General features: G+C 35.1%; 1 protein-coding gene across 2 annotated transcripts; it reads right to left on the bottom strand.

Annotated features, from left to right (window-relative positions):
• Positions 1-86,635: 86,635 nt before the first annotated feature.
• On the bottom strand, positions 86,636-233,698 carry IBR1 (indole-3-butyric acid response 1). 2 transcript variants are annotated; one of them, XM_089800112.1, is made up of 6 exons: positions 233,419-233,698; positions 155,385-155,519; positions 155,181-155,306; positions 116,909-117,049; positions 91,643-91,744; positions 86,636-86,975 (listed from the first exon to the last, which is right to left on the bottom strand). In XM_089800112.1, exons 1-6 carry the CDS (start codon positions 233,656-233,658, stop codon positions 86,826-86,828), a joined length of 894 nt encoding a protein of 297 aa, XP_089656238.1. In that variant the 5' UTR covers positions 233,659-233,698; the 3' UTR covers positions 86,636-86,825. The 2 variants fall into 2 exon arrangements, with proteins under 2 accessions (XP_089656238.1, XP_089656239.1); XM_089800113.1 differs by lacking the exon at positions 116,909-117,049.
• Between the last annotated feature and the right edge of the window lie 54,660 nt (positions 233,699-288,358).

Genomic DNA, 288,358 nt, shown 5'->3' with positions numbered 1-288,358 from the left:
TTGGGTACATATTCATTGTTGGTTAAGCATAGAAAATCAAGAATTAACATGGCCACATGATGAGTTGAATTATTAAATAGATGTGAACATGTTTTCAAGATATTTAGAAGATTTAAGTTTTGTAAAAATATAAAAAAGGATGCATGTACAAAAAGATATTCCATTTTATTAAAGGAAAGTACATGGTATTAATCCCACACAAGTTGTGGTATCTATATATATATAAAAAAAAAAGTTTTGTTTAAAATTAAAATATTTTTGAAAGAATGTCCAAAATATACAAATGAGCAATGAATTTTGATCATTCAACAAAGAACATAAAACATTGAAAGATATCAATGGTTCTATCATTACCTGGTATGGAGTTAGTTGTGTTGAACATGATGGAGACCCTGAGGTCCCTCATCCTTGTTTCCACACATGATAGAAGAGGAAAAACTAATTTTTGAAAAATGAAATAACTGAGCATGAGAAATAAAGAACATAATAATCAATGTTATCTATTCTCCTTAAACAAAAAAATATCATACATAAACCATATGCAAAAAGAAAAGAAAGGGAGGAAGAAAAATAGGCTTTATACTGATAAGTATGTTTCATATACATATTTAGGTATGAATACTAGAGATTTTGGGGAGACTCTTGAGAGGGCATACATGAGTTATAGCTATGGGACCTTCAAGACAAAGTAGTTGGTTGAAGACATTGAGGAGACCATTGAAGGGATGTGCATAAAATACAAGCATGGAACCTTTTGATCAAATCGGGTAGGGGAAAAGATTGAAGATTAAGAAGACATTGTTAAAGGGATGTACATAAGTTTTAGGTATGAAACCTTTTAGTTGAATCCTGGAGTGGTTAAAGAAACATATAAGATGTAAGCCTTTTGAAGGGACACAACTATCATTGTGAAACCTTTCAGCTATTATAGTTTCACAAGGGAAGTTACAAGTTATTTATGAGACTTTAAATATTGGTAAATTTTAGATAAAGGTACATTCAACATGTATAAAAGGCTAAAATTTCATGATTGTCATTACTATTTCATTTCAATAAGAAAGTATAGTGTATGACTTTAGGTTGTGCAGGAGCACTTAGGTAGGCTAAAGGGCAGACCTAGGGCTTCCTTGTTAATTTTGGCTTGTAGTGATGCTATACACATAACTAGGGTAATAATAGGATCACCTTGGTCCTAACATGAGGTTAAATAGATTTGAAGAGTCCCACAATATAGTATTGCTCAAAAAGTGTTCATTTGGCTCAATAGAACATTTTTTGGGTTTTGAGGGCCAAATAAGGAAAGAAAGTGTTTTAGGGTCCTTATTAGGTTTTTGGGATCCATCTTAGGCCTTTTGGAAATTTTGGTAGCAAGTAGAGCAAGTTTGAGTAAACAATTTGCAAAATTGCAAAAAATGTTTTTTTTCTTGCATAGTTGTTGACAACTTTTGCAACTTTTATGCAAGAAGAGAAACTTATTCATGGGATTTCTTCAGCCACCTTAGTTAGTTGGAACCATAAATTCCAATTATATTTAATACCAAATTGAACTTTTTCCAAGGGTTGGAAGTATTAGAAAGGATAGTGTACGAATTGAAATCAACAATTCCAAATATACAATAGTTTCTTTGTTTTGAGTGTTTCAATGCTTTGTATGGATTATATTTAGCATTTTATGTATTGGAAGTGTTATTGGATATTTTCCTTCATTTATTTTTTATTTTTTTGTGTTTTTAAGAGAGTTTTGTGTGTTCAAATAAATTATTTTGTGAGTTAGTAGTTTGTTGTTCTAAACAAGGTAGCTAGCACAAAATGGGGTCTTAGGGCCATCTCCCACCTAATGAAATATATGTCCCTATTGGACTAGACTCATTTTAAATTATTTATAGAAAATGATAGCCCATGGGAAGTGCAACAAGCATTTTTAGTGTAGTCCCCTAGGCAAGAAAACCATGTGTGGTTAGAGATCACAAATATGAAAAAGAGCATTTGGAGTGGATTGAAAGGTCTAATTCTTTAATCCAAAAATTTGGTGAGTAAGTATATGGGAAGGGATAACTCCAATCTAGAGGAGGAGTTTTGATAAGGAGTTTTAGGAGGTTTAAAACTTGAACAACACCAAAACCGTTGAAACCCTCAATTAAGCCTAAAATTGTGCTTGAGATGTATAGACAAGTTAGGGGCTTAAGAGTTAAAAAAATATTCAAGTAATACAAAAAGAGTATCTAGAAAGGTGATTTTTTTTGTCTGTTGTTAAGATATTTTTCAAAATATCTCAATTTTGGTGCATTTGGAGGGCTAATTCTTGTAGCCTTTTTCCAAGCACCTAAGTATAAATTAACCTGTGGATTGCAACTCTAATAGGGTTTTGCACTTTTTTTTGGTTTAATATGTTGCTGAGTAACCTAAGGCATGCTTAGGTATTCATTTGACCATATGGAAAGCTCCAAGGATCATTGGGGTTATTTGTGTGTTTGTGGAAGTTTGAGCAATCTTCTACTAACCTATTGATGTGCACCAGTTGAAGTGGCATCTCTTTGATAGAATCCTCCGAGGCATAGGGTGTGAAAGAAGCCCTATTTTATTAGGTGGAAGACCTAAGAAGATGTTGGAGAGCTTAGGGTTTGTAAGAAAGATTGGTTTTCACATCATTAGCAGTTTTAGATAATTATAAAGGTATTCTTCTTTGATCAAAGGCTGCTAGTGAAACTATTTGTAGTTTTCATTATAATATAGTTTTGGAAATTACCATAATGTAATAATTGAGGTTGTGAAAATAAAGTGTTACCATGAAAATAGAAGAGACCTTAAATCAGCAATGTGCCATAAAAAGATAAAATTATAGATGAGATGTGTTATGCTTTCAAGTGAGAAATTTGTAAATAGAAATGGATATAGATCAAGTTGTTGATTGTAAGAAAATGGAATTATTCCATGCATATAAATAGTTAAATTTATATAAAGAAACAAATTAGTCATGGAAAAATTTAAATTCATAGCAACAACTCTACAAAGCTTTGTTAGCTTATCTATTATTGCAAATGAAAAGGCTTGAAGTAGTGAAAAATTATAATCACAATTATAGATGTGCTAGAGTATTTTTATGATTAGATACAATAACACATAGTAAAATGAAACAACCACAATGCCATGCCATTAAAAAAATAGAGAAGAGCAACTTTAGAAGGATATAACTCAAAATCAAAGGAATCCAACCCAATATTAGTAAATAATAGAGTTATAAGCTAGATTTGACAGAGATAGCACCTAGACTGTCAAAAAATAGAAACCATTGATGAAAAATTATGTAAATAACTACATACCATTAGTTAAACTAAAGAAGTACAAAAAAAATTGTTACTTCAACAATTTTTGTAAAGAAACCCCCAGGTCTTTGACAAAGCTACAAAGATTATGGTGTAAGTTCTAAAGATAAAATAAAAATAAAGGAGTATGTTCCAAGACGATAAGGAAATACCAAAGGTATAATTAAGGATTTACCAGCAAACTACAAGAGTGATGTTACACAGTTTCAAAATTATCCAAACTCAAAACCCTAGCTACATTTGATAGGTGAAATCCTCTAGAAAAATGAAAAGATCAAATGTTATAAAATTTGGGCATTTTTTCTTATTATATTACGGAGCCCTAAATTCAATCAACTCCAAGTCATAATTTATTGGGTCCAGCCATTATGTAGATATAAAAGTGCTCCAATTTTTTTTGGTGATTATATTATTACTTATATATGTTAAATTATTTCCAAATTAAAAGAAAATAATATATCAATTAATGCATATAAATAATATTAACTTAGATTTTTTTTTAATCAATATGCATTATCGAATAATATTTATTAAATAATGATTTTGATTATTTAATATATTAAGCACATTCATATTGATAAAATAAATATATAATGAAATAATGAAATATTAATATTTGCATGCATTTTTGTAAAATTATCAAAGGGCTAAAATTATAGTCTTGGATATATTAACTCTTTAAAATGAAAATATTAAAGAAGAGTTAACTAATTTCAAATATTAGTTCTATTCTTGGAAACTAGAGACACTTTCTGTTGAGCATATAGTCCTGATTTTAGCAGTGGAGGACCTTTTGAGTCAAGTGTTTGTTACAGGGAGTTTATTATCTATTTGGGGGAATTTTTTTTTCTCTTGCACTTATTGAGCACCTATATTCTATGTTTTGGCAAGATATGAGGCAATGAGCCTATTTACACTTCCATACCACTTTGGATACCTTTTTAAGCATGTTCTACATGGAGATAAGCAATTTGACATATGATTTTTGTGGCTTATTTTTAAAATATGATTGGGATTTTGCATGGATTTTTGGGTTGATGGAGATAGTTTTTAGGTAGCTATCACTTGTATATAGGTTTAAAAATAGATTGGATTGGTTTCTTTATAGTTTGGAAGAGTTTTGAGCCTTATTTTTATGCATTTCTCTCATATGTGAATAAGGGTTTTGACATCTATTCATTTTATTTTCACTTCACTATGAGGTCTCTTCTTTCTTTCATAGATGTTTTTCACATTGCAAATTTTGGATTTGAGTATGATAGCACTTTGTAGCATATATTTTTCATCATTCATTATTTAGATTTAATGGTTCCTTCCCATTCATTCTTGTTTGCAATATTGTGGGTTCTTTTCTTTTATGTTTTGTTTATCCTTCATTTAAGTTGTATTCCTTGTTGCATGTTTGAATCTTGATACTTGTAATTACAGGTCTTTTTTTGTGTCCTTATTCTTTTTGCAAAAAATTGGTAAAACCTAGGTTTTCCTTTCAGAGAAAAGGATTATGGGTTCTTGTGCAAGTGCATACTTGTCTAGGTAATGTGAATCATTCATATTATGGGTCTTTTGGGTTGATTTAAATGAATCTACAAACAAATCATTTTTATATCGCATCATTTAGGTTTATTCTTCATTATTGTTATTCATTTCTCAACCCTTTTCTTGCATTCAAGTTATGTTTTTAGGTGATCACTATTTAGGAAATGGCAGGATCTAGAAATTCATCTCTTGTCTTAGGATAACCCATCGCCTAAGAGAGTTTCCATGTCTTAATAGGATAGCTAGATATCACATCTTTCTATAGGTGCAATCTTGATTGACAATAGTTTTTGGAACGCCCATGTTTATTTATGGAGGTATAAACTAGATACTAAGAGGGGGGTGAATCAAAATCTATAGCACTTTTTACTTTTTCACTGATTCATCCACATCTATCAATAACTTATGCATGCAAAAATATTAATGTAAAATTTTTGCAGCATGTAAATTAGTTCAATCACATGCATGAAAGTAAAAACACATAACATAATATTTGTTACCCAGAAACCCCCCAAGATGAAGGTAAAGTTGGGATGGGGATGACACCCACAAATATTCACTACTATAGTAATGAATTTAACCAGTTAAGGTTATAATGTTTGACCATAAAATATGATCTACCCTGTGAGGATTTTGTCTTGTTAAAGACTTAATAAGCTATTAGGTTTCACCTTGTTAATGGATTTAACACTTACAACTAAGGATTTTGTTAGGAGATTTACAAAGATCTGTTAAGACCACATTGTTAAGAGATTTCCCCTGATTTGAGTCTATTAAAATTGATTCAATACCTGACTCTCATTTTTCTCGGCAAGCTAATTTTGAGTCTTATTCTTACTAACCAATCTTATCCTCTCTAATTTGATAACATTTATCTTTCCCTTTCAGTTCACTTCTTATGAATGGGTCACTTGCTCTAGTGTTAAATGATAACAGACCTCTTGAATATCTTCTGATCTTCTCAATCCTTCATTGTATAATGCTTCATGTTCACACATGTACTTTTCTCTTCTTTGACCATATGATCTAGGTTAATATCATCACTATTTAAAGATTTCCATAAGGATTTTTCTAGATGGTTCCATATGTTGGTTCTTCATCTTGATCATTGAACATACACATTGGGATATGTGATCCACATCATGTAAATATTCTATAAAAACTTCTTCCAGTATTAAATATTTTGTAACAACCTCTTGAAAACTTAAATAAACCTTCCAAGTCAACTTGATAATTATTTTGACTAAAACTTTGTTCCATTCCTGACTTTTATGTAAACTCTGCATTTCTCAGCCTTCACTATTTTTGATGCTCAATATTATTATGTCTCAGTCTTTGTTAACCTTCTGATGCTTGGTATATATTATGCTCGATACATACTATATCACTTAGTACTTGTATACTTGGAATTCACTCAGTTGTTAATGACTTACTCAGTTGCTAATGACTTGATTAGTCACTAACTATCTTGATACATATAGAGAAACACTCTGTGAGCATACACTTACACAACTTCTATAGAACTAATTGGTACATACTAGCTTATGACATGATTTGGCCTATGTAGAGTAGCTTAGTCGCAATGATGATTTTTTGACTTTTCCTTTTAAATGACTAAGTGATTGACTCTAATAGACAACAATGGTTAGAAATACCAACAATTTCCCCCTTTGACATCAATGGAAAAAATTCTTTTTTATATTTACATTACTTTGTCATATTGAATATAATCTAATAAAAATGAGCTCTCCCTCTAAGTCTTATGACTTATGAATAATGAATAACAAATTCATTTCAGCCTTTATACTTTACCTATATACACTTCTTCTTTCCTTCTTCAATACATTCCCCCTTCAATATATATTCCTCCCTTGTATATATTTCCCCCTTGCTTTTGGACACTATAAGTCACTATTTTTGGGGTTGAAAGGGTTGAAGTAATCCATATGTTTAAATGAATTCCTTGTGATCTTAGGTAATCATGATCAATGCATGATTCCATGTGGTTCTTGTTTCCTCCAAAATTTGAGTCTACAGATGTAATCTTGCAATTGAATCAATCAAGCTCTTAGCTACTGACAAGTTATGGTCTTCTCTGATAAGATCCTAGGTTTTTTTCACTTCTCTTTGCATGACCTCCAAATGAGGTATCATTATTGCCTAAATTGAGATCAAGTTGGATCTCATGTTGTTGTCAGTTGTCTGAAGCTCGGCCAATGTGCCTTGAGCATTTAGTAGAATATTATAGTGATCAATACTATATCTTGCTAACTCTAAAATAATATTGTTGGATGCCTTCATTTCAGCCTGAGTCTTATTTATTTGTGCTTGAATATTGTTAGTAATCCTTGGCACATCTAACAAAATTGTATATAATTTTTGTACTCTCTATATAAGTTGCATCATCACCTATTCTTTCTCTTGCAATAGCACTTTCTTCTTAGCTATAGTTATGGAAAAAATTTCCACAACCTTGGTTTCAAATATTCTTGCTAAAAAATCCATTATCTTCTCATTGTATTCAAAAATTTCAGAATTTACTTGATCAATTGTATTTACAAGTTGTTCAATTATTTGTGTCCCTTCATCTAAATTTTGAATGTCAAAAGCATCAACAAAAATATACTTTACATCATGTTATACATGCTTCTTTTTCCTCTCTCTCCTTAGTTCTTCTCGTCTCTTCTTCATTGCCAAAATTTCTTGTAGAATTATTTTTTTCTCCAAGATTAAATTTGCTAGGTCAAGTTGTGGCATATCAATGATTTCATCCAAACTAACTTCAAAATCTAGTGAAATATATTTTATTGATTTCCTCTTCTTACTTAGTGATGGAGTTATGTTGCTCAACACTGCCTTAGGAGTTAGTGATGGGGTATCACCACTCGGTCTTGTTGGTGTATCTATGCTTGAGACAACAATAGTTGTACTTGGTTCAGCTTCATTTCTTCTTTGTCTTCCTCAATATGAGGTGTTGAAACAAACTTATCATTTCCATTTGTTTTTCTTTCTTCACCATCATCTTCTTTATTTGTGAGCCTTGACTACTCAGCTTTTGGAGTATCAAGGGTGTCAACATGTATAAGAGACATGTTGCCTTGAGGATTTGGCATACCTGAACTTCCTCCATACTATATTCATCATCAATGTTTATAGTCTTTTATTTCTTTGTAGTTAGTCCAATAATGATTTTCCAAAGAAGTTCATCTTGCTTTTGTACAGTTTCCTCTTTATTTTAAAATATTAAAAATATTCTTTACTTAGGGACAAATTTGCTCCTATTTTGATCCAAAAATGTGTTCATTTGATCTTGTGATAGATCAGGCATGACTTTGACTAATGTGTCAATTCTTATCTATTTTTCTACTTCCTCTATTTGATGCCACCTTCTCTTTAGTCTTTCAAAAAGAACTTGACATATCCTATCCTATATTTCACTAGGGGCTAGTTTATTATTTGTAATATTTTCCACCATAACCTCCTCTACCTAATTTCTATCATAATCATCTAATGTATCACACTTTACAAATATGAAGCCAAATAATCTTGTTGATCTTTTCAGATCTGAGTATACATCATCAATTATCTTAGCCTTCCTAGTAGGTGGTCCTTTGACCAATCTCCTCCTAGTTTTAGGGGCACTGGTCTTAGTAGACTCTTCTACTCTACTTTGCAAACTTCTCAGCATTAGCAGTTGCCCTAGTCCTTGGCTTATTTGGTGGTGGAGGTGTCACTGCTAGTTTCTTCTTTGTTTCTTGAGCCTTCTTTCTCAGTAGCATGACAATAACTAGGGATTTTCCCTTGTTACCTTCTTCTTCTACATCTTCCTCATCACCATTTTCATGTTATATATCTTCACAAATACCTTGTGTTATTTTCAATGGTTCTTTTCCTTTGCCTAGGGTGCCCAGTTTAGCTTCTAGGTCTTCAATCATTTTTTTCCTTTTCTTCTCCTTGGAATCTATCTTGATGTTCATAGTTATCCTTGCTTTGGCTTCTTCATATCTTCTAAAAGGGTTAGCCTCAACATCTATTTCTTCTTTTAGTAGTGCATCAATGTTTGTTCTTACAACATCACTATCTATCTCATAGTCAAATCTTTTGAACTAGACCTTCCTTGTCTTAACTACTTGAATAAATTTCTTCTCCATGTCCACAAGAAAATATGTCATTGTAATATTTTGTGACCAATTCTTCTGGAATTCTCATTCTCCTTTTCATCGTTTTCTTGAATTCATCAAAATAAGCATTCATTATATTTTCAAAGTTTTCCCCCAATTGAGTAATAAACTCATTTGTTTTCCTTGTCATTGGTTTGTCTTGTTCCCATACAACATTACCTATACTAGGAAATTACTTCTAGATATAAAAGAATGTACAAATAATTAGGAAAGAAAACTTACACATTGAATTCTTTTCCTTTCCTATTGAGGACATATTTTTTACTAGTTGTAACTTTTATAGCTTGACAAGATCATACTCATGATCTTTCATCACAATCTTCCATGCTTGGTCCATAGCCATACATGACACACTATTCATCTTCTTAATTAATAGAATTTGTGAGCAAGGAATCTCACTAAAAAGTCTATGAGTGGATCAAAGATTTTTGTAATGGATAGACCATGTCCATTCCACTCGATTCTTGTATTCACCTCAATTTCTTCTCAGCTCAAACATTGTATGGTTTTTTTTTAAATCTAGGGTTTGATAACCTATAACCCTATGTATCATCTTCTTGGTAATCTCCATTGCTCCATTTTTTAACTAGTACTTCGAAATCATGAACTCTATTCAAAATAACTTTAATCCATTTGATTCTAAAATTCCTTGGAAATTCTAGGGCATGAGTTAACCCTTTCCTCTCAACAATATAAAACTTGTCCTTCAAAAATTCCTTCTTTACAAAACTTCTCATAAGCCTTCCTTATCTTGTAATCTCTGATTTCTCCAATATTTCACATTTAGCAATTTCTAACATCATGATCTTATTGATTTTAGGTGGTATCAAGGATAATGCAACCATTGACTCTCCTTTTACAACAATCTTTGGAATAGCATGAAATTTACGTGGAGGATAGGCATCACTCTTCATTGGTTGAATCTTACTAACCTCTTGGCTGATTCTAGTGGTCTATGAAGCTTCCATGATCATAACTACGGTTTTATGATCTTCCTTCTCTAGATACTTGACACTTCACTCATGCTCTTTTACTCATTAAAACTTCTTGATCAAATTGTTCTGAAATCTCTGATGGTTGCTTGAATTGCTAAATCACTCTAAGCTCTTTGAAAATATGGATGCAAGGTATGAAATAATGTCTTTAGAATTTTTTATATACCTTTTTTTCATCAAGATTATTGATGTGTAATTTTTTGAGTGAAAGCTAGTTGTCTTAGTCAATACTAGAATAACAACTCAGTTTCTTCCATACCCCTTAGTCTCTATCATATCATTTGGTCTCTATTTAAGTGCTCAAACTATGTTGCAATCTTTGATAAATATAGAAATATTTGTTGATACTTTGGTAGTCTTTCACAAGTATGTTCTTATACATCTTGTATATGTACATATGAACTTTTGGCATATTTTATGTAAGGAACTAATGTATGATATATCAATTAAGTGTACAGTTCCATAAATACCTCTCTTTCTTAGTTAGAGATGACATGATCACCTTCTCCATTGGATTGGGTGACCTCAGCTCCATTAGCTCTACTATTTCCATCTTATGTTTTCTTTTTCATTTTGGGTTCATTTAATTCCTCACTTTCTCATTGTCTACTTTTTTTTTTCCTTTATCCTTTGTCTGATTTCTTGCATGTACTTGAGTCTTTCAATTCTTTCTTTTATGTCCAAACTTGTGGCATTTGTAGCATGTAGTGTTAGATGTATAATTCTTCTTCCTCTAGCTTGGCCATTAGGGTTTTATCTCTGATCTGTATTCAAATTCTCTATATCCATATTTGTAGTAATTGTAGTAGTATTCTTCAAATCTAGGTATAGTAGGTCTATTCCTTAGTCTTGACCTACACTCATGTATTTGATGTCCTTGTTTCTTGTAGTAAAAATAGTAACCAATAAATTTAGGTTTAGAATTTTGCATACCAAGTTTTCTTTGATAGATATTTGCAATATGATGAAGTTTTCCACAATGATAGCATGTTGTTTTGATCTTTTGATTTCTCATTTCTCCATTCCTAGATGATTCTCCTTTCTTAGTGCATGAATGTCTTGATCCATTAGAACAACTTGATGACTTCATAAATTCTTTAAAGTACTTCATTACTTCCTTTGGTTTGTTGAATTTTTCCATAGATTGTTTCTCGTTCTTTAGTATCTCATTGTGTGACTTGAGATTTGTAATTTTTACATCCTTATGATTCAGATCTAAATTTGCAAGCATTAATCAAATCATTAGATACATTTGTGTATTTGTGAGCTTCTACATATTTGATATCCTTTCTTTAGGTCTAGTATCCATTACCCTTTTGTCTTCTTCTACCATAGTCTTTTCTTCTTTAACTTTCTTTCTTTGTTCAATCACTTCACATAGTCTCATTGATTGGATTTCATGTTCTCTTTTCAGTGCTCTTATCTCTTCATTCAAGAGCTTGTTCCTATCTAGTAGATCAGTAGATGCTTTGTCATTTGTATTGACAAGTTCAAATAGTCATTTAGTCTCAACTTCTTCATAAGAGTATTGCTTTATCTTGATGGAAATTTCCATTCTCATTTTTAGGAAATCCTTTAGATCTTGTCTTGCCTTCTCAAGTTTTTGCAGTATGAGTTGGATGTCAATCACCTAATTCTCAATAGTCTTGTCCAGTTAAGTCTCCATCTTTAAGATCTAATCTCCAAGCCTTAAAGCTTCTTTCAAAGAACTAGTGATCTAATACCAATTATTGACTTATGGTGGTGTAAACTAGATAGTGGGGGCAGGGAGGGGGGTGGGGGGATGAATCGGAATCTATACCACTTTTTACTTTTTCACATATCCATCCACATCTATCAATAACTTGTGCATGTAAAATTATTTATGTAAAATTGTTGCAACATGTAAATTAGTTCAATCACATGCATGAAAGTAAAAACACATAACACAATATTTGATATCCAAAAACCCTCCAAAGTGAAGGTAAAATAAGTGGGGATGACAGCCACAAATATTTACTACTACAGTAATAAAGTTAACCAATTAAGGTTACAATGCTTGACCATAAATTATCATCTACCCTATGAGGAGTTTGTCCTATTAAAGACTTAAGAAACTATTGGGTTTCACCTTGATAAAGGATTTAAGACTTATAACTAAGTAAGGACTATGTTAGGAGATTTACAAAGAACTCTTAATACCACTTTGTTAAGAGATTTACCCTAATTCAAGTCTATTATAATTGATAGAGTACCTAACTCTCAGTTTTCTCTACAAGCTAATTTTGAGTCTTCTCCTTACTAATTGATCATCTCTTATCTGGTTTGATAACACTTGTCTTTCCCTTTCACTTCACTATAGGTCACTTTCTTTATTAAATGATGATGTGAGGCCTCACCCAAACTATCATAGTATAGATGACATATTTGAATTATGATAATTCTAATTCTATGTTTTGATACACTTTTGAGACTATAGGGCTATGTCATTCTAATATCTGCATTTTGATGATCCCCACTTATGTTTGAATATTAGGACCTAATTGATATATTTAATGATCCATTTCATGTTCTAAACTATTTCAATTTCTTTTATGGAAACTCAATTGTAAAAATACTTGAAATGTGAAATTGTAATGTTCAAGTGAAAATTAGTGCCAAAGGATAGATTTAGATATGCAAACGAACCCAACTCATGCCTTGTAACTTAATAGTCATGAATTTAATATTTCATCACTATGGTAGAAAATAGATTATGAGGTTGTTCAGAATGTTATTTGATCATGTTACATAAGAATCAATGTTGATATGTAGGGATTGATATGTTTTGAATATTTTATAAGAAAATGATTAGAAAAGGGAAAGTTAATTGGAAATGATGAAATATGCAAACCTAATGTTGAATGTGAAAGTAATTTATTTCACTTCTTTATATATTGCTTATATGATGTTCTTGGACTATTGATGCTCGAGTTTAGTGTGTAGGAATTTGGCCATGGGATTTAACGGGGGACCAAGGCTCAAACCCATGTGAAACATAACATGGCCAAGGTTGGATCTGTAGAAGGATTCAAACCTCTTTGTAATGTGTTTTATTTCATAATGTGAATGGTATGTGGGTGATAGTTGAATGCATGTATTATTAAAGAAAATTCATTTTAAATGTAATATGTTGTGTTTGTGTCACTTGACACTTGTTTTGTCCACGTGGAAATGACTTGAAATTTAGGGTTTTGGGAAAGTAACCTAACCTAAACATAACCCTAGCATAGTATCCAAGTTAACCTCACATTTAAAAGTGTTAGGATAAGTCCCTATCCATTGAAGTTCAAATTCTAACCTTCCATTAACTTTTGGGGATCAAAAAGTGGTCCTAGGGGGTTACCATGGTGAAAAATAATTGCCCACATAATAGTATTATGGGTTGGGGGTCTAAATATAACCTTTAGTAGGCTTAGATGACCTTGGGAACCCTCAAAACAAGTCACTTTTAGAGAAATTCGAAATTGGAGTATCACATGACTTCTTCCATTCTATTAGTTGGTCAAGGCTACATTTTTTTTGAAGGAGACAAGGGTGTAAGAAAAGGAATCTCATGTTATGACCATTTTTAGATAGTGGGGGTTTTGGGGATCCTTTTTAGAGGATTGGGGATAAAATTAGTGGGTTGTCTACCCACTCTTAGGGTTTGGAAGCTTAGAGGGCGCTCTTCTACAACCTTTCATCTCCATTTTTGCAAAGGGATCCAAGGTTCGTGTTCTTTCCATGTAGTTAATTTGCTTCCATTTTGAAGTTGAACATTGGTATTACATTCATGAGAATGTAGGTAGTGAGAATTCTATTGTAAGGAAAATCGTATAGGATCATCTTGTATCATGTTGTGTTGTGTTGTGATGAGCATGAAGTTTGGATTTCATTGTTTTCCTTCTCTTGATCTTCCATGATTTTGTACATGAGTGTTGTTATGGGTGTGAGAGCTTCACTCACCCTTTGGGAAGGGAAGAGAAGTCCAAGGTGAAGGGGTTAGTTGGGCTTGAAAATGTGTTGAGAACCTTGGATTATGGGCTCCATTGTATGCCATAATCATTCATATCTTGTTGGGGGTGATAAGGGAAGTATGATGTATAAAGGAAGTTTTGTGGAGTATGGACTCCAAGAGAGCTACAGTTGATGGTAGTGTATTAGGAGGATGTTTGTGAAAGCCCCAAAAGGGCATGAAATTTTTATTTGGTGAAAGTCCTAAGAGGGCATGAAATTTGTTATTGCAGGTATTGTTTGATATGGAAAATCTCCATTTGAAAAGGACCCCTTCACCCTATATTTATGGTTCTACTGGTGAACCATTGTGAAATATACTTGGTATGGAATTGTGCAAGTTTGAAATGTAATGTTTAGGCATTTGCAAGATTATATGTGAATCCCAGTTTGAGCCTTGTTCCCCTAGCATGGGGATGGTCTCTTTGGAGGCCTATGGTTGGGTGGAGAGCACCCATGGTCCTTGTTGTATTTTGTTGTGATGTATTTGCAGATTTTGTGCTCAAGGTAGCAATGGAAAGATCTTGGAAGGATCACCTTGTAGATGTGCTTGAAGGGAAAACTTGTCTTGTGCATTGTACATGTTATGGAGAACCTCTCTCTATCTTATTCATATCATTTTAATGGATGACTGCATAGTAGCAAGTAAGGGATGAGTTAGATCGTAATTCATTTGAAAGAATGAAGTCCTTCTTTATGTTGTGGAATATTACTTTGTAATAATTGTTAGAGTAAATAATTAATTTACTAATTATTTATTCTATTTACTTAAGCTTACTTAGGTTAATGCATTTTATTTATTAGTTGTAATCTAGAAGTTTGTTATAAGTTGTTGAAAATATGGGAGTTTGTTATCTCCTAATTCATACTTATCCTCTCACCTTGTTCGAGGAATTTTCACCTCATGTGGATGTATGCTTAGTTGTCACACTTATCTCCTAGTGTCTTCTAGCTTGTTCTAGGAGATTCTATGAGGCCTTTATAAGTGGTCTCTCCCTCATCAATAACTCATATCATCACTTCTTGCATATTGTAAAAACATATTTTCTTGCGTTTCAATATCTTGCGGTCTCTCATGTCCGTTTAGGGTTTTTCCCTTGCTCCACACTCTTACTTCCTTGGCTTCCCTTTGATAGGTTTTTGCATGTAGTTGGGCATCTTCAGAGTTGGATTTCATCAACTCCAACATGGTATCAGAGCCTCCCTACTACTGCTTGGTTGAAAAAATTTTGAAGCCATAATTTTAAGTCACAAACCCTAGTTTGTTTATGTATTTTTCTTCAAATTGGGGGAACAACAAATTTTTGGAGCACTTTCAGCCCAAACAAATGCTACCATTGGATCCAGAAGGTCGTTTGTAGTCAAGATTCATATGAAACTTGTCAATTTTGGAGACAAAGCTTCGGGAGGCAAATTGTTTTTTGTTATAGGGCCTTCCATATGGACTGTATGAACATTTTCGACAAATTTTTTTTTTTAAAAAGAGCTACCACCGTAGCAGCACTCATGCACCACTGCAGGGCAGCTTGTGCTCCACTAGTGTTGATAGCACCACTCATGTGCCGCCCCTTCAATGCCATGGCCCGACCTCAATCTGTGCTCCACTTGAGCACCACCTCTTTTGGCAGCTCCACCCTATCTATAGCCTCTCATCTAGTGGAAACTTCCTGCACACTACCAATTCACCACTTTGGATAGTAGCGCCAGCTCAAAGGGTGTCCCAGCTAGGTACTGCTCCACTTAGTGATTAACACATGGTCTTTTGCATGTACAGTCAGATTTTGCACAGTCAGCACAGTCAGCAGCCACTTCAGTTGCAGTCACCCAGTCTGCGAGTGACACGTGGTAGGTCTTCCATGTGGCCCCTGCCATGTCAGCTAGTTGCCACATGGCTACCATGTGGACTTGCCACGTGGCTTCTTTTTTTTGTTGCAATGGTCTCCAAGCCGTCAAATTTAGTACAGTGAAATGCTAACATCAGCATGACATCAGTACTACATCATGTGCCCCTTGCACCTCTCCTAGGTCCTTCTCAACCTACTCTCAATGTTTTGGCCATAACTTGAGCATACAGAGGTATTTTTTCAATTCAAAAGAAGTGCCAAAAAGTTGGTTCCAAGACAGAGACATTGGTGCAAGTATTTTTAGGTTTTGATGCATTTTCATTGCCCATTTTTTAGTTGAAGTCCAAAGTTCTATTTTTGAATCTAACTTGTATATCTTTTGTGTCCCATTATATTTTTGGAAAGCTGGTTCTATCACCTTTTTAGAAATGTGGTCCTTTTTCTTAGATTTTGGCCTATGCTCTTTCTTTCATGTTTTTGGCATTTTTGCTATATGGTGGATATCTTGAGTGTTTTAGGTCTGAGGATCATTTTTTTGGGTTGTACTATGTTTTGTATCAGCTTATTTTTGGTTTTGATAATTGTAGCTATCATTTTGAAGCTCTGTTTTATATGCACTGAGATAAAGTGTCACTTTTGTATTCTGAGGGTCATGAATGTTGTTTTGAGACAGATGTACTTGCACTCTTTTCATAAAGCACCATGGGGGGATAGGTTTTGCCATTTTTGTACCCTCTTCCTTTGTCAAGTGAGTACCCCTTCCATGACATTAGCCCCATGCAGAGTCAGTTTGATCGTGTCTTTATAGGGTTTGTACCTCTTCCTCTCTCATTGTTCTTGGTTCGTCTACAGAAGATTTTTGGCCCACCTTCTCAGTTGCCTATCATCTCACCCCGTCTACATTAAGGGAGGGTTATTCTATTATTCTAATGCTTATGTGGTTCAATGGTTGTTAGTGTGAGCTATGTATTTAGTGGTTGATCCTATATACAAGGTGATTGCAGTGGCTGGTGACCTATGCATTTTGGTGAGATGGATCATCTACCATATAGACACGCTCGGTTCATGCCATCTTCTTCCTTGGTGGTTCTTCAGATCAGCAGTTGTAGTTTTCTTTCAGTTGGTGGATTTTGCAACTTCTTCAGGCTTCATTGATGCTCTTCATGATCACTTCTTGTTCTTATTTTAGGGGACATTCCCCTAGCTAGAGACTTCTTTAGTTCTTCACTAGGTTACCTCTTTTTGGGGGAGGGTTTTTCCCATGTAGTTTTCTCTCTTTCCCCATTTATAGAGGTTTCATTTTGTTGCATTGTTCATGGGTACCTAACATGGCCTTGTTGCCGGGACCCATTCTGCATTCATCTTAGTTTTGTGAGCTTAAGGCATTTCCCTAAGTTGCACTTAAGGGGGGGTGTTAGAGTAAATAATTAATTTACTAATTATTTATTTTATTTACTTAAGCTCTACTTAGGTTAATGCATTTTATTTATTAGTTGTAATCTAGGAGTTTGTTATAAGTTGTTGACAATACAGGAGTTTGTTCTCTCCTAAGTCATACTTATCCTCTCACCTTGTTCGAGGAATTTCCACCTCATGTGGATGTATTCTTAGTTGTCACACTTATCTCCTAACATCTTCTAGCTTATTCTAGGAGATTCTATGAGGCCTTTGTAAGTAGTCTCTCCCTCATCAATAACTCATATCATCACTTCTTGCATATTGTAAATACATATTTTCTTGTGTTGCAATATCCTGTAGTCTCTTGAATGTCTGTTTAGGTTTTTTCCCTTGCTCTACACTCTTCCTTCCCTAGCTTCCCTTTAACAGGTTTTTGCATGCAGGTGATTTTGGGCATCTTCGGAGTTGGATTTCATCAACTACAACAATAATGCCCCTTAAATTTTGTCATTTGTGTATTGTATTGTAAAAGTGAGGTTTTCATTTTAGGCACATTTTGGTGAAGAATGAATCCATGAAAGAAATGAAGAAAATAGGATATTGTCACATGTATTTCTATTCTAAAAATTCAATGTCATGTATTTAGTGCAATGAAATGGAAGAGTTGAAAATCATAATAGTCATAAATGGAATATAAAGGATACTTGTTTATAAGATATCTCATTGTTTGATGCTAATGCAATGAATCTCCTTTGTTTTTATCTTCCTCATTTTAAAATCATGGATCAATATACTTCCAAAACATTATTCATATAAAGAAATCTTGTGATGTCTTAGTTCAATAATGAATATCTTTTCAAGATCCATTACTGATAGAATAGAATTACCTATTAGTTTCATATTTGGTCTGGGTTTAAAGAAAATTCATGTGCTAAGTAATTATTCAAGTGATTTCTAATAGATCTACTAAATTTTGTTTCTACATTGAAGTATCAAAATAAAAATCAAATTAATGCCAAGCTTGGACTCACAATAACATAAATAGAGAAAATAATTCAAATAATACTAGGACAAATATAACATAAGGGAAATGTTATGTCAAACTAGATTATAGGCTGGGAGAGAGTATTTCACTCTCTAGAATTTGTATGGAAAGTGGGAAATAATTCCCTTCCCAATTACAGACCATTAAAATATTCAAGAAGAATATTCCTCAGAATCTCTTAATTGGGACACCCATAGAATAACACTGATCATATGATGTAATGAAAAAAAGTATTACCAAGTTTGAAAAGGAAAGAAAAGAGGGATCATTCACAATCATCCCATGATCAAGATGTATGGGTACAAGTCACACTCATATAAAAATAAAATAAAATAATAATATATACTACACATACTTTCCTTGTACACTACCTAACATCCTCTTTTCAAAGACATATATTTAATATTATAACTTTTGATGCTCTCCTAAACTAAGAAGTCAAACCTTGCTATTTTATAAGGGAAAAGACTTCCTAAGTTTTAGCAATAGTATGTAAATAAGGACAAATTGGGCATGGGAGGGAATGGGACCCCATTCCTCAACATCCTAGCCAAACCACCCACCTACATGTGATTTGAAAAACTTAATTGGCACGCTTTTCTAACCTCAAAATTTTCCATCTTGGCTTGGGAATCAATAGAAGGATGCACAGGAATAGAGGGAGGCAAATCTGATAGGATGGTCGAGGGTTTGAATGCACTAAGTGCCCATGTTGAGGAAACATGCATGATGGGAGCCAATTTGTGTAGACCTCCCTCTCCTCATTTCACATGTCCCATCCATCATCAAACACTTCTCCCCAAGATGCACCTTCCCCAATGGATATATTCCTACACATCACCACCTCCCCATTGGTATTGGGGAAGGCCTTGGAGGAAACGTGAAGTGGGGAAAGGAGTAGTTGAATTGTCTTGCGTGGACTAGGTTGGTGTGTGGAGATGGGACACACCTTTTTCCTAAATTAATAAGTTATAAAAAGGTGGAAGTAGTAATAGATTAGAGGCCTCGATATTGGGGTGAAATAAAAGGGTTAGTGTAGTTGCGTAAGGTTAGGGTTAGTGGATAAGTGAATGTAATTTAATTTAGGACATGGTTAGTGAATAGTAATTAGTTAGTAATTAGTATATGTTGGATAATTTGGTAGGATCTTTAGTGTTGATATGATATGAAATAATTCTTCTATAAGTCTATTTGGTAGGTAAGTAAGATGTTATTATAATAGGATTGGTATTAAAATAAATTGGGTTTAAGAGTTGGTGTTAGTAAGCAAGTAGATTGGTTACAAAAAATAAAATAAAGCTGGTTAGTAAGTAGTTTGTTATATATTACGTAGATTTTAGAATTAATCTAATTTTAGTAGGTTAAATTAGTTATTTATCTTATAATAATATTAATAATAAAGTTAGTTAATAAAACTTAGTAGTTAGTAGTATTATAGTTACGAGGTGAAGCATAATAGAGTAATCATTTTAAAGTATATTGTGATCTATTTTAATAATAAAATGACATGTATATATCTTAGATGTGAGTTGTTGCATGGATTTAATAAAGTAATGATATTATAAATGTGGTTCAAATATATACATTATATCCTATGGTTTAGTATTATATGATTGGAATCAAAATGTATAAGACTAATTTTTATTTTTTATTTATTTTGTGGTGGTGGGGGGGGTGGGGGGGTATACATTAAATATCAATGTGTGTAGTATAGTATTTATTTATTTATTTACTTGTTTATCTTTAGTAATTCATCTTGGGTTGATGCACAATTCTATTATCAGAAGAACAATTAATTCTTTTTTAATTGAAATTGAAATCAAACCTCCTAAGAGTATTCATCCCATCTAGGGATGATCCATAGATCTCTAGATCATAATATTACCTAAATCTTAGTAAACACACTGATGGGTGGTAATTTGTAATTGCTTGGCTATCAAAAGATGTTTGTGAATGTCTCACCTTATAGAGATTCTTAGTAAGTGTTTTTAATTTATTACTTATATGATTTTATTAAATTACCTCATAAGTAAGCTTAAATTCAATTTCATGGAGTGAGAAATCTAATGGAATAATCATATGCATAATTGTATGATGCAGGAGCATCCAGAGGTATAAGGGCAATCCTGTGTCACCCAAAAAAATGTACTTAGACTTAGTTTCTGTTTCATGTCTTTACATTTTTGGATACCCATTTAGGTCAAATAAAGGTTCCAACTCTCACAGTTCCACTATCAGTGTGTTTGAAAATCCTGAAAAAATAGGAGCATGCAATTTGGCCATCATTTTGGTGACCTAGAAGGTGTGAATTGGCTAGATGAATGTAATTGTGATTTAGAGCATTCCAGAAAAGAATCAGGTCAAAAGGCCCCACGGTTTGAAAGTTATTGCAGTTTTTTGAGTTTTGGAGACCTCCTAAGAATGCTTCAAAGTCATCTTAGGGGCATTAAATGACCTCAAAAAGGGCCAAAAAATGGGGGGCAAGAAAATCTTGTCCATAGGGCTATAGAGCACTTTGAGAGCTTTCTGAAAATGTAAACGGTTCATCAATCGGAGCTACGGTTCAAAAGTTATGCCTCCCGGAAGTTCGGTTACCGTTTCTGGATTCTTCTAGATTTGCACCAACTTCTAATGCCACTTCTGGAACCTTCTATTTGGTTGGTGGATGCCTACTAGAACTTTCTAGAATGTAATCCTAGTCCTTAACCCTCTGGGGTCTATTTAAGGAGATTTTTGGCATTGTAAAAGGTAGTTCGGAGTGGAGTTTGAGAGGAGGTGCTAAAAGGAGAAATTATCTCCAGATTTATGCTATTGTAAGCCCTTAGGGCATGTTCTGAAGTTTATTTTCTCTGTACTATTTGTACTAGCTTATTTTCTCAGTTAATATAATTTCCCTTTTCTATTGTTTCCATTATGTTCTTGGGTTGTGTCCCCATCAAGTGGTATCAGAGCAGGTTTTCTTGAGTGTGTAGACAAAGTGCCGACTGTGAGGCAGTTTGCACCAAGACTGTGTGGTTGTGGGTTCGAGTTAGAAGATGCCTCCATGAAGAGAGTGTGGCAAAAGGGCCAGAGCTATTAATCCTGAGGAGGTTAGAGCCCTCCAGAGGCAGGTACAAGCATTGCAAGAGGAGCTTCGTAGAGGAGCAAATGTTGCCGCAGGTGACAACAGTGAGGATGACAATGAAGAAGAAGTAATGGGACCAGAAGAGGAAGTTGATGGGGAAGTTCTGAATCCTATAGAGGAAAGGCTTTTTAGGGCCATTACTAAGTTTGGGAAAAGACCTACAATTGAAGTGGGTGTATTTTCAGGAAATCTGAAACCAGATGAGTTGATCGATTGGATCAATGAACTGGAAGAATACTTTGAGTATGAGGATATCAAAGACCCAGATAGGGTTAAGTTTGCAAAGGCCAAATTGAAAGGCCATGCCAAAATCTAGTGGAAAGAGGTTCAATTGGAAATAAATAGAAGAGGAAAGGAGAAGATCACAGGATGGGATCGCATGGTGGACAAATTGAAGAAGCAGCTCATTCTTGTGGACTACAAGCTGGATCTATTTAAGAAGATGCATGCATTAAAGCAAGCAGGAAGATCAGTCCAAGACTATACAGAGGAGTTTTACCGACTCTTGATTAGAGTAGGGCATGTAGAAGCAAATAAGGAGAAGGTTGCTTGTTATATCAGTGGGTTGCGACCAAGCATCTAGGAGGAATTAAGTTTGGTAAGAATGACCAGCGTTGAAGAGGCATACCAGTTTGCCCTATGAGTTGAAGAGAAGTTGAATAAAAGGTTTGAAGGAAGACAAAGAGGGCGTGGTCAAGGAGGAAGGGGAAGTGGTAGATCATCTGAAGGCCGCAATGAAACCCAAAAGAAAAATGAAGATGAGGGTACAAGCAGGAACCAGAGGAATGAGGGTTTCAACCGCTCCCATGACCAAGACTTTGGAAATCAGAGAGGAAGAGGTAGAGGATGTGGACAAGGAAGAGAAGGCTTCCATGGTACCTGTTTCCATTGCAATGAAGAAGGTCATCATGCCTTTGAATGCCCTCAACAACAAGGAAGGATAGATAGGAGAGCTGAGGGCCAAGCTAGGGTTTCTCATGTGGATGAGGATGCAGAATCATCACATTCAGAGGATGCAAAAAGAGGAGAGACCTTGGTAAATGAAAGAGTCCTACTAAGTGGTGAGAATGAACCAGGAAAATGGAGGAGTTTGTTCCGTACCAGATGCAAGTGTGAGGATAAATGTTGTGACGTGATCATTGATGGTGGTAGCACTGATAACCTGGTATCAGAAGAGATGGTCTCTAGCTGAAGCTCAAGAGGGAGAAACATCCCCAGCCCTATCGGATCTCTTGGGTAAAAGATGATCATAAGGTCCTGGTAAGTTAACAATGTTTAGTGAAATTTAAAATTAGGATTTACCATGATGAAGTTCTCTGTGATGTTATTTTGATGGATGTTTGCCATCTATTGTTGGGTAGACCATGGCAATTTGATAGACATGCAGTGCATGATGGACATGCAAACACATACTCTCTAACAAAGGATGGAGTTCACCACAAATTGAAGCCCATGAAAAAGGAAGGTGAAAAGGTTTGTAGCAGTGCTAGGATTTGTCTTGTTGATGGAAGGAAGTTTTTAGATGGCATGAAACATCAGCATATGTGCTATGCTTTCATTCCTAGGAAAGATAAAGAAGGTAGTAGTGAAATACCACTTGAAGTTTCAAATTTACTAAGGGAGTTTGGAGATATTATCTCTAATAATGTTCTAGATGGATTGTCACCAATAAGGAAAATCAGTCATCAGATAGATCTGATTCCAGGAGCTAGTTTGCCTAAGAAGGTTGCTCATAGGATGACTCCTACTAAAACAGAGGAGCTAAATAGACAGGTTCAGGAGCTGTTGAGGAAGGGCTTGATTCAAGAGAGCCTGAGTCCATGTGCAGTACCTGTAGTACTTGCACCAAAGAAGGATGGAGAGTGGAGGATTTGTACAGATTCTCGAGCTATAAATAGGATAACCATCAAGTACCGGTTTCCTTTGCCAAGGATGGATGACCTTATGGACTACTTGAGTGGAGCTCAGTACTTCACAAAGATAGATCTAAAGAGTGGTTATCACCAAATACAGATTTGAGAAGGAGATGAGTGGAAAATAGCCTTCAAGACCAAGGAGGGTCTTTATGAGTGGTTAGTCATGCCCTTTGGATTGACGAACGCCCCAAGCACCTTCATGCGGCTCATGAATGAGGTATTTAAGAAGTTCTTGGGAAAATTTGTTATTGTCTATTTGGATGATATTTTAATTTCTAGCAAGACTTTGGAAGAAAATTTACTGCATATTCATAGTGTCCTTGAAAGGCTAAGGGAAGAGAAATTGTTAATTAATCTAAAGAAGTGTATCTGTGCAAAAAGGGAGTTAGTCTATTTGGGGTTTGTTATATCACTCGAAGGTCTTAAAATGGATCCAGAGAAGGTAAAAGCCATCTTGGAATGGCCTACTCCAAGGTCTACTACTGAGGTAAGATCATTTCATGGTCTGGTTAGTTTTTACAGGAAGTTTATTAAGAATTTCAGTGGCATATGTGCACCCCTAACTGATACAATAAGAGGGGATAGAAAAGAGTTCAAATGGACTACAGCAGCTGCAAGAAGTTTTGAAATTCTGAAGAAGAAGGTGACAGAACAGCCTATGTTGGCACTTCTAGATTTTAGAAAAGTGTTCCAAGTGGATTGTGATGCTAGTGGCAGCACTATTGGGGCTGTATTAAGCCAAGAAGGTAAGCCTATTGCATATTTTAGTGAAAAATTGAATGATGCAAAGAAGAAGTATTCTGTTTATGATCAAGAGTTCTATGCAATAGTTTATGCCTTAAAGAAATGGAGGCATTATTTATTGCCAAAGGAATTTGTTTTGTATACTGATCATCAGGCATTGCAGTACCTAAATAGTCAAGGTAAATTGAATCAGAGGCATATGAAGTGGGTAGAGTTCTTGCAGAGCTATACATTTGTGTTGAAGCATAGAAGTGGAAAATCTAACAGGGTTGCAGATGCACTAAGTAGGAGACAGTTGTTGCTTACAACAATGTAGGTTGAAGTAGTTGGGTTTGATGAACTCAAGAATTTGTACCCTGAGGATCCTAATTTTGCTAAAGCCTGGAAAGCTTGTAAAGAACCTTTTGTTGTAGATAGAACCAAGTGGTTAGACTATTTGATTCAGGATGGTATGTTGTTCAAAGGTAGTCAATTGTGCATTCCAAGGAGTTCCATGAGGGAAAATCTAATTAAGGAGAAACACAGTGGAGGGATGGCAGGACATTTTGGTCGAGATAAGACCATTGCCATTCTTAGAGAACATTATTTTTGGCCTCAAATTTCACAGGATGTGAAGAAGTTTGTACAGAGTTGCCAGGTTTGTCAAGTTGCCAAGGGATTTAGTCACAATACTGGTCTATATCAGCCATTGCCTATTCCATCAAAGCCATGGGAGGACATAAGTATGAATTTTGTTCTTGGATTGCCAAGGACACAAAGGGGTAATGACTTAATATTCGTGGTGGTTGATAGGTTCTCCAAAATGGCACATTTCATTCCATGCCACAACTCATGATGTTGTCCATATTGCAGACTTGTTTTTCAAAGAGGTGGTAAGACTACATGGTCTTCCAAGGAGTATAGTTTCTGACAGAGACACTAAATTTGTGGGGTATTTTTGGAGGACATTGTGGAAAAAGTTGAGAACAGACTTGAAATTCAGTTCCACGCATCACCCACAAACTGACAGTCAAACAGAAGTGGTAAAAAGAAGTCTGGGCAATTTGCTGAGATGTTTAGTTGGGGATAAGCCCAAGGGATGGGATTTAATTCTACCACAAGCAGAGTTTTCTTACAATAACTCTATAAATAGGAGTACTGGAAAATCACCATTCCAAATTGTATATGGGAATAGCCCAAGGACTACACCAGAGCTGAGGAAGATAGAACAAGGGGAGAGGACAAGTGCTGAAGCTGAGGAATCTGCTGAACATATCAAGCGTCTACATGAGGAGGTTCAGGCACACATAACCAAGATGAATCAAGAATATAAAGCTAGGGCTGATCAAAGGAGAAGACATAAGGAATTCCTAGTAGGAGATTTAGTCATGGTGCACTTACGAAAAGAAATATTTTCAGTCGATACTTACAACAAGCTGAAAATGAAGAAATTTGGCCCCTGCAAAATTTTGAAAAAACATGACTCAGGAAATGCATATGAAGTGGAGTTGCCAGATAGTATTCAGATTTCTCCCATTTTCAACATTGCAAATTTAATAGAGTATCATGATGATGGTGCAGATGAGGAGCTGGTGTTAGAGCCATGTCCAATTCCTGCTTCTAAGAAGGAGGAGATAGAAGACATTCTAGATCATCGTGTGGGTAGGAGTACCAGAAACAGGTAGTATGAAGAGTATTTGGTCAAATGGAAAGGACGGTCGATCGAGGACTCAACTTGGATTTCAGGAGCTGAGGTTTCCCATTTGGGATTTCCTCTACCATCCATAAAGTGACAGGGTCACTTTTCAATCTACCCTGGGTGTCTGATGCAGGAGCATCCAGAGGTATAAGGGCAATCCTATGTCAGCCAAAAAAAATGTACTTAGACTTAGTTTATGTTTCATGTCTTTACATTTTTGGATACCCATTTGGGTCGAATAAAGGTTCCAACTCTCACAGTTCCACTATCAGTGTGTTTGAAAATCCTAAAAAAGTAGGAGCATGCAATTTGGCCATCATTTTGGTGACCTAGAAGGTTTGAATTGGCCAGATGAATGTAATTGCGATTTAGAGCATTCTAGAAAAGAATCAGGTCAAAAGGCCCCACGATTTGAAAGTTATTGTAGTTTTTCGAGTTTTGAAGACCTCCTAAGAATGCTTCAAAGTCAGGTTAGGGTCATTAAATGACCTTGAAAAGGGCCAAAAAATGGGGGATGAGTAAGCTTTTCCATAAGGCTATAGAGCGCTTTGAGAGCTTTCCAAAAATGTAAACGGTTCGTCAATCGGAGCTACGGTTCAAAAGTTATGCCTCCCGAAAGTTCGGTTACCATTTCTGGATTCTTCTAGATTTGCACCGACTTCTAACGCCGCTTTTGGAACCTTCTATTTGGTCGGTGGATGCCTACTAGCACTTTCTAGAATGTACTCCTAGTCCTTAACCCTTCGGGGTCTATTTAAGGAGATTTTTGGCATTGTAAAAGGCAGTTTGGAGTGGAGTTTGAGAGGAGGTGCTAAAAGGAGAAATTATCTCCAGATTTATGCTATTGTAAGCCCTTAGGGCATGTTCTGAAGTTTATTTTCTCTGTACTGTTTGTACTAGCTTATTTTCTCAGTTAATATAATTTCCCTTTTCTGTTGTGTCCATTCTGTTCTTGGGTTGTGTCCCTATCATTGTACTTAATTACATAAATAATATAGTTAGGGAAAAATACCTATAGTCACCTTCAAGCTCATCAAACTATTGAGATTCCTTATAGAAAATTATGTGACCTTCAAGAAAACTATTATGCCTCCACCACTCTCATAGAAAATATACTATAATGATATCAAATTTCTTGTGTATTTAATCTAGAAGTAAGGACAAGACTTTTGCCATATTGTTTAGGATCAATTCGTTTAAAGATTTGAGTTTGAGATGCAACCTTGAAACCATAACTGATGGGTATTCCAAACTTTTAGTCCTTTATAAACTAGTATAGAAAAGTTTAGATCCTTATCCTAAACATTGCCATTCAAAAAAAAAATTGTAGTTGTCCTTTGTCCTGAATTATGGGCATGACACATAATAGACCTCTTGAATGTCTTTTGATCTTGTCAATCCTTCATTGAATAATGCTTCATGTACACTTCTCTTCTCTGACAATATAATCTAGTTTAAGATCATCGCTATTTAAAGATTTTTGTAAAGAGTTTTCTAGATGGTTCCATGTTTTGCCTCTTCATCTTGATCATTGAACATACACATAGGGATATGTGATCCATGTCATGTAAATATTTTGTAACAACCTCTTCTAGTATTAAATGTTCTATAATAACTACTTCAAAAATTAAATAAAGCTTCCAAGTCAGTTTGATAATCATTTTGCCTAAAACTTTGTTCCATTCCTAACTTTAATGTAAACTTTGTATTCCTTGATCTTCACTATTCCTAATGCTCAACATTGTTGTTTCTCAATCTTTGTTAACCTTCTAATGCTCAGCTTATATTATGCTGGACACATACTATATCAATCAATACTTGTATACCTGGAATTCATTCTGTCGCTGATGACTTGTGTGGTCATTAATGACTTTCTTGATAGATGATGACTTGTTTAGTCACTGATGACTTTCTCAATCACTAATGAGCTTAGTACATATAGATAGTTACTCTATGATCATACACTTACTTGGCTTCTATAGAATTGACCAGTACATACTAGCACTTGGCCTATGTAGAGTAGCTCGATTGCTGTGATGACCATGTGGCTCTACCTTGTATATGACTAAGTGATTGACACCAATAGACAACAATGGTTAGAGATACCAATATCCCAGTGGGACCTAAACAACTTCATAGTTCTCTAAATTGCCATAGCTTACTAGTTTTTGGTGTGAACAATAGTATTTCAACTTTTTTGAAGGTTTTTATTGAGCACCTATTGACTCTATTTTGTAGGTTTATTGTAGACTTAGATATTATTTTAACTAGAAGGACTCCAACAAGATCAAAAAAAGAAATATTTATCATATCAAGAATTATTCAAATAGAAGAGGAAACCAATCAACAAGAGGAGGAAGAACACCATGGGTTGCAAGAGGAAGGTCTTCCTCATTATTTGGATATGATTTCTCTACATTTGAAAATCCTATATTTGAAGATCTAGCTACTAATTTTGAAGATCCTAAGGTAATTATTGAGATATCAAATTTCTTGAAGATTCTCGTATTCTTGATAATTCTAGATCTAAATTACCCATTTTTGAGGAACCACCAAGGGATCAATTTTCTTGAGTACTTTCTACAAGCGGTACTCTAATTATTGTTCAAGGTCTAAAAATATATTAGTAAAAGGTAAATTAGCCTAAACAACCTTTATTATACCACATTTAGTTCAACAAGTACCACCAATTCATCAAATGGCCCAAAATTTACCATTTGTAGTTTTTAATGGTGTACTCCCTTATGGATTGCCACTCATCATGATATTCTAGCAGCATCATTAAAAATTTTATCATTTTTTATAGATGAAATTCATGTTTTAGCAGTTGAACATATCAAGGATGTAGCCATTCTTTGTGGATTACATCAAGTTATTCATGAGGATGTAGTATTAAAGTTATTGGTAGCTTTCCTCAAAGGTAAAGCATTAATTTGGTTTTGAGGTTTAGTGGTAAATTTCATTTCCACATAGGATGAGTTAGGAATTGCATTTATTAGTAAGTTTGAGGAAAAATCAAATAATCTTTACTTCATTGAGAAGCTGATTACTATAAAAAGGCATCCAAATAAGCATATTTCTAATTATTTATTTTTGTTGTCAGTGAACTTGGGATATTCTTATTTTATTTGAAGGCTTTTAATAGTGATATTTTAGTTATGATACAATCCATGGGAGGACATACTTTGCACAATGCATTTGATATAGTTGTTAGAGATTAAAATAACTTGATACAAGTTGGTAAATTACCTCCTAGGTCTCCAATGCCTTATTTTATGGAAATATAGCCACTTGTACTAGCCATTGTACTACAAAAAGTTATTGTTTTGCCTTTTCCTATTAGAGAGCTAGAAGAGAAAATTTTTGAGTTGAAGAAGAAAAGTGATAGCATGATGCAAACTTTGCAAAGTTATGGTATTGAAATAAAAACTTTAAGGAGAAACCAGGCCAATACAATAGGCCTGCTCAAGTTTTCAATCAGAAAAATAGGTAATCAAATCAAACTTTAGGTTCAAACCAACCAAGGAAAACTCAAGGGAAGAAAAGAAACAATGGTCAAAGAGTTGGTCAATCTTAAAATTATGTAACTCCTAGTACTTCTAAAGAGATTATAGTAGTTACTCAAAATAATTATGCACAAGATAAGGAGTGGCGCAATACTTGTAGTGCTAGTCACTTTTGACTTTATTGTTCCTATGCACATGAAGAAAGAAAGCAAGATGTTCTTAAAGGAAAATAGGTGGCAATTCAAAGAGAAGTTTAACATGATCAAATGTAGCAACAAGGTAACCCTGATGCTACTTTAATGAATTTTAATGATGATGGGACTATTACAAAAGAAAATTTTGATCCAAACCAAGTTTGGAGACCTATAGTAGCAAGTATAAGGTGAAAAATCAAGGCTGAAAATGATTAGCAACATGTTGATAAGAAAAAATGGCCTATTTTTAAGTCACAAAAACAAGATGATAAATGAAAAGAGTAGCAACTTAATCTTACAAATAAGCAACTAAGGCATTAAATGCATAAAAGATGTAATATGTGTGTAAAGGACAAGTTGGACAACAAGTACGATCTCAAAAGGTGACAATACAACCATCACAACTAGCAAAGGAGCTTGTTGTTCCAAAATACTAGCCTAGGGTTAGTGCACAAAATTTCAATATTGTTGAGCATTTGAAAAGGACTCATATTCCTATTTTAATGTGGGAATTTTTTATCACTCCTAGGTCAAAAAGATGTGCTACATGAAGCATTACAATCACTTACCTTATCTAATGATGCTTTGGCACAACAATTCCTAAAGTCCTAATTTTTGTAAATGTCAACACAACCCAACATCCATCTAAGTTAGTTACACCAACAATTTTTTTATGTTACTCTTATAATAAGAAAGTGCCTTATTCATAATTACATGATAGGTTTGGGTCCTACTAGCTCAATTATGCCAAAGAAAACTTTAGACCAGCTAGACCCTAAGTATGAACCACTTAAGAAAGGGGTAGTCCAACTAGATGGGATGTCTATAGAGACTATTGGAGTTCTAAGAAATCTAGATTTGTTCTTGCATTGTTGTCCTATATTTTCATTTCCTATGGATATTTAGACCATTGACTTGCCTCCCTATTTTTCCATTTGTCTATCACGTGATTTTACTACCAAAATAGGAGGTTATTTATCTACCCATTGGTCACATATGATCTTTTACACTAGGTGATGTAGTGCAAGGCAAAAAAATCCCCAAAGGAGATGTCCTAGCCCCTAGAAAATAACTACACAGTGAAAGAATAAATAATAACATAGATATTTAGATAAAAAAATAATGTGAATTCTCATAATACAATCATAATATTTACATCCAACATGCCTGGCCTTAAGGCCTTTTGAGTTACCACCAAATACCTAAGCAATTACAATAGTAATTATGCAAGATCCCTCAAGATCCTATCCAAACTCTAGCTAGTCTAGATCCAAACTCCAGTGGAAACCTCCAAGGAAGATCTCAACTTGTACTCGCAAGCCCACCAAGCAATCTCATTTATTCCCAAGCCTTAGCTACTAGCCCTCAAAATTATCTCCTCTACAACATCATCTTCTCCAAGATGGATTAATATCACAATCCTATTGTAAACTACCTCACATTTGACACTTCTTCCATAGACTCGAGAAAAATTTTCTCTTTAGCTACTCTCTAGACTCACTCCTCTAAATAAATGAATGAATAATGATAAGATGAGGCCCTCTACTTATACCAAACCAAGCCACAAGTCAGCCACTAGCAAGTTACATTAAATAAACCCTCAAGCCACAAGTTGGCCTAGCAAGTTAAATTAAATAAACCCTTCAGTCACAAGTTGCATTTAATAATGCCACCTATTAAATGCAATTTTTCTCTTTTCTCCAATTTTATTTATTTACTTATTATTTTTCTTCTAATTTTTGTCACATTCTCTGTCCTCCAATTTTATTTTTTTTTAAATCTCTTTTTTTTGAAAAAAAAAACAAAATTATTTCCCCCCTTTATTTTTTGATGCAAGATGAGCCTGCATTAGATTCCCCAAGTAGATAGAAAAGTGTGTCCCACACTTTAATGCCAAAAGAAATATCTGCAACCATCTCCATCTTCACCAAAGGCTTCCACTCCAATGAAGGCAAGAAAACCAACATGCAAATATAAATAATCCACATCTACATCACTCTATCAAACACTAGAATCTCAACCATCCAATCAACATGCTCACTCCCAAGAACAAATTGCATCAATTGCTTAATCAAAAAACCCTCATCCACATCAACAACTAGTGAATCCACATCAACAACAACAAAATCCATATAAACAACAATATGTAGATCTCCATCAACATATTCTAAACTCACAACACTAGAGGTCTCATTGTTCACAACAAGATGCTCTGCAACATAAAGTCACCACCAAAAGAAACTAGATCATCCAAGACTGAGTGCTCTATAGTCTCCATGTCAAACTCAACCAAATAATCATGAAAACCAATCTCCATCTCAACATCAACAAGGTTAGGAATATCATCAGTAATGGCCTCCAGTTGCTCTATAGGTTATTTATTAGACTTCTTATATTGAAAAAAAAAACCAACCTCTTCCACAACCTTGTGATGTCATCTTCTCTCTTGAACAAGTCATTTAACTAGCCAGACAACTCTCTTTTGGATCGGTAGACTCCAACTCCAGTAGCATACAATTTTCTTATTTTGTTTCTCAACTCTTTTAAAAAACATAGCATCCACAACAGCATCCACTTGAGCTATTATCTCTTTAATCCTCATCTCCACCATATCATAGAGATTCACAATCATCCTAGGGTCTAATTCTCTTGGAGCCATCTTCTAAGATCTTCACAAATCCTCTGTAAAAAATCACTAACAGATCAATCTTCCCAAACAAGATCAACCTTCCATCTTTGCAACCATAGATCCATTTACATGTCCTCCCAAGGTCCTATTGCAAATTGCCTCAACTTCAGCAATCTATCTACATGCTTAGGAATAACCTTTGCTCTGATACCACTTGATGTAGTGCAAGGTAGGAGAATCCCCAAAGGAGATGTCCTAGCCCCTAGCATAAAACCATACAGTGGAAGAATAAATAATAAGACAAATATTTAGATCCCATATAATGTCAATTCTCATAATACAATCATAAGATTTACATCCAGCATACCCAGTTGTAAGACCTTCTAGGTTACCGCCAAATACATAAGCAATTACAATAGTAATTCTGCAAGATCCCTCAAGATCCTATTCAAACCCTAGCTAGTCCAAATCCATAGTCTAGTACAAACCTCCAAGGAAGATCTCAACTTGTGCTACATGTATTTAATCCTGATCAATATGGTGATCAAATCATTCAATTAATAAAAAACAAGATGCCCAAAATTTTAGTTACCTTAGAATCAATCTTTAGCACTGATGATCAGATAAAGAATGATAAATTCATCTTTTTGAAGTTACAAAAGATAAGATGTTGAAACTTAGAAAGGTATATACTCTTGAAGAGCATCAAACTTTTGTTAATTTATGCAATGAATTTAAGGAATGCAAAATATTTTGAGGTAAAATATTTTCAAGCCAACTTGGAAATAATATTTAATATATGTAGAGGTTGTTACAGAGAGTTTTATTTGTTAATGATGTTGATCACAAATCTTAATGTTGTGTGATTAATAATTTAGATGAAGAGGAAAAATATGGAAGCATCTAGAAGATACTTTATAGAACTCTTTAAATAGAGAAGATCTTAACCTAGATCATATAGTATGGTATGGATATGGAGGTGAAATGAGAAGAGAAGAGTGTGTATGTGAAGAAGGAGTAATACGCGAATAACTGAAGTAAAGAATTGAAATCTAATTAGAAGTTAGTAAAGGATTATGTTATCACTTAACAAATAAAGTGACCTTATCGTTAAGATCAACTTATAGTGCATATCGAGAGTCAAGTACTAAATCAGTTCTAGTCAATTGGAATTAGGGTAAATCTCTTAATAGAGTGGTCTTAACAGATCTTTGTAAATCTCCCAACAAAGTCCTTACTTTATCGTAAGCATTAAATCCTCTAACATGGTGAGACCTAGCAGTCTCTTAATATTTTAACAAGGTAGACCCCTCATAGGGTAGATCATATATTATGATCAAGCATTGTAACCATAATAGGTTAACTTCATTAATTGTAATAGTGAAGATTGGTGGGTATCATTCCCACCCTCATTTTACCTTCTCCTTGGAGGGTTTATGGGTAACAATATTGTGTGATGTGTTTATTTTCATTCATGTGATAGATTAGATTTACATGTTTTAGCAAGTTTACATACACAAGTTTACTGATGAATGTGAATGAATTTGTGAAAATTTTGAAGTATTTAAGATTCTAATTTGCCCCCCTCCCCACCTGTCAGTATCTATTTATCCTACTTGTAACTCCATCAATCAACAACTGGTATTAGAGAATTTGTTCTCTAAGAGAAGCTTTGTCACTAGGAGATTAGGTCTTGGAGATGGAGGCTTTTAAACTAGACAATGTTATTGACAATCAGGTGATTGACATCCAACTCATACTGGAGAAACTTGAGAAGGAAAGAAAAGATCTAAAGGATTCCCTAAAAAGGAGAAAGGAATTGACCATCCAAATAAAACAATTTTCCTATGAAGAAGTTGTGACTGAAGGACTATTTGAATCAGTCAATCCAAATGACAAAGCATCTACATATCTACTTTAAAAGGACAAAATCTTGAATGAAGAAATAAGAGGAATGAAAAGAGAATGTGAAATCCAATTAGTAAGACTATGTTATGTGACTGAACAAAAGAAAAAAAATGAAGAACATAGGACTATGGATGAATAAGACAAAAGGGTAATGGCTACTAGACTTAAAGAATGGATATTAGATGTACAAAAGCTCACAAAAACTCAACTAGACATGACGAATCAACTAATGCTTGCAAATCAAGAATTGAATTACAAGGATGTGGAAATTGCAAATCTCAAATCATAGAAAGACATACTGAAGAATGAATTAAAAAATGAGAAAGAATCTATGGAAAGATTCAACAAACCAAAAGAGGTAATGAATTACTTTGAAGAACTTATGAAGTCATCTAGCAATTCTAATGGGTCAGGACATTCATGCACTAAGCAAGGAGAATTATCTAGGAATGGAGAGCTAAGGAATGAAAAGTCAAAGGATAAACCAACACGCTATCACTATGGAAAACTTGATCATACCACAAATATTTGTTGAAGGAAACAGTGTATGCAAAATACTAAACCTAAGTTTATTGGTTACTATTTTTACTACAAGAAAAAAAGACATCAAATACATAAGTGTAGGTCAAGAATGAGGAATGCATCTAATATACCTAGATTTGAAGGATATTGCTACAATTATCAAAAGTATGGGCATAGATCATATGAATACGGATCACAGACAAAACATTCATGGACAAATAAAAGTAAGAATTATGCAGCTAATAATACATGCTCCAAATGTCATAAGTTTGGACATCTAAGAAAGAATTGAAGAACTCAAGTACATTCAACAAATTAGATGAAAGACAAAGGTAAAGGAAAAGTAAAAATTAAGAAAGTTAGAAAGGAAATGAATCAAAAATGGAAGAAGAAGGAAGAAGATGGAGATAGTGGAGAAAATGGAGCTAAGGTCACCCAATCTAATGGAGAAGGTGATCATGTCATCTCAAACTAAAGCAAGAAAGGTATGTATGGAATTATACACTTAATCAATATATCATACATCAATTCCTTACATGAAATGTGTAAAAGTTCATATTTGAAATGTAAAGATGCATAAAAAAATATTTATGAAAGGTTATCAAGAATCAATAAATTGTCTATGTTAACTGGGCATTGCAACATAGACTGAGCACTTCAGAAGTGAAATGGTAGAGAGTGAGTAAAATGGAAGAGACCAAATCGTAAAGAAAAGACCTAGTTAAAAGGTACCAATATCAAAAAAGATAGTTGGCTTCCACCTACTTGAGTACACAACATTAATGGAGACCCTAAATCAATAAAAATTTGAAGACATTATCTCATACCTTGCATACAGATTCAAGAGCATAGAGCAATTTGGCAATTTTAGTGATGAAGTAAAAGATCTTAAGAGAAATTTGGACAAGAAGCTTAAATAATTGAATATTTGAACCATGCCAAGAAATTTAGAGAAGAAAGGACTTCAAACCCTAAGAGTGAACATGGAAGATTAATCAACTACTAGGATGAGTCAAGAGGTTAGTAGAATTCAACTGGTGAAGAGTGAGACTTGTTCTCCACCAAATTTTTATGCTATTCCATAAGTTGCGATAAAAGGAGATTCAATGAGTGTACTATCCTCAATACAACCTAAATTTTTAGATTAAGGTAAAAGTAGGTTTTCAAGGACCCAAAACCCTTAACAGCATAAAAAGATATTCAACTAAGCATACCAGGAAAACATGCTCCTAAGGACCAAAAAAGAAAACACAAAATCAGGTTTTACAGGCACTTGAAACCACAAAAATGTAACCAGAAAGTACAACCAAGTTTTACAAGGACCTAGAACCTATAGGTTATAGAATTTTCAAAATGAGAATAGAAAAACAAGAAAACTAGAACTATTGTAGTTCCTTAATTATCTTTGCAACATCCTTACCCACATCAATTGTACTAAGAATAGTATCAACAAGGGTAAGGACTTCTCTAGTAGCATCCCTAGTAGCCTTATCCTTTGTAGCATTTTCATCAGTAGCCTTCTTCTATGAGCTTAATCTAGTCCTTTTACTAGGTCCACCCAAAGACACGACCTCATTGGTCTTCTTCCCCAAACTTGCCACAACCACACACAGACTAGAAGTCACTTGCTTCATTTTGTTTCTACTTTCCTTAATCAAGTGTTGGAGGTCTTGTTCATATTCTTTCAATTTTCCAAGTATATTTCCCACCTAGGTTTCTAGTTGCACAAGTCTAGTCCAGTCATTCTCATGGTCTTTCTGCTCTCTACCCAGATTTTTCTTTAACTTCATAATCTCATTGTAAATCCATGAGCCACCACGAAGAGAGGAATCAACTTTCATCTTGGTAGTATCAAGGAAAGTTATTATGATCCATGATGTTATAAATTGTTACATGTGTATAATCAAAGAATTAGGAGAATATGAGATTAGAGAAGCATATGAGAAGTTATGCAATGGAGGAATTTTGAAGGATGAGTTCAAAGTTGTTGAAAGCAAAGGCTTAACTTGTGCCCTAGAATTCCCAAGAAATTTCAAGATCAAATGGATTAAATTTATTTTGAGAAGAATCCATGATATGAAGTACTGGTTATAAAATGGACCCATGGAGGTTCTGAAGAAAATGATTCATAGGGTTATAGGCTATCCAACCCTAGATAAGAAGAAAACCATGTGATTCCTAAGTTGAGAGGAAATTGAGGAAAAACATAGGAGCCAAGTGAAATGGATGTGGTATATCTATCACAAACATTTCTAATCCACTAATTAAATTTGTAGTGAGAGTTATAGCTCACAAATTCTATCAATCACATATTGAATAGTGTGCCATGTATGGTAGTGGATCAAGCATGGAATATTGTAATGCAAGATCATGAAAATGATCTTGTCAAGCTGCAAAGACTACAACTTGCAGAGAATTTGTCATCTATAGGAAAAAAAAAAGAATTTAATGTGTAAGTTTGGATCCCTCATTGTATGTATTTTATTTAATATCCAAAATTATTTTCATGTTGTTGGTGATGTTGTTTGGGAGCAAGATAAACTAGCAACTAGATAGATTTATGAATCCAATACTCAATTGGGAGAAAATTTTAAGAATGTAATGGGTGCTTATTTTGATGAATTCAAGCAATGAATCAAAATGAGAATGATGATACCTAAAGAATTGGTCACAAGGTATTACATTGACATATGTTTTCTTATAGATATAGACAACACATTGGTGCAATAGTAAAGCCAAAGAAGGCTTGGTTACAAAGTTTTGACTATGAAATAGATAGTGATGTAGTGAATGTAAACATTGTTGCACTATTGAATGAAGAGATAGACATTGAGGCTAAACCTTTTGGAAAATATGAGGAAGCTAAAGCTATAATAATTGTAAATTTTAAGATAGCTTCTAAGGAGAGGAAAAAGAAAAGAATGGTTGAAGATCTAGAAGCAAAACTAGGCACCCTAGGCAAGGGAAAGGAACCATTATAGTTAACACGAGGTATTGGAGAAGATGAAGAAAAAAATAGTGGTGATGAGGAAGAGGAAGAAGAAGACAAAGGAAAAGACCTAGTTATTGTCACTCTACCGAGCAAGAAGGCTAAAGGAACTAAGAAGAAGCAAAAAATGACACCCCTCTCTCCTCCACCACCAAATAAGCCAAGAACCAGGGCAGTTGTTAGTGCCGAGCAAACTATAAAGAGAGTAGAAGAGACTATAGAGCCCAATGCCCCTAAAACCAAGAGAAGGAGATTGGCTAGATGACCACTAAAAGGGCTATCTAAATCAATTGAAGAGGTATGTGTTGATATAAGAAGCTCCCCAATATTATCTAGTTTTAGATTTGTAAAATATTATACATTGGATAATGCAGATAAAAACAAAATTGAGGAGACTTTGGGGGATATGATTCCTATTTAAAGCTAGCCCCTAGTGAAATAAAAAAGAAGATACCCAATGATTTAATGATAGATTGAAGAGAAGATGGCAATAGGCAAAGGAAGAAGAGAAAAAGATAAGAACTGACACATTAATCAGAGTCATGCCTGATCTATAACATGAGTAGTAGGGCACATTTATGGTAAAGTATAGGAGAAGATTTGTTCCTAAATATAGAATTATTTTGATCTTATAGAATAAAGAAGAAGTTGTAGAATAGCATGATGAGTTTCTTTGGAAAAGAATTTTTGGATTATCAACCAAGAGAGAAGAGATAGAGAAATAAATTGTAGACATTAAAGATGATCACAATAGTTGAGAAAGTTTAGGTGTGTCGAGTTCACAAGGCATTATTTCACCAGTACATGTTGATACCCCTGACACTCTAGAGTTTAGGTAGTCAAGGCTCATAGGTACAAAGGTAGAAGGAAAAGTAAAAGAAACAAGTGTAGATAGTAAGATTGTTTCAGCACCTCATATTGAGGAAAATAAAGAGTCAAGTAAAGATGAACTGAGTGCAACTATTTCTTTCTTGAGCACCAATGCATAAGCATGACTAAGTGGTGAAACTCCTTCACCAAGTCTCAAAGAAGTGTTGAGTAGTAGCACTCATTCACTGAGAAAGAGGAGAACAATAAAATATGCTTCATCAAATTTTAAAGTTAGTCTGGATGAAATAATTGAGATGCCACAATTAGACCTAGAAAATATCACCCTGGAGAAAACAATTTTTCTACAAGAATTTTTGGCAAAGAAGAAATGATAGGAAGAGTTAAGGAGGAAACTCAAGCAAAAGTAGGTACTCTAAGATGTGAAAATTATTTGTGTTGATGCTTTTGACATTCAAGATTTTGATGAAGAAGCCCCAATCATTACCCATCTTGTAAATATTGTTGAACAAGTCAATGCTAGTAATACGGAATCAAATGAGAAATTAATGGATTAGTCTACAAGAAGATTTGAGAATAAGTTTGTGGAAAAAGTTTCCATAAATGATGTCGAGCAGAAAGTGCAACTGCAAGAATGAATACAAGTTATGATAGAACTCATACAAAAAGTACAACATTTGTACAACATTCTTTCAGATGTGCTAGGATTCACAAATGATATTCAGGCACAAATAAACCATAGTCAAGCTAAGATGAAGAGATCCAATAGTATTATTTTAGAGTTAGCAAGATCAAGTATTGATCATTATAATAATCTACTAAATTCTCAAGGCACATTAGTCAAGCTTTAAATAGCTAACAAAAATATGAGACTAAAATTGATCTCTATTTGAGAAATGATAATACCTCACTTGAAGGTCGTGTAGAGGGAGATGAAATTAGCCTAGGATCTTATCAAAGAAGATCATAATCTTTCAGTGGTTGACAACTTTATTGATTTAGCTAAGAGATTATAGTTGCATATTCAGATTTTAGAAGTGGCAAGAACCATGTGGATTATGCACTATTAATGATCACCCTATTTCATAAGGAATTAATTGACAAATATGGTTTACTTCTACCCATTCAAACCTAGCCGCAATGACATAAGTGTTTAAAAACAAAGGGGAAATCAAATTGAATTAAGGGAATAGATTTGAATAAGGGAAATGAATTTGTTTTTATAAATAAAATTACATTTTTTATTCATTAATCTTGGTATAAGTCATAAAATTTAGGGGGGGAGCTCATTATCAGATTTTTTTTGTAAAGATGTAAATATGACAAAGTATGTTTTCCACTAATGTCAAAGGGGGAGATTGTTGGTATCTATAACTATTGTTATCTATTAATGTCAAGCACATAGTCATTTATAAGGCATAATTAGATGGTCATCACTAAGACTAAGCTACCATATATAGGTCACGTCATGTACATAAGAAAGTATGTACTGAGCTTTATAGGAGCCAATTAAATTTATGGTCACCGACTATTTTCTATACAAGCCGAGCTCAACAATGACCAAGCAAGTTTCAAGCATACTAGTGTCAAGTAATATAGTATGTTCTAAGCACAATATAGACTCAGCAACAATAATGCCAAGCATCACAAAATATTAAAGGTTGAGAAATGTAGAGTTTACATAAAAGTTAGGAATGGAACATATTTTGAGGTAAAATGTTTTTCAGCCAACTTGGGAAGAACATTTAATATATCTAGAAGTTTTTAGAGAGAGTGTTATGTATTAATGATATGGATCACAAATCTCTATGTTCTGTGATTAATAATTTAGAGGAAGAGGCAAAATATGGAAGCACCTAGAAAACTCTTTATAGAACTCTTTGAATAGAGAAGATCTTAACCTAAATAGTATAGTATGGTGTGAATATTGCAATGAAATGAGAAGAGAAGAGTCTACATGTGAACAAGGAGTGATATGTGAATAAGTTAAGTAAAGGATTGAAAACTAATCAGAAGTTAGTAAAGGTTATTGTTATCACTTAATAGAGAAAGTGGTCTAATTAAAGAAGTGAAAGGGGAAGAAAAGTATTATCGGATCAGAGGAGAGGATCAGTTAGCAAGGAGAAGGCTCAAGATCAACTTATAAAGCATACCAAGAGTTAGGTACTGAATTAATTCTAGTCAACTAGAATTAGGGTAAATCTCTTAAAAGAGTGGTCTTAATAGATCTTTGTAAATCTCCTAACAGAGTCCTTACTTTACTATAAGTGTTAAATCCTCTGACAAGGTGAGACCTATCAGTCTCTTAAGCTTTTTTAATAGGAAAGACCCCTCACAAGGTAGATCCTATATTATGATCAAGCATTATAACCATAACAAGTTAACTTTATTACTGCAATAGTGAATATTTTTGGGTGTCATCCCCACCCCAATTTTACCTTCACCTTGGTGGGTTTCTAGGTAACAAATATTGTGTTATGTGTATATTTTCATGCATGTCATAGATTAGGTTTACATTTTTTACCTAGTTTATCATTCCAAGTTTTACATGCATGAGTTTATTGATAGATATGAATGAATTAGTGAAAAAATTTAAGTATTTAAGATTATGATTCAACCACCAACCACCCCCCCCCAACAAACACACACACACCCTCTTAGTATCTTGTTATCTTGCTTATAACTCAATCTTTGACAATTTAGGCACATGCTTTTGAAGAATAAAATAAAGCAAATAGTTTCTCATCCTTTAGTTAAGGATTTCTTGTTAAATATGGATTTAAATACTAAAAGAATAGGTTATATTAATAACAATATGAAATATGATATTGAAATCAAGGTTACTAAGCTAATAAGAGGTAAATATTTATGTGAATAACTTGTTGGAAATGGAAATAATGATTTAAATGATGATGTTGATGTTTTAGTTTTAATTAATGATGAACAACTTGTTGTTCCAAATATTTAGAATGATTAGGAAGATGATATGATCTTGCAAAAAGGATGGTGTCCTAGAGGTTTGGAAATGTCAAAAAAAAGGTTTATAGATTGTGGCCTTTTCCTTATTGTTTATTGAATGGAACTTTATTGAAGGATTTGCAAAGGTGTTTTGTCGAGATGTATTAAACTAGATCAAATTGAATACATTTTACATCAATTTAAAGAAGAGTCATTTGGAGGCCACTTCTCACCAAGAGCTATAGCTCTTAAAGTGATGAAGGCAGGCTTTTATTGACTAAGCATATTTAAGGACATCCATTCTTGGGTAAGAAAGTGTAAATAATATTTAATTTTTTGAAAAAAAATAAATTAGCAGTACTGCCCTTACAACCTATTCAGGTGGACTAGCCATTTATTAGGGTCTAGACTTTATTAGCATCATTAACCACCTTCAAGTGTAGGTCATAAGTAGCTATGAATATTCATTGATCATTTTACAAAGTGGACTAAAGTAGTTGCTCCCAAAGATGCAAATGAGACTGTTGGTTTAAATTTTTATGATGATTTAGTTTGCAAATTTGACATACTAGATTCAATCATTTTAGATAACATACTCGCATTTATAGGAAACAAAATTGTAGAATGGTTATTAGCTAAGGTATGTTTCTGAAACTCTATCAAACTATTACTCGTAGGATAATGGGAAATCTTAATCCACTAATAAGAACCTAATTCGTATTATCAAGAAAACCTTGGAAGGGAATCAATGTTCTTGGAATGAGAAATTGAAATCAATATTGTAGGCTAATATTATAACTCCTAAATGATCAAACGGTATATCTCCTTGCACACTAGTTTATGATAAGGAAGATATATTATCTATTTTAGTTTAGTTTTCAGCAATAGATTGTATACATCAATTGGGTATGATTTATGAGGAGCCTATGATAGTAAGATTGGCTCAACTCAATGAATTAGAGGAAAAAAGGACAGATGTCTTACAAAAAAATGAGCTTTGTTAAGCTAAAATGGAAAGGATGTTTGATAATAAAGAATCTCATAATAATTTCCTACTAGGAGATCAATTGTATATTAATGGGATGTGTAGAGAAGTGGGCCTAGAAAGCATATAAAATTTGATGGCATGTGGGCTGGTCCATATATTATAATAGCCACTACACCACACTAAGCTTTCCATCTATCTATGCTTAAAGGAGAGGACTTAGGAATCCTAATGAATAGAATTCACCTCAAGTGATGCTTTTGACATATTTTCTAGATTTGAATATGGGCCTTGGCACAATTAAAAATAGGAGGTTGATCAATTTCCAATAAGTGTTGTTTCAACACATTCAGGTTTAGCTTTGATGTGTTAGTTGCCAATCATTAGATTTTTAAAAGGTGAAATATATAGTATATCTTTTTAAGTTGTTGTGAAATCCACACATTGTGCATAATGTAAAACATGGAACACTTTATAATGCTTTGAATCATACATAATATCTACACTACACAATAGATTAACTATCACACATTATACCTTATAGCTTTTGTTGAGATAATGGGTGTTGCACACATTGCATAATATTGTTATTTTATTATTTTATTTTTATTATGTAATGTTGTACCTAGATGGACGTGCAACATGTAAAGATTCCCATGGGATATACTTGATGAGTTGTATTGTAACATTGTGAAAATATTTTTATGTAATTATTTAATATTGGGGGAAAAGAATTAAATGCCCAATATTAAATGTGGGGTCAGTGGGTTAGGTAGCACATGGTTTTAGCACATGGTTTATGTAATACCACTTAGTGGTTTTGTGGGACTTGCTACTATATAAGCAGCCACAAGGGTAGTTGTTGTAGGAGAGGGAGAAAGAGTGACAAGGAGAAGACAAAAGGCAAGAGTTGAGCAAGACAAGGCTTGACAGGTTAGCCAAGGGAGCATTTGTGAAAGTTGAAAGCATGGCATGGGATGTGTGGATTCATGCTTGTTCACATAGTTTGCTCGGTTGTGGCTATGGCCATGAAGGCTTCCATGGTTGTATGGCAATTGTATTTTTGCTGAATAATACATGATGATGGATGCTTTTGGAGGCTGGGTTTTTCCCTCGATGAGGGTTTCCCAGGGTATATCTTGTGTCACATTTTATGGGTATGTTGTCTATTCTCTTGCATGTGGATTTTAATTCCGTGTTTATTTTAGATCTATTATGGGTTATGTGGAAACGGTTATATTCTTTATTGCCAAGTTTCCTTACAGCTTTTAGATATTAGAAGTGGAAAAAAAATTAGAACAATGTTATTGGTACAACATACCTTTGGTTAAAATCAATTCATTCACATATAGCATGGAACTTATTCCAATTTCATATATCAAAAAACTAGTTTTAATCAATTATAAAATCATAAACAACATGATTGTTTTTATTTCTCTTCAAGAAGTTTCTTTTATTCTGCAAGATGTGACATAAGATCATGATCAAATCCCTACCTTTTCTATTATTTTATGAAAGCAATATCTTATAAAATGATGAAATATAGTAAGGAGGTAATGGTCTCTCTAAGGCAGAAAACTATAACACCCATATAATAATATAGGAGTTAGATAGCTCATTATCTTCCTATCACAAGTTGCAGATTTTTCTTTTCAATAAGTGTTCTACACATATTCATGTAACCTACCACAAAGGTATGTATATTATTTGCTTCAAAGTTATTCTATTAATGATATGCCTCCTAGTAGAAATATAAGAATAAGGTTTTCTCCACTCCTAGCATACCACTCATACAAAAACATTGAAGAAAAATACACATAGATTCTTATGGAAGATTATAGAAATTAGTTTTGGTTTTTCAATTTTTAGGTGAGTTTTTGTTTTCAATAAGTGTTTACAAACACAAAAAATTTACAAAAATCTAGCACCTAACAATCATCATCATCATCATATAGATTATGTACCTCATGAAGTAGATAAGTAAAATATATGAAGAGAGACTCATTTTGAGTACACCATGCAAATAATCAAGGATAATGCAGGCTTCCACCACTAATTGCAAATTTCATAGTTTGTTTCAGATTTCAATTTTAAGTTTGAGTTTTAATTTCAGCATTTTGGTGTGGTGTGTTTACTTATAACAAGTATGTTTTAGATTTCACAATTTGATTGTTTTCTAAAATTTTAAGAATGTTCAATTTTCTAATGTTGAAGAGGACTCTATTTCCAATGGATATGCATAACATGGGTGGTCTATTTCTTTTAGTGGGAAAATGCCCCTTAGAATTTTCCAAAAATGTCAACTATTTTCACTATATATGCAATTATTTTCTTAAGTTTTCCTAATCTTATTGCCTATGTGAAAATATGTTAAGATTGGGTACATATTCATTATTGGTTAAGCATAAAAGATCAAGAAATGGCATGGTCACATGATAATTTGGATTATTAAATAGATTTGAACATGTTTTCAAGATATTCAGATGATTTAAAGTTTGCAAAAGAATCAAAAAATGATACTTGTATAAAATGCATTTCATTTCATTAAAGGAAAGTACATAGTATTAAGTCCACACAAGATATGGTAGTTATTAAAAACAAACAAGATTTGTTAAATTTAAATATTTTTGAAGGCATTCTCAATAATGTTAAAAATCTACAAATGAACAATGAATATTGATCGTTCAAGAAAGAACATAAAATATTGAAAGAGATCAATGCTTTTGTCATTGCCTAGTATGGAGGAAGTCGTGTTGAGCTTGATAGAGTCCCTAGGTTCCCTCATCCTTTCTTCTACACTTGTAGAGTAGAGAAAAAAATGATGAGAGTCACATGAAATGACTAAGCTCAAGAAAAAAGGAACACAACAATAAATTTTATCTATTCTCCTTAAACAAAAAATAACATGCATCAATCATATGCAGAAAGAAAAGAAAAGGAGAAAGAAAAGCATATTTTATATTGATAAGTTTGTTTCACATACAAATTCAAGTATGAAGATTGGAGACATTGGGGAGACTATTGAGGGAGAATACATGAGTTATAGGTATGGGACCTTCTAGTTGGACGAAAGTAGATAGTCAAAGACACTAAGAAAACTATTGAAGGGACGTGCATAAACTACAAGCATGGGGCTTTTTAGTCAAATCAGGTAGGGGCAAAGACTAAAGATTAAGAGGAGACTATTAAAGGGATGTGCATAAGTTTAAAGTATAAATCCTTTTACTTGAATCTTCAAGTAGTTAAAGACACATATAGGATGTAAGGTTGTTGAAGGGACACAACTATCATTATGAAACATTTTGGCCATTAAAGTTTCACAAGGAAATATACATGTTATTTATGAGACTTGTGGTATTGGTAAATTATAGACAAAGGGACATTCAACATGTATAAAAGGCTACAAGTGCATAATTGTCATTAGTAGTTCATTTCAATAAAATATTAGGGTGCATGACTTTAGGGATTCTAGATAATTATAAAAGTATTCTTCTTTGATCAAAGGCTTCTAGTGAAACTATTTGCAGTTTTCATTATAATTAAATTTTGGAATAATTACCATGATGCAATAATTGAGGTTGTGACAAAAAAGTTTACCATTAAAATAGATAAGATCTTAAATCAGAAATGTACTACAGAAAGATAAAATTATAGATTAGATATTATGTTATGCTTTCAAGTGAGAAATTTGTAAATAGAAATGAATATAGATCAAACAACAAATCGCAAGACAATAGAATTATTACAAGCATAGAAATAGTTCAAGTTATATAAGAAATACAGTACCATGGTGGATATTTTAATTTTGTGTGTGTGTGTGTGTGTGTGTGTGTGTGTGTGTGTCATGGAAAACTTTAAAATCACAACAATAACTTTTCCTTTCTTTCTCAACTTATCCATTATTGTAACTGAAAAGGCTCAAAGTAGAAAAAGACTATAATGTCTTCACAATGATAGATGTGATAGAGTATTTTTAGAATAACACTTAGTAAATGGAACAACCAAAGTGTCATGCCATAAACAAAATAGATAAGAATGCCTTTAGAAGGATATAACTCAGAATCAAAGGAACATGACCTAATTAGTAAATGATAGAGTCGCAAGCTAGCTTTAATAGAGATGGCACCTAGATTTTCAAAAATGGAAACCCATACATGAAAAATGATGCAAATAACTACATACCTTGAGTCAAAATGAACAAGTAACAATAATGTTATTACTTCAACATTTTTTGTAAAGAAAGCCCCAAATCTGAGACAAAGCTTCAAAGATTATAGTGTAAGTTAGATGATATAAAAATAGAGAAGTTTGTTCCAAGAATATAAGAAAAATTTAGAGGTATAATTGAGGATTTACCAAAAAAATACAAGAGTGTTGTTACACAGTTTCAAAGTTATCCAAACTAAAAACCCTAGCTACAATTGACTTTTGAAAGCATCCAAAAAAATGAAAAGATCAACTAATATAAAATTTTGGCATTTTCTCTTCTTATATTATGGAGCCCTAAATTTTATCAATTCCAATTCATAATATGTCAGGTCTGACCATTATGGAGATGTAAAAGTGCTCCATTTTTTTTGGTGATTGTATTATTATTTATATATGTTAAATTATTTCCAAATTAAAAGAAAATCATTTATCATTTAATACATGCAAGTAATGTGATCTTAGATTTCTTGTTTATCAATATGCATTATCAGATAATGTTTAATGTTTAATTTTTATTAAATAGTTATTTTAAATATTTAATATATTAAACACATTCATATTGATGAAAAATTAATATATACATTAATTTTCATAAAATTAAATAATATATCAAAGGGCTAAAATTATAAATTCTTGGATATATTAATTCTTTAAAATGCAAATTTATTAAAGAATAGTTAACTAATTTCAGATATCAGTTCTATTCTTAGAATATTATTCTTGGAAACTGGAGAGACTTTCAATTGAGCATATAGTCTTTTTTCTAGAAGTTGGGGACCTTTTGAGTCAACTACTCATCACAAGGAGTTCATTATTAGTTTAAGGGGAGTTTCATTTTCTCATGCACTTATTAAGCACTTATATGCTATTCTTTACACTTCCATATCTCTTTGGAGGCCTTTTTAGGCATATTCTACATGGACAACAGCACTTTGACATATGATTTTTGTGGCTTTTTTTTATATACAACCTAGGATTTTGCATGAATTTTTGGGTAGATGGAGGCAGGTTTTTATTAGCTATCAGTTACACACGAGTTTGAGAGAAAATTGGATTGGTTTCTTCATAATTCAGAGGGGCTTTAAGCCTTATTTTTCATGTATTTTTCTCATATTGAGTTAGGGTTTTGAGCTCTATTTATTATATTTTCACCTCATTATGAGGTCTCTTCTTTCTTGCTTGGATTTTTTGCACACTGCAAATTTTGAACTTAATTATGGGAGCACTTTGTAGCAGAGATTTTTCATCATTGATTATTTAGAATTGGTAGTTCCTTCTTATTGATTCTTGTTTGGAACATTGTGGGTTCTTTTCTTTTGTGTTGTGTTTACCCTTCATTTAAGGCATATTCTTTATTGCTCGTTTGAATCTTAATACTTGTAAGTTCATGCCTATTTTTGTGTCCTTATTCTTTTTATAGAAAATCAGTAAAGCCTAAGTTTTCCTATCAAAGAAAAATATTATGGGTACTTGCATAGAAACACTTTTGTAATTGCATACTTGTCTAGGTATTGTGAATCATTTGTATTATGAGTAATTTGTATTTATTAATTGAATTTGCATGCAAATAATTGTGTATCACCTCATTTAGGTTTAGTATTCATTATTAGCATTCACATCTCATCCCTTTTCCTACATTCAAGTTAATTTTTTAGGTGATCATTATTTAGGAGCCAACCAAATTTAGAGATTCATCTCTCATTTTAGGATAACCCACAACCTAAGAGAATTTCCATATTTCAATAGGATAGATAGATTCCATGTCTCACTATAAACATAATCCTAATTGATAACACATATAAGTTTTAAGTATTTGTTTAAAGTTCTAGGCCTCTTCCGTTATGCTTTCTCCTATAAAGATGGTGTCATCTACGAATTTTTGAGGTGTTATTTTAGACACTTCATCTGGTACTGTGATTCATGTAATTTTTCCATTTGACTATGCCTTTTTTATAGCTCTACCAAATGGTTCGGCCATTATGATAAAAATGAAAGGCAAAACTGGGTCTCTATGCCTAATACCTCTAGAGATACTAATAAACCTTCATGTGAGTTGTTAATAAGGAGGACTATTTCGGGAGTTGAGATATAACTATTTATTAAATTGATTCACTAATGTGAGAAGCCAAAGGCTTCCACAGTTTTACATTAAAAGACTCCAATCTCTTTTATCATAAGGCTTATGAATGTCTAACTTCATTAACATACACGATCCCTTATTGATTTGAGCCAAATGTATTGGTTCTTTGATAAGAATTATACCATCAAAGATTGACCTACTCAAAATGAAGCCAATTTGTTCTTCTAAAATCAATTTAAGTAAGAGTTTTTTCATCCTATTTTCTAATGCTTTAGAAAGAATTTTATAGATGGTGTTACATAATGTTATGGGCCTAAAGCCCCCTAGTTCCTTATATTCTAATTTATTTGGGATTAAAGATAGAAATGTATTATTAATCTTAGCTAAGAGAGATCTTGAATTTTTGGTTTCCTCAATAGCATGAAAGCCATGAAAACCATCCAAATCCAGATATTTATCTAGAATGAGGTCAAATAGGGCTTCTTTGATTTATCCTAAGGTGAATTCAAAATAAAAAATTTTGAACAAGTTTGTTCATATGTTGGTAAAAAATTTAGGTGAAAATGTGACCTATAATGTACTAGTGATTTCTTGTTTAGATATTTGTGATCTTCTACTGTTAATAATTTAGGAATTGTAATTTTCATCTTATTATGAATTGTTAGATTAGATGATTCAAAATTATTTAAAGTATCAATGTGATAATCAATGAAGACTTCTTCTATTTAGCTTGGATTTTTTGTTTTATTTTGAGCATTGTCCCTGATTTTTTTGCAATTCTATTTGAGTTTCTTCTATTAAGAGTGTTGTTGTGAAAAAATTGTATTTCTATATTAGGTTTGTTTTTTAAATATTAAATAGAAATAAATTTTAAGTTAAATTTAAAATATTGCATATTATCTTTTAAGAAATAATAGTGCAAGTTTTAGAAATTTTATTAATTAATAAAAGAAAATAGTAATTGAGATGTCAAGTATTGATTATGAAACATAAATAAAAATGATGTTAATTTAAATTATTAGGGTATTACCCTAATTATGTTGGAAACTAATAGTGTATGTTTAAAATATGTATAAAATTATATATATATATATATATATATATGTATGTATGTATGTATGTATGTATGTATGTATGTATGTATGTATGTATGTATGTATGTGTACACATACACGCACACATATATATAATATTATTATTAGAGAAGGATAATATAAAAAATTAAAGCAAGCGAGGGTTTAAAATTCTACCCACTCCCCATTAAAGGGTGTTGTCACATGGCAAGGGTTTAAAGAAGGGTATGCCCCTTCCCCTCCTCTTACCCCCACCCCAAAGTTTAAAAGGTTTTTTTTCTTTTTTAATGGTAAACATTATTCTATTTTAATTTCTAAAATAATTTACTATAATTTAAATTAGTTTATTGTTATTAAATTATAATTGTTACTAATGCATATTACCAATTATTAAATAAAAATTTAATTAAATAGTAAAAATAAATTTATTTTATTTAAATGTTTAATTAATTTATTAATTATTAATAATTTAAAATAAATATTAATTAATAATATTTTATTATTAATAATAGTCAAGTAATAATCCTATTTTTGTATATAATTTGTGAAATTAATCTAATATCGACAACTTAAGGTAAGAAGTAAATAACTTGGGCCAATAGTGGCATGTTGTGATGGTTAAGTTGTTGAGTTTTTATCCTTGCCATCAAGGTTCAAATCTAATGAGGATGAGGTCCCCCGTTTGTGGCCTCACTGGTTCATAGCTCTAGGTCAAAGCGTTTACCCCATTAAAAAAACAAAAAAAAGAAGTAAATAACTTGGGTATTATTTTCTGATGGAGATGTAAGTCATAGAGTTACCAAAGGCTTATACAGTATGCCTATGGAGTGTCTTGTGTGTGTGTGTGTGTGTGTGTGTGTGTGTGTGTGTGTGTGTGTGTGTGTGTGTGTGCGCGCGCGTGCACGCGCATGTGTGTGAATTGATCTGCCTCTTTATCATCATTGAAAATGAAGAGAATCATTCTTATTGGTAGGAATCTACCAACATCTGGCATTCTATACATAACATGAGTGGGAGGCGGGTGGGTGGGAGAAAATAAAGTTAGGTGGGCCGATCAACCACCAAGCAAGCATCCGATCGATAGATCACATCCTTTTCAATCAAACAATCACTACCGATCCTCTGCGAAAAAGTAGTATGGTGTGTGTGTGTGTGTGTGTGTGAGAGAGAGAGAGAGAGAGAGAGAGATATCATAATGTGTTGTATTCTCTTTATTATATTTTAGAAACCCTTCATCTAGGGATTAAGTGTAAATGAATATAAGATCTCTAATAGAGAGATGCAAATATCTTCCTTTAATTTTTTTAATTAGTAAGGTCAAGATACTGATATAGAATTATCAATATAATATATGTGCTTACCGAATTTGAGTTACATAACAATCCAAGATAGTGATGATATATTTTATTTGTTTCTTGATATCAAACCAAATTGGATATGTATAGCTTGCATTATATTATGAATAGTGTTTGTATCACTAATGAAGAAGAAAGCATTGTTGTGGATTGATGACCTTCAATCACCCAATGAATGCAATATATGTGTAGGGAGTCATGTTCCCATAGGGACATGAATCTATGTGGCCAAAGTCCATGTAGTGTCATGGCCCTACAAGTCCATGAACTTATATTAGAATGTCGATTGGTTTAATAAACCAATATGAAACCAAATCATTAGCAACCAAATATTCCAAGGTTAAGTATATGATATTTATTAGTAAGCACAAAACAATAATTAATTATATGTATGTGTGTGTATATATATGTATGTATGTATGTATGTGTAGAAATCACATATTCATATACTTAAAATATTGTGTACTTCACTTCTATTGAAGCTAAATATTGTGTACCTCACTTCTACTGAAGCTACACTTTAACACTCCCTCTTAGCAAGGGAGAAGTGAAATATCAAATATTTCTTATGGACTCTAAAATAAATGATATCAACATTAATAATATCCATCCAAAGAAGAAATTATCTGACTTTAACACTCTAAAATATTGACCTATCAAATAACTATAATCTCAACATTATGAACCCTATCTAACATGTATTATGTTCTCTGGCACTCCAGATCAACAATTAGATTGATCATAATATGTTCATTATCAATGACTTTTGACATATCTTGAACAATAACATAATATGTCATGATAAAATTTTATGGGATCAATAGCCCCAACTATATATTCTAGTAGTAGGGTTGATGCAGAGGTGGCCCCCTACTATTCTATGGGGCATCAGTCATCTTAGCTAGTTAGACTAGAGAGAAGAGATCGATCTAGCAGGGAAACTAGGCACATTGGAGGAGAGAAGAGCATCAGGTTCTAGGGTAGGGGTAAACCAGGGGTATAGTAGCAACTATTTGAGCCTAGCTGTCAATCGCATCTTTTCACGTGGTAAGATGAGAAATAGTGCCGGCCTTTGGCATGCACAATCGCATCTTTTCACTACCCTACAATTCTATGGGCCCCTATAGATTGTAAGGGCAGAAGCATCTATATGTAACATGCCAATTGTTGAGTCGAAAGAAAGATAGTTTGTGAAGTGAACCCCACCCCAATTGCCAATAGAGGTAGGGCCGAAAGAACCCTTAGTTTTTGAAGGCTACTTTAGAAAGAAAGATTATGAAAGTGCCCTATGCCCCCCACCCAGGGGCGGGTGGGGGGAGATAGAAGTTGCGTATAGAATAGGTGGAACAACTGGGTGGGACTGTGACTAGGTCGAGAAAGGGGCCCTTGCACATTCTTCCTTATTTATGATGCACCCCAACCCTAATGGGCCCAAACTATTATTAACCCTAGCACAATTCATGAAATGAATGCCAGTTTATCTGCAACCACTACTACTTAAACTATTGAGTCAACTGCTTCTGTTGCTTTAACTCTTGCTGCTCACAATTTGAGTCATAGAATTTTAGGCAACAATTATAGGTAGTTGCTTTGGAATACTAAATAAGCATGAATAGAATGTCTATAATGGTCAAATGCTTCCACTCAGTGAATTGCCTACCATTACTCTGGGTAAACTTTGAAATAAACTGTTGGATTCACTGCTCACCTATAGAATGGTAGGGCAACTGAAGGAGTTGTATCTGGCACTTATTCAGGTGCCCTACTCCCCTACCTTCTTCTAACTCGACTAGATCAATTGATTTTGGGTAAACTGAATCCCTATTATTATAATTCTGGTGGTGCAGGCGAAAAGAGGGGTTATTTGTAAGATCGTCACCTTACAATGATTACCTTCTAAATATATATGTCTATGGAAGATTGTCATCTTTCATGACATATCTGATGCAACTATTCCATTAGAAGCATAAACAAACATTTTCAAATTGAAACTCAAGTTCAATATACAAAAAATTATAATTTTATCATACCAAATTTTCCTCTAAAATATTGCAATTTAACCATGACAAGAGGTTTGGTAAGAACATCTGATGTTTTCTCATTTGTACTTATGTACTCTAGTTTGAAAATATCTTGATCTACCATATCCCTAATATAATGATAAGGTATCTCAATATGTTTAGATCAATTATGGAGAAAAGGATTTTTTGAAAGCTTGATACAACTTTGATTATCAAAATGAATAGTTGGCTTCAAGGGTTTCTAAAACAACCCAACTAGAAACTTCCACAACCATACTGCTTCTTTGGTTCCTATGGATGAGGCTATTTATTATGCTTTAGTGGAGCTCAAGGAAACTAAATATTATTTTCTACTAAACCAATAAATTATTGCAGACCCAAGACTAAAAAAACATCATGTCGTAGTCTTACATTCAGTAGAGTTGCCCACCCAAAATCTAAATATGCATGAAGATTGATCTCAACTCATTTATATTTTAGTCCCATACCAACTGAACCTCTTAGATATCATTAGATTTTCTTATCTTCCATAAGATGTATCTTCTTTGGTTCACATATGAATTGACTTAATGTATTAGTTTCATAACAAATATCAAGATGATTATTCACCAAGCACATTAGTAAATCGATGGTCTGCCTGTAGTAAGTAGAAGCAATAGGTTCATATTCAAATCCATCATTCTTTATTTCATGTAAGTTAGCTTTCCATAAGAGTTGTTACTAGTTTACAATCCATCATTCCAAACTTAGTCAAAATATCAATAGTGTATTTTCCTTGATTTAAGAAAATGTAGTTCTCCTTTTGCGAAACTTCTAAACCTAAGAAGTAATGAAGAAGTTCTAGGTCTTTCATATCAAATTCTATTGTTAGTTCATGTTTTCATTTAGCTATAAGATTCTCTTCACCTATTATTAGAAATTCATCAACATATTATACAAGAATAATCATATTGTCTCCATTTATTTTGAAGTATATGTTAGGATCAACTTCATTCTTTGAATACCCTAATTTTGTGATATAGTTTTCTATTCTTTCATACCATGCCATGGGTGCTTGTATAAGGCCATATAGTGCTTTCTTTAATTTACATACATGACAATTTTTTTCATAAGTGATGAATCCTTCTAGTTTCTCAATATATACTTCTTCAATTTCACCATTTAAGAATGTTGTTTTGACATCCATTTGATGTATCTTCCATCCTTTGGATGTTGCAATTTATATGATAGTCCTAAAAAATGTGTACCAGGTGACTGGAGAAAATGTTTCTTCATAGTCAATTCCTTCCTTCTGTGAGAATTCATGAGCTACAAATTTGGCTTTGTATTTTTCACTGTTGTCATTAGGTGCATGCTTGATTTTGTATAGCCATTTAGAAGAGACAACATCTAATTTATTCTTCAATCTAGGTACAACATCCCACACATAATTTTTTAGTATTGATTGATATTCTTCAATCATTGTATCTTTCCAAGATTTTCTTGATAAAGCTTTTTTGACATATGTAGGCTCTGTTTTGATGAGTTCAGAGAGCACTGATACATAGCATGATTGATTTTTTGTTCTCCTATTTTATCTTACTACTTCATCAGGTTCTATATAATTTTCTTCTATCATTTTTCTAGCCCAAAGTGGTCTCTTTTTATTGTTAGGATTTTTACTATTCTCTAAATTTGGAATAATAAGTGTAATATGTTCAGTATCATTCTCCCTCACATTCTCCGTTGAAGGATTCTCATCTAGTTTATTAGTAGGTTCTAAGTATAATTCATCTATGTTCTTTGAAATATTAAAGCCAATTTGTTCTTCAAATTTTCCATCTCTACTTACTTCAATGGTTCTTTGACTAGGGACATAGATTCTATAACCTTTGGTTGATTCACTATATCTGATGAGTATACCCTTCTTTCTAGATGGTTCAAATATTTTTCTCTTTTCTTTAGGAATATGAATATAAATAGGACACCCAAATATTCTTAGGTGGCTTAAGTCTAGTTTGATGCCTATAAATACTTTTGCAGGAGTTGTATTTTTCAATATTGAGTGAGGACATCTATTTTGAATATAAACTATAGTATTAGAAGCTTCAGCCTAACAAGAGGTATGAAGATTTTGGTCATGCATCATAGCTCTAGTTGATTCAACAATGGATCTATTTTTTCATTCTGTGACTCCATTCTATTGAGAATTATATGGTATAGAAAACTCCCTAGTAATCCCAATAGAAACACAAAAATATTTAAAGATTTCTAAGATGTGTTCATCTCCATTATCTGATCTTAGGGTTTTGATTTTCTATCCAAACTTATTTTCAACTAGGGCTTTGAATTATTTGAATTTAGATAACACTTCAATTGATTATTTTTGTTTAAGGAAGTAGATCTAAGTTCTCCTAGAATAGTCATCTATAAAGATTGCATAATAGAGACATCCATTTAGGGAAGGTACAAACATAGGACCACATAGATTAGTATGAATAAGTTCAAGTATAGAATTTTATTTATGTTCACTTTTTGGAAAATACCTTTATGTCTTTTTACCTAGGTCACATCCTTTGCAAATTCCTAAATGATCAGGTTGAGACTAGGTAATCATGTTACAATTTTTCCTATTGATGATAAGAAATGAAAATGAAGGTGACCTAGTCTTCTATGCCATAGTTCAATAAAATTCCATCTCTAAATCCAATGGATATAGATTTCTTGATATTTGAATTCTTTGTCCAAGATAGTAATTTATCTTCTTGAAAGGTGATTCAATACCCTTGATCACGAAGACTAGAGATAGAGACCAAATTTATTTTAATGCCAGGTACAAATAAACATTCTTAAGTTGAAGACTAATACCTAAATTTAGTTGAATTTAACATGATCTAATACCTTTTACCGAGTGTGTAGAGTTGTCTCAAATGGTTACTTCTTCAAAGGAGTGTCCTTTGAAGCTTTCAAAATTATCTCTAAAGCCTATGCTATAACGTGATGCTCCACTGTCTATAATCCAAGTATTTTTTTTTGGAGTTTAATTAACTTGAGAGTGTTAGATAAAATTTGAAGCTTTCTCCTTTTTCAATTCATCTTTGATTTCTTCTAGACCTACTTGATTTTTCTTCCATTCTGGACAGAAGTTATGAGTGTGACCAAATTTGTCACATTTGAAACATTGTACTTTTGACCAATCTTGTTTCTTGTATGATTTTTTGAATTCCTTTCTATTTCATTTTAATTTACCTTTCTTTTCTTTATTGTTGGTATTAGCTTGAAGGTCTTGAATGTCTCCCTCTTGGTTTAATTTGATTCCCCTGAAAACTAATCTTGACTCTTCTTGAGTGCATTCATTTTTAAGTAGTTTGAATTTAGGAAGATTAGATCAAGAGCTTAGACCACGAATAAAATTTTCCCAAGATAGTGGTAGTCCTTTTGAGACTATAATGTTGAGTTATTTGTCATCTACTTGACTTCCAATAGTCGTAAGTTGATCTCTCAACTCAAAAATTCTTAAGAAATAAGACATAATTGATTCTCCATTGTTCATTTTGATATATAGAAGATCTTGCTTCAATGTTAGAAATCTCCTAATGTTATTAATTTCAAGGGTATTCTTGATTGTGGAAAACATTTCAAAGGTTGTCTTAAGACTTGAAATAGAAGGGAGAATGTGATCTTTCATAGAATCTATAATAATCTTCATGGCTTTGTTTTTGTACCTTTTCCATGTTTTTTTATCTGGATCATTTTATGGTATTGGTTTATTTGACTCTACATATTCTTCTAATTCCAATTCTTGTAAGACAATCATAACTCAAATTTTCTATGATGCAAAATTTGAAGCTCCTTCAAGTCTATCCTCTAACCTTACATGATTCACCATTTTGAATAAATCAAAAATTTTAATAGAAATTTATGTATCAGGATGGCTTTGATACCATGTAAATAAATATAGGATCTTTGATAGAGAGATATAGATATCTTCCTTTAATTCTTATGATTAGTAAGGGAAAGATACTAATATAGAATTATCACTATAATATATGTGCTTAATGAATCTGATTTAGATTATAGACCAATATAATGATGCTATATTTTATTTGTTTCTTGATGCCAATCTAAATTAGATATGTATAGGTTGTATTATATTATGAATAGTGGTTGTATCACTGATGAAGAAGAGAGCATTGTCATGGATTGATGATCTTCAGTTTCCCAATGATTGCAATATATACAAGTGTAGGGGAGTCATATTCCCATAGGAACATGACTCTTGTGGCCAAAGGTCATGAAGGGTCATGGCCCTATAGGTCCATGAACTTATATTAGAATGTCAATTGGTTTAATAAACCAATATGAAACAAAATAGTTAGCAACCAAATATTCCAAGGTTAAGTATATGATAAATGTTAGAAATGGAAAAAGAAATCTGTAAATAAGCAATACCAGGAAAGAATCTAAGTGAGTAAATGCATGAAAAGATATTACCATAAAATAGGAGAGAGAAAGCTTCAAGCTCCAACATCATGAGACAAGATATTTGGAAAGGGGAAAGCAAAGAAAATCCCTTGTGATATTATGAATGAGGCATGAAAAGCCTAAGAAGGAAGAGAAAGAGAGATAGAGAGCAATGCTCATACAATAATTGAGAAGAGGAAGAAACCTCATTTTTTAATGAGAGAAGAGGGTCATCTCTTAAATAGAGATGAGAGAGAGGAGTTAGAATGTAACTCCCATGTCTATGAATGCCACCATTCATAAGTGTGTGAGGCCAAGTGTGAGATTCCTCTTAAGGAGGAATAATCTAAAATTAGAAATTACAATAAATATTTGTCCTCACATATTCCACTAGATGACAAAATAAGATGTAGTGGAAAAAGGACAAAAAAGAAATATATTAGGATACCTTGGCTTATATCCTAATATATTATAACAATAAGGAAAGAAGGGCTAACCTTGGTTTATAAACACACCAAGGAAAGATTACAACTTCTAACACCCCCCTTTAATCTTTACTTGGGGTAATTACATCAAAGGGTATTAAACCCATAATTTACAAAAATCTGCAACTTAATCTTCAAGATGAAGTAATTTGATCATCTTCAAGCCATATGGTACATTTGCAGATCCAAGAGAAGTACATGAGTCCTTTGAATGTGATCAAGTGGAAGCATAGACACCTCTTCATATGTGGAAAACCAAGAAGGTTCCTTGATGGACCACCTGAAAAACAGAACAAAAACAAGACAACTATCCACAAGTAGAATTTCCTCTTATATTCAAATTAGAAATCCTTTTGAATAAGGATAAGAAAATTTTCATAGAGACATAGAGGAAAATAAAACATGTTACCACAAAGCAATGGAGATAACCTGATATCAAGATAAAGTATATGCTCAAAAAATTGTCAACAAGGACAAAATGAGTAAAAATCTTGATCAATGCTCTCATGAAAAGAATATTATACTAATGCACAAATGACCACAGACAAGGGCAACTAATGATACTTGCATCAATCACGTGGATATAGACAGTCCACTTAATGAATCATCCCACTGCAAGCTAATGGGTGATCAATCCATAACATGCATGACTCATGATCTAAGCAATAAAGTATGCAGATCATTATCACATTAATATATGAAAATAAAGTAAAAAGAGAGACATGCAGATCAAATTAGAATAATCATGATTTGTTAGGATAATCAAAAGAATGGATTATGAGGATATAACAACATATTGTCTTCAAATTGGATCAAATTATCTAAATTTGGAGGGGAAAACTCCAATAATAACATCCTCTTCATGGAGGAACAAAAATGGAACAACATGGAGGGAAACTCCATAAAAATATTATCCTGTCAAAATGGAATAGATAGGATCAAATGGAGGGAAACTCCATATAAAATGAGTGCATACCAATATAGGATGGAGGGATACTCCATGGGCCAGATAAGGAAACTATGTATCAGTTATACTGAGGGGACCTACATAGTTATCCTTGAAAAAATTTGCTCCCTATGCAACTCAAAACAAATATCATATAAATCATGTATATCAATGGTATAAAACCATAAAGTGCCAACATGGGCATAGAATGATGCTATAAAAGCATAAAAGTGCAACTATGGGTACATCAAAATATCAAAATGAAGGCAAATGTGTAAGATTACTCATAATCCAATCAGAATTAAGTAAAATGAAGAGATTTAAGGAAGATCAACTAAATATAGATATCAGGTAAAATCTCCATGCAAGGTGAACACAAGTGAGAAGGTATAACAGATGGACCCACCATCAAAGACAAGAATCCTCAAAAAGGAATTATAAATGAGGATATTTAAAAACTTAACTTTTTTATGAAAAAATAAAAATAAAACTTTGATTAGTTTTAATTTTTAATTCTAAAAAAACTTCAAAAAAAAATCCTTAACTCCTCCTTTTTTACTTAAAATCACGTAAAGGAGTAAGAGAGTTTTAAAAAATAAAATATTGCACTTGTCTGACAATGAATGATTACATGCCAAAAATAGGTTGACAAAAGGCAATGATGAAAGCAAAAGATGCCTCTGTTAGAGCTCAAAAAAGAAAAAAGAATCTCGCATGCTAAAAAAAGGTTTTGACAGCTATAACGATATGGATGAATTTGAAAAAAATGATGGCAAAGCGCAATCGTCCTCCTCGTCCACTGCAAAATCTCCAATTTAAAGTATTCGCTTATCTTTATTCCATTGCCACTCACCCAGATCACCTCCGATAACAATAACAATGCCATAGAAAGTAAAGAAACAATTCAAAATCTAAGCAATTTAAGCATTTCAAGATCTGAACCGTTTCAATGGACCAAAATATTTGGTTTTCTTTTTTAGTTCAATTATACAAAAACCATCGGAATAATCCACCCGCCTCCAGACATACGCAACATTGTCGATAAGACATGCATATTACCAGCATCGCGTTTCAGAATTCAGGTTATAGGTTCAAGCTCCGGGGCAATTACAACCCACACCAACCAGAGGAATTCAAAGTTTATGTAGAAAACTACAATACCAATCAAAAGTAATGCCACATTTTGACTACAAGGAGATCATGGGGAAGCGAATGACACAGTTGGCAACAATTACAAATATCAATAATCACAGCGATGGCAAAGAAGAGAAAGGCAGGAGAGGAAAAATCAACTCCCCAGCGCGAACCTCAACCAGAGGAAAATAAAATAAAAATCGAAGAAGAAGAGGAAAAGATTAACAGTGGTGAAGAAAATGAAGAACGAGATCAAATTTCAGAAGAAGATTTAAAACCCTAATGGAACCTTTCAACAAAGAGCAGCTCATTCATATTCTCCGTGACCTTGCATCCAGCGACGTCAATATTTTAGCTGATATACAAAAACTAGCAGACAAAGATCCCGCTCACAGAGAAATCTTCGTCCGTGGTCTCGGCTGGGACACCACCACCGAACACCTAAAATCTGTATTTCCTGAACACGGGGAGCTCGAAGAATGCAATTTTATAATGGATAAGGGCACAGGAAAAGTATGGATGCACTTTTAAAAGCCACATGTGAGTAAAAATATATATAAAAGTGTGTGGCTTTACTGGCTGGTTGAGGAGGCCAATGTGTGGGGCTCCGGCCAGTAGTAACAAATTAAAATATATATGAAAATTTGGTCAACGAGAATGCTTCGACTGCCATTATGAGCAATATATAAAAAAAATTAGATGAACCTCAGCCAAGAAGCAAAGATCCCATTGCCTTCCTAAATCCCATTGCCAAACACATCAGAATCCAATATGCAGTTGGGAAGTGATTAGATCATAGTAAAAAAGATATCTAGATAGGAAAACCTTTTGGTGGCAAGCCTGCCAAAGGGGGTTAGATGAAAAACTAATATAACATAAGAAGAAACCTGCACAAATTAGAGCACACAAAAGTTAATCGGGTTTGGCGGTAAACCAGCCAAATCCAAAAAAAATTCAATTTCTTCCATCTTAAGAAGATTAAAGAAGAAATTAGTGAAATCTCTCTCAAGAGTCTCCTTCAAATCGTACCTTCATGCAAACACTCAAAACAAAGATTAAACTACTCTGATACCATGTTAGAAATGGAAAAAGAAATTTGTAAATAAGCAATACCAGGAAAGAATCTAAGTGAGTAAATGCATGAAAAGATATTACCATAAAATAGGAGAGAGAAAGCTTCAAGCTCCAACATCATGAGACAAGATATTTGGAAAGGGGAAAGCAAAGAAAACCCCTTGTGATATTATGAATGAGGCATGAAAAGCCTAAGAAGGAAGAGAGAGAGAGATAGAGAGCAATGCTCATACAATAATTGAGAAGAGGAAGAAACCTCATTGTTGAATGAGAGAAGAGGGTCATCTCTTAAATAGAGATGAGAGAGAGGAGTTAGAATGTAAATCCCATGTCTATGAATGCCACCATTCATAAGTGTGTGAGGCCAAGTGTGAGATTCCTCTTAAGGAGGAATAATCTAAAATTAGAAATTACAATAAATATTTGTCCTCACATATTCCACTAGATGACAAAATAAGATGTAGTGGAAAAAGGACAAAAAAGAAATATATTAGGATACTTTGGCTTATATCCTAATATATTATAACAATAAGGAAAGAAGGTCTAACCTTGGTTTATAAACACACCAAGGAAAGATTACAACTTCTAACAATAAATTTATTAGTAAAAACATAACAACAATTAATTATATGTATGTATATATGTGTATATGTATGTATGTATGTATGTATGTATGTATGTATGCATTGATGCATGTATGTATATATGTATGTATGTATGTGTAGAAATCATAGATTCATATACTTAAAATATGGTGTACTTCACTTCTACTGAAGCTACACTTTAACATTAGGGTTTATGTTCATCCTAAAGGTAGAGGACCCAATAGTACATTCCTAAACATTCATGTTGGGTGTTTTGATGTTTTTTGTAACCTAACATCTAGATTACATGTTCAATAGGGTTGGTTAGGTGATCTAGGTGAGTGGCTCACCATAGGTGATAGGATCCAAAAGTGGTCACTAGAAGATCCTATCAAGTCAAAGTCTAGGGCCCTAAGTAAGTTGTCTTCTACATGTGAGTTTTGTAAGAAAGAAAAAACACTAATAAAGTGAATTGGGTTTGGTGTCTAGGTTATCACACTAAAAAAGATAACGAGGCAGTTATTATGGCCACATATGTTGAGTTGGAGTACCACGATTATGTGCAATCAATGCAAAGGCATGAGTGCATCTAGTTGGATATGATTGCTAGGTTGGATCCTAACATAGAAGGGTTGTGTGATGAAAATCAGCTAGTTGGAATCCTAGATCTTTCCCCCTTTTTTTTGTCTCTAGTTGTTATGTGTATGTGTTAGTTTCTCCTTTGTCAATATTTTGGAAATGGTTATCCTTAACATTATCTTTCATTAGAACTTATGTGTGTTGATGTTTTCAGGCTTGCTACAAATGTAATGGCATTAACTCTTCAGTATATGTTTTCCAATAGTAGTGATCTCTCTCTTATATTATGGAAAACACATGGAGGAGACATGCCCCTTCATAGGACATGTCTAATCATTATTATTTAATCATTATAATAATATATAGTTTAGTCTCATGGGTTTATCCAACTGAAGTTATCAAACATTAAAATGCCCTCTTACCTAAGGAGGATAAGCACATAGATATGACACTATTGGTAATGTATAGAATGACAAAACTTAATAATATCTTTGAATAGAAGATATCCACCATTTCAATACCATGAGTATTGGCTTCCATAATATCAACATATGATATTCACCAAATACTTTGAGTATTGGCCTACGAAGTATCAACATATGATATTCACCAAGTACTTAATAAGGTAATGGCTTGCAAAATATCAACACTTGATATTCACCAAGTATATATCATATATCTATACAAATAACTCATGGACATTGAAGTAAATTAATCTAGGACTTAGTTGTTGATTTACAAGATATAATTTATCATGATTTATTTTCACATTTACATAAAATTTATATCATGATTTAATTTATTGTATGACCATTGCCTTCTAATAACTTGTACAAATACAAGTGATAATCATTTGAAATTCATAAGTACATAGAGGGTAGGCCCATTAAAATCATAAGTCATACATGTGGACTTGTAAACTCCCTTTGAATATCAATCATCTAAGATACTCTTCCAAAGTTGTCTTTGGAGAAGTGTCAGACTCCCTCTAAATCTGATATCAATCTCCCTTTTTTCTTACAATAACATTATTGAAGGAAAAGATCAAGGCAAATAGTTCTTATAATATGTATTAACATTAATAAGGATCTTATAATTAAATTCATACTTATTACTAACAATAATGTAACATCCATCTAGGGAACCCAAGAGAAAATAATGTATAATATTGATAAGTTTTCTATATAATTTTGTTTTTTAAGATTAAAATAATAGAAAGAAAACTAAGAAGCAATAAATCAAATACACATCACATACATACATAACTAACTAAAACAATAATAGTTACATCTCTCAAGGGTTCCATAATGTTTGATCACATTCAATAATTTTTATTAAGTTTTAAATTAACAAATGAATAAAGTTCATGTCATAGAAGTAACCACATATACAATATCCACATGAATTAATGTACAAGGTACACATTCTATATACTCATCTGTTGCACATGTCATAGGGTATGAAATACTAAAAGAATATACATTATGATAAGATACATCACATAGGATCTCAATAACTAAAGTACAAAATACCAATTATGACCATACAACATAATCATAAGATAAGAATAATGAACATCTCCAACAAGGTACATCCAGCATTGGTGTGATGTTTTCAAATCTCAATGGAAAAAGAATCACTACCACATGACCTCATGGAACCTAAGTTGCTCACTACCACCATGTTGAAGAGATAATCTCAAGTCCCAAACAAAATGGATAGCAATCCCAAAAATCACAACAAGAATGCAGGTTGAGGAATCCTGAAAGTGTTTAATCTTAAAGGGTAACAAGTACACAAGGTAACATATAATCCCAAAGGAAACAAGACTCATGGGAAACTTGATATGAATATGGAAAGTGTCATCACATGAGTCAACTCTAAGATTACCCTAATAGTCTCTCTGGACTCTAGTCCCCTGTTGACTCTATGTGGCATCAATATCCTTTCTTATAGACAAAGAGTACTAAGGATGCAAGGTCGTAACCAAGCATCCTCTCTACTCCCATCCTAGTTTGTAATAGCACTTGAGCCATGGGTGAGGTAACATACTAACTATTGTTAATTAAATTTAACCTCAATAATCAAATTATTATCACTTATTAAGACAACTTACCCTAATAGCCTCTTTAGGTATTTGACCCCCATTGCAAGCTACTTCCCAACATACACATAGATAAGCTACCCTAAGCTCAAAGAAATACAACTCATAAAATCAAAATAATCACAGTATTCCTATATGAGAAACTAGAGATCACTAATAGATCACAAATCAAAACCTCAAAGGTTACAATCATAAAATCACAAAACGCAAGCTTTACATCGAAGAATGGATCTCATCATAAAAACAGATATAAAATCAATCTCGAAAAAAGTCACTGAAAACATACTCACAACACCCTGCCTCTACTAAACATTCCTAATTTGGCTAACTACAAGGTTTCCCAAACCCATCATTAGATAAAAATATAGCACCATAAAAGACATTTTAAAAAGTGCAGTTTCAGCCATGTAGTTATTCAATGTAATGTTCAAGTTTGTTATGAATAAGAATTGGAGTTTTCAATTTGTAAAAGTTTTTTGTTGATATTTTTCATGTTTATTTTTGACCAAAAATCCTATCTTCATAGTTTAAAGAATCCAAAACTTTCATGATAAACATGTATTTATTTGAGCAAACCATAATTACTATTATTTATTGGAAATTACAATAACATTTTGAATGATAAAATACTCTTTAAGGTAAAATGTTTGAATATTTAAATATTACATAATTTATACTTAATACTATTTAAAATTTAAATATAGTAATATTAAATAATAATCAAATTTTAAATGAATTAAATTCAATTTAATAACAAACTAAATTTAATAACATTAGAATTTAATTAAAATTAAAATTAAACTAAATTAAATATTATAAATTTTGAATAATATTCAAATTTAATTCTTCTTAAATTAAAAATAATAAAATACTTTTCTTTTAAACTTAATATACTCCATGAGGGGGTTGGCAGTCAACGACATGCCAAGAGCAATCACCATTGCCAAGGCAACTGCTACATTGCCCAAGGCGTTGACTACATTGCCAAGGCAATTATTGCTATGCTTGCAACAACCCTTGACCTACGTCTCAAAAAATGGGGCTAAGTGGGTGGGGATGTAGTAGCCACTACCCCACTTTATCATATTTTCTTATAAATAAACTATTAAAAAAATCCCAAAAAAACTAGTGAAATTATTTATTTCTGGTAAAATAGAAAAAATAACCATAGTAATATTTTATTAATGTGGTAATTGAAATATACATATTAAAAAAAAAATTATGGTATTATTGTCTAATAGAGAAATTATCTACAAGGAATTGAATTCATTCAATTCTAATCTATTTCTTGTTTCAAACCCTAGCCATAAATTTATTTTTTAGGTTCTAGCTTTTCCACAATGGGTACTGGTTCTATTTACTCACAAATTTTTTAAATACAAAGATCAAACATTTCTCAAATAAGAATTTTTTATTTTCAACCATATCTTGCATAGTAAATATTCATAGCTTTTCGTATAGTAAGTTTTCATTCTTGTAGACACGAAGAATATAGATGTTTTGAAAGATTTTCTACAATGAGTTCTACAGACCCTACCTCACTCTGATGCTAAAACTCTAGTAATCATGTTGTGCCTGCAAGATCCATGTTCTCTGAAGCTTTTAGAAAATTCCCTTCCTCCAATTCCAAATTGCTCCTCCAAACCCGTTTATGGAGAAATGAGCTAAAATATTCCATTAAAGACCTCCAACCCTAGTTAGAATTTCTATTTTCCAAAAAGCCTCTCACTTACACTAATTTTCTAATAATTATATTTAATTAATTCTTTCATGCACACTTAGTGTATGTTTATTAAAGTAATACTTTATTTTACTATCCCCACTTGTTTTAATTTAACAAGATATTTTTAGAGAGCAATATTATTATATTAACTAATAATAATGTTCAAATCTCATTATTAAAAAATGTAACTTCTAAATGTTAAATTAAATAATTATAACTATGCCAAATTTAGTTGTATCAATTTTAATTGCTATAATCCAAGATTAAACTTTTTATTAAGTCTTTTAAATTTAACTCCTTTATTTAAATAAATCTTTAATTAATGAAAAATAATATAATAATATTCTCCCCCCTAAATTTTTTATTTAATTTATTTATTTAATTACTTCTCTTGATTGTCCAATCACACTTGAAGTCACAAATTGCACAACATACTCAGCAAGAAACTCGACTAAAACACCAAGTATAGAAATCAAACTCAAGGCTTAAGTTCTCGAGTTCACGTCAGCTTGACAAATTTAGAAGGCTAGAAAAATTAGATACTTTTCTTTCACCACAAGTGGTTTAGGATTCAAACTTGAAAACTATCTCCCCTCTTTTACCATTGAGATATTACGATAGGGCACACTCATCTTGGCAATTCATGAAAGTTGATGCCCGGTCCTTACAACCTGCATAAAAGTTGAGTGCACACACACACACACATGATTCAAACTTGAAAACTATCTCCTCGCTTTTATCATTGACATGTTATGATAGTACACTCTCATCCTAGAAATTCAAGGAAGTCAATGCCCAATTCTTACAATCTACATAAAAGCCAACCACACACGTGCACGCGTGCGCACACACACACACATAAACAAGAAATGACCAGGAGTGGTACATCATTTATGTCTCGACTCGCGAATGACTACGACTCCCTCCCTCAGCCACATTAAATATGTCAATCAAACGTAAAAATAGATATGTAGACCATACACATGCAAGTATGGGGTAAGTATCCATAATCTATACAAAACATCATCACAAGAATAAGTATTAACCACAATAATATATGAAATATCTCAAGTACAAAGTAGCTCATCAAAGATATGATCAAATCATGAAGGTAGTGTCAATCAATCAGGTAACCAAGTACCAATAAATAAATCATAACATTTTCTTGGCCTAAAAGTGTTCGGCATGACTATAAATAAAAGAAAATTGAGGTAGGCACTACATTTGTTCCCCTAGAATTAGGCACACTCATGGAAGCCTACAAGAAAGATAAAACTCATGAACTCAATGCGTAGTTCTCATTAGACCCTTCCCCACTATAGAAGGATAAGACTCGACTACAAACATCCTCTAAGATCTATCCATATCTCCAACTTTGGGCTTTGAAATTATGATTCTCCATTCCAAGAATTGTGGTTCCTCTTGAGAAGAGTTGGTCAATTTATGTTTATATTGTCTGCATGAGAACAATTCCCATCAAAACATCCCTGCACTCTATATGTGTTAGACTTCTCAAAGATACCCCCACTAGAAAAAGAAAGATTACTTTTGCAAGTTGGTTGTACGGATTGCACTTATTCCATGAAAAGTTATGGGAGTCTCTAGAGTTTGAATCACTGCCACTGCTTTGTGTTGGAGGATAATATCCTCCTTGTTGTTGATGTTCCTGATTGCCTCTGTATTACTACCTACTCCTTGGTTAAGTGTGCCCCTTATAATCACCTAAAAATGGTCATCTAGACTATCCTAAGTTCATTATTTGATTAAAAGAAAATGTCCCCTTTTTAATTAAATTAAAGACCCCATTCTTCTAATACACTCAATGTGCATACATAAAATCTTTTTTCTATTTTACAAATTAAAAGAAAAGGGTTTTTGTCTCACATGCATAGTCAACTCTTTTCTTATTGGTTGACCTCCTTTTACACATGGATCACTCCCACTTTCAAATTCCACCCTTGATCCTTCATCCCTTTATCTTAATCTCCACCATATGTACGTCTTTAAAAGAAAGAGCTCTCCCCTTGACAAAGGATCCACACTCTTGAGAATTGTTATGATGTAGGTTTATCGATTGAATCCTTGAGAGCTTGTGGAGCACTTCCATCCTCTTGTCTAATTTCTCTCATACCATAACATTTTAATGTAGACTCATATAGGTTAGTCTCTATTCTTACAATAATCTAGCTTACATAGTATAACTAAGATGGTTTTGGTAACACTCTCATCTTATTTAACATAGTTGCATTTTGCTTTGCATATTAGCTTAGTTCATATTTGCATTGCATAGCTTGAGAGTTCTTGTGGACTTTGCATTCTTTCATCTTGTCTTAAGAACCTCCCATTGCATGGTTTACTAGCAATGGATGAATTTTTAAGGCTCAACTAAGAGCCTATTTCATGCTTATTTATGCACCCTTGCACTCCATGAATAGGGAGCTCTAAGATGGCATCGAAGCTTTCCAACTCATGGAATCACTTGGATACAAGGGCTTAGAGTGTGGCACCTTTTGAGTGTACAACCCTAACCATGAAGGTGCAAGTTCACTAGTAGGTGCCCCCACAAAAATGCCATGTCTCAAAGTGATTAACTGCTCCACAAGTTCAACCTGATAAACTACATCCTTAATGGTCTTAGACTGAAATACTTTCACACCCCCAATGATACAACTATTTAGTCCACATATAGAATTCTTCACCCTCAATGGTGAATTGTCACTAATCCTTGCATAAATCATGAGCTCAAATAACTTGCACTCATACTCAATTGTGATCATGGTATACTACCTCAGGTTGTGATATGCGTCTACCCTCTGTTGGTTCTATTGCCTTGGTAGGAAGTCATCACGTAAGTTTTTACAAAACAAATCCCATGTAACATTCTTCATGTCTAGGCCCAAATTATTCTCCTCAATCTTCCACTAGTTAATTGCAAAGACTTCCAAGTGGGTAATGACATAAATTTCTTTGACATTTGTGTTAAAATATTGCATCACAAAATATCTATGTAATGTGGTCAACCATTTCTCCACATCATACTCAATAACATCACCTAGAAAAGGTTTCACTTTGACCTATAAGAGGTTTTTCATTTGATTAGCTTTGGTAAACTCTCACCTATCCTCTATATGACCTCTCCTAGGGCTCCTAGATCTATGTATCTCATCATTCCTAGAATGATGTGACCCCTCTCACTCATCTCTCCTTTAAATAGGTAGGCACTCTAAGATAGTTTGTGGCAGTTGTCTAGTACCAGGTTCCTCTAAGTTGGCATGTTGCTCTCTAGTACTATCCCTCTATCCTCTTCCTAAACACAACTCTCTATAGTAGTCAGAGGAGGGCAATCATGTCCACCTCTCCCATGACCTCTACCTTGGCCTACACTATGACACCTAGTAGCTGATCTAATTTTAGACACCCTCCTACAACATGCAAAAAAGAACAATGGCATGCTAAAATCAAACACCAGCATGGTATCATAAATAAAAATCAAATATCTAGTTGTTTTCAAAACAAGTGTTATGAGTTCTTATAGTTTTTCCTTTTCCTATGTTTGTGCTAGTAAGTTTTTTGTTCAAGTTGCTTCCACTTATTTTAGGTTTGTATTAAATAAATATTGTTTGTTTGTGTTTGGTGGTCTACTTGTCATCTAGTGGGTGCACAATATGCCTAGACCTCCCAGTGTAGAAACTTGGGCTCTAATACCATATGCAATGCCCCACTAAGGAACCCAAGAGAAATCAACCTATAACATTGCTAATTTTTCTAAACAATTTTTTTTTTAAGATTAAAAAAACATGAAGATAACTAAGTAGAAGCAATGACTCAAATGCACAATACATATATACATACATAAGAAAAACAATAACAGTTACATCTCTGAAGGGTTCCATAACGTTAGATCACACAAATAATTTTTATTAAGTTTTAAATTAACAAATTAACAAAGTCCATGTTACAGAAATGATCACATGTACAATATCAACATGAATTAATATACAAGATACATAATCTACACACTCATCTACTGCACATGTCACAAGGTATGAAATATTAAAATAATATATGTCATGATGAGATACATCTCGTAGGATCTTAATAACCAAAGTAAAGAATACAAAATTGTAAGAATTTGGCTTAGGCCAAAATTCACCCAAGACCAAGGAACTCAAACACAAGCACAACAATAGACCAAAATCAAGAGTATGATCAAAATGATGATATTCATTCAATATGCCAGCTTGAGAGTACATTAGGAGTGCCTTTATATAAAGGCCTCAGGAGAGCTTCTAGAATGCATAGAAGTCAGCAACGTGATAATTCATACAACCAGGCACATGTCCACCAAATATGGGTTATCCTCCATTAAGCACAGAATTAAGTGCAATGATGTGAGGATAAGCCTACAATGGTGTAGCATGCAAATCAATGGTGTAGACAACATGTGCTAAATTAGGAGTGTGGATAGCTATGTTGTTAACATGACAACTCAGTGAATGATGCAAACTCCTATGTTGTAGACACCATGTGCATAATTAGAGTTGTGCACTTCTATAAGAGTACACAAACTCCTAACTATCTCACCTAAATAAATAATAAAATAATGCAAAATAATTAAATAATGCATTAACCTAAGTAAACTTAAGTAAGTGTAATAAGTGAATACTTATAGGCCATGTTAGGTACCCATGTACATAATTATATGCAATCTCTCATAAAGCGGGGAAAGAGTGAAAACCTCATGGGAAAAACCCTCCCCCAAAAAGAGAGATAAATAGGGATGCATGGATGGACCCCCCATCCCCCCATTATGACATACATCTAGTATATACATAAGAGAATGATGAGAAGAGGAAGAGAGACAGAATAGGCTCCCCCCTCCCAAAAGAAGAATGTTGAATAATGACTGCTCCGATGAAGAAGCTGATCCAAGACTAAAGAATGGTGTTCCTCCCCTTAGGGAGAAACAATGCCAAGGGTACAAATGAGATTCTTCCACTGTGTGGAAAGAACCCCATGGATAAGTGATGTCTCTAAAACCTACTCAATTGGCTGAAGAACCTGTCCCAAAGAACTATCTGTCTCTACAACTGATGAAGAACCCTACTGCAACTGCTGATCATAAGGATCCACAATCATTTCAACCTGTAACGATCAATCATGTAGAGAATGAACAAGAAGGTCGGATGAAACTCTCGTGACAATTGAAGAAGGTAATTCTGTATCAAGAAGAAGAGGCAGATCATCAATATTGTCCCCCAAATTTGTCACTGAACATGTACCTAGAAGACTAGATGTACCCTTTTGTTTTGGACCTATCACTGTGGCAATGTATACATGTGGAATAAATTGATGTAGTGACCTCTCACTACAACTATTGATAGAACCCCACTTGTCTAAATCTGTTGAAGTACTATTGCTGGTGTCACTATCAGTTTCCACACTGTATGATGTGCGGAGAGGAGTAGAGAACAAGCTTGGTGAACTTTCCTCAAAGTATACATCCTTCTCCAAAAAAATTTGATGTGTCTCTGGATCTAGAACTCTGTATGCCTTCACACTGTCTTCATAACTAATGAAAGTACAAGGCCAAGATGATTGTGCCTTGCATCCCTTGGAAGATTTGTTTGCCCATACAGGACAACCGAAGACTCTAAAGTGTGTCACAATAGGTTTTCTATCGCACCATGCCTCAAAAGGAGTTTTGTGATCTAAGGATGGATGAGGAGATCAATTAAGAATGTGAGTGGCACTTGAGATTGCTTCAACTTCTAATGATGGATCTAGAGACTTGGCTTGTATCATGCAACTTGCCATAAACTTAAGAGCTCAAATCCTCAATGTTGCAACATCTATCTTATGCGGACTAAATTTTGGTGGAGTTTGAAGATCAATTCCCTCAAGTCTACAAAAGTCTGTAAGTCTTCTGTTCACATACATGCTTCCATTTTCCATTCAGAGTACTTTGATGGCTTTCCTAGATTTCCTTTCTACATGAGTCTTGAAGGCTAGAAATTTGTCCAACATTTCATTCTTATTATGAAGAAAGTAGACCCAAGTGAACTTTGAAAAGTCATCAATGAAATTCAATATGTAGCGACCCTAGTTGAATGCAAAAGGACCTGCTAATACCATGTGAACCATCTGTAGAACACCTTGTGCTCTTGAAGACTTCATTTTCTATAACTTCCCCTTTGGATGCATATTCACTGAATCTGTTGAACATTCACCCTTAAAAATTTTGATGTGAGGTAGACCTTTCACCATTTGGTTTGTGCAAAGTTGTTGAAGGTAGCGGAAGTCAAGATGACCATACTGCTCATGCCATATTGCATGTTTGAATTGGATTGAGATAACAAGGCCTTTGAAGGAGACTTGGGTACAAAATGAGAGAAGGAGTACAACCTTTTGTTATGATTCACTTTCCACACTGCAACCAAAGAATCATCTTTAAGACTGTGCACTTGTACTAAGTCTGGAAGGAACTCAACTGTATGTCCATCTCCAAGGTGAGTGATTTGGTAGATTGATAAGAGATTAGAACTTAGGTTTGGAACATAGAGAACATCTTGAAACTCTCCATTTTCCATCTCCATGTTTCCTTTCCCTTCAACTTCCATTTTGCTATCATTTCCCATGAAGATGTGTGGTACCTTGGACTGCTTCATTGAAGAAAAATCCTCCTTTAAAGAACCCATATGATAAGAGACACTTGAGTCAAATATCCATTCCTTTGAAGAGTTTGCATTTGACATGAATTCTTGCCCTTTGCCCTTTGAATCTGACGAAGAACCTTTATCCTTATAAGCATTAGGCAATGAAACATTATATTTCTTCATGATGTTTGTCAACTCATCAATCTTTTTAAGATAACACTCATGCTCTTCATGACCCGATTTCTTGCAATAAGCGCACTTCTTGTTCTCCTTATTGTTGTCCCCCTTCTTGTTGGAATTTGAGGACTTGCCTTGTTGATTGGATTATGGTGTTGTCTTTTCTACATCCTCATATTTGTTCTTCACTTTCCTCTTACCCTTTCCTTTATTTGAAGATTGTCCAGCTGAATTTTGAGAATCCTAATTGTTGGCCAACAATTCTTTTGACTAAGGTGATTTGAGAATCCCCATTGATTTCAACTTCTTTTCTTCATCATCCAATAGTTTAGCATATTCATCAAAAGTGACTTTCTTGTAGGTAGACCCTAAGGTAGTCTTTGAGGTGTTAAAAGAAGATACAAATGTGGAATACTTTGATGGCAGCTTGTTGTGGATGAGATAGATCAATCTATCATCTTTGATAGAACTCCCACAATTAGTAAGCTTTGTCCTTAATTCATTCACCTTGATGATGAAATCTTGTATATATGACTTAGGATCTAAGGAGACAAGGTCATCTTTGATTTTGAAAACATCCTCTTTAGACACTTTACCATATAGGCTTTTGAGGGTATCCCAAGCTTCCTTGGCTGTAGAACACTTTTTGATTTGATACATGATCTTATCATCAACCCCCAAACATATATCACCTAGGGCTTTCCTATCCATCACTACCCAAGCTGAAATATCACTTGCTGAAACTTTATCACCTATTGGTTTAGGAAGAGTACCATCTACATATTGTGAAACTTCATTATGCATTAAGTGATACTACATTTTGATTGACCACGTAGCATAGTTATGAGGAGTTAATTTAGGAAACTTAAAGTTTCCCATAATGTAGAAAATGAAAGAAAAGTGCAAAAAAGAGAGAACACAACACCAAGAGCACCCCCCCCCCCCCCCCCTTTCAGTAAATCAAGAAACCCACCCCCCCCCCCCCCCCCCCCCCCCCATCCAAAAAAAAAAAGATGATTTGGGCACTTTATCAGTAGTGCGATTACAATGGGCCACTCGCTAATTTTGGCCTTTATGGACTTCTAATTTTTCTTGTTAAAACCTCTATATGGATTACAAATCTAGAACTTTACAATGTGCTATAATTATGAAGCAATACAAAGTAAAGAAAGGCCCTATTGCTAAAGTGACACTTTTGTCCACACAATCTTATAATCTAACTAAGGATTTGGAAATTTGATGAAAAATAATACAATTTCAAAAAAAATAGAACCTATTTTTGACTTCAGATGTGCCCATACGGAGTGTTTGAAGTTGCAAAATGCAGGATTATACAGTATATAGTTGCCAAAAAATGCAATTTCTAAACAATCTGTCCACCTAAACCAGAAAAGAGCTACACCACTAAAATATTTAGAAAATTCTACCTAATTTCAAAAAAAATTGCACCTGATTTGGAGTCTAAATGTTTGATCATGGCCTCCCGAAGTCGAACTGCAAAATTGAAAATCAATCTAGAGAGGGGTTGCATCGGCAAAAGAGGGGGTTAAATTTGACAGTCATACAACCATCACAATAGTTCAAAATGGCCCTAGAATGATAGTCAGATGACCATTAAATTTAGGATCGTGAAATTGATGACGTCAATGCACCTGGGCCCTCGAATGATGTCAACCATACGAATTATTGTGTCAGCTATATAGATCCATACTATACATAATGTACAAACATTTATAGAAAAAATATGTGGTAGGGGTGTGGCTATTGACTATGAAATGCCTACATGTCACATGATGACGTGGCTTTGGTGATGCCACGTGTTGGCTAGACTGTTGATGTAGGTGTTGACTTGGTGTCCACATGTACAAAGGTTCCATTGTGTTCTGCCAAGGTGGATTTGATTGGGACGATAGCTTGGGTGGTCATAAAGACACCATGTGTCATGTTCACAATGGATGGTTGCCAAACTCTGAACAATGTATCCCAAGATATATTAAAATAGTGGATGGAGAACTTGTCTTTCTAATTGCTAGAGGGTTTGTTGGTTCGGCCGCTGAGATTTTGAACTATGATGTTGAAACTACTTATGTGTGGGCCAGAGGAGTTAAATATGTTGCCGGAGTTGTTTGTGCCAGGAATTTTCACCATTTTTTTAAAAAAGGCCGTCAGATTCCTTTGCATTTATCTCACATTCGTGGGTTTACATACTCCCAAGGATTTTAAAAGCTATCCTTCGCGGCAACAAAATGAAAAGCCCACCGATGGGGGCTTGCTTTGCCGCCCAATTTAGTTCTGCCGAAAATGAGTGAATGTAGTGTCGAAAATAGTATTAACGATGCTGGATTTGCAAAGGTGTATGGCTTGGCATTGGAGGCCGATTTTCTACTAAGGGTCAAATTTGTATAAATTCCTACAGAATAAATGATAAGCCCCTACGAAAATAAATAATATCCTCCAAAATTGCACCAAAAATACAGAGCCAAGCTGAGGTGTCACTGCCTAGTTCGGCTAAAAAAAATTCTCTACCTAATCAACTATTCCAAAAAATAAAATTTAAAAATACAGAGAGATTGGAGAGATAAATCAAATTCAAATCTGAAATATAAATAATCAGATCAATAAAATGACCATACCTAAATTGCAAATCAGGGCCTCGGGGTTTTGATTTGCAAAAAAAAATTTGCCTCACGATCAACTTTCACCTAGCATAGGCAAATTTATAGTTGATCTTCACCAAATTGACACTCTAGATGCAACAATGAGGTCAGATCTGGCTCTAGACCCTCCCAATTTTTGCAAATCCTCTGGATTCGTGTCGAGGTGCTAAAGCATGAATGATCTCGAATGACTATGTGTAGAGAATCTCCCTTAGCAATAATACCATGTAAGAATTTGGCTTAGGCCAGAATTCACCCAAGACCAAGGAACTCAAACACAAGCACAACAATAGACCAAAATCGAGAGTATGATCAGAATGACGATATTCATTCAATATGTCAGCTTGAGAGTACACTAGGAGTGCCTATATATAAAGGCCTCAAAAGAGCTTCTAGAATGCATAGAAGTTAGCAACATGATAAGTCATACAACCAAGCACATGTCCACTAGATATGGGTTATCCTTCATTAAGTACTGAATTAAGTGTGATGATGTGAGGATAAGCCTACAATGGTGTAGCATGCAAATCAGTGGTGTAGACAAAATGTGCTAAATTAGGAGTGTGGATAACTATGTTGTCAACATGAAAACTCAATGAATGATGCAAACTCTTGTGTTGTAGACACCATGTGCATAATTAGAGTTGCGCACTTCTATGAGAGTACACAAACTTATAAGTGTCTCACCTAAATAAATAATAAAATAATGTAAAATAATTAAATAATGCATTAACCTAAGTAAGTGTAATAAGTGAATACTTATTTACACCAACAATAACCATACAACATAATCATAAGATAAGAAGAATGAACATCTACAACAAGGTATATCCAGCATCAATGTCCAATTGTCAGATCTCAATGGAAAAATATTCTCTACCACCCAACCTTGTAGAACCTAAGTGGCCCACTCCCATCGTGTTGAGGAGATAATATCAAGTCCCAAATAGATAGCAATCCCAAAAGACAACAAGAATCTAGGTTGAGCAATCTTGAAAGTGTTATATCTCAAAGGGTACCAAGTACACAAGGTAAAATTTAATCCTAGAGGAAATAAGACTCATAGGAAACCTAATATGCATATGGTTAAGTGTCATGACATAAGCCAACTCTAGGGTTACTCTAGCAGTCTCTCTAAACTCCCCCCCCAACAATAACTTTATGTGGCATTAATATCCTTTCTTACAAACGAGGAGTACTAATGAAGAAAACTCACAACCAAATATCCTCTCTATTCCCATCCTATCCTATACTAGCACTTGAGGCATGGGTGAGCTAACATACTAACTCATGTTAATTCATTTAAAGCTCATTAATAAAAGTATGATCACTTATTAAGACAACTTACAATGAATTACCCTAGCAGCCTCTTTAAGGTTCTAACCCCCATTGCAAGCCACTTCTCAACATACACAAAGATAACCTACCCTAAGCTCATAGAAATACAACTCATAAAATCTCAATAATCACACTAGTCCTATACGAGAAACTAGAGATCACCAATAGATCACAAATCAAGACCTCCAAAGTTACTTCCCAAAAATCACAACAAATAAGCTTTACATCAAAAAATTGGATTTCATCACATAAGTACATATAAAATCAATCCTGATAAAAGTCATTGAAAATGTACAACTCCCCACCTCTAGTAAACATTTCTAATTTGGCTGACTACAAGGTTTCCCAAACCTATCACTAGATAAAAATACAACATCTTAAAAGATATTAAAACAAATGTAGTTTCAGCCATGTAGTTGTTTGATGTAATGTTCAAAGTTTGTTGTGAATAGAAATTGGAGTTTTTCATTTTGCAAAATTTTCTAGTTGATAGTTTTCAAGTTTAGTTTTGGCCATAAAATAAATCCTATCTTTATAGTTTAAAGAATCCAAATCTTTCATGCTAACCATGTATTTATTTGAGTAGAATAATAATTACTATTATTTACTCAAAATTATAATAATGTTTTAAATGATAAAATACTCTTTAAGGTAAAATGTTTGAAAATTTAAATATTACATAAAATTCATATTTAATACCATTTAAAATTTAAATATAGTAATATTAAATAATAATTGGTTTTAAATTAATTAAATTTAGTTTAATAACAAAATAAATTTGATAACATTTAAATTTAATTAAAATTTAAATCAAACTAAATTAAATATAAATAATATTAAGTTTTATAAATTTAAAATAATAACAATAAAAACTTTTTTAAAATAATAATAAAAAAATTATTTTACTTTAAAACATAATATACCCTAGAAGGGGGTTGGTAGCTGGCATTGTGCCAAGGCAGCTGATGCTGCCCCTTGCAGCAATACTCTACCTACAGTAGCACTCTACATGCATGCCAATAAAGTAGGTAAGGAGATGGGGATGTAGTGGACCCTACCCCACTTTATCATTTTAAAAAAATTATAACTTCATTTCCCCAAAAAAAATCAATGAAATAATTTATTACTAGTAAAACAGAAAAAATTACCACTATAATATTTTATTACTATGTTAATTAAAATATACTATCTTTTTTTAAAAATTGGTATTATAGTCTAGTAGAGAGAAATTATCTGCAACTTATTGAATTCATTCAATTATAATCTATTTCTTATTTTCAAGTCCTCGCCACAAATTTATTTTCTAGGTTCTAGCTATTCCATAATGGGGACCAATCTTGTTAACTCATAGATTTTTTAACTATAAAGATCAAATGTTTCTCAAACAAAGATTTTCAATTTTCAACTAAATTTTCCATAGTAAATATTCATAACTTTTTTCCATGGTAAGTTTTCATTCTTGCAAGCACGAAGAATACAAATATTTCGAAAGATTTTCTATAGTGGGTTCTACAAACCCTACCTCAATCTGATACTAAATATCTGATAATCGTGATGTGCCTAAAAGATCCACAATCTCCCAAGCTCTTAGAAAATTCCCTTCCTCGAATTCTAAATTGCGCTAAAATCTTATATTAAAGACCTTTAACCCTAGTTAGGGTTTTTCTAAAAGGTCTCTCACTTAAATTAGTTTTCTAATTATTTTATTTAATTAATTCTTTCATGCACACTTAGTGCCTTTTTACTTAAATAATACTTTATTTTATTAGTCCCAATTATTTTAATTTAGCAAGATATTTTTAGAGAGCAATATTATTATGTTAATAGGCAAGAGCCTACAACACAACGGTAACTTGTAAGCCTCTCATCAAGGAGGTCATGGATTCTAAACTACTGGCACTTAACGCGTAATAATCATTAATCGTCACAAATAATAATAAATAAATGATAAATAATCTACCGATCAAAAAATAATAATGATAAATAATCAAGGCTTTGGCCAATTAACTATCAAAAATATATATATTATTATTTTAACTAATAATAGTAATATTTAAATCTCATTATTCAAAAATACAATTTATAAATTTATAAATGTTGAATTAAATAATTTTAATTATGTCAAATTTAGCCATAGCAATTTTAATTGCTATTGATCCAAGATTAGACTTTTAATTAAGTCTTTTAAATTTAACTCTTTTACTTAAATAAGATTCTCTCCCTTTAAATTTCTCTTTAATTTATTTATTTAACTACTTCCCTTGGTTGTCTAATCACGTTTGAAGTTGCAAAATACACCACATAATAAGAAACTCGACTAAAAGACCAAGTATAGAAATCAAGCTCAAAGCTTATGTTATCAAATTCACATCACATTGACAGATTCAAAAGGATAGAGAAATCAAATACTTGTCTTTCACCATAGGAAAAAATAGGGCTCAAGTTCAGGATTTGGACTTGAAAACTATCCCCCATCTTTTATCATTGAGACATTGCGATAAAGCACACTCATCTTGGCAATTCATGGAAGTTGATGCTTGGTACCTATAACCTATATAAAAGTTGAGCATGTACACATGCATATATATCTAAACTAAACTGAGAATGGCGAGGAGTAGTACATCGTGTAGATCCTGGTGACTACGCCTCCCTCTCTGAACCACATCATAAACAATCATAAGTGTACACATCATACACATGCAAGTATGGGGTAAGTATCCATAATCTATATAAAACATCATTATGAACATAGCTGAAATAATTATATAAAAGTATTTAAAATATCAACACAAATTATGAATAACAATAACACATGAAATATCTCAAGTACGAAGTAGCTCAGCAAATATATGATCAAATCATGAAGATAGTATCAACCAACCAATTACCACCAAATCAAATATCATAACATGAAAACTAGCCTAAACATGTTCAACAATACAATTGAAAGCAAATTGGGATAGGCGCTACCAATAATATAAATAATTTTATCATAACTCTTTATTCTATATTTCCAATAATAGGAGTAAGATAACATAATACTCAATCTTTACCTTACTCCCATAATGAATCTCTTTATATTTAACAATCATTAAATCAAATTATTAAATATCATTTTGAATGAATGTATATAATTTGAATGCCACATATATTCTCAATTATAATATCCCAAATTATATTTTTATTCAACATAAAATGATATAAAATGAACATTACCCGTAAAGCATACCTTATTACTTGCTTTTATTAGCTTAATACCCAATGCCCCTATAAACTCTCAATATTTTTGTCTTCCCCACTAAAGTGGTTATGATTGTTAGTCATTTCAACCTCTCACGGAGGTGGCATTAGTTTGATGCCCTTCCACTTGGTGAAAGTGTACCCTGTAGATATAGGGCTCTGAATATTATACATTGAATGTATAAACTTGTTAGTCCTTGCCTTTTATAAGGCAGGGGACAAATGTTTTTGATTGACCCTTCTCCTATTAGTTTTTTTTTTCACCAAACATCATTTTTATAAAGTTTTTGATTATATATTTTAAGATTTATTCATGAGAAGGAAAAATATTTTTTATGATCGGTTAAGAACTATTTTCCTAGGGATAAAATCTATTTTTCTAAATTGAAAAATATAAAAAAAATACAAAGGATGAGTATCTAATTAATGCTCCTATTAGAATTAATGCTCCTATCAAGTTTATAAGATGATATTAGTTGATATTTGGGAAAGGCCTGTGGCCAGAATCCTTCACCCTCATACGACTAGTGATGAAAGATGACATGGATTAATAAATGTGGTAAAAACTACAAAAGATTTCCAAGAGCTTTAAATATATGTCATTATTATCAAAATTACAGTTCATTAGAATGTTGCGGTGTTACATAGGATATAGATGACATTGGGATTCTTCAATTACATACAACCTCCTTTAATGTCTTTCTACGTGCATTCATTTATCACATGGGAAATAGTTTTTGAACAAACTTCAAAAAAGAATAGTTAGCTTAGGGTAATGATTGTAATTCTTTTTTTACGTATTTGGGATGAGGATTGAATTTCATTGTGTAAAATGTTTATATTGTATAAAATGTAATTTTAAATATATCATATAAAAATTATATATATTTATAATCTTGTCATAAAATATTTGGATATTTGAAAAATAGTTTTTGAATATATGTGTAAAAGAAATGATTTAATAACTAACATGACATATATGTTTTAATCTTAACAATATAGTATAGAATGATTCATGTTCAATATTAATTTGTGCAAATTCAACTATATAAAATATAAACTATAAACAACTTTAAAATGTGTACTAAACATTTATTTACTAGATAGTAATTTTATAAATTTTATACATTTAAGAGTTCTATCATTTTGAGAAGTAAAACGTAGTTTTAAAGTAATTTTTAAAGAAAGTCTTAAATGAAGAATAAATATTTTTAATTTCGACTTGTATATAAAAGAACTAACTTATAATTTTTATATTTTTAAAATAGATTTAGCTTTTAATTATTATTTTAATCAAAAGTATTTTATTATTTTAAAATATTTAGATTTGTTCTTTAACTTTAAATTTTATATTTTTTTAAATCTTAAAAAACTAATCAATTATTTTGATGTGTTAATTTCTTTTTGTTTGCTAAACAACCGAAACTGGGATTCATTATTGTTAGTTGTTGTAATTATTTAATTTATATGTTAAGCGAATTCAAACCCAAGACCTCCCACATGAGAAGCTCACAAGTTAATGTTGTGTTATAGGCTCTTGCCTTTGATATTTGTTAGATTAAAAATGATAATAATAAAGAATTGATTTTAAAATTAAAAAAAAAACTAATTATGAGATGTAAATTCTATTTAATATAAAGGCTAAGGTGTGTTGTATAAAGATATTAAATATTTCAAATAAAAAAAAGTATGATATTATGTTAAAAGTGAAGTGTGATATTATCTTAAATATATTTTAATTTAATAATCAAAACATAATATAAAAAATACAAATGATATAAAAATAAAAAATAATTAGACTAGTACAATCTAAACCAATTTAGTAATATACATTTAAGAGGATAGAAAAGTCTATTTATAATTAAATATTGTAATTTAAAAAGAAAATTTGTTACAAAGAATTTCATTGTTTTTTATTAAGTAAAACAGATTTTGAAGGGTGCCTGAAACCCTGTACAAGTCTAAAGATTTTCAATAAGTACAAAAGCAAAAGAACAACAGACAAACGAGAAACTAGTCAACCCCCAAACAAAGGGTAAGCAAGGTGATAGAAAAGCCCTATCACCAACCAAAAACAAAGACCCTGCTAGAGAGCAAGAGACCGAATTGTGAACCAGGTACTACAATGGAGCTCACAATTTGCCCTTTGTTTTAGATCCTCCCTTGCATGATCGAAGGTTCATTTCTAAAAGAGGAGCAGATAGCTTTGTTTTCTTTCCTTTTACCACAGTCCAACCATCCTCCACCTTAGCTACCTCAGCAATCCAATCTCCAGAAGAAACTGAACAATGGAGCCCAATGGAATCAGAAGTAACAACAATCTCCCTAGGAGAGCTTGAAGCTAGCTGGACCCCAACAAGACTAAGAGGAACATCTGATACAGGGACAAGAGCAGGAGAGGGAACAAGGTCCTAGCCCCCAATAGGACCAGGAGGAGCATCTAATACAAGGGCAAGGGTAGGAAAAGAAACAAGGACCTGACCAAGAGTTTGGGCATCCTCCGCTATCACCGGCACCAACTGACCATCTGCATGGGGATCATCCATAGGATCCAGAGGCGCATCCATGGACTTAACCATCGTGTAGTGCTCAAAAGATGCCCCTGACCACTAGGAAGGTGGTCGCCTTGATTTAGTTTTCACAGCAGCAATGTGACCTGTCTTATGACATTTTCTACATTCAGAAGGGATACCTTTGTAATCCAATATTTGGGTCCAAGAGCCCCTCGAGGATTTCAAACAAACCTTCTCTGGAAGGCCCTTTGAAATATCCAAACAAAAAATTCCATTGTTAATTTCAATATGATTGAAACAAAAATGTAGAAAGTTTTCTTCAATTAGATAATCATCCATTCTCATTAAATTTCCTCAACTTATTCTTTCATCCTTATATTTATACCATTAAAAAATATTTATGATTTCATTTTAATTTTATCACACATTCATGCTAAGAGGCAGGGACTCAAAGAGTTCTTGTTCCCAAGCCTGGAATTTGATACCCATATTGGTTATTTTTGCACTTTTGAGCCATATATGACAAGCTGAAAATTTGATGGACCATATCGATTGAAAGGTTATTTTTTTCTAAAACCATAAATATGACACTCAAATCTACTAATAAACTATAATATTTTATTATAAGCAAGTACAATATATTATTTAATAAAGTGTGTGTAAGTGTGTGTGTGTGTGTGTGTGTGTGTGTGTGTAATTTGAATATCTTTAAGATAGAATGAAGCATGCTATGAACTTAGAAACTTCCTTAATTAATTTGATACTTTGTATAGAAAAAAAAAATATGCTTTTTAGAAATCCATTCTAAATTTGTGACTTATACAAATATTACAAAACTATAATTTTAAATTCATAATATCTTAATTTCTTTAAATTGTTATTAAATTTTTAAATTTTTTAAAATATATTTAAATTATTATTTAATTTAAAATATGAATTTGACAATCAAAATTTTTCATAAAATGTATAATGAAAGACATTAAAATGATCACACGCTCATAAGAAATTTATATATAAGAAATGCGTATGACAAGCAAGGGTGACAGTCAAATTCCAGGCCTGCTTGTTACTAATCTAATCTATGTTCGTTGAATGATCTCATCCGAACATTCCTAATTGAAATCAGTCATAAAGACTTTCGTTGGGTCGAATGTTGGGTTACCGCCGAGTGAAATGCACTCCTAAATCTTTATCTAATCTTTGTTGTTGTCTCCATTTATGATAGTACATACTACGCAAGCCGGTCTCTTTCTTCTAATGGTGGATAGTTATATGTGACGTTGCAGGAAAACCAACCCTTTTCAAGCGAAGCTCTGTTTGGGTGCTAACTAAATTGTGTCACGGTAGTATATTATCTTTCTACAATCCATGATTCCTTGTTCTTCTTGGTTTGTTCCTTGGAGTTTCCCCATGCTCCTCTAGCTGAACCTACCCATTTACATTTGAATGGTGCCCTCTTTTTAAAACATAGTCTCCATTCAGACTTGAACTACCGTGGGTCACCCCTCTCTGCTCACATGGCACATGGAACCCCAAATGTGCGTCAGCTTCATGCAAATTGTTGCTCAATGCTAACCATGGGCTTCCTAGCGGATAGATGTCCCCTACACAAGTTACGAACAACTTGCGTCCACCTCTACCAAACACTAGCAACATGCACTCCCTACGTTGAAACAATGCACAAAATGTTTGAGTCCAAATGACAACCTCTATCAACATTGCATTTGCATTCATTGCTGTAATTATATCGACGATCTACCCACTTTCATCTTTGTGTCTTCATTCATTGCTGTAAAAAATAAATCTACATTTCTATTATTCATAAAATCTCACAGGGTTGGTAGTATGCGAGTCAAGAGACATGTCTCCATATTGAATTTTACAAGCATGGGAAAGGAACCTGCTCTGATACTATATTGATGCTTTCAGGATTGTTGCAAATGCAATGACATTGTCTCTTTAGTATATGTTTTCCAAGAGCAGCAATAGTTGTCTTATCTCGTAGTTCGAGGAAGTGAACCATTTATGGTTTCACGTGGATGGGTGTTGAATTATTTCAAATATTTTTTGTGGTTCAAGTAAAGCTTTTGGATGAAGATGAGGATCCTTTCTAATTGTATTATTCATTGATGTAAAGAATGAAATGTAATTATGTAAATCCTAAAAAGGGTAATTCAATGTATATTTTATTCAATGAAAAGCACTATAATTTTGGGAGGGTAGTTTTAGGAAAGTGATAAAAGGGAAATTGCATTATGAATGTACACATGCTGTAATAGAAAAGAACTATTATATCCCTCTTTTATGTTTGGAAATTTCAAAGGAAAGCAAATGATGTTAAATTTACTATAAGCAAGACCATTATGTAATGAAAGTTGATCTTTGTGCTTCTTAGACTAAATCTGAAATAAGAAATGAAATGAATACATTCTTTAGAAAGGGAGAAAATGATAATTATAGTTTACGGTGGAATGAGTTAAATCTGTATCCTTCTCTCTCCTATGAAAGTTAATAAGAGTAAAATACAAAATACAAAATGTCATAAATAATATGTTCACTTTTGGGGATTATCTCCATATAGAAAAATAAATGTTATGTTATTCTTCATTGTGAATATATCTACTTTCGAAAGGATAGTGAGGAATAAAAAATATGCTACTTTTAAAGTATGTTCAAACTTAACATAGAAAATAAATGAACTAACGTAGAATAGAGGAAAAAGAATGTTAGGAAACTTTAAGGGACTTTTCAAACTAATGTTACATGACCCAAGTGAGTTAACTGTGTTTTACAATAACAAAATTATTCACACGACTTACTAAATTTTGTTTGTGTCCTTCCAGGTGCCCTAGTGTGGTGGATGGTTTCTTCATGTGTACATCATAAGATACACTTCTTACAAGTGTGATTGTCATTGTACCAAAAGATTGATCATGTCAATGCATAATATAAGCACTAGAGTTATAGAATCCACAATAGGTGATTAACCTGTTTCACAAACCCAAATTTTGTGTTGAACAAGGAGACCAAGGGTGCAAACCTTGCAACAATCCCCCCAACACAAGCGAGGGATTTGAATCTGTGACCAAGCTTTGGTCAAGTGCAACCATTTTATGAAACCAAGTCCACCCTAGTGTCTTCCAGTAGTTATCCCAAATTGTGTCATTGAGGTAAAGGCTACTTGGTCACAACTACTTGATTAAAGTGATAAGCCTTGAGGCCCACTTGGATTTAAGCCCTCCCGAGCTCACGAGTTTGACACGCTTGTATGATTGGACCATTTTTTATAAGGGGAAGGAGTTCTCTACTTGTGGTTTCTATTCCAATGATTTGATCCTATCACGAATTCCACAAAATCTATGAAACAAGCACTTGCAATGTTATTAGTTAATATTAAAAAGCACCCCAATACTAGGATTAGGAACAAAGAAAAAATGTGGCATGCTTCCTCGTAAATCACTTTTAACACCAAAGAAAATATTACTACTCAACTTTGCTTACATAAGTTTCAAAGATTATATGGTAATCATAAGAATGTGATGAGCCCCATAAAATTAATCTTAAAAAATCTGACAAAACTTTCAGGTTTAAAAACTATCACTGGAAATAATTCAGTTGAAATAATCTAAGTAATGTACCTTTCCAATTGACAGCATATTACATAAAACTAACCAGAAAGAGAATCTAATATTATGAAAATGTGAACAATTGCAGCAGTTGTGATCATTTCATAATTTGAATATATACTGATCAGTTGGCTATAAAATTCATTATGATTGTTCATGCAATTGAATTCAAACTATCTAGAAGGTTTTCTTCCTTCTCGGCATGGTTCCTATCAACATTTCACTTATTCCATTTAATGTCAGCAAAACAAAAATATCAGACAATATAATCATACATTATAAAAAAATACTTGGAATAGCATTTATCAAATGCAGCAACTTGTATTAAAGTAATAATGCTTCCATCCAAAATGTAGTTGGCAATTTATTGCATATTTTAAAAAAAATTGTTACAATGTATGCCAAGTTTGTACAAATTGTCATCTATGCAGTGAAGTATTCTCCAAACATTTTAACATTAAATAACTTGCAGAAAAACTAATAGCTCAAATTTAGAGCCTTGACGGTACTCCTCCAGCTACAACCAGTGTTTCTCCTGTAATGTACGATGCATCAGTGGATGCTAAAAAGGCAACAGCCGAAGCCATGTCGCTTGTTTTTCCCAGCCTGCCAAGTAGAGTTTTCTCTTCAATGGCCTTTTTCTGCCAAAATGAATAGACATTAACATCAGCAAAAGCTCCTACATTATTACAAAACCAAACCAATAAAATCAAGACTACAGATTGGTAAGCATTCCAAAAGGAACATTTTATTATCCTTTTTTTCACAGACATTTTCTTGTTATTTTAAGTAATTGTACTTCTGTAATATAGTATTATTTAGAACCTAGATACTTTATTTTTGTGGGATTCTAATATTATGTGGAATACTTTTCCTATAGAAGTCATCGCCACAATGTCTATTAAAGACCTTTCTCTCAGGTGAGTTGCTAATAATCCAAAAGAAAGGAGACCAGGGACACATTTTGTTGTCTTTAACAAGAAGCACATGCTTAATGCTTTTAGTAGACTGAAGAGGGCTAAAGCTGAATTCACAAATATGGTCAATGATACGTTTTGCAGACTTGGGATATTGTGTCGACTCAAGGTTTAAATACCCCATCCAGGTTAACCTTAAGAATTCCAAGGAACAATATGCTTGGCAAGGTTCCAACATAGCTGCCATTAAAGAAACATCTGTCAGTTGACCAAAACAATCCTAATGGTAAAGAAAAGTTGTCAATGATAGTATAAATATTGAAAAGCATTGTGTCTATAGCAGTAAAGAGGTTGGTGTCTAATGCAAGAGCGTACGAAGTGTAAGAGCAATATTGCATCATCTGAAAAAAAGAGAAAAAAGATGACCAGAGAAAAAGAAAAAGAAAAGACAAAAACATTCCCCAAAAAAGGAAAATGTTAAAAAGACATCTTTTTTGAAAAAAAAAATCATAAAGTTACTTCTTGTAACTATCATTTGATAAATATTCATAGGATCATATTGGGTGTCATTTAATATTTTGTATCTTGCATTTAATATTTGTAGTAGGGTAATTATATCTACTCTTTCCAAACTTTAGCCCACAATGCTTGTGATTGTATATCGAGTGGTAAGTGCCTATATAAGATGGCATATGAGCATCTGTGAAGAGTTCTCTCTTTTTCAAAAAGCTGTAATGATCTCATCTTTAAGCATTGTTAATCTATGCTTTGTGAAATCTTTTTTTGTTCTAGTTTTGTCCCTATGTTATGTTTTTGTTTATGTAAAACTTGATTTTACTAAATGTTGATTTTCAAAGCATATTTTGAGCATGTAAGGGTTGAGAGGCCCTTCATTAAGTTTTTTGCCATAAAACTTGATTTTACTAAATATTGCTATGAATATGGATATGAGCAGAATGAGATTGTAGCACAAGACATTTTTTTGGAGGATATAAAAAAAAAGTGAAGAAGATGATTTACTAATGAAGATTGCGTCGATAGACATAGAGCTGAATGCCTTGGTTGGAGGTCAAAAAAGTTACGTGTCTTGTTGAAGACATGAAGGCAGCAAACAAAGTTGAAAGTAGAGGTTAATTGAGGACCTAGTGAAGACAACTCCATGCTTGGAGAAGAGGTCAAGTGAAGAGAATGAGAGAGAAGATAACTTGATTGAGGAGTCGAAGCCCTAGAGAGAGGCGGTGAAAAAAACCTAGTAGTAGAATGTAAGTTTTCATGAATCATGTGATGTTGAATTTGGGATGGATTTTTATATTGAAGTGATAGAGAATGATAATGATTTGCATGTTATGGGTGAGCTAGTTCAAGAGGACTTTGCTAGTAATGTGTGGTATGCAGATAAAGGTTTGTATGGTGTTGTAGAGTTTAATGTAGGCACATGTTGGTGGAGGTGGTCAGATTACAATGGGTTGAATCATACAAGATTGGAGGAGAATGACAGTTACACTTGGAGGATGTAGCCGGTTTATGGTGAAATTGATTCCACATTTAGCAAGTTCAGTGCAGAGTAGCCTTTTTAGAGAAGGATACTTGTTCTAGCTTGGTGTTGGAAGAGGAAAAAAATCAGATTAGAGGTACCAATTTCAGTGATGGACTTTGTTGAGAATTGTTTGCAATCTAAAAGGGTGGTTATATCACTCGACTCTATTTTGTGAATCCATATTCACAAATTTTTTCTACCCTAGGTATCCAATGTTCCTAGGAGCATCTTGGGTATAAGAGAAATCTTGCATCGTCCAAAAAAAGGAGAAAAAAGAAAAGAAAAGAAAAAGAATTCCCCAAAAAATAGGGGATCAAAAAATAAGCAAAAAGAAAAACAAGTGTTGTTTTGAAAAATTAAAAAAATTTTAAAAAATTGTCTTAACTTATCATTTAATAAAAGTTCGTAGAGTCATAGGTGTCATTTAATATTTTGCATCTTGCATTAAATAATTGTAGTTATCTCTACACTTTAAAAAACTTTATCCCACATTGGTTGTGATTGTAATCTCTTGGGTGGTGAGTGCCTATATGAGAGATGCATATGAGCATTTGTAAGGAGCTCTCTCTTCTTCAAGAAGTTGTAATGCTCTCATCCTTGAGCATTTGGGAGCATTGTAGGCCCCTTCAACCATTGTTAATCTATTCTCTGTGAAGCATTTCTTTGTTCTCTTTGTCTCTGTGTTGTTATGTTTTTGTCTACAAGTTTGTAAGTGTGGTGTGGTCCTTCATCAAGTGCTATTAGAGCATGTCTTGAGCATGTAAGGATGAGAGATCCTTCTTCAATGCCTGACCTATTTTTACACATATTGTCTCTCGAGGTACAGAACTCATCCTTGGCATGACGCAATTATGCATCAAGTGCTCAACCAACTCAAGATATTTTTTGTGCTTGACCAAAAACCAATTTGCCTCCTCCCAGCAGTGCACAAAGCAAAAAAAACAAATGTGAAAATGTAAGAAATAAACCAAAAAATAAAAGTTTGTTGCCATAGAGATGGCATGTAATAGATAGGCAAAGAGGTGGAGATAAGGCAAGGCGAAAGAGCTTTTCTCACAAGGCAAGATAACCATCCTCACTACCTAACCATGGAAGCTCATAAAATCAAGGCACAGATACCAATTAATAATGCATTTGGTATTTTGTCTAACATTCAATTCACTATAACCAAACAATAGCTTTGGATATTGTAAACTTTGAAAAGAAGCCTTCAACGTGAAATAATCTTGAACTTCCACCTGCTCAAGATGAAGATTATTGATAAAATTCAGGGAAGACATGTTCTACTTTTATTGCTTTTACACCTTCCAACTGAAAAGATTCTTCAAACTTCTTCCCCGAGGAAAACAAGATGTGCAAGGGATTCTTCTTGTTGCTGATGCTCTTGCTTTTGCAGAGATCAAAGCATATTAGAGACTCGAAATATAAAAGCATAAGAAATATGGCCTTGGCAACATGTAATGTAGGACTATTGAAGGGTGAGGCTTCTACATCTATATAAAATCCACAAGAAAATCATAGAGCCCTTCAATGCTTTTGAGATAGTTAATTGGTAGTTTAAGTGAACAATGTCAAGGACTAGCATGCAAAAATGAAGACTTGCAGGCTTACTGGCATATAAATTTATATGGCACTTATAAGTTGCAACAGAACATACAATGACAAAGTAAATTAAAAGGGAAATGCCATTTACACATTCAATTGAAACAAGAGATGGCAATAAAAGTTATCTATTATCCTTGCACAGGGTATCATATATATGATTACAATAGTCCAAATGAAATGCAATACAATATACAGGGCGTGAGGATGTGAAATGTTAGGACGATGCATTGAGATGGAAAAGTAATCCAAAAGGCGTCAATAGAGAAAAACACATAGAATGTGTCTCTAGATGTACCCCTTGAAAAGTTTCTTAGTCAGTGTTTGAGGCATATGGCTATTTGATGTCCCAATTTTTTCCTCTAAAATCTCTGTAGGACCCAAAATGTGTGTACCCTGCAATTGGGTTTGCAATAGATTTCAAATTAGGAATAAGAATTCTAAATTAAAGAATAAAATTGGCTCGATTACAAAGGTCCTATGATGATTGTGAATATCTAGTAGAGTTTTGATATGGATTGTGGCTGAAGACTTGAGATTCTAGAATAGTTTGTCTATTCTTCAAGACTCGTAGTCCCATGTGCATCTTATTGTGAGAAAGCTAAAGTTTAATAATTAGCTCAATCTATAAATTGTTTCACCTTAAAAAAATTTACATATTCAATTCAAACAAGAGATTGCAATAAAAGTTACCTATTATCCTTGAATGGGGTATCATACATATGATTACAATGTTCCAAATGAAATGCAATAGAACTTTCAAGGCATGAGGATGTGAAATGCTAGGACGACGCATTTTTTTTGGTAATGGGCCAAAGTCAAGATTAGTTATTATCCCAAGGCCTCCCAAATTAAAGGCTCACAACTTACCATTGTGTTGTAGACTATTGCATTTTCATATTCGAGAAAAAAATTAAATTTTAATATATACATATACATATATATATATATATATATATATATATATATATATATATATATATATATATATATATATATATATATATATATATATAAAGCCCTAAAAGAATCATAATATCTACTTTTGTCTCCTACAGTTGTATGAAAATCATAGTTATCTCAGTTAATAGACAATTTAACAACCATTTTGCAAGACTTAAACTAGAACTTAGAAAACACTATAATCTACTTAAATAAGTTAATTGCTTAACAGGATTTTACACAATGTTGAAATCTAAGAGATATATAGTATGACTTTAGCTATGAAAGACCAAATAAAAGCAGAACTTACAATGTTTTCATTGCGAACAAGAAAATCAGCAAAGTGGGTGGGTACAAAGCCAGGAGCTACAGTGTTAACTCGTATATCTGGTGCCAATTCAGCAGCAAGGGCCTGCAATATACATAAGTGGCTGTAATTACTAATACTGCCCAGAATTCAAGACAGAACATTCAGAAATTTAAAAATACATAACTCCTCGATGCTAAAATGTTTGCCATTCACTTCTAATTGAATCATATAAGAAGCACATGGGAGCATAGTTAATGCTACACAACACAAGTAGATCAGACAAACACGTAGACATTACTAAATCTTGATGATGTGTACTCAGTGCTCACATAACTAGAAACAAGAGTGATGCAAGTTGTAGCTAAAGTGCCAAACCCTACTTCACCTCTTTTGAACTTGTACTTTAAGTAGGACAACAATGACCCAGACACCAGTCCTTAAAACTAGCTGCACAGAATGAGAAGAGACAAAATCGTGAATTCCAGAGTCTAGGGTTTGCAACAAATTGAAGCCTAGAGGCCCTTCTGCTACGAAATCAGAAATAACTCAATGGGAACTGTGTGGTTTTCATTGGACAAAGCGTACCAAAATAAATAGAACCACTCTAAAGTATCTTTGCAAGAAAAGGACTGTAGTCCCCTAAAACTGAAATTCCTACAAACTTGAATTTTTTAATTTAAGGACAACTCTCTTCTCATGGAACAACACCATGCCTAGGAGAAGAGTAAGGGATCTAAGAATTTCTTGAAGCCACCCACACTACTTGAACCAACAAGCCCCAAAATAAAAGTACGGCAAAGAAACAAACCTTGCACCTGGATGGCCCCACTAACCAAAGAACAGTCAGACTGAGTTAAGAAAAAAAAAATAGAAAGTTGCAGAGCTCTAGCCAAACCCCAACTATATTTTTCATTTGGAAAATCACCAAGCCACCCCAAACATAAATGGAATAGCAGCAAAATATATCCCACCTATTATGAGTCAAGCAAGGACAAGGACCAAGAGCAACATCTATTTAAAGAACAACCAAGTTAGTCCTGACCTGAGAGGAATGCAACAATAAGCACTCCAACAAGAAGCAAGCAACCTTTCCACAAAAAAACACTTACCTACCTTCCCAAACAAAAGCCATTTTATTTTCAACAGATTCAGCCACCCATTGCCTTGAGGATGGACGCCAATGCCACAGCCTCCTACTTGCGAGCACTATCATACAAAGCTTTGGTATCATTATCCACAAGTCAGCTGTGGTAAGAAGTGACAGTCTGTCATATTTAACATTCTTTCCCACTTACTTCCAATTAGAATTATGTATTCTTATCTCGGATTATTTATTCTTTTGTAAATCTTTCATATATTTTCTTTATAGAATATATTGCAGAGTCAACAAGATCCCAAAAGCAAATGGCATTTTTAGCAAAAAAGGATGTTCCAAGGAATTGTCCTCTCAGAACTGTCCAACAAAGACAACTGCTATCCTAAAGATTAAGAAAAATAATAGGAAACAAGAAAATATGGTATAAAACATCCAAGAAAGATTCTCAAGGCTAGAAAAGGACAATTGACACAATAGGTAGGTAGTATGAAATTTGAACAAGTCAAAAAAAACACAACGGAAGCTTCAAATATATAGTCTCTAACATTTAAAATGATGAAAAGCTCGCCTCTAATTTTGTCATATCCCTTTGAGTCTTTTATCATTAAAATCAAATATGAAAATGATAAAACAACTTAACACCACTTACAAAATATTGTCTTACTAACTTGATATGTTGAAATCATCATTTAAGATTTCACAATTATTTATAAGTGATGGTTTGCCTTGTAGGTTAGAAAATGATGAGGTGGCAACCATATCCTCAATCAATGACAACTTGCCAAGTGTCCTAGTGGAAGAACTTTATCATATTGTCTCTAGATTCATTGAATCTATCAAAAGAGAGAAGGATAAAGAAAAGAATATTCTCAAAGATGGCTTGGTATAAATACAAGAGGCTTCATCTTATTGGTTCATTAGATGGTGGCTTTATCTACAAGGTTTCTTCTTCTACAAGCTTCTACCCAACCTCTCTTCTTATTGGCTCACAAAATATTGTAATATTTTACATTGGCCCATTTGTTGGTGCACCTTATGTAGTGGTTAAGCCTAATCTATTTTCTCATTGGTCCATGAAGGCAATGTATTTTTCTAATTGACCTACATGGTGTTGCTTGGTTGTAATTGTGTGGGCATTTAATATTTGTAACTATGTGTAATGTCCCCTCAGTGTGTGTCATCGAAAATCAGTAGTTAGCCTGATTTTCTTATCATGCAGAGGCTAATCTAGGACTTAAAAGGAATCATGGGGGAAATTTGTGACCTTTGGTGTTATTACTCTCACCTTGGAGTCTAAGTTAAACTATTAGTAATATCCAAAATCACTGGGGCAACTTTCATATGTTAATGTGATTAAAGAGTTTGTTTTTTGTCCAGCCGATTAGGACATCCACATGGGCTGTCAAATATACAACACTTTTACTCTGCACCCACACAAAATGATAATGACAAAAGGTAAAGAGCCATACGTTGCTACCGTGGGAAAGACGGGGTATATTTTGTAAAGGATGTTGAGCAGAGGCATGTTGAAAAAGAAAAAAACGTCGAGCAAAATAGTGTCAATTGGGTTCGAGCATAGTTGAGTGTGCAGGTTTGGGCTTTTGGGACAACAACCCTATTAGGTAACAACTTCACCACCTTCCTACTGGATGGTCTTGGAGTTATTTATCCATAGAGCTTTGATAATGCATCCAACACTGGGAAACAAAGACTCAATTCTGACAAGTTTTGACCTCAAGTCAGACGTGCCCAGGAGGAAAACACAAGCAGACAGTAATCTCCTATGTTGGTGTGTCCAAAGTAAAAAGCTGTGATTGGTTACTATTGAAATTGGCGAAGCCAACACAAGTGCATTTGATGAGCACTAGCAGGATATAAACTCTAGTTATCACATAGAATTTAAACCACAGAGACTTACCATTCCTCACAAAGAGAAGAGTTTTGCAAAGGGTGACGAGTTAGTGACATCTCTTTATAGTTGGAATCGACTGCAATAATGAGCTGGCACGATTGAATATGACTTCCTTTGGAGACTGAACATCTCTTCCTACACGGTACACACATGTGGAGGACTAAGAGGAATCAACTAAACATGTATGTGTCTGGACTCTAAACAATTAGTGTTATGATTGGATTTGTAGTTTAACCTGTAGTGATGTTCATATGACCAAAGAAATTCATGCTGCAAAAAATACAATGTTTAATTCTAAATTGTCTCCTTTTCATAAGAGTTAATTTATGAAGAGTGTTATTGAATTTATTACTTCGGTTCAATAAATACTATTATTTGCATCTTTACATTACACATATCTACAAAGTAAGGAATGTTAGGAAAGGCAAATGGAAATAGGTCCTTGAGAATTTATTCAAAGCATTAGAGTTGTAGTTTCAACAGATAGGGACTGGGCTATTATACTATGGTTATGGAAACCCTAATTATGAGTTATGTGGTTTAATTTTGGCCCTTGATTTCAGATTAATCTTGGTCATTGATTGTAATCGGGCTCCCTGCATAAAGGCTTCCTCACATTATTTGTAAAGGAAGGTTTGTTGGAGAATTGTTGCCAAAGTACTACCAAAATTGTGCTATTCATTGTTGGCCTTCATGGTGGATATATATGATCATGTTGGAGTATTGCATGGTTCTTTGCATTTCTCACTTAGACTAGGATTTCTCTTCATGTTGTTTAGAAGCAATGTAGTTGGATGAGAGTAATTGTAGATGTTTACTTGCTTGACTTGAACAAAACTAAGCCACCAGCCTTTTGTTGATAGTAAGAGTGCCTCGTGTGGTGAGCTAGTGATTGTTCTTGACTTCAATTAATATTGAATCTTTAGTTTCCATCCATTTGATAATATTGAAAAGGAGATATTGACATGAAAATAAAATAGGTGGTCATTGATAAAGCTCCATTTAATAGAGTCCAAGTCCATAAATGATTCTTCGCATTCATAGTTAGAAGTAGAGGTAACTGAAGTTAGCTAGTTTAAGTTGAAGGTGAAGTGAAAGTTGAAAAATTAAATTTTCACTGAACATTGTGAGGCTAAATCTTTAGGAGTGCAGACTATTGATATCCATTAAAAGAATAGCATTAGTCCCTTTGTGATCCCAACAAAACACATTATTTCAATGAGCGAATGTCCACAATTGAAGGAACCTTGAAGTGATTTCATGATGTAATGGCAAGCGCTGCATGAGAGATGACCTTATATCAAGAGAGGATTTAATAGTTGATGTTTCATATAGAAACATTGGGTATTTGATTTTGTATGTTGTAGTGGAATAAAACTCACATCAACAGAACCTTATGAAGATAGCACAATGAATAAGGTATTTGAGCTAATCACTGATAGATTCCAAAATCTTGGGGATATCAAATACCATCATTTCAATAGAAGAGTTACCATACTAAAAGCATTTGCAAAAATCAGACTGAGTAATCTCATAATAGACATGAGATTGCATAATTTAATGCATAACATGTTTCAACATTTTTTTATCACAATTAGGAAAGAACATCTATTGCAGCTATGAATATGTTGGTTAATAGTTTGTCTTCCTTTATGTTATGGTTTATACCTTGACTCTTGAAATGCCCAATGGCTAGTAGAAAACAAAAAAGTTAACAAAAAAATGGGTTAGTGTAGTAATCTATCAAAGACCCTTGAATCGATAGGTACAACTCCATTTTATCTGCAAGATTTGCAATGAATTTTGTTTTTCGGGTTTGGGGGTATGCTCTTAACCAGAGAGCAGAAGAGGCAAAGACCAGATTGTTCAACACTTTAAACAATCTAGGCAAGTGAAGATGGGGGTTAACTCTTCAAATGTAATCTATTCTGACTTAAATGCAGATACGGAAACGTGCAAAACTAGCTACGACAAAAAGAGAGTGGGAAGGATGGCAAAATGGGTAATTCCTGGATTACAAAGCTAACTGATATTTCAGCAATACCCGGATTATCGGATTATCTATCTCTCAGCTGCTCCATTAATCAATTTCCGGCCCTCTTATGCAATGAGCTACACTACATACATGAACTATGACGTATAGCAAAAAGAACAGAAAAATCCTTATGCCGAAGAAAGCAAGGCATACAATCTACTGAATGAAAGAAATAAAATCAAGTTAATTTGCATTCATTCAATTTTCAACAATAGCACGTTCATTCTCAATAATATACTCTAACTAAATGAACAACAGAATTAAAATGGACTCAGAGTCACACACAGTAGTCCAAGCCACAGGGGTTCACCCAAAAGTAATTTTGTCGATCTTATTAACTTTTCAAAAATTTACATATATAGGCCTTCTCAACATGGCTAGTTACATTAGATAATTGTGTTGCATTGCAGAGCATCTCTGAATGGAATAAACTAAAAATAGGACATGATTGAATAATTGTCCGTTACAGAGACTAGGATAACTGACAAAATGCCATATATGGCTACAAAGAGAAAGAGAGAGAGGGGATGACAAATGTCTGGAAGAATGTCAAGGCATCATGCCTTCTTAGGAGTAACTGCCTTAGCTCTATAAGCTTTCATTACATCAGTTACTTTGTCTAACTCCTCGACACCTAGGATGATGATATTGTCAACTCGAACCATCCAGTAGTCGTGCATCTCTGTCACCTCATCAACTTTGGCGACCTTTGATTGGAATTTTTTCAATGCCCTCCTTATGATCGAGTCAGCTAATGAAAGCTCTTGCACCTTTGAGATCTAGATATTTGTTGGGTCAACTGCCTCATCAACAAATGCTAGGAACTTGCGTTTCATGCACTCGACATCCACCAATTTACCATTGCCAAATACATAAGCTTCCGTATGTAGTATTTTCAAATATTCAAAAAGTTTCTCAGTGACCACCTGCACTAGGTCATGCACATCCTTGAGCTCGTTCGCGGATCTCACAAAGCTCTCTACTAAGAACTCTAGAGATTGTTTCCAATGAAACAATGGCTCTTGGCCTATCTTGAGGATCCCGTGAGAGATGGCAACATTGGTCTTCATGTCAATCACCTTCTGCAATAGAGCCAATTGCTCTGTCAAGCGATCTGTTGCCTCTTGTATGGTAATCTGATGGTTGGAAGCTGCCTCACTTAACTTGTCAGCGTCCAACAACAAATTTTCCAAATTTTCAATCAATGGGGGACCTTGAACCTTCATTTGATCTACCCATGTTCGGCCAATTTGCCGAAATTGCCTTTCTTGCTGCAATTTCAGAAGTAAATTCTTGTTCTCATTTGCATTCGAATCAAATTGGCTTGTTGATGTGCTCCCAAGTGTAGACCTGATAAACTCCATCAACTCTTTGTTTGAGGCTTTGAGGACCTCTTTTTCCACTCTCAGCTCTTCTAGCCTATCCTCAATCTTCTCATTGGTGGACTTCCGTATATTTACCATAGAGTCATGAATAGGGATACCAAGATCCACTAATATGATCTGGAAGTCACTCGTGGTAAGCTCATGGAACTTCCCCTCCTTTTGTGGCTCTGCTATCTCCACCAACATATGGTCAGTGGAGGGATCAGTAGCCAATTGTGCAATTGATTTTTGCTTCTTTGTCTTCTTGGCACATATTCCTCGAAGCTTCTTTACAGTTGTAGATGAGGGTAGAACTCATATACCTTCGTAAGCTCATCGTAATTCTAGATGCTGGGAAGGTCAGGCCAAAGGTGATGCGTAGCCAAGGCATAAATTAGATATGAGGACATGGACAACTGTTTGAATGCTTTGGCTGAATTCATCCATGAGGTGAGCTCATCACAAATCATCTGCGCCCAGTTGATTTGTAAACCTTTGGCACATATAGCTTGCACCAAGAAGAAACGGTGCTCAATAAAGTTCAGAATCTCCTCCTTTCCCTTTAGTCTAAGCAGCAGAGCGAGGATATCTACGATCTCCCTCTTCAAATTAGTGCCAAATAGAGTCTTGGGCATTTTCCTCTTCTACAAGCAAGATATCTGAAACCATGTCCTCTGCATGTCTTCCCTTCTAAGGGTCTTCTTTTTGGTGAACATAGATGCGGAAGAGCCAAAGTCAATATCAAAATACTCCTTTTACAAGAATGCCGAACGCAAACTACATTAGGGCTTTGTTGATTGAAATGAGGATGGATTGCTTAGGAAACAAAACCTACTTTGTTTTTGGGTCGTATCTCTTGATGTATTCCCTTACAAGCTCTGGTGCATGGAGAACCAGCTACTTCTATCAATCCGCTCTCTTTTACCTTTTTAGTGATTGGGTGAATAGGTTGAGAATTTAGTCTTCCATGCAGATCACCCAAATCGTAAAATTTGAATGACGTGTCTATTAACTCTTTCAATTCACTCTCCAGGCCTATTAACTTATCATAACCCATAGCTCTGACTGCCACTTGCTATTGCATAGGATGCAATTCTCAATAAATAGTCGTTTTAAAATACTTGGGGAAATAAATTTCAAGCAATTCTAATGAAATAGGTATAGGAATCCGAACGTTGATGCCACACGAACAAAATTAAGTTCAACCAACGATTACAACGGCAGGATTTGCATTCATTTTCATAATCAACGGCTATTTAAACTTTCCATTTTCTTGTACATAAAAACTCATATTCTCGAAAGCCTTGTTACTTTACTTAAAGTCATATTACTAAAAATCACTTACCAAAACAAGTGCCTTAGTTCCACGAAAAATGCCTTGTTTCCCTTCACAGTCTGGCATGAAGATATATTCGAAAACTTAACATATGCAGGGAAGAGAGAGACTCAACTTTTCCGTAGGCCCAATTTTCCTTCTATTCAGAATCACAATGCGGAGAGTGATCTTCCAATAGCTTGCGCATTTCATTCTTTCACTTTCCGCCTGGAGTGTTTAACACTTGCTTTCTTTTATGTCAAAGTTGCATCTTCACCACTGACTTTTCGGAAGTATCTTTTGAGCATTTTCGAAGAATATTCGCAATTTAAAGTCACTTGTCTTTCCATTTTCAAAGCCTTTAGAGAAGTGGCTTTTTTCAATACTTGGGGACAGAAAATGCCTCTTTGAGCAACATTTTCTAGAATGAAGTAAAACCGACAGCACTTTACCCTTTAATCTCAATCTGATGGCTACAAGGTTAGATCTCAAGCATGCCTTACTGATTATGAGCCCAAAATAGTTCATTCAACATTGTGCTCACACTATTTGTACATAAAGACTTTACACGCTTCTAATGCTACATAATGTGATCAACCAATCTTTCGCATTCTTCTTCCAGCTTAGTTAGGTACATGATACGCTTCTCCAAACCATTTTGGAATACTGGATTCTCGATCACTTGCTGCAGTTTACAGATGGATAGTTCCAATGGGAGTGGAAGACTGGCTTTTTCCCCGTATACCAGCTCAAATGGAGAGATTACGATGGCCTTCTTCGGTGTCACCCTATCCGCCCAAAGGGCTTCATGCAATCTTCTATGCCAGTCCTTTTGATTCTCAGAGACCAACTTCTTCATGATGTTAATTAAGTTTTTATTACTTGATTCTACTTGACCATTCCCTTGAGGGAAGTAGCCTGATGAATGGTTGAGGTGTATGTTGTTGTCATACCAGGATTCTATAATCTCCACAAAAGAAAAATACGTAGCACTATCCATGGCAAGCTTCAGTGGCACCCCAAATCTTACCAAAATATTTTGTTTGACGAACTCAAAGACCACTTAAGAAGTAGTTCTCTTGGTTGGCTTGGCTTCCACCCATTTGGTGAAATAGTATGTAGCAGTGGTAATATATAAGTGACCAGCAGAAGAGGGAGGATTGATTGGTCCAATAAAGTCAATTCCCCATTGCTGAAAGGGGCCTTTTATTACAACTGGTTTAAGAGGCAGGGCAGCTAATTGAGGCTTGATGGAAAACATTCTACATTTATTGCATTTGGCCACACACTTATAAGCCTCCTTGAACATGCCAATCATACTAGTATTGCCTCAAAATCTTGTATGTTGTGACTATAGATGAGAAATGCCCACCACAGGCCTCACTGTGGAAAGTATGAAGCAATCTTTCTTGTTGGGGCTTATCCACGCATCTCAAGAAGGTTCCATCAATTGCTCTTTTGTATAGTTGGTCATCATAAATGACATACTTAGTTGATTTAGTTCTGAGGTCTCTTTTTTGCTTGTATGTTAGTCCATCACGGCAATCTTCGTAGGTGAGAAAATAGGCAGTGTTTGAAAACCAAGGGTCTTGGAGACTACCCATTAGTTCTTTTGAGGATTCCTCTTCTTGGCTCGAAATCTGATTTTTTACAATCATCTTGCATAGGCCATTTCCTCAAACCAATTTCGTTGGCTTCAGCTTGACATCGTACTCTTGAACTTTTGCTATCCATGCACCTCTAGTGTTACATCCTATTTCTTGCTGGGTTAATATGCTTCTAACAGCTGAATCAAGTACATATACAACAAAATGAGAGTGTAAAACGTAAAACCTGAAATTCTTGAGTGCTCTTACCATTGCACAGGCATGATTTTCCATCTGAGAGTATCTCAACTCATGTTCCTTGAGAGGAGTACTCATGAAAGCAATGGGTGCTTGGATGCCTTGTTTTCTTGCATGAGTATTGTAGAAAGCGTGTGGGCTGAGGCATAGCAATACAGTATGAACTCCTTAGTGTAATTCGGGTGGACCAAAACAGGTGCTTTGGCTATGGCGTCCTTGATTTGATTGAAAGCCTTTCTTCCAGGGTCATTCCATTTGAAGCCTTGGCTACCCTTCATCATGTCAACTGTGCATTTGGTGATTTCGGAAAAATCATGGACGAAGCGTCTCAGAAAGTTCACCTGTCCAAAGAATGACTTGACTCCAGATTTGCTTCCCGGCAAACTCAATTGCTGGATGGCTCTAACACACTCAGGGTCAATCTTGATGCCTTCTTGGGAGACTATATGACCTAGCAATTTGCCTTCGATAACACAGAAGACTAATTTCTTGGGATTGAGTGAAATCCCATGCTCCCTACATCTTTTCAACACTTTCTCCAAGTCCCCTTAAGTATTTTCTCTTTTCTTGGAGAAGACTGTCAGATCGTCCAAGTATATGAAGATGATCTTATCCTTGAGATCAGCAAAGGAGGAGCTCATGGACCTTTGAAAGGTTGCTCCAACATTAATGAGCCCAAAGGGCATCCTATTATAAGAAAACATCCCCCAAGGGGTGGTGAATGCCGTTTTGAACTGATCTTCCAGGTCTACCTCAATTTGGTCGAAACCCGAAAAGTCATCTGACATGGACATCATTTCGGAGCTGGCCACTGTTTGCAGTAAATGATCCATGTTGGGCAAGGCGTAGTTGTCCTCCAGAGATGCCTGATTCAAATTCCTGAAATTCACACAAATTCTAATTTCTCTATTCTTCCAGACAAAGACAATGTTGGCTATACAACTCAAATGGTGTATGGGGTAGATGATTCTTGCTTCTAGCATCTTGTGAACCTCTCTAAAGATGGCATCTGAGACCATAGGGTTGTAACTATGCTACTTTTGTCTGAAGGGAGTGGCTTCAGGCTTGAGGGGGATTTTGTGCTTGAATTCACCATTTCTAAAGGTCTTTAGGTCCTCATATCCCCAAGCAAATACATCTTGGTATTCTAACAACAGTCCCTTAGCCTTAGCCCTTTCTTCATTTGAGCAGTTGCTACCAATATTAACCATTTTAGGTTTATATTCAGTGCCAATGTTCATTCCTTCAAATTCTCCGGAAGTGCCACCTTTTCTACCCCTTCTAATAAATGCATCGTGCCTATCAAATAGTTTTTCAAGGGAAATGAGATGTCTAAGAATCTTATTACCTTTGAGTTGTTCAACTCCAAGCTCCAACTTTTTCTTATTGTCAGGGAAGAACTCTTTGCAGGCATTTTTGCATCCTTCAAAGTACTGATCATTGAAAGGTTCGGAACCTTCCAAGAAAGATTGGATCTTCTTATCATTGTTGAAGACCTATCATGTCTCAAAGTTGTCAGGAACATTGAGCCTGAATAAGACTTCAACTTTGTACTTCAACTTTGTACTGATTATCTATGAAATCCGGATGTGGAAGTAGAAGCAAGGATGAGACAACTAACAAATCTGCCCTTGTATTCCGCTCCCTTGGAACGAAATGTATTGAGAAGGTGTCCAAGTCCTCAATCTCATCCCAGACCCTATTTCTGTAATTCTTGAGCCTTGCATTCTTCACAGTGTACTAAGCTCGGACCTGCTTTACTATAAGCTCTGCATCTCCTTGAGCTCTTAGGATTTTCACTCCTTTCTACTTAGCAACAACGAAACCCAACAACAATGCTTCATATTCTATTGTATTATTGGTGTTCTTGAATTGTAGCTTATATGCAAGTTGTGTTTCATCTCCATTCGGGGAAACAAGCACCACACCTACTCCAGATCCAACAGTAGCACAACTGCCATCGAATTCTAGGGTCCAAATCCTCTAATCACTACGAGGATCTAATTGTTCTTCCGAATGATTGAAGTCGGAGAACATCATATAGTTTCCAAATTCCATCTCTTGTTATAGGAGTTGTGCCTTAGGATCATTAGACGTTAAGATAGTGAATTTGGCCTTTTCTTCAAGTTCTAACCTAATCTTTTTGTTACCTACGGGAATTATGGCATGTGACTAATCCATCTTGATTTCCCCTCCCATATCTCTGCAAAAGCTTCTACTTAAAAGCATGACGTAACTAGCCGGGATATCAACTACCAAGATGGTCAAGTTCAATCTCTTTGTAGGGTGCGCCACCAATGCAACTAGTGCATTTTTCACTTGTCCTACAAAGGGGACCTGTTTCACATCCATGGAGTAGCAACGTCCAAATGTCTTAGTCAGGGTCAAGCCTAGGGCACAAGCAACAGAAGAAGGCATGACATTATTAGAGGCTCCAGAATCAATTATGCAATTGCTAAGCTTATGACCATTTATGTATAAAGATACGTAAAATGGATCAAGTTTCTAACTAGGGGAGGTAGCAAAGATTGAAACTTCTTCCTCTTTGAAGAGAAAAGGCAAGAGAGGTTCTTCATCAGCTAGTGGGCCACTATTCAATTGGGGTTGGTCATTGCTAATGGTAGAATTAACATTAGGTAGAGTTTTAGCATTGGCATTACCTTTGGAATAGTCTACTAACTTTTCTAATTCAAAAGGATGGGTTTTGAGATAATCAAGGGGGGACACTTGGATATGAGCATCCTTACAATATTTTATTATGTCAAATGAGGGGTGAGGCTTACCATTTGGCTCGAACTTTGTCTGCTTTTTCCTCCAGGATGAGGAAGTGGGTGCTCTAACTATAGCTGGTGAAGGGCTAGTGGCTCTGTTCCAAGCAAGAACAAAGTTCACCGTGTTCCTCTCTCTTTGACTTCTTTTTGCCACGATCATTTGTATTCCATCCAAGGTGGCGAAGTAGTCACCTCCAACCTCTAAATCCGATTCATACTCCAAAAAGAATGTTACAAAGTCGCCATGGGGAGCAAAATCGTCTTCACTTTCAGGGTACTCAATTGTTAGCTCATTACTACTAGTGAGCTGCCTATATTTGTTCATTTCTGGGCAGGAATCACCATCGTGATTTGCTTTAAGATGAAATATACACATGTTTTGCTTCTTGGGAGGTGCCTCAATGGAAAGCTTTTGATGAGTAGATGGCAATTGCAATGGTTTTTCTTCGTGTTGCCGTCAGTGAATATCTTGATAAGGTTGTCGAAAAGAGGGAACAATTTTCCCCATTTGCCTTTTCATGGCAATCATCTCATTTGATAGCTTTTGTGCCATTCACTGTACCAATGGTAGAGCTTGTCAAGGCTCCACTTTGAATCTCTCTTTTCCATTTCCCAACTGCTACCAGATCATTTTCCAACTCGATTACCAAGGTCTAAGCAACCTGAAGATTAGCCACATGCGCTCGTCTAATTTGAAAATTGATGTCAGAGGGCATGAAGTTAATGAAGAACATTTTTTGGTTGTCTACTATAGGTTTACTCGCAGCAAGGATCTTATTGACCAACTTGTTGAATTTTGCATTGAAGTCTCTCATAGGAACATTGGGTTCCTTCTTTATCTGGGTGAGTTGAGTCTGTTGGTTCCCAAAACCGCAGATTGAAAATCCACGAGCCTATCGCTTCTCCGATAGGAATTCTCAATCAGTTCTGGCCAACGAACGAGAATACTTCTCGATTCCCCTGCACTTCAGGCTCCGCTACACCCAAGCAGGTAAACCTTCACCTCAAATGTTGATTGTCTAGTTCAAGGCTTTTCTATAGCGAATTTAAACTTCTTGAGTTCTTCAACTAGCAAGGTCCTTGAACTCGATCAAAATGAAATTGGATGTTGAATACTTGATAATTGAATGTTTTGTATAAATTTTGTTAATAATGAATTTGATGCTTGCAGAAGGAATATATAGATTTTTTGACTTCAATAAAAAGACCAGTGCCTTTGCTCATCTGGGCTATACAGTCAACTTTAGTGAACTTTACGTACAACTTCATAAAGTTCGTATGCACTTATACTGCTAACAATTAAATTATTAACATGCGACAGACCAAATATTATGCAATCTTAAATTAGTCCATATTGAATTTTAACTCCTCTGGCAGGGAGACAAACTAGACATAGATGCGGAAACAATTAAATATTTCACACTGTCTGTGATGCTCGAATTTAAATGCTAGATGACCATGTCCACTTATCCAATATTTAAATTGTATGTAGAATTCCAGAAGATAAATAACAAAGGACGATTCGCTTGCAGTTTAAGTCTCCATGCCACTTTAAAAGTAAACAAAAGACATTTTATTTTATTTTAAAAATAAAATAATGGAATCTATATTACAAAGCCATATTGAGCCCTTATTTCTCCTTACAAAAATATATAAATATAAAAATGCTTCTTCAAAGTAAATCTGAATGTAATTGTTTGGATGTGTCTTATTGTCTTTTTCTCCTATCTTATATATCATTCCTTATTTAAAAGATATGAATTTTCACATGAAAAGCTATATATCCTTTAAAGTAATAACATTATTTAATGTTTCAACAACACCTTTTCGTTTTCTTAATTTTTAATTAATTTATACCTTAAGGTAAAACAATATCACTAATTCTTTTTACGGGCAATCACTCATGTCTTGGAATTCACCGTTGATGCATACTAGAACCGATGATAACTTCAAATCATTCCAATTTGGTGGCTCTCGATATTGAATGGCTCTTTGTTTCTAGTCCTCCACGCAACTTTTGTCCTCAGTGTGCTGTCAAGATGCCCATCACTATGTGCTTTTGGCTGCCGAGAAGTGAATGGTGAGGTTGGGTTAGAATGGTGAATAGAATCTTCATGTCTACAATTCAACTATATATTTTCGCCCTTGGAATATAACGCTTTTTTATATTGTTTACTACAACCTCATGGTTAAACCAGTATTTGAACTTTTCAATGTCGTGAATGATATTTGTTCATTGGATGAAATCTGTGCATAGACTGTTCCGCTCCATTGTGTCAATACAAGTGGAGTTCGCTGCATCCTATTCTTCAACAGTAGTGGTCCTTTTGATTTCCACGCACGTCTTTTCTATCCAAGTGGCAACACGAGTAGTAACTAATAACTGGATTGGTATATCCAATATTAATAAGGGCACATCGTGATTTTACATTTGGGAAGCAATTTTGACTTTGCCTGGAAATTTTTTATCATCCGTGAAGAGCTTTGACAAACTTTTACTAGTTTATAATTCCCAATAGTGATATTTGTATTGAAAAAAAGTTGTGATTTGAGATATATTAGAGTCTCCAATATTGCATTGGGATTCGCTCACATCTTTACCACTTTACTAGAAAGTGTTATATGACTACCCTATGATATTTGTCTAGCCTATCACATCAAGTTGTGTAATAACCCCAATAGGTTATAACTTCTTCAAACACCAAAAATCTTTATACTTCAGTTGTTTGACATTTCATCAAACACTTTGCAAGCAAGCTCTGATACCACTGTAATAAGCCACCTCAAATCTGCTCTCAAAAATGCTGATGAAAGCTCAAGGAATTTCATCAAACAATTCACATGCAAGGGACGTATGACTGATATAGTATTTCAGCTGGCTTTAAATGACTCTTTTCAATTTGCATCAATGAAAAACTTGTGCTAGAAGACTCCAAATGGACTACACAATGGCCTAACATGAGTGTGCTACTAATTTTGACAATATTTAGTGCATATATATGATCTAAGCATGAGAAATATACACCTACAGCCAACTGGCATTTTTACAAACAGTTGGTGTGCAAACTAACTAGCTAATAAATAATGATATTAAATTGCTTAAATGACACCAACAACTAATATCTTCTTAATTTGCAATGAAATTTCTAATACAATGCTCATGAAATATGGTCAAGACTTTTGGCATTTACATGGATTACAAAATGATAATGCTGGTATAATGCACACTTACAGCTGAAACTTATAACACCCTAAAAAACAATACTAATAAAAGAACCTGGTTGTAGATGGCTGTAATAATCTTCTTCAATGCTGCCCCTTCTGATTTGCTTTTTTCGAACTACTTTTTCGGACTGCTTTTTTCGGCCTGCTTTTTCGGTTCCGCTTTTTCGAACTACTTTTTCGGCCTGCTTTTTCGGTTCCACTTTTTTCGGACTGCTTTTTTGTATCCACTTTTTTAGCCTGCTTTTTCGATTCCGCTTTTTCGGACTGCTTTTTCGTACCTTCTTTTTCGAATTGCTACTATGTTGAATCTCAAAACCATATCTTTCAATGGCGTCAAGATTTCCAGCTTGAAGGGATTTCGTCCTCCAAACTATTGAGACATAATCTCCAGCAAATTCCCCAATTTTTTTGATATTTCCAACCATGCTTAAAAGAAGCTCTTTCATTTCTTTTATAGTGTTCTCACAAGAGCTCCATCCTTCGTTTTCTCAATGTGGGATAAAACATAACTCCCTTTATGTAACTTATGTCTCCAATGTGTTATAAAATAAAGGGGACTCTTTTAATTTAAATATTTCCCACAAACTATAGTCTATGCATTAATAAAGTTAAATATTTAAATTTAACTTTATAAAATAGTTTTATCAATGCAAAACAAATCTTATCAATGATAAACAAGTCTTCTTGCCGATTTTAAACAATTACCATCGATATACCATTGCCACTGGATGTCCACCCATGCCCAAGATGACTTACTATAAATAGTAAGGATGCCCAAAGTTGCCTCAAAACCCCTCAGAAAGACCTGCAACTGAAACTATCTAGGCCAAATGGCCTCTAAGCCCCTTTAATGTCCTAGTTATCCTACGGGACCACGGGAAAATAGGCTAACGACAACATCATGCTATGAATGCTAAAAAGGGGACATTACAAGTTGTATTCTTTGTATGTATTGAAATAAGTAAATCCTCTTTTTGACGCTGCTAATCTCACAACTCTCTCCTTCATCATCACTACCCAGGTGATATTGATGTGTGTATGAGTAGACGAAAATCATCTAGCAACTGAACAATGAAATTAGCCATTCCATTCATTACTGTGAAAATGACCCTAAGGAAGATACATGATTATATGAAAGGGGTCCTACACTACTTCCTCACAAACAATTTTGTAATGTACCCAAGCTATGCTCATAGCTTTGAGAATTATCTACTCTTTCGCTCATCAAAGTCTAAATAAACCCCCAAGTAGTAGGAATTTTTATTTTGATACCATTGTAGATACTATTACAAGATGGTTTGAAAATGCTTCAATAAATGTTGGCTTCATTATAATAACTTCACTTTCAGGAATACTTCAGTCATGACTTTTTACTATTTTGAAACATATTGTTTGAATATAAGTAGTGGGTAAGATCTAAAGATTTTCTCTCTACCATGGTACTTGGGACTCTAAAATTTGCCAAAATTTTAGAGTTCCATCAGTGGCTCTTTCTGGGGACGTATGCTCCCTATGAGCATAGCGAGATTTCAGTTTTCTCTGAAAAAGCAGACTGAGCATCCATGCTTAGCATGTACGGTAAAGTTTGGGTGGCCAAAGGCCCCCAAAAAAGTGAACATAAATTCTTCTCTCTATCAAACACAAAGTTCTAATCATGTAACACTCTGAACCTGGTAATCATGATGCCATCATTCGTATAAACAATATATATTGCTTTTACTTCACCAATGCATTCTTTGATATCCGTCTCATGTTTAGCCTTCACAAAATCATCAAGTGCCCTATGATTTTTGCTGAATGGAGGATCCTTATAATCATGGTTTTGAACATCTCCTTGTACACAGTATGCTTTGTTCCCATACTCTGGATATTGCTTATCCTCACAATCGTTGAAAATAGTTTATATTTAGGAAATGCTACCTCTCCCTCATCAGGAACTCCATCAGATATGATACTTGGAAAATTTTCAGAACTATTCTCCAACATATCCTCCTCATTATGCATGGCTGATTCCACCTCATCTTCATATGTTTGATGTACCTCCTACTCATAGGATGAATTGAAAGAAGTCTTATCTTTTGAATACACTTTACGAGTTTTGTCAATTTTAGAGTCAAACCTGCTATCTTCATCACGATGCTGATGGACTTGGCTATAAGGAAAATCCTCCTCAAATAATGGATTTGAAAATATAGTGAATTCAGATTTGTCTTCTATTAATTCTTCTTCAAACAATGGATTTAGGTACATGGAGAATTCATGCGTACTATCATGAGAACTTTCATCTGAATCAGCAAATGTTTCATCAAATAGTGTACTAATTTCATCCTTTTGGGAATCATCATCTTCTTGACCAGTAAGATGGATATCTTCATCAACAATATATCCTAAGACTTCTTCATGTTCATATGCTATATGCAATTCTATACCATCTTCACTATATGATTCCTCGGAATGATCATCTCTTTCACCCAATACCTCTTGTGAATGCACTGATTTGTCACCTTGCTCACCATAGTGAATTGAGAAAAAATTTGAGCCATTTTTCTCAACATGCTTCTGATATTCTAGATCTAACAAGGCTGAAATCTCCTCCACACTAAGAGAATCCTCTTCCTCATTTTCACATTCACTATCACCTGTAAGCATATGAATATCATCATGGGTTGACTCTCCTTCAGAATGCCTAAAATTTTCATCTCCATTTGAATCTGAAATTTCATTTGACTCATGTGTTACTTCAATCTCGCATTCATTTTTCTCTGGAACTAGTTCATTATCCATAAGTTCAAAAAAGTTAAGAAACTAATGATCATATAAGAGGCCCAACTCCCACATCCTGTAGAGAAGATCAGATGATGGAGGTTTGTATTCTAAAGGTATTTCTTGATAAGCATTAAACATTCTCATGAAGAATTCTGTTGCAGATTCATCTTTTTGTTTTTCTAAATTCAAATATGCATCCAAAGGAGATATATAAGTCGGACTTTCATCCAACATTTGGAAGAGAAGCATCAAATCAGGATCTTCTAGTGAGATTCCCAACTCACGAAACTTTCTTATCAATTCCTTGCGTGAAGGCATGATGTCCGAAGGTACTTCCCGAAAAATATCCACCATCCTTATAAACAACTGTGCCGATGTCTCACCTTCATATCTTTCCAGATTGAAAAATTCATCTAAAGGGTGTATGTATTCTTCCTCCATGGTGTAACATAGGTCCGCCTCCTAATTGTAGTATACTTTCTCCATGTTAGGTAATCAAATCATCTCCTTCCAAGTCCTCTCCCTCAGTAGAGTTACCAACTGAAACTTTATTGAATAGAGTCGCCACCTCTTTCGAGCAATGTATTGATCTTCCAGTAGAGTGCACTTCCAATCAAATTGACACAACTACTTTCCAATTCTGGTCTATGAAATCTGAAACTCCAGGTAACTGCACAACACTTGTTGTGAGCAACTCTCCCTAGCGGAGTCACCAATTTGTTGGTTATCAAAATCGCTAATTAGAAACCTACGAGCCTTACCTACTCAATGCTGGGTATCTAACCGATTTTGGCAAACTTGACAAGATTGATCTAATCGATTCAAATCCTCTGCGCTTTTGGCTCTGCTAGACCAAGGCTTGTTCACCCAAATCCTGGATAGCAAAAACTCGGATCCAAGATGATTTACAGCGGATTATAACATAAAAATAAATTCATCAAATGGCAAGTGTTCAAGGAAACCTTCTGGATTGTGATTAATAACTATTTTTCTTCAAACTTTGATAACTTTATTAGAATTGTATGTTGCTAAAAGAAAAAAATTTTAAATGAATTACTACTACGAATAAGATTCAAACTCTTAAAGAAAAGAGGTTAAAGTGTTGCCAGCATATGGATTGAAAATCCTGAGCAAAATAAAGATCAGTGCCAAATTTTTATTGGGTAATAGAGTCAAATATATATTTCTTACAACTTTATGATGCTGATTATATAATATTTGTAGATGACTCAGTTATTATAATGCCTCAAATTGTTCCATCTTTTCACTTATTTAAATCAGTCTATAATGTTTTAACCATTTAATGGACAAAATTGATACAAATAAAGAAAGCAATAATATTTGCAATATTTGTATTTATTAGATTTAAATAGGAGCGAACAATTTGATCCACTTATCGTAATAATGAATTATAAACAAACAAATAATAAGATCACAAAGGACAAATCATATAAATTTTATCTATAAAACAAATATAACTCTTACTGATTTTATTGCTAGAAAGTTTGTATTGAAGACACTCAGGTTGCTGATGCTCTATTCAACACAACTCGATCTTAGACAATATCAAGGTTTATGCTCAAAAAATCTCAATCTCCACTTGCTTTGTTCAAACTTCAAAATATCCCTTTAATAACATGTACGCCTCCAAATATGCAAAGTTTTTTGTTTCTTAAAAGCAATGAATGGGTCATTTGATTTTTCATTATACATATTTATAGAAGGTTGTCGGTTTCTTAGCCAAACATCACAATCTCTCATGAAAACTAATCAATTTTGATTTCGTTTTGCTTTTTAACATTAATCAAGCCTAATGCTCTTGACAATTTACAAAACTCAAAAGTTTCCATTTGATTCTCGTGGGCGCATCCTCCCCTTTCGTTCTCCTGATTTCATTCGCGAAAACATGCCACGACCATGTGGTCTTTCGGGATTGTGCTCTCCAACCAGTGGTGCACCTTCCCTGTATACAAACTTTCTGCTTCACGAAAATCGCTCTAGGACCTGTCAAATAAAATTCATGTCATTAGTGATACACAGTGTACCTCAATAAAATAGACTTCCATGCTTAATTGGCCCAATCTTCTTCCCTTATCAAGCGATGTAAAATGATTGTCTTCCATCATTGTTGTATTTCACTGCATATGGGATTCTATGCTTTGATGGAATAGAGTTTTATCGCCCTGCCTGAATTGGGATCTTAGAATCTCTCTTTACAAAATTTATCATTGTCGATGAAACCACCATCCTCCGTATTAAAGCACAATAGACGTGGTCTTCTTGATTGTTTCCCTACATCGACTTTGATTCTTTGCCCATTTTATTGAATTTGGATCGGCTTTGTTATACGTTTGGAATCAAGGCAAGTAATATATTTTCGTGCGGCTTTGAACATTTTTTGCAGTGGCAAACATGGAGAGCACATCATCCTTAAGAGATTCCACAATTAATGGTCCCAAGGCTGTAAGATATGCAGCAACCACGGAGACATCTACCCTGGTGGACACACTTGAGACCTTCTAATGCTCTTATCATCATGTCTATGTTTATACTCTAGAACTTGAAACTGCTGGAAATTCTAGCCTTTGAATTCCATTCATTACTTTTAATACTGAAATGTATGTCGATACTTTCATATTGAATGCCGCCGGAGCACTGAATCATGTATGATGGATGCCTTCAAACTTGTTGCCATTTGAGTCAGTAAGACTTTGTCAATGTCTCTACAAAAACTGAATTCATGACAACTCAGATTCTATAGACACCATGTATAAATCACATATCACTACTACTGCTTTTATAGACTAAGGAGGGTCCATAAAATAAGGAACATCAAGTATATCCCGAGAAGACTGATTTGTGCTTGTGTGTAATTCAACACCATTTATGTATGACATTCAGGCCACTCCATTCTTTCCGGTTTCCATAGCATAGACTACACTTCGCTATATAAATTTTTGCTATTGATAACTTCCTTTCAAGTCTTTGCTCTTCTTAATGTACTGGCTCATTTGATTCGTGTCCATACGTTGGCAATAACAACAATGAATCATGTCAAATTAGAATACCATTCAGATATTAAGTGTTGGGGTCTTTTGATACACAGATTCAGATGTATCCAAACTGTCTTTCTTTCCATGAACTATTCATACTTCTCTTTATTGTAATGCTCTCGCAAAGCCCATCCAATTATTTAGATATCACTATGATGTCTGGGACTCTAAAATTTGCCAAAATTTTAGAGTTCCTTCAGTGGCTCTTTCTGGGGACATATGCTCCTTGTGGGCATAATGAGCATCTCAGCTATCTCTGGAGGAGCAAAACTGCCAAAAAATTAAGAGCAGTTAGTTTGTGGACTAACACATAAAAATCTAAACAAAAAATAGAAAAATATAAAAGAACAAGGAAAAGAAATAATACTCCCCTTCCATGCTTATTGAAAAAATGGCTTAAGGTACTGTCCATGGATTGGAAAAACCTGCATGCGACCATCTGTATCCTACAAAAAATAAGATTATTCCCCAGCCTTATCAAAAATTACAAATGGTCTGAGCCATAAAGCCTCAAACATACCATGCTTTCCTTTGTCTTGATCCTTAGCGTTCCATTTCAAGACCCAATCACCTACCTTAAAAGATCAGTTTGAAATTTTCTTGTCATGAAGGAATTTAACCTTTTGCTGCTTATTTATATTTTGTTCCTACGCTAACCTTCTTACCTCCTCCAGCTCAATTGCGCATTTAATCTATTCTCCATGAAATTGATATCTTCTAATTGTTCCTCAGTAGCAAATTTGTAAACAAGCAATAAATTATTCAAGGGGAGCTTGGCTTCTTTTCTGTAAACTAAGTTGAAAGGAGAAAAACCAGTTGACTTCTTTATCGTTATTCTATCCACCCATAGTGCTAGATTTAGCTTCGAATCCCAAGTGCGCTTATTGTTGTCTAACATTCTTCTGATAATCTTCAAGATGTTTTTGTTGCTAGACTCTGCTTGTCCATTGCCTTGGAGATGATATGGAGATGAGTATGATACCATAATGCCATATTTCCTACAAAACTCAACAAACTCATTAGATCTAAAACACATACCATTGTCTGCTACAATCTTTTGAGGGACTCCAAATCTAGTCAAGATATTTTCAATAAGAAACTTAATTACTACCTTGCTTGTAGATTGTCGGGTAGGTATAGCCTCTACCCATTTGGTATTGGTAGCAACTAGAATCCAACTATGTCCACCACTTGACTTATCACTAGTTTCTCCTATAAAATTGATTCCCCACATTTGGAAAGGCTCTTCTGCTTGTAATGTTCTTAAGGGGAGTGCACCATCATACTTCAACTTACCTGAGAATTTCTGACAAGTTTCGCACTTTCGAACATAGGCATGGCAATCTTTAAAAAGTTGAGGCTAGTAGTAACCTGCTTGTAGTATCTTATGTGTTGTAGTCCTAGCTGAAAAATGACTGCCACAAACTCCATGCATCTCTTTGAGAACGACCGTTGACTGGGCAACATCTAAACAAAATAATAAAATTCCATCGTGATTTTTCCAATATAAATCTCCCTGAATTAAAACATATTTTGCAACTTGTAGTTTGATAGTTTTTTCTTCATTTTCATTCAAATCATCTCTACATTTAGTATGCTGCAAATAATAAACTATATCTGTGTACCAAGGGCATCTCTCAATACTAACTTTAGTATGATCATCGTCAATCTGGCTTACTTGTACGGCCTCCAAATTTGACTCCGACATAAGCTTAGCCAATCCCTACCCTCTAACTAATTTTGTGATTTGAATATCTATATTAAATTCTTGGATTTGATTTATCCAACGACATCATCTCACAGTAGTTTCAGACTATCTAAATATATCCTTAATGGTAGCATTTGATACGTAAGCAATGACTTCGGCTCCAAGTAGATAAGGTCGAAAGGATTTAACCACCTTAACAAGAGCATAGGCTTGCTTTTCATTTATGTCATAATTGAGTTCAGCAGCTTGTAAACTTTGGCTGCTCATGCCCCTCATCGTTCTTTTGTAACATAACAGTGGCTATAGTATGGTAAGAAGCAAACGAAAATAATTGGAAAGGCTTCTTAAAATAAGGAGATTTCAGAACTGGAGCTTTTTGTATAGCTTTCTTTATCTTAGCGAATGCTCCTACAGCCTCATTATCCCAAGCGATCTTTGCTCCCTTTTTAAGCATCTTAGCAATAGGTTTAATGATCTCAACAAAATTAGAAACAGATCTTCTCACGAAATTGATTTGCCCAAAGAACAATTGGATTCCCTTAGGTGTTTTATGTATTTGAATATTGTCAATGGCTGCTACCCTTTTTGGATCAATTCTTACCCCTTCCTTAGAGACGATATGAGCTAATAGTTTTCCTCCAGTGACCCCAAATTGACACTTTTTAGGGTTTAAAGAAATTTTAAATTCAAGGGCTCTTATGAAAATCTTCTCTAAATACTTACAATGGTCTTTTGCTTTCTTAGAATAAGCAGTGAGGTCGTCCTGGTAAACTACCATAATTAAATCAATTAATCCATTGAAAGCAACATCCATTGCCCTTTGAAAGGTAGCTCCTGCATTTGTTAGCCCAAAAAGCATCCTAGCATAGATGTAAGTACCCCAAGGTGTCATGAAAGCAGTCTTATACTATTCAGACTCTTTAACTTGATTATAACTCGAGAATCTATCCATCATAGATAATAGTTCATTACCAGTTACTTTTTGCAATAAAATTTCCATATTAGGTAATGCATAATTATCCTTAAGAGAAGATATATTCAAATTTCTGAAACAAATACATAATTGTATATCACCGTTCTTCTTTCCCACTGGGACTAAATTTGAAACCCATGTAGAGTGCCTAATAGGTTTAATAATTCTGGCATCTCTTAACTTAATGAGTTCATCCTTCATTTTTGGAGCTAGGGTTGGATTTATTGGATGCTGTCTCTGTCTAAATGGTTTTGCATCAGGTTTTAAAAGTATTTCATGTTGAAACAAGTCTTCCCTATATGCTTTAAGTTCATCGTAACTCCAAGCAAAGACATGTCTATACTTCCTTAACAAAGCAATCAAGTTAGCCCTTATTTTGGATGACAAATTCTTTCCTATATAAACTTTTTTGGGAGAATTTTCACTTCCTAAATTTATTTCTTCAATATCATTTTGGATTTCAGTAGATTTGCTATATTTTGAACTCTCCCTTTCATCAAAAATTCGCTCTAAAGCCACTAAACCCTTAGGTATCTTATTTGTTTTCAAATGCACTATTTCTTTTCCAAACAATGTTTCCTTACCATCCTTTTCTTCAACACACCCATTCCAATCAATGAACTGATTTTCATAATCCTCCTAACAAGTTAAAAATCTAATAATATCTTTATCATCCTCAAAAACTTGCCAGTTTTGCACGTTATTTGGTATCGAGGGTCTGTTTTTCATTTCTACTTGAATAACCTCATCAAATGGGATATTTATTTGCATAATAGAAAAGTTAGCCATTATATCAGCCAGGTAATTAACTGACCTATCAATCCATTTAATAGAAAAGGCATCAAAGAATTCTAGCAAATCCCACACATAATTTCGATATTGTTTTAACCTTGGGTTCCTAGTTGAAAACTTATGCCTAATTTGGAAAACAATTAGATTCGAATCCCCTAAGATAGTGAGTAACTTAATCCCATAAGCCTTTGCGATATCAAGACAAACAATTAATGCTTCACATTTAGCAATATTATTAGTGCATTCAAAATTTAAAAATTTTACTTGATGGCGAAATAAATATAACGTTGGCCCCATTTCCTTCCTTACTACAGGCACCATCAAAGAACATTTGCCAAATGTCATTACAATCTTCTTTCGCATAAATTGAAATTGGATTAACAGTTTTAGAAGTAGGTTTAGTTATGCTTACCTGGAAGTTATCTATGTCGGAATGGCAAAAGTTGTCTTCAAGATCTAGAATATAATCCTCAACTAGGTAATACGACTGGGGTTCTCTCTCAATTCTGATTTCCTTGCCCCCTACAGGTATGGTAGCATAAGACAAATCCAACTGCACATGACCACCAACCAAATTTAACCACTCTCTAGATAACAACATGCCATAACTCACTGATATCTCGACTATTGTAATGTCAATTCTATATGATATATGCAGAAATGATGGAAAACAAAATTCAACATTTTTAATAATTTCAACTACAGGCACAGATCTATTATTCATAGCATAGCATTTACCAAAAGGAGTATCAACTTTGAGACCTATTTCTTTCATTACATCAGCAGACATGATATTAATTGTTGCGCCAGAGTCAATCATACAATTTTTTACCAATTTATTATTTATCAACAATATTGATAAAATGGGTCTACTTGATTTGACTTTTTATTCAATGTTGTTCCTAGATATACAATAGGTGGCTCCTCGTTATTTCTCACATCATTCTTAATACTAACATCTTGTACGCTAGATAATATCTTCAAAGTCTCATCCCTGTAATCAAAAAATTTCATCATTTCCATTAGAAGTACGGTAATTTTCAGCTGAGATAAAGCATGACTCATAAAACTGTGACAGTCAGATATTTGCTTACCATTAGTATGCATGACTAGTTGCTTGGTCAGTCTATAGGGTTGATTACCTTCTTTTTGCTTGGCTTGAGCTTGATTACCAGGCTTTTTAGATGCTTATACCTGCTACTGATTTTTTGCAAATATACCAGCAGGACTACCCTGATCAGTATTACTGTCCTTATTTCTTCTTTGGTAATTGTGTTTAGCATGCTCTACTGCTGCAATAGTCTAATAAGCTCTTCTTTCTTCTGCCATTAATCTGCAAAAAGTAGGTGTATCCTCCTCATCTGAAAACACCTGTTGAACACAACGTTGTTGATTAGAGCCCCTATAATAACAATCAAAATTTTGGTCTTCATCTGTAGAGTTATCTTCATCCCTACCCTACAATGGTTCGGACGATATGGTGTTGACTATAGGTTTCTCTTCATTTTCTTGATTTTCTTCCTCAAAAATAGTTTGTGCAACAATACAATGTTTACGATCATGAGGCAACCTACATACATCACACCATGGGCCATCATCAACGATATTGACTTTCTTTAAAGGATCGAGGGTGTCCTTAGCATAATTAGATCTTTTTGGTTTGTCGTCTTTCCAATTTGTATTGTAAGGCATGTCCTGAAGTCTTCCCTGTCATTTCTGTGCAAGGGTTGTCTTTCATTTCTATTTTGTTTGACCTTTATTTCCTTTGACATATCCATTATTTCTTTTAGTTCATCCTTCTTAGGGTTTTTAGGATTGTATAATTTTGGATCATCCCTCTTGTTGATTCTTCCTGCTGCTTTCCTATCATTCTCAATTGTCATGGCAATTTTGAAAGCTTGTGGCAGCGAAGGTCTTTGAGATCTTATCTCATAGTGGGTTTTACTATCAAAAGCACTTAAGTAGAAATCAATCAAAAATGAATCCACCGGTCTAGTTTCCCCCGGAATCTGGTCGAGAACTTTGTTAAATCTTTTGTTGAATTCTGATACTGATTCATTTGTATTCTTTTTAATGCTGATTAATTCATGTGATGCAAAGGATGTATCATTGTGATCACCAAATTGCTCAATAAACTCATCAGCAAAATCACACCATCCAGAAATGGATCCATCCGGCAAACTTCTATACCATTCTGCAGCATCCTCAGTTAATGCTTGAACAAAAAGTTTCATGAATACATCTTCATGATCTTCTTCAAAATCTTCAATTACATTTTTCAGATTAATTACATGTGTTTCAGCAGATTCTGTTCCACTTCCTGAAAATTTTGGAATAACATTCCTTAAGTCATTTGATATAGGATTTGGATATCCTCTAATCCCATTGAAATCAAGTTGTCCATATCTTTCGATTGCCATAGGCTGCCTTTTACTTGATTTCTAGTGCCCTAATTTTGCACCATATGTCCCTGGATGTTTTGATTATTATTATTTTGATTCAACCCATAGGGTTGTCTAATGTTTCCACCATTTTGCTGAATTCCTCTATTATGTTGCCCATTGTTCCATGTCCATTGATTGTTATGGAAATATTTGTTAAAATTATTATTTTGATTTCTATCTCTTTTGTTCTCATATAATGGATTGACATGACTAGTAGCAAACTATGCCTCCAGATTCTTTCTATGAGGCGGCTTGTACTTTGGTGGTGTATTCATTTCATTTTGATCAGACCTTTCTTCCCTCCACCTATCTGACTTTTCTTCATTACGAGCTTTTCTAGGAGGGGAGGCAATAAGATCTTTTCATATTCCTATTTTTGCGAGAATATCATCCGACTACATTTTTAATGTCTTGGCCAATATTGCACTATTACCATTTGTTGTTTCAGCCACCTTTTTTATTATCATATCCCATTGCATTATTTGTTCCTATTCTTCATCATCCTCAATGCGAGTTACCTCGCATTCTAGCTCTTTATCAACCCTAGGAATGTGGAAAAAATGGATTACAATTTTCTTCATCCTTTTCAGGACTATTATGTTTTGAGTGTATCTTGGGTTGTTTGTTGGTTCTTTCCTGAAAGTTTTTGTGTCCTATGTAAAACATTTTTGCCTTTTGATTTTTACCTTTCTTATTTCTTGGCTTTTTCTCAAAAGTTAATTCTTCAGGTCTTTTAGGTCGGGGATTTACTGATCTTCTTCCCCAGATACACTTCAAAAGTAAACAAATGATGCTCAATAAAATATATTATTAAAACAAAATAGTCGCCACTTTCTCTTAAGAAGAAAGAAATAAATATCTAGGTTATTTATCCAACAGAGTTAATGCCAATAACTTGAAAATGATTTGCTGAAAATAACAAATGAACTTTAGTCTTAGTTGCTTTTAAATATTTACGTGAAATGAAGACAACTTATACTGCTAACAATTAAATTATCAAGATGTGATAGACCAAATATTACGCAATCTTAAATTAGTCCATATTGAATTTTAACTCCTCTGGTAGGGAGACAAACTGGACACAGATGCGGAAACAATTAAATACTTCACACTATATGTGATGCTTGAATTTAAATGCTAGATGACCATGTCCACTTATCCGATATTTAAATTGTATGTAGAATTCCAGAAGATAATTACAAAGGACAATTTGCTTGCAGTTTAAGTCTCCATGCCACTTAAAAAGTAAATAAGACATTTTATTTTATTTTAAAAATAAAATAATGGAATCTATATTACAAAGCCATATTGAGCCCTTATTTCTCCTTACAAAAATATATAAATATAAAAATGCTTCTTCAGAGTAAATCTGAATGTAATTGTTTGGATGTGTCTTATTGTCTTTTTCTCCTATCTTATATATCATTCCTTATTTAAAAGATATGACTTTTCACATGAAAAGCTATATATCCTTTAAAGTAATAACATTATTTAATGTTGATCACCTTTTTGTTTTATTAATTTTTAATTAATTTATACCTTAAGGTAAAACAATATCACTAATTCTTTTTACGGGCAATCACTCATGTCTTGGACTTCACCGTTGATGCATACTAGAACCAATGATAACTTCAAATCATTCCAATTTGGTGGCTCTCGATATTGAATGGCTCTTTGTTTCTGGCCCTCCACGCAACTTTTGTCTTCAGCGTGGTGTCAGGATGCCCATCATTGTGTGCTTTTGGCCGCTGAGAAGTGAATGGTGAGGTTGGGTGAGAACGGTGAATAGAGTCTTCATGTCTGCGATTCAACTATATATTTCTGCCCTTGGAATATAACCCTTTTTTATATTGTTTACTACATCCTCGTGGTTAAACTAGTATTTGAACTTTTCAATGTCGTGAATGATATTTGCTCATTGGATGAAATCTATGCATAGACTGTTCCGCTCCATTGTGTCAATACAGGTGGAGTTCGCTACATCCTATTCTTCAACAATAGAGGTCCTTTTGATTTCCACGCATGTCCTTTCTATCCAAGTGGCAACACGAGTAGTAACTAATAACTGGATTGGTATATCCAATATTAACAAGGGCACATCGTGATTTTACATCTGGGAAGCAATTTTGACTTTCCCTGTAAATTTTTTATCATCCGTGAAGAGCATTGACAAACTTTTACTAGTTTATAATTCCCAATAGTGATATTTGTATTGAAAAAAGTTGTGATTTGAGATATATTAGAGTCTCCAATATCACACTGGGATTCGCTACATCTTTACCACTTTGCTAGAAAGTGTTATATGACTACCCTGTGATATTTGTCTAGCCTCTCACATCAAGCTGTATTCTTTGTATGTATTGAAATTAGTAAATCCTCTTTTTGACACTACTAATCTCACAACTCTCTCCTCCATCATCACTACCCAGGTGATATCGATGTTTGTATGAGTAGAAGAAAATCATCTAGTAACTGAACAATGAAATTAGCCATTCCATTCATTACTATGAAAATGACCCTAAGGAAGATACATGATTATATGAAAGGGGTCCTGTACTGCTTCCTCACAAACAATTTTGTAATGTACCCAAGCTATGCTCATAGCTTTGAGAATTATCTACTCTTTCCCTCATCAAAGTCTAAATAAACCCCCAACTAGTAAAAATTTTTATTCTGATACCATTGCAGATGCTATTACAAGATGGTTTGAAAATGCTTCAATAAATGTTGGCTTCATTATAATAACTTCACTTTCAGGAATACTTTAGTCATGACTTTTTACTATTTTGAAACATATTGTTTGAACATCAGTAGTGGGTACGATCTAAAGATTTTCTCTCTACCATGGTACTTGGGACTCTAAAATTTGCCAAAATTTTAGAGTTCCATCAGAGTCAACAAAGTATGTTCATCTTCAATACTCTTGTAGCATGCTTCGAATCAATCCTGCATATCATTCCAGCTTGTAATACATCCTACTAGAAGATGTTGAAACCAATCAACAACATTCTCAACTAAAGTTTCCATAAACATCCTTACTACTATGTCTTCATGCTGAGGAGACATGATATTGCATGCAGCGAAGAAAGCCGCAATGCACTGATCAGCAAACTTTCCCATCACCACTGAACTTAGGAAAGTTCTTTCGGGAAGCTCTAGGTAGATCGTTATTAGCTGCAAGCTGAAGAGGGCCAATAGCATTACCCCAGGGAACAGCCATTGAGGGAGGAAGGATTATTGGTATAACTTGAAAAGTGACAGCAGTAGGAGTAACTACTTTGTGAAGAGTGAGGGCGTTACACAATGATGGGATATGAGTACGGAAAACAGGAGGCAAGGATGAATGGCTGCGTATCCGGGAAATAGGGCAAGGTGGTGGAAAAAGAGCACCATGAATACCTTAAAATACCGGACCCCAGGAGCAAGCTCTTCCTCTTCTGAGAGGATCTTCCAATATTGGGAATTCAGCTTTCTGCAATTCTTCAAACACTAGGTCAACTTGCCCTTTGCCACAAACACTTCGGGTATATTTAGGATCCAGGGTGAACTTTCTTAGTTCATAACGGACACACTTCTCTTAATTTTCTTTCCTGTAAAACTCCCTCCCGATATTCAACATTGGCCTCTTCTCTTTCGAGGGCGAAGCTTACTCTTCTATATTGATCAAGGGACTTTCGACTTTTCCAGGCAAGGGTATTCAACTAGTTTATTATGTCCTCTTACTCGTCCTGGAAGCCAAGGTTAGGTTGCACTATGGGGATTTGTCCTTTGCGAGGCAACACCATCTCTCCTTATGAGTTGTTATGCATGACTCAACAAATTCAATGTCACAGAGATAAGCTCTAAGTTATCCAGTAAGGCCAAAGATAGACTTACTAAGAAAACTTAGGACATATGAGTTCATCCCCTAGTAGAGTCGCCAAAAATAGTTGGTTAATAGTTTCTCTTCCTTAATGTTATGGTTTATACCTTGACTCTTGAAATGTCCAATGGCTAGTGGAAAACAAAGAAGTTAACAATAGAATGGGTCAATGTAGTAATGTATCAAAGACCCCTAAATTGAAAGGTACAACTCCCTTTTATTTGTAAGATTTGCAATGAATTTTGTTTTTCGGGTTTTGGGGGTATGCTCTTAACCAGAAAGCAGAAGAGGAAAAGACTAGATTGCTCAACACTTTAAGCAATCTAGGCAAGTGAAGGTGGGGATTACCTCTTGAAATGTAATCTACTATGACTTAAGTGCAGATATGGAAACATGCAAAACTAGGTACGACAGCAAGAGAGTGGGAAGGATGGTAGAATGGGTAATTCCCAAATCACAAAGTTAACTGATATTTTGACAATACCCGGATTGTCTATCTCTCAGCTACTCCATTAATCAATTTTCGGCCCTCATGCAATGAACTACACTACATACATGAACTACAACGTATAGCAGAAAGAACAGAAAAATGCTTATGCCGAAGAAAGCAAGGCATACAATCTACTAAATGAAAGAAATAAAACCAAGTTCATTTGCATTCATTCAATTTTCAACAATAGCACATTAATTCTCAATACTAAACTCTAACTAAATGAACAACAAAACTAAAATGAGCTCAGAGTCACACATAGTAGTCCCAGCTACAAGGGTTAACCCAAAAGTAATTTTGTCGATCTTATTAACTTTTCAAAAATTTACATATGTAGGCCTTCTCAAAATGGCTAGTTACATTAGATGACTGTGTTGCAAAGCATCTCTGAACGGAATAAACTAAAAATAGGACATGATTGAATCATTACTAGGCTAACTGACAGAATGCCATAAATGGCTACAAAAAGAAAGAGGGGATGATAGATGTCTGGAAGAATGTCAAGACCTCGTGCCTTCTTAGGAGTAACTGTCTTAGCTCAATAAGCTTTCATTGCATCAGTTACTTTGTCTAAATCCTCGACACCTGGGATGATGATATTGTCAGCTCGAACCATCCAGCAATTGTGCATCTCTGTCACCTCATCGACTTTGGCGACCTTTGAGTGGAGTTTTTCCGATGCCCTCCTTATGATCGAGTCAGCTGGTGAAAGCTCTTGGATCTTTGACATCTAGAAATTTGTTGGGTCAATCGCCTCATCAACAAATGCTAGGAGCTTGCCTTTCATTCGCTTGACATCCACCAATTTACCATTGCCAGATACATAAGATTTTGTGTGTAGTATTCTCAAATAGTCAAAAAGGTTCTCAGTGACCTTCTGCACTAGGTCATGCACATCCTTGATCTCGTTCGTGGATCTCACAATGCTCTCTACCAGGAACTCCAGAGATTGTTTCCAAAGAAACAATGGCTCTTGGCCTGTCTTGAGGATCCCATGAGAGATGGCAACATTGGTCTTCATGTCGATCACCTCTTGCAACAAAGAGAATCGCTCTGTCAGGCTATCTGTTGCCTTTTGTATGGTAGTATGATGGTTGCAAGCTGCCTCCCTTAATTGTCAGCGTCCAACAATAAATTTCCCAAATTTTCAATCAATGAGGACTTTGAACCTTACTAATCTACCCATGTTCGGCCAATTTGCCCGAATTGCCTTTCTTGCTGCAATTTCAGAAGTAAATTCTTGTTCTCCTCTATGTTCAAGTCAAATTGGCTTGTTGATGTACTCCCGTGTGCAAACCTGATACACTCCATCAACTCTTTATTTGAGGCTTTGAGGACCTCTTTTTCCGCTCTCAGCTCTTCTAGGCTGTCCTCAATCTTCTCATTGGTGGACTTCCATATATTTACCATGTAGTCATGAACAAGGATACCAAGATCCACCATTCTGATCTAGAAGTCACTCGTCATAAGCTCATGAAACTTCCCCTCCTTTTGTGGCTCTACTATCTCCACCAACATATGGCCAATGGAAGGATCAGTAGCCAATGCTGCAATTGATTTATACTTCTTTGTCTTCTTGGCACATATTCCTCGAAGCTTCTTTGCAGTTGCAGATGAGGGTAGAACTCATATACCTTCGTATGCTCATCATAATTCTGGATGCTAGGAAGGCCGGGCCATGGGTGGTGCGTACCGAAGACATAGATTAGAGATGAGGATATGTAGAACTGTTTCAATGCTTTGAGTGAATTCATCCATGAGGCAAGCTCATCACAGATGATCTGGGCCTAGTCAATTGTAGACCTTCGACAGAGATAGCTTGCACCAGGAAGAAATGATGCTCAATAAACTCCAGAATCTCCTCCTTTCAACTTCAGTCTGAGCAGCGGAGCGAGGATATCTACGATCTCCCTCTTCAAATTAGTGCCAAACAAGGTCTTGGGCATTTTCCTCTTCTTCGAGCAAGGCGTTTGAAACCATGTCCTCTGCATGTCTTCCCTTCTAAGGGTCTTGTTTTCGTTAAACATAGATGCAGAAGAGCCGAAGTCAATATCACAATACTCCTCTTTTACGGGAATGCCAAACGCAGACTGCATTAGGGCTTTGTTGATTGAAATGAGGATGGATTAGTTAGGAAACAAAATTTGCTTTGTTTCTAGGCTGTATCTCTCAATACATTCCCTCACAAGCTCTAGTGCATGTACTGCCATTGGGAAACCAGGTGCTTCTATCAATCCGCTCTCTTTTAGCTTTTGAGTGATCGGGTGAACAGGTTGAGAATTCAATCTTCTATGAAGATCACCCAAATCGTAAAATTTAAATAAAGTATCTATTTACTCTTTCAATTCACTCTCCAGTCCTATTAACTTATCATAACCCACAACTCTAATTGCCATTTTTTATGATTACACAGGATACAGTTCTCGATAAATAGTCATTTTAAAATACTTGGGGAAACAAATTTTAAGCAATTCCGATGAAATAGGAATAGGAATCTGAACGTTGGCACCACACGAACAAAATTAAATTCGGCCAACAATTATAACAGCAAGATTTGCATTAAATTTCATAATCAATAGCTATTTAAACTTTTCGTTTTCTTGTACATAAAACTCATATTCCTGGTGTTGGTTCCCAAAACCGCAGATTGGAATCCTAAGAGCCTTGCCTGCTCAATGCAAGGATATCCAACCGGATATTTAACCGGTTGAGGCCAACTTGGCGAGATTGATCGATGTGATCCAAATCACTTGTGCTTCCGGCTCTGCAAAACTGAGGCAGGTGTACCTGATCCTAGACAACAACCTTAAATCCAAGATGCTATTAGAACACGAATGTATTGAAAGTTCTCAAAATGGCAAGAATTATCGAAAACTATAAACTTGTGATTTATGAACTGAGAATAAATGATTGTATAAATGTGATAATATTTTAAATAAAAATAATAATTATAAATTAATGCAAAAAATGAATATATTAATTCCTCAAAGGAAAGAAATGAAATGGTTGCTAGCATATGGATTATGAATCAAGAGTAAAAAACCAGTGCTTAATTAAATGGGCAATCAGAGTCAATATTATAAGTTGAAATGTACAACTTTATAAAGTTCAATGTATTTAAACTATAAACAATTTTAACAATTCAAATGCTACGGATCAATTATTTAAATTCAATTTCAAACTAGTCTAGGATGCACTTTAACTCCTACAGAGACAAACTAGACATAAATACAGAAACAATAAAATATTTCACAATATTTATGTTTATCAAATTTAAAATGCAATAATGACCCAACCCACTTATCCGAATTTTAAAATATTTATAGAAAATAAATAAAAATATTTATAAAGGACACAACTTAATAATAATTTAAATCTCCGAAATATAAAATAAATAATTATGCTAGAAATAAATCACAACAAAGATACTCCTTACAGATGATCAATCTATTGCGAATTTCAATTCTGGAATCGCATATAATTTTGCTCGGTAATCCAAAATCCAGGAGCCTTGTTCAAACGCTCATTCCTTTACCAATCGGAAAATATAATACATCATAGGTGCATCATAGTATATATAAAATTTTAAAAATTGAAATTGTATTCAATTGTGTGTCACAATTCTATTATTTATATAGGTAAAAAGGGTGCAAATGAAAAGGCACCACTCTTCACAATGCCTAATCGCAATTTATAACTATGTGATTATATTAAAGAAAGAATTTTACTAAGATGAAGATTAAACTCCAAACATATAACCGCTGAAGATTTGATGGGAACCATGATACCCATTTTGGGTTCCTTTATATTGATTGCTTCATCAATTGCAAGGCTCAGCCCACACAAATAAACCTCTAGCTATGATCAATATAATGTGAGGAAATTGTGCATTTGATATCCACACAGGTTCAACCATAAAATCTATCGCAGGCCCAACACTCCTCCTTTGATGTCTTTGGTTCGAAACTTCCTTTTCTTCAGCATATATTCTCCAGACCTGCGAAAGAACACAAAATTAATATAAGTTTATTAATGATCGATAATATTTAACACAAAAAAGCCATTTTCAGCACCTATGTGAAGCATAGACGCTAGGTCTCCATGATCACAGAATGACAAGCATAGAGAGAATCATGTCAAAACACCAAAATCTCCTGAAAGATTACTTTCCGGCATCCAAGTCTTTCTAAATACATAGCGCTTGATCTTCATGATACTGTGAATGTCGCTATGCTATTTATTCTGATCCCTGCTTAATCGATGTGAATTTTTTGAAATACAAATTCCATGCTTAGGTGAATATCCATCGTTGCCATTAAGATTGAAGAAAAAACAGCAAGCAAGGGAACTGTTGCAATCATTTGATGAGGAATCGAGTTTGGGTCTTAATAATATGAATGGTCTTTGAGCAATTCCACACATGCCTCTGCTGTGCATCTCATATGCCAAGATTTTCTGTATATGTTTTTGTTTTTTGTTCATATTTTGACAATGTCTTTGATAACAGACCTGGAAGTGACAACCCTTTATACAATTCTATGGTCATAGGACCCAATACCCATCATGGAACTGTTTAGAGGGAAAAAATGCTCCCAACTGTATAGCAGAGATAAGTAGAAACATTCAGCCTGTCCGAGAAAACGGCACCACCATATGAAATTTATCTTCAAACCCCTTTATTTCAGATTCTAGCCTGAAAAGGCATAGGTTTACTAGCTTCCACAGACAGACCCAAAAATCATGTGAAATAAAACATCTTGTTGGGTTACTTTGTTACTGCACTTACAAGCATACATATCTACGGCTTAAGCTTCCATGAGGGTTGCTGTCATACTGTGGTTACATTATATGCTCGTATCATATTACTCCAACTCTCCCCACATACTGAACAGGAAATTGATTCTGTAATCTACCAATGGATTCAGAATTAAGCTTCCTCCGCAGCATCTATATTTGCTGATACACTTCAATTGACTGAAATATAATCACTATTCGCCTACTGCATATTATGTATGGGAATTGATTTCAGAACAGTCACTATGTCATCATTCTTTGTTTATGTCATCAATCTTTGTTAATATCCTTACCTCTCGTCAACTGGAGCTTGGTATTGTTGAAAGAAGTCATCTTCAATATAGTATGTACTTATGCTATCTAGTTGTACATCATCGATATATGTTTGAGAACAGAGATGCACATTCTGCTTCAGAATAAATTATTTATTCAAATCTTTGCACAGACGCCTTTTGTAAACCTATGAAATACTGATATGCACATCTTTCTCCATACAAATGATTTCATATAATTATGATGAGAACTCCTGAAGTAGAGCCATTCTACACATTCATTTCAGAGTTAATTAATCAGGTTCAAGATGTACTCCTCCTGTATTTCATAATTGTCCACCTTAGCAAAAGAATCATTTGTAGGCATCGAAACTGTGGCATTAACATGCTGACTAGAGATTTGCAACTTCTTAACTCACATCTCCTCACATCAGATAGCCTGTATAATATATCTTTATTATAGATATTGATTACATTTTTTATTTGTGACATTAATGACGACTATATTTCACCAAGTCTCCAAGATTATTTTCAAATGGAGACTCTTATCCTTTGCAAAAATTAGAGCTCCATCACTTGCAAGCCTTGTTACTTTACTTAAAGTCATATTACTAAAAATCACTTACCAAAACAAGTGCCTTAGTTCCACGGGAAATGCCTTGTTTCCCTTCACAGTCCAGCATGAAGATATATTCGACAGCTTAACATATGCGGGGAAGAGAAAGAAACTCAACTTTTCCATAGGCTCAATTTTCCTTCTATTCGGAATCGCAGCGCGAGGAGTGATCCTTCAATAGCTTGCGCATTTCATTCTTTCACTTCTTGCCCTGAGCATTTAACACTTGCTTCCTTTATGTTGGGGTTGCATCTTCACCACTAACTTTTCGAAAGTATCTTTTGAGCATTTCCGAAGAATACTCGCAGTTTAAAGTCACTTGTCTTTCCATTTTCAAAGCCTTCGGTGAAGTGACTTTTTTCATTACCTGGGGATGGAAAACCCCTCTCTGAGCAACATTTTCTGGAATGAAGTAAAACCAACAGCACTTTAATCTCAGTCTGATGGCTACAAGGTTAGATCTCGAGCATGCTTTACTAATTATGAGCCCAAAATAGTTCATTCAACATCGTGCTCACACTGTTTGTACATAAAGACTTCGATTTTGCACAAGTCATTATAGCTTCGGAAGCAAAACAGAACACCTTCACTTCCACTAGTGCGCAAGTGAAAACCCATAGACCCATTCTTTCTTGTAAAGATAGATTTTACCTCTGCAACATAAATGAGCTTCTTCCTAGCTTCGATTTGCAGCTTCGTGGGTCTTTCCATTATGATAAAATCATGTGTACAGCTTGTTAGTCATCACCACGACTTTCTCTTCAGATACGCACTTGATTAAGTTCGCCAAAGGGGAAAACCAGCTCGAATGCTCGGAATTCGTAGGAAATGGTAAGGTGGGGCAATATAGCAGATACTAGAACACGAAAAACTTACTTCTCATCAGGAAGATGCCCAAACAAATCACAACCACACCTAAGTCACCTAGACCCCAACGCATTAGAGAAACAAAAAATCCGCATGGGAGAATTAGGTAAATGTAATGCAAAGGAGACCCGGAAAGCATAAGAAGTGAGATACCTGGGAAAGATGAGAAGTTATCTAAAGGATACTTAGACATCAACTTTGTACAGAGACTCATTCAAATACCAATCACTTGAATTTGACAAGGGGATAACTGAAATTTGGCAACAAAATACTATTATGGTTAATTAATGAGAGTGATCTTCATTTCCAGCCCCTTATGCATATGTTGGCAATTTTGAGGCAAGAAAAAGATGTTTCTTAATCTGCTTATGAGTTTGTCAACAAAGTGCTTAAAATGTGAGCAGAAAATTGAAAAGTTCAAAAAACAATTGGCTGAAGGATAACTAATTTCAGTGGGATTATAGGTTATAAGTCTCCTAAAAATAGTAAGAACCAAATGAGAAGAGAGTATATTTTTTTCACATGTCAAAAGACTTGAACACTTAATCACAATTGTGGGGTTAGTGAGGATGATGAATCAGCAAAAAAGATGGAATTGCTAGGAAAGAGAATGAAGAAAAAATTGCTTCATGTGAGAAGTACTCTTAGCTTTTTTCTGGTGATCTTGATTAATTTTGTCCCTCCTTTACTTCATGAAAAATGCATTGTAATTTCTTGTGAAATTTCTGAAAAAGGACCTGCATCTTCTTATGATGAAGAATCCCTTGAACATGATATCACAACAGAAACTTTAACCATGCAATCAGACCAACCCAAAAAAGACACAGCATACAAGGCATCTACACAAGGTATATTCGTGTGTCCAATTAGCATAGAGCATGCAGATTTAAGGCTTGACAATGATGGATCACAAGACGATGAAGACAAATCAGAAATTTACTTGTGTGGAAGCCCAGGTCATTTTGATGAGTTTCATCAATGATCTTTAGCACGGCATGATCTTGAGGACGAATCAGAAAATTCATTACACGAAGTTGGTTTCGGTCATAGGCCTTTGAATCACATAATTTGAAGAGCAAGTTGAAGGTCACTGAAGATATGATTGTTGCAGCCTTGGTACATTATGATAACACTTACAAGAACATAGAAAACCTATATTGGAAGATTCAGTTTGAAGGGAAACAAGAGGGGGTGGAAAGTAAATCTTAACTTGTCGATTTACAAGTTGGCAAAGAAGCTTTTGGGTTACTAAAATCAGAATATTTGCACTTACTTTCAAATAGAGATCACATCTTAAAGGTTGCTTGATTTTATGCTAGTGCATTGAAAGGAAAACAAGATCAAGTCAATAAGCTCAACATCAACCTTAAATATACTAAGGATACACTGGAGGATACACAAATAGCTCTCCCAGCAGCAGAAAACTAGCTTTTTGTTAATAAATAGGTAAGGGAGCAAGAAAACAAAGTAATGGCAGCAGAAATTTAAAAGGTGATTGCAGGGATTGACCAAATTTAGGAAATTTTAGACTTGGAATAGTGTGTTGTCCCACATTTTGTCATCACAAAATGGAGGTAACACTACGAAACTTTTCCAATTAAGTTCCATATTTCTCTAAGATAACTCACTATACGATTTGCAAAAATTGATCAATTAATCTTCCCCAATCCATATAGCAAGTCTTTTTATTGAAGGTTCTCATCAAGTCCTTTTTGTTTTTCAGTTTGTTATCCTATAATTGATTTTTGAGGCCTTCAAGATCTTCTTCTTTTTTTTTGTTTTCGAGTGTTTGTTTGGCTTGCTTTCATCTATCTGTTTCCTTCAATCTCTTTCTTTCAATTACACCCTCATTTCGAGTTAGCTTGGGACTTAATCAGAGTTATCAATCGAAACTTATTAAGGTTTAAGTGCATGTGTAATTGGGTTTTAGAACCCCAATTCCATATTTTAAATATTGGGCCTTATAATTTGATGTTATGTTGTACTTTTGAAATATATGACTTAAAATCACTTTATATTGTGTTTTTAGGTTATATAGTTCCCTTTTTGATCTTTTAAGTTATAACTTAAGCGATTTAAGTTATAAAGTGCACTTTCTAATCTAATTTGATGTTGAGTTGCACTTTAATGTTTTAACATTAATCACTTAAGTGAAAATCTCGCTTTTTCAACCCATTTACACAACATATAAAATGTTAAGTGTAAATATGCAATGGACCACAAAAAGTGAGATTCACTTAAGTGAAACAATTAAACATGTGCCAAATAGAAACTTTAAGTTGTCCAAGTCCCTTCCACATGTAATTGCACCCAAGAAGTGCAATTTTGCTTGTATTTTTTCACAAAAAAAGGCAAATCAATTCTTTTTGGGTCAATTGGATATTGCATACATATGTTTGAATATGCAAAATGTATTTGCTCTTATAAATCACAATTTGGCTTGCAAAACTACTTGTTTTTTTATCAAAAACAGCTTGTTTGGATGGTTTTACATGAATTTCATTTTTTAAACCCAGATTTGCTCTTTTTATGCAAAATGAAACGTGTAATCCACCCGGAAAAGTGCGACCAGCTCTAAGCATGGATTTTTATGCATTAAGGAGCATGTAAATGCCTTAGAGAAGTGTGATTTGCATGTGGAGGCAAATATGCAATGTGTAAATAGTCTCGTATACTACGATATAAGATAGCTTCTATTATTAGTTAATAGTTATCTATTTGTAATCTATTATAAATATTAGAATGTTTCAAATATTTAGTTAGGTTGTAGATAACTATTAGTTTTTTATTAGCTGGAATAGAAAGTTTCTATTCTTTACATTCGTTTCCTAAGGAAACATCATTTCATTCTTTTCTATATATTGACATCTCGGTCTCTGTTAACATCAAGCAAGTATTTTACCAATTACTTCGTAATATGATATTAAAACAAATAATTTAAATTTTTTCAAAAAAATTATAATTTCTTTCGAAGTTATTTGCTAAAAAATCGCAATTATTTCTAAAAGTCTCTACAATCTGACTAGGGTTTCCATTCTAAGAAATCTAACTGTGATAAAAATCACAACTAGAATATAGAGCCTTTTTTCTATATTTTTCACGTTTTCCTAGACGTGATTTCTACCCATTTTTTGCATTTTTTCCTAGACGTGATTTCCAATGAGTTTTTGTGTGCCATCTGCAAAGACTTTCGTGTGCAACAGTCATTTTTCATATTTTTTTAGACACAATTTGCAGTGATTTCCAGACGCAATTTGTAGGGTCATTTTTCTATGTGTACATGCTCGCACTAGGCTTCATTCTTTTCGGCTCTGCAACAACAAACTCCTGCGTTTTTTCCTTGTTTTTCCTCCCAATACTTCCGCGATCTTCACACAACACTAGTCACCTATTGAATCTGCCATTTTTTTATCCAAATTCTACAATTTTTTGCCTGAATCCATCATTGTTGGCCAACTAGGGTTAAACCCTAACTTTTGGGCTCCAAAATTTTTTCAAATAACAAATTCTTGGTGGGTTTGTCGAGAGCTTAACTGTGTTATCAGATTTTTCTGGGTGCCTCGATTTTTGAGCCAGTAGATTCGAGAATATGTGCTCTTCTATTTTTTTGCCTCGAAATATATGCCTTCATAGGTTTTCACACTTTTTCATTGAAAAACGTGCTATGGAATCTCTGACTAATGTTTTATTAGAGGGCAATTCAAAATTCAATGGTCGAAATTATAGCACATAAAAGCAACAAATTTTAGCAATCTTTGAATATCGAAATACCGATCAGATTGTTTTGGGTGTTACACAACATCTGACTGCCTCTTGTATTGATCAGGATAAATGGGATCTAAATAATCGAGAGTAATGCTTCTCAAATTATCTGTAGTTGATGATCAGCTCCCTCAAATTACATCCAGCAAGAGAACTACCAAGATATGGGTGCATCTCAAGAATCCTCATGAGGCTTTTGACAAAAGCAAAGTGTACTTTTTAAAAAACAGTTTGTTTTCTATTATCATGGATGAGCGAACATTGCTCCAGGCTCACCTAAATAGGATTAAAGAAATTTGTGATCAGTTCCTTGCCATTGGTCGCAAAATGGAGGAAGTGGACACTATGGTTACAACTCTCAAGAGTCTACCCAAGTCCTACAAGCATTTGATCAAAACTCTCAACATCACTTCTACTAGTTTTGATCTAAAATTGACAGATCTCTACACACTTCTACTTCAACAAGATCGATGGAAAGAGTTCGATAGTAGTTCCAGCTCCACCTCCACAGAGAAAGCCTTTGCTGCTAAATAATTTCAGAAGGATAAAGGCAAGTTTCATTATCAGCGGTCTTCTCAACAGAACTCATCTGCTCTAGCTTCAGAAGGCTCTCGGAAAAAGAACATTCAATGCAACTATTGCCACAAGTTTGGTCACATGAAGATTGAATGTCAGAAATGCTTAGCTGCCCAATCTAAGCAATCAAATTCATAGCCCAAAGCGAACAGTGCAGAGTGCACTGAGCAAACAAAATCTGCCTTTTACACCTTCATGGCTAAAAGACCTGCAGATAATGTGAAGTTGCCTGCCTAGTATATAGATTCAATTGCCTCTCGTCATTTCACCCACCGCAAAGACTCTTTCACTGACTACCAACCTTATTCAGATTTTGTTATTTTTGGTGGTGGATAAGAATACACTGTTGTCAACAAAGGTAACATTCAGATCCAATCTGCTCGGAGGAATCTCATTTTCCTCGATGTGTACTACGTTCAAGGGATGGAACTAAATCTACTCTCAGTCAATTAGTTTCTACAACACTCCACAATTGAATGTCACCTTCAATTCACGTCAATATACCATCACTACTAGGGCAACTCAGTCTATTGTTGCAGCGGATCTTGAGGGTCATGGTCTTTTCAGATTTACTGATTCTAGTAATTCTCAGGACTTAGCTATGGCTGCTCGGCGGTCTTCTGTCAACACTTTGGCATCAGCAGTATGGGCACTTACATGTGCATTATCTCTCTCAGCTTGCTCGGGAAGAGCTTGTCCTTGGGTTGCCATAGATTCAAACTCAGCTGCTTGGAGTTTTTGGTGCATGCTAGGCTAGGAAGCAATATCGCACACCTTTCACCAATGGCGATCCATGACGAACTTCTCAAGTACTTCAGCTTAATCATGTTGATATCTACGACCCAATGGCCACTCATGTTCTTAGGTCTAGGTATTTTTCTATTGTTTGTTGATAATTTCAGTAGAAAAAAGTTGGTATATTTTCTTAAAAAGAAATCAGATGCATTTACAATATATCAGAAGTTTAAACCTTTAGTTGAAAAAGAGTCTGGGAAATCTATTATTACTCTTCGGACAGACAATGGGGGCGAATTTTGTTCTAGTGAATTCTCTAGCTTCTTGGATACTCATGAAATCAAATGTTAGTTATCCCCACCCCACACACCACAACAGAACAATGTAGTTGAATGTCGGAACAAAACAATCACCGAGATGGACCGATCCATGCTCAAACATAGACATGTTCTGAAGAAGTTTTGGGCAGAAGCAGTTAAAGTTGGAGTTTATCTTTTGAACCAGTCACCCACAGTGGCGTTCAAAGATAAGACTCTGGAATAGGCCTAGTCAAGTCACAAGCCTAGAATTAGTCCCCTGCAGGTTTTTGGCTCTCTTGCCTTTGTTTGAATCCCTAATGCATCACGCATCAAGTTGGATGCCAAAAGTCAGAAACTCACGCTTGCTAGATACAGTAGTCCTCACAAAGCCTACTGCTTGATCAACACTGAAACATTCCATGCCATGTACAATCATGTAGTCTTTGATGAGCGGCGAGGACAATTCATGCCTATTTCTCCAGTTCCCGATCCATCTCTCTATGGTTTGAAGTAGGCCCCTCGAGCATGGTACATGAAAATTGATAAGTACCTCAAATATCAAGGCTTCCAAAGGAGATCTTCAAATTCAAATTTGTACATCAAGACTACTAACAGTGACATCATCCTTCTAGTTATTTATTTATCACTAGCAATTCGGCATCTTTGATTCAGGGAATCAAACAAAAATTTATGTCTATCTTTTGATATGATTGACCTTGGGCTCATGCATTACTACCTAGGTGTTAAGGTTTGGCAACAGTCTTCTAGTATATTCATCTCTCAGTCCAAATACTCCAAGGCTCTATTAGACGAATTTCGGATGCAGGATTGCAAGCCCGTATCTACACCCATGTCAAGTTATCAGCCAAGGCTAATTCTCCTCCCATTGATGATACTACATATAGACAACTAGTAGGCAGCCTCATCTACCTCTCTGCTACTAGGCCTCATATCAGCTTCACAATCAACTATATCTCCCACTTTATGATAGCTTCCAAGGCTGATCACTAGATGGCAGCAAAGTGTGCTTCGTTATGTGAAGGGCACTTTAGATTATGGATTTCTTTACTCTCGGAGTTCTACTCCTAGCCTCAATGGGTTCACAAATTCAAATTGAGTAGGCTTTGTTGATGATAAAAAGTCAACTTTTGGATATATGTTCAGTTTGGGATCCGGTGTCGTCACATGGACCAGTAAGAAGCAACAAAGAGCTTCTCTCTCCTCTATAGAGGCTAAATACAAAGGGGCAATTAAGACAAGTTGTGAAGTTGTTTGGCTTTGTTGAATGCTTGGGGATATGCAGATGTCATCGGCAAGACCGACCACTTTGTTTGTTGATAACAAAGGCGTTATCAAATTAGCACGGAATCTAGTCTTTTATGAACGAAATAAGCATGTAGATGTTCACTGTCACTATATACAAGAGTTGGTTGAAGACAGGACAATAGACTTGCAGTATGTTCCTACAATGGATCAAACTGCAAACATTTTCACCAAGCCTCTTGGTCCTGATAAGTTTGTCAAATTCAAAAGACAACTTGGTGTTGTGGATAGATTAAGCATTGAAGGAGGGTATTACGATAATAGATAGCTTGTATTATTAGTTAATCGTTATTTATTTACAATCTATTGTAAACATTAGAATGTTTCTAATATTTAGTTAGGTTGTAGATAACTGTTAGTTTTCTATTAGCTAGAATAGAAAGTTTCTATTATTTACAATCATTTCCTAGAGAAATATCGTTTCATTCTTTTGTATGTATTGACCTCTCATTCTCTGTTAATATAAGCCTGATATGCATTAGAAAAGTCATTTTTTAATGTGTGCATTTCCATCAAACATGTGCATTTTAAAACATATACTCCAATATGCAAAAATCGACTTGTGTCTCCAGCATGTAAAGAGGATCAAGAAGCCCAATTTTCACCAAATGTTTGCATTTAAACATAAGTTCCTCCCTTCTCTTGCCATTTAAGTTTGTAAGGGTTTCCTTATTACATATGCATGCATTTTTAAATATACAATGCTCATTGCAAACCCCGGCTTCTCTTGGGTGTTGAGTTTCGTGCTCTTTACTTGCATATTTTAAATGTGTATCTAAGGCAAAAACGTCACATGCATATGGGTTGGGAAAGCACAATTCATACCATAACTCCCATTTTAAACATGCAAAGCACTTGTGAAAGTGTATTTTTCTTGGGTGCTTGGAGCTAGATGCATGTGTTGTTTGCATTTGTTACATTTTCAACATATGCATTTGCCTCTATGAAACGCAATTTACATTTATGAAGGCATTTGCATCATTTAACACACCATTTGCACATGGATAACCCAATTTAGGGCTGGATTCACATTTCCATCCTTCGTATTCATTCCTTCTCCAAATTTGCCCAACTCCATATTTACCAAATATGTAGTCGGACTTTAAAACCCTGATTACACATTGACACAAGTTAAAAATAACGAGTTTTCACCACATGTAAATGCATTTTTAAATCCTGATTTTGGGAAAAACTCCCATTTTTTAACAAGAAGTTTCCTATCCACATGCTTTCAAACTACATCTACTTACATTCTTAGCCAAAGAGCCACATTTTGCCCATATGCTATCCACCTGGAAAAACCTGATTGTGATCATTTTTGCCCTAAATTGAAATTGTTCGTACCATTTCCATCCTACCTAAAGTGTTCAAAAAGTATCTAAATCATACTCAAAACACTTATCCTCCATGGATCTGCCATCATTGTCCAAATCATGAAATCCTCATGAACCAATCCCATTGGAATTTTCATGTTGCAGGGAACTCTTCAAGTCAATATATGTCATGATTTCTTCAAAGAATAGAGATATCCTATCAAGAAGATGCTTCGAATCAAAAGAAGTGATAATTCATTTGGTCTCCATTTTCCCAATGGTTGCCCTAGAAACTGAGTTTGTGTGGGAATACGCCAAGCAATTTGTGTCAAAAACACTTTTTTTTAAAAATAAAATAAAATAAATAAGTTAAAGATGTTGATGGGAAAGTTGTTTGAGTTTACATATGGACATCATTGGAAAGGTTTTCAAAGTGCCAGAAATTCCAGAATGTACAAATCTGACAAATAAGACCTAACAACAATTGTGGAATGAGAAACGACTTGATTGCATCAAGTTTTAAAATGACAACAAGCCATTCATCAAAGATAATTTGGAGGCTATCAAAAGATGCAACACCACGGTTATCGAAGTGAACAGAAACTCCTGACAGCTCCAACATTTTCATCATTTTGCTCAGATGACATGTTGCATGTAATTGATTTGCATGCAATCGAATAAGTCTTCTTTCTTGTTTGACTTAGTCAAGGTGGTTGAGTTTCTCCCACCTTTTTCTCCTCTTTTCTCTCACTCCTTTGCCTATATAAAGGAGTGACCCTCATTGTAACTAATCATCTTTTTATAGGCAAGAAAGCTCTACAAAATTAGTGCAAGCATAACTGTGATTTGTAGTACAAGTTTGAAAGAAAAGTGAATAGAAGAAACAATTTGTTTTGAAGTTTTGTCTGAAAAATTATGGTAGTACAAGTTGGAAGTTGTGATTGCAATTTGTGTTGCTATCTTCATTTCATGCTAATCTTGTTTGTATTTGGAGCAAAGTGAGTAGGAAAAACAATTTGTTTCGAAGTTGTGTCTAGAAGCAATTGTAGTGATACAAATTAGAAGCTCTAACTGTAGTTTGTATTGTTGTCTTATATTCATGCATATTATTATAATTAAGTTACTTTTATGTCTATGAACTGGAATAACCTATAGGCTTAGAGTTTAAAAATCGTCTAATTCTGGAAGTCTGTGTGCCCCAAATAATATAGATTTATCTTTCAAGAATTGCATAGGAATCTGTGAGCTTCATAGCCATTCTTAGTGTATATAAAATAGACATAGATCTAAGTTGTTACGCTTTCAATCGGCCTGTGAGTTGGTGTGAGTTTATTGGTATCACTGTTTCCAATTTTAAGATAGAAGTGTAGTTCAGAGATCCATCTTTCCCGTTACCCGCTCCACGAGTAGGTGGATTCTTTACTAGAATAAAAGGAAAGAATATTGGTAACACCCTCATAAGTATCTCCAAACTTCTTGCTTACCATGGGTTGATCCAAGGAATGGTGAGAAGGGGGATCCTTCCCTTCAAGGCAGAAGAGACTTTGTCTCACATGCTGTGGTTGATACTCTTGTTTTGCAACAAAAGCTATACAAACTATCGATTGCAAAATATCCACCCAATACAATGTCCTAAATTGGCACTTTTAGAATTACGTAGCAGGTTAGTGGACCTAAGTTGGAAAGAGAGAATCATTTTCAGATTGTGAACAACCCTCTTTGTGTGTTGAGTGCTGATTGGACATTTGATAATCCACTCTTCCAATTGGATGATAAAGCACCTTTTGAATGTGATGACACAAGTGAATGCAGGATTCAAATGTGGTGCATAAGTTTGAGCTGGAACTAGTGGATTTGCCTATGGACCACTCAAGATTGTTGAAGTTTTGCCTCCTATAGCGGGCCTTAATGGATTGGATCATCCTCTTGATGATGACAGTGATCTTGGTGATGATTCAGTGAGTGGATCAGCCACTCATGAGGGTATTTTCCTTGCACCTTGGGATATGTCATCTGCTTCTTTTGACAGGACAGCGATCTGTTTGTTGCTTGGTCACTTTTATTTCTTGGTCTCTTGTAGATTAGGGATGTTCCCAATCTATTGTTAATGACACTTCCAAATTTTCTCGGCTTGCATCTACAATTCCACTATATGGGAGTGTTAGAAGACACGTCTATTTGTTGGATATTGCACATAAGATAGATATCTTCTCTTTACTTAAGAATGGTGAAACCATCAACATCATTTTTCTTACAGGACTGAGGTACAACAGCCGCATCTAGCAGCCTAATATCAATATATATATATATATTCCTACAGCCAGATACACAGATTGGTTTGGGATTCGAGTACTGACATGATTTGTGTACTGTCTTTTGAGCATAGTGATGTTTATATTAGAGTACCACAATAGATTAATGAGGCAACATTTTTGAGGTTGATATGGGATCCAAGCATTTGGTTCCAATATGTAGGTGTGTATTTCTTGGGGGCAAGCAACCTCCAGGAAGGGAGGAGTATAATGTCCCAATTTATTACAGTGACAATTAATTAAAATAATTTTTATTTAGTTGTCAAAAACAGATGAAATATTTAAATCATGACTTAGTATTTAATTGATTTATATTAGCATATCAAAAATGTCACTTTATTATTATTTCCCTTAAAGTTCAATTTTAAAATTAAAAGAGTTAATGAAAAGACAAAAAAAGACTGGCTGATGAAAAGCCAAGAGTTTCTGTTATAAAATATATGGAGAGGATTATTTAGGGGATGATCAGATATTATTTTGGTTTGAAGAATCATTTGATGCATTTTGCATTAGCTGGATTTTCTTAAGGCAAAAACCTTAAGGAATTTGTAGGGCTGAACAGAAACCTGGTACTTCGATGAGGTAGATTCACAATAGTCTACATTTGGGCAAAATTGAGTAAGAAAATATTCCTGGTAAGGAACAATTTCAGAACTTGGGGAGTTGGTTGCATGCGTGCATGCTCGATCCAATTTCATATTATTTTTCCATCCCATTCTGATTTACTATAGTTAACAAAAAAAAAATTCGGGACTTGAATAAAAGTGATTTGGAAAATGATTCATTAAAATAATAAAGGTCATGGTGAATGTTTAATATATTGAAATTAAATATCAGGCCCTTTTTATTATTTGAAAGAATAGAGGTACTGGAGAGATCGTGTGCTGTAACTTTTCTGTTAATGACTATATTGTTTGAAATTGCAGATCCCAAATCCATGACTGGTAAATATATTTGTAAGCACGTAATATCAAAAACTCTTGCCTTGAATGACTTATGGAAAGCGCTAAAATATTTGTGAGCCAAGGTTCAAAATATTATCTCTTAATAAATATTTGTGGAGCATACATTTACACTCCTAAGATCTTGCCAAGAATAATATGGATAATTGTTTCTTCAGAAGTTCATTATTGGGAATTTATAAAGAATAATTATGTCGTTGTCAAATGTTGGTGAGGAGCAATAATTTATCAAGGCGTCTCCATTGTATGCACTTCTTGTTTATTGCAGCATTCTGTGAAGAATGAGCGGTTTCCAGCAGCAGCAGCTCTTCCAGAGTATTATCGCAGCTTCCTTATATTCTAAAAAGCATCATTTAAAGTTGCATGTAGCTTCAAATATTCCTGGAATTATACAAGGCATTGGAGCTGTCTTTGAACAATTGGAAGGATTTCTGAGCACATAGTGAATATAACAGTCTGATAAATTACCAGAATCATGAATTGCTGTGTGCACAGTGAAGTCCCCTGGAGTCTATTGTTTGAATGACTCCAGAAAAAAGTAGTGGAGTTTGATGATATTTCTTCTGTTTTTCACATAAGAAGTGAAGCTAAAGCTTAAGAGTTTACCACATTTAAGAAGACCTCCAGAGCATATTTACTCTGAGAACAAGCATACTTCCAGTATGAGCTGATCGGATAAGAATATATTACCTTCTGCAGCTATATAAAGGTGAGATTGAGAAGCCTATTTCTTATTTGTTGTTCAAAATTTAAAAATCCTTTGTCTTGCTTGGCAGTAAACTCTGCATTTGTGTATTATATTGCAATAACAAATTAAGACAAAGAATAGAGATCTGAAATTCTAACACCAAGCATTCAAGATAACAAGTAAACTGTTGTTTGTTGGAATTTCCTTATTGCTAAGTCTGTATGATTGATTTCTGTGCAACTTCATCCTTGGTGAATCTGTAACTATGCATGCAAATGACGGTTGACAAAACCTTATGAGATCTTACAGTAGCGATTGTAAGAGGCTCACAAGTAACCCTCATGAAGCTTGAAGAAGAATGCTACCATTATAGATACTTAGAAAACAGAACAAAGACTACCACTAATATCGTCAATTATAAATCATATGTGGTATAGAACGTAACCAAATGGGAGATGACATGACCAAGAGAAACTCACTACCCAGGAGGGACTATGCAGAAATTCAACAGTTAAAAAAAAAATTCAAAATGTAAGAGGGATGTAATTCTTTCAGAAATTCAGCATTTCAAATAATAAAATTATCCTCAGATGTTTAATATATCAAGGGAGGACATAATTTTTATGAGCAGCCTTCAAGCAACTTATGGAAGAATTACTTTCTAGAGTCATGGGATTGCCTCCCATTAAAATATATGATAGAAATTGATGGTGAACACAAAGCCGGGCTGGAATTCATATAGTTTCTAGAGGGTGAAACCTGTAAACATTCTGCAAGAGAAATACTAAATACAAGTCTGCCATAGCCATGGCTCAATGTAGCCATTAATATCAAGAGGTATAGCTATCTGTGTGGTTATCATTTTAAGTTGTTTCCCATTTGAACCACAAGCATTTAAAAGATCCCCTCTTATCCACCTTGCGGACTTCATTGATTGAAGACTCTTGCATATAACATTTGATTCTTCTTGTCTCTTGTTGGACACTCACAACTTTATCTTCTGACTATTGTTTATGAAAAGGGATTACTCATTTAACCACACAACGAACAATGTCTAACATTCACAGGTCATGAAATGGTCTCGCCTCACTTTCAATTAGCATTGAATTGATATCAATAATGGCGAGACCTAGAAACTAATGTATCATTCTTTAATAAACAGTCTCCAAGACTAGTAGTGCCAAACACCTAAGAAAATGCCACAGATATTAGAGATGCATGTAACAAATTATTGTACAGGGCCCTAGCCAGTACCAATCTTCAAGACTCAAAGCAGTCTCACCATTATGAAAAAATTTGTTTTCCATTTAACACAATAGAGCAATTTAATATTTGAATTTTGATGAGTGGCAAGGCTTCAGCACACAATAATTTAATTCTTTAATATACAGTCTCCAAGACTAGTAGTGCCAAACACCTAAGAAAATGCCACAGATATTAGAGATGAATGTAACAAATTATTATACTGGGCCCTAGCCAGTGCCAATCTTCAAGACTCAAAGCAGTCTCAACCATTATGAAAAAATTAGTTTTCCACTTAACACAATAGAGCAATTTAATATTTGAATTTTGATGAGTGGTAAGACTTCAGCACACAATAATTTAATATTATTGCTTTTGTCCTCTCATCAACATACACAGAAAACTTATAGACATTTTTTTGTAGTTTGAACTGAACTTCACTGACAAGTACCACACATACAATGTAACACATTTCATGCTTTCAAATATTATATGAAAGAGGATAACAATGACAAATTTCCCTCAAACAATGTCATTCAAATACTTCATGAAAGAGAAGGATGATGGTAAAATTCCCTTCAACAATGTGATGGCTCTATATTTGCTTGTCTTAGGAATGTGAAACGAAGCATTTGCCTACTGTAATTTGTATTAGTATCTGAGTTTTAATCCCAAACACCAAAAAATTTCACTTTTTTGTCATAGCTTGTGTAGAGAGTGCAATCCTTAATACCATAGAGGATGGTTTTTTAAGATTAGAACATGTGTCTCTTTTACCCAAGAATAATCATCCTTTTTGAACCGAAATTTCAATTTGACCTTTCTTTTGGGGTATTTTGAGCTTTCAAGTTTGAACTCTGAGAAGTTTTTTTCGACACAATGACAACATGAGAGATGATCCTTGAGAAAACTCCTTCAGGGATCCTTCTATTGAAATCCTGCCCTTTTTCATTGAAAATAAGGCATCTGCCATATCTATATGAAGTCAACTAAAGAGAGTTGCATGTATTTTTTGTTTTCTATGAAATTATTGCTAATTAATTAATAAGATAAACAGTATTGCATTTAATTTGATATTATTCATATAAAAGGAATTCTAAAAACTCATGTCAAATGTTTGATCTTCAAAAAATGTGCACAAATTATGTTTTACATCTTCAATATTGCAACAGTAGGAGGATGGTGAGCTCATAGTTAGGCTAGCATTTGTTTCATTACCCACCGGGTATGGGGGATCGAGCACTTTAGCATCTACCATATCTAAAAGAAGTCAAGTAAAGAAAACTTTCTGTATTTTTTGGTCCATGAAATTGTTGCAAACTGGTCAACAAGATGAACAGTATTGCATTAATTTGATATTCATCAAAAAAGAAACTTCTCTTGGGAAAATCATGTTCTCATAATCCATGTCAATGCTCATATGGTGGCCCCAAATGACTTTCAACATATGTGCACAAATTACGTTTGACAGACTCGTGTAATTCTGCAGCAGTGGTACTTATCTCTAAAAAAAGCTCAAATGTTTATGTTATATCCCAAATTTTGCCTAGTTTAAACTGTTCATATAGCCGTTGAGGTTTCATGTGAAGTCAATTGACTACTAAAATTAGTTATGATCATAAGAAATGGTAAGATGGTTATTCGTTATAATTTCATGTGAAGATGACATGTTAGTTAATTGTTATGATGTTATTATGATCTTGAAAACATTGAAAGTTGGTTAGTTATTATATATTCATGGGAAGTGAAAGGGTGGTTAGCCATTATGATGTTTATGAATAATAACTTGGTATAGTAATTTTGATTGTTTTGGGGTATATGATATTATCGTGGAGAATTTCCTTATTGTAGAAGCACATCGAAGAGGGGAAGCATTGCCAGAGAGGAATTGGCTGAGGGACACCAATCCACCTACGGTCAACAAGTATGAATTCTAACAACAAAGGCTAAGGGGTAAACGGCTAGGCAAGCAAGAGCATACTATGGATCACCATGAGCTACCCAATCAATAAATATGCATTATTTAAAAGATCACTAAGCATAAAATTAAAATATGTTACCTTATAAATTGGATGATCTTAGAGCTTCTTGTGATATTAGATAAGATGTATGTATACGCCCACTTGATATAAGACGTCTACACTCGATACATTGTTAAAATATTTTATATATATATATCGACACGGGTGTACATACATACACAAGTATACATAGGTATAGTATGATATTATTATATTAAGATTCTAGCATGAATTATTTTTACTCTTCCGCAATAGTTCTGTTTTTTCAACTTGTGCAGCCATATTTCTATATCATTTTCATCGGGCCTTATATTATTCAGTGGTCATTTTAATATTATTGCCATATTTGAGCTGATGGCCTTTGTCTTTTAACTCCTTGCTACCTTCACATTCTTGCTCATAACTAAGCATGCAGCCAAGAACACAAAGATTTATGAAGTGATAGCTCATTTTGAAACAACATTCTTATCTCCAGTAGAGTGAATATCATTACCTACAATCTGAAATACTTTCATTCCATTCTTACTTCACATTCATTCTCTGCAAGTTCCATACAATTCTTCAGCAGATGCATACCATCCGCAATCTCCACTTGCATTAGATAGTGTTTTCGTATTATACAGGCAATGCTTTTGTTCATATTTATTATTTCGGAGTCGAGCTTCCTACTGAGACGGCAGTAGTCAATTGTTACTATCCTTGCATTTGAAATTGCAACCAGTGATTGTGATCACCAACCTTCTCTAGGAACCATTTGATCATTTGAAGAGGTGATCTACAATCAGATCATGAAAATACCTCTAATGAAATTCGTGGTTTACATTTGATATAGTGAGGTCGTAGTTGAAACCTAGATTGGAAAATAATATTAATGTTGTTAGAGCTTGATCAAGATATGATCTAATGTCTTCTTTCATTATATAAAATATAGTAAGATTTCTCCAGATAGAGATATAGTAAGGTTTCAGAATCATAGATAAGTGAAGAAACATCCGGACTGCGAGCTTATACAGAGATATCTGAAATATATTCTCTAAGATAAGAGACTGCTCCATCAAATTCGATCATTTCAAGAGGTGATTCACAATCAAATCATGAAAATACCTCTAATGAAATTTGTGGTTTTAATTTGATATAGTGAGGTCGTAGTTGAAACCTAGACTGAAAAATAATATTAATTTTGTTAGAGCTTGATCAAGATATGGTCTAATGTATTCTTTCTTTATATAAAATATAGTGAGATTTCTCCAGATAGAGATATAGTAAGGTTTCAGAATCATAGATAACTGAAGAAATGTTCGGACTGCGAACTTATATAGAGATATCTGAAATATATTCTCTGAGATAAGAGACTGCTCCATCATGAATCAAGAATAAATTTCAAGAATTATTTATCTTTTGTAATCTAATGGCCCTAGTCAGGCAAATGCAAAGGTTGTGATTATAAATGCTTATACATCCACCCAATGATTCATCCAAGAAGACCAGCATGGTTAAAATGAAGGGTCTGAAATGACAATCATTGAACTATGGTTTATTCTTGCATAATAATGAAAAGAACAATCAGTAACGTAAGTAATAATAAAATATGTATGAAAACTATGTCATCTCATTGTAGTCCATTGTATAAGTCTTGTTGTCAAGTCAAGCAGTGGGCGATCGGGTACATGGTGCCCTCACAAATCCTTGGCCAAGGTAAGTTACTAGCATGCTTGTTGTGATCACTACAGGTCAGGGTTGGTAATAGTTGGCAAATAGGTGTATGGAACGTACCCTAAGCCTAGTTGGTTGTTTAGCCGACACTCTAACACCAAGATGCTCAATGGCTGGACAGTGGTGTCCCAAGCCTAATCCTAGGGTAGGGAGGGAGTCTCTCAATAGAGATTGTATGGGGATACTTAAGGTCCACGGTTGGGAGGTTAAGCCCTTGGCAATGCTTCTCCTCTCCTCTAGAAGCCAAGGCTTGCAAAACTCAAGGATAAGGTCTATATGCAAAACAACCTGAAATTCGAGTACTTTATATTTATTCTTCCCGTATTTTCAATTATATATTGTAAAGGGATATGATGATTAAGATTAGTTTCTCTTTCATTGGATTAAGAAGCAATTAAACCGGTTATTTCTTACTTGAATATATATGAATTTGTTACATCCCAAATTTTGATCTAATTTAAATTTATTTATAGCCGTTGAATTGAATGGATTTTCTTTCATAATCATGTGAAAGGGGTAATTAAATATATCTGTTGTATTCATTAATTTGTTTAACTGTTTAATGATGATGGTTGTTATCCATCTCAGTGATTGTCCTGTTCCGACGTTCAACTACACTGTTCTGTTGTGGCGTGTGGGGTGTGGTGAACTGGCATTAGATGCCATGTGTATCCAAGAAGCTGGAAAAAACATTAGAACAAAATTCCCCCCCATTGTCTGATCTAAGAGTAATAATAGATTTCCCAGACTCTTTTTCAACTAAGGGTTTAAACTTCTAAAATACAGTAAATGCATTGGATTTCTTTTTAAGAAAATACACCCACATTTTTCTACTGAAATCATCTACAAACAACAGAAAATACCTGTACCCAAGAACAGAAGGAGTGGCCATAGGGCCGCAGATATCAGCATGAACAAGCTGAAGTACTTGAAAAGCTCGCCAAGAATCGCCACTGGGGAAAGGTGTGCGATGTTGCTTCCCAGCCTGACATGCGTCACAAACTCCAAGGTGTTGAGTTTGAATCTCTGGCAAACCAAGAACAAGCTCATCCCGAGCAAGTTGTGAGAGATAATGCACATTTAAGTGCCCATATCGCTGATGCCAAAGTGTGCTGATGGAAGATCGCCGAGCAGCCATAGCTAAGTCCTGAGAATCACCAGAATCAGTAAATCTGAAAAGACCATGATCCTCAAGACCAACTGCAACAGTAGACTTAGTCGCCCGATCAATGATGGTTCACTGATGTGAACTGAAGGTGACTGCCAAGTGTGGAGAATGTCGCAGCAACTAACTGACCGAGAGTAGATTTAGTTCCATCCCTCAAACGTAGTACACATCAAGGAATATGAGATTCCTCCCAACAAACTGAATTTGAATGTTGCCTTTACCAACAACCGTGTACTCTTCTCCACCACCAAAAATAACAGAATCTGAATAAGGCTGGTAGTCAGTAAACCAGTCTCTGGGTGAGTGAAATGTCGAGAGGCACCTGAATCAATGTACCAGGCAGATGACTTCACATGATCTGCGGGTTTTTTAGCCATGAAGGCGTAAAAGGTAAATTCCGCCTGCTCAGTGTGCTCTGCACTGTTCGCTTTGGGTTGCGAACCTGATTGCTTAGACTGGGCAGCTAAGCGTTTTTGACATTCAACCTTCATATGACCAAACTTGTGACAATAGTTGCATTGAATGTTCTTCTTTTTGGTACCATCGGATGCTAGAGCAGAAGACTTCTACTGAGATGGTTGTTGAAACTTGCCCTTATCCTTCTGAAAGGATTTCGCAGCAAAGGCTTGCTCAGTGGAGGTGGAACTGGAGCTGCTACCAAACTGTTGTTTCCACCGATCTTGCTGAAGCAGCAGGGTGCAGAGATCAGTGAACTTTAAATCAACACCAGTTGATGTGATGTTGAGAGTCTCGATAAAATGCTCATAGGATTTTGGTAAACTCCGAAGAGTGATTACCACAATATCCTCTTCCTCCATCTTGCGACCGATGGCAAGTAACTGATCACGGATTTCCTGAATCCGATTCAGGTGTGCCTGGAGCGAGGTGCGCTCATCCATGACAATAGAAAACAGAGTGTTTTTCAGAAAGAAGGCTCTGCTCTTGTCGGAAGTCTCATGAAGACTTTTTAGATATGTCCTGATTTCGGCAGCTGTCTTGCCGGATGGAATCTGAGAAAGTTGGTCATCAGCTACGGATAGTTTGAAAAGCATTACTACCTCTCGATTTTTCAGATCCCATGTATCTTGATCAGGACCCGGAGAAGTCGAACGTTGCGTAACACCCAGAACAAGTTGATCGGTGTTTCGATATTCGAAGATTGCGATGATGTGCTGCTTCCAGGTTCCATAATTGCGACCATTGAATTTGGAATTATGTTCAAGCAGAATATTTGTCAGAGATGCCATGGCACGTTTTTCAATGAAAAACTGTGAAAATCTGTGAAGGCACGTTCTTCGAGGCAAAAATACGAAAGACCCAGAAGAATCAGAGAATGACCCAGAAGAGAGCTTGAAAAACCCAGAAGGAATTTTCTGTCATTTTCTGGATCCGCTGGCTCAAAAATCGAGGCACCCAGAAAAAACAGACGACAACCCAGTTGAGCTCTCGAAAAACCCACCAAGAATTTACAAACAAAATATTTTTTTGACCCCAAAAATTAGGGTTTCGAACATAACCCTAGCCGTCGGATTGGAGATCAAAAAAATGGCAAATTTCTTGAAAAAAAATGGTCGAATCTGCTTCCGAGCACATGATTAGAGGCTGAGACGTTGCATAAAAAAGAGTCTATGACCTCCAAATAATGGTAGATGTTGTCAGACACGAACCGCGCAGGTGCAGGCTTAAAGACGCAATTTCTTTTTTTTTATTAGTCACGAGTTGGAAAAAAAAAGGATCTTTGGCCAGAGTCGCAGAGGAACAGAACTGGAAATAGAGGTCGCAGCTAGGGCTACCATTCCAGTGACGCAGAACAAGTGCTCTAAAATCCATTTTCTTACCTCACAAGGGCCCCCAAACGGACGCGATTTTGAGAGCAGAGAGATCGCCAAAAAATGGACACGATTTTGAGAGATGATTTGTAGACAAACCCGAATTTGGGATTTGCAAACAGACCCGAATTTGGGATTTTTCCTGTACACCGAAAACCCTAGGCGGGTTTCTAAGAACGAGCACCAAGAAATGCACAAAATAATTTCAAAAAATTTATGCACTGATAATTTCAAAAGAAATTATAAGTTTTTGAAATAATGTACTAGCTCTGATACCATATTACGAGGTAATTGGTAAATACTTGCTTATTATTAACAGAGACCAAGAGGTCAATTTATACAAAAGAATAAAGCGGAAAGAATAGAAATATTCTATTCTAACAAATAAAACTAAAAAAACGAAAGCTAACTAAATATTTACAATAGATAACCATTAACTAATAATAGACGTCTTATCTATTATTGTAATAATATCTATATTAAATGTTATTATGGATTTATCATGGAACTTGTTATTATCGTGGAAAATGTTGCATGGGTGATTGCAGGAGAAGATGAAGGGGAGAAGCATTGATAAACGGGATCAACGAAATGGGATACTATCTTAATCCACTTATCTAGTCGACAAGTATGACCTCTAACTATCTTGGTAAGGACCCAATGACTTGTATAACAAAGTACAATCATTTGGACATGCATGAGCTATTAGATAAACATAAAAAAATATTAATGATTTTAACTTAATTAAAGTACATACATTTATCGGCTTATGGTTGACATTTTCATCATTTCATTGTAACACATTTATGTACGTGCACATAGATATAGAAATAAAGGTGACACCATAATATAGTTTTTATACAAGATTCTATCTAATATGTACATTTAAATACATGTACAAGAAGATAAAATAATCTTCCAAATAAAGCATGTATTTAGATATACATAAAAAGAGATACAGCCTTGGATAAAAACATATAATATGATGTCAATCTTATAAATACATCTATGTGCAAGTAGATAAATATATTATAATTTATCCTTGATTCATAACCTTCAAATTATTTTCCTTATCTATTCAATTCTTTACTTGAAACCGAAATGTACATTTGGCATTTGATTCTCAATGGATCAAGAAAACAAATCTTTGTAAACCAATCATGAGTTACAGCTAACAATCTTAAAAAGCCTTTAATTTATGAAAGTCGTGAGAAACCAAGAATATAACAAGACCATTGAGTCTCATTCCTCACGATATCTCTCTGCATTTTTCCTCACATTCTCTCCCTCTGCATATTTCCTTACCACGATATTCCCATTTCATTAAATACTTTTGCTGAAAGACATGATTGGTAATCACACTGAGGTTTGCATTTGGAGTTATTTCCATGAAGGAACTGATTAACATCGTCCAACCAAGGCTCCAATACTTTCCAAACTTACCAGGTTATGTGGTTGACTTACCATATCCAAATGATTTATAATCTGGTTTTATCAAATACCATTGCATTGTATTTACAGCAGTAAGATATAGTTCCTTGAAATGTCATACAACATCCTTGTTTGATATCATCGGATAGTTCCTCGTTAAGTCAGAACTTCTCATGATGAGTCAAGACCAAATATTCATGTCATGATTTCATATCTCTTTTCTACTATTGAATGTCAGAATCAAATGGTATTTATTTTGCAAGTCTTAAGATTATATTTCTTAGGTCATAGAAATGTGATATGCTGAAAACATGTAATATTCTTATGTCCGTTGGGGATCAACAAAACGAGTTGGTTTCTCTGAGATTCAAACACCTGGGACTCACCCCGCTATATAGCCAAGGAAGAGGTGAAGAGGTGAGATAGAAATCTAAAATAACAAAGAAATAAAAATCAGACATGGCATAACAATTCTATATTATTTTTAAAAGGAAAATCATTTAATAGCTCATGCATGTTCATACTTATTGTTCTCCTGTTGTCAAATTGAGTGGTGGTGATCAGGTAATTGAACCCATCCGAAAACCTTGGCCAAGGTCGTTAAAGGCATGTTTGTCATCTATAATCACTTGATGTCAGTAGTGTCAGTTATTCAGACATGTTCATCCATAACTATACGAACATTCTAAACACCAGAAATGCTCAAGTGGCTGGACTAGAAGTATCCCAAGCCTGATCCCGAGTCAGGGAGGGTCTTTCTATTCAATAGATTGTGTGGGGATGAATATGGTCTGAGGTTGAGAGGTTAAGCCTAAGTCAATGCTTCTCCTCTTACTAAAAGTCGAGGCTTGCACAACTAGTTAAAGACTCGCCAGTTACTTCTTCTAGGTTTCTTCTGTCCATTCTTGATATGCATTTATTTTCCTCTTATACCTGATCATGTTTTTCTTTACTATATGCAAGGAAAGACAGTTAATCATTATTTTAGTTACTTCAGTTTATTGTTATTTCAATTACTTCAGTTTATCGTTATTTCAATTACTTCAATTAATCGTTATATCAATTACTTCAGTTAATCATTATTCAGGTTATTTCAGTTGAATGGTTATCTCAGTTAATCGTTAGTAGTTAAATCAATTAATGTCTCTTGAAAAGGATTAAGATGCTTTGTTTCGAAAGTTGGTTGAAGAAAACTCTTTCATTTCTATGTGAAACCAAAGAGATTAGTTCTTCTTTATTTTGTTATGAAAATCCATTTGTCATAGAATTGAAAAGAAACATTAAGCATGTGTAGATTATACTAAGGTCGTTATAACTGTCTTTTATATAACTTTGAAATGAAATGTTATTTTGTTATTTTTAATTCATTAAATTAGTTCAAAAATTTAGCACGTTATAGTTTATTTCATATAACCTCAAGTGCTTTTAATTTGACACATCATAGATCCAACATTTCTTGGTTTTTTGATATTGCTATCGAGATTCAATCCTGTAGTTTTTAAGTCAAAATCAATTGGTTCACAAGAACCCATCTCTAATGAGAATGAATGGAACACTTAGCACTCATTGCATCTAGGTGATGCTCCTAGAAGTGAAGCACCAAGACTTCTTAGGACGTCACCCATCCCAGTACTACTCCATCTTAAGCGCACTTAGCTATGAAGTGTCCGCCATGGTTAAGCCCATTCTGCTTGCAACCCCATTTACAAAACCTTCAGCAAGTGTTGTGCCTTATGAGTCATTCATTAGAAAACTCCTTAAGCTCATCAATTTCTTGGTTTTACTTAGTGGAAACAACGTAGTGTCATCCTTTCTAATTTTGAAAGATCCCTGATGGATCTCTGCTGTAAATTTATTTTATTTTTGTTTTTTCCTGTTTATTAATGTTTTCTTGTAGAACTAGACGGAAATGCAGAAGAGTTTGTTTGTTTTTGTGTTTTTGATGATTATTCCACATAGAAATGAGAAGTAGCAAATGGCAAGAAAAGAGTCTGAAAATAAATAACAATATGCAATAAAGTCAGAGTTGATACAAATCGTACCAGGCAGATCTCTGAATTATAGAGCCAAGTAAAAGATCCAGTACATTTCCTCTAACAATGACGCCACAATTGGCTAATGAAAACGGGCTGATAAGATGCAAGAATCTGCTGCTGAGTAATCGATTTTTCTATGTATCCAAGTGCTGCAAATGACAGAGTACGGCTGCAAGAAATGGTAGTGTACGGCTGCTAGAATTCACCTCCCATATGCCAAAGAACATGCCCAACAAAACAAACTGTAGGCCCAAGCTGAAGTGGCGTCTACCTTCCTCCTGAATACTGTTGAAAGTTGAAACTACTGACAAACCAATACCCAATGCTGTTGAGGGTTACGTCCCAGCCAACAATTACCCTGGGGTTTGCATCCCAGAATGCAAATCGCTCAAGCAGAGCAAATCTAAAAAGAAGTGTTTGAAAAATATGCATAATCATGAGAAATGGTGCCCATCTCCTTATAACCCCTTGCAAAGCAATTCAAACCCTAGAGTGACCCCCAATTGGCGTTGGCTATAAAAAATGAATTAAATCTTATTTTAAAGTGACCATGTCACTAGAAAATGACCTTTTCCACCATAGTAATAAATCCATTCATCGAATTGCCCTGAGACCAAAGAGGAAGATTTAGAGAATTTCAAGACCTTTCCAACGAGCTATCATAACATGGGATACGCATCCAGATAAGGCCAAAATTCCCTTATTACTCCAAAATGGCTATTAACTTAGCCTTATTTAAATATTAAATGCTAACTTAGGAAATATTAAAAATATAACCCAAATAGCCACAAACTACCCAACTGACATCACAAACCATAAAATCATCCTGTCACCTGTCTGTGACTGAAGTCAGAAATCAAGGATCCACTGGCAGTCTCATCCCTAAAATCTAGGGATGCTCCTAAAATTTAGGAAACAAGCCCTATCCCTCTGAAACTGAACCCAAAGGGTCATCTCATGGAAACCCAACCCTGGGCATGATCATACCTCCTAAAAAGTAGGAATGAACCCCATAAATATAGGAACTGCCTCCTAAAAACAAGGAATGTCACCCAACTGATCAATACCCACCAGAAAACCAAGTCCCCAACACTGAATAACCATACTGGGTCTCTATCCAACCCTGTCAGCCTACAAGACCCCATAATACGCTAACTCACATGTCTCTGTTAGACTGAGCTAGAGTGGGGACATGACAAATTTTTTACTCAAGAAAAACATTATGAATTGCCGATACCTAGATCTTCAGATCATAATGGCCACTCACATCTGGCATCCCAAGAAATAATAGTAATAACTTTAATTACGAACAAAGATTGGACCATGCTAGAGCAAGCACCAAACACAAATTATGAGATTTAGAAGGCCAATTTTTATACACAAAAAAAAAGAATAGACCAATGAAAAACTGGTTGTTCACAAAAATCCAATGTGATTTGCACAAAAATTAACCTATAGGTTATTTGAATGGAAAGTTTACAAATGCCGGGTAACAATCTGTGAATTATATAAATTAATCGAAAAGGCCTTTCAAATTGGAAAATGCTTAACAATGCAAAGTTTCTTCACCACCAAATAGAGTTCAAGGATAAATTAAGAATAGAAAAACAGATACTACACTTGCTTCCTGCTAAAGATTGTGATTTAGTTTTCTTATATGCACAGGTTGAATGCAACTGACCACTTAGATAGATAATCTCTAAACCAGAACCCATCAATTTCTATTGAAATATATAGTGCAAAACACATACTCATATATAGTAAGCTCTAGACATTTAAACTAGCTAAGAATTATACCTATTACATCAATGCAATATCCATATAAATTCATTTTTTACATAATAAAAAAATATATTTTAATTATTTAGCATGTGAACAAGGTAGAATCAAATACATATTGTTGTTTCTTGACAATAATTACACAAATACCTTTGTAAGCCCTAGAAGAGCAGTTTTTGTAACTCCATACATGCTCATGGTTGCTTGTGGTTGGTAAGCAGCAATAGATGAAATCGTTATGATTGATGACCCTTTTGGCATGTGAGGAACAGCCTCCTACACAAAAGAAGAAGACTATTTGATAATTGACAAGCAATGGATGACAAAATTAAAGAAAATTAAAAATTTACGCACCTGAACAAGAAGAACAGTAGCTTTAACATTAATCTCCCAAAGTTTATCAAGCACAGGTTCTGGGATCTCTACAATGGGATCCACAGTTGGATTAGCAGCTGCATTTGAAACCAGAATGTCTATGTGACCATATTTCTACAGAGAAAGTTGAGCAACCCAAATTAGCAACTGGATAAACAAATCATCACTGTAATAACAAGCTTGTATTTCCAGCACCGTCTTGGAATATAACTTTAAATGGCAACTATCAATATCATTACAAAACTGAATTGACAAATCTTGAAGCTTAAATTTGAAATGAATGGTCAAATTCACAATGTTATTCTAGCATCCCAGATAAACCTATTCCATTTGAAATTTTCCAAAACACGTGCTTAATTTCATGACACTGGGAAGGCATGTAGAATAATAAAACACTCCCCAAAGATAACTAAGCTTATACTTTCCATTCAGGCAAGGATCTCCCAAATTATTTTAGAGATCCTATAATCTCATCATAATTTCTTTTATATAGTATGAAATATTGTATAAATATGTCTCCTTGTAACATTTTAATGTAAAAATATCTAGAAAATATTTTATGTGCAAGAAGACAACAAATGCCCATCCTTACGGTCAAAATTTATTTTTCATTTGCATAGATATGAGATGGTAATGCACTGTCTCCAACAGGACTATAAGACAAATATCATTGCTTAAAATCAGTAATCGATTCCATACAAACCTTAAATTGTGATATCCAACCAATCTATTAGGAGAGGACTGTTGTACTGTCTTGCAGAAAAATCAGCTGGATAGACTGAGGCTTTCCTAAGACAAGGCATACTGAAGTTTTCTACTCTAAGTGGAAGAACAAAAGGCAGCTGACATTCATCTCTCCATCTTCTCCTCTCTGACCTAGAATGTGATTACTCTTAGTTAAAACCAGACATCTTCTTTGTCCCATCCAAAGAATAGGACGAATTAATAAGACAGTTTTTGTCTCTCTAGACTATTTCTTTGTTTCAGACAGATAATAAATGGGACATCAATGTGTAGCTCTTTATCCAGCTCCCACTATGGCTGAGATTTGATCTAAAAATGTATAGAAATGATGTCCCATTGAGCAATACAATTTGCCTCTTTTCTCTTCATACACCACAGAATCACAACAAGTACATTTCAGTCTCTATTGGCCAGAAGGAAGGGATTTCAAACTGAAATTACCTTTACAGCAACTCAAACAATTCATCTTTAACTACAGCTTCAACAGCTCATTACTGCAGATATTTTTGTCCAGTGTGTAGAATTCAGTGACCAGCTTCCGTATGTTCTCTAAAACCACAATTCACATATTTCACTGTTTCCATAGGATCTAACATTCAGAAATAAATCACCTACATTTCCTGATAATAATATTCAGATTGGATTTGATTATCCTCACACCATATAAATGTTCCAGCCTAAGATACCCTAGTTCGCCCCTAGACCCTGCCGAACCAGCCTGGGTACAAACTGGTCCCTACTCTTGGTCTAGTTCACCCACTGGTCCTGGCAGGGTTTGAAATCCACAGATCCAGTTCGAACTGGCAGGCTGGAAAAGAGAATCCACGCGACCCATTCCCAAACAGATCGAACTCAGGCATGCAAATTTCAAAGAAGGGCCACACTTACATCAATAAAGTGATTTTTTTGGTAAATTTTATAAAGTTTTGACATCCTTAACCCTAAAAGGTAGAAGCAAAAGGCTTATGTTGGCTTCTAATTCTCATTATTAATCCATTAGTTGAACTTGAAAAAATGATACTTGAACTTGCTGCCATGATTTAATTTTAATGTTTTGAATCTTCGATGTTGAACATGAAATATTAAATATATGATGATATGATCACGATCCACAATGCTATGATTACAAATTTTTTAGTTTGTGTTGTTTAAATAATATGATTTTATGATATAATGTGACATTATAATTTTAACTCGTGCTTCTAGGCTTCATAAATATGTATAAATATTATTTTTACATGTTTTTGTATGAACAAACCCAAACCCTTTTCCAAGATTTTGTTGTACCGGCGAACCAATTCTTTGAACCTAACTCAAACAGGAATCTTAGGTTCCAACTCTTAACCCAAAATTTAATATTAAGTTGCCTCAATATTAGGAGCATTGATATCGATCCTGTATCAATTTGCGAATAGATACCATCATCATCAATCCAAGGCTGAAAAATGTTGAGTATCAAGAGATATTAATCATGTTTATGAGATAAGCATGCTAAGGTGGTGCCTACTTATCTTCAGTCAATCAGAAGACTCCAATAATACATGCCTAAGAATATCTAATCAAATCATACCAATTGTACATAAAGATTCCACCTAGTGTCTATGCTTAACCTGTTTTTTAATTGGTCAAGCATTTAATGCTTGTAGCTGGTAGCTAGGGTAAATCATAATTAGGTTTGTGTTGGCTTAGTCTTGGCCCTTGATTTCGAATTAATCTTTCCCATTCATTGTACTTGAATAAGCATAAAAGGAAAGGCCTTCTCATTTGTAAAGGAGAGACTTGGAGAGACAGTTACAAAAATACTGTCAAAATTGTTCATAATTCAGTGTTGGTCTTCATGGTGGATTACTTGTATTATTTTGAAGTATTTTATGTTTTCTACAATTCCTCACTTAGATTAAGATTTCATTAATGTTGAGTAGAACTAGTTAGATGATTGGTCATATTTTGGATGCATCTTTGTCAACTCACTTCATCCATACCACTAGCTATTTGTTGAGTGTAAGTTTGTTTTGCCTGGTAAACTAGAACTATAATATGAGATTAATTCTGCTTGTTGCTTATCCATTATTATACATCTCAATGATGGTGTTGGTGTAGTGAGTAATACTCTCAAAATCTTAACATTTTCCTTAAGATATTGCACTAGCTTGGTGGAAGTTGATGGCAAAACAAATCTAGTAAAGTTCATAAATGCATTCATCATCCATTGCATTCTAGGAGCAGATAAGATAAGATAAGATAATTAATGTCCAACAAAAGACCAGTAAAGGGTCTATGGGACTGAGAGCTTACAACAAGATGGCTGACAGAAGTAGGAGCACCAAACGGTGTTCGAGAAAAGCAAGCAAGAAACAAGAAGAGAAGAGAAGTTTCAAGGCAAGGACTAGGGGTCCTTCATTGGCATAAAGAAATCAGTCACAGAAGGATATAACTGTGGCTGATCATGCCCTGAACTGTCTTTGAGAACTACTGGAGGAGTTTCGTTGTCGGGGAAAACTGTTGTGGGGTCTCATAGACCTAGAGTGACCGGTGCTGGTAGTAATGGACGGCCTTTTCACACCTCATGACAGAGACAAGGATGTGAAAAAGGCAGTAATGAGCTGATCAGAGGTATAAAATTGAGGAAGTAGTGACTGCAAAGTACTATCGCGGAGTAGGGTGGCTTCTTGGAGGTAATGTGTGAGACACCGCTAATCAATGTAACTCATAAAAGATAGGGCAATGGAAAATAAAGTGAGTTCTCTCTCAACCTCCGCTAAACTGCACAACTGACAGATCCGGTCTTCTCTATCCATATGATGGTCAGTCTAGGCCCGAAGACGGTGAGAACCAACTCTGAAGGAGCCCTGACAGATATGCAGGGAATGGACATGAACATTAAGACAGGTAGCTAGGACGAACAACCCCATCACGGATCTCTAGAAAGTGCTCAACATAGAAGGTCATCCTCGAACGTAAATCTCTCAGAGGGTTACTCCAGGTAGTGGTAATGCACCGTCTGTAGATATCAAGTCTAACATGCTCATTCAACTCCTAACATAAGGGGAGGAGGTGAACAGGGGCATCCAACGAGAACTAATATGGAGGGAGGCGGTCAATATCAATCCCAATCAAGCTCAACAGAGAGGTTTCTTGAGCATACTAGCAGCAAGCTCTAGTGCTAGTATTGGAGTTCGCAGTTGTAACAGAGAAGCAATAGGCTAGGTAGGAGTGTCTATATCGATCATCAGTCAAATCTGCAAAACCACGGAGGCAATGAAGGAACCAAATAAAGTTGAATATGGCCGCAAGTCTGAAGGGATGAGCACCAAACTCAGCTAATATAATACTATGAGAGGTGAGCCTATGACATCTAATGATATGTCACTGAAGTAGAGTCTACATGCGCTCGATCGAGGCCCAATCCGAGACCAGAAGAGAATGCCCCCAAACCACAAAGCCGTAAAGAACAGTCGGTCGCATCATGGAATCTAGGAGGGAGAACTTGGATGAAATGTCCTAAAAATGATGTCTGAAGCATTGTCTCAAGCATAGCAAGGGATCCCATGCCCTTACTAACTCTGGACTGGATGGTCAGTCTCATACTGAAGCGGGGTCCAGAGAACTTCACTCAGAGGTACATATATGAATCTCAACCTCCTGTCCCTAAAAGAAGAAATGAAGGTGTAGATCTTTAAGCAATTAAAGACCATAACCCAAGTCTTACCCAGATTGACCACAAGCAGTCACTGGTCACAAGAGGAAGCCAAACCATCAAGGAGCCTCTATAGACCCTCCGGAGAAGAAGCTAGAAGAACCATGTCATCCACAAAAAGGAGAATGGAGATCAAGACCTGAAGCAAGTAACACCCATCATCGGGAAGCGAGGAGTTCTTAAGGAAGTCCTCAAGCTCATCAATATACAAACCAAACAAAGTAGGGGGAAGAGGGAAGCCCTACTTCACCCCAATGGTGCTATGGATTGGAACTCAAAAGTCACCACAAATTCATAGTCTCATAATAACAGTTAACAGCATCTCAAAAATCCCAATCTCACAAAGCCTCTCAAATAGAGCCACCCTAGGAACAGAATCAAAAGCCTTGTAGAAATCTACAAAGCAGCGGTATACTTCCACCAATCAGTGTCTAGCCTCCTCAATAATAGCCCACAGTGTCAAAATGTGATCCATGGTCTGGTACTCAACCTGAAAACTGGCCTATCCTCTAGCTCTACAACCTCTCCTATCAAGCTCTCTAGATAGCATAGCATTCAAGGTTGTGGCATAAAGTTTGGCAAAGATATGCCCAATCATGATGGTCCTATAGTTGTCGGGGTCAGAGACAGGCCCGGCCTTATGAATAGCTTTCTAATCCCAAATCTCTTTGTAATTTGTTTAATTAGAAGTAGTTGAAGAGTTCCAATTGCTAAATCTTTCGAAATCGTAAAGTTGAAGTCCATTCAATGAATAGCATAAGTCCCTTTGTGATGCCCAATATATCACATCATTACAACTAAGTCCACAACTAGAAGGAACCTTGGGGTTGTCTAATTTGATCACACAATCCATGAACATTGTTTAGCATATGAGTTTTCTTTATTAAGAGAGAGTTGGGGATTTAGTATTTACCATTACATTTTGAATACTAAGATTTGATTCTAGAGGTTGAAGTTGTCACAAAACTTGCATCAATAGAAATTGGACCTAGAAGGGCATGAACAAACTTCAATTGGAGGACTATCAACAAGTATGACCTTTGAAGTTATGTTTGAGATACAATATATCTCTTTGAAAGTGGGAAAACAAAAAATAAAAAGGCGAAAAAACATTGAAAATCCAAAAAAAATCATATGATCCAAAAAAAAAAAAGGTTTTCCTCAATGAATTAGCACCAGTGTCATGGTCAACAAGTTGATATTCTACAAATTTGGTTTGATTTTAACAACTAGTTACATCAAAAAGGTTTGAAGAACATTGCATGAACAAGGCAAAGTAGAATACATGGCACCAACAAGTATGAAGAGAAGCATTGTTTGTTATTTCTTTTGACAGTGGAATTAGCATTGCAACAAAGAATTTATTTTGGTGGTACTTGTGAGATAATACTCAAAATTTCATGCATGTAAAGATCAATAAGGCATCAAATTTGGAAAGAAATAGATGTGCAGGAAATGCTTGGTGTCATCATTGGTGTAGCGTAGATAAATTCTCACATTCAAAATCTACTTGTCTATTTTATCATGATGTCATCGATTAGATCAAAGATTCAATGGGATGGTATGAAGACCAAGGCATTCAAGTGGAAGATGAACCTCAACGCTTTATATCAAAAGAGAAATGTGTTGAAATGAAAATAAAGGAATCAATGGAATACATTCAATAAAGACGAAGGAAATTGGGTGAAGATAAATGTTTGGAAACTCTTGAAGGTGAAGAACAATAGGTCATTGTTCTGAAAGATCACAAGAAGTTTGACGAAAATGTGACCCTTGGAAAATTGTTGTTCATACTACAAAAATAGGTCCTCGAAAATGAATTGCAAGAAATTTCAAGCGTCCTTCAAGAAGACAACCAAGTGGACAAGTTGAATGAAGAGCATGGACAAGGCAATGTAGAATACATGGCACCATCTTTCATGAAGTGATGTTTTATTTTCTATTTTTTTTTAGGGTGGAATTAGCATTGCAACAAAGAAAATATTTTTTAGATTTGCATACACTGGTGGTAATTGTAAGATCATAATCGAAATTTCATGCACATAAGGATCAAGAAGGCACCAATTTTGGAAAGAAATAGATGTGTGCAGGAAATGCTTGGTGTCATCATTGGTGTAGCGTACATAAATTCTCACATTCAGAGTCTACTTGTCTATTTTATCAAAATGTCATCGATCAGGTCAAGATTCAATGGGATGGTATGAAGACCAAGACATTCAAGTGGATGATGAACCTCAATGCATTACATCAAAAGAAGAATGTGTTGAAAAGAAAATTAAGGAATCAATGGAATACATTCAATAAAGAGAAAGGAAATTGAGTGAGGATAAACATTTGGAAACTCTTGAAGGTGAAGAACTACAAGTTATTGGTCTAAAAGATCATCACAAGTTTGGAGAAAATTTGACCCTTGGAAAATTGTTGTTCATACTACCAAAAGAGGTCCTTGAAAATAAATTGCAAGAAATTTCAAGCATCCTTAACGAAGACAACCAAGCAGACAAGTTAAACAAAGTGCTTCAAATTATCATAGATGAGCCCAAATATGAAGAACAATTTGACAAGGAACTACAAGATGTCATCACTACAACACCTTTTGGATTGGTGCCAAAAGATATCATAGAAGAAGCACAAAAGGAGGCATTGCCAAATTTGTCTAAAGACAAGAAAGTTGTTGCAAGTGGGATGGTTCATCATCAACTTTGACCTCCCGATGAATTGCTGCTTCAGATTGCATTTGATGGGCAACTTATGAAGATATTTGAAGATCCACCTATCAGTGAATCCTTTGTTTTCAAGGACAACCTACTTGATGAATATACAAATGAAGAATTATAAGATGTTCCTAAAGAATAACCAACTTGACGTCCTATTTCAGATGATGAAATTTTAAGTCCCTTGATGAGAATATGCAAAACTGCTTAGTGATCAGCAAGTTCCTCCCATGGAAGAAAGGATACAAAACAATTCAAGGGGTGCTACAATTTGAAGTTGCATTAAAAAAAAAACCTGACAAAATATTGGAAGGTCATCTCATAAAAAGATTCTTAATTTTTGAATACATGTTGACAGAGATACACAAGGATGCATGGTTTATGACAAAGAAGGATTGACAGTCAAAAGAGATCTTCCATGGGCCGGAGTTCACAATTGATCCTCCATTCCTCGGTCATGAGTTCAATAATGATGCAAGTGGTATGGTACATCACCAACATCAACCTCCTAAAGCTGTAAATGATCAATAAGAGTTTGAACAAGAATTTCCACTCAAATGTAATGTCCCCTTTCAAGCACATCAATTCATGATATGTGATTAGCCCATTTTGCCTTGGTCTTGTGGGCTAACCAGGACTTTAACGGGATCAAAGGGAGATTTGGCCTAGCCAATTCTAGTTTCAGACCAATTGTTTTGAATTTAGCAAGGATTCTATATACTTGCTATTTTTATAAGTTAGCAGTTGACCAGTGATGTTGGTATTTCAAAATTGGATTGGAAGTGCCTTGCTAGGAACTTTCCAACAAGCTATCACACATGATTATTCGAGTCTAATTAATCAATTATTATAATACCTGAAGATTAAATGATTTATTATTAAAGTCACTATTAAATTAAAGTACATATTATTATGTCACTTTATTATTAAAAAGAGTACTTTATTTGCTAAAGTGGAAAATGATATTTTAAAGGGAAAATAAAGAGACAAAAAGGAATATGAAGAATCGGGCAAAAGAGAAATGAAGAGTCACGAGGTTTTGTTGTAAAAGAACAGCACGAGGCTCATTCTCATATGTTTGGATTATGCTTGGTTTATGATTTGATTATTGTTCTCTTGGAAAATTTGGAAGCTTCAGCTTTCAACAAGTTTCAAAATGGAAACCCTCAAGCTTGGAGGTAGTGGATGCAAACCGATTGTCAATTGGAGATATCATCACTTTGTATTTCAATTTCAGAATTTCGGTATATGTTGTGGTTTCACAATGCACGCCCCATTTTCACGCAAAAAATGGGGACACCCTAGTTTCAAAATTCCCATACCAGGCTCCTTGTCCAGAGTCTTGGTCATTTAGGACCCTCCCTTGGGTTTGGGTCAAACCTCAATCTCTGAATGGGAAGGTTTGGGCAACCGGACAGAGTAAAAATCAGAAACTTGAGCAAATAAAGACTCTGAAATAGGTGCACACCTGCGCACCCCTCCCGGGTCTACATCTTCTCAAGGCCTATATAAGGCTCCGAGCCCTTCCCCTTACCTTGCTCCCACTTGCTTCCTTCGACTGCAGCCTCACAGCTCCACACCCCTGCAGCTCCTCTGCTCTCTGGCCCTCTACATAGTGAAACATGCCAAGGTCAACACCTAAGATGTGCGCACATGCACACCCCTCAGAGGTGCACACTCCACAACTTTAAAACCTTAAAAAACAATAAATAAAAGACTTAAAAACTGACCTAAGGCTCCCTAATACCTTCGCACTCAAAAGGAAGACTAAGGCAAAATGGTTTCCCCCCATTTGCACTAAGGCAAATGCACATGTGCGCACCTTGCCTAGGTGAGCACGTGCGCAACTACGCAATACGCAAAATTAGCCATTTAAGGGCTATTAAAGCGCATTAGCGCACCTACAATGGTGCACTAGGTGCGCTAAGTTACACATTAGGTCTTTTGGGGGGGAATTTTCTTTTTGACTGGTTCTGACTAGTTCTTCACTCATTTTGATAACAATCTAAGTCCCTTACGAGCTACCAAACTACTCTACTCCACGTTATCCCTTCATATTAACCTTTCTTATAATACCATTATAATGGGTACATCGAGCAATCCCTTGGGTATTCTATACTTTTCTATCGTAACAATAACTTTATTTCTATCATAACAATAACTTTAAATAATTCTTTTCTTTACCCTAACAACTCGATTTTGTTACCCCAGCCAACAAACATGCGTGAGCCATTTCACGGATTATATATCCGGATAATTCAAAGTCTCTATAATTGGCTCTGGGTCTTCCAGTCTTCAAACAACATCGGCGAAGACGTGTAGGTGCACTATTACACGGTAGAGATTGTAATTTTCTATAAATTTCCAATTTTTCATCCAGTGATGAGACTTCGCTCATCTCTTTTTTCAAAGATTGGCGAAGCAAATTATATTTTCTTTCCAATCTTTGTTTCTTTTTCTCTCTTTGAATGAGACTTTTTCTTGCCATAATGATTCAGCTACTTTATATAAAGAATATAGATCAAATTTGAGATGGAGAAGTATTACGTGGATTACTCCTCCTTTTTATACACAGAGATTAGATTTAAAAATCTAAAAACTGTGTATAAAAAGAATTAACCGAATTTACCTGATGTAGAGGCGATTAAGAAAGCCTACAGAAAAGTGAGCTAATCCAACTAATTGTGCTTGAACAATGGAAAGAGCTACCGACTTATCTCTCCATCGAACTAAATTAGCCAGAGGTGTGCGTTCATGAGCCCATGCAAGAGTTTCAATCAGTTCTTGCCAATATCCACGCCAAGAAATAAGAAACATAAATCCAGTAGCCCAAACAAGATGTCCAAATAAGAACATCCACACCCAAACAGATAAACTGTACATACCAAAAGGATTGTATCCATTAATTAGTTGTGAAGAATTTAACCAAAGATAATCTCTTAACCACCCCATTAAATAAGTGGAAGACTCATTAAATTGAGCTACATTTCCCTGCCATAAGGTTATATGTTTCCAATGCCAATAGAAAGTAACCCATCCAATGGTATTCAACATCCAAAAAACTGCTAAATAAAAATCATCCCAAGCCGAAATATCGCAATTACCGCCCCGTCTCGGACCATCGCAAGGAAAACTATAACCAAAATCTTTCTTATCAGGCATTAGCTTAGAACCACGCGAATCTAAAGCACCTTTTACTAAAATCAATGTAGTCGTATGCAAACCTAGAGCAATAGCATGATGAACCAAAAAGTCTCCAGGACCAATTGTTAAGAAGAGTGAATTTTTATTATCGTTAATAGCATTCAACCAACTGGGTAACCATAAGCTTTTTCCGACATTGAATGCTGGATCATTTGCTGAAGATAAGAGCACATCAAAGTCATATAAGGCCTTACCATGAGCAGATTGTATCCATTGAGCAAATATAGACTCAATCAAGATTTTCTTTTCTGGAGTACCAAAAGCGAGCATAACATCATTATGAACATAAAGTCCCAAGGTATGAAAACCTAGGAATAAACTAACCCAACTCAAATGAGATATTATGGCTTCCTTATGCTCCAACATTCTCGCCAGTACATTATCCTTATTTTGTTCTGGATTACAATCTCTAATGAGAAATATAGCTCCATGAGCAAATGCCCCCGTCATAATGAATCCGGCAATGTATTGATGATGAGTATATAAAGCAACTTGAGTAGTAAAATCTTGTGCTATGAATGCATAGGCAGGCAAAGAATACATGTGTTGAGCTACTAAAGAAGTAACAACTCCCAAAGAAGCTAGAGCAAGACCTAATTGAAAGTGAAGAGAGTTATTGATTGTGTTGTAAAGACCCTTATGCCCGCATCCTAATAAGCCTCTTGGAGGAACATGTGCTTCTAAAATATCTTTTATGCTATTTACGTTGTGGTTTCACAATGCATGCCCCATTTTCAGGCAAAAAATGGGGACACCCTAGTTTCAAAATTCCCATACCAAGCTCCTAGTCCAGAGTCTTGGTCATTTAGGACCCTCCCTTGGGTTTGGGTCAAACCTCAATCTCTAAATGGGAAGGTTCGGGCACCCGAACAGAGTAAAAATCAAAAACTTGAGCAAATAAAGACTTTGAAATAGTCTACATCTTCTCAGGGCCTATATAAGGCTCTGGGCCCTTCCCCTTACCTCACTTGCTCCCACCTGCTTCCTTCGACTGCAGCTCCGCACCCCTGCAGCTCCTCTGCTCTCTAGCCCTCTACATAGTGAAACACACCAAGGTCAACAACTAAGATGTGCGCACATGCACACCCCTCAGAGGTGTGCACTCCACAACTTTAAAACCTTAAAAAACAATAAATAAAAGACTTAAAAACTGACCTATGGCTCCCTAATACCTTCGCACTCAAAAGGAAGACTAAGGCAAAAGGGTTTCCCCCCATTTGCACTAAGGCAAATGCACATGTGCGCACCTTGCCTAGGTGAGCACGTGCGCAACTACGCAAAATTAGCCATTTAAGGGCTATTAAAGCGCATTAGCACACCTATAAGGGTGCACTAGGTGCGCTAAGTTACACATTAGGTCTTTTGGGGGGGAATTTTCTTTTTGACTGGTTCTTACTAGTTCTTCACTCATTTTGATAACAATGTAAGTCCCATGGAGCTTCATTTTTGCCTTCTAACTAATGTTTGCCTCATTTGTGCAGATTAAGTGGCATCCTCATCATCTTCCATGGCGGAAAAAATGGCACTAAAACTAGTTGCGTTCAAGTATCAAGGAGCACCTAGGAAGTCATGATTCTAGGATGGACATGCAAAAATCAAAGACACGGAGTAGGGACACATAGACTAGAATGCATTCCTTACAATCTGCAACAAACCCAAAGAAAGGTCTACTATGGTATCTACATTGATCTGGTCAGGGCTCGTAAACACAGTATCTCACCCAACGTCAGTGCAATATTCAGAATTGATAAGAACACTAGCAGAGCACTATGTGACTGAGGAAAAGGTCGTGAAGAGTGTAACTGGAGAAATAGTCTTGGACCTCTGACCTCGAAACATAGAGGAAGTGTTTCACCTCCCAAGGGCTGACCAATACCTGCAAATCTCATATGATGGGTCAAAGAATGGTATCGGGAGAATGAGAAAGAGGCAAAGGAACTTGTATAGACATCATTTCTCATTGATAGGACACATGTGGGTTGTAGAGTGGGCAAGGTGGATATGACTAGGGGATACATGAAGGATGACATTGGATATGTGATTGTGCGCCTAAGCAAAGTCATGGGTTTTCCTACAGCAAGTCACCTTCAGACTTGGATAGTTCATTTCATCGAAACCATCAGAATTGCAAAGATGCCCATTGATTGGGTCACTATCCTAAGCGATAACTTGGATGAGCAACTAGTCGCTGTCAAAGCCGACCCTCGCTTCTACATGACATCATACACTGTGTACTTGTTTGTAGCTAGAACCACAGACTATCCAAGCCTATACAGGAAGGGAAGCATGCAAGATGCAAGTGCTTGGCCCTATGTGGTATACCCATAACTGGTAAAAAAGAAGCTCCCATTGCAAAGTGTGGAATACAGAGTGGTCAATGATGGGTTTATCTTTGCAATTATCAAGTTTATTGAAGGTGATTATGCAAAGAGAATGTCAGTAGAGGCAACAGCCAAAATCATAGAGATGGGCACCTACTACATTCAATTTAAGACCTCCACATATCTTCGAGTAGTTGGTACTCTATTGTGCCCCAAGAAGCTCTCAAGATACCCCTCAGAGAGGTTGATACTCCTGGAGATTTCCCACCAACTCACTTCTATGTATGACAGAGTGAGGTTACAACATAAGAAGACATGGGTCTGGCCCATTACAATTAGAGCATTCGAGGTGAATGTAATGTCCCCAATTTTTTATGTAATAATTTAATTTAATTAATTAATTAACTGGTCCCAGAATTTAAATAATATAATAAAAGGACCTTTAGTTAATTAATGTGGGCCCAAGTTAATATTTGTATTTGTGGTTCCGATTGATTTAATATATCTTTGACCTATTTTAATTCTAGTGTTGCCATCGGCTATCTTTGTACACCCTCGGAAAGGTTTCCTCGATGGGTATTTAAACACGGCTTGTAGGTAGTAGTAGGTATGTTTTAATATATCTTTCTCTGTACTGCAGATTCCTGTTGGAGTTCGAGATTGTTCGCCATTTCGGAAGTGAAAGATCTTCCCTATTTGGCTCGTCCGGTTTCGGTGGGATTCAACCCTCACCCTATTCCGTGGTTGCATTGTACTTCTTCACTCGGATCTGGAAGGCCTGAGCGCCATCATATTGCGAATGATTATTGGTTCAATCTATTCTTTGTTCTGTGCACTTTCATCATTTTGTGTCTCTATCCTCTGTGGTTTCCATCAACACTTTGTATTTGTGTATGAGCAATATTGTTTCATTCACCAACTGTGCACCTCTCATCCGTACGTATCCCTCAATTCCATCATTGGCACTACCATACACCCTTTAGTAATCACCATACTATCTTCTTAATACACCGTACGGCCCTGTTTTTGTTCACCATACTATTGCAGTACACACCGTACGGCCTATTTGCTAGTATCACCGTACGGCTTGTTGAGACACTGTACGGATCCCCCCCTCGTACACCATCCTGCACATGGTGTATGGCCATCCTACCATACGGCTTCAGCTCTAACTATACGCCATCCTACCTTAGCGTACGGCCCTCAGTGCATTCTCCACCCACCGTATGGGCACTCATTTCAGACCGTACGGCCTCCTTCCAGCAACCACACAACATTATTTGGTTTCTGTTTGAGTTTTTCCTTGCCTTACAGTCCGTACGGCCTCAATTCAGCAACTGGTACATTGATTAAAAGGCTCATAGCGGGTACGGAACATTACAGTGGTATCAAAGCTGGTGATTCTGCCAACCTGTTGGGAGAATGGAGAACTTTGACTTGGATTACACTATGGCTCAGTTTCCATCTGATTGGAGGGCACATCTGTTAGTTGAATACTCCAAGAATATTTTTGTGTGCCAACTATTGGATGGTCAAGTGCAGGATGACAGATACAAGGTGGTTGGTGATGTCATTTACCACAAAGACAGAATCTATTTGGTACCCGAATCGAAGATGAAGGAAATGATTATGGAAGAATGTACTTGCACAAATAACATTAACCCAATGCTCAATGATCAACTTGATGGAACTTTGGGTTTTACCAGCGACCCTCGGAATAAGCAAGCTCTATCGGTAGTTGTTCAGCCTTGTGGTGATGCAGATTCGATCGAGGATTATTTGCAGGAGCAATCTTTACAGTTGGCTGATTATGAAATCTATTCCCCAATGGCAATCATGATGGATTACAAAGATGAATTTCAAGTCTGGGATCTTGGTGACTCAGGACAGAACAATATTTATATCAAAATAGCACAGCGGAGCTTGAATGGTGATCTACTCATCTCAATTGAATCCAATTATGCATATGTGATCCTGAAGAAGCATGGAGTTTTTAGCAATCTGCATCCGCGCATGGTTTGGGTTCCTAAAGTTTGTGTATTGCTTGAGGACAAGCAATCTTTGGCCGGTGAGGATTTGTAATATCCCCAATTTTTTAATGTAATAATTTAATTTAATTAATTAATTAACTAGTCCCAGAATTTAAATAATATAATAAAAGGACCTTTAATTAATTAATGTGGGCCCAAGTTAATATTTGTATTTGTGGTTCCGATTGATTTAATATATCTCAGACCTATTTTAATTCTAGTGTTGCCGTCGGCTATCTTTGTACACCCTCGGAAAGGTTTCCCCGATGGGTATTTAAGCATTGCTTGTAAATAGGAATAGGTATGCTTTGGATTATCTTTCTCTGTACTATGGATTCCTGTTGGAGTTCGAGATTGTTCACCATTTCGGAAGTGAAAGATCTTCCCTATTTGGCTCGTGCGGTTTCGATGGGATTCAACCCTCACCCTATTCCATGGTTGCATTGTACTTCTTCACTCGAATCTAAAAAGCCTGAGCGCCATCATATTGCGAATGATTATTGGTTCAATCTATTCTTTGTTCTATGCACTTTCATCATTCCGTGTCTCTATTCTTTGTGGTTTCCATCAACAATCTGTATTTGTGTATGAGCAATATTGTTTCATTCGCCAACTGTGCATCTCTCATCCATATGTATCTCTCAATTCCATCATTGGTGCTACCGTACACCCTTCAGTAATCACCATACTGTTTTCTTAATACACCATATGGTCCTGTTTCTATTCACCGTACTACTACTGTACACATCGTACGGCCTATTTGCTAGTATCACCGTACACCTTGTTGAGACATCGTATGGACCCCACCCCCCCCCCCCCTCGGCGCATATAGCATCCTACACATAGCGTACGGCCATCCTGCCGTACGGCTTCAGCTCTAACTGTACGCCATCTTGCCTTAACGTACGGCCCTCTGTGCATTCTCCACCCACCGTATGGACACTCATTTCAAACTGTAAGGCCTCCTTCCAACAACTACACAACATTATTTAGTTTCTGTTTGAGTTTTGCCTTGCATTACAATTCGTACGGCCTCAATTTAGGAACTGGTACATTGATTAAAAGGCTCATAATAGGTACGGAACATTACAATGAAGCAAAAGCAGGACATTGCAACTTTTGACTCCGAATGAGATCAGTATCCCTTGGAAGAATACAACTCCCCTCGTCCATTCTTTGATACATTGGGATGGTTCAACATCTGGCAAGGAAAGAGTTTGTTCATGAGGAAGCATTAGAGGATCACTGGATGAACGCTATATATGACTATGATGTCCGTGTAAGGGACTATTGTAGGATAAGTTTATACTCAGTAGAAAATGTGCTTAAGATGAAGATTCCTCTAAAGGCCATAGAGAAGGATGCCAAAGAATTCATGGATCCTTTGTACAATAGGGACAAAATCTACGATAGGCCTATCATGAATGTTGAGATATGGAGAGATGAAAATGATGACATAGATCATCAGGCCAGACATGAGGTCAAATTGACAAGGGAATGGATTCGGAAGCCATTTCAAATGGATCCAGTTCCTCAGGCCATACTCCTACAAGCCACAACTAGGCTGATCAAAGGCAAAGGTGCGAAGGTCACCGTACCACCCTACCCCACTCAGCCCCAGTAAGGTTGGAAACCGTTCATCAACATGAGCAGGAAGTTGAGTACTTTGAAGTTGATTAGTGCAAGAAGAGGAAGAGGGTACCTCTAGGGCGAAGAAACAAACGGCTAAGGCTCAAACACCTCCAGAGCAGGTATAGCCCGAACAGGCATAAGATGAGCCTCAAGCAAAGCCAGCACAAGAACCTCCAGAGCAGGCACAGCCAAAACAGCCGAAGGAGGAACAAATAGAGGACCAGAGGGTTCCACTAGTGACAATTACAGAGGAAAAAGCCTCCCCCTTGGCTCCAAAGAAAGCAAGAATCGAAACAACTGTGGTGGATACACGGAGGAAGAGACTAAAGAAGAAAAGTACTCTGTCCCCACAGGTTCCTACGACCATCCTAGAAGTTGAGGATGAAGAAGGGGAACAAATAGATTTTGTCCCCTTAAGCCAAAGAACCCACTTAGCTAAAGCCGCAGAGGAAGAGAGGAGAAGAAGCTCTACACAGACACCTCCATCTGCTCCAAGAGAGCCTATCCAAGTATCAACTTCAGAAGATGAGCAGCAAAAGTGGATAGTAGAGATGGAGAGTGAAGGAACTAATGTCTTCGACCTCTCGGACTTTGACTTTATGCCAATGAGCTCTGAGATGGTAGGAGAAAAGATCAAAGATACTCCCATGAGAGAGCCTTTAGAAGAGGATTGGAATCACTTGCCTCCTCTGCCTCAAAGACCTCTATGCATTCCACCCCCACCATCACAAGATTTGGTCGTTTTGGATAAAGGGTCAGTAACTCCACTTCCTCTAGACACTCAGATAGAAGAAGAACAAGCAACCGAGGAAGGAGAGTTCCAACAGCTTCATGCCAATGAAGTATCTGAGGAGGGACAAATACTAGAAGAAACTCAGTAAACTCCTTGAGATACAAAGGCTAGGTCCTTAGCCCAACAAGACATAGAGACTGCTACTAAAGATCTTCCTCAACATGAGAAGACTCCAGCGAGGACTGATAAGGGAAAAAAGCCTGTTGTGGAACCAACCTTTTTAGAAAAGCACCTATTACTTATGGGCACTACACCAACATGGCTCAAGAGGGAGGTTATGTTTCGTCAAAAAAGGCAATTGGACCTAACAGCAGAGGAAGGAATGAAGGAATTGGTTAAAGCAGTAAAGAGGCTTGAGACACCTAAGGGTGATGCAAGAACACTGAAGAACCAAGACCAGGACCTACTTGCACATATCGTCATTCCTCCTCATGCCAACACCAAAGAACTGATTCTAATAGATTACCAAATCAAGGAGGTCATGTTGGGAAGGCCCACGGTGGACACAGCCAAAGTGATGATCACCACAGGTATGAAGGAGGTGTTTCAACACATGGATCAAGATGAGTCATAACTAATAACACTACGTAAGCAAAATTAACTACTCAGAGGCTACCTGAACGAAGTAGTGGGCCTTATTCACCTGGAAAATCCAGAGATCGCTCTTGCAACGGCACTAGGAAGAAAAGGGACAGGAACACAGTTGGATCCATTTTTGAAAGCATGTCAGCAATGGCATGAAAGTTTTGAGGAGAGGGGGAGTGCAAATTATATAGGGCAATTTGAACCTGTTGTACAACATCTAATCAAATGTCGACAAGTTGGTTTCCATAGTGAACCAAGATTTTGGGTTGATGGATGAAGTACGTACCTAGGCCACGGACTTACAGGCATTATGATCAATAAAAGGCTAGAGGTATTGGATGCTAATGGAGGTATATGCGGCTGAGGAGCTTGATAAGCTCAATGATTGGATAGAGAAAATATCAGCAGGTAATAAGGTTATGGAGGGACTGCATGAGGAAATCCAAAGGATTAAAGATAAGGCTCAAGAGCAATTTTTGGAATCGGAGAAGTATTACAACGCCACTAGCCTTGAGATTTTTGAGGATGAGTCAAAGCCAAGCTTTTTACAGTGTAATTAGTAGTCCAACAATTCAGAGGAAATTTTGAAGAAGCTTCATCAGAAGATGACATCAGACAAGCCTTCAAAACTGAAGAAGCATTGTTGGAACTAGACACCAAGCTTGAGGATTTTGCGGATACAAGAATAGAAGTCAGCAATTACTAGCAAGTAGTGAAGAATAAATATGAGGCTTTGGATTTGTCAGAAGCCACTCAAGTGGCTGAGATGATAGAGAAGTTCAAGAATAAACATCCAAACATTGTTTTGGTCTAAAGGGGAAGAAAACCCAGATGCTGGAAATTCAATTTTGACACTTACAAAAATTTTAGATTTTTTAAATCTGTCACCAAGGTACGCAGGTGCACTTTTCACAGAGGTGCATCGACAATTTTGAAGAAGCAATGCACTGACAATTAACTGCCAGCTCCTAATTTAAGGCATTCCATGCACAAGAAACACATTTTTGACAGCAATTCAACTTCTAGAAACACCTAGAGAAGGCCAAATTTCCTTGTTTAGAGCTTCTAAAGACTTCCAAATCATCTCACAACATCCTTCTTCTTATATTCTTATTCTTTCATTCTTTTGTGTCATGTAAAGGTTCATGCACCCATTAATAGATATAAACAAGGGTGGAGACCTACTTAGCACAATTTAGAGGGTCAATTTGTATATAATTAGATTTGTTTTATTAGTTTTTAGCATGAGTTTGCATTTTAAGAGCTCTCACTCCTAACACAAAGGGAGGAGATGATTTCTATAACAAATGGATGTAGTATGTACTCTAGGCCGTTATTTTGATGCAATAATATATGTTATTGGTGCTCTCATTTTGAGTGTAGCTATTCTTGCCCAAGTGTTTTATTTTTGTAAATGTATGTTCATGGATAATAATGGAGCCAATAGTTTTATTATGTTGTTGTTATTGTGCGATCTTTTAGTTCTGGTGTTTGCCTTGTGTTAACAAATTTTGCTGATGTAACAAATTAGAGAAAGGATCATCTTTGTTCTTGCATAGCATCTTGTCTCGCATGAGCGCACTTTTTGTGGCCTTGCGATTTGATGAAACGTGAAATAGGTTTCAATTTATATTGAGTTCCCATCAACGATTGCATCAGTGGAGTTGAGGAAGCGTTGCTCCTAATTTCATTGGGTTTCTACCCAATCCTTTTGATAATTTAATTTGCAAACATGTTGTTACCTTCGTTTATGTCCGTTAGGATTTCCCTTTCAAGTTGTTTGCTTTAATCTCTCATTACTCTATCTTTGTTATTTGCTTTCCTAACACTTGGTTGAAATAGGAATTCATATAGTTGCATTGATAAATTGCATTCCTCTTAAAACAGAAAACACCAAAAAATATCTCTTTTGTGGATACATTTCAAACAGCAACAGATCAATCAGATTGGTTCGAAACAGCAAAGGCCTCCTCATATACACATTTATCTTCAATTGAGTGAACCCAGAAGATTGCAACACTGCCCAGAAACTTGGAATTGGTCCTTGATCATCTTTCCAAGAGAGGAATTCAAAAGGATTCCTTTTGTTCGGCATCGTGCAAAATGACAGCTCAACGGTATCCAATCTTGTTGTAAGTTTTGTAACTACCATTGGATCTTTGCTATTTCTGACTAAAGATTTAATTGCAATATTCCTTTTTGGAACTCAATTTCAACTAGGCATTATGTATTTTTACTAGATAAACTGAAATCGAATACATGGAAAATATTTGTTTGAATTTTTGCATTAAAATCTAGGTATATTATCCTACAGGGATATTACAATGGTATTAGAGCCGGTTTTCCTACCGGCATGTGTGGTATTTTTTAATTAACAGACTTAAGGATAATGGAAGATATTTAAGAATTTGTACTTGATTTCGAGAAATAAAATCATGTGGATTGGAAATCCTATTTGATGTAAGAAGCTTATTATTGTAATTGGCAACCATTGAATTTATTATCGTGGTTAAAAAATATTGGTGATAATTGCAATGAGGAGTTCAATAATTACAATAGTTTGTGACTAAAGCATGGAATAATAATGGGATGAAAGATATAATGTTTGTGCTGGAAAAGGCGGAAGAAAAATATTTAGTGGGGCCAAGCTTAATTGGTATATGAGTGCTCATGTTGTATATGAGTTGTAATAACAATTGAGCGGATATTTAAGTTCTTGAAAATGATATTTGGTGGGGTTGAATTCCCTATTATTATTACATCTTAATTTACTATTCATAGGCCCACATAAGAGAGGTAGCAAGCATATTGAATTTCTTGCCCGTGTAACGCAAAGTTGATATTCCAAGTTGGGTCCTCACTATTAGCAGGTGAATGAATACATTACTGGGTGTTAGTATTAATTGAAGCATTTGGAGACAATATACAAAGACATTAAAAGTTTGTGGTTTCCGTGAATGAAGTTTGACGAAATATTAGAAGACGAGTATTATTGGCAAAGGTTTAATAAAGTGTTCCTAATTTAATACAGCATCCTTGTTGATCAGATCCCCTGCATCTTTAGCAGCTCTCATATTGCCGTGGATTTACAATTTATGCAAGAAGAGAAAGCTTTGGATTGCACCAATTAACTCAGAACTCATTATATTGTCAACGAGCTCCAAGAAGACATTGAAGAGGTGGGAAAGGTAGACTGGTGGCATGCTGAAAAATCGCAAAGTGTGATGAGTCGCATATATTGGGTTTCAGACTACACATTCTTGCATTGGGAGTTTTCGATCATTTGTAGGATATTATTTGAAGGGGATTGCAATGGGGTTTTTCAAGAGCCTTGATACCGTAGACTAGTACTGCAGCATTGAATATTGAAGCATATTTTTCTCTTAATTCCAGGTTAGGCTTTAAGCATACTTGTCGTGACTCAAGGGAACATATCTATTGTGCGTGGGTTAAGTTGTTTGTACAGTACAAAGGTAGGCATCTAATGATGGATAATTACAACCTCATGTCAAACCTACTGCATATTCAACTTTCCAAGAGAGCTTGAGTTCATACCAGCAAGACATAGAAATCTGGAAAAGTCTTACAGTGATTGTTGAGACTCAAGTAATGGGGCAATTTAATGTTTCTAATCTATAAATTATGCTTGCTTCATTAACTGCATATATTATTCAGACAAATTCTAATCTATAACTTATGCTTGCTTCATTAATTGCATATATTATTCTAATCTATAAAAGGGAAACCAGTTGAATAGCATGGCTAATCTTAGGAAGCAAACAAATGCTTTGATGGAAAGAATGGAAAAGATTAAGAAAAATCAAAAAAGGATGGGCGAATTGCTTTGAAACTTGGCAACCATAGTTGTGCACGGTATATGTCGTCGGTAAATATTGTGTAGCCAACAGGGTGTGTGTCAAGATGTATGTCGTCAGTATCCAGAAGGTTCGTGTCAGGATGTATGTCGTCGATATCGGGAAGGTTCATGTCAGGATATATGTCGTCAGTATCGGGAAAGTTCGTGTCAAGATGTATGTCGTCAGTATCGGGAAGGTTCTTATTCTATAGCCGACATGTTGTATGTGGCCGACGGACACCTTCGGGAAGGTTCCTCACAATGTATATATACCCCCTTCAGGATTGTTGTCCTGCATTTTGTCACCACAAAATGTAGGTAACAATACAAAACTTTTTCAAATTAGTTTCGCATTTCTCTAAGTTTATTTCATTATTTAATTGGTTAGTATTGATCAACCAATCGGTACCAATTGATACAATGAATCTTTTTACTAAAGGCCTTCGTCAAGTCGTTTTGTTTTGCTTTCTGTCGAGCCTTTGCTTGATTTTTGAAGCCTTCAAAGTCCATTTTTTGCTTTTGAGTTTGAGTTTGTTTGTTTTTAGTCCTTTGGTTTTGCTCATGTCATGCCTTTCGTTTTCTCCTTCGATTCGGTCTAACCTAGAGGTCAATCGGAGTTGTCAATCAAGAGATATGGTCATTTTAGTGCTTCAAAAGTGGACATTTTAGGTGCAACAGCACGAATTAAAAATATGATGTTATATTTTTATTTTGACATTCACTTTTTGAAAATATAACATTTTACTCACTTTTTGTTATGTTTTGAAATTACTTTTCATTTAAATTTATAACTTAAAGTGACTATAGTGCACTTTATGTTATAATTTTAAGTTGAGTTACTTTTTAATTTTTCACTTAAAGTGACTATAGAACTATATAGTTACTTTTTAAATTTTTCATTTTTAAATCAAATACTTATATAAATGTCACTTTAATATAATGTTTATGTATTATATTGATTAACATGATGCATAAATGTTATTTTTGACCCATATTGATAACATTTTTATAAAATTAAGTGAAATACATAACTTAAATGCCTCAAAGTGGACTTTTTATGTGCAAATGCATATAAAAATCTATAAAAAGTGGAAACTTTTCATGCTATTGCACCTTAAAATTCACTTTGAGGATATTTTTCATGCCATTACATCAAAAGCTTGTAAAAGTGGACTTTTTTGATGCAATGACATGAAAATTTGAGTTTTTATGCTTGTGCATCAAAAAAGTGAGACATTTTAAAATATGTGAGTGACTCCAAAAATTGAGATTTTAGAGTCTTACACATTTTAAAATATGCAATGAGTGTCTTAAGACATATTTCAAAACATGTAATGGACTTTAAAAGGTCCTCTTTTGCCTTCCAACATGTTTTAAAATATGTAATGAACATAAAAATGTCCTATTATGTGAAGAAAATATGTTCTTGCTCCATAAACCTCCGATTTTGATCATAACTTTTGATTTTCTCCATGGATTTGGATAAAATCACTTGCATTCAAAACATTTTGGAGTGGTGATCATTTTGCCCTCATCAAAAATCAGTTTAATAAGCCAAAAAACATGTTTAAAATCTCCCAAGCTAGGGCACGATTTTGCAAAAAACTCCATAAATCTTCAAATTTGGAACATGTTTTTGCTTGGAATCAAATCGTTTTGACCTTATTTGCTGATTCCATTACATGGTGATCATTATTTTGGTGTTAAAACACCAAATCGTTTTTGCTTGGAGAAACACATTTTTGCTTAGAATGTCCGAAAAATTGGGGTTTTAATCCACTTTTATGCATTTTGAAGCCACTTTTTTGCATTTTGATCCATGTATTGCATTCACAAGTCAAAAATGACTTTAAAAAAATACAGTTTTTTGCCACATTTTTGCAAAAACGGCCCTGATTTTTTTTAATAAAAAAGTCATGTTTTTGTTCAAAAAACTCAAAAAATTGCATTTTCAACCCATACATTTGATCAAAAAGGATTGCTTTTGAGTTTTAAATGCATGATATTGTTCTTGGAAACCATTTATTTGGCACTTTCATGTCAAATCCGACCATTGAATGTCCATTACATGCAAGTGCGGAAAAAGTCAAAAGGTTGTTTGAAAATCCAGATTTAAGGGAGAATTGGTCTTAAGACTATAAAACTTGTTATTTTAGCTCTTTCTCCTTTATTTTTGGCACTTAATCTTCATGTAAGTGGACCTCTTCTTTCATGCATTTTAGTTCATGCTTATCTTTGCTGATTTTATGCATGAAATCATTGAATGGATGCCATTTGTAAGAATCTTTGCCTTAGAATATGCATTTTTCCTTTAAAATATGAATTTCCCCTTCATTTTGATGTTTTTGGTTCTTCCCCAAGTTCCAAATTCGAATTTCATCTTTGGAGTGCATTGCATCTTGGCATGTTTTGAGTTGTTTTCAAAGGTATGTTGTTTTTCTTTTGTTTTGGTTTTGTGCTTTTGTTTGCCAATTTTTCTCCATTTGGAGAAGTTGCAAGATTTTTCCCAAAAACTTGTTTTTCCTTCATTACATGCGAAAGCATTATCATTTTTCACATTCCATTTCCTATCATTACATCTCACATCTCATCTGACAAATGTGATTACATGTTTTTCATCCCATTCGCCATCCGCATATGCATGTAATCTCATTTTCCACTTCCGTTTTCACCCATCTCACCTTTCATTTCCATTCGCACGACACGATTACATGAAATGTCTTACGTGTAATTGCATCTAAAAGGTCCAATTTTGACTAAGAGTCACTTTTTGTAAAGTCAAAAAGATGTCATTTTCTCCTCTCCATATGCATTCACACCTTCATGAGCAAATACATGTTTCCGTATCTTTCCATGCTTTCCATCTTAGCCTTCATCCGCATATGCATTTAAAGTGTATCTTTCACTCACACTTGCATCTCATTACACCCTCCACCTTCCGTTACATGTTGCATTTACATGCAATCCATTTTCCGTGCAGCGACATCTTGAAAGCCCAAGTCACTTTTTGAAAATCAGCAATTTCCATTTACACGCATTCACATGCGCCAAGCACTTTACTTCAAAAAAAAAAAAAAAGAGGAGTTAAAGGTGCTGATGGAAAGTTGTTCCGAGTGTACATCCAAACATCATTAAGAAGGTTTTCAAAGTGTCAAAGACTCCAATTTGTGTTGATCTACAAACGAGAATTTACGACAACTTGAGCGAGAAAAGATGGATCACATCAAGTTTCCACATGATAATGGACAATTCATCAAAGAGAGCTAGAGGTTGTCAAAAGACGCAACACTAGTTATCAACGTGAATGCAGCAGTACAAGGTACAGGAACTCCCAATCCTGTTATCATCTAAGATTGCATCGTCAAGTACAAGGCCTTTCAGAATTGTTCTTTTCTCTTCCGTCTTCTTTCTCCTTCTTTCATGTTTGTAGTTGAAGAAGATGCATTACATGAAAAAGTGTAATTACATGTAATGCGAGTTACATGTGCATGTAAAAGATGTAATGCGAGTTGCATGTAACCTTTTAGTTTCTGTAGTTAGACTTGATCAAAGTTGGTTGAGTTGCTCCCACTTTTTCCTCCCCCTTTTTCTCAACTTCTTTGCCTATATAAAGGAGTGCCCCCCTCATTGTATCATCATCGTTATCTTTATGCAAGAGAGCTTTGGAGAAATTGTGCCAGCAGAACTTTGTTTGTGTAACACTATTTTGAGAGAAAGTGAATACAAAGGAGCATTTGAGACTTAACTTTGATTAAGTGAGATTGTTATTTGTGTGAATTGTAAGCTTTGTCTATAATTCATTCAAGTTATCTTTGATTCGTACTATCTTTTGTCATTGATATTGTATCTTGTGATTGATAAAAAAGAGTTAAGAAACAACTGAATCCCGAGCTTTGACTAGGAACAATTGTGAAAATCCATAGCTATTAGCTTTGTTTGTAGCTTGGGTGTTTGTCTTAATTTGCAAAATAGTTAGATTGTTGTTACTTTTAGGAGTCTTTGTGCCCTAATTGTAAAGATTTTACCACATAGAAGTACAACAGAACTTAGAGCCAAACTGGTACGTTTTGGCTAGCCTTTGAGTTAGTTAAAATTTATCGGTATCGCCGTTTCCAGCTCGTGATAGAAGTGTAATTAGAGATTCACCTTGCCCATTATTCGCCTTACGAATAAGTGAATCCTTTCTTGAAAGTTAAGAAGAAAGGATAATAGTAACACCCTCTTTATAAATCTCTCAATTTCTTGCTTACCTTGAGTTGATCCAAGGAACAGTGAGAAGGGGGAGCCTTCCTTTTAAGGTAGGAGAGACTCTGTCTCACATGCTATGGCTGGTCCTCCTATTTTGCGACTGAATTTTTACCCAAAACTGTCGGTTGCAAAATATCCACCCAACAGGGATCATTGTATTCATCATAGAAGCATAATGTAATATCTTTGGCATATGTGAATAATATAAGTTTTGCTATTCTGATCCATTGTTTGTATGCATTGATTTCTTTACCCAGTATGGTAAACATTTAGCGCTGTTGCCCGATGGACCTAGTACGCAGGTAGACGGATGAAGACTAATGCCGAATCAGCTAAACAAGAATAAGAATAAGCTTAAGGAAAAGGACAAAATCTGCACCGCGCAGGAAAACTTAATTTTGGCACAGCAGGCCGAATATAGATGAAGGTTTCAGCAAAATACCTGACGGACACCGTAGCACGGAAGAATTGTTGGAGGAGACTCGACAATGGGTGGAATTGGTGGAAGAAGGGAGGAGTTTCTGAACTTGCATACGCCAAGGGAAGAGAATCTAGTCGAAAGAGGATTGACTCGCACGGCTCGGAGTGTCGAGGGAGCACGAGCGTGAACTCTTCGTCTGAGATACACTTCCAAAACGAACAGCTTCGGTTGACGAAAACCCTTCACCAAATAGCACGACAGTCAGAAACAACGCGGGTGTACAGAGTAGCACGGGTGTTCAGAACAGCGCAAGTGTGTAAAACAACACAGGTGTGCAAAACAGCGCGGGAGTATAGAACAGCGTTGGGGTACAAAATAGCACAAGTACACAACAAACCCCTAAACCTCAAATAGTAATGGCTGGCCCAAAGGAAAAGTTGCCGAAATTTGATGGTGATGGAGCAGTCGATCCAATCCGACATTGTAAAACATGTGAAACGATTTGAAGGGCAAATGGCATAACAAATACAAACGAATGGGTCCGGTAGGTTTTGGCCACTCTACGGGGTGTTGCAATTGATTGGTACGTCGATACAGATCCCCAGAAATTAACCACTTGGAACAACCTTAAGGAGTTTACTCCTGAATTTCAACTGTTGCGCGACGACAACGAAATTGTAGCGGAAATATACAATACAAAATAGGGGAAAAATGAAGCGATCCGAGTCTACGCGAGGAAATTAAAAGATTTGATAAATAAAAATGAAAAATAAGCCGGCTGATGGACTGCAAAAAAGATGGTTCATTGAAGGCCTACACCCGAAGTTGCGAAAGAAGATGAAGATCGTGCTGCCATCATCATACACTGAAGCGTACAATCAGGCAATAAACCTGAAAAGTGAGCAGAAGACAAAAAAGAAGAGTAGCTCGTCTGATTCAGATGACGACGCATCTTCAGCAAAGGAAAGCAATGATGACGAAAAAGAATCAAAAAGGTTCGCACCCTCCAAAAGGATATGATTCAGATGATGAAAGAATTCAAAAAGAGAAATGAGCTATGGTGCACCAAGTGTAAAAAAGAAGGCCATACGAAGGGATCCTATCCGAAGGACCAATTTTGCGAGATTTGCCAGATCATGGGACATTCCACAAAGGAATGCCCTTTTAATCTAAAAACAAGAGGACCTCAACAAGTGTTCCTCACACAAGAAGCTTCTGCGTCATGAGGGAACAAGAACACCAGCACGGAGGGTGCCACGTCAGGAGGGTACAAAAATAATCGGCGAGAACAAAACAACAATGGTAATGATAATAATGGCAGCAAGAGTCGAATTCAGTAGGATGTGAACGGCCGACCCACAGTTGAATGCTAAGCATGTAATTTGTCGGGCCACTTTGCCCGTGACTGTACAACGAAAAACACACCAAAATTATTATGTAGATGGTGCGGAACCGACGATCATGAAGATGCCAAGTGCCTGAAGTCGGGAGTAAATTTGATTACCATCGGGACGGACGAAGAGGAGGATTTGGCCATCACACAGAAGCAAGTGAAGGTGTACTCCAACCCGATAGAAGAAAAGAAGAGACTGGAGGAAGCGCGGGCAGAGATCCAAAAAGCAACACAGGGGGAAAAAGCACACCTAAAAGACACTACTGGTACCTCCGCACCGAACTGCGCAGAACAGAATATTGTACGGCAAATATTACAAACCGAAGTACTTGTCAAAATAAACGATTTGCCGCTCACTATGCCTCAACTTCGTACAACACTCACGAACATTGCTCCAACTGCTAAGTTACCAGAACAAGGAAGGGAGAAAGAAGGTGGCGCAAGTGCAGAGGATCCAATGCTACTAGCCCTCTCATCCAGACAGCATCTGGCAGTCGTTGAAATGGGAATTCTGGGGACTGTTTTGACACATGATTGTGGACAAAGGGTCCGGTGTCAATATGTTACTAGAGGACACTTGGAAAAGATTGGGACAACCGACGTTGTGGCCACCTATGTTCCAATTATTAACGGCGGACTAGCATGGGATCAAACCGTTGGGAGTCCTCATGGCACAACCAGTGATAATTGGAACACAGCCGTTCCTGCTCGACTTTGTCGTCATTCCACTGAAGAGGAGAGGGTACAACACTATTCTGGGCCATGGATGGCTAGTGTAAGCAAGGGTTAAGCACGACTAGAAGAAGAATACTCTATCAATGGAGCGCGGAAGCAAAAGATTCATAATTGACCTACACACACAAATGGTAGGTGAGGAGGCAGCATCGTCAGACTCAAAAGGTGAAAGCGAGAATGATGACGAGGGGAAAAAGAGAATGGAACTTAATGAAGAGGGAGTATTGAGACTGGAAGGAGGGTCGGATGAGGACAAGCTAGACTCATTGAACGGCCTTTTTCACTAGCAGATGGAGGATTACGACCTCTTTCCGACCTGTAATATGTTAAGGGTCGCCAAAGGTGAGAAAAAAGAGGGAAATGAATATCCGAAGGAATACAAAGAAGCAAAAGGAAAGGCAATTACGACAAAAGATGAAGGGAAGAATATACAATACGAACCCATAAAAAGGAAAGATTTCACCGTACGATTGCGCAGAAAGGAATTGTTATGTCGAACCACAGATATAGCAAAAAGGTGCCGATAGCAAGGAAGACACATCATACAGTCTGCACAGGAAATAAAGCGGAAGGGTTTAATAAAAGTTGCAGTAGTACGGAGTAAAGGTGTTATTGACGGCAAGAAGGGGTCCATGGTACTGAGCTTCGGGAACAAACTGGGCAATATGGAAAACTGGATGGAGAGATCATGTACCTTAAATAAACTTGATGAGTGACGATTGCAGGCACAAGGGGCCACAGAGGTGACACAAAACAGGCACAAAGCATGGCATGATAGACACCTGAAATTGAACAAGTTCCAACCGGGGCAGTTGGTGTTGAAGTATGACAGACGGAACGAGATCAAACTAGGCAAGTTTCAAGTGAAATGGGTCGGGTCATACCAAATTCGGGAAGTGGGTGATAACAGAGCAATAAAACTATGGATGCTAGACGGAAAGGAAGTGGTCGATGTAGTGAATAGGTCGAAGTTGAATATCTACCATGAAAGAAATAACACACCTCCGTAGACGAACAACTAAGAAAAGAACGACTGTAAATACTGTAAATATTGTACATATGTAAGATAAGGACGGAGTTAAATTTTTTTTTTTTTTTAAAACAAACAGAGAAAAGCACTGTACGGTCAAGTGGTTGTACGGCAGCATGAAGGAACCATACAATAGATCCTAATGGTGTTTTAAGTGTCCACGCACCTTCAAAAAAGACCGTACGACCTCTTCCAAATGTCATGGTACGGCATTTTCATGCAACACAGAGCAAAGTCATAATACGGCAGTTGGGGATACTATAGGTACCGTACGGTATCAAGCACTCACTGTACGATGATCACACTAGCTACTAACTACCGTACTATATCCTTTTCACTGCAACCGTACAGTATATAAACACTCCTAGAAGCATTGTACGGCATGACAAGCACGGCCAATTCTAAACAAGATCCTGTACGGCAACCAAGTTAAGTCACATGCATCCGTATGGCATTCCTTTTAATGCCTCCATAAGCAAGATAGATATGTACCGTACAATAAACAAAGGAGTCTGGCAAATATCGAATAGCTGAGAACAAAGGACCGTACGCCAAATCTAGTAGATGCCAGCATCCTTATGGTTGGAGCAATAACATTAATTAGTACAGACAGGAGTATAATGCAATTCCAACGCAATCAAGGCACAAGTTATTAAGGGTTGGCAATACAAGCATGGTGTTTTCAAGTCCATGGCGTGCAGAGAAAGCTTGCAGACGGAGTATAAGATAAGTTCTAGAACAAGCATATTGTGGAAGGTGCCCAATGGATTAAGAATGCATAGACTAGAAGTTGTAAATTGATGCAATCAGGAAGGCAAGTAGAGGAGCGCAGTCGCACAGCGTCCAGAAACAAATACAGACAAAGGGTGACAGGAGGTTTTCTTTAAAAAAAAAATTTTAAAAACAACAAATCAAAAATATTCAGAATGAGTAACGCATGATGCCAAAGGGAAGAGAAATACATAATCAGGTAGAAAACATAAGCGGTTGTCAGAAAGAGTGTTGGATCAGAAAAAAATCACAAAAACGGTGTTTTCTGTGGCTTCGAAATTGCTAATTTGGTCTTGGTGGACCCTATATCGCGAAGCGCGCCTGGGGCGCTGCTCCTCGACCCCGCTACCCAGTTGGTGCGGTTATCAGTCGTGGAAGTGTGACCAGTTGATGAGACCTGGAGCTACTGCAAGCATAGTGTGTCAGAGGTGGAGAGATCACAGAGCGAAGGAAGTCCCTGGCAGAGTTGGTACTCATAGAGAGAAGACGGACAAAGGTTGGGCAGGAAGCTCAAAGATGGTGGAGAAGGCTCAGGAGGAGATGGCCAATCGACTTGCCACCCAGCAGATTGCATGGGAAGCAAAGCAGGCAGCCCTGTTAGCACAACTCAAGGAAAGTGCACAAGGGAAGCAGCAGGCAGAACAGCAACTAGCAGCAACGGAGCAGCGTTTGGTAGCAGCACTTCAGGAGGACCCAGCAAAGAGGGCTCATGATCAGAAAGAAGCCGAATGCCAGGAGGTTGCATTGATGCTAAAAGTAGTGGAGGAGAACTCTCAGATCCAAGCTTATTTGAAGGTTCAGATGGAACAAGTGTATCAGCTTCGACGCAGCCGGTCTTCACAATCTGAGACTCAGCCTTCTGGTTCATGATGTCTATGTTTATGTTGTTTTTTATCAATAAATGTAGTTAGTGTTGAGTTTTGTTGTGTGGTCGTCCAGAGACAACTTTTCTTTTTGGGGGCATGATGTCATCGATAAATATTGTGTAGTTGACAGGGTGTGTCAGGATGTATGTCGTCGGTATCGGGAAGGTTCATGTCAGGATGTATGTCGTCGGTATCGGAAAGGTTTGTGTCAGGATGTATATCGTCGGTATCAAGAAGGTCTGTAGCCGACATGTTGTATGTGGCCGACAGACACCTTCAGGAAGGTTCCTCGAGATGTATATATACCCCCTTCGGGATCATTGTATTCATCATAGAAGCATAATGCATGTTGTATGTGGCCAACGGACACCTTCAGGAAGGTTCCTCGAGATGTATATATACCCCCTTCGGGATCATTGTATTCATCATAGAAGCATAATGTAATATCTTTGGCATATGCGAATATAGGAGGAGTTCTGCCTTTCTAATCCATTGTCTATATGCATTAATTTCTTTACCCCAGTACGGTAAATAATATATGACATCCCTTTAGAAGGATTTGCATTGCAAAATAAAAAGAAAGAGAAACAAAAGGTCTCTATAGGTTGGACATATAGGAATCTTTACAATAAACTTTCCGCATTTTGTGACCACCAGGTAGCTGATCCCATGGAAATTAAAAATCAGAATTACATTAAGGAAAAAGAAGGCACTCATAGTTCTAAATTTTATGACAGCAGTCCTATGTTTGAGCCTATTGAGAGTGTTGATGACAAGGCAAGCGTGGACAATGTTGTAAGTATCGCTATGAGTTGTGACTCGCATGATGAGAGTGTTAGTTTTGAGGATTGCATGGAAAATGCAAGTTCTACTTTTGATTTCTAAGATAGCAATGAGTTATGTTTACAAGAGCGTTTGATATCAAAGAGTGTACAAGTAGAGGATGTCGATACTCCTCATTTGGGTACTACTAATGTTAACTATAAGGATGACTCATTGCAGTGAGTCCGATTTGTCATATCAGTCTTTGGTAAATGATTTAGAGATGTCATTGGTTGATGATAGGTCTCACTATCCTGAATCATAATGGCTTGCAGTTACATGCAGAGTGAAACCATGTGAGAAGAATGATATAGCAGCAGCATCTACACATTCAGATGAGCTATTCGTCGAGGTACCCAACAACAGTACCTCGGTTATTGATGTGTACAAGGATGATAGCACACACGATGTTATGTGTCATGAGGTGAGCAATACAGATACAACTTCCTATCACAATGTAGTTTGTGGGTTAGAGAGCTTACATGGGAGTCAAGGAGTTCACAAACACCTTGTGGTCGGGCAATTGAGGGTGAGTGATAGTCAAATTGCTATAGCTATAGAGAATTATGATGTTGCCTATCAGATGTTAGCTACCTATGGATGGGGTGCTCCTTTTAGAAATAAGCATTGTGATAGCAGTCTTTCCCTTGCAGGGTTTCATACCCTTCGAGAGGCCATCAAGGTAATGAAACACAACTATTAGCAATTGTTGGCAGACAAAGACTACCTTTTGAAATGGGATTGCATTTGCTACGATACTTTGTTTAGAAAGGAAGAGGAGGTAGTTAAGCTCAGTCATGAGCTTGAGACGACTTCAAAGATATTAGAGACCACCCAGTTGGCTCTTCAGGGATCGCAATGTCAATTGGATGAGGTTCGATGGAGACTCCTACAGTGAAAGTTAGTGATGACCATACATTAAAAAAATTGTAGGGATGGATTTGTTGGGGATGTGGCTACATCTATCTTAGATGCCAGCGTAGTAGAGGTAGTTGGGATTGGTACAGTGGATGAGTGCATCAAAGAACCACTTGTTGCACCATGTTCTCTTGAGGTTAGTCCATTGACAAGTGATGCAAGGCACATTTTTTATAGTCATTGTGATGAAGAGGTAGATTTGGCTATGACTTGTGTGACAATTCACGACACCACCCCTCAACTTCACTAGACACATGTTGAGTATCATCTAGTTTGGAGGTCAGCTCTCATGTTGATTTGTTTACCTCTCTTGGAAGAAAATCAGTTATTCCATCACATGTTGTTATTATGTTCGACAGTTTGTTGAGCCTCAGAGATGGACGGACCAATTGAGGGTTTCAGGAGAGAAGGTTGATTTAGTCGTGTCTCATTTTGACTACACACATAAATATGTTGAGTATCCACTTTAGAGAGCCAAGTTTGAGAAGAGAGGATATGATGTTGAGGTTGGTACTCATTCGCAACTTGAGGTTCATCTAGAGGGCTTCCAGAGCACTTTAAGTTAGAATACCTCCACTTGTTTCAAGATAGAGGGTATGCTTGGGTACGTAGAGAGCCTTGGCAAGGCATCTACCCAATCACTTGTTCAAGGTTAGAGATTGGAGTCATCTTTTGATTCACTAGTTGTTAGAGATGAGCCACTAACAAAGATTAGGGCGTTCTATCGCAAGTTTATAGTTGCGAGTGCTCATCATTTCTCCTTTGCTTCACACCCAAAGAACTTGTTGATTCTTTAGTGTGGATCAACTTCGAGATCATACTAGATGGGTTAGCATTTAGCAACATCTTTTGCAGATGAGATCAGTAGTTGTGTTGTCTTGCATTTTGTCATCACAAAATACAGGTAACAATATGAGAAACATTTGCAATTGAGTTTCACATTTCTTTGAGACAATTCATTATTTGATTGGCAAAGATCGATCAATCAATCAGTCCCAATTCATATAATGAATCCTTTTATTGAAGGTCCTCATAAAGTCTTTTTCATTTTTTCAGTTTGTTAGCCTATACTTGATTTTTGAGACCTTCAAAGTCTCTTTTGCGTTTTTAAGTGTTTGTTTTGATTGTTTTTGTCTTTTTGTTTCCTTCAATCTCTTCCTTTCGATCATACCTTTGATTAGAGATATCTTGGAGCTTAATCGGAGTTGTTAGTCAAAAGATATTAACGATTAAGTGTCAAAAAAGTAGGGGTTTGCAACTTCAATTGCATATTTAAAATATTGACCTTATATTTTAATGTTGACTTGCATTTTTTGAAAAAATATAACTCAAAATCACTTTATGGTATGTTTTTAAGTTACTTTAAGTGATTTAAGTCATTATAGTGCACTTTATGTTATATTTTGATGTTTAGTTACTTTTTAGTTTATCACTTAAGTGACTTTATCACCTTAGAGTCTAATTTGATATTGAGATTTACTTTAATGTTTTAATTTAAAACAGTTAAGTGAAATATCACTTTTCGAACATATTTATACATAATATGGAAAATATATTAGTGTAAATATGTATTTGACCCCTTTAAGTGAGATTTGCATAAGAAAATTAAATAGACATGTGCTAAATAAAGAGTTTTAAGTGATGCAAGTAAATTACATGTTAATTTTTAATTTAAAAATGTGTAATTGCTCCTCTAAACCACGTTTTTGGCTTGCAAACCACTATTTTCTCATCAAACCAACTACTTTGGTCATTTCACTTGCATTTTAAAACATGTAAATGGATCTCCAAACCCCGATTTAGGTCTTTCATTGTAAATGCAAAACATGCAATGGCATTTTATAAGCACGATTTGCCAAACGATGAAGTTTACATGTAAATGCAAGTCATAATAAACATGCATTGACTCCCTCAAACCCTGATTTTGGCTTAGGCATCCAAATGCATGCATAAGCATTGCATGTAAAAGCTTTTCTAAACCACAATTTTGGTCTTCAAGGCAAAAATGTTGCATGTAATCTCCTCCAAGGACCTTGCTTTTGGTCTCTAAATGAGTTTCATGCATTCACATTGCATATTTTAAACATGGGTTTGAGTTTATCGAACCCAATTTTGGTCTTGAAGGAGAGGCATTACATGTAATAGGGTTCCCAAACTCTAATTTTGGTCTTCCAAGGAAAAACGCGACATGCAAAGGCTCCTCCTAAGCACAATTTTGCCTTAGACATTGGAAAGAAAAGGTCTTTCAATGCTTTTGCATTATCATATGCACATGTAATGCAACTTGTGAAACATGATTTGAGGCCAACATGGTTTCTCCATGACATGTAGTGCATCCTCCTAAGCCTAATTTTGGCTTGGACTTGGTTTACACACATTTCCATGTAATAGGGCATAAAAGCCACATTTTGCTAAAGAGCTTGAAAGGAAAGGTATTTCATGCACATGTAAAGCAAATTGTAGACCACGATTTGCATTGAGAAGGAAAATTTCAAACATGTAAATCTATTACAAAGTAATTGGTAAAATACTTGCTTATTATTAATAGAGACAGAGAGGTCTATATCTACAAAAGGATAAAACAATATTTCCTTAGGAATGATTGTAAAGAATAGAAACATTCTACTCTAGCTAAAAGAAAGTTTAAAAAGCTAATACATAACTACAGCTAAATAAATATTAGAAACATTCTAATATTTACAATAGATTACAAATAGATTATCATTAACTAATAATAGGCATTCATCTATTATCGTAATACCCTCCCTTGATGGTTAATCTATCCACAACACCAAGCTGTCCTCTGAATTTGACAAACTTATCAGGACCAAGAGGCTTGATGAGAACGTCTGCACTCCGATCTGTGGTAGGGACATACTGCAAATCTATTGTCTTGCCTTCAACTAGCTATTGTATGTAGTGACAGTGAACATCCACGTGCTTGGTTCGTTCATGGAAGATTGGATTTCGGGCTAACTTGGTAACGCCTTCGTTATCAATAAACACAATAGTCGATCTTGTTGGTGACATTTGCATATCCCCAAGCATCCAACGAAGCCAAATAGCTTGAAATCCTGCCTAAACAATCCCTCTATATTAGGCCTCTGTAGAGGAGAGAGAAATTGCCTGCTGCTTCTTATTGGTCCATGTCACGGCAATGGATCCCAAACTGAACACATATCAAGAAGTTGACTTTCTATCATCGACAGAGCCTGCCCAATCTGAAACTGTGAACCCACTAAGTCTAGAATTAGAAATTTGAGAATAAAGAAGTCCATACTTTGAAGTTTCATTCACATAACAAACCACACGCTTTGTGGTCATCCAATGATCAGCCTTGCGAGCTATCATAAAGCGTGAGATGTAGCTGACTGCGAAGCTAATGTCAAGCCTAGTAGCAAAGAAGTAGATGAGGTTACCTACTAGTTGCCTGTATGTAGTATCATCAATGGGAGGAGAATCAGAATTGGCTGATAACTTGAGACCTTTCTCTATGGGTGTAGATGCAGGCTTGCAATCCTGCATACGGAATTTGTCTAACAAAGCCCTGGCATATTTGGACTGAGAGATGAATATACCAGAAGATTGTTGCCAAACCTCAACAACTAGGCAATAATGCATGAGCCCAAGGTCAGTCATATCAAAAGACTAGCATAAATTCTATTTGATTCCTTGAATCAAAGATGTGAATTGCTAGTGCTAATCAAATTATCCACATAAATAACCAAAAGGATGATGTCACTGTCAGTAGTCCTGATGTACAAATTTGAGTCTAAAGAACTCCTCTTGAAGCCTTGATCACTGAGGTACTTATCAATTTTTACGTACCATGCCCAAGGGGCCTGCTTCAAGCCATAGAGAGTTTTAACCAATCTAAGCACCTGATGGTCTTTACCATCAACCTTGAAACCAAGAGGCTGCATCATTTCGACCTCTTCATGGAGATCACCATTCAGGAAAGCACTCTTGACGTCCATCTGATGGACCTTCCAGCCAAATTGTGCTGCCATGGTTAGGACTAATCTAATTGTTCTCATCTTTGCAATAGGAGCAAAGGTCTCCTCATAATCAATACCCTGACGCTGAGAAAAGCCCTTCACAAGTTAAAGAGTTTTGAACTTATCCAAGGTACCATCAGATTTGTCTTTGATTTTGTATACTCATTTGCTACCAATGGGTTTCTTCCTGGGTGGAAGATCAGAAAGGACCCAGGTGTTTTTCTTCAGCAAGCTCTAGTGTTCAGATGTCATGGCATGTTCCTACTCTAGAATTCCTTTAGCCTCGAAATATGTTTGAGGTTCAAACACATGATGAATGTTGGCCATGAGAGCAAAGTTAACAGACTCTGTAGGTTTGCTCTTTTTCCGAGCAGTTCTCCCATCAATGAGCTCACCATCACGAAGATTAGCAAGTGTCTTAACCCACCACTTAGGCCAGGGAGGAGAACGACCAACATTAATATCAGGAGATGCTTGGTGACCTAGTTCCTCATCAGAAGAATTTGGATCAAACTCAGGTAAAGCATCTACAAATTGAGATAATCCTGTGGGAGAAGTTAAAGGTGTCTATACAGGGATCACTGGTATAACTAGAGCTGCAAGAGCTACTAGAGCCCTCCCATCAAGTGGACCTAATGGAAGCCTAACTTCCAAATCATGAGCCTTCATAGCTTGGTCTGTTGGATCAAGAATAGGAGAAATAGGCACGAAAGGTCCTCGTTGCTCATCAAAGACTACATCACGACTATACAGGAGACGAGATGTCATAGTGTCGATCAAGCAGTAGGCTTTGTGAAGACTATTGTATCCAACAAGCATGAGTTTTTGACTCTTGGCATCCAACTTGGTGCGTGACGCATCAAGGATCCAAAAAACGGCAAGAGAGCCAAAAACCTTCAAATGACTGATTTTGGGCTTGCGACCTAACCAAGCCTCTTTCAAAGTTTTACCTTTGACAACCACTGTGGGTGATCGGTTCAAAAGATAAACTGCACTGTTGACTGCTTCTGCCCAAAACTTCTTCCGAATATGTTTGCATTCGAGCATGGATCGAGCCATCTTGGTGATTGTTTTATTCCAACGTTCAACTACATCGTTCTATTGTGGTGTGTGGGGTGTGGTTAACTGGCATTTGATGCCATGAGTATCCAAGAAGCTAGAGAAATCATTAGAACAAAATTCCCCCTCATTGTCTAATCTAAGAGTAATAATAGATTCCCAAACTCTTTTTCAACTAAAGGTTTAAAGTTCTGAAATATAGGAAATGTATCAGATTTCTTTTTAAGAAAATACACCCACATTTTTTGACTTAAGAATCAACAAACAACAAAAAATACCTAAACCCAAGAATAGAAGGATTGCCCATAAGACAGCAGATATCGGCATAAATACGATAAAGTATCTGAGAAGCTTTTCATGAATCGCCACTGGTGAAAGGTGTACGATGTTGCTTCCCATCTTAGCAAGCATCACAAACTCCAAGCTACTGAATCTGAATCTCTAGCAATCCAAGGAAAAGCTCATCCTAAGCAAGTTGAGAGAGATAATGTACATTTAAGTGCCCATATCATTGATGCCAAAGTGTGCTAACAGAAGACCGTTGGCCAGCCATAGCTAAGTCCCAAGAATCACCAAAAATAGTAAGTCAGAAAAGACCATGATCCTCAAGACCCACTGCAACAGTAGACTGAGTCGCCCGATCAGTGTTGGTACACTGATGTGAACTGAAGGTGACATTGTATGGGGAGTGTTGCAGTAACTGACTAACTGAGGGTAGATTTAGTTCCATCCCTGGAACATAGTACTCATTGAGGAAAATGAGATTCCTCCCAACAGATTGAATCTGAATGTTGCCTTTGCCGACAACGGTGTACTCTTCTCCACCACCAAAAATAACAAAATCTGAATAAGGCTAGTAGTCAATAAACTAGCCTCTGGGGTGAGTGAAATGACAAGAGACACCTGAATTAATGTACCAAGCAGATGACTTCATATGATTTGTAGGTCTTTTAGCCATAAAGGCGTAAAGGCTAGATTATGTCTGCTCAATTTTCTTTGCACTGTTTGCTTTGGGCTGCGAACCTAATTGCTTAGATTGTTAGGCAGATGACTTCATATGATTTGCAAGTCTTTTAGGCATAAAGGTGTAAAGGGCAGATTATGTCTGCTTAGTTTTCTTTTCACTATTTTCTTTGGGCTGCAAACCCGATTGCTTAGATTGTGCAACTAAGTGTTTCCGACATTCAACCTTCATGTGCCCAACCTTGTGGCAATAGTTGCATTGCATGCTTTTCTTCCGGGAGCTGTGTAAAGCTAGAGCAGAAGACTTCTGCTGAGAAGACTGCTGAAACTTGCCTTTATCCTTCTGAAATTATTTAGCAGCAAAGGCTTGCTCTGTAGAGGTGGAGCTAGAACTGCTATCGAACTGTTGTTTCCACCGATCTTGCTGAAGCAGAAGTGTGCAAAGATCGGTGAATTTCAGATCAATACCAGAAGACGTGATGTTGAGTCTCGATAAAATTCCTGTAGCACTTGGTAAATCGCAGAGAGTGATAAACACAATGTCCTCTTCCTCCATCTTACGACCAATGACAAGCAATTGATCACGGATTTCCTGAATCCTATTCAGGTGAGCCTTGTGTGATCTTCGCTCATCCATGATAATAGAAAACAAAGTATTTTTCAAGAAGAAATCTCTACTTTTGTCAGAAGTCTCATGAAAATTTTTAAAATGTGCCCATATCTCGGCAGCTCTCTTATCAGATGGAATCTGAGAGAGTTGATCATCAGCCACGGGTAATTTGAGAAGCATCACAGCCTCTCGATTACTCAGATCCCATGTATCCTAATCAGTACCAGGAGCAGTCGAACACTTCATAACCCCTAGAATAATTTGATCAATTTTTCGATATTCAAAGATTGCTATGATTCGCTGCTTCCAAGTGCACAAAAATCGAGGCACCTAGAAAAAATGGACGACCCATTTGAGCTCTCTAAAAACCCACCAAGAATCTATAATCAAAAAAAAAATCCGAGGTCAAAAATTAGGGTTTCAAAATAAAACCTAGTCAACATCCATGAAAGCTCGGATTTGCAGAAAAATAGAGTTTTGGAGGCCAAAAATTTGCGATCTGAGGTTGGAGACAGCCGAGATAAGGTTGTTTTTGGCTTGGGAAAGCAATAACGGCAGAAGATGGTGTCTAGGGCATGCGGATGGGAGAAAACAGGTGTCCAAACACAAAAAATGGTGCAGAGATTAGCAGAGATATGCAACCTCCCAACGTGAACAAGTATATCAATGACCCCCGTGAATGTTGTGTGTCGGAACATTTACTACTTACATACTTGATTTGTAGCAGTTATGGGCAATAGAAAAACAACCCCATGTTGTGATTTCCAGCTCGCAATTTTGCTCTTGCTTGGAGAAAATCACAATTTACAAATCCTCAAACCCTTGCCACAAGCTAAGGTGAGAATAGAGGAATTTATTGAAAAGACGGAAATGGTAGACGACATTAACAAAAATCAGAAATAATTTTGAAACTTTGAGGCAGATAATTTTGAAAGAAATTATAAAATTTTCAAAAGAAACTAAAGTGTTGGCTCTGATACCATATTATGAAGTAATTGGTAAATACTTGCTTATTATTAACAGAGACCCAGAGGTCTATATATAGTATATATAAAAGAATAAAGTGATGTTTCCTTAGAAAACAATCGTAAAGAATAGAAACATTCTATTCTAGCTAAAAGAAAGCTAAAAATGCTAACATATAACTACAACTAACTAGATATTAGAAGCATTCTAATATTTACAATATATTACAAATAGATTATTATTAACTATTAATAGATGTTTATATATTATCGTAATAAAATCTCTCCAAAAAGTGCAATCTGCACTTAGGAAGACATTTTCAACAACTTTGGCAACATCTTGCACATGCATTTGCATATACAAACTATGATTTTTAGCTAAGGTTTGAATCTTTCAAAGGCTTTTGGTCATTACATGCAAACACACTTGCTAAATCCGATTTTGGAAAGAACAGATCCATTCCAACTTCTTCTTCTTCCAAATTTTGTTCTTTGCTCTCCAAGTAAGTGTGAGAATTTGGTTTTACTTGCATTTCTTGATCATTTTGCTAATTTGTTGCATTCTTTGGCTTTTAATTATCCATTTGTTTGAATGCAACCCTAGTTTTTTGTTCCAAGTTATTTAATAGTTTACAACTCTCATTTCTTGCAAATGAAAAAGGTTATTCGTCCCAAAATGAAATTGCATGCAAGACTGAAGTGTTGAAACTTATCAAATCAAGTCATGACAAGAGGTTTATTCTTCATTTTCATTTTTAGTTTTTGTGTATACATTTTGTTGCTTGTTTTTGGTTTTTTTTTTTTATGAAGAAAAGTTGGAGACCTTCCCTCAAAGAATGCAAGTATCATTCATGTTTCCATCATTCATTTCCAATCCATCTCAAAATACATCCAAATTCAATAATCCCAAATATGCAATTGCATTCCTAAAACTTGATTGCACATTTACACCAAGTAAAAATGATGAGTTTTTTACTACATGTAACCCACCATCCAAACCCCATATTTGGCCATTTTTGCCCAAAATACAAGCTATCACAACCATTTCTAGCCTTCCTAAGTGTTCAATAAAAATCTAAATCATACCTGGAACACTTATCCTCCATGGATCTGTCATCAATTATCTAAGTCTTGAAAATCTCATGGATTCATTCCCATTGAAAGATGTTTTTCCTCTTCGGAATTCTCATGTTGCAGCGAATTCTTCAAGTCAAGATATATCAAAATTTCTTCAAAGAACAGAGACATGTTGTTAAGAGATGCTTCAAATAAAAGAAGCAATATTCATTTGATCTCCACTTTCCCAATGGTTGCACTAGAACTTGAGTTCGTGTGGGGATGCACCAAGTATTTGTTTAAAAAAATCAATTAACGATGTTGATGGAAAGTCGTTCTGAGTTTACATCTGGACATCATTGAGAACGTTTTCAAAGTGCTAGAAAATTCAGAATGTACAAATCTAACAAAGGGGAATTCAAAACAATTGTGGAATGAGCAAAGCTTGACTACATCAACTTTTCAAATGTCAACCGACAATTCATCAAAGAGAATCAGGATGCTATCAAAAAACACACCACCACAGTTATCAAAGTGAATGTAGTAGCACGAAATAAAGGAAGTCTTGATCTTGTGATCATCTATGATTGCATTATCAAGTACAAGGCCTTTGTTGATAATCTAGAGGATTGATTCATTCAAAAACAATAGTTTCAACATTTTCTTCAAGTGTATTTTCGACATTGTATTTCAAAAGATAGGTTGCATGTAGCCTAATTACGCGTACCTTCAATCATGCAATCCAATAAATCTTCTTTCTTATTTTGACTTAATCAAGGTGGTTGAGTTCCTCCCACCTTTTGCCCTATTTTTCTCTCACTCTTCCTATATAAAGGAGTGCCCTTCATTGTAAAAAATCATCTTTATTAGATGCAAGAGAGCTCTACCAAACTTGTGCAAGCACATCTGTGATTGTGTAGTACGAATTTGAAATAAAAGTGAATACAAAGAGAGCATTTTGTTTTGAAGTTGTGTCTAGAAAAAAATGTGGTAAAATCAAATTGAAAGTTGTGACTGCTATTTGAGTTTATTTTATTTTATTGATTTTAATCTTATATGTGTTTTTTAACAAAAGTGAGTACAAGAAGCAATTGAATTTAAAGTTACAACTGGAAGCAATTGCAATAGTATAGACTGGAAATTGTGACTATGGTTTATATTATTATCTTATATTCATGCAATTTATTAGAATTATACCTTAGAAATCCTCTACTTTTGGAAGTTTGTATGCCCTAATGTAGAGATTTTTCTTATAAATTAGAAAAAATAGGCATAGATCTATGTCAATATATTTTCAATCAGCCTTTGAGTTGGTGTTTGGTATTGGTCTCACTATTTCCAACTGTTAGATAGAAGTGTAGTTATAGAGATTATTCTTGCCCATTACTCGCTCCACAAGTAAGTAGATTCTTTCTTGAAATAAGAGGAAAGAATATAAGTAATACCTCTTTTACAAAATCTCTTAACTTCTTGCTTACCCTGAGTTGATCCAAGGAACGGTGAGAAGGGGGAGCCTTCCCTTTAAGGTAGGAGAGACTCTATCTCACACATTATGGCTGGTAACCCTATTTTAAGATTGAATTTGCATATACTATTAGTTGCAAAATATCCACCCAACAAGGTGCAAGTTAGATCACTTGCAATATCAGCATATGCAGGATAGTTCAACAAAGGATGGAGATAGCGGTCATGTCACAAGCACCTATGGTTGTTACTATCATTGCAGTGCAGCTAAATGTGACAGTTCTATTGGGACTCAAGTGTTGATAGAGTTTAGCGCATGAGTTGGGTTGACTTCTGATGAGTTGTCTACTCCATCAATGCCTGTAGTTAGTTTCCAAATGACTCTTTTATTGAGTCAGTTATTTGGGTGTCAATGCTACAGGAATGGTTGTGCACTGCATGGATATTACGCAGTTTTACCCCTGGGAGCCGGGTGGATTGTGATTTTTTTTTTTAATTCGAGATTGTTTGGGGACAAGAAATCTTAGGGAGGGCAGGTTTTAATGTCCCCATTTTCACTAGCATCAAAGTTTAATGGATTAACCAATTATTCTAATCCTCGTAGGCTAACTATTGTGGATAGAGGGTCTTTTGAGGCAAAGGCTTAGTTGTGGGAGTATCTTGTCTTCTTCACAAAAAGTATGTTTTTGTTTGGTCTTCGTTTGGCTCTGATTAGACTCATTTGGGCTTAGTTTCATGTGCTTACTATTTTTGGTACATCAGGTAATGATTGAGAGGGACCGTTTCTGTTTTAAGAAAGTGCAATTGGTCACATGAAGAAATAATGTGTGACCCTTGTTTCAAGTGGCATATTTAAAAGTCGAGTATTTTGGGAGTTATTATTATTTTAGTGGCCAAATTATTATTATATTATTAAATGTCTTATTATAAAGTTATAATTGAATTTTATAATTTCACTTAAGTTGAGGGTTGAGTCATCATTGGAAGGGGTCATTTTTTTAATTATTTTATGGAAGCCTATGCCAAGGTATTGATTAAAAGGTGCATGAAGTAATTATATTTCAAAATTCAATTATGCAACCAAAGAGCAAGGTTTGCATTTAAATGTATAGAACAAGCTATTAGCAATTGGTGTATAAAAGGAAGCATCTAATCCAAATGCTTGTGATTTTTGATGAACTAATGCTGATGAGGGTTTGAAGAATGGACAGGAGAAGAATTGTAAATTTCTATAAGACTTGTGCACTTTGAGTTGGTAATTTATGCCAATGAATTGCTGCTGCAATTTGAAAAGACTTGGATTGATTCATGCTAAAGGTTGAACAAATTTGCTAAAGTTGGTTTTGTATTGGAACGTCTTAAAATTTTGTTCATTAAGGGTTGAATTGCATCAAGTCAAGGGCAGCCACATTGGATTTTTATTGTCTCAGGTAGGCAGCGTAGACATTTCTAGCAGGGCTGTGATTCAATTATACAAGCAGCGTTCTCTTGTGAGAGCTTGATTTGGGCTCTGTTTGGCTACATGTTTTACACCAGCAACCACGTCATCCATGGATCTGCATTTGGGGTTACTATGAATCATTCTGACGACATCAACACTATGTTTTGGTATTACCAGGTTCTATTAAAGTTTTGAATTAATTGTGTTGCAATCAGCATTGTGATCATTTGCATATTTCCTTGCAACAAATAAAGTTAGTGGCAAGTTAAATTGTACACCAACTGTTTGCGAAAATGCTAATCGGCTGTACATGCACATATAACATGTAAAAAGCATATGTACGCATTCAAATGGTCAAAGAGGCGTGTTTCAACTATTTACTTGGATTTTTTAATAGCTATTTTCTAGCATTTAAGCATCATTTAAAATCATTTCAAGCAAGAAAATGCAATCTAAAAATAAAGGACAGTGAGACAGAGCTTGCATGTAAAGTATTTGACAAAATGTCAAAACACTAAAATTGAAGTTAGAACTGGATGGGGTTTTACAATGGTATCAGAGCTTGCATGATAAGTGTTTGAAAAAATGTCAAGCCACTAGAATTGAAGTTAGAACCAACAAGGGTTCTTACATCTATGTTACAAGTACGAGAGAAATTGGGAGCATGGACATGTTTGTAAGGGAGAAGAGCCTCAAAAGAAAGATTTGTGCTTCAAATGCAAAGAGAACTGAAAATCGGGACATATATGTGGAGCAATAAGCCAAGTACGCAACATAGAAGCATTATACTACAAGGAAGTGAGAGAAGAAAAAGAAAATCCAACCAATAGAAAAGGCATGATAAAGGCACAGTTAATTGGTCAATTGAGATCAAGATGGATTAAAATTTAGTGCATAGCTTGAAGCAAATTTAGCAACTGTTAAACCCCTGTTTCCTCAAGATCTAGAAGCAAGTACAACCAATCTGAATAGTAAAATTTGTAATATGCCAACTCAAAATCTCTCCAGAGAACCCTAACGTTTCTCTAGGCAATGAAAGGTAATATCTTCATAGAACATTGCATAGATGTCATGCTTTTAATACTCATCTTAATATATGTGAAGCTCATCCCTTACTTTGACTCAAAGAAATGTTGGGTCAATCAAATCATTTCTTCACAAACATAAGTGATAAATTCTCATGATTGATGATTTTCTTTCCTAAAGACTTTGGGACCTTGATGGTAACCAATTCTTGGTTTTGTTGTTGAGCTGACATCCTAGTTCCAAGTTGCACTTGATAGCCCGTTATCACGGTGAAAGGTGGAATACAAATTGAATTCCATGAGTATTCAACCATTGCTAAGGAAAAGTAATTTTGGGAAGGTCAAACTGCTATACCCTACCAAAGATAATGGCAAATATACCCCAGATCGCAGCAGTATATGGAGGGTCGACTGGTATATGTAGACTTTTTTAGTACCTAAATTTGATTAGGTTCTATTTGAACTAGAGCTGACAAAATTAAGTTAATATCATTCATAGGCTGGTCAACCTTATCAAGTACTCATTTATATGTCTGGCCGACCAGCATATGAAGTAAGGCAGCAATCACTATTAATATATATAGAAGCCATTTTGATGTTAGTAGTTTCAAAAATATTATAAAGACTATTATTAAGAAGGCGTGATTTTAAAAGGGTTGGGTCCACTGCTGAAGGATCAGCAACTTCCAAAAGACACGTCTTCATAAAATGATTAACATATAGAGAGAGAGGGCCACAATGGAGAGGACACCAAAACATACCATTGAAGATTGGCAATTTCCTAACAGCAATCAGGATCAGATCAGATCAGAATCTGTTATTGATCAGCAGGCAATGACATTCTTGTTTATTGTGGTATGCATAGATAAGTGTGTGTCTGAAATATGCAGCAATATTATGCAAAAATGTTTACATATTAATATAGGACTATATATATTTGACACATAACATATATACATTGGGCACAAGTAATAATATAGATTTCCAAATAGCGAAAATCAGCAATCAAAAGGCAAGGAAAGGAATACAAGGGAGAACTGTTATAGGACAGTTCAACAGGTACATCACCTCATATGGGATGGCAGAAGGCCATGTGAGGCCACAAAGGATGGTATATCTGCTCTAGGGCTAGGGTAGAGAATCAAATGGGCACCACTGTAGTTTCCCTCCAACCTGACATTAATCAATTGCTAATTTGCTGGAATGGATACAAGGAAATCCCAATTATAGGAGGGTGAATGAGGGTGGCATGGTGAGGGAGAATGGTTATAGGATCCCTCATTAAGTACAACACTTTGTATGGATGATGGAGGGCCACATAAGGCCAGGAGGGATGGTATATCCACTCTTGGGCCTCGGGTAGAGGATTGCTTTGGGCACCCACCCATGTCTCTAAATCCAGGCTCCATTATGATTGAACCCCAAACAATAAATACATATGTTATGTGACTAAGGCAGCTATGAATATATGATCATCGATCCTACTAATGGTTGATCTTAAGAATTGTATCTTCAATATTTGACTAACATAATTACAGGATCTCGACAAGGATCTATCTTGCTCTACATCCTTCGGGTAGAATTTTATCTCTAACTAGTGTTAATTTTAAGGATCTCTGATAGAGAGAACTATTATATCAGAACAGAACAATTACAACTATCCTTACTTGATATCTTAGACTGTAGAAGGAATGATACAGACCTGTGTATTTGTATGGCAGTGAATATAATTTTCAGATTCAATTGCTGTCCAGTAATCTTCAGTATTGTTCACCAATGAAGTATCAATGATATTAATCATAATAACCTGCAGAGAAGAAGAGTAGATCGCTGGAACTTGTATGCCTTAGATTGATGTTAATCCCAGTGATCTCTCAGCATATATATACAAAGATGAAGAGTCATGTCTCCGTAACTCTACATGGCCAAAGGCCACGTAGGGTCGTGCCTCTACGTAGGCATGATTAACTATTAGTTTAACACATAACTGATGTTACTGATCATTACATAATGTATTCCATTTGCAATCGGCAATATATAACAAGTTGCTTTGTAATCGGTGGTAGATACAAAGCCCCAATAGTCTTCAAGACATAAGCCCGATACACATGAAGTTTATCTTGTGAATGATTTCATATATATATATATATATATATGTATTTCTTTTTTTTTTTTTTTTTTTTTTTTTTTTTTTTTTTTTTTTCACTAGTTAATAAATATAATTCATTAAATCATGATTTCAAGTATACAATATTACTTCAACTGATGCTATACATCAACACTCCCTCTTAGCAAGGGAGAAGTAATAAAACTCCTTACTAGATACCAAAGTACAAAAAAATTGTACATAACACATTATCTGACTTTAACACTCTGAAATAGTGACTTGTCAAATAATTTAAATCACCATGTTATGAACACTATCATAACATAGATTATGATCTCTAATTGTCTGAAACAATATCTAGAGTAGTCATAATGCATTTGTTATCAATGACTTTTAGCATAACCAAAACAAAAATCATGATAACGGGCCTATCATTTGCAAGATCGTCACCTTACAAAGTATTACCTTCTGAATATATATGTCCATGAAAAATCGTCACCTTCCATTACATATCCGATGCAACTAAACAACCATAGAAGCATAAACACACAAATTGAAATTTTAAATTCAATATCCAATATTAAAATTTAGTCATACCAAGTTTTCCTCTAAAGTATTCCAACTTCACTTTAGCAAGTGGCTTGGTAAAGACATCTATTGTTTTCTCATTAGTACTAATGTACTCCAGTTTGATAACACCTCGATCCACCATATCTCTAATGTAGTGATAAGAAATTTCAATAGGCTTAGAACGATTGTGGAAAACTAGATTAGCTGAAATCTTAATACAACTCTGATTATCGCAATGAATCACAGTAGGCTTCAAGGGCCTTTTGAACAAATCAACTAGTAACTTCCATAACCATATAGCTTCTCTGGCTCCCAAGGAAGAGCCAATATATTCTGCTTCAATAGAGCTTACAGCAACTGAGGATTGTTTTCTGCTGAACCAAGAAATCATCCTAGATCCAAGACTAAAGCAACATCCAGAAGTACTTTTACATTCAGTAGTGTTGCCTGCCCAATCAAAATTTGAATATCCATGAAGGCTGGTATCTACTTGATCATATCTAATTCCCATGCCAATAGTGCCTTTTAGATATCTTAAGATATATTTAGCTGCATTTAGATGTATCTTCTTTAGTGCACACATAAATTGGCTTAAGGTGTTAGTAGCATAACATATACCAGGACGAGTATTCATGAAATACATTAAGGATCCAATAATCTGCCTATAGTAAGTAGGATCTATAGATTCAGATTTGATCATATCATCCTTCAGCTTGTGTAGGTTGACTTCCATAGGAAAAGTAGCTGGTTTACATCCCATCATTCCAAATTTTGTCAAAATATCAATAGTATATTTTCCCTGATCTAGAAAAATGTAGTTACCGTTTTGCCAGACTTCCAATCCTAGGAAGTAGTGGAGAAGACCTAGATCTTTCATATCAAACTCTGCTGTTAGTTATTGTTTAGACTTCTTTATAAGATGTTCTTCACCTATTATCAACAAATCATCAACATATAATACAAGAATAATCATGTCATCACCATCTATCTTGAAGTATAAATTAGGATCAACTTCATTTTTTGAATACCCTAACTTTGTTAGATAGCTGTCTATTCTTTCATACCACGCTCTGGGAGCCTATTTAAGACCATACAGTGCTTTCTTTAACTTACACACGTGAGATTTTCTGGTATGAGTGTAGAACCCTTCTGGTTGCTCAATATAAACTTCTTCAATTTCACCATTTGGAAATGTTCTAGTTTTGTTCTTTTCTCTTTAGGAATGTAAATATAAACAAGACACCCAAATATTCTTAGGTGACTTAGATCTAGTTTGATGCCCATAAAAACTTCTTTAGGAGTAGTGTTTTCTAATACTGAGTGTGGGCATCGATTTTGAATATAAACTGCAATGTTAAATGCTTTAGCCCAAAATGAAGTATGAAGGTTTTGATCATGCATCATAGCTTTGGCTGATTCGACAATTGATCTATTCTTATGTTCTGCAACTCCATTCTGTTAAGGATTATAAGATACAAAAAACTCCCCCTAATCCCAACAGCAATGCAAAAATCTTTGAAGATTTCAGAGATGTATTCACCTCCTTTGTCTGATCTTAGAATTTTTATTTTCTGTCCTAACTGGTTTTCAACTAGAGCTTTGAATTCCTTAAATTTTGATAATACTTCAATTGATTCCTTTTGTTTTAGAAAGTATATCCAAGTTCTTCTAGAATAGTCATCAATAAAAATTACATAATAGAGGCACACATTTAGGGAAGGTACAAACATAGGACCTCATAGGTCAGTGTGAATAAGTTCAAAAATAGATTTTGATTTGTGAACACTTTTAGGAAAGGACTAATTATTGTTTTTGCCTAGGGCACATCCTTTGCAAATGCCTAAGTGATCAATTTCGAGACTAGGGAATCCTTTTACAATTTTTCCTATTAATGATAGTGCACGAAAGTAAAGGTGGCCTAATCTCCTATGCCAAATTTTGGTAGAATTTGAAGTTTCACGACTTAGGGCTAAATTTTGGTGATTACAAAATTTATATAGACTTCCATCTCTAAACCCAATAGATATAGCTTTATTAATGTTAGAGTTCTTTGGCCAAGATAGAACTCTGTCCTCTTGAAAGGTGACTCTGAATCCTTGGTCAACAAGACCGGAGACCAAATTCCTTTTTATACCAGGCATGTGTAAAACATTTTTAAGTTGAAGAGTAATACCTAAATTTAGGTGAATTGAGTAGGACCCAATACCTTTGATTGGATGAGTAGAATTCTCTCCAATAGTTACTTCTTCTGCGGAGTATTCTGAGAAGCATTCAAATTTGTCTCCAAAACTTGTTGAATGTCGAGATGCTCCATTGTCTATAATCCATGTATTTTTGTTTGAATTTAATTCACTTGAAAGAGCCAAATAAAATGCACGGTATTCTCTTTCCTCTTTCTCTTCTTTAACTTATGTTAAGGCTGCTTGAATTCTTTTCCATTCAGGGCAGAAGTTGTGTGAATGACCAATTTTGTCACATTTGAAATATTTTACTTTTGACCAATCTCATTTCTTATATGGTTTGTCAAATTCCTTCTTATTACATTTGAATTTTCTTTTCTTGTTTGAGTTTGTATGAAGGGCTTGAATGTCTCCCTCTTGATTTATGCTTAATCCCCTTGACACTAGTCTTGATTCTTCTTGTGTGCACTCACTTTTGAGTAATTCAAATTTAGGGAGCTCAGGTCAAGAGCTTAGACCTCGAATAAATGTTTCCCAAGATAAAGGAAGTCCTCTTAATGCTATCATGCTAAGTTCTTTGTCATCAACTCAATTTTCAATTGCTGCAAGTTGATCTTTTAATTCAGAAATTTATAGAAAATAGTACATAATTGATTCCCCATTATTCATTTTTATGTATAGTAGATCTTGTTTTAAGGTTAGCAGTCTACTAGTATTTCTTTAATAGTAGATAACATCTCAAATGCAGTCTTAAGACTGGATATAGAAGGAAGAATATGATCCTTCACAGAGTCTATAATAATTTTCATAGCTTTGTTGTTGTGTCTTTTCCATGTCGTTTTATCTGGATCATTTTCAGGCATGGATTTTTTTGATTCTATGTACTCTTCTAATTCCATTTCTCTTAATATTATCATGACTCAAATTTTCCATGATGAAAAGTTTGATGCTCCCTCAAGTCTATCCTCTAATTTTACGTGAATAACCATTTTGACTTTGAGGATTTTAAATTTTATAAATCTGAAATTTTAGATTTAATTCTGAATAATAGAGTTTCTTATCAGGACGGCTCTAATACCATGTTAATCTTAAGGATCTCCGATAGAGAAAAAACTATTATATCAAAATAGAACAATTACAACTATCCTTACTTGATATCTTAGACTGTAGAAGGAATGATGCAGACCTTTGTCTTTGTATGGCAGTCAATATAATTTTCAGATTCAGTCGATGTCCAGTAATCTTCAGTATTGTTCACCAATGAAGTATCAATGATATTAATTGTAATAACCTGCAGAGAAGACGAGTAGATTGCTGGGACTTGTATGCCTTAGATTGATGTTAATCCCAGTGATCTCTCGGCATATATATACAAAGATGAAGAGTCACATCTCTGTAGAGACGTGACTCTATGTGGCCAAAGGCCACGTAGGGTTATGCCTCTACATAGGCATGCCTAACTATTAGTTTAACACATAACTGATGTTACCGATCATTACATAATGTATTCCATTTGCAATCAGCAATATATAACAAGTTACTTTGTAATTGGTGGCAGATACAAAGCCCCAATAGTCTTCAAGACATAAGCCCGATACACATGAAGTTTATCTTGTGAATGATTAAAGGCATATATATATATATATATATATGTATGTATGTATGTATGTATGTATGTATGTATGTATGTATGTATTTTTCACTAGTTAATAAATAGAATTCATTAAATCATGATTTCAAGTATACAATATTACTTCAACTGATGCTATACATCAACAACTAGATTATGTTACCTATTTTATTGAGTTGTGATTCAAGGGAAAATTATAGGGAAATTCCAAAAAGGAAACATTGCATTTTCTCCCACAAGGGTTTTCATGTAAATATCATGTGTTAGAGTTTTTCTCATATGTGTGGTTATTAATGTTGAGAAAATGTTTCTATTAGTACTGATCAAGTTTTCAATATAATATTAAGTTTGTAAAAGTAAAGATTATTTGATGTCTTGCTTTTCTGTTTAAATGCTCCTTTAAGGCTTTGAGTTTTTGCTCTTCAATCTCTAGTTGATGGCCTCCTATAGTTTCATGCTTTTATCTTTTCAATTGTATCTTTATTTAAGTTTTCTAACCTCTAACAAAGAAATATGGAGTTGTCTATTTTGGTTAGTGTTATTGTGTTGTTTCAGGTAATTTAAGACACAAGAGTGGATCTCTTTGGAGAATATGGAAAATTATAACCATTGGATGTGGAATAAAGGTTTTTTTTAGGCTAAACTAAGGCCAACTCCCCGTCCTTTAAGTGCCTCACAAGTTGGGTTGTACTCTTTTATATTTAATATGTGGCCTCGGCCTTTTGCTTATCAAAAAAAAAGATTATTGCTATAATAACTAACCAAATGTTGAACAAGCCTGACGAGGGACCATGGTAGATAGGAGAAGTTACATCCAATGCAAATAAAGCAGTGAATGAATGCAACACCATTTCATTTGATGCAGAATGACGATTAAATGCCCTTTTTGCATATTAATGGGTTTTTGCTTTCAAAAAATTATGAACTTGGGCTCCTACTGGCTACATATGTTGACTAATCACCAGATTGAATTGGAGACAAAGGTTCACTTTGTTTTTTGTTGGCCCGCCTACTATGAGATTAGGTGGAGGTTTCATTGTTTATTCAAGGAGTGTGGGTCCCTTTCTTTATTCTTCAGATACACTGACAAGCAATGTCCGACCCTCTATCTCTAGGAGGCAATGTAGCTTCAGGATCACACTCTCCATCTTCAGCTCTCATCGCACCAGACTTCTAACCAACTCATCACCTCCTTCTCTCCTAGGTCTCGTAACCAAGGGATGAAGTGATATCTTGGCCATTCTGTGGGTCACATTAGGTCTATGAGGCCTTGTAGAGGGTACATTCAACAACATCACACAATTTCCAATAGTTCCTCGAGAGGTTTGGGACCCCTATTCACCTTGCACCCTATCCTTTGGTTCTAGACTACTTCTCGCCTATGAGGTGTACCTAGTCTTTTCCTAATTTTGTTATGTTCTTTTATTCTCTTACTTGTTCTTTCTACGGACACCCTCCCATTGTTTGTTGTTACCTTGTACGTTTTAGTCCCCGAGACCCATGTGGTCTATTGTTGGACATTAATAAATTTATCTTATCTTATTACATTTGCACCTTCTCTTGAAAGAATTAGATCTTAAAACATTTTTTACATGCTTTCCTTTTGCGAAAGTTAGGCTTGTACTGGACACTTGGACAAAAAACTTAATGATTTTGAAGTTTTATCAAAGCAAAAACACCCTCTAAAATATTTGCCTTCACAATCATGGACTCATACCCTTGCATCTTTGGCATAAGCTCAGATTATTAGTTTCAAACCTCTAATATGCATTGATTCTCCCCTCAAAAGCATGCCAAGCACCTTATAATCTCAGGCTTCTATAAGTCATTGAGGCTTTGAAGATCAATATACACTCCTAGAGAGCCCCAACATAGGCTAGTTATTTGTTTACTGGATTGAAACAAATGAACAAGACACTTCATAGAACCTTGATGAACACAACTGCCTCATTTCATCAAATGCTAACTAATACAAGCACCTCCATGTTCCTTTATTGATCTTTCACTCATGTCAAACCTTTCTTGCATGTTGAAAATAGGAAAGGAGTACGGTATATCCTAAAAATTCAACATAAAAAAGGCAAACACAAGTATGTTGGGCATCCCCTAACCCTCATACTCAGTAAAGAACATAAACCACCTCAATACTCTAACATATGCAAGGAAAACACATACAACTGTTGATATGAGTTTTGTTCCACTACAACATGCAAAATCAAATACTCGATGTTTCATCATGAAACATCAACAACTCAATCCCCTCTTGATATCAAGTTGTCTCTCATGCTAAGCCTGCAATGTAAGATCATGAAATGACTTCAAGGTTCCATCAATTGTAGATGCTCACTCAGTGAAATAATGTGATTTGTTGGTAATCACTTAAACTTATTCGTTCTATGGATATCAACTCTTGGACTTCTAAACCTTTGGCCTTCTGATGTGCAATAAAAATGTAGCTTGATTTTCCAACTTAAAGTTGTGTCTTAGTAAGCTGTGGATGGCATTCAAGTAAGTCATATACATTAGACAGCAATTTTGTGTTTAATGGTAACCATATAGGCATCAAAATTGGGTTCAGTTAACAACAGTATACCATCTACAGAGTAGAGTTAGTACTGTGTTTATAAACAAAGGCAGACCTTCTAATGTGGAAGTGAGCGGAACAGTCACTGAAAAGCATCACCGTTGGGAAGCACTAGTGAAGAGGTTGACAAGTACGTGGAGTAAGCCACGGGTGGTCTACAGGCATGCCAAGGTGTTGACAGGCCCATGAATTCACATAGCAGGCCGCAAGTTTAGACAAAAGCCATTACAAAGGACAGTGGATAGAGAGGTCATAACATCCATGTGAGCCTTTGTCTCGAGTCAGCAAGGTAGTGATGAGAGGTGTCGACAGTCTTTAACAGGGCAGCAAAGGGAGTCAAGTGTTGAGTCTGCAGCGTGGTGAGAATTCGGGTATATAGTGTATGACTTTATAGTGTCACGGGTATGATTGGTGACAATAGTAATCTGGTGACGTTAGCAACAGATTGGGATGTTATTCTGGGTAGGATCGTATGAACAGACACACCATACACGGCGGCATCAAAACATTTGTAGTCTAGAATGAGTATTGGCAGTTAACAGCACTCACTCTCATGTTATGGTTGTGCAACAGTCTTTCGTCCACGACAAAAACTAGATGCCAGTGTTCTTGTTCTACAATTTGATTTATACATATATACATTCAAATTGCTATCCATATTATGAATTTATGTGTGTGACATCCCTAACTTATTTGGTATCATAAACTATGTTTGGATTGAAACGTGAAGAAATCGAACAGTTGGTTAAATGCACTTTGAGTAGTTGTATGTGTTTCTTTGTGAACTCTGCCATATTGTTCAAAGGTGAAAGTGGGGACAGTGTCAAAAGTCCTTCACACTCACTACACGTATTAAGTCTGATTAGTTAGGTTACTATTGTACAAGTTTGGTTCCTTACAGTGGTATATGAGCTATTATACCAAGCTGCCCACAAACTGTTTGTCAAAAAGTCATTAATAAAAATCTAATTTCCTTGTCAAATAAGAGTAGGAATATTAAATACCTCTACTTCTAACTATGGATGCAAGGAATCATGGATGACTTGGACTCTATTGCAAGCTTCTAAGGAACGCTCAAATGGTTTTCAAATCAATATCTCCTCTTCAACCCCATCAATGGATGCAATCTAAAGATTCAACACCAATTGAAGTTAAGTGCAATCAATCATCAACTTACCATCAGCAAGAAGCTAGTGGCGTGGATTTGTTCGAGTCAAGCAAGCAACATCCACAACACTTTCGTTCAAACTGATACTCCAACATAAAAATAAATTCTTAATCAAAGTTACAGATGCAAAGAACCATGTAATACTCCAAAATGATTATATTTATTCACCATGAAAATCAACACTGCATAAAGAACAATTTGGTAGTACTTTGGCAACAATTCTTGAACATAACCCATCCTACTCTACCCTAAAACTAATGAGCTATAAATGACGATGCCTTGGCATTTTATAGTAGTCCCCAGTACAACAAGAGGCCAAGATTGATTTGAAATCAAGGGCCATAGTTAATCCAAATAAGCCCTAATTAGGGTTTCTATAACTACTTGCTACAAAAATTATTTGCCCGACTAATTATAATTAGGGACGATCATGTGGGCCAATAAGAAAATTCAAATCCATAACAATCGGATAAGGATGAATGACACATGGCCCAATGGGAAGAGAACCCATTGTAGACAATGCCACCTCTTCACCTTGGGAAACATGTTCCTTATCCCCATCCTCTTTCACATCCAATGTACCTAGACACCATTTTAGCAAATCATCTCCTTGTGACACATGGCATGCTTTTATTGATTGAGAATAGGACTGCCACCTCGACAAACTAATCCTTTAAACTTGATCAATACCCCTCAACTTGCTGATGAGAAATCGTTTGTTACTCCTCTATTTGTGATGACTCATCCTTCCAATTGCCTTCATGGGCCAATATGAAAATTCAAATCCATAACAACCAAATAAGGATGAATGACACGTCGACCAATGGGAAGAGAGCCCATTGTGGACAATGCCACCTTGTCACCTTGGGAAACGTGTTCCTTATCCCCATCCTCTTTTACATTCAATGAACTTAGCCACCATCTCAGCAAATTGTCTCCTTGTGACACATGGCTTACTTTTAAATATTGAGGATAGGATTGCCACCTCAGCAAACTAATCCGTTAAAACTTGATAAATACCCCTTAACGCGCTGATGAGAAATCATTTGTTACTTCTCTATTTGTGATGGCTCATCCTTCCAATTGCCTTCATGGGCCAATAAGAAAATTCAAATCCATAACGAAATAAGGATGAATGACACGTGGACCAATGGGGAGAGAGCCCATTGTAGACAATGCCACCTCATCACCTTGGGAAACGTGTTCCTTATTCTCATCCTCTTTGACTTCAATGAACCTAGACACCATCTCGGCAAATCATCTCCTTGTGACACAATGGCATGCTTTTATTGATTGAGGATAGGACTGCCACCTCGGCAAACTAATCCTTTAAACTTGATAAATACCCCTTAACTCGCTGATGAGAAATCATTTGTTACTCCTCTATTTGTGGATGGTTCATCCTTCCAATTGCCTTCATGGGCCAATAAGAAAATTCAAATCCATAAAACTGGATAAGGATGAATGACAGATGGACCAATGGGAAGAGAGCCCATTGTAGACAATGTCACCTTGTCACCTTGAGAAACATGTTCCTTAGCCTTATCCTCTTTCACATTCAATGAACCTAGACACTATCTCAGCAAATTGTCTCCTTGTGACACATGGTATGCTTTTATTGATTGAGGAGAGGACTACCACCTCAGCAAACTAATCCTTCAAACTTGATAAATACCCCTTAATTCACTAATGAGAAATCATTTGTTACTCCTTTATTTGTGATGGCTCATTCTTCCAATTGCTTTATCTATTGAAATTTCTTCATCCCTTTTGCCTAAGACTTTCTTCTTGCCTTAATCTTCTAAGTCATCCAAACGAATGGATTTCAGTCCAGCCTTCTTTCCAATGCCACATCTCAATCGTCATGATGATGGAGGGTATGTGTGCCAGCAATGATTTGATTCTCCAATTTGCTATTTTAGATGCCTCACCTTTTCATTCATGTCTAGATGTCTTGGAGATCTCCTCCATCCTTGATCATGAACCAAATGTCATCCTTGGCTTTGTATCATCTTCTTTTTGATGACTAGGGACCCATGTGATCTTCTTGGCATTGACGCCTGTTGATCTCAGCCATGTACCTGCTGCCCAGATCCATCTTGGGAACATCTTTCTTGCATTTGGACCAGCCAGATCCTAGCCACCTCCCATCTTGGCTTGAGGTCTCATCTTTGGAAATCTTTCAGCTCCTCCTTCCATGCTCATCCCTGCAACAAACATCACAACTAGGATTGTACCATGCCTTGATCAAATCTGATCCTAAAACAAAGGTTAGCACAAGTCACCAAATCAGAACTTTGCTGTTTATACCAAACCAAGAAATGGGCTGATCTTGACTTCTGATGTCTCTAAAAACTTTACAAACTCTTTTGCTTTAACGCTAGGAGTCCTGCTAGTAATGTTAACCTTAACTTATGCCTAAACTTAGTCAAGGGTTTGATAAAAGTGTAAAACCAGGTCAGCTATAGATGATACAATTAATGAAAACAAGCAGAAACAACCCCCCTTTCTGAACATTCAAAACCTCTGATGTGATTAGAACAATGTGATGTCAGACCCTAATCCTGAACTAGGGTGTAATTGTGTGGAATTATAACAGTTATCGGACCTGCAACAAAGTTAAATTCGCTGTTTGAAGAGTCTCAGAGATCAAAATCAGAATTTGAATGCTTTGAAATGGAGTCTCCTTGGTGAGGGTTGCCTGTGGCTGACTGTTGAAAGAGTGAAATGTGTTTGTATGTTGGCCCTCTACTGCAGATGTACATAAAAAATGTGGATCAGACCCCTGCTGTAGGTGTTAATCATAAATATTTCCTATAATTATGTAATATCCCTTCCCTGAGCTAAATCCAAATAATAAATAATAAAATGCAGAAATCTATCCATATGAAAGTTAAAAAGATTGTTATAGATCATAGATGAAGACGTACATAAGTAAAGTCTTCAAATACAATCATTATAAATTATTAAATAATATTAAAATAAATCTTTATATTACAAATTAATATATTGATTTGATCAACTAAACAAATACATAATGTTTGAAATAATAATAATAATAAGTCAAATGAATAAAGATCAACAATAACCAATAATAAAAATAATAACAATTCCCCTGATTATGAAATCAACGCCCTTATTAAAACAATCAATAACTAAAGTAAGGGGTGGAAATAGGAATTTATTGAAACAATAAATAACTAAAGTAAGGGGTAGAAATACGAATTGTAAGGACGTGACTGTCCGGATATGACAGCCCCACCCTATTTAAGAAGGTCAGGCAAGTAAAGACAAGACATGCGGAGAAAGATATTAAAATCAAAATCCCAATAGTGATTTTAAAGGGGCGAATACCCAACCTACCAATTACGTGGCTGCCACCTTTGCCAGCATGGCATAAACAAACATACCATTTACACCCGATAAAAAGAATGAAAAGACCACCGAATGGAGTGATAAGGAAAATAGCTACGATGAGATAGGACAATTCACATTTAAAGGGAGTATGTAAATTATAAGGAGAGAAGATCGATTAAAAGGAGCATAGTGGGAGATATAAGGAAAAATATATATCTAAGGGAAAAAGTGTTTAATTAAAACAAAAGAAAGACTATAGGTGGAAGATAATTCATACTTGGAGAAAAAAGTATATATATTAAAAAGAGACAAAGTAGCAAATCCATGGAGAATGAAAAAAGGGTAACCAACTTGGGAAAGTTGAGACATATAAGGTAATTATATTTATTACTCCAAAATTAATGGAAGCTAACTAGTTTCAAGGTTAAATAAAAAGATAAAAGAGGAGCAACTCTATAAGTAATCTTTTTCATATAACTAATTATGCACTCAAATATTATTGGGAATTAAAACTAATTTTATAATTTGAAAATATATATTTGTGGGATATTATAATAAACCTGTTGATAAGGTAAGTAACTAATAAAAGTATATTCATGAAATATAACTTATATACATTTATAAAATGTATATTATAAGAATTTGAATTTATAGGGAGACTAAATTATTTGTTTCAACATGGAAATTACATCTCTTACTCCGTACTGGGGTATTTTTAGATAGGGAGTTTGTGGAAGGTAAGGCAGAGTAATTTCAGGTACATTGTGAATTATCCCAATATTAGGGTTAGGCATTGAAGGACACTGCATGTAGTCTGTTTCACACGACCTTCACACAATAAATCTACTATCTGAGAACAACCTTACTAATTAGAGGAAGCAATCAGATTTTTGCATAGGACAATTAAATCACTAAATTGAATTGATCATAATTCAAAATTAGATATTTAATGATTCCCTGACACAAATAACCCTAATCAGCAATTATTTTGATAATAGGGCAAACACATAAAATAGGGATCATTACAAATTAACACTTGGAATTAAAATTTTAGCTTCCAATTTACCTTTGCTTGCAATGAAAAAGATCTCTATATTACTAGGTTACTCAATTTATATATGGGATGGTTTGCATTTTCCATCAAATGGCAGTCACATTAGCATTTAATTCCCAGCAATGACATTAAATTTGATCCCTCTTCTCAATTTCAGTTGTTCATTGAATACAAAGCCTCTATGGTTAAACTCGAGGCAAAATTTGAAATGCCAAGGATCTTGCAATAGAGTTTGTGCTATTTGAATGATTGCTAAAATAACTTGTCTCGAACTTTGAACTGAGATTGCTTAGCATTCAATTCACTTTCGTTTTACAGACAAACCATGCATCGAATTTAGTGCCCAGATCAGCACTTTATAACTTCCAATATCATTAAAACAATCTCAAATTTAGTGCCAAAATAGCATTTAATTGTTTGCTTACATCTTCCTCTTGAAGTTTGCACCAAGTTTATCAAGTATAGGCCCCAAAAAAGCTACATGTTTCCTAAATTTCGTGTCCCAATTCAAATTAAGTTCAAGTTAAAGACATGTAGGCCCACACCTTTCCTATGTTGGGGGGCTGATTGCATTGAAAATGTGCCTGGATCCACATGTTACATAGCTTGTGCCTATCTGGTTTCCATTAACCCACACGTCACACCTTATGAGGGGCTCCAAATGATGTGGCTTTAGCCTTGCCCCATTTCCATGCAAGCCATTGTTAAGGAATTGGATCTGTGGTAGATTTAGACTTATTTCTTAATCAAAGATTCACTATATTGAGTTCTAATAAATTCCTCCCAATAAACTTTATCAGATATGTGATTATTGTTTGTATGCATCAAAATGTTATTCTGCAGATTGTATCCTTCAATTTCTAATGCCAATTCTTTAATACTTGTTGCAGATGTAAACGAGAAGATCACAAGTAATAGCATGTGTTTTCCGTGAAGTTTTTCCAGCAATCAATATGCCAATACATATAAGTGGGAGGGGTCATGTCCCATGTAGAGACATATGACCCTACGGTGCCTTTAGGCCCTATAGGGTCATGTAATGTCCCCTCTTTCAGCTTAAGAGTTGAATGTCGTAACCTGCAACAAATCGTAAGTACAATAGGACAAAGTATAAGAATAACATGTTAGACATTGAATTAATCTAAAGGCTACCCCGTCTAACCCTCCCTAATCCTTCAGAAGGAACTCTTCTCAAATCACCTAACCCTCTGGTGGGAACTGCTTCCCGATTAGGCAATCATCATATAAAGAGTATCTTCCTAAGGCCTCTATCGAGATCTCTAATTAATCGCTAATAGCATTACTTCGTAGAGATCCCACCTCTACCAAGTCTCTCATCTCTGACATATGCATATGTTTGACAACTACAATAAATATATTGCCCCTAAGGGATTTTCTATACATCCCTCTCTCTAGGATCCATTCCAAAATCCCGAAATTCAATTACAAATGTCCTCTGGTCTCTAAGTATCATAACAAAAATATTCTATCACAGTTCACTCGTCTCTAAGATTATGAAACGTCGCTACGATTAGAAAAAATTTATTTCAAACTTTATACTGGTCACTCTATATTAGTTACCAATATTAGCCTTCTATTGAATCAATGATGATTCCTTCTTACATATATTGTGCCTTCTCTGATTGTTCCTCTTATTAAAGAGTTATCTCTGTCACCTGTATGGACTTCTGCTCTTGCGATATTGATGCCTAAGGGTTGTTTTCAAATTGTGCTTGATATTGGCTTTGTCTCCTGTGAAAGAAGATTGTGTATGCTTCAAACACCCACGTTCCTTCTTCCACCAATAGTTGTCTTCGTTTATAATTTATAACTATTCTGGCTCGAGATTGACTATTACTACTCTCCATGGATGTTGAATGAATCGGAGCTATTGATTCTGTGTGTGTCCGCTTTGGCTTGATGATTATTTGTTTGTCATTCCTGGATTCTATTCTCCCCGATAGTCGCACTCTAAATATGATCTTATTATATGTTTGCATGGAAGGGTAACGGTGTTCTAACTGTTGCTTGCTTAATTGATCGGCTTGTCTGATTATCTGTTCCTTATTCCTTCTTAAATGCTTTTCTTCTCATTCGATGACTTGCCGATGTAAAAAACTGAGATGCCATTCCCTTCTCTCTGCTTCGATACTTATTGGATAGGCGTGTCTTTTGGAGTATAAGATATGTGCTTGGATTAGTTCGGTTTAGCAAATGCCATTCTTTCATTCGATTACATTTAGAAGGATAAGAAAGTCATTTATTATATTACAATAATAATATACTATAATATTATGATATGTTATAAATTATTTTTTTTTACGCATTTATTATATTATAATTAAATAATTATAATATAATAAGATATTGTATTATTATTGTTAATTATTCACTAAGTAATAAATGAAAATTGTTCTCTATTTATTAAGGAAATTACATATATATATGCTTATTCTGGGGTTATTACAGGTCATGTCCCTATATGGGACTTCCCTTAACAACCATTGGCAACACTTAACAAATCCCGATTATAATCGGTGATGGCAATTACAATACACAATACAATATACATATTGATCGACCACTATTCAATACTGATTATGATCTCAGCATGATCTCCAATCTTAGTCATGAATTGTCGGGTGATCACAGTCAGCGATCTGTGAATAACATAGTTCATTCTACAACCATAAACTTGGTCGTTGGCATCATAACAAATATAATGGTGAGATGTTTCAGATCGAAGCATGATTAATCATTTGAAGCATTATAGATATATATGCAGATGTGTGTATGCATATGTATATATATACACACACATGATTCTCTGATCATTTATCAGAAGCATTAATTTTCGATTGATGCTATAAATTCAACACTCCCTCTTAGCAAAGGAGGACATGATTATAACATGGTGATTTGGTTTCTCATTAGTCTCATCATTAAGATGCTCATCAACACAGTTAGAAATTATTTGATAACTGGCTCACTCTAGGACACTAATATAGTCTATCAAATAATTTACCTTGAACACAAAGCTCATAAGTATCATGATCACCTGCTCATTCCAGGACTGATGTAGTATATCATGATAATGGCTCAAGGATTTGAAACATCAATTCAAAATAGTATCATGGTATCCGACTCGACCTAGGACTAATAATGAAGTCAACTATGATACTTTTGTTATCATATATATTCCAATACATTCTAGGACAACACTTAAGGAAGTCTATGATAATTGGTCAATCTATTGTTGAGGTCGTCACCTAACAATAGAGACCTAACAACTCATGAAAGATCGTCACCTTTCATAGACAAATAACATGTGTACACTAGTAACTATTAACACACACACACACACACACATATATTACAAAAGAAACTAAGATTGTCCTAGGAGTTACAATTACAATTTTTTCATACCAAGTTTTCCTCTACAATTTTATACTTTTAGCTTTGCAAAATGTTTGGTAAATATGTCGGCAAACTGCTCTTCAGTGCTGATATATTCCAACTTGATGACACCCTTATCTATCATATCTCTGATGTAGTGGACAGGTATCTCTATATGCTTGGATCTATTATGGAAGACTGGATTCACTAAGAATTTGATACAGCTTTGATTATCACAATGTATAATTGTAGGTCTTAGAGGTTTCCCAAATAGCCCAACCAATAACTTCCTTAACCATACTACTTCTCGAGCTCCCATCGATGCAGCTATATACTCTGCTTCAGTGGAACTTAGAGCGACGGAAGATTGCTTCTTACTAAACCAAGATATCATTGCAGAACCAAGACTAAAACATCTTGTAGTGCTCTTTGGATCAGTAGAACATCATGCCCAATCAGAATCTGAAAATCCATGAAGTTGTAACTCAACTTTGTCATATTTTAGACTAAGTTCAATAGTACCTCACAAGTATCTCGAAATGTGTTTTGCTGCCATCAGATGAAACTTCTTAGGTTCACACATAAACTAACTTAGAGCATTTCTAGCATAACAAATATCAGGACGTGTGTTCACCAAGTAAATCAAGGATCCAATTATCTATCTATAATATTTAGCATCAATGGCCTCAAACTCATGTGCTTCAGTTTTGAGTTTATGAAGATTTGTCTCTGTAGATGTGGATAACAATTTGCAGTCCATCAGACCAAATCTGTTCAATATGTCAATAGTATACTTCCCTTGGTTTAGCAAAATATATTCTTCCTTTTGTCTTACTTCTAATCCTAAGAAGTAATGTAGAAGACCTATGTCCTCGATTATAATCGGTGATGGCAATTACAATACACAATACAATATACATATTGATCGACTACTATTCAATACTGATTATGATCTCAGTATGAACTGCAATCTTAGTCATGAATTGTCGAGTGATCACTGTTAGCGATCTATGATTAACATAGTTCATTCTACAACCATAAACTTGGTCGTTGGCATCATAACAAATATAATGATAAGATGTTTCAGATCGAAGCATGATTAATCATTTGAAGCATTATAGATATATATGCAGATGTGTGTATGTATATGTATATACACACACACAAATGATTCTCTAATCAATTATCAGAAGCATTAATGTCCGACTGATGCTATAAATTCAATACTCCCTCTTAGCAAAGGAGGACATGATTATAACATGGTGATTTGGTTTCTCATTAGTCTCATCATTAAGATGCTCATCAACACAGTTAGAAATTATTTGATAATTGGCTCACTCCAGGACACTAATATAGTCTTTCAAATAATTTACCTTGAACACAAAGCTCATAAGTATCATGATGACCTACTCATTCCAGGACTGATGTAGTATATCATGATAATTGCTCAAGGATTTGAAACATCAATTCAAAATAGTATCATGGTATCCAGCTCAACCCAAGACAAATAATGAAGTCAACTATGATACTTTTGTTATCATATATATTCTTGTACATTCTAGGACAACACTTAAGGAAGTCTATGATAATTAGTCAATCTATTGTTGAGGTCGTCACCTAACAATAGAGACCTAACAACTCATGAAAGATCGTCACCTTTCATAAACAAATAACATGTGTACACTAGTAACTCTTGACACACAAATATATATATATATATATTACAAAAGAAACTAAGATTGTCATAGGAGTTACAATTACAATTTTGTCATACCAAGTTTTCCTCTACAATATTATTATACTTTTAATTTTGCAAGAGGTTTGGTAAATATGTCAGCAAACTGCTCTTCAATGCTGATATATTCCAACTTGATGACACCCTTATCTATCATATCTCTAATGTAGTGGATTGGTATCTCTATATGCTTGGATCTATTATGGAAGACTAGATTCACTAAGAGTTTGATACAGCTTTGATTATCACAATGTATAACTGTAGGTTTTAGAGGTTTCCCAAATAGCCCAACCAATAACTTCCTTAACCATACTACTTCTCGAGCTCCCATTGATGCAACTATATACTCTGCTTCAGTGGAACTTAGAGCGACGGAAGATTGCTTCTTACTAAACCAAGATATCACTGTAGAACCAAGACTAAAACATCATCCTGTAGTGCTCTTTCGACTAGTAGAGCATCATGCCCAATCAGAATCTGAAAATCCATAAAGTTGTAACTCAACTTTGTCATATTTTAGACCAAGTTCAATAGTACCTCACAAGTATCTCGAAATGTGCTTTGCTCCCATCAGATGAATCTTCTTAGGTTCACACATAAACTGACTTAGAGCATTTCTAGCATAACAAATATCAGGACATGTGTTCACCAAGTACATCAAGGATTCAATTATCTATCCGTAATATGTAGCATCAATGGCCTCAAATTCGTTTGCTTCAGTTTTGAGTTTATGAAGATTTGTCTACATAGATGTGGATAACAGTTTGCAATCCATCAAACCAAATCTGTTCAATATGTCAATAGTATACTTCCCTTGGTTTAGCAGAATATATTCTTCCTTTTGTCTTACTTCCAATCCTAAGAAGTAATGTAGAAGACCTAAGTCCATCTCAAATTCAGATATAAGGTCTTGCTTACATTTAACAATAAGATGGTCTTCGCATGTTATCAAAAGATCGTCAACATAGAGAACTAGTATTAGCATATCACTCTCTAATTTCTTGAAGTATACGTTAGGATCTGCTTCATTTCTTTAGTACCCTAATTTGACAAGGTAGCTATCTATTCTCTCATACCATGCCCTAGGGCTTGTTTAAGACCATATAGAGCTCTCTTCAGTTTGCACACATGTGATTCCTTATCATGGATAACAAACCCTTTTGGTTGTTCCAGGTATACTTTTTCATTAATGACTCCGTTCTGGAATGTTGTTTTTACATCCATCTGATGTACCTTTCAACCCTTGGATGCAACTATTGCAATTATGGTTATGATAGATGTATAACGGGCAACAAGAGAAAATGTTTCATCATAATCAATTCCTTCCTTCTGTGAAAATCCTCTCGCGACAAATCTGGCTTTGTATTTTTCAATGCTACCATCAGGTGCATGTTTGATTTTGAAAAACCATCTTGAAGAGACAACTGATTTGTCTTTGGGTCTTGTTACAATATCTCAAACATTATTTTTCAATATAGATTGATATTCTTTAATCATGGCATTCTTCCAGGCTTTGGATTTTAGGGCTTCTTCAACATCAAAAAGTTCAGAATTAGTGGACTCATTTGTGTGAGTAACATAACACGAATGATTTCTTGTCTTCTTGGTTTCTCTAAGGATTTCATCGGGGGCCAAATTGTTTTCTTCTAACATTTTTCTTGCCCATAAAATCATTTTCTTATTGAGTTAGTTATCCTTAGGGTTAAGTATTGTGGGTCCATTATCTTCTATACAACTCTCCCTATCAATCATAGAATTTTCATTATCCTCAAGAATGGAATCATCATTAGGTTCTTCTATATCTTTAGAAGTTTTGTATGCAATATCTTCGTCAAACTTGACATCTATACTGATTGCAATTGTCCTTGACCCTGGCACACATACTTTGTAGGCTTTGGAAGAATCACTATAGCCAACAAATATTCCTGGGGGCTCTAGTTTAGTTCTTTTCTCATTAGAAATATGAATATATACAAGACAACCAAAGATTCATAAGTGACTTAGATCAGGTTTGTTCCCTGGGAAGACTTCTTCAGGTGTTATGTTTTCTAGAATTGCATGAGGGCATCTGTTTTGAATACATACTACAATATTATATGCTTCGGCCCAAATTGTTGTATGCATATTTTGATCACACATCATGGCCTTAGCTGCTTCGATAATAGTTCTATTCTTCCTTTCTACTACTCCATTTTGTTGAGGATTATATGGTACAGTATACTCCCTCGTAATCCCAATTGATATGCAGTATCCTTTAAAGTTTTCGGAGATGTATTCTCCTCCATTATCAAATCTTAGAATATTGATCTTCTTTCCAGTTTGATTTTCAACTAGAGCTTTGAATTCTTTGAATATGGATAAAACCTCATTTGACTCTTTTGTTTTAAGGAAATATATCCAGGTTTTCCTAGAATAATCATCCATGGAGATGATGCAGTATGAGTATCCTCCTAAAGAAAGTATTGACATGGGTCCACATAGGGTTCTTTCCTAATGCATATCCTTTACATATCCCCTCATGTTTAGGTTTAAGGTTAGGTAAGCCTTTTACAATTTTCTCTGTAGAAGGTAGAGCTCAGAAATTTAGATGCCCTAGTCTTCTATGTCAAATCTCATTTGTTCTCCCAATTTCATGGTTTAGGGCTAGATTTAAGGAATAACAAGGTTTGTATAGACTCCCTTCTCTAAATCCAATAGAAATTGAATTTTTTATATTTGAAGTTTTAGGCCAACATAAGACTTTATTTTCTTGAAAGGAAACTTGGTACCCTTGATCTACTAAACCAGATATAGAGATAAGATTTCTCTTGATTCCACGAACAAATAGGACATTTCTTAGGTGTAGGGCAACTCCAATATTCAGTTGTACTGAGCAGGTCCCAATTCCTTTCATAGGATAAGTGGAGTTGTCTCCTATTGTTACTCCTTCGGTTGAATATCCTTCAAGTGTTTCAAACTGGTCTCTAGATCTGGATATATGCCTAGAGGCTCTACTGTCCACTATCCAGGTGTTTCTATTAGTGTTAACTCACTTGATAAGGAAAGGAAGAATAGTGAGTTTTCCACTTCCTTGACTTCGGCCATGTTGATAGGATTTTTCTTCCTTTCAAGACAATACATGTGAGTATGTCCAAATTTGTGGCATTTGTAACATTAAACTTTTGATAGGTCTCTTTCCTTATAGTTTGTATTTTTCTTTCCTCTCTTCCTTTTGAATTTACCCTTCTTATTATTTGATTTTGCATGTAAGGCTTGAATCTCATCCATCTTATTAGGTATGATACCTCCTGAGATTAATCGAGACTCCTCTTGGGTGCAATTATTCTTGAGTTGGTCAAATTTAGGTAGAGAAGGTTGACTAATGCGTTGGATAAGGATTCCCATGATATTGGTAGTCCTCCAAGGGCTGTTAGAGATAATTCCAGATCATTTGCAATGGTGGAGAGTTGGTCTCTTAATTCAGAGATTTTTGAGAAATAGGTTGAGGTTGTATCTACTTTATCCATTTTTATGTTTATGAGTTGATGTTTTAAGGTAAGTAACCTGCTTGCATTATTTATCTCATATATATTTTGAATAGTTTTAAACACTTCATAAGCAGTTGTTAGCTTTGATATGGATGGAAGAAAGTGGTCTTTAACAGTCTATAATTATTGTCTTAGCCTTGTTATTACGTCTTTTCCACGTTGTCTTCTCTGATTCATTATTAGGCATCTTCTTGTCTTCTTCTATGAATGAATACAATTCATGTTCTTAAAGAATTCATATGATTTGAGTTTTCTATGGAACAAAGTTTGAGGCACCTTCAAGTCTGTCCTCAACTCTTACATTAAGTCTGATATTTGATTTAAGATTTTTCTTATCCTTGTTTTCTTTTCTACCAACTAGGCTCTGATACTATGTTAAGCAATTGGATCTGTGGTAGAGTTTAGACTCATTTCTTTATCAGAGTTTCACTACTGAGTTCTAATAAATTCCTCACAGTAAACATTATCAAATATGTGATTATTCTTTTTATGTATCTAAATGTTATTCCGAAGATTGTATCCTTTAATTTCTAATGCCAATGCTTTATTACTTGTTGCAGATGTAAAGGAGAAGATCGCAGGTAATAGCATGTGTTTTCCTTGATTTTTTCAAGCGATCAATTTGCCAATACATATATAAGTGGGAGGGGTCATGTCCCTACGTGGGACTGCCCTTAACAACCATTGACAACACTTAACAAATCCCAATTATAATCGGTGATGGCAATTATAGTATACATTATTACATAGTGATTGACCACTATTCAATACTGATTATGATCTCAGTATGATCTGCGATCTCAGTCATGAATTGCTGGGTGATCACAGTCAGCGATCTGTGATTAACATAATTCATTCTACAGCCATAAACTTGGTCGCTGGCATCATAACGGATATGATGATGAGATGTTTCAGATCAAACAATGATTAATCATTGTGAAGCATTATAGATAGATATGCAGATGTGTGTGTGTGTATATATATATATATATACACACACACACATGACTCTCTGATCAGTTATCGGATGCATTAATGTCCGACTGATGCTATAAATAAAACAGACATCACGTACAAAGCAGGATTAGGTGCCATTTTAATCTAGTTTTCCTTTGTTTTGCAGGTCGGATGCAAATTATGGGCATAAGTGCTTGGAGGGTATAAAGCTTCGAACTTTATGACAAATTCTTCCAAGTTCCAAGGTGCCAAATTCAAGTATCAGCCAGCCCATTCAAATCTGGGCCCTCATTGGATTTAGGTGATGAGGTTGAAGGCTTGATTAAGGGCTCAGCTTGGCTAGAATCTAGGACTGCTGTTAAATCTTAGGCCGGGCATTACACATATAGGGGCTGCATGCTTGCATTTTGCAACCAACTTCAAGGCCTCACTTCCATGTCAAAGCATGAGGCTCATCCTTCAAGATTCTAGCTGCATTTCCAAGCCTTAAGATGAGACACAAATTTCATAGGTAGAAAAAGGAGGCTCAGCCCTAAGATGAGACAAAATTTACATGGGTAGCAAATCATGTCTCAGCTCAAGATGGGGCAATGTTTATATGGGTATTAAAAAAAGTTCCAGCTCCAAGATGAGACACAATTTACATGGGTAGAAAGAGAAGGCTCAGCTCCCAAAAAAAATATACTTAGCCAGATTTTAGCTTTTCCTAGCCCAACTTCTATTTTGTTCCCATCTCCTAGACTTAGTGAGATTTAGCCAAATCATTCCCACTTCAACACTTAGGTAGTTTTTTCAGGCTAAACACGACTTCTCACATCTCAACTTAATGCCAAATCTATGCGAATTTTCAGACTTTCACCCAAACACAATCTCTTGCACCCAGATTGTTGCCAAATCTACCTTACCACCCGAGCCTACTAGCAAAAAGAGGGGGTTCCCATTTGACATGGGGCAATGAAGTGAAAACCTCACAACAGTAACACATCCCCTGACACTGATACCTAGTACAAGAACATGAACCAACCCTAAAACCCAACATATGCAAGGAAAACACATTCAAAAATTCCCTAACACCAATACCTAAGACGAGAGCACATATCATGCCAACAATATAATCCTTTCATTCCTTGTACGCTAGACCATAAACTTTCCAAGACCAAGGATGGGGGTATGAAACATCATAAAACCAAATCCTCACCAAAATAAGAAATAATGATCAAAACAAGGACCTAGAGAATGACAAGAAAAAGAACATGGGGAACATATTAGATATTTTTTAACACTAGAGAAGGTAAAATTGGGGAAAATACATATTACATATTTTTAATGGGGAAAATACATTCTAGATCCAACATAAAATGATTCCTCAATATTGAACAAAGGCTTAACACCATGATACTATCACTCACCACACAATTCATGAGTTCAAAGTAGTTGAAATCTTTTGGTTGCATTTTTATGAGTACATTAAGACTTCACATTAAAAGATCAACCCTCAAGCTTATGGTCCTTACAGTATATTACATGCAATAAAGATAGGACCTTCATTCTTGATCAACCACCATACTCGGGTCTTCATCTGATATTGATCATGAAAATAATTAAGCCATACTTTCCACCTTTAATGAAGCCAGCAGTAATTTTACATCCATCATACTCGGATCCTAAACATCTACATCTGGCACTAAGGACCAAATCACATAGATTAACACAACACTTGCCATAGCACACAATAGTTATACACAATGATTGTAATGTCTCCAATTTAGCAGGTTCCTGGAGCCAAGGTTTGTCAACTCATCATTGCAACCCTTGTGAGTTGACGATTGGTTTTGAGGGTCTTTGTTGCAGATTTGCTGTTTTTAGACCTACAAACTTTAGTAAGTCTCTTTCGGCCAGTTCCTATTTTTGGCAGGGAAGTGTTGGCAGTGGTGATTGTCAATTTGCAGTCTTGAGCTCAAGATAAGATTACTTTGGAGAGTCATATTTATTGCATTTATAATGAGACTTTATAACTATTAAATGCACTTATAATTAGTAATAAGCTTTATATTATAAAGTAATTGCACCTTATATTATTAAGTGATGTCTTAAGTGAAAGGTGTAATGGAGAAGATAGGTTGCACAAAGACATTATAAATATAGCTCTCATGTTGAGGAAAATGGATCCTTGATTATTATATTAAATTTCTTGAGCACCTAGCTGAGGGTTTTTCCTAAGCTCTGAGAATTTGTGGAATTCTTCTAGGATTGCATTGGCAAATTGTGCTGAGGTATACAATTTGCATCTCTCCTACTGTATTTATTGTGTCTAAGGAGATCGATTATTGGAGGTTATTGTTTCCATTTGTGAGGAGGTCATTTGAAGGAAATTACATCAACTACATTGCTGCAAATTGGGGTTTGATTCTGGACATTCGAGACTACCATTTTGCAACTGGAGGCAGTGTATGGGCTTAGCTACGTCTGCAAACTTTCACAAGGTCCAGACGTCAACATTAAAGGCTGGGCGGATTATTTATAAGACCTGCGATTATATTTCTGGGAATTGCAGGTGTGAGAAGGCAGCAATTTAATTCATTGGGACTGCAGCTTGGTATTAAAAATTCAGCAATAGCATTTGAGGTGATCAGCGTTTGCATATTGGGCTGGAAAAATGATTTGTGACCTGTGTTTGAGAAAGGAAGGGTCTGCAATTACACTCACAGATGGATTTTCAGTCAATTGCATTCCATTAATTGGGGTAGTAGACATATATGTTTGGGCAGATCATCCCTACATTGTCATTCTGCAATGATCAAATCAGTTTCCCTTTAATCATTTGAATTGTACTGAGTTTGCCATCCAATAATTATTTTCATTGACATTTCGAATTGCTCACCAATAAAATTTCAGAGTTACATGTTATTATTTTCTTGGCAATTATATTGCATTTTATATATAAATATATATATATTCTCAAAACACAAAAAGAAAAACAAAAAAGCATGTATTTCTGAAAAAATACAAAAATATCAGAAAACAACAAAAGCACCAAAACAAGCAATTTTACCTCCTAAAATGTTAGTAGTGAGAAGACAGGGTCTTTACAGTGGTATCAGCACGGTTTCCTGTCAGCCTGCAGGAATTGGGCTCAATTATCAGTAGTTCAGTGCATTTAATCAGACTTTGCATTCAGCATTTGATTTAGAGTTTGGTTCAAAATCATGGACAATGATAGGTGTGTTGGGTATGCATTATACCCGGAGAGGTTGTACCTCTCCTCTGAGGGAAGGATAGCCTAAGATTCAGATTGGTTATGTTGGTAGTCCAAGCAGTTCAGCCAGAGCAGGATTTAGAGGTACTGATACAGAGGTTGACAGAGAGGCCATGTGGACATTCAGGAATTTGGCAGTCGGACAGCAGGAGATGACAAGTGTACTGCAATAGCTTTCTAACACACTGCAGCAGTTAGCACTCCCACGGGGACAAAGTAGGGAGAGAGCTCGTGATGGTTCGGTTGGTTCCCAAAGATCAAAAGCTGAGGATGGGTCCAGGGCCATTGACAGACATAGAGCTGAGGACCGAGTCAAGATTAATGATAGGGTGGATAGGACGGGTTATATTGAAGCCTACAATCGGCCCCAGAGACCCACTTTTTTGAGATCGGAGTTGGATGCAGTCAGTACCATAGCTGAGGATGCCCTTTTTGTTGATGATGTTGTTGCTCACTTCGCCAAGTGGGATGCTCTACCACAGGCCCTGAATTTGAACTTTGATAGGTACTTGACTCAGAAGCGCAAGCATTCCAGAGGTAGGCCCGCTCTTGATAGACAAAGACCTAAGCAAGCAAAGCTATAGCTGGTGGCTAGTAAGATGACCTTGGCTCATTCGATGGGAGTGGTAGGGTGACTACCAAAGCTTGGGTACACAAGCTCGACACCTACCCTGTTTTGTGTCCTATAACTGAAGAGGACGTCATCAAATTTGCAATTCTACACCTTGATGGAGTTGCACGTGGCTGGTGGTATCATGGGTTGTTATCCCTCCATCATGATCATATCACATCATATCAAGAGTTTGTTGATAGGCTGATAGAGCGCTTTGACAGGAAGGATCCTAAGGTCTATTTCAGAGAGTTGGCTCAGTTACGTCAAAAAGCTAGCTAGGAGTCATTTATCAGTGAGTTACAGAGGCTTTCTGTGATGGTATATGACATATCATAGAGGAGAAGAGTCGTGCTCTTTATTGAGGGTCTAGCTGAACCACTTAGAGGTTGGGTTAAGTCATCGGACCCAGCTTCATTACAGGATGCTATGAAGAAGGCATGAAACTTAGGACTCATATACACCTAGAGGCAAGTTTGCCTCGAAGCCTACTAGTTCAGCTTATGATAGGACAATTCCTAGGAGAGAGGAGAAATTTGAGACTAAGCGACCTATGGTAGCCCCACTAGATTAGGATACCATTCATGATTTGAGGAGGAAGAAGTTATGTTTTTACTGCAAAGGTCCCTATGATGTTAATCATGACTATCCTATGAAGCCTAAGGGAAAAACTAGGATGATGGAGTGGTTTTACAATGATGAGGACAATTACGATCCCACAGGGCAACTAGCTGGTTACAAGCAGGATATGCATAGGGTTGCTAATGATTAGGATGAGGTGGGTGATTCCAACCTCAAGTTGCTTACCTTTCTAGTATGAGAAAAGAGTGAGCTTTCAGGATGCATGGGCTTGTAGGGGGATAGCATGTGATTGCTTTGTTTGACACGAGCTATATGCACCCTAAAATGGTCGCCTAGACTATAGGCCCCATTCTTCAATTTATCAATTTCTTGATTCAATGCATTGCAATATTTTATTGAATCAATTCAAATCATTTTTCTTGATCAAATTGCAATTAATTTAATTATTTCAATATTTCCTAAGGTTTGATCATCTTATTCTAAGTCTTATTTAATTAAAAGAAAACTTCTCTTTAAATTAAATAAAATAGCTCCTATTTAATTAAAAGAACTTGCTCCCTTTTAATTAAATAAAATCCTCACTTAACTATCTCTTTGTGATGAAAAAATGAAATAAATTGAATAAAAATAAATAAATCATTTTTCTCTACACTTGAATGCACATATTTCTAAATGGGATTCCTTAATTTCCTCCTTCCACTTTATTGTCAAACACTCATCTTTTCTCATTGGTGGAATTTTGTCTCACACGGATTAAACTTTATTATCCCCCATTGGTTGTGAGAAACCTCCCACCTCCACAATTAACTATATAAGGAGCCCCTCCTTCTCATTTTCATATAGAGAAAGATGTTAATTGCGATAGTATTGTTATGTTGCAAGTTTGGAGAGCGATTCTGGAGAAAGATTTTGAGCATTAGGGTTTGAGCCGTAGGGATTGGAGCTTCATTGCAACTTCTTTTTTCTTGTCTTCTTCTCTCATGCATCCATGGCTTCCATCATCATGTTTCATCCTTGCAATTTCATATTATCTTAGAGTCATATTTGTTTCATAGATTAATCTTGAATTGTTATTTCCTTTCACAAATTAGATTTCCTTTCTTGCATTACTTTGCATTGTTATCATTTAGATTAGATTACATCTTCATTTGCATGCAGATTTGATGATCATGGAGACTATCACTCTTGCTTTTCCTCTTTGAATCTCTCATTTTATGGTGTACCTGCATGGGCACAAACTAGGTCAAACTGAGAGCCTTCATTTCAAACCCTTGCACTACATGAATAGAGAGCTATGAGTCACCATTTGAGACCTCATTCTTGAGAAATCTTGGATATAATGACTCATAGAAGTGTGTCAACATTTTAGATGCATGGGCTTATAGCAGGACAGCATTTGATTGCTTTGTTTGACACAAGAGCCACTCATAATTTTATTGATGCTCGTTTGGTTACTAGGAAGGGTATGCAGACAAAGGATTTTGAGCATTTACGAGTGGTGGCTGATGGTTACACTTTGAAGTGTAACAAGATGATTTCAGATCTTCCAATGAAGCTCAATATATATGTCTTTAAGACAGATTTTTATGTGGTTGACATGGGTGGTACTAATATAGTCCTTGGCATGGCATGGCTACATACCTTAAGGACATCTATTTGAGCACCAAAAAGATGGAGATGAAGCTCATCAAGTATGGGCAGCCACAAGTCCTTAAGGCTATCAAGAGTGAAAGCTTAAGAAGATATCTCTTAGACGAATGCAACATCTGGTACGTTGTGAGGATGTTATTGATTGGGCATTTGAGTGCAAAATGATGCCTACCTTGAAGAGTGTTGGTGAGTCAGATTATCACCCAAGTATTCAACAATTGATAACTAAACACTCAAAGGTGTTTAGTGATTTAACTACTAGTAGACCCCCAGACAAAGCAAATGAACATATCATACAGCTGGAGGAGGGCACTAAGCCCATCATGATCACACCCTATCGGCATCCAAAAAGGCTTAAGGATGAGATCAAGAAGGCCAAATAGGAGTTGCTTGACATAAGGCACATTAGGCCTAATAAATCCCCATTTGTTTCTTCAATTGTATTGGTGAAGAAGAAGGATAGTACTCTACGGATGTGCATAGACTACCAGAAGCTGAACAAAAAGACTATTAAGAACCTATATCCAATTCCATGGATCGATGAGCTTATTATTGAGTGGGGCAAGTATTTCTCAAAGATTGATCTGAGATTGGAAGATCACCAGATTCAAGTGAGAAAGCAGGATATAGAGAAGATTGCATTCAAGTGTCACTATGGACATTTTGAGTTTTTGGTCATGCCTACTGGCTTGACGAATGCTCCTACTACTTTCTAGTCTATGATTAACAACGTATTTCATAGTCAGCTACGGAGATTTGCATTGGTATTCTTTGACAACATCTTGATTTATAGCAAGACTTGGGATGACTGCGTTGCTCATTTGGATACAGTTTTGGATATACTAGATAGGGTTTCCTTGTATGCCAAGGAGTCCAAGTGTGCTCTTGGCATGATGGAGTTACTCTACTTCAGACATATCATCAATGTTGAAGGTGTTCACGTGGATCATGATAAGATTTGTGCCATGTTGGAGTTGTGCCATGTTGGAGTGGCCTGCACCTAAGAACCTAACACAACTAAGAGCTCAATCACAAGGTTCGAATTCGAATTTGAGTTCGCCGATCATAATATTTGGATAAAATTTGGCAAGGGTAAAACTTGGGAAAAAAATTGACATTAAATTGGCTGTATATAAATTTAACTATTTGTAAACATAAGTAATATATCCACAAAATTGTTAAAATCGTTTGACATTGCTAAATAATTAAACTAAATAACTTAATATTATTTTAAAATAAAATAATCTTATTATAAATAAGAATATTATATTAACTACCATAAAATTTGGATGAAGTTCGGAAAGGGTAAAAATTTGCTGACATTCAAACTTTATGGATAAAATTAGGTGAATGATGTGACTTAAGTCAAGAGGGTTCATTGGTCTTTGTGCTTTCTACCATAGATTTGTGGCAAGTTTCTCCCAATGTACAGCTCCCTTTACAGATTTGACTCACACGTGTGCTTTCCAATGGACTGCTCAAGCGCAGGAGTGCTTTGAAAAGTTCAAGACTATTATGACTTCATGCCATGTGTTAGCTTTAACAGATTTCTCAAGGTGCTTTGATTTGCTTTGTGATGCTTCTAGAGAAGGTATTGGGGCAGTTATATCCTAGAATTGACATCCAATAGCTTTTGAAAGCAGGAAATTACGGGGACCTAAGAGATCGTTCAATGTCTATGGTAAGCAGAAGTCGGTCATCATGCATGCCTTGGCCAAATTCAGGCAATATTTAGTGGGTAGCAAATTTTGCATTAAGACTGATCATAATAGCCTGAGACATTTTCTTAGATAGAGGGACCTGAACGAGAGGCAGCAAAAGTGGATCAGTAAGCTACAATCATATGATTTTGGCATCTCCTACATTAAAGGGACACAAAATGTCGTTGCGGACGCCCTTTCGAGGAGGCCTCACTTACGTGTAGTTACTGAGATTGCTTATGACTGAATAATTAGAAATGGGGGAACGAGTTGTTGATTAGGAATTATATCGTTTACTGAACCATTCAACTTATGATCTCAGAATGGCGGTATTCTAGACGTAATTAAGAGTTCCAATTTGTTTTACTTTTAAGAAAATAAAGCAAATATGACCCAATACCAGCCCTTGTCAATTTTCACAAATCACCTTAAACAAAATTGTAAAACTGTTGGTTATCCGACTTTGGCATAGTTGTAGCAATTTGTGCCATAAAAGTATGGTTATGATCATGCACACGTAAAAGTAGTAATTTCATGTAAGATGAAGGGGGAAAAGTTCCAGAATACAAGATGAAGAGATGAAATTTACATCTAAAGTGGACTGAATGAGCCGTTTCCTCTGTTGTGCATCGGATACATGGCAGGGGACGCCGAGAACATCGGTAATGCCATGATCTGCGAGCTGTCGAACGGCGTCGTCGACATTGGTGGACTTGCGAGAAGAGACAACAACAGAGGCGCCCTCCGTCCCCAGACGAAGTGCAATGGCAAAGCCTATCCCCTGCGTCGACGCCGTCACAACCGCCACCTTCCCCGAGAATCTCTTCATATTGCTGCTCCTGCTCCTGCTCCTGGATACAATTATTATTAGCCCCTCCTAATCTCGGTCAACTCATTTTACTCGGAGAAATTTTAACCGAGCATAGCGACCAAAACAAAAATCACTTACCAAAAAACAATTATGTGGGACAAAAGTTAAATCTAAAATGTCTTATGTTTTTAATGCGTACTCGGATCGATCAAAGACGGTTATGGAATTTTCAATCTAATATAATATTTTAATTAAAATATAGTCTTGGATAGATAAAAGACAATTATGAGATTTTCAATCTAATATAATATTTTAATTAAAATATAGTAAGAAATATCAAATTTCAGTTATAAAAACAATTTATAATAACAAGGATGCAATTATAGAAGAAAATATTATGAATTTTATGCAATAGTAAAATGTATAAAGTTTCTAAAATAATTTGTTCTATTTTGTGTATAAATAATTAAAAACCCTACAAAACAACAAGGAAGGTAACCAAAATTATTGATGAGGCCTGCATGAATAGCTTCTTCGCGGAGGATGAGAAGCCGATTCGTTACAGAGGAGGGTTTAAAAGAGACAAGATACCCGGCCCCTAGGATGATGTGTGCCTGGTCCTTATGAGGTATCTGACGCTGGAGGGCAGGTTCGGTATATGTTATTTCTATCACTTCCCTTTGTTGAATCATTTTAGGAATAGGGATTTCATTTCTATCCCTTTTTATCTTTTGCATTCTCTTGAGGACATGATTGCAGATGTTCGTGAAAAAAGGAGTAAAGGTTTAAATTTCGCCATAATTCATCAAGGCTTAATCTTCCACCTTTATTAGTTTCACCTCACCTTGTGCCCCCCTAGAGTGGTGGTAGTGGAAAACCCTAGCCATGGCCAGAACTCCCCCCGAGCTCCAGTATGAGCACGAAAATTCACACCCCCAAGCCATCCCCTAGTAAGGAAAATAAGAAAAAGAAAAAACTTGATATAGCCATGGAACAAAAGGGAAACAAGAAGATGAAAATTGAAAAATCGGTTGAGGTTGTTGGAGAGGATTCAAAGGAGGAGACTGGGGGTAAGGCTAGGAGGAGATCTGGTAGGCTTGCTCAATCTCAAGCTAGGAGCAAACAGAAGTCCATTAGATATTCGATTGAGGAGGTTGAGGAAGATAATTCTAAAAATAATAGTGATAGAAGGGAGGAGGAAGATAATTCCAATTCCAAGAAGGATGATGGTAATGAGGATGTGGAGAAAAGTTTTAACTCGGGGGACAATTCAGTGGATAATGCTCAGACCCGACGTCTGCTAGAAATGCTATGAAAACGGAGATCACCCATGTGTCTGCCAGCTTTTCTCTCAAATCCATTACCTTTTGTGAGGAGAGCAGCAAGATGGATAATTCCCCCATAACCATTTCATCCCCTACCAAGGATAATTCTAAGGTTTCCTCTAACCCACGAGTTTTGCAGGATGATTTACAAGTGCAGAAAATTAAGGAGGATGCATCAAAGGTTGAAGCAGGGTCTAAGGAAGGGACCGAGGTGCTAAAGGAGCGGTATATGAATTTGGAAAGAAGGGTTAAAGCTTTGGAGGAGGGGTTCTTTACCTTCTCCAAATTCAGCCTTAAAGTTACTCATGTTGTTGCCACCACCCTTCAATTGTTAGCATAGGAAAAGGAGGACGCGAGTATGGATATGGAGGACCATAGGTTGCTCTTCAAGTTCCTTATTGATGACTAGGCCCGGATCTTACTGCATGCAAAGGGGAAAGGAAAAAATGAAAACTAAGTTTTTTAAGTTTTTTCAGTTTACTAGGATCTTTGGATCCAAGACTTTTAATGTTTTACTGGTAGTTTGGTTTTGCTGGTTTATAGCTGTAATTATGACTTGGGTTGGCCTGGTTACCATTTTTTATTATGTGGAACTTTCATAGTTAGCTTGTTTCCTTTATTTGGTTTTAGCTTAGTTGTTGGTCTCTGGTTGTTTCTGCAGACATTTGAAACTTTAATGTTGTTTAGTCAATCTTTTGTCTGCTAGTGGTTTCGGCTGGTAATGTGGCCCGTGGCTATACAGCCACGAAAATGCACTCTCTTTACATTGTTTTTTCTAACTTTTCAAAAAAAAAAATTCTAAGTCCTCTCCTTCATAAGGAAGTGCATTTTCGTGGCTGTATAGACGTTGCTGGTAATGTGTTGGTTACCAGCTTTTTGCTTGTATATGGGCCAACCCCCTTGCTTTGTTCGCTTTTAATTTCAAAAACAAGTCAATTTGTTAATCAATATATTTTTATGAATTATTTCAAATATAATATAGATGAAAACTTTATAGTTGCAAAAAGTAATTGAATAATAAATTGTTTTGATTGGACAAACAAATAAAGGAAAAAGTTGCACTCCCTAGTGTAGCACAAAACAACCACTCAAATTGTGAATAAATATATTGTGTTGAATTATTTTAAATACACTAAATATGAGAACTTTATAGCTCAAAAAGTAATTGAATAATAAAGTGTTCTAATTAGACAAACAAATTAAAAAGTAAAAGTGCATTGAATGCTATAGTTTCCTGTAGGAACTAATAATAATAATAACTAGTATTTGTATCAAGAGAAGTGTTATAGTTATGTTGATTATAATTTAAATAGATAGTCTTGAAATTTTGAAAAAGATGTGTATAGTTAGATTTATAAGTAATCAATATTTTAAAATGGTATACTAATCATAAGTAATAATTATGTTCAAGGTTTGATATAATTTTAAGTGGTCATTTTTAAGACTTAGTACACTATTGGATGGTAAGTCATAGCATGAATCATTTTACCAATCTTAAATATTATGATCATTGACATCTTGAAGGTGATTTCTTACTTGTGTAAAGTATTTTAGTGCTAGTGGTCTTATGTGCATTACATATTTGATCTAGCTTTACTATGCATCTAATTATGGCTTTGCCTTTCAATTTTGGATCTCACATCCCAATTTGGGAGTATACTAAAGTTAGCATGGTGCCTCACGTACCCTCCTCCCATGACTAAGGTGCATTAGGCAACCTTATCCTACCAACCAAGGCCTAAATTTAAATCACTTAACAATCACAATATTTTAGCAAGAATTTTAAACTCACATCACCATCCTTCGAGTTTAACACCCTAAAACACTTCAAAGAGGTATATAAGCAAGTTATCCTCCCTCATTTTGACATCCACATGGAAGCATCTCAACACATAGGAATTAGTTCAAGCTCGCTATAATTACACATCACAAGTCTTAGAGCAATATATCCAGCATTCAAGACATCATAAACAAGGAGTAATTTGCAAATTTGTGCATTTTTATGGCTTCCATAATCTTCTTATTTTAAAGTCAACATCGAGCCAACTTTAAGCATTTTCCTAAGAATTTTGACATTAAGAAGGTGTATGTATTAGGAATACCAAAGCAACACTCACAATCAAGGGGGATGAAGTAGTTGTGCAAGTAAACTTGATACATGAAACCATTCACTCCCAAAACATCTTAAATTTAGAATAAGCATGAAGACAACAAAAGAAACGTCACTATAACACATACCACTAGATTTTTTTGTGGAAACCCTACTAGGGGAAAAACCACAATGAGGATCAAACCCACTAGATAATGTATTAGCACATAAACCATGTTAAAGGTACAATAAGAATGCACATGCATTTGGGTTCATGTTGCCTAGAGCTCATTGCTCAAAGATATAAAAGAGGGCAACAACCCCAAGAGTACAACAAGGGTAACAACCCTGGAATGGACAACTATCCAGTATATGATGAAATAATTGATAACATCTTTGATATGCCAATACAACTCCAATGAAATACACCAACTATATGTTTCCATATATTCCACCCATATCTTTGCTCTCAATCATAGATATAAAATGTTTGCACACATTTGTAATGCATATTCTCATTGCAACATTCATCGCTTCCAAATACAAAATGATTTCATCCTTTTATGCAATGTATCTCATAAAATTGAGTCGTCCAAGATTAAGGCCATAACCATAACATGGTATAATAACCAATGCTATCTAAGATATGTCAATTAGGACATAGCTAGGACCCAAACATAAAATCTGCAACATGTCATGACTCGTAGATCACACTCACAATCCACTACAACATGCTAACTAACCAAGTTGGCTATGAAAACATCAAGACACATCATAAACTCTTTTGAATTTGATCACATAAGATTATGTGATCCAACAACAATAATTGGACACCATTAAGAAATAATAACAAGCATCATGAAATACCATGAAAACAACATCTTTGCCTTTGAATCCATAAACAACTTTGCATTGTTCATCATGAACATCACTAGGTAATCTCTGACATAAAAGAAAAATAGCTTGCACATCTAAAAATCACCAAATTCTCTAGTTGAGGATACATATCCAAGTCTTGAGCATACCACCTAGATAGAAGACATAAAATATTGCATAACTAATTTGCACCAATCCAAATATTACAATATTGGCTTTACCAAAATAACTAAAAAAGACTAGTAATCAAAAGTTGGTTAACTTTATGTAACTCACTCAAATCACAACATCAACACCTGCAATCCAAAAATGATCATCCACAAATATCCATGAATCCATCTACAACTATGCACCATCAAATTGATAATATAGAATCATATCAATCAAATTTCTCCATAGAATAAACTATTAACATTGACAAGAAAAGAAATATGTTGACATCAATGACGAGACATTAATGTCAAAACATATAATGCAAGCTTCTTGCAATAATCTCAATAACATCCCACAGTCTCCCCCTTTTCCATTGATGGCAATATATGATGTGAAAAAACAAACTATGGACAAAGATCAAGCTCATCAATAATGTAGGATATATCTTTCATAATTTATCTAACAAATTATATCTCTCTCCTTATATCAACATCATATTTTTTACAGGGTTTTTTGAAGGAAACTTTGGTAACCCAGGGTTTATGATGAAGAATATTGTCAATCTAAAGTAGTAGATGCAAGACATCTCGAGAGATTTTGACCAGCTCAGCAAGATGGCTAGCGGGGAGAGAACAATGGGTTAGCACATTGACAGACTTTTTGAGGTTATAGGCAATGCTGAAGAGGAAAAGAATTTGATGAAACATGTTCCACCACTTGAAGCCAAGAACAAAAATATGGATTAGCTAGGAAAAGACCTTCAAAAAAGAGTGGATGGTCTGGACACTAGAGTGGGTAACTTGGAGAAAATAGTTAAGAAATTGGTCGATTAGAACCACACTATCTTGAAGACAGTGGCTGATGACTTGAACACCTTGTTGAACAAGCTTGATCAAGGTAAAGGCCAAGGCTCTAAGGATGTGAAAGAGGACCAGGGTCCTAGCAAGCGAGCAAGGGCTAATTCCAAGAAGAATGAGGGTGTGGAAGCAAACAATTTGGATGATATGAAAGCCTCTACAAAAAACATGAACATCCTAGTAGACTAAGCAATGGATCTTCTAAAGACTTTGTAGCTATCTTGGGGCTATCTTTTTGCTTTCCTTTTGCTGCCTTTTTATGCATAGTTGTACTCTAGCCTCTTATTTTTAGTTTGTCCAGTATGCTCTTTTTTGGGTTCTGGGGCTTTTTGTTTTCTAAGCTTCTTTGCTCTTGTTTCTATGATACTTTGTACAAGGTTTCAAGTCATTTAAAACCTATTTTTACGTAATCAAAACATCATATTTTTCACACATATATATCTCTCCCCATAGAAAAGGCACATGTATGCAATAATTCAAAGACGAGAAATCAACTAAAAAAAATACTAAAAACTATACTCTCATGACCATACTCACTAAGGGGCAACTCCCAAAAGCGTCAATCTAGATGCATTATAGTTATATTAGGATCACTAGACACGTGTTTCATGCACCATCTAGCTCTAAATAGGAGGGGTCATCACTCCAAACATACCTATAAGATATTCAGATGCGACTATAAGCAAAAGCTTCATGAAAATGTCTCCAATCATCTGTTTAGGAGCCATATACTCTAGTCTAACTTCATTCTCAATTATCGTATCTTTCAAGAATTAATAATAGATAGATATAATTTGTCTTTGAAACTAACCTCTTTCCCAAAAATAATACACCACCACTATTACTTTTTATGTAATCCATATTTCCTACCCAATCATAATCAATAGATGCATTAAAAGTAAACTCATATTTACAATACCATAATCCATAGTTAACCATACCCTTCAAGTATCTCAATATTCTCTTAATGACATCACCATGTTATTCCTTATTTTGGTTTCGAATCTAGCAACTATCTAAACAACATTGTGTGTGTGTGTGTGTGTGTGTGATATTACAATCCGCCAATCATTAATCTATATCTAGTCTACTTAGCATTAGGTGAGTCATCCTCCTTTATCAATCGCAACTAGCTACCCTATGAGTTTCAATAGGCTTTGAATCATCCATACCAAATTTCTTTAGCATCTCCTTCACATACTTAAATAGATTGTGGTATGAAAATTCTAGTTTTCTATGGAAGGATTTGTAAAACAAGGAAAACTTCCATCTCACCTGTCATAGACATCTCAAATTCTTTGTGCATCTCATTTGAAATTATTTATCCATCTTGTTATTTCAACTAAAAATTGTATCATCCACAAATACGTTAACAATCAAGATATTGCCAATGTCAATCTTGAAGTATAAATTACTAGTTGTAGTTCCTTTACTAAAACCAAGCTTTAATAGATACTTATCTAAGCTTGCATATTTGGCTCTTAGGGATTCTTTCAATCCATAAAAGGATTTCTTCAATCAACAAACTATATCGTTTTGATTAGTCAAAGAAAAGCAAGCAAGTTGTTCAACATAAACTTCCTCTTCTAAATCACCATTCAAGAATGTTGACTTGACATCCATTCGGTATGCTTAGAAATCTTTAAATGTATCATATGCAATAAACATTTTAACTGCTTCAATTCTAGTAACTAGGGAAAATGTCTCTTCAAATTGTATACCTTCCATTTGTGAACATCCTTTGCAAACCAACCTAGTTATTTATTTGTTCTATAGTTCCTATTACATTCTCATCTTTAGGTTTGGGAACTAAAATCCATGTCTTATTCTTTTCAATTTGATCCAATTCTTCCTTCAGATCTCTATTCCAACTTTCATCTTGTTTAGGGGTGAAAAGGAAGTGATGGATTTGTTGATGTAAACTAGACAATAAGAGTTCATTAGTTAAACATATTAACCCTAAGTCATTTAATAAAAGAGAAAGATGGGCTTCCAAACATAATTCCTGATACAACCTAAGATTAGGAAAACCCAAGTGAGATGAAAAAATGCAAATACTAAACCCAAATTATATCAAGGAAGTATGCAATCAAGTCCTCTTTTATATAATTCTTATTTGCATTACATTTGTAATGTGAAGGTAAATAAATTAGATTGAATTGATTAGATCAATTGAGATTTCAAGGAGCATAATTGTAACTAAGCACATGAAAGATCAAATCTGAAACATCAAGGTAAGAGATATGGAATAATGCATACCTTAAGAGATGAAAATAGATAGATGGAGAATAATATTGATTTTGCACCACCTACATGTCCTAAATAGAATAAGCTTCGTGTAGTCCACAAAAAACTTTAAAATTTGAACTAGATCGATCTCTAATTCTGATTAAGTAGAGATTGACTTCCTTGACATATATTACTATCAATGGACTTTATGGGTATAGGTCAACCTCGTTAACATGTACCTTGATCTTGAAATTCTACATAAATACAAAAGAAATCTTCAAAAAGGGTATCTAGATATGTCTACAAAACCCGCTTTTGAAACCTACATATAAGGGGAAATGATCTTTTTTATTGGGGGAGGACTTGCCTTGGTCAAGACCAAAGTGATGAATTAGCCTTAAAATGAAAGAAAATGTGAATCACATGAGGAAGAAAGATAAGATGTAAATAATTTTCCTTACTTAATGAATCCCTTGTCAATAAGGATTTTGTAATGCTTGAATGTTGTTGATGTTGAAACTTTAATGAAGGATTTAGTAAATCTCCAAAAATACAATGGATTTAATCAATACCAAATCATTGAGACATGGATTTAGATGTTCATAAAGGAAGAACAAGAAGAAAAACACCAAGATGGGGTAGATCTCCTCCCTTTATGGTCAATAATGAATGTTAGATCTTAAAGAGGAAATGCTCACATTGAATCCTTGTATCTTTGGATGCAACTTAAGAAATGCTTGATAACTTGATGCATGCCTTGAGTGGTCTCATTGTGTGTGTATGACATCCATGTATGGTGAAAAAAATTCTCAAATAACTTTAAATAGTTATTTTTGGGCACGAGAATAAAGAGAACCAACTGGAGTACCAAATGAAACAAATTAAGATTGCAAGGAAATTCCAATCCTAGGACCAAAAATGGTACAGGTATGCATCTACCTCATTGACCTATACCAATATAGTTTGATCAAGCCAACCTATACTAAGGTTATCTAAAGGAGAGATAATCTTAGGGTCTTGAAAACTGTATAAAAATAATTAAGAAAATGATGAAAGAGAAGGAGAACTAGCCATTTGATCACAAATGTATCCATGGACCATAAAAAATCCAAAGGGAGGGAGCTAAAAGGTCTTAAATGATGGTACATTTAGCCCCACTTTAGTGGGAGTATTAGCCTAACTCATGCTTGTGAGAAAGTAGATAAAAAATTAAGATATAATCTTATCATGACTAAGGAAAAAAACAAGTTTCCAAGCCCCCTATTGACTTGAGTATTTTCCAATCCCAAAATTATAATAAGTGACATGTCACTTGTGAGGCCTCACCCTATCCGTCATACTATAGATGACATATTTCCATTATGATGCTTCTAGTTTGATGTTTTGATATACTTTTGAGACTATAGGGTTATGCTATTTTAATATTTGCATTTTGATGATCCACACTTGTGTCTACACATTAAAACCTAAATGATATAATTAATGATTTCATTCATGTACTAACCTTTTTCAATTGCTTTGATAGAAGTTGAATTGCAGAAATGCTTGTAATGTAATGTTTAAGTGGGGATATGTTACTTGCTTTTTGATATTCAGGATTTGGATATTTTGACATTATTCAAGACTTAGTAGGACAATAGCTTATTTTATCTATTGATTTTAACATTTACAATAGTGTTATGCATCTATGATATGTACTATGAACCTAATATTGTGAATGGAATGATCGAACACATGTGAATGCAACTTAATGACATGATAGAATTAGATTATGATATGATGATTACGATGATTTAATGTGATATGCAGATAAATGTTAATTTGATTGTGATAGTTAATGATTTAATGTAATATGCAAATAAATGTTAATTTGATAACGATGATTTATGATTTAATGTGTTATGCATATAAATGTTGATTTGATTATGATATTTTGTGATATGTAGATTTTAATATTTTAACATTTTGAATGATTTATTTGAAATGATTAGGAAAGGAAAATGAATTGAATTATGTTAATAAGATTATGTAACATTTGAAATTGTATGCATTTATGATATATATCTATATGACCTCCTTGGACTACTGATGCTCAAGTTTAATGTGCAGGAAGTGGAACCATGGAAATTTTGGGGGAAACAAGATCCAAACCTATGTGAATATAGTTTAACCAAGGCAAATCTTTGGAAGATTCAAAAGCTTTGTTGTGATGTATTTTATTTTGTAAATGTAAGTTTTCTTGTATGTGAAATTTTTAATCATAAGGATGCATTAGGAACATGCCGTGGTGACATGGAATGTGTTTTTATGTGTCACTTGACACTTGTGGATTTTGTGTGTAATGACATGTCATTTAGGGTTTTGGTCATGGTGGCATTTTACCCTAAAACCTTATTAATGAGTAAGTAAACCCACTTGACAAGGGGTAAGATGGGTCACAATCAAAGGAAATTCGAATTTAGACTTGACTAGGGTTTTGAAGGGTCATTAGGTGGTCCCAAAGTGTCTTTTATGTGAAAATGAGCTACCCATGTGATAGTATAACATGTTAGGGGCCTAATTTTGACCATGATAGTGACTAGACACCCTTTACCCATGTATTCTTCCATCAATTCAAAATTTAAGTTGTCACATGTGTTCTCTTCCATGTTCCCACTAAGTCAAATATAGCAAATTTAGAGGGAGACAAGTTTGTAAGAGGGAGTGGCTTAGTGTCTTTGCTAAAATAGATAGTGGGAAGGTTTTATTAGAGTCTTGGACAAATTAGTGGGGTGTGCGCCCACTCTCTAAGTTTAGAGATAGTTAAGGTTTTGGAGGATGACTAAGTGAGCTCTACAACAACTATCATTGCCTTTAGCTTGGACCAAGGTTGGTGTTTCAAAACCATGACCATTTACTTTCTTTTAGCATTTCATAATGAGTATGGAGTAGTTTTTGTGGGAACATTGTGAATCCTTGTATGGTAAATTTTGGTATTGCGTTGTGATGGTGTGAATATGTATTGTGTTTCCTAAAAAAATTTAATTTTCTTTCTTGAATCTCCTTGTTTTGATTTGAATTTCAAGTATTGTTATGGGTGTGAGGGCTTTACTCACCCTTTTGGGAAGGGAAGAGAAGTCCAGGGTGAAGAGTTTAGTTGGGCTTGAAATATAGTTGAGAACCTTGGAGTACGGGCTCCATTGTATGCCATATTCATTCATATCTTGCTTTGGGGGTGATAAGGGAAAGATGGTGTAGAAAGGAATTTAATGGAGTATGGGCTTCAAGGAAGCTATAGCTATTGGTAGTATTTTTGGAGGATGTTTTTGGAAGCCTCGAAAGGGCATGAAAATTTGTTGATTTGTGAAAAGCCCCAAAAGGGCACGCAAAATTTCTTATTGCAGATGTGCTATGATATGACAAGTCTCCTTTTTGAAAGCACACTTTCACCCTATATTCAAGGTTCCAATGGTGAATCAATGTGCAAGCCATGGGAGGGATTCTTTGTGTTATGTGATATGTTTCATGCGTTGGCAAGTGTTGTGTGTGTGTGTATCTCATTTGGACTTGTTTCCCCTACTCAGTGGATGGCTTCATAGAAGCCTAGGATGGGAGGTGAGCCTCCATGGTTCCTAGTCTGTGTGTGGTTGTAGGTTTTGTGAAGATGGATTTCTTGAAGATATTAGGGTTTCACCCTTGACAATGTTGAAAAAAATCAAGTGTGTAGAGAGACCAATCTTCCCATGTTATCACAAAATGTGTTGTGATGTTAAGTCTTCATTTTCTTTCAATGTGATGTAAAAATGAAAATTTCATATTACTGCATATTGTTGAAATTGTGAAGTTGGGAAAATTGAACAAAGTAGCCTTTGTAAGAAATGTTCATTATGAGTTTCACAATATGTGATTTGATGTATTATGAAGAAGTTATGTAATGAGATCCTTCTTCTTACGTTGATTGTAAATCATATGTTAGAACTATTTCATAGTTGTTGTGTGGAAGATTATTATGGATATAGTTGACTTAATTCAAAATATAGGTGATTGATTTGTAAATTTATATGTTATGTAGTGGAAGAAGGTTATCATACTTTGATAGTTCATTTTATATGTATGAAAATTAGATCATTTGGTTTTGAAGTTCTAATTAATTCCTAGGTTAGATAACACCATCCCATCATCAAACATGTTCACTAAAATTCCATGGCAAGATTAAGAGAAAACTAGCTTGAAAAAGAATACATAGACCAAATGCATGAGAAAAAAATTTTGTAGGTGCATATTTTGTCATCTGGAAATTGTATGGGGTAAGAAAATAATTCCTTCCCCAAGATTATAGACCAATAAAATAATAAGAGAATATACTAAGAATCTTGTGCATAAAATAATAATAGGAAAATATCTTAGATTAGAGAAAGACTCAAACAATAATAAACATCTAGTCCTAAATCATTTGTAAGAAAGGACTCTTATTAATCCTGTGACCCTTGTGTCACTAATGTGTGTGTGTGTGTGTGTGTGTGTGTGTGTGTGTGTGTGTGTGTGTGTGTGTATGTATATATGTATATGTATATATATATATATATGTAGATATTTATATGTATATGTATATGTATATATGTATACATATATATATGTACATATACATATATATATATATATATGTATATATATATATATATATGTATATGTATATGTATATATGTATACATATATATGTATACATATATATATATATACATATATACATATACATATACATATATATATGTATATATATATATATATGTATACATATATACATATACATATACATATATATATATATATATATATATATATATATGTACACACACACACACACAGATATATATAAGGACTATGTCAAATCTAGAAAAGCCTAGACATCTATCCCCTAGACCTAGGTAATAATCAAATGAAAATCCCCACCTCACCTCTAATAATAAAATCTTAAACCAAAGAAAAAAAACTCTTAAAATTGAACCATGGAAAAATAAAAATTAATATATATGTACCAAACTTAATTATTGGTAAACCCATATTACCTAGGTGTCATCTTAATACCATGTTCAAACAAAAGAGTTAACATTGGAAGAAAGTGTAGTGGTCCCCACTAGGTGGCCCACTTGGCCACACTTTGGGCTCATATAAGTAAACAATGATGATGACCTTTTCTTCTTCTAACAAAAGTGCAAACCTTTTTCCTCGGCGCCTATTTTTTGAAGAGGTAAAAAGGTCTTAGATTTTGGAATCCACCCCAACCACTTCATGCCTAGGAAAGAGGAGATAAAAGTTTTGGGAAGAAGTTTATGTCTGATTTGAGATGTCTTAATCAACTAACATTGGGATCCATGCTACCTACCTTGTCATGATGGTCTTCTAAGAATCCAAGGGAGGGATGGGACCTTTGTCATCCACCTTGGAAAGAGCAAAGAGGGGGCACATGAATCTTGAGGGAGGGGACTTTGCAATGAAAGTTGGCCACCTAATTCAAGGTAAGGAAATCATGTTTGTGTGTTAATATTTAGAGAATGATCATTATATGAGTCAAGTGTTAGTAGAGATATAAAAACTTTGTTTATTTAGGATTAGGAGTAAAGTGGTAGTTAGCAAGTAGGTTAAGAGAGTAAGATTGGTTAGTAAAGCATGTTATAGGGTGTAGTAGTAGAAAATGATGAGGGTAGTAGGAAATGATTAGGTTTTCATTTATTTTATTGTTATTTTATCATTTCATATTGTGTTGAAAAGGAGGGGAGTAAGATAAGTTAGTAATTAATTATGGTAAATGGGAGTTAGGTGCCTATCTTGAAGTAAGAAATGTTATTGTATTTGATGGGATAATTAGTGTTGTTTTTAGGTGGGTTTTCTTTAATAAGCCATGTATTAGTAGGGGTATTAGGAGGAAAGGTGGATAGTAAGTGAAATATGTTACTTTTAAATGAGATTTGTTAGTAATGTTTTGGGGTTGAATTAGTATATAAATACATGTGTTAGTAGAGAGTTAGGATTAAATATTAGGAGTGGTAGACCTTAAGAAGCTAGTAAAATTGGATGTTGTAATTAGTAGTATGGATATGTTACTCATAAAATATGGTTAGTTTGTAGATAGTTCAATTAGAAGTCAATATGTATAAGAAATTGTAGTTAATGTAAGGCTAACGAGATGAAATTCTAGTAGTATGTAAGCAGTGAAGTAGTCGATAGATGTATTGTGTGATAAGTATAATATAGGAGTATTAGTAATTATAATTGTAGTGATAATGTTATTTAATACAGGAGGTTTAATAATTAGTAAAAAGGATAAGTATGGACAATACCTAGTGTAATAATTAGCGAGTATTCAAGGTTACTAGTAAGCTTTGGTAATAAATCGTTTAGAGAGTAAAGTTAGAAAACAGATAGTAAAGTATTGGAGGTTTTAGTGAAGTTAGATGGAAACAATTCAATGATGAATATTTAATGGAAAAAGTTCATTAATGGACATTAGTGATAATTATAAGAATTATTGATTAGTTTGTCTTTGAAGGATGGAATTTCGTGATGGAGGTTGATTGTGTTGAGCATTTTTTTTAAAGCATATTAGGTGAAGATAATGTTGATAAGTATAGGACACTTAATATTCTAGTAAAGTTATTTACTTAAAAGATAAGATGAAAGTGAAAAATAAAGTACGTTATGAAATGACGATAGCCATGTAGAAACATAAGATTCTTATTTATATTATCATCAGGATATAACTAATCCAACCACCTATGTCAAATACTAAAATTTAATGCAACCCTAATGTTGGAAATATATATACATACTAGAATGAATATGACTATCTATCATCAATACATAGCCTCGATTAGGTTGCGAAACTATGTAAGGAATTGATATTCCACATCTATGAATACAACATTGCCCTTGAGTTAGGTTATGGAATCAAAAGTGATATCACTTATCTAAGCATGCACAACAAGGCCTCAAGAAAGCTTATTTCCTAGAAAATGATTATAATCTAGACCATGTGCCATCACCTAACTCCAATAAATGATTTATGGTCTCCCACAAAGGCATATAAGTAGTGATACTAAAGTATTGAATGGGAAAATCATTTAGCAATGCCACTGAACTATTTGATAACCTGGTTGCAATATGCACATGCCAACATGTGATACCTTTGGTTTAGTTTAAAAATTTAAAAAAAAAAAAATTGTAGTTGTGTTTTTGCCTTGTAAATTTTTGGGCATGACAACATGAGAGAGAGAGAGAGAGAGAGAGAGAGAGAGAGAGAGAGAGAGAGAGAGAGAGAGAGAGAGAGAGAGAGAGAGAGAGAGAGAGAGAGAGAGAGAGAGAGAGAGAGAGAGAGAGAGAGATCAACTCACCCAATAAGGTTTGTGTTCTTTATGAACCACACCAAAGGGATAAGATTGAATAGTCTAGTAGGTTTGTGTACATGATAATCAATCCCATAAAAGAAAAAAGGGTGAGATTGAATGGTCTTATAGGGTTGTATGATCAGTATTCAATCCTACAAAACTTTACAACTTCTATAAAATTTTCATTGTACATCCTCACTATATGTACTTTTATATCATGGGGATGGATTGTATAAGTGTTAGGATAGGTTAGAAGGTCTAGCAAATTGTGTCATTCTTGTCAACCAATCCAAAATATATTAAAGAATATGAAATTAACTAGCCCTAACAAGTCGTGTTATGCTAGTGTACCATGTATGTCATGCTTGGAATAAATTAAAATATATATGCCAAAAAAGGGGGACCATGTATGCCTCCCCTTAAAATAGAAAAATAAGTTCTTATTTTGGCATTTTAATGAATTAATGAAGAAGGATAAAGAAATTCCACCATCAAGATAATATCCACAAATTACACCTAGTCCAACCAAAAATATTGTAACTCCTATGAGGCCATGGAAGGGAATAATGCAATGTGATACCATGAAAGAAGTAAAAGGGATCCTTGAGAAGGATAACACACAATTTTGAGGCTCCAAGGTAAGTGAATTAACTACTATGGAAATTCAATTGTAAATTATGTAATATTGGATGTCACATGATAAATAAATAACATGCACCTAAGGCAAAGTGGATCCTTGAGAGAATGAGAAAGATATATATGTTTCCCTTTCCCCCTATGAGTAGAAACATAGAAAAGAGGACCTAATATAGTAATCACAAACTGAAGCATGTGTGATAATAAGAGCCCAAGGGATAGGCTAACAATGCTATGTAGCGTCGAGCAATGCAGTAGGGACCTAGATATTATTTGAAAAAATAGGGATCAAAATAGAGCCCATTATAATAAGATGTACAAATAACATCATTATCAATGAGTTATTGAATCTTGTAATATAAAACTTGACAATCATTAGTAGATTGATCATGATAGTAGTGATACAAGAAAAATGAAAGATTCATAAGTTTTTTATTGTGTTTCTTTTTGTGTTTAGGTGTAGTAATCACCTTACCACAAAGAAGTTTAGGAAAAAATATTTATTGGCTATAAGGAAAAGATGTGTTAGATGATGAAGGATAGGATGTGGACAAGTAATGAGATTCAAAACTTTGTTGCACACATCCTAAATTATGATTGATAGTGGTATTGATGGCTTCTAAGGATTGAATCCTAGTCCATAGGAATGCTCATGCCCCTAATTGCCTAAGGGTACTTTAATTCCTTCTTGTTTTTTACCACATCCATTCCCATTGAATCCATTCTTTTCTAATAAATGATAACCATAACCATAACAAGAAGCTATATTAGAAAGAGATAATGTATCTGCCTTAGTCAGTATGTCATCATAACTAAAATTGACAAATTCATTAGGAGTGGAAGAAACGAAGATATATTACTAAGATTATTAAAAAAGGGCATTGTTTTGGATTTCATAAGTGAAAGCTCATAAACTATATACTCTATGATAGAATTTGGTGTGAAATCTAACGATCCCCAACCATCTTTTCAGAGAGAACTAGAAGAAGGAGGATTGTCATTAGATTATTGATCTTTTTTTTCCTCAATATTCAAATAACTATTTGGTTGTTACTCTACATGAAGAGTGTACATCTTATTATTATATACAAACTTGACTTTTTGATGAAGATATAAAGGAATAACATGCATATTATGTAACCAAGGTTTACCCAAAATGAGGTTGCAATTAAGATGTTTAGGAATGACAAGAATGGGAGTTTCCAAAATTTCTAGACCTACTTAATAGGTAAAGTGATGATTCCTAAGGTGTTCTTAGAAACATAGTCAAAGTCACGTTTAAGAAAATTGTCGGGTTGGATATTTTTAGTACCAACTTTAATATCTTTGATCATGTCCATAATACAAACATTAAGCCCATATCCATTTCCAACTAAGGCTTTACAAATGAGGTTACCATTGATGAGAATAATTACTATAAGATCATCATAGCATCTTGAATTTATTTAGGAGGTAAATAATCTTGAGTAAACACAATTTGTAGTGAAATAGGTGTAGTATTCATGCATTGAAAAAAGGGCATTCATTTTATCTTGATTAGGAGGTGTAGTTGGAAGACTTCATAAATCATTTTTCAAGGTTCTAGATATGTAGGAGATGTTTGAAGAAGTTCCCAAAGAGAAATCTTAGCAAGGTTATTACATAATTGTGCTACCAAATCATATTCCATTCAAATATTTTGAGGAAGATGGGGTGGAGTAGGAAGAAGTTGAGAAGTAGTAGGTTGAGGATTGTTTCTTGTATGATAGGTGTGAGACACTGCATGTTAATCCAAAAGATCACTAGCTTTCCCTTTGAGAGTTATCAAAGGACAACCTTTAAGGGTGATGAGTGGTTGATGAGGAAGTTTAGAGGAATTTTATCAAGGGTAACCTTTGAATCTTATCATAGGCTTGTTAATTGCTAAAGGCTTAAGCATGAATATTGAAAATATTAACTTTATTAAGATCTTGATTCTTCATAGGTTCATCACTAGAAGGAAGATCATTAAGGAGATTGATATTGTCCTCTTTTTCCAAGAAATCCTTAGAATAGGGATTGTGCACTTCCATTAATTCTTCATCTCTATGCATCAAATCAAGGCAAAGCTATATTGATAAAAAATAATTTATAATGTCTTATTTTTGCTTTAAAATATCCCTAAGAGGAGGGTATATTTTAGGAGAAGGAGAAACATCAATCTTGTCATGTGAAAAATCTAAGGTATCAAAAATCATGTTATCTTGTTCATGAGGAAGAGAATAGCCAAAATTATCATCTAGATATTCATCTCAAATAGTGATGTTATCAATGGAAGGAACATCTCTATTAATAGCCATATTTGTATCTTTGAGCAACATCATGTAATTTGATTTTATTCTTTTCAATGCCTTGTTAAGAGTGTAAAGGTATGAACTATTAATCTCATTCATTATTCCCTTTTCCTTTTCAACTACGTTTAATTCCCACAAAGTCTCTTCAATGCTTTTATGGGTGCTATCAAAATGCACTAAGGCTAAAATGCCCCTATCATCTAATACTTCTAGATTGTCCTCAAAATTATATGGCCTGAAATCATCACCTTGACATAGAATTTATTATTGGTCCTTCAAATTAGATCTTATGGTAACTTCATTGATCTAACTCTTGTATTTTGGATTTTGCATCCCCTTGGTTAGAATTTTTTTTCATTTCAGTTCTATCATTTTTATAATTTTTAACCATCTCGAAATGTATTACTCATCATTAATGAGATTTCTTTTAACTAAAAATTCACTCTCATGGAGAGATTTGGCAATAATCACTACCAATTCACCAAATAAGATGCTAATATAACCCTTACCATTATCAATAGTTGGTTCTTTCTCATGGATTTCAAATGACCAAGCGTATTGGCAAGTGAATCAAACATGCTCTTTCCTAATTTGAGTCTTTCTCATTTTCGGTGATCCTGCAACTTGCATGCCTGTTGAAATTATCTCATTGTCTATCATGTGATCCTAAAACTTTTTTACTTTATATTCAACCAAAACCATGGCAAGCTCATAAGCTGTGAGATCTTAACTTCACCTCTCGAAATGGCTAGTAAAATTGATTGTAATTATTTACATATATCATCATCCTCATCTAATATTAATGCCATGATTGTTTAATGCAATATTTCAATAGTTGGGTGATGCTTCATAAATTCTTTGAGGAGACATTGAATTATTATCAAATCATATCTTCACAACCAAGGTTTTTGGCACTAATTCTAAAATCTTTACCTTCTTATAAGCCCAATAGGTTGTCCACAATCAGCTATAAGACCTCTCTAAATATGTTGTCATTGAAAGTTTTAACTAATATTTTGATAATTTTGCTAAGGTAAGGGGTGACTAATAGTTTTACTCTAAAACTCGAATGCTCTATTAACATATGTGTTGTACTTATTACTTAATTTTCACCTTATAGCCTCAATCAAGTAGAGCCTTTGCTTCTACGAAGAGATTCATTCAAGACTGATCTCATTTTTTAAACTTTGGCAAGGAATGCAACCCATCATTGATTTCTATTTAAAAGTATTACATTCCATTAAGGAAAGAAAAGAGAAAATATAATTGAAATCATACATTAAGAAACTTCATACTTAAAATGTAGTAGTTATTCATTAAAATGTTGCGCTGCTTCACATAAGTTGTAAAAAGAGTATACATGTGTGAAAAAGATTGTAATGTCCCCATTTCTAAGATTGAATTTAACAATTATAAGAATTATATATAAACTTAAATGATTAAATAATAAGAAAATATATCACTACAAATAAAATTGATAATAAATATATTAAATAAATGACTAAAGTAATATTATAATGAAATAATATATTATAAAATTATATATAAATAAATAATAAATAATATATTACATAATATTTCAAATACCATCATTAATATAAATATAATTATTTTTAAACTCTACATTATAAATATATCATAAAATATATCAATTATGATATATAATAATCTATATTTAAATGATAAAAATATAGTTAACATACAGTTTAATGGATGAAAACCTTTGAAAAGTTGTATCTCTTCCATCCAACACAAGTATAAAGGAGGATAAGCTATGGAAAATTTGGGGAGGAAAAAAAGGAATGGAGAACTGGAGAACAACACATCAATATTTAGCTACAAGATTGCACATCATCACAAAAAGAGAGAGGAATCAAGCAATATCAAGCAAGCCGCTACATGAGTAAAGGAAGGTGTAATGATGACCTTGTCATCCATATAAGATAGATCATAGACATACAAGTTATCAATAGAGCATGTGCAACTACGACATACATACGAAAGTAGATGTAAGTATGCACAAACAAAATAGTTAGATCATTCAAACTACCATCAAACAAGACAAGGATCTAACATATATAAAGTAAAGTGACTATGATCAATCATAGAAAAAGGAAACAAAAATAAATTTCAAAAGCATCGACAGGTGGTCATACGCATACTGGTATAAGAAAAAGTGGGGATATCAAAGATATGGTAGAAGACTGGAGGGCACAGACATTGATAGGACATAATGATACATGCAATGTATAAAAGTGCACAGTTAGCATTATACAGATGATACTTACTTCATATGAGTGTAGGAAAATTGAAAGCATATATACTCAGGTACAAGATATATTTAGGCACAAATAGAAAAGAAGATCAAATAGCTAGACGTGGACTCATAAGTTTAGGCAGATAGAGGTGATAGAGGATTATCGAGAATGATAAGGTAAGAAAGACAATCAAAAGATTTTATACGGAGCATAGAAGAATAAGAGTCACTACAAAACACATTGTGAGGGATCTCTAACCTTCACTATTATCACATTAATTGGGTCAGCAAAAATTGGGAAGAGGTCATCGAATCATCTAAAATACAGAGTTAGTCCTTTGGCTACATTCAAACAACCATGTATGATATGAAGGATCATTTATGATTGAGTATGGGCCATAGTGGTAGATATCTGATTATCTACCAAAGTTGACACCCATATTGTTGCAATATATATATATATATATATATATATATATATATATATATATATATATATATATATATATATATATATATATATATATATATATATATATATATATATATATATATATATATATTCAAATTAAGGAAAAGATATATATGACTTGCACAAATTGGGAGTAACATGAGCAGTCAATAAGCATTATTAGAAACATTGTGTAGAATTCTTCATTTAACTATTTTACATTTTCTTAGTAGATCTACAACAAGACCATAATCTATCAATTAGAGACTTCATCATTGGTCATTTCTTTAATTGATTTAGATCAGACTTTACATATTGGAATTTCTAGAAGATTGAACAATCAGGACTCAAGTTAAGGAGACATAAACTACTCCCATTGTTATACATGAAACTGTATTAAGGATAACATTTGGTAATGTTGATTAAAGGAATAATTATTTAGGAATATGACCATTCAAATTATAAGAGTAGTATCTAGAATAAGCAGTTAGATTGGTGCAAGGATAAGGGATTCAATAATCCTTATTCGGTTTGGAGATATCAGATGTTACTCATATACAAATTAGGAAATACTTACTACATTTAAGAAGAATTACTCCTAGAATCATACTTTGATAGCAACAAGACCCTGACACATTTATTAGAATTCACCATTTTCATTATAAGTTATTAGACCAAGAGGAACATTATTAGTATTAGTGTAAAAAATCATAGTCGATAATAATAAGTTACATCATCAATCAGAACTTTAGAGAAGATTAAAGAGAACATTTAGAAGAAGTGAGAATTAAAAGAAAAATAATAAAGTGCAACCAAGAAGTTGTAGCATTCTTTCCTCAATTAGAAGAGGGAACATTACATAGATATACAAGGCATGAGAGAGAGAGAGAGAGAGAGAGAGAGAGAGAGAGAGAGAGAGAGAGAGAGAGAGAGGGTGAGTCATTGCTTGAATAATTGGTGACAATGATGTTGGTTGTCTTGACCACTTGCACTCTTGTTATATTGGTGTGCTTGTTTTACCACTCTCCAATGCCAAATCTAGAAAATAACACCATAAGGGGAGTTAGATCCAATGGATATAAGCAATGACTAGCCTAACTCATCGTCATACCCCACACATGCATCCATGCTACAAATCCTAAACCTAGATTTATTTCTAACTAGTAATTTTTTTATGTAGCATGTTAATGATAGGCAATATCTAGTTATGAAGAATTAAAAAACAATATGATAGTAAATAATGGGTTGTAGAATAAGTAGCAATGTCTGAAAATATAAAGGGGTGATGTGAAGGCTTAAATATTGAAACAAGAATGACACTGAATGTGAGTTATAAAAGTAGATTTTTCAAAAACTCTTAAAGGAAGATTCAAATGTAATTAGTTTCATTCAATCAAAAAACAAGGCACCAATCAAAATACAGAATGGTGCTCCAAGGAAGCAACTTCAATCATGTTGCAAATGATATGTATTGATACTGATTAAAAGTATAGTATATTGCAACAGGAACGTATTTGGTATGACATTTATCATGTGACAATAATCCTTAAAGAACTATATCCTATTAAATGCATTCAAGGGTAGAAGATTAGATAAATAGAATATTTTTGTTGAAGATGATCAATAATTAATGTGGAATATAAAAATTCTTAAGGTTAAATCCACATGAGCTTATCCAATATTAGAAGGGCATATCTTTGCTATTAAGGGAGCTTCATATGCAAAATAGAGAAGACAACATCAAGTGTGAACCTTTTGTAAATTGCAACCTATATATTATACAATTTTATATAAAAATACAACTTCATTTTCTTTAAGTCGCAATAGATGCTCGTGTGGATCTAGCTTTAAAGGAAACACGAAATATGCATCATTCTTAATCTATGAATTGTATATTGTCAATAATATGAGAAATATTGGACAAAGGGGCTTCAAATTAATCACAAAGTTTAAGCAAGAGGATAGAAAAGAACATCCATAGTAAAAGTTGTATTGAGGAGACCTTATTAGGCTAAAATATAAAATTTGAGCAATCTAGAAGGTGGTACCTTATGAGGTTGACATGTTGAGCCTCCTATTACTATTTTGAAGAATTCTAGATGCAAAAAAAATATAATGCATTTGATATGTTGACAAAGTGTTACAAGTTTGGTGTTCTAGTAGTCTATTGCAAAGTAAGAATGCTTGTCCACTACCTCGAGGAGGGTTTGATTGTAGCAGAATGTGGAATAAGGGTAGTTGCATAAAGGATTTACAAAAGTGGGAGAAACACATCAAGGAATTGAAGATATTGCTTTGGTTTATGTTAAACATTCAAATTAAAAAATTCATGTATCAAGTGTTGGAATTATTTAGAATAACCAAGGGAAGGGTGAATTAGTTATCCAAGGCTCATATGTACAATTAAGACTTTTCACAACTTAGTGAACCCATATCCATAAAAAAAGGTTCGTCATGCATGCATCCATTAGATTATGCAATCACTTAAACTTGTAGGTTACTGTCAAATTAATTTGTAGAAATGTAAACATGAAACATAACAGATTCAATAACACATTTGACACAATTATTTAATGTGGAAACTCAACTTGGGAAAAACCACTAGTAACATGCTACTCATTCTCAATCTTCTGAAGTGATTGTCATCACAAAAGTTTGCACCCATGTCCAAAGTTTTTACCTAAGGACAACCTTGTGAAACATGGAAACAACCTCCAACCTATGGGACTTGAACTATGAGGTTGATTCTCTGGAGAAGGCTAACTTCCTTTACTATCAGGGTGCACCTAACTACTCTTGGAGAGGAAAATGGAGAAGGAATGCATATAAGCAAATCTACCTGTTCTAATCTAAGGGGGTGATGCACCAAAATAGAGTGTTCAAACCAATCTCTGTCCATACATGCACTAATGAACCATCATGACACCAAAAGATATACACATCCATACTTGCTTTAATCTAACAATCATATGCAGATCAAAAAACCCAAATGAATGACATAAGGAAAGAGAGAATTCACTTATATACCATTCATAGGCCAAAAGAGATACAGTCATGCAAGATTGTAGATATACACAATACACCAATGAGAGGCAAATAGTTCTTGCACTTTACATCAATGGCTGAAGGAGATAAGGCAAAATGTCATATAGTTCAGAGGCAAAGGGAATTTACACTGAAGTTGTAGAGCAATATCAGAGAAGTCAAAGAAGAGTCGACTAGAACAAAATCTACAAAATTGCCTTTATAGCTCAGGCATAACCGAGATATTTTCTTACTAAAGTTACTCCACAACCATTGCCATTAAGTCTTACGGAGAATAATCATGTAGAGCTAGGGAAAATATAACCTTGGCACAGACTCAGATACCAAGAAATCTAATCTCTTGTTGAAACAAGGCCCTGAGAAGATAGCAAATAGCGCCATTAAACCATTTTGACCAAGTAGATGGGTAGGATCAAAGGCGGTGGAGTGTTTTCCTACTGTCTACTGGGTTCAACATTTATCCAAGAGTGATTGGCATTGATCACAGGGATCACATCGCGTGGGAAAATTTGATCTCCTTCATTTCTGGCTCATGAATCAACAAAAAACAATAGTCAACAGAATACTGCAATCAGAATGGGCCACATGGACCAATTATTTTATTTCATTTTTCCACCCGCAAGGTCTTCTCGAGTTTGACCACATCTAACTGACTAACTGTGCCACCTTTTCAAAACCCTAACCGTGGCAGTCTCATAACTGCCAGCCTTAACTGCCAACACTAACTGCAACATTATCTCCATGGGCCCGCAAGGACACATGTCCTTTAGGTGCTTTCTCGCATTTCTTAATCTCCTTACATCTTGTTAATGCAGGGATGCACCAAGCCTTGATCCTCTTTAAATATACGGTGATCATAAATTTTGCATGACTACATACCTAGTTAGCTAGACAGACCAATGAAACACTTCCTCTGCATTCCACCTCACTTGACATCACACTGACCAGGGCGGGCCCATGATTTCACACTATGCCATGCATCATAAGGGGGCTTGCCCGCATTCCTTAAAACTCATGCACTTTCATATTGAGGGCAAGCACTGATCGTCGATCTATAGAAGATTGACGATAGCGAAAGATTTGTATTTATAACACGCTTTCCATTAAAGATTTTGGGCTCGTGAACCACTCAACAACCACCTCACACGACCTGGCCCTATGATGACATGCGGCAGAAAGGTGCTTGCCTGCATTGCTTAATTTCCTTGCATCTTCATATTGCGAGGAAGTGCCAGCCAATGATCTAATCACATCGGACAATGTTCATAACATGTGCCCCTTGAACCTACGTGAATATCCATCATGATGTCATTCGAACATGTGTCACCAGGGTGCTTGCCCACATTGTCAAAAAGTCTGACAAAAGACAATGCAAGAAAGCAGGTGCCAATCAAACTGCTAGCTGGACTAACCCTCCTCCTTTCTATGGCCCACACAAAACGAAAGGACCCACCAATCCATGTGTTGCAAAGGGGCTTCCCTGCATTATGTAAAGGTAGTGCATTTGGAGAATGCGAGAAAGCACCCACCGTGGATCTACGCAAGATCCGACAGTGCAAAAAGTTGCGGGTAAGTAGAAACAAATTTAGGAAATAAAGAAGTACCATAAAGTTTTATCATTTTGTTTTTTTGATATTTCCATGGCGTTAAAATAATATTAAAGATAGAAGGTGACCATTGGGTGGGCCGAGGTATTCGAATTCAAATTTTAGTAGGAGGCAAAATAGGTAACATTTCTGATGACTCAGAGGGGATGCAAGCTAGCTATGCGTATGACCAGTGGCCTTATGCATCCATTGGGCTATAGAGTCGTAAAAGATGTGAATCCTGTGTATTATGAAAACCCTACCTCTGCGGGAGAAAAACACTGGGAAACTCTGTCTCTACAACTCTGCAACTTCAACAAAACACATGTGCTCGTGCACTTCTTGGAAAGATGGAAAACAATAGGAAGGAAACTAAGCTACCTATGTACATGAAACCTCAACCCCTATTAGAAACATGGTTTGAGATAGATCCCATTGACTCGGATAGGCAAAATTTCACCACTAGGCTTGCTTAATTGAAAAGCATTAGCCTGCTTGCAACTGACAATCAGATAGGGACCACTCCACAGTGCATCAAATTTTAAGTTTCTCCCTAGTTTTGCCCTATCTGCATCCCATTTCAAAACTAAATCACCCTCTCTAAAGATTTTGACCCTAGACTTCTTGTCAAAGCTCCTTTTCACCTACTGCTAATGTATTTCTAGGATCTGCATGGCCTGACCTCTTTTTTCTTCCAGTTCCATCAGCTCTGCCATTCTTACTGTCATGGCATCATCTTCAATTAGCTCTAGCTGATGAGCTAGTTCTAGGGATGAGAATTCTAATGAAATTGAAAGCCTTGCTTCGCTGCCATATACCAACATAAATGGTGAATTACCTATTGACCTCTTAGGTGTTATTCTGTCAGCCCACAGTGCAGTCCTCAAATTTTGATGCCAACACCTCTGGTTATCCTCTATAGTTCTTTTCATAATCCTAATCAGGTTTTTTTTGGATGACTCAGCTAAACGATTTCCTTGAGGATAGTAGTTTGAGGATGTTCTCAAGTAGATATTATGGTCAACTACCTATGCACAAATATGAGTTGCCACAAAAGATTTTGCATTGTCTGAAATAATGGTTGAAGGGGCACCAAACCTGGTCACAATTCCATCAAGGAACTCAAAAAATAAAGATTATGTGGCGTCCTTTAATGTAACTAACTCTATCCATCTGGTAAAGTAATCTATAGTAGCTAAAATCCATTTGTGACCAAAACTAGAAGGAGGATTGATAGGGCCTATGAAATCCAATCCCCATTGAGTAAAAGGCTGGTCCACCTGAATGGGATGAAGAGGAAGAGCTGCAAGCTTTTGCTTACCAAAAAATAAAGCACATTTTTCACATTTCCTCACATACCTATGATAATCATGGAACAATCATGGAATAGGGACAACCAGTAGTAACTAGCCCTCATGACCTTCATTGCAGTTTTCTTTGCTAAGAAGTGACCACCATCAGGACCATCATGAAGCTCTTTGATCATTCTTTCAGCTTGGTCCATGTCAATGCATCTTAATATGGCTCCATTAAAATCTTTCTTGAAAAGGATGCCATCAACTATGACATAATGAATTGACTATAATCTATATTGTCTCCTTCTAGTTCTATCTAATCCTTGAGGATATCCATTGCCTAATAAGAAATTCCTTATATCATCCATCCAACTCCTTGGGTCATCATTTCTTGTCTCTTGTTGCTCTATTAGCATCATAGCAACTTCCTCATCTAATTCCTGAGATGATATCATTTGTTTACACAACCCCTTCCCTCTTACCAGCCTAGTGATCTAGATGTCAACATCATATTCCGTTACTTTAGTAATCCAACCAGCTCTCTTCTCACTAATATATTTACTCAGAAGGAAATCCTTCACATTGGCATGGGGTACTAGCAAATGAATTTTATTATGAGACAGGAGGTGTCTAAATTTCTTTAAAGCTCCGATGATTGCAAGGGCTTGCTTCTCTACATAGCTATATTTGTCTTCATACTCTTTAAGCCCTTCACTAAAGAAGGCTACGGGCTGCTCTGCATCTTTATCATTTGTTTGAGTCAAGACAGTGGAAATGCTTGACTCACCACCAAGGGTATAAAGGATAAAATCCTTTTCAAAATTTGGATTAATGAGAGTAGGGGTTGAGGCTATGGCTACCTTAATCTCTTCAAAACTTTCCTTCCCTTCCTTGGTCCATGCAAAGGCCATACTTTTCTTGAGCATAGGTGTAAGGGGTTTTACCATGGTAGCAAGATTAGGGATAAGTCTTCTCACAAAATTTATCCTACCAAGGAAACTTTGCAACCCTTTCTTATGTTTAGGAAGAGGGAGAGTGTTAGAAGTAATAATCTTTCCTTGGTTGTATTTATTTATTAAATGGGATAAACCAAGGTATCCCTTATGTATTTTATCCTTTAGTACACATGTGAAGGACATATTATTTTCTTGTCCTCTAGTCCACATGTGAGGATAACTCTTTTTTGTAATTCTTTTATTAAGGAAAGTAGTTTATTCCTCCTTAAGAGGATATTGACACTTTGCACACACTTATTATGAATAGTGGCATTCATAGAAATGGGAGTTACACATGCAACTCCTTTCTCATCTCTATAAAAGAGATGCCTCTCTCATTCTTCTACAACTACTTCTTCTACACATCATCTTGATGTTATTGTAATGAGCTATTTGCTCCACCTTCTCTCTCTCTCTCTCTCTCTCCTCTCTTAGGGCTTTTGTCTTCCATTCATAATATTAGACAAGGGGTTTTCTTTGCTTTCCCCTTTCAAAATCTCTTGTCTCCATTCTTGTTGATCCATTGGAAAACTCATTTGGTTTATGGTAATATTCTTCACATTAAGCTCTCTTGGATTGTTTTATTAGTTTTCATTTTTTCTCAATTTCTTACATGGTATCAGAGCTTTCTAATCCTTGTTTTGAGCTTTTGTGAAGGTTACCATATTGGAGAACTTTGTTGAGAGGAGAAGTGAAGAAAAAAATCTATTCCTATTTTTTTGCAGGTTTTTTATTCAATCTTCAAATTTTTTTTCTAACCCTCTTTGGAAGGTTTACTGTCAAAGAGTTCTTTTTATTATCTAACCCATTTTTTTTCTTGCTTTGGAAGGCTTTCTGTCAAAACAAAGAAAAAATAGATATACTTTTATTGCTCTTAACACCTTCTTTCATAGACTTTAAAAATATTAATCATTTCATTTTTTTTAACAAAAAAAAAAACTTTACTCTTTACAAGTCATTAAAAGCTTTATTAATAATATTTTTAACTATCTTGTTTCTCTTTATTCTATATTTCTTTCAAATAAATTTATATCCATCATTGGTACAGTTTTTTTTTAATGATAGTTATAATTTCAAAGCTATAAGGGTTTCTATTTCAAATCTCAAAAAAAACTAATAATTCATAACTATTCTTCTTTTCTATTTATAACACTTCTTTTCTATTATTAGCTTATTGTGAGTTTTACAATCATAACTATGTGTCTTATTCTCTTCTTCTAACTTTAGCCATGTGGTTTGTTCCCTTTGTCTAGTCATTTATGAGATTATGTTTTTTCTTTTTTTCAAACTACTTGAATTTCTTCTCCACTTCTTTCATATTATTAGCTTATTGTGAGTTTTACAATCATAACTATTCTTCTTTTCTATTTATAACACTTATTTCCTATTATTAGCTTATTGTGAGTTTTACAATCATAACTTTGTGTCTTATTCTCTCCAACTTTAGCCATGTGGTTTGTTCCTTTTGTTTAATCATTTATGAGATTCTGTTTTTTTTTTTCAAACTAATTGAATTTCTTCTCCACCGTTTCAATCAATTACTAATTTAAAAAAAAGGATTGCTCTCATAAAAAAATTGCATTGAAATATACAAAAAATTTCAATCATATTTTTTTTCCTCTCACGTGTTTTAAAATTTTTTTATTTACTATTATTATTTATAAAGTTTTTAATTAAATCTTAATTCAAACTTGAAATTTTTTTCTAAAATAAAGTAAAGTGCGTGATTATTTTTAGGAATTTTTTTTAAAGAAACAAAAAACATATACTTTAAATATATATATATATTATAGTTAGTTTTTTAAGAAAATAGAATCTAGATTTAATTTTAAAATTTGAAATTAAAATTATTAAATTTTTTTAAAAAAAAATAGAATAGGGGTTTAATTATTATTATTATTTTTCTCTCTCAAATAATTTTTTTAAATTTATTTATTTTTCAAATTTATTTAGTAAAGAAGGTATTTTTTTTCTCATCTTATAATAATGTCAACTTTAATTTCAGAAATCAAGTTAAATAACTCAAGCTATCATGCTTGGAAAACTCATCTTTCGTTTATATTTTGTTTCAAGCATATTTTAGATGTTGCTACTGACCCTTCTATAGTTTCCGGTACCTCGGCTACAGAAGGTGAAAAAAATGCATAGAATACTAAAAATGAGGAAGCCCTTGGCCTCATTGGTATATCTCTTAACCTAGATTTATATGTTCTAATTGCTCATTGCACTGCTGCCCATGAAGCTTGGGATATTTTAAAGAAAACGTATGATAGGCCATCTGAATCACGCAAGATTCAATTGCAAGACAATTTGGAAGACTTGAGGTATATTGATTTCAAATCTATGGATGAATTTTCACTTAAATTTGATTATATTAAAAGTCAACTAATTGGATTAGGTGTTACTCTCACTGATATTAGATTAATTACCATTATTTTAGAGAAATGTCTTCCTAGACAATTTCAACAATTTATCACTAATGTTCATTCTCAACTTGCTATTCCTACTTTGTCTACTCAATTAACTTATAGTATTTTTCAAAATGTGTTACGTCAAGAGGAAGCTAAGTTGTTACAATTTGGTACTCTTAGATCTAATGAACATGCCTTTGTGTCTAAAAGTCAAAATCATAATTTCAAATCTTGTAATAATGATTCTCTCAATACTCATAATAATAATAATCACAATAATCATAATTTTAATAATAATAATCCAAACACACATTGTAATAATACTCATCCTAATCAATCTAATAAAAACCCCACTGTACTTATTGTGGGAAAGATGGTCATGTAACTAATAATTGTTTTAAAAAATAAAAAGATAAGCAACCTATCAATAACAATAATCAAAACTCTCATCCATCTCGTCATGCTTTTACTGTTAGTTACAACATTTTTAAAAATTTAGAATAGATTATTGATACTGGTGCATCTCAACATGTTACTTTTCATAAAGAAGTGTTTGATTCTTTAAAACTTGATCTTTCTAATATTCCAATTCAATTAGCTGATATTCATAGTTGCAAAGTTGAAAGATTTGGTAATGTTAGTATTCTAAATGAAAAATTACATGATGTCCTTTATGTTCCTGAGTTAAAATACAATCTTCTTTCTGTTGTAAAATTATGTCAAAATTACAAAGTTGAGTTTCATAGGGACATATGCTCTGTTATTGATCCTAACACTAATGAAGTTGTTGCTAATGCTAAGTTAGGCCATGATAACTTATTTAAATTTTCTGGGTTCACCTCTTCTAGACACTCTTTGCACAAAGATATTGCTTTTAATATGGAGCATGAAAAGCTTGCTCATTTGAAAAATGAGCATATCTCATTTAATACAGTTGAAAATTTACCTCCTATTGCTTCATCTAAGATTGCATATATAGGGTGAATGAGTGAAAACATGCAAAATACCAAAGGTTATCAAGCTTATAATCCTATTACTAATAAAGTGCACATAGCATGGAATGTTTGTCTTGTAGGAAATGGTGTACATGGTTCTTCTAATGCTCAAAATGAACAATTTACTGGAAGTAGAATTATGTTAGTGTAGGACCAACCTCCTTCTCTAAACCCTACTCATCATATATCTACTTTTATTTCTCCTATTCTTTCTTACAGTGGTATTGATAATGATGCATTTATAGACCATGGTAATAATGATAATATTGATAATGGTAATAATGCTAATGTTGATACAAATGGTACATTCATACATCATGACTCTTCCTCTAGTGATAAATTTGTTAAGAGAAAAAATAAATGGTTTCAAAAAGTACTTAGTAAAAGAGATCAGTTTCTACAATGATTGGACTTTAACCTAGGAGGATTAATTACTGCAAATATGGTTTGATGTTAATGATCCTCATTTATCATCATTGGCATTTCTCCTTAGTATGTTGCCTAGAAATTATGTTCTATATATGATCTTAATTGTCTTTGCATGATTTCATACCATGATATTTTAGGTATATTTATTCGTGTATATATATGGGGGCCCACATATATATCCCAATAAATATACAATTTTTTTTGTATTTTGTGAGTTGACAATTATGAGTGCAGTTTTACATATTTCACATATGCAATTTTTTTTTTCCTTGGAATTATGAGCTATTATAAACTATTGCCTTCAACATTTATCGTGTTCTATTGATTGGCACATAAGTGCAGTTTATGCTTTTCTAGCATCATTCTATTGCCATATTGGCACTTTATGGTTTATACCATTTATTCTTGGAGTTTCCCTCCAATTTTAGTTAATTTGATCCATCTTGAAGGCATTTTACTCTCTTATTTGAAGGAAATCTATTGTTAATACTCATACTTCTCCCCTTTGATATCTTTGAAAACATGACATATAATGTTATGTATACTTCATTGCTTAAATTATGAGTCATGCAGGTTATGGATTGATCACCCATTAACTTGCAGTAAAATGACTTATTAGTGAACTGTTTATATTCACATGATTGAAGCATTGTTGATGTTGGATTCATTAGCTAGCCTTTTCTATGGTCCTTTCTTGAAAGTTTTGATAACATAATTGTTCTTTGCACGATATGATTTATCTTGATTTCTTTGTGGTACCAAGTTACACTTATATTTACTCTATGCGAGTTTACTTATACATAAAAAGTTTCTAACTTGAATATAAGATGAAATTATCCTTGTGGATAGTTGCCTTTTTTCTTGTTTCTATGTTTCAAGTAACCCATCAAGGCACATACAAGACATCATTATTTGTTGTACAGATCCTATGCCACATGAATCCACCTGAAGATGTAACACACTTGAAGGACTATCCACTTCTCTTAGCTCTCCAATGATGTAGCCACGATAATAAGAGACCTCTTGCACAATGAAGATATTTCAAAAAAAATCAAGTTGTAATATTGTAAATCGGGTTTGACACCCTTTGATAAAAGCTCCCCAAGTAAACATTAAAGGGGGATGTTAGAAGTAATAATCTTTCCTTGGTTGTATTTATTTATTAAATGGGATAAAGCAAGGTATCCCTTATTTATTTTATCCTTTAGTACACATGTGAAGGACATATTATTTTCTTGTCCTCTAGTCCACATGTGAGGATAACTCTTTTTTGTAATTCCTTTATTAAGGAAAGTAGTTTATTCCTCCTTAAGAGGATATTGACACTTTGCACACACTTATTATGAATGGTGGCATTCATAGAAATGGGAGTTACACATGTAACTCCTTTCTTATCTCTATAAAAGAGATGCCTCTCTCATTCTTCTACAACTACTTCTACACATCATCTTAATGTTATTGTAATGAGCTATTTGCTCCACCTTCTCTCTCTCTCTCCTTTCTTAGGGCTTTTGTCTTCTATTCATAATAGTACACAAGGGGTTTTATTTTCTTTCCCCTTTCAAAATATCTTGTCTCCATTCTTGTTGATCCATTGGAAAACTCATTTGGTTTATGGTAATATTCTTCATATTAAGCTCTCTTGGATTGTTTTATTAGTTTTTATTTTTTCTCATTTTCTTATAGAGAGCAAGTATTGCTTTTGTTCTTTCTAAATCAATGGTTAAACCATCCTCAGATACAATGTGTCCTAATAATTTTCCTTGATTGGTAGCAAAGACACACTTGCTTGGGTTAAGGGATATCCCAAACTCTCTACACCTTGAAAACACCTGTCTTAAATGATCAAAATAATCTTCCAAATTCTTTGAATACATTGTGACATCATCAAAGTAAAGTAATACAAACTTTCCAATCACATTTTTGAAGGCCATCTCTGTTGCCTTCTGAAATGTAGCACCTGCATTGATTAGCCCAAATAGCATCTTACAATAAGCCTAGGTACCCCATTTGATAGTGAATGTAGTCTTGTACCTATCAGACTCTTTGATGAGCACCTAATTGTAGCTAGAAAATCCATCAAGAAATGAAAACCTCTTTGAACCATTGACCTTGGACAAAATCTGCTCCATGGTAGGGAGAGGATGGTGATCTTTAAGGGAAGCTTGGTTAAGGTCCCTAAAGTCTACACACAATCTAATTTCTCCATTCTTCTTCCTAACAGGGACAAGGTTTGCTACCCATGATGAGTGTTTGATGGGAAAAATTATATTGGCCTCAATCAATTTGGATAACTCTTTTCTCATTAAGGGTTCAATTTTAGGATTCATTGGCCTCTGTTTTTGTCTTACTAGTTTGACATTATCAATTAAATCTATGGTATGCTGAAACAACCTTGGGTCAAAACCCTTTAAATCATCATATGTTCAGGAAAATACATCATTAAATTCTTGACATAGATGAATAAAATTCTCTTGCTCAATCTCAAAACATACCTTCCCCATGTTTAAGGATTTTCCATTAGCAATTTTGACTGGGGTGTGATCATCTTCGTTAGTAGCTAAGTTCATGACTCTGCCTCTTTCTTGGTCATTAGGATTGAAAACACTCTCTAAGGTAATGAGACTCTTAGGAAATTTGTTGGAACTAAGGTTAATGATTTGATCACCATAGTGATCCTGTAGTCTCAACTGGTTTCTATCTGAAAATTCTGCTTCATTCTGCAAGAAGCTTACAATTTGTTCATCAAATTCAAATACTTGCCAATGGATGTTGTTGTTAGGGATGGTAGGCCTTACTACCATCCTAATTTGTTGCTTCTTCTTCTCCTCAAGATTCCCTAGCACATCTTGAGACACACCTATTGCTGCAAGCCTATCAACATGTCTATTTTCTTTTCTAGTGATGCTTTGAATATTAAATGCATTGAAACCCTCAAGCAGATTCCATACCCTATGTTTATAAGACTTGAGCAAATCATTCTTGGTGATATTCTGATTTCTCACTTGATTAACCACCAACTCACTATCTCCATATACACTTAAGGATTGAATTCCTCTTTTTTGAGCAAGTAGGAGACCTTGAATCAATGATTCATACTCGACCAAATTATTAGTGCAACTAAACTGGAGCCTAAAAGAGAAGTAGTACCTTACTTGTGTAGGAGAAACCAACGTCACACCAGCCCCTGATCCATTCTTATTCCTTGATCCATCAAAGTACATGCTCCATATCCCACTCACATCTTCTTTAGTCTCCATAAGATTGGGAACTAGAGCATCTTTCTCTAATATACAATATGTACTGGGGCCTATCTCAAGGGTTTCTGACATAGGATCAAATTGATGTGCATAATCTCGTTCATCTAAGAGAAAATCAGGTATCTCTGCTAGGGAAGTAGCAGGCTCATTCGCTATGTCATTCTCATCCATTTCTAGGATAGTGAAATTCATGTTGATAAGATTAGGTGTGTAGGGTTTAGTATGATGGAGGGCTTGAGGCTCTTCTCTAATTGAAGCTTTGGTCCCATACCTTGTCCTAAAAGACATATATGACCAATCAGAAGATATGTAACTACCTATTTGGGCAGTGAAGTCTCTTGACAAACAAATGGCAAAATGTTGCTTGACTTTGGCAATGAATATATCTTGAGTTACAATACAACCAGGGCATGCATGTAGAGCCATCTCCACATTCCTACGGATCCCTATAGTCTTGATAGTACTACCATCCAACTGTAATACATCCTTAACAATGGGCTCATATTTCATTTCCAAAGCATCAGCAATACACCTAGGCATCACTAAAATACTAGCCCCTGAATCAATCATGTAATTGTGGACTAGTTTATTCCCTATAATTAGAGAGACATAAAATGGAGGGGGTCTAACCTTTTTACTTGTTTCTTCCTCCCTTAATGATTGTACTAGGCTTGTGGCACTTTCCATGCTGGGTGGCTGATCCTTTGGTTCAATACTTTCCAATTCTTGTTGTAGCAACCTCTTTGGCATGGGTATAGTAGCAAAAACATCCCACATGGAAATATTCACATTTTTCTACTTCATTTGTTCTACCACACTGAATGGTGTAGTAGGTACTTTGGTAGAAACCTTGGGGGCTGCATTTGTAGGAGGTTGAGATGGAACAATCTGAGGATCACTTACATATTTTTTACCATTATTTTTCCTTTGCTGTTGAAGGGTATTTGATTGATCATTTACTACTTGCTCATGAGGTATTGCATTTGAAGTTGAGGCTTGATTGGGAAGAGGAGAGGTAGCATCTTCAATAGCTCTTCTTTTGCTCCTAGTGTTGTGAGCAATGGAATCCTGGTTTACATTACAATGTTCCTCCACCTGATGATTCATAAAGGAGCAATCACCTTTTCCTTGCATATACGAGGCATCTTTGAATTGGTCCTCCCTGTATGATTGTCCTACTACAGGCTCTTGGATGGTCAAAGCCAAATAAGATTCAGCCTTCTGACACATGGAACGGGCATGGGAGTAGTTACAGGAGGGACAAAAATCTTGATCTTGGGCCATGTTGTTTTGAGGAACTATGGCCTTGCTTTGGTTTACATTTGAGGTTGAAGCATGACTATTCTACCTATTCTTATCAAAAGAATTGTTCCCATAATTATGATTTGGAGGCCTATCACTGTTTAGAGTTTGATGTTGCAATTGGCGAGCCTTACTACCTTGAGCTTGCTATCTCTCTAAAGTCACCACCTTGTTGTTCACTTTCTATATCACAGAGAAGCTATCCTCCAACTTCTTCTCTTGGCCTTGCAATATTTTATCTATGTTCAACATCATATATTGCATCATCTCCTTGATCTCATCTATTCCATTTGAAGATGTGGAAGCTTGAGGGACTAGGGCAAGGGATTGTGATGTGGAAGCTATGGGAAGAGGAGCCATTTCTGGTTGGTGATTTGGAACATTAGGAAAGAAAGGCATAAGAGGCCTTAGAGCTAGCTTACCTCCTTGTATTAAGATGTTTTCTGACTTTATTGCTATGTCATAAGCATTAGGCAAGGTATCTCCTCCCATAGTTTGGATTGTAGTGGCAATGTCACTATTAAAAGCTCTGAGGTAATGCAAGAAGGCATTACCAGGGGTAGGTTTAACTGAAGCAGGTATTCTATCCCATGTCTTTTGAAATCTATAGTTGAAATCAGTCATACATTCATGGGGGGCTCTTTTTATAGTAGTCAACTATTCTAAAAGTGACAAATGGTCACTTTTGTCCTCAAAGTGTTTGCACAATCCTACTCCTAATCCATCCCAATTTGTTATAGAGCCATGAGCCAAACCTCTATACCATTGTAGTGCTTTTCCTTTCAAAGATGAGGCTAGAAGCCTAACTGCAACATCATCCTCTATAATACCATGGATATTACAAACATTTGCAACTTCTTGAATGTGTTTTGAGGGAGAGATAGAAGTTTCACCAGTAAATTCTGGTATACTTTTGAGTGCAGCTATTGGTATTTCATGTCTTTGAGCCAATAAAAGAGGAATTCCACCATTAAAGGTGGCAAAAGTATGGGCTTGAGGCTGTTCCATATAGACCAGTGATCTATTGATATGTGGTGATGGCAATCTAGGTTGAGATCTAACAGTAGGAGGAGTAGAGATAGATCTTGCAGGTGTATTTGTTGCTATTGCACTCCTAACTGGTGATAGAGATACTCTAGTCTTCTTTCTTCTAGGATTTGAAATTGAAAGCTCTTGGTACTAAAATTTACCTCTAGAAGATGCCCTTGTTTCAACTTTGGGCATGGGCTACTGCAACTTTGGTCTAGAACTAGATGTTTTTGAAGCTCAGAGTCACGAAAGTACTTGAAGAATGAGCCTCTTGAAGGCTTGAATATTGAAGCCAGTACTATCTCCTCAGTATTAATCTTGAAATCTTACTTTTGACACCAGTAGACTTGAAATCTTCTAAATATTGTCCCACCGGGCATGCCAAAAACTATTGTCACAAAAGTTTGCACTCATGTCCAAAGTTTTTACCTAAGGACAACCTTGTGAAACATGGAAACAACCTCCAAGATGTGGGACTTGAACTATGAGGTTGAGTCTCTAGAGAAGGCTGGCTTCCTTTACTATCAGGGTGCACCTAACTATGCTTGGAGAGGAAAAGGGAGAAGGAATGCATAGAAGCAACTCTACCTATTCTAACCTAAGGGGGTGATGCACCAAAATAGAGTGTTCAAACCAATCTCTACCCATACATGCACTATTGAACCATCATGAAACCAAAAGATATACACATCTAGACTTGCTTTAATCTAACAATCACATGTCGATTGAAAAACCCAAATGAATGACATAAGGAAAGAGAGGATTCACTTATATACCATTCATAGGCCAAAAGAGATATAGTCATGCAAGATTTCAGATATACACAATACACCGATGAGAGGCAAATAGTTCTTGCACTTTACATCAATGGATGAAGCAGATAAGGTAGAATGTCATGCAGTTCAGAGGCAAAGGGAATTTACACTGAAGTTGTAGAGCAATATCAGAGAAGTCAAAGAAGAGTTGACCAAAACAAAATCTACAAAATTGCCTTTATAGCTCAGGCATAACCAAGATATTTTCTGACTGAAGTTACTCCACAACCACTTCCATTAAGTCTTAGGGAGAATAATCATGCAAATCTAGGGCAAATCTAACCTTGGCACAGACTCAGATACCATGAAATTTGATCACTTGTTGAAACAGGGCTTCGAGAAGATATCAAATAGCGCCATTAAACCATTTTGACCAAGTAGATGGGTAGGATCAAAGGTGGTGGAGTGTTTTTCTACTGTCTACTGGGTTCAACATTTATCTAAGAGTGGTTGGCATTGATCACAGGGATCACATCATGCAGGAAAATTTGATCTCCTTTGTTTCTGGCTCATGAATCAACAAAAAATAGTAGTCAGCAGAATATTGCAATCAGAATGGGCCATGTGGACCAATTATTTTATTTCATTTTTCCACCTACAAGGTCTTCTCGAGTTTGACCACATCTAACTAACTAATTGGGCCACCTTTTCAAAACCCTAACTACGACGATCTCATAACTGCTAGCCTTAACTGCCAATGCTAACTACATCGTTATCTCCTCGGGCCTGCAAGGACACGTGTCCTTCAGGTGCTTTCCTGCATTGCTTAATCTCCTTTCATCTTGTTAATGTGAGGAAGTGCCAGCCCTTGATCCTCTTTAAATCTACAGTGATCATAAATTTTGCATGAATGCGTACCTAGTCAGTTGGACAGACCAATGAAACACTTCCTCTACATTCCACCTCACTTGACAACTACCATGAAAGATGAGCTTCTACCTTCTGAGAAGGGCAAGCCCACAACATCACACGGTGCCATGCATCACAAGGGGGCTTGCCCGCATTCCTTAAAACTCATACACTTTCATATTACAGGCAAGCGTTGATCGTCGATCTATAGAAGATCAATGATAGCAAAAGATTTGTATTTATACCACACTTTCCATTAAAGTTTTTGGGTCCACGAACCACTCAGCAACCACCTCACATGACCTAGCCCCACAATGACATGTGGCAAGAAGGCGCTTGCGCACATTGCTTAATTTCCCTACATCTTCATATTGCAGGGAAGTGCAAACCAATGATCTAATCGCATTGGACGATGTTCATAACATGTGCCCCTTGAACCTATGTGAATATCCATCATGATGTCATCCAAACATGTGTCACTAGGGCACTTGCCCACATTGTCAAAATGTTTGACAAAAGACAAAATGCGAGAAAGTAGGTGCCAATCAAATTGCCAGCTGGATTGATCCTCGTCCTTTCTACGACCCACACAAAATGAAAGGACCTACCGATCCATGTTCTAGAAAGAGGCTTCCCCACATTATGTAAAGGTAGTACATTTGGAGAATGCAAGAAAGTGCCCACCATTGATCTATGCAAGATCCGATGACGCAAAAAGTTGCGGGTAAGCAAAAACAAATTTAGGAAATAAAGAAGTACCATAAAGTTTTATCATTTTTTTTTTGATATTTCCATGGTGTTAAAATAATATTAAAGATGGAAGGTGACCGTTGGGTGGGCCGAGGTATTCGAATTCAAATTTTGGCAGGAGGTAAAATAGGTAATAGTGATGCCCTGTGAAAGCCCAACCTTATTAAAGGTTACAATACACATTGTTAAATGTGACTTGGTTAAAAGATTTCAATCACCCTGTTAAGAGTGAGCCTTGTTAGAGGACTTTAGATCATTCACTTGGAATGTCACCTGATTAAAAGATTTACAAATGACTATTAGGTCAAACTTAATCCAAAGGATTTACCCTAGACTAATATAATGATTAGAAAGTAATAGTAAGGCTTGATATGATAATAACTTACAACACACTTGCAGATTACAAATCTTTGTTTCAATCCTCCATTTTGTTTGGCTTTCACACAATTCAGCTTTGATAACTTGTTCACCCTTCAAGCATCTATACTCTTAATCCTTCTTGCTTTTCTTGCTAATGCAATCTCTTCTCTTAGGTCACTTAATGAAGCAATACCTTAGACTCCCTGTCTTTCTTAGGTTCTCACACATGACAACCCTTATTTCTAACCAGCCATCTGTATAAATAGAGAATTAAGATCTTTTGTCACTCATCCTCCATCGTCTATTTAGGGTTAGGTCAAATTAGGTAAGATTCAATGAATCTACCCTTCTTTTCATTTCATCCCCTTCTAGAAACTTCTCCTTTAATTCTCCTTTAATTCTCCTCAAATAGGTTTATCATGAATTCTAGGCCACTAGCTCATAAACCTTATCTTCCACATTGTTTACACAATCCAAGAAATCAAACTTGTCAGCTCAAATTTATCAAATTCTCAATCTTTCTCATAATGCTGACACTCATGTTGGAATGTTCAAATGGGAAGCATACTTTTGAGGGGGGGGTGAATCAGAAGTACATAATTCTTATTCTTTTCTAACTCTTAATAACATATAACTAAAACTAACATGCATGCAAGTAAATGTGTAAAAAAACATGAAATGAAAGCATGCATCAACATATAACACAAAGATTTTGGTAACCTAGAAACCCTCTAGGAATAAGAAGGTAAAAGTGGGGTGGGGATGACACCCACAAAAATTACTACAACAATGAGTTCAACCACTTCTGATGGTTTTCCCTGTTAAAGGCCTACCCTATTAAAGGCTTTACACTATGTCAATAGTGACCTGGTTAAAGGATTTATAAAAACTTACATGAAGTGTCACCCTGTTAAAGGATTTACAATAGGTTGTTAAACCCACCTAATACATAGGATTTTCTTGACCTTCTCCAAAGGCTCTCCTCTTAGCTTTAAGCTAACCTATCACCATAGGATTTCAACCTCTAATACAATTGTGAGAGAGTATTAGAACTTTTAACCTAATTGAATACAATCTCAAATTGTTGAGTTCAGGCACTTGATCTGCTCGTCCTCTTCTGATCCTTGCTTGATTTGATCTCTAAATATGTCCCCTATTCTATTCTAATTAATTGGATGTATATATGTTATTCTTTCCACTAAGTCTTTTCTCTTCAGACTGAAATTTCACTATAATCTCCCCTTTTACTATTTTCTTCAACACACACAATGGTGCATTCATTCTCCTTATAAAGAGTGCGAAGACTTAGGGTTAGGTATGGATCTACGATCCATATTGAATCTCAAATTCTCGCTCATACTTTGCATTTTTCTTATTGGTTGCATGCCTTCACCATTTTTTTGATTGGCTACATGCAGATTACATAGGGAATGTAAATGATTCATTGTTATCATTTTTCTCCTTCGAAATTCCTCTAAGTCGGCTCCAAAAATGGTTTACATCTTAGTTTGTGAGGGCACAAACTTATATGCTGATTCTATGTTGCTCGATACATGAAGTATTACTGATGCTTGACACATACTATTTCTGGATTGCTCGGCATCAACTATATTTTCTGGTTTGCTAGGCACCTATTATATCCTGTATTGCTCAACATATGTTATTCTGAGTTGCTTGGCATCTGAAAGATTCTATTACTCGGCACATGAACAATTCTGTATCACTTAGCACATACTATATTGTGATCTGCTCGGCACTAACTGTGACTCGACACCTATTGGAATTCTGGCTCGACATCTATTATGTACTCGACATACATAGTGAAAATGGTTAAGTGTGTTGACACTCATTTGTCAATACTATTTATTTGACCAACAATCTCCCCCTTTGGCATGAGTGTCAAAAACACTTAACTATGCATTAGTGATCCTATTCTTATTGAGTACATTCTTTACTTACTCAACTTACATGCAAATTTTCAAAAATTGTGAGTAGCAATATACCTTATGACTCCCCTGAGTTGATTATGCCTTTGAAATTGAAATTCTGTACCAATGTGCCTAATCCTCCCTGTCCTTTGACCTGATTCTGCATTTTGAGCTTGTATGCTGTATCTGATCTATGTGATGTCCCTGTATTCCATGTGATTACCAAAATTTTACATCTCTCCTTCACTCCTTTATTCCTTGTCTCCCTTTTTTGGCTATTTACAATCATTCCACTTTATTCTCAAAATAAATGAAAGAATGGAGTGAGAGAATGTAATCAAAATGATCAAAATTTGTCAAAATATGGTAATTACCCATAATATCTACATATCTCCTCCTTTTCTTACTCCCTCTATAATATATCTCCCCCTTTTTGACACTGATGTCAAAGGGTTCTATGGAGTAATACCATGTTTAGCCAAAAATGAGCTGTTAACCTCTAGGAGTATCTTCAAAGCTGCATCCCAGTTGTTTAATGCAATATCCTATGACTTGTGTTGGATTGCAAGCTTTGCTACTAGGTATACAAGTCCTTCATGTCTTAAAAGATTGGGATATTTCTTCAAGACTATCTCTGCATATATCTGCTCCTTGTGAAGTACCTCCAAGTGAGGGGTAATGGAGGATTAGATTTGCATTAACTTGGCTTTTATATTAGCCTCCTTTGCTGTTAATACAGCTAGTTCCGCTTGAGTGTGAAGCGTCTGAGCAAAATGCTTCTCACTTTGAGCTAGATTGGTAGGAAGTTGCATGCTAGAAATCTTTAAATTTCTCTCCAAGTTCAATATCTTCTGGCTGATCTCTTGTGTGAAATTTGAAAAATCACACAATTTATTGCAAAGGGAGAATATATTTCCAAGTACAATTTTGACTCTATCTAATTTCTTAGCTAGGTCAACTTGTCCCAAAATGATAGTATTTGATATCTTCTCATTGACCTTACTTTGGAATTTCTTCTTTAACCATTCCATTAGTTTGGCGTTGGTGTTATGGTCCTCATTTGTTACTTGATCAACTATATCTGATAGTTTCTCTATAATTGGTCTTGATTCATCTAGAGACTATAGGCTGAAGGCATCCATGAATATGTCCTTGATTTCATTTATGCTTGCCTATATTTATAATCCTTTCTAAGTGCCTCTTGTCTCCTTCTTCTATCCAATGCACTTTGTATCTCAATTCATCTTTTCTTCTGTGAGAGTGCTAGATTCATAATAGGGTATCTTTATTTCTTCATCAAGCTTAGGAATTCCATAATGAATTGTCCTGGCTACCCTAGTTGAGCTCGAGCCTGGTGTTTTAATTTTCAATTCTAACATTCTAGTGCACGGCTACTGAAGAGTTTTTGTAGGAGTACCTATTTTGGGTAGTTCAACCAAAGTTTGTATTGTAGATTCCTCCTTATCTTTTGTCTCTTCTTTTTCTTTAGTTTGTTTCTCTTCTGCTGTCATTCTGGCTGGGGGTGTACCTATTGATTGTACTGATTTGTCTTTATCATCCCCTGCTACTGCACTCGGCTCCTGAAGTGCAACTGTGACTTCTTTTGGTGGAGATGGTGGTGGAAGGAGTAGAAGTCCAATAGATTGTGTGGTCATAGGTGGTTCTTGTGTTTGCACCTTGACTTCTTTTAATTTCACTACTGCCTTCTACAACTTATCAACACTAACCAATATTGGGATTGAGCATAGTCTAGCTGCTTGTGTTGATTGGTCAAAGATCTTTGCTAGATCCTTTGTAGTTAATGGATTGATGTTTTGACTAGAAGTATCAACAACATCCTTTATCTTGATTGTTTCTGTAGCTATGATCATAGAATGAGGAGGGCTAGGAGGTGACAGTTGTGTGTCCTGCACACTTTGTTCTTGTTGCTCGTCTATCCCCTTTTCTTCTTCTTTACTCATTTCCTCCTCCTCTTCTTCATCCTTCTTTTCTTCTTCCACTTTCTTCTCTTGTACCTTCTTCCTTCTTGCTTCTTTTATTTCCTTTGTTTTGGCATTTTCTTCTGCCTTTTATTCTTCATCAAATACATCATCAATTTTCTTGTAAATAATTTTCCATACTTTTGTGGTTTTTCTCACAACCTCTTCAATTTTATTTTGTAAAATGCTAAATGCCCTATATTTGGGAGTAAATCTACTCTTGTGCCTTTTGACTGCATTTGTTATTTGACTTTTAGTCAAATCAGGCATAATCCTTGCTAAGGTAGACTCCCTTATTTCCTTCTCAATTTGTAGAAAAAAATGCCATTTATCCTCTACTATCTAATATAATTCCTTTGGCAATGAGCTATCCAATTCAAGAGGTGTATGTTTATATTCTGCCATCATACTATAGACAGATTTCTCTATTTTATTCTGCACATCCTTTGTGAGCTTATTAATATCTACATTCTTCAAGTCATTCATGTCACCATTCCTAATTTTAGGACATAATTTGCTAATAGAAGACTTAGGTGAACAACTTACCACTTTAAACTGACTATGGTCTTCTGATTCTATCCTTTCTTCATCTGAATTAGGTTGAGCCAAAATTTTTCTTCTTTTCTTTGGCTCTTCTTCAGTCTTCTTAGTAATTCCTTCCTCTTTGCTACCTTTTCCTTTGCCTTTTGTGTAGTAGCTCTTGTAGTAGCCCTAGTAGTAGGCTCGTTAGGTGTAGGCTTTGCCACTTTCTTTGGCTTGGGCTGAGGAGCAGGTGGTGCTTTTTCCTTTCTTCTAGTGACCTTGGTTTGGATGGATGTTTCCTTGGCTTGTTCTTACTTGTCACTCTCATCCTCATCTTCACCTAGGCCTTAAGTTAACTAAAGTGGTCCTTGCTTTGGCTCATCTTCATCTTTCTCATTGTCATCTTCTTCTTCATCATCACTTATTTCTTATGCTGTGCCTACCTCTTCAACACCTAATTTGTTTTTGATCTTCTTTACAAGCTTGTCCTTCTTCTTGACTGCTGTTGCTATCTTGAGGTTTGTGACCACACTTGATTTGACAACATCATATGTTCCAAAGTGCTTTGCAGTCTTATCAGTTTCCTCTGCAAGAAATGCTATAATAGCATTTGAAGCCTGATCCACATCAAGTTCATAGCCCAATGGCCTAAGCCATCTGACTCTAGGGATGACTTCTTGTATGTAAGTATAGTAATATCCACTAGAAAGCAAATGTCCTTTTCATGCTTCTCAACCAGTGGGACTGGTATCCTCATTCTTTGTTTCATGGACTTCTTGAAGTCCTCAAAGTAACTAGTCATTTGGGCATCAAAGTTTTCACCCATTTGATCAATGAATCCATTTATTTGGTCAACAATAGTCTGGTTTGTATCCCATTTCACCTTCCCTACTAAAGGGAATTCTTTCATAATGTAGAAAAACATGCAAATCAAGATTGAGCCAAACTTGCATTGAGCCCCTTTTGATTTCCTTATGGCTCCCAAGTTTTCATTGATTTGCTGCATCATCAACTCTACAAGATCATAAGTATGATCCTTTTTCACTAGCTTGTAAGCAACATTCAATGCTATGTAGGGTACACTATTTAATATGTTGGATTGGTAAAATTTGTGAGATATAATCCTTACAGCAAAATCTAGTAGGGGGTCTTTGATGGTGTCAATTTTCATACTCTTATTGTTCCACTTGGCACCAGTGTTTTTCTGAATTGCCTCCCTCATATCACTCCTTAGGGTCTTGGGCTGATCTAGGGTTGGAATACCAATAACCCTATGTATAGTATTCTTTGTGAACTTTACTAGCCTTGTTTCTACCCAAAAAGCTCCATCACGGATTCTGCTCAACACAATGCATATCCATTCTATTTTAAAGACAATAGGGAAAATTAGGGTTTTGGTTAAACCCTTCTTCTCAACTATGGAGAATTCATCTTTAAGTTTTCCATTTTCACAGAGCTTCTGAAATGCATTGAAAATCTCTAAATCTCGTATTGCTCCTATCTTACAGTTGTAGCATTTGTGTACATCTTGAACCATTACTACTTTATCAGGAATCATGGATAGGGCACCAATAGGATCATTTCTATAGGTAACCTCTGGCATTGGCTTGAACTCAGGTTTTTAAACTTCATTGCTAACTAATCGAATCTCCAAACCTTCCTTTCTCTTTGTAGACTTAGAATTAGATGTCATTTCTAACCAAACTAGGGTTTATTGTTTAAACAAACTTTTCAAATTGTGTAACTTGGCACTTAAATGAAATACCTCATAAATTGATGAAACAGAGTTGGGTTGCTATTGAATCATTGTAAATCGCTTTTGATCATTGGAAAATCACTCAATCGCTCTGCTCATCTTTGCTCTTTGTTTGAGTGAATGAAAAGTGAATGATTTTCACTTTTATTAGGCTTGAAACCTAGCATTTATTGTATTCATTCTTTACAACTGTACACTCAGCTTCCAAAGAATTTTCCAACTCAGCATCAATTCTATTTCATTCACTCGGTAACTACCAATCTTGTTAATTGCTTGGCAGCCACTATCTTATTTTACTCATCATCAACTGAACCTTTTTCAATTACTTGGCAACCACTATCTTATTTTACTTGGCATCCACTAGACTATTCAACTCGACATGTACTGGAGTTTTACTAGGAAACCAAAGGTAGCTTGACATCATCTTCTAACTTTTATCCTAACATCTTAACTTATGCAGATTTCTTCTTTGTAGTGCTCCTATGTTTTTTCGGGCTGATGTATGATACATCTTTATATATATCAGCCCCATGCGCCTTTCTAGTACTTAATTTGATGAGGTGTGATCACTTGACCTCTTGGGTGAAGTGATCTCTCCATTTGATGTGCTGCATTCACCTTTCTTCTGCCATGTCTTCTTCATATCTTCCCTAATGTGTTCCACATTAACTTTTTATTTGCCCTTGTTACCTTCAGTATTGGGTGCTTTGACCTTTGTTGGACAGTTCTTGCTAACATGTCCTGTCTTCAAGCAACTAAAACATGTAGTTTGGTTTAGCCATGTGCTGTAGTTTCCTTTGAAATGTGTCCTTATGCAATTTTTAGGAATGTGTCCATACTCTTGACAATAGTGACAACTATACCTGGTGTTGTAATCCCAATTGTAGTGAAATGCGTGATTAATTCCTCTTGCAGGTTGATGAGGTGTCCACATAAGCTTTGATCTGCATTCAAATGCTCTATGTCAATATTTTTTGTAGTTGTAGCAGTGATCCTCAAATCTTGGTGTTCTCATTGTCTTGGTTCTACAGTCTTGTGTTAAATGTCCTTGCTTTTTACACTTGTGATAGAAATTTGCATTTGCAGGCTTATCATGCTAATGGCTATTCTTGCTTCTACACACATTAGAGGTATGTCCCTTTTTACCATAGAAATGACAAGTAGGTTTAGTGTTCTTACCTTCGATGCTTCTTTCTTCTACAACCTTGGATGATTCTCCTTGTTCAGTGCTGATGTAGCCAAGTCCTGTAGTGTTATTACTAGCCCTTGGTGATTTCAAAAATTGCTCAAAGTACTTGATGACCTCCTTGGGTTTGTTGTAACTTTCTGCTATTTCCTTTTCTCTCTTCAATTCATTCTGCAATTGTTCATTCTATATCTTTAAGGTGGAGATCTCAATATCCTTCATGTTTAGCTCATGATGAACATTCATCATTTGGATTAAGGTGTCTAACTACATGTTTGAAATCTTTTAAAGTTTAATTATCTTCTCTTCTAGCCTATTGATGAGATTTCTCTTGTCATCTTATACTATGGCCTTGTCTTCAATTGCTCTCTTCTTTTGTTTAGTCATTTCACAAAGCATTATGGCTTGTGATTCTTGTTCAAGCTTGAGTACTCTAATTTCTTCTAGTTGTACTCTATTTTTCTCCATTAATTTTGCTATTACTGCATCAAATTCCTTGGAGTCTCCATTGGAAAACACTTGTGAGGTGTCAATCTCCTCGTAGTGTATGTCATTTTCAGCTATGGCTATCTCCTTTCTTCTTTTCAAAAATTTTCTCAGTTCCTCCCTTGCTTCCTCTACTTTGTGTAGATCTAGTTATACATCAATCACCTAATTATCAATGATCTTCCCAAGTTTGAAAACTTCTATCTTCTGACCTTTTTCTCCAAGTTGTTAGGCTTCTTCTTGAGAGAACCAAAGCTTTGATACCAATTGTTGGAATGTTCAAATGGGAAGAGTACTTTTGAGAGGCGGGTGAATTAGAAGTACACAATTCTTATTCTTTTCTAACTCTTAATAACATATAACAAAAGATAATATGCATGCAAGTAAATGTGTAAACAAATATGAAATGAAAGCAGACATCAACACATAACACAAAGATTTTGGTAACTCAGAAACCCTCCAAGAATAAGAAGGTAAAACTGGGGTGGAGATGACACCCACAAAAATTACTTTAGCAATGAGTTCAACCACTTTTGATGGTTTGTCATGTTAAAGGCCTACCCTATTAAAGGCTTTACACTATGTCAATAGTGACCTGGTTAAAGGATTTACAAACACTTAAATGAAGTGTCACCTTGTTAAAGGATTTACAATAGGTTGTTAAACCCACCTAATACATAGGATTTTCTTGATCTTCTCCAAAGGCTCTCCTCCTAGCTATTAAGCTAACCTATCACCATAGGATTTCAACCTCTAATACAATTGTGAGAGAGCATTAGAACTTTTAACCTGATTGAATACAATCTCAAATTGTTGAGTTCATGCATTTGATCTACTTGTCCTCTTCTGATCCTTGCTTGATATGATCTCTAAATATGTCCCTTGTTTTGTTCTGATTAACTAGATGTCTATATGCTATTCTTTCCACTAAGTCTTTTCTCTTCACACTGAAATTTTGCTATAATCTCCCCTTTTACTATTTTCTTCAACACACACAATGGTACATTCGTTCTCCTTGTAAAGAGTGTGAAGAATTAGGGTTAGGTATGGATCTATGATCCATATTGAATCTCAAATTCTCACTCATACTTTGCATTTTTCTTATTGGATGCATGCCTTCACCATTTTTCTGAGTCGGCTCCAAAAATGATTTACATCTTAGTTTGTGAGGGCACAAACTTATATGCTGATTTTGCATTGCTCGGCACATGAAGTATTACTGATGCTCGATGCATACCGTTTCTAGATTGTTCGGCATCAACTATGTTTTCTAGTTTTCTCAGCACCTGTTATATCCTATATTGTTGGGCATATGTTATTCTAAGTTGCTCAACATTTGAATGATTCTATTACTCGGCACATGAACAATTCTGTATCACTCGACACATACTATATTGTGATCTTCTTGGCACTAACTGTGACTTGGCACCTATTGAAATTCTAGCTTGGCATCTATTATGTACTCGACATACATAGTGAAAATGGTTAAGTGTGTTGACACTCATTTTTCAATACTATTTATTTGACCAACAACTCGACATTAACTGGATTCTAATGCTCAACACACACTATGTTGCTCGACATCCACTGTCAAATCAGTCAGCATGAACTAAAGTTTACTAGTGCTTGGCATCAACTAAACTTAACTCGGCTTACAATGAAATTAATTTTTTCTTGAATCCAACTAATTTTTTGCCCAACTTGTACTAATTTTTCTTTACACTTACTGTGCAAATTGTCAAGCTTGGCAAATAAACTTTGTTATTTTGTTCTTCTGAACTTAATCAGTGTAACCAACCTTTGTAACCTTAAGTAGATTAATAGTGCACTATAATATCACTATCTTCACTGATTCATGAACTCCTTTTCCCTATCATAAGTCAACCTTTCCTCTAGGTGCTATTGTTACCTCATTTGATCAAATCCTCTTCATCAATCAAACAAATGATAGTACTCAAATCATATAAGTAATTATCTTACCAACGAGCAACAAGTTTGACATCAGTGACCAAAAAAATGATTGAAACACATTTATCATACTTGTATCAATCTATTTTTAATAATATTCCTCTTTTGCATTGATGGCAAACCAAACTGACCAAACTTAATTAGTATAGCCAACAAAATACCAAAAAATAATAATTCCTTGTATTGAAATCTCTCCCTCTATCAACAAATTTCATCTTCTGAATAGGTTACAAAATTATGTTCTGATCATTAAATAATCAACTCATCCTTATGACTCCCTCTTGATCACTTCTTGTATCTCTGACAAAATTATCTCCCTCTTACAAGGTAGATGTAATCATTAGGTACAATATCTCCCTTATCTTTCATGAAATTTAGTACACTTTCTCCCTCTTTGACAACAATGCCAAAGACATGTCATTTTGATATATAGATATGAATATTTTCAATTTCTCCCTCTATCACCTTGCTTGTGACTAATTTGTAGTTCTAACTCTTTGATTACTTTAGGCAACTCCTAAAGTAAGATCCACTACATCAATGTGTAACATATGTCAATCAAGCTTGTTTGATGCAAGACACTCCTCATGCTTCTTAGATAGCCTTTGATAGGGGTATCAACCCTAGTTTACCTCTAAGATACTCATGAGCATCCTTAGGTAATGATTTTATAAAGATATCAACAATTTTCTCTTTGGTGTTGACATATTCTCTCTTCACCTCTTTATCTTGAACTAAATCTATGATACTTGATTGCAATGTGCTTAGTCTTTGTATGCATCACAAGGTTTTTTGATATATTTAGAGCACTTTTATTGTCACAAGTTCAGTGATTTCTTCCTTCATATGTTTGAGTAGTTGTTTGATCCATACAATATTTCTACAATTTACCGCAACAACAATGTATACAGTTTCAACAATAGATTGAGAAATGTCGTTTTGTTTCTAGCTAGTCCATGTAACCAACTTTTGCCTAAGAAAAATGCTCCTCTACTGGTGCTCTTTTTGTCATCAATATTTCTAGCCCAATCAACATCAATATATGCTCTCCATTCAAATTTCTTATTTTTTCTTGTAGTATAGACCACAGTCCTTTGTTCCTTTTAGATATCTCATTATTCTCTTAATAACCATCAAATAATTCTCCCTAGGATTAGCAGAGAATCTTGCAACTATCCCTATAGATAATGCAATATTAAATTTGTTGTGTACTACATATTGTAATTTTTCCAATCATAGACTTGTATAATGTTTGATTTACCATAGCAAAATCATCATTCTTTGACAATTTATGTCTTGTCACCATAGGTGTACTTACTAGCTTGGACTCCTCCAATCCAAAAGTTTTTAGTATCTCCTTAACATACTTTGACTGAGTGATGTGTATACCACATTTCATTTGATTTACTTGCAAACCTACAAAGATCTTGATCTCTCCAAACATAGACATCTCAAATTCTTGCTTCATTTCATTTACAAAAGCCTTGCATAAAGTATCTTGACCTCCAAATATGATATCATCAACACAAATTTTAGATAAAAAAATACTTTTTCCTTTCTCTATCTTCAAGTACAGATTGTTGTCATCATCATTCCTCTCAAATCCAATCTTCACAAGATAATTATGAACCCTCTCATACCATGCTCTTGGTGCTTGCTTCAAAACATATAAATCTTTGTGTAGTCTACATACCATGCTTTTGTTGTTAGCATCAACAAATCCTTCTGGCTATTCTATATAAATCTCTTCCTCCAATATACCATTAAAAAATGTAGACTTAACATCCATTTGATAAACTTTGAAACCTTTGTATGCAGAGTAAGCAAGACGAGTTTAGACTCCTTCCAATCTTGCAACAGGGACAAATGTTTCTCCATAGTCAATCCCTTCTTCCTGTGCATATCCTTTATAAGCTTATCCCTCCTTATTCCTTGTGACTTCACCATTTTCATCTTACTTGTTTTTGTATACCCACTTGGTACCAATCACATTTTTGTCTTCTGGTCTAGGAACTAGAGTACATGTTTTATTTTTCTCAATTTGTTCAATCTCTTCTTCCACGACTTTTCCCCAATCCATATCTTCTAAGGCATCTTTCACTATTTTGGGTTCTTGCATGCTTAGCAAACATGTATAATTTCTGAACTTGTTCCTTATCATTAGTCTAGCATCTTTATCTCCAATGATTTGTCTAGTAAGGTGATGTCTCTTGACATACTTAGACAATCTTGGTTCTATTTTATTTTTTTCATTTAGTTTCTCAACTTCTAAATCACTATGTGTATGATTCTTGAATTCAACTCGACAGTCATTGAAACTTGATGTTGGTTTGCAATTTGATTTTCAACATCTTCTTCAACAGGAATACCTTCATAGAAGTATACAAATGATTTGTTTTCTTTTGGTTCCTTCATAGGTTCAGCCTCATACACTTCTGTATATTCATCAAATTTCACATTTGCACTTTTCACAACTTTGTTAGTGTTAGTATTTAAACACTTATAAGCTTTAGTTCTTGTGAAATAACCAAGGAATATACCTTCTTCACTTTTTTTATCTAGTTTACCATTCTTGAAATCTTTGAGAATATAGCATTTGCTTTCAAATAATTTAAATTATTTTACATTGGGTGAGTATCCATACCATAGTTCAAAAGGTGTTGAATGAGTACCTTTCTTGACTTGCACATGATTCAAGGCATAGACAACTATACTTACAACTTCTCTCAAGTATTTCAAAGCAACATTTTTCTCCATCATGAGAGTCCTAGCATAGTCCATTACAGACCTGCTCCTCCTTTTATCAATTCCATTTTGTGGAGGGGTTTTGGGAGTAGATGTCTGTCTTTTGATTCCTCTGTCATTACAAAACATCTCAAACTCATGATGTAAATTCTCCTCCTCTATCAGATCTCAAACATTTCAAACTTTTACTTGTTTCTTTTTCAACTCTTGCTAAGTACCACTTAAATATTTGGAAAGCATTAGATTTCTATTTCAAAAACATAACTGTCATCATTCTAGAATAATCATCAACAAATGGCATAATGTACTTATCTCCTTTGTAGCTTTTCACTTCAATTGGTCCACACAAGTTAGTATGAACAATCTCAAGTATTCCTTTAGAGGTATGAGTCTTAGTCTTACAACTTGACTTTGTCATTTTGTCTAACTGACATTATTTGCAAATTATATTGTCAGGCTTCTTCAACTTAGGCAAACCTCCAACTCTTCTCATGTTATTGATACTAACCAAGTTATCAAAATTAACATGACATAACCTCTTGTGCCATAGCCATACATCATCAAATTCTACAATTAAACAAGTACCATCCTCTATATCAAGGTAGAACAGATTACCTCTAGTTTGATCACCTTTTCCAATTAGTTTTCCATTAGTATCCTATATCTTAGCAATTTTTTTCTCAAACTCAACCTTACATCCTAAATTATTCAGTTGTGACACACTCAAAAAATTATAATTAAGTGGACTTCTACATAATAAGCATTGTCACATAAAATATATTCTATGAGTTTGATAGAACCTTTTCCTTTTATTAGACATGGTGCATCATTACCAAACCTTACACTATTTCCATCATAATAATTCAAGGTAATGAACTTACTTTTATCTCTAGTCATGTGATGTGAACACCCACTATCAATAATCCATCTATAATTCTTGTTCACATAAGACACTAGTGCAGTTGCCTCATCCTCATTAGATTCATCCTTCATTGCAACATACACCACTTCATCATTATGGTCATCATATCCATCTTTTGCTTCCTCTTTAAAAATGCAGCAAGACTTCTTGCCTTTATTTTTGTAATCTTTGTTATCTTCATCTCTTCTACTTTTCTACTTGTCACCACCTCTATAGTTCTTCTTCTCTAGACATCTAGCACCAATATGACCAACCTCATTGCAATTGAAACATATGATAGGTAACTTACCTTTGAACTTTCCTTTACCTCTTTGAAATCTCCTTACCAGTACTGCTTTAAGTTTATCAACATCTTCCTCATTTGTATCACTATCATTAGACAAATATTTTAACTTTTCTTGTTCTTCTTCTCATTGGGTTTCTTCAATGAAAACTTAGCTTTGAAAGAAGATTCAATATTTTTAGGTTTATAATTATAAAATTTAGATAGCTCAGAAGCAGTAAGCCTACCTATTAGACCTTCAAGAGTTTGATCATTCCCTAGCATACATCTTAATTCTTGTATTGTGGAAACTCTAATAACATAGATGAGCAATAGTGTTCTCAAGACTTTTCTTAATATAATATCATCATCTATTTTACTAGTAGCTCCTCTTATTGTATTAACATCTTTTATCCTAGAACAATATTAAGCAACATTCTCACTTTCTTACATTCTCATATCATCAAACTTACCTCTAAGACTTTCAACTTTGGCTCTTAGAACATTTTGTCACCTCCATAGATACTATGTAAGAGCATCCCACATTTTCTTTGAACTGTCACAATCCTTGATATCATCAAACTCGGTATAGCTTAAGGGCAGAGGCAATCTCCAACATTGCCTGATTGTGTTCTTTCCTCTTTTTTAGATCTTCAATAGTTAAGACTCCAACATGATCAACATGCTCAACAAGAATGGTAGATTGTGCATAATATCCAAGTCCTCCTAGGTGTAGCTTCATCAAACTTTTCCATGCAAGAAAGTTATCTCTATTGAGCTTGGGTACCTCTCTGTTTGACATCTTGATCTTGTTGCTTGTAGTACCTTCAAACTAGTCCTTTTAAGTAGATGGCTCTAATACCAATTGTTGGAATTATTTGGAATAACCGAGAGGGGAGGTGAATCAATTATCTAAGGTCCAAATGTACAATTAAGACTTTTCACAACTTAGTGAACCCATATCCATAAAAACATTTTCTTCATCCATGCATCCATTAGATTATGCAATCACTTAAACTTGTAGGTTACTGCCAAATCAATTTGCAAAAATGTAAACATGAAACGTAACAGATTCAATAGCACATTTGAAACAATGATTTAACATGGAAATCCAACTTGGGAAAAACTACCAGTAACATGCTACTCATTCTCACTCTCTTCTAAAGTGACGCCTTGTGAAAGGCTAACCCTATTAAAGGTTATAATACACACTATTAAATGTGACCCAGTTAAAGGATTTCAATCACCCTATTAGGAGTGTGTTAGAGGACTTTAGATCATTCACTTGGAATGTCAC

Source organism: Cupressus sempervirens, chromosome 9 (genome assembly GCF_028749045.1).
Source record: "Cupressus sempervirens isolate cs-2001-9-10 chromosome 9, ASM2874904v1, whole genome shotgun sequence".
Lineage (NCBI taxonomy): Eukaryota > Viridiplantae > Streptophyta > Pinopsida > Cupressales > Cupressaceae > Cupressus > Cupressus sempervirens.
The sequence above is the reverse complement of the archived record's forward strand: the minus strand, read 5'-3'. Positions and strand labels throughout refer to the sequence as shown.

Bases quoted from the DNA above. Each gene is read 5' to 3' on its own strand.
- IBR1 (XM_089800112.1), bottom strand. From the start codon at position 233,658: ATGAAGAGATTCTCGGGGAAGGTGGCGGTTGTGACGGCGTCGACGCAG. The intron at 155,307-155,384 runs GTGCGTAAATTT...TCTTTTGTGTAG, and splicing joins CTACTGTTCTTCTTGTTCAG to GAGGCTGTTCCTCACATGCC. The intron at 91,745-116,908 runs GTAAGCATAACT...TGTATATTGCAG, and splicing joins CCGACATAGATAACTTCCAG to GCCCTTGCTGCTGAATTGGC.